General features: G+C 40.5%; 3 protein-coding genes and 1 long non-coding RNA gene across 4 annotated transcripts; 3 read left to right on the plus strand and 1 right to left on the minus strand.

Annotated features, from left to right (window-relative positions):
- Nucleotides 1–1,673: 1,673 nt before the first annotated feature.
- Nucleotides 1,674–28,015, minus strand: itpa (inosine triphosphatase (nucleoside triphosphate pyrophosphatase)). The gene is made up of 8 exons (XM_052012091.1): nt 27,930–28,015; nt 22,804–22,861; nt 22,649–22,713; nt 20,549–20,622; nt 11,150–11,181; nt 3,786–3,901; nt 2,635–2,711; nt 1,674–2,504 (listed from the first exon to the last, which is right to left on the minus strand). The coding sequence occupies exons 1-8, from the start codon at nt 27,990–27,992 to the stop codon at nt 2,372–2,374; spliced, it is 618 nt and encodes a 205-aa protein (XP_051868051.1). The 5' UTR covers nt 27,993–28,015; the 3' UTR covers nt 1,674–2,371.
- A 122-nt stretch (nt 28,016–28,137) lies between these two features.
- On the plus strand, nt 28,138–62,144 carry mettl13 (methyltransferase 13, eEF1A lysine and N-terminal methyltransferase). Its single transcript, XM_052011016.1, has 9 exons — nt 28,138–28,232; nt 31,963–32,123; nt 38,747–39,497; nt 45,462–45,661; nt 48,430–48,625; nt 50,311–50,490; nt 52,080–52,292; nt 54,943–55,074; nt 59,255–62,144. Exons 2-9 carry the CDS (start codon nt 31,971–31,973, stop codon nt 59,527–59,529), a joined length of 2,100 nt encoding a protein of 699 aa, XP_051866976.1. The 5' UTR covers nt 28,138–28,232; nt 31,963–31,970; the 3' UTR covers nt 59,530–62,144.
- A 5,074-nt stretch (nt 62,145–67,218) lies between these two features.
- On the plus strand, nt 67,219–229,512 carry LOC127567864 (dynamin-3-like). The gene is made up of 21 exons (XM_052011015.1): nt 67,219–67,494; nt 98,415–98,488; nt 99,138–99,287; nt 106,584–106,787; nt 108,067–108,165; nt 111,089–111,249; nt 114,250–114,392; nt 117,129–117,264; nt 119,273–119,340; nt 122,167–122,305; nt 140,740–140,826; nt 142,067–142,137; nt 146,881–146,932; nt 147,763–147,792; nt 160,100–160,213; nt 191,164–191,273; nt 199,754–199,865; nt 204,429–204,593; nt 206,217–206,443; nt 207,278–207,502; nt 229,376–229,512. The coding sequence occupies exons 1-21, from the start codon at nt 67,334–67,336 to the stop codon at nt 229,413–229,415; spliced, it is 2,568 nt and encodes an 855-aa protein (XP_051866975.1). The 5' UTR covers nt 67,219–67,333; the 3' UTR covers nt 229,416–229,512.
- A 14,367-nt stretch (nt 229,513–243,879) lies between these two features.
- Nucleotides 243,880–253,437, plus strand: LOC127568813 (uncharacterized). The gene is made up of 3 exons (XR_007956073.1): nt 243,880–243,993; nt 248,546–248,691; nt 253,092–253,437. It is a non-coding gene; the product is annotated as an uncharacterized LOC127568813 (long non-coding RNA).
- Nucleotides 253,438–286,931: the final 33,494 nt, after the last annotated feature.

Below are 286,931 nucleotides of genomic sequence, written 5' to 3' on the forward strand. Positions count from 1 at the left end.
GCAAAAGCATGTACTTAGGGGGTCGGGGGCAGTCTTTTGACAGGGCTCCTCCCATTTTCGCTTTAAAGTTTCACTCACACATTCATTCACACTCACACACGGAAAAGAAAATATTTTACTCTTACCCACAACATTCCTTCTCCCTATTCCTCTTTTTCCCCCCTCTCTTCTTGGGAGCCAGCCCACAGCTGTTCACTCACGGGACTTGAACCCAGTGCAAGGCACCTTGGTCGGGGACTCGAACCTCCTACCGCCGCGGCTCTCTTCGTTTCTGAACAGAGGACTCGAACCTCCCGTCACAATTGTTCAGCCAATTACTATCCCTTTCCGCGATTATACGATGGTGTACTCCAACTAGCCCCCACGGGAAGAAATTAGCATTCCAGCAACACCCAGTCCCACTTGCTCAAATATGAGCAGCCCGCGGACTTTGTTTGTTTTCTCCAGTCCCATTTTGTTACAAAAGCATCAACTCTCACAAAGTCCAAAGTATTTTTAATTCTGAATCCAAAATAAAATCCACATAAACAAAATTTATTAAGTGTTTGGAAACCTCTATACTCAATACACCTGTCAACCCTTTCATTGATGCTTGAGACTCATGCTTCAATACCTTTCAGTTTTTCCTTCTCTGTAGTATATATTTTTCCCCCTGAATTAGGGTTATTAAACTGTCAAAGTTTCAAATGTGACACTGGTTTCCCTGAATGCGTGATGAAAGCTTTGATTATTTGTGCTGGGATTAGTTCTGCAAGACTTGCAAATTTACAAAAAAAAATTAACAAAAGCTGATAATTATTGAGAAAATGGCATTAAAATTTATTTAACTATTTGGGATTAGTTCTTCCCTTCAGCAGCTTTGTGGGCAAGCGCATTACATGGATGCAGCTTGAGAATCAGGAATGTCCTTCCTCAATCCTTGATCTGCACTTCAGCTGATCGGACTCAGCTGAGAATCCTGAAGCTTCTCCTGGAAGAACAGCTCTGTAATAAGTGTGTTACTATAGAGTTTTTAAAAAGCTCTGAGATGCACTGAGAATGTGAAATAATTTTGTAAGTGTGTTAAAATGGAGTAGAATGAGAATGCAGCTTGGTTGTGATGACATTCAAGGGTAAAATATTCTACTGGAGTTCAGACAAGAAAGGAACTGGAGGACTCAATGACATTGGCCTCCATCACTGAAGAACTTAGAGGAAGTAATAAAAAAACAAATTCCAAAGTTAACTGTCTGGAAAAGATTTGAGGGATTACAAAACATGCTTTGACTTCTGACTTGCAAGAACTCTCCAGATTTCATGGTTGTGGTAGTTGAGAGGAGTTGCAGAGATACTGAAAATAATCAGCACCCAGATTTAAATTCCGGTAATAGTTACATTTCATTTTAGGTATCTACATGTCACAATTAGGCAACGGACTTCAACACTGAACAGGAACAATGATTATTTCATTACAAGTGAAATATTATTCATTTCAAGAATGTTTTCTATTTAAGAGATCCCATGTGTCTTAGAAATTTGTTTTACCAACATACAAAATTTCACTACATGAGGTAAGAACTTAGGAAAAGCAAACTATAAAATTTGTTGCAAAAGCAGGCAGTTTAATGAAGACGATTAAAAACAAACATTGCAGGGTATACAGGAATTTCATGCCTTGGGAAATTATTTAAAAGTTTCCTTTTTTGTACTACTTAACTCTTTCTAATGCCTGTAAAATTGCAACAAAGGGGTGACTGGTCATTTATTGGCTACTAAGCAGCCACCTAAATCTTCAATAGCCAGGCAGGAGCTACATATGCAGTAATCTGCACCCAGGTAGATCGGTGAACTTGGAAAGATGGTGTTCAGCATCCATCGGTGGTGGCACACTTGAGCCTGGTGCCTATTAGAGACTTCACTGTGTGGAACTGGGATGGCCCTAAAAGAATTCAATTGATGTTCAAACCAGCAGTGTTGGGGACCACGGCAGCCACCCTCATCGAGGACAGACTTCTAAAAGGTCAGAGAGGATGCAGAGTTGAAAATTGAAGTGATACACCATTTAATTCCTGTGTTAGCTGGAACACTGGATGTGAGCCTATTGTGCATACACTGAACAGTGGGGTACTGAAGAGAAAGCTTTGGAATTCTTTGTGAGGATGTACACATGTGGTTAAGCCATCCTGTTTATTAGCTTTCGTCTGGAGGCTGCAAGGATGGAACTGAACGCTAAATCAAGCTTTGGAAGAATCAAATGGACAACGGAACAAAGGGTGGCAAAATGCCTTTATTTTATCACCACATCTCCAAAATGTACCAAGTATTTATTGCCATCTATGTAACACAAATATTACATTATTTTTATTCTATAAAATATGAAAAACTGCTGTTTTTAATGGCTTTCCTCCTCTAGCCGGGGTTTTTTTGAAGAATCATTCTCCCCGACAAAATAATCTGCCAATTCACGAAGTGCTTTATAACGGTGAGATATTGTGTTCTTCACCGTTTTAGGCATTTCTGCATATCTGGGGAAGATTCAATGAAAAACAAAGATCATCGCTGTGTAATTTTCAAAGCATATCATGTACAATATCTATCCGCAAATTTGAAATAAAATTAGTAGTTTAATAAACTAAGAAACATTTGAGCACTTACGTCTGGTCGAAGTTGTCAGGCTGAAAACAAGGATCCCAACCGAAGTCTCTGGGTCCCCGAGGATCAACTATTTTGCCCTAAATAATACAAAAGGTATCTAATCAGTTAGGGAATTGAAAAAAAAACATAACTTTCCAATGAATGTACTTCCCTCCATTTAGGATTGTCTGCTGTAATCTGTAGCTGCATCGCCAGACAGACTGGGCAGTTCACTCTGCATTAATAGCACTAGACTGCAGCCACAATTTCACTAATTTATTCCTCCCTTTCCCCCATATTTGTAAATCCGCTGTCAAGCAGGGCCGTACAGCCCAAGCATCAATGTCTGTGTTTTGTCATGAAAAATGTTGAACTTTCCCCAATGTAGTCTCACCTGGAGCTAGTCATTCATGATAGGAGACGGGTGAGGGGTAAAATCCAGACACAGTTATTGAGTGAATGTGCACTTTCAAGCTGGGCCACATACTCAGGAATAAGCCAAGTATTCATACATCCAGATACTGTAATTTGATAGTGAATGGAAGCAGTAAATCTTTCTCATAACTACCACCATCAAATTTTCTGGTTCCATCCAAAAAAACACAAGTTACAGTGCTGTCTGACTTCACTGAATTCCCTCACCTGAATTTTAGATACACTCCATGTTCTTTGCTGGCTTTCACACGGGGTATCATGAGAGGAAAACTATCAACACAATTTCACCAATTTTCTCTTGGAGAGGAGAATGGGTACATTTCATCTTCAGCACTGACACAAAAGCCCCTGAGGGCAGGAAGCCTTAACTGCGGAGGTGCGGGGTCACCGCTTATTGTTTCTGACCACTCTTCCAGTGCCGTCAAGTGCAGGGTGACCAATACCAAGGAAAAGAGAACCTTGCACTCCTATCATGCCCTTCACAACTCTCGCAGCCAATGAAATACAGTCACTGTTTAGAGTGGGAACTGCAACAGCTAATCTATTCACAAGAAGATTAAAATTACCCCAATATCTTTTAATGTTGTGTAAGTGATGGAGGCAAAATCGACCGGGCTAGGAAGAGCAGCCTTTTCACCCATTACTGTCTAATAATCACCAAAGATTTTGCAATGTGGTTGTATTGTGTGTCAAGAGGAATATGGTGCTTTTCACATAGCTGCTTTATAAATACACACCAGAGTTTTCCCTCGAAACAGCTTCACTGGATCTTCCGGATTTCCTGTGCTATATGCAAAGGTACAGAGTGCATAAGCTGATTTGTCTTCAAAGCCTGCCAGCATCTTGTACAAACCTGGAAAGAAATGCACTCGAATGGTTCAAAATAGCAGTTGCAATCGTTAAACATTTAACAAATTCTTGTGTTGAATTTTCCCACTCTCCTCCCCCTCTCACCTGGATCCAACTATTACCCGCCAGCTCTTGCTCCAGTCTCTACCCCACCCCTCCACCTTTTTATGCTGCCTATCTCCCCTCTTTCTTTCCAGTCCCGATGAAGGGTCTCGACCCGAAGCATCGACTGTCCACTTCCCTCCATAGATGCTGCCTGACCCACTGAGTTCCTCCAGCACTTTGTGTGTCGCTTTGAATTAGTACTAATGACCAAGCTCTTTTCTACAGCCAGAGAGTAGAAATTCCTTGGTTGAACATTTTCCTGGGACTCAGCCCAGTATTAAATAGTCAAAGACTGCAGGCATGTTTTCTTCAATCTTTCTGTTTTTAGTTCCTAAAATAAAGATTCTTGAGATTGTGAGGGGTTCCTGTAAAGATGGGGTGGAACCATTTACATTGAATTAGAGAACACAGTTTGATTTAGGATGACTGGGGGGGGGGGGGGGGGGGGGGGAGAAAAAAAGAACACTCAAAGCAGATGAGTAGAATTTGCCTAATGTTCTAAATGGTTTTGCCCAAAGGGGTGGTAGAAGAAAATTCTATATTGTTTAAAAGAGATAAAGTGTAGAGGAGTGATTTAATTGTTAACTTTTTCAGAGAGCTGGTATAGATAAAATGGGCTAAATGGCCTCCTTCTGTGCTACAGAATGACATTTATTTGAGTTCCCTCATTTTCACAGAGTACGTGCTCCGGAGAGTGTTAGTGACCTGCTCCCAAGCTCCTGATTACCCAGTGTTCATTGACAATCCCCTTTCCCTGTTTCTGTAATCATTTACATTTGACATACACTTCAACATTACAGCTGATAAACCAATCACCCATCTGCTCCATTGGTTCAGCACTGTGCCAGCACTTTATCATCACAATGCTCTCACTGCTGCAAGACACAACCGACTTCACCACAGCCCAGACCCTCCATTCCCCATTTATGATCTCTGTCCCTGGTGAGGTGAATTACTTTGTCATATGCTGGGGAAGATTCATCCAATGCAAGCATGCTGGCAACTGATACTGGGATTCAGACTTGTGCAGCTGAAAACAAATATATCATCCATTGGCGTGGCAGTAGCACTTCTGGATGATTTCCAGGTCTGCTATAAATCTTAAAAGAATTCATGCACACTTTAATTACAGATTTTTGTTGCTTCCACGTTGTATGAGAATTCTTCCTTTTCCTCATGTCCTCATTAAAGGCAGGGGCTGCTCTGAGAGCCCTGTTGGTATCACCAGTCACCTACAATCCTGGACAATGCAGATTTCCAACTGTGGGGGCATCAAGGTAATGTTTGATGAATTGCATTCAAGAGCAGGGATCCTGCTTGATTTCTCCACCTAACTGCTTTCTAGCCCAGGAACACAAGAGGCAAGCTGACACTTGGTCATCACAATCCCAGTTTAGATCAGCTCACCTTGTGGTTACCAAGACATGAATTTGGAGCTCCAAGTCTGTTCTGCTCATTATCATACTATGTAGTGCATTTAAAGAGGCGGCAACAGTGCCACACACTTTCAGAGGCACAAATTTGAATGAATTGTTCAGGCAAAGTTGACTGAAAACTTCAAGACAGAGCTTGATTTGTTAGTTAAGGATATTAGGGGGTATTGAAGAAACGGAATTGAGATACAGCTATGATCTGACTGAATATTAGAACAGACACAAAGGGGCTGAATGTTCAACTTCTGTTCTGGACAAGCAGACTCGCGATCAACATCATTATAACAAAACAGCGAGCATGTGTAATAATCTTCAAGAGCGAGGTCACGACTTCCTGAATCACAAGTCAGTCAAGTCTCTTTCAATTACTTCTTTATCAGTGCATGGGACTTGAGCCAATCCATTCAGGAAAATTTTTGAGCAGCTGGAGTACTAGGTTTGAATCACACCTCTTGCAAGCTGTTACAAAGGTTGGTCGTTATGGAACAGACCATCTCCCTTCTCGTTGGAGGAGGATGTGAGTTGGCAAATTCTCTGGAAAAATATACAGGGGTGAAAGAAAGCAGAAACTAAAAAAAACAACATTATCTGTTGTTGTATTTTAGCCACATACTGCTTCGCAATAGAGTGGAGCCTCTGGAGTAAAATCCTACTGCAGAGTTCAAGTGGCAGACCGCATGAAATGTATACTTTATGAAACTACAGCTTCTATGGACAGTTGTCTATTTCAGATGCAAGTCTGAGATTTCTAACTAATCCCTTCCACGTGTCAATTATCTACTTGCCAAGCAGTCAAAAGCCTTCCATTTACACCTCCTACCTGATACCATTTTAATTATACAACCAATAAACGTGCTGCTTCCTCATATCACGGTATCCATCTGTGATGTCCACAGAGAACTTCAATTAATCAAAACCAAAATGTTTGAATGAAGCACACACTCACAAAATATATTGACATTCACAAATGAAACGCAGAAGGTGACGGATAATTTTGGGATAACTACACGTAGTGGATAGGATAAGAATTTAAGCTGACTACCAAAATTAGGTTACTTGGTAAATAGTGAACTGAGGAGGTTCAACTGTAAGGAAGACTCTCAGGACCATGATACTGACACTTTTGCTGTGGCTCCTTGATTATAAATTCCATATCCTGCCTATGATCTTCCAATGCCAAATATGTTTTGCTGGGTATGGGAATGCTTAGGCCATAGATATCTAAAAAAATATTAAAAAATGGCCTGGTGAGGAATGACTGCTGCAAAATTGTCAGGCTACATTCAGCCAATCAACGTCACCACCATGTACGTTCACACTAGAATGGCACTAGAGATCTGGAGAGCTTTGGCTTTCCATGGAGAAACAGAGGATGCTCTCTACATGATGACACAAGAGCAGAAAAATATCCAAGGTTATGTATTGACGTGAAGTCAAGAGGAGCTGCAGCAGACATGATGTACAGACTTTGACAATGAGGTCAATTTGGCCATTACAGCAAATGAGCTGGTGGGGAGTGGGGGAAGTGGAGAAATGGAGCCTTTGGAAGTTCTGATACCCCCTTCACAGGTCAGCCACAGACATACCAAAATGAGGCTATGCAACAATGTCTGGGTCCTGCAACTGTAGCAGGAGGCAGTCCATGCAACACCTTCTGATCTGCCCGTTGCTCAAGGGCAGCCTATGCAGGGCTTGTGATTTAGCTGGAGCCAACAAGTGAGCCTGTGAACGGAACATTCTTCGACTTTGATGCATGGATATAGAAAAACATCTAAAGTCAGAGTCCGAGTGGTAATGGATTACAGATTGGTTAATGAACAGAAAATGGAGGAGGAAGGTCATCATAAGGGCAGGATGCAACCAGTGTGACAAGGGTCAGTGCTTGGGCCTAGGCTACATACAATTTACATCAACCAGTGAGGGGACAAAGAGTAACATGCCTTCGTTTGCTACCAATACATAGCTGGGAAGGAAAGAAAGGAAGAAACATTGCTGCAAAAGAATATAGACGAGGCAATAGATGGAGAATATTGAGAGGAAGTGTGAAATTATCTTCTTTGGTGAGAAGAATGGTAAAGCTGCATTTTTTTTTGAATGTCAGAATGAGAGCCTGTTGGTAGGCAAAATGCAAAGTTATCAGGCAGTTAGGAAGACGAGTGTTGTTTTAGCTCTTACTACAACGAGGTTGCAGAATAAAAGGAAGGAAGTCTTGGTGCGATTGTATAGGGCTTTGGCAAGGCCATTCCAGGAACACTGTGCACACATTTGAGCTCTGTAGGAAATAATTGCCTTAGAGAGAGGTCAATAAATGTTCACCAGATTGATTTCTGGAATGTGGGGATTATCCTATGAAAAGAGATTCAGTGGAATTGAGACCATATAATGAGAGAAGATTGCACTCAGAGTCAAAGTCACAATTGAGTTTATTGGCATATGCACGAGTACATGTATGCACAGGTGCAATTAAATACTTGCAGCAACATCACAGGCACATAGCATCATATAAGCAACATTCACAAGAAAACTATAAATTAAATACAATGTTTACAAGAAAGAGCACAATTAGAACTGTTGGCTTGAAGAAATTAAAAAATCTGCGAAACACCTAGCTGGAACAAGTCAAGAACAGTGGACAAAACAAATGTCTTTGTTCTTGTCATGTGGTGGAAGAAGTGGAAGCTGTGTTTTTGTGAGACTGTTCTTGTGACCACCATTTTGTGAACTGATTTTCTGAACTAGCTCTTGCTGGATTAAAGTAATTGAAAGTGGACATAACAAAGGCCCGACCGATAATCTGCTAAATCAGTTTTTTGTGGGATGCTCTTTGATAAGGTAGAAGAATCAACACAAGTTTATATAAAGGATAGTCTGTGTCTGTGAAATGAAATAACACAAGCCCAGTGTCTGACCTGAACTGGCTGTAACTAGTCTGAAATGGCCTTATTCAGGGAAAAGCAAAGGAATTACCCCAGGGGCATATCCTTACTTGGAGAAGAGCAATGAGGTAATGCTGGAATTGGAATATTATTGTCACTTGTACCAAGGTACAGTGAAGAACTTGTCTTGCATACTGTTCGTACAGATCAATTCATTACATAGTGTATTGAGGTAGTACAAGGTAAAACAATACAGCAGGCAGAGTTAAGTGTCACAGCTACAGAGAAAGTTCAGTGCAGGTAGACAATAAGGTGCAAGGTCATAACACAGTAGATTGTGAGGTCAAGAGTCCATCTAATCACACTAGGGAACCATTCAATAGTCTTATAACAGCAGGATAGAAGCTGTCCATGAGCCTGGTGGTATGTGCATTCAGGTTTTTGTATCTTCTGCCTGATGGGAGATGGGAGACGGGAGAAGAGAGAATGGCCAGGGTGGGTGGGGTCTTTGATTATGCTGGCTGCTTTACTGAGACAATGAGAAATGTAGACAGAGTCCATGGATAGGGAGGCTGGTTTCCGTGATGCGCTGGGCTGTGTCCACAACTCTCTGCAGTTTCTTGTGATCATGGGCACAGCAGTTACCAAACCAAGCCGTGAAGCATCCAGATAAGATGCTTTCCATGGTGCATCGATAAAAGTTGGTGAGTGTCGAGGGGGACATGTCAAATTTCTTTAGCCTCCAAGGAAGTAGAGGCACAGCTGAGTTTCTCGACTATAGCATCTGTGGTTGGAGTAGGACAGGCTATTAGTGATGTTCGCTCTTAGGAACTTGAAGCTCTCAATGCTCTCGACCTCAGCACCGTTGATGTAGACAGGTGCATGTGCACTGTCCCCCTTCCTGAAGTCAATGACCAGCTCTTTTGTTTAGCTGACATCAAGGGAAAGCTTGTTGTTATGACACCATGTCACTAAGCTCTCTATCTCCTTCCTGCACTCCGATTCATCATTATTTGAGATATGGCCCACTACAGTGGTATCATCTGCAAACTTGTAGATGGAGTTAGAGCAGATTCTGGCCACTCAGTCATGAGTATATAGGGAGTAGAGTAGGGGGCTGAGGACACAGCCTTGTGGGGCACCAGTGTTGAGAATAATTGTGCCGGAGGTGTTGCTGCCTATCCTTACTGATTGCGGTCTGTTGGTCAGGAAGTCAAGGATCCATTTGCAGAGGGAGGTATTGAGTCCTGAGTCCTGGAGTTTGTTGATGAGTTTGCTTGGAATTACAGTATTGAAGGCAGAGCTGTAGGTAATAAACAATAGTCTGACGTAGGTGCCTTTACTATCTAGATGCTCCAGGGATGAGTGTAGGGCCAGGGAGATGGCATCTGCCACAGACCTGTTTCGACGGTAGGCAAATTGCAGTGGGTTGAGGTTTTCTGGGAGGCTGGAGTTAATGCATGCCATGACCAGCCTCTTGAAGCACACCATGACAGTGGCTGTCAGAGCTACTGGGCGGTCGTCATTAAAGCACATTACCTTATTTTTCTTAGGTACCGGGTTGATAGTGGTCTTCTTAAAGCAGGTAGGAACCTCAGATTGAAGCAGTGAGAGGTTAAAAATATCTGCAAATACCCCCGCCAGCTGATCTGTACAGGATCCAAGGACACGGCCAGGGACACCATCTGGGCTAGATGTTTTCCATGGGTTCACTTTCCGGAAGACTGATTTGTGTCCACAATGGTGGGTTCAGGTTCAGTGGAGGTTGTTGGGATGGGTGGTGACATTCCAGTCCTCTTCTGTTCAGAAGTGTGTACCCGTAGCCTTGGGCCAGAGCCAATGAGAAGTGGACCGATTAGTCAGACCCAATGGAATCAAAGTATAATGGTTCAGAATTGATAAGAAAAGAGAATAATAATGAAGGATTTCAGATGTGTAGGAAGTGAAAACTCCAAAGACTGACTATAGCAAGGAAGACCCCCCATGCCAGGGGCAGGGAGAAGAAGGATCTATCATTTGGCCAACTGGAGATCCCCTAATTTGGTGTTACAAGTTGGAGAAGTTGGAGCAAGGGTCACAACAGAAGGTGCCTGAATGCTATTGTTCTTAAGTCATCGACCCAGGGTCCACATAACTTGTGGATATCTGCATTGATACAATAAAGTTGATATAATAAAGTTGCGAGTTTGAATTAATTAGGATTTGTGTGGTCATTTACCCAAGTTAGTTGACAGAGGTAAGAACAAAAAAATAGTATGAAATTCTTAAGGACTTGACAGAATGAACATTGAGAAGTCACTGCTTGACTGAAGAGTTAAGAACAAATAGTCATTGTCCCAGGATATTTAGGACTCTCTAGGTGGGTTGCACCTCTTTGGAATCCTCCACTCCTAGAGCACTGTGGATGCTCAGCCAATGAGTATATTCAAAACTGACATCACTAGACTTTTGGGCAATAAGGTAATCAACAGATATGTGGATGGGATGGGAAAATATCTAAAGATGTTTAGCCATGATGTAACTGAATGGTGGAGCCGCTTGGGAGGACAGCTTGAGTGGCTCACATCATGGTTTAATTTTGTGCCTGTATTACGTCTGGGCTAGTACCATATTTAATTATTCAAAGGAATAAAAAGCAATCATGACTAAATTCAAGTACTCTGTTCAAACCCTTTTCAGTTGGTCCTCTCAATTTTTAAAAAAAGTTCTTTAGTTAAGGAGAGAGACTGTTGAACCACTTCCAAATGTCAGTGGTCCATAACATCCATTTCCTCCTTACCCATTACTACAATTTACAACAAGTCATAGATTCTAATGTAAAGTTGTTAAATAACTCACCTTCAGGTCGTAACTTTGACAGGAACCATTTTCTAGAAGGTAATGGTGGGGTAAAAAATAAGTTTGTTACTTATAATCATTAAAACATCATAAGCTCCTATATTTATATAGACTATGTTTATCACTGGCCCCAAAATGTCACAATTAAGCTGCTTTTTCATGCTTTCCAATTTTCCTCTCGCTAATACCTTTGAGGAGATAACAAATAGAGTTGTTGCCTTTCTGGGGAATCAGATGCCCATTTTGTGAATGTGACCAGAAATCAGCCATATAAATAGATGGTGAGTTTCTTGTTTATATGTAGCTTCATTTCATTCCTTCCCAATTCCCCCCTACTCCTGATGAATACTGGGTTAAAATTTGGAGAGGTTGGAATAAATTGAGTTTCCATTGGGGGCGTGGTTAATGGTGGTTGCTCTGCTCAAACAGAGATAGTTGAGGAGATTTAAAATCCTAGGAGTGGGGTGAACAGGTAAATGCAGTCTCCCAGGGCTGGCTGAGTCCATGGCAACGGGTCATCAGGAATTATCCTTGTCTAGGGAATTAATTTAATTACATTAATCTAGAATGAGATGCTAGTCCTGGTAAGAGTAACCACAAAACTACTGGATTGTTGCAAGAAACGCATTTTCTTCTACACCGATCTTTTCTTTCCTTGTGTCCCTTTACCACCTTCTTTTGTTTGAGCAAAGCAACCTCAATATCTCCATTTTCTGCTCATGTTTGTACCTGTGGATTTATCTTTCAGAGTCATAGATTTATACAGCACAGAAACAGGCCCTTCAGCCCATCCATACCGTACAAGTTGCCTACCCATTTGCCTGCTTTTGGCCTCAATCCCGCTAAACCTTTCCTATTCACATACTTGTCCAAATGTCTTATAAATGTTGTAATTGTACCTGCCTCTACCATTTACTCTGGCAGCTTGTTCCACATACCCACCACCCTCTCTGTGAACCTAACGCCCTTTCCACATACTATACATCAACTGAAACTGAATCATGGCCATGCATAAATTTACCATCTTCTCTTTGTTTCTCCTCTCTGTGCCCTAAAATTCTGTTGTCCTTTTTAGATTTTATCTACCTGCATGTTTAAGAGTTCTCTCTATTCATCCGTACTAAAGGATTTTCTAATGACTGTATACTTCTGTTCCTTGTTATTTTTCTACCCAACTCCATTACCTCACACATTAGGGTATTGAATTGCCTTTGCTGCTCATGAGCTTATTCTGCTAACTCTTACAGACAGATGACAAGCAGGAACATTTCCTGCTGTCAGTTTAGATTACATTTAAACCTGCTACTTTTCTCCTGTTAGCACATATGCACCCAGCACCATCTCCTGTGTATGGGACTTCCAACCCACTCAGCGCTAACAGCCATTAGTCATAACTCTGCATGTCAGTAACGTAACTTTACATCCGCAATGATATAATTTTTTGTTACACTTTAGTTCATAACAAACTGTGCTAAATAGCCCAGACATTTTTGAAAATCTGTGTACAATGTTTATGTCAAATTACCAATCTCTTAAATAATCTCAAATCATTGCTTGCTACTAACAAATTTATATATAATTTATGTCAATGTAAGTAATTTATGTTTGTCATAAATATTATATGATGTTGAGCAAGAATTGGATTAAATATTGGAGAATACCAGAAGAATTCCCCATCTCTTCCTTGAAAAGTGATGTGGGATCTTTTAATCCCACAGATGGAAGTTTAGTTGACGAGAGTCATGGAGTCTTGGGGTTATACAGCACAAAAACAGGCCCTTCAGCCCAACTGGTCCATGTCAACCAGGATTTCCCATCCAAGTCAGTCTCTTTTGCCAGCGTTTGGCCCATAATCTTCTAAACCTTTCCAATCCATGAACCTGCCCAACTGTCTTTTAGAAGTTATTGTACCTGTCTCAACCACTTCCTCTGGAAGTGATTCCACACAGATATCACTGTAAAAAAAAAGTTGCCCCTCAAGTTCCTCTTAGATCTTTTGCCTCTCACCTTAAACCTATGCCCTCTAGTTCTTGATACTCCAACTCTGGGAAAAAGACTGGTGTATTTTCCCTATCTATACCCCTCATGATTTTATACACCTCTATAAGATCACCTCTCAGTTTCCAATGCACTAAGGAATAGAGTCCTAGCCTGTCCAACCTCTCTCTATAACTTAGTCCATCAAGTCCTGGCAGCATCCTTGTAAATCTTTTCTGCACTCTTTTCAGTTTAATAACATCTTTGTTATAGCAGGGTGACCAAAACTGAACACAATACTCCAAGTGTGGCCTCACCAGCATCCTGTACAACTGCATCATTACCTCCTATTTTCAACTACTCGTTGAAAGGAGGGATCTCCAACAGTGCAGCGCTCCCTCAGATCCACACTAGATGGTATGCCCAAGAAGTAGGATGGGAGATGAATATACATCCTTCCAACTCAGAAATGAGAGGTCTAACATCAAGCTGAATGCAACACACCCAAATTAAGCAGCATTCTGTCCATTGAAACTTAACCAAAAAAAGTGCTGTCAAAACATGGAAACTTGTAAGAATTTTTGTTGAAAAAAAATACTTTGGTTCCTGAATAAAAAGTATGGAATTGGTCTTGGAAATTTCTGTGTGCTTTACCTCGATGAGTCTGGTACTTGATACTGACAAGTCCGATGAATCCACAGGTGTCATTGACGCTACAAATTCCAGTCTGATTGTAGCTCAACGTCAGTCAGCTCCATTCAATAGTCTCATCTTTTCTCCACCATTTTAAACCTGCCCATCTCCTAATGGTTGACTGAAACGAAGAGTCTGATACACATTCCTACCTATTTTCAGAAGTGTAGTGATGCTAGTTCAGGGTTTGGTAAACATATTTCAACGATTTTGTAACTGTGAGTTAAAACATCATTGGAACTTACAATGAGAAACACAGATGCCACTATGTATTTTTTTTTAATTTTACAAGCACAAACAAAAGTTTAAATCCAACAGTACTCCCCAGGAGATTGGCGAGTAGAATGAGGAATGCAGATAAAGGAATGCTTCAGTTTTTTTGCCATAAATCTGAACCACAGAAAACGGGCTCGGAATGAAAACAGTCTTCCATTTGACCAGCGGTGCTGGAACCTTGAGGCGGCAGAGAGAATCTGAGGATCATGAGTTTAAGAGACTGGGTATCACTGCTATTTTATCTCTGGGATCTGCACATGCATTCATGGCAGATTCTTGGGATGGGGTGGGGGGGGGCAGGGTTTGCTTTCTCATTGTGAATTCACACTTAGATGTGAACCCCCATCACTAGAAGGTCAATTGTATCACTTGGAGTCATAGATAGAATCATACAGCGCAGAAACAGGCCCTTTGGCCCAACTGGTCCACGCCAAGATTCTTGCCAAAGCTAGTCCAATTTGCCCATGGTTGGCCCATATCCTTCTAAACCCTTCCTATCCAGGTACCTGTCCAGGTGTCTTTTAAATGTTGTTGATGTACTTGCCTCAATCACTTCCTCTGGCAGTGTGTTCCACATACTGAACACCCTCTGGGTGAAAATAAGAACCTGAGGGGCAATTTTAAGTCTCTCCCCTATGTCCTCTTGAACCTGATTCCCCAAAAAGACTGCGCATTCACCCTATCTATGCCACTCATGATTCATTTCAGAGACTCATGGAAAGTCACAAAGCAGCTGACATACAAAACAGATCTGTGACACCCTAACAACAGGGTGTGCACTTTGGAAATTGGGACAGTGTGCAGGATCATCCTAGTTTGTCAATATTTGCTGAGGCAATATATATGGTTAGAGGTAGTAGAGGTGATAACAATCCAAATTGTGTACCCTCTTTGAACTTTTAACTTTGACATAGAAGTATTATTGATGTATACAGGTTGGGGAGGAAATATTATCAAGGTGCTTTTTATATGATTTGGATGCTAACTCAACTTTACTCTGAACATCAATAGCAGTGCTTTATGCACACACCAAAATTAAACTGTCCGAAACTGTTTTGGGAAATAAAAGGCATGAACAAGAACAATTCATAAATATAGCTGTGACAAGAGTGATCTACGTTTTAGCCTACAAGGTCTAAAAGGGAAGAGCAGTATGACGTTTCCTACTGTGTCCATCTTCCTGCCAAAGAACAAAACAAAAAATACGCTCCCCTGCCCACTTCATTGGTCAGCAATGGATTTCCCTACGACTAAGAATTGGTTTAATCTCTGGTTCTCTCTTTGTGGAAAATTGTATTCCTGAGCGGATTAACAGATGAAAATTTACCACATGTTGCAATTTCCTGAGGCAACTTTAGCCAATCATTAAATGAAGTACAGAATCTACTCCTTGAGCAACAAACACTAGATTTTTGGTTCAACCTCAGCCTGTTAATTGTATCCTACTAACCTGGACTTCCGCAGGTCAGAGTATAGTGGAGGGGCTTGAACAGAAGGATGAGGATTTTAAAAGTAGAGATACTGCTGTCTGTTTCAGGAACCAATGTGGATTGACAAGCCCAGGCACACTGGGCACAAGAACAGCACCGGTCATAAAAACAGCAGGGCAAGTCTGCTGGGCTTGGCAGCTTCAGATGCCATCAGCATAAACAGCAAAACTTTAAGGACACTTTTCAAAATCATTCTGCGACTCGAAAACTAGGCAAACGTGCCGAATTTCATTTGGAAGCCCAAGAAAATGCAAAATCCACATCCAGCCAATTACCTGCAACTACAATTGCAGGTTGGCATCAGGCAGTCCCAAGAAACCAAAGTCAATTTTATTGTCATGTGCAGAAGTAATGGAAAACTTACTTCAGTAGCATCACAGGCACCTAGTATTAGAAGCATCCATCATCCAATAGGCCCATGCAGTTTTTTGCTCTTATGTAGGTGGTGATCATTTCAAAACATTTTTGTGCAACTTTGCTGTCCAATTCCCACCACCACTCCACAGTCCTCTCCTGAAGCAATGCTTCTTACCAAGGTTCTGTGGATTCCAGCCACTGTGCATTTAGCACCTTGCCAAGGAGCCACTCTTCACCTAATCCTGATCAGAGTTTCAGCAGCCTACTAAACCACAGCCTGTTTAAATACTCAGAGCAACAGTACACAACTTTTCAACAACTCGAGCCCTCCCTCTCATGGCCACTGGAGTCTCAATTCCATTTAGCTGTCTTAGTACCCCATGCCTTGATAACCCCAACAAAGACCCACTGACTCTGGTTTTAAACTCCCATTGCCGAGCAAACACACATTTTGAGGGACAATCAAAATGTCCTTGATTTACATGACCATGAGCAAAGAAGTGCTTATTTCTTTCTTTCCAAGTGGTCTTGCAGTAATTTTAAGGTAGCGTTTCCCCCTCATTCTTGATTCATTTAAGAGACAATACTTTGCATCTTCCATTTTCAATCCTTCAACATTTTAAGCACCTTGGTAAGATGGCCTCATTCTTCCACACATCCCCTATAGCTCCTGGCAGGAGTGTACAAGTACTAATTGGCACCCATGGATCAATATCCCAGGGTTGCAAATTTTTCTAAAGCCCAGACCAAAATTCTGTAAAGTCAGCACAAATGCAAGTCCAGCCAAAGACCGAGATGTGTTCAAGTCAAGTTCCTTGGCAATAATGTACTTTATTGACTGAGCCTTGGAGATACTCTTGTTAAAGCATTTTTGAACCATGGTCAAGGTACATAACACTTATTCTAATCCCTTCAAGCCAACTTATCCTTCATTATTACTGATGTGTTCCAGTACAATATGTTGCCATGACTTTATTGCTATTTCTTCTGTTGTTACTGTTTTCCAACTGGAATGCAGCTACTTTTGGTGTATTTAACCATGACTGCATTGTGGGTTCAATAATTAATGTCCTAGTTATAGTTGCCATGACCAAACAATAATAACTGCACTGTATTATAGATCTATTATCTGTTCAAAGGCAGGAGCACATTTAAGGAAACCAGAAATTTCATTCCAATGAACATCAAGTGTGTTCATTACAAATGCACCTCATTATCTTTCATAACTATTTTTTTAAATCCACCTTTTTCCATCACAAGAATATACAAGATAGGTTAAATAATTAATTATATTCATAAAAATGTATAACATGTGTATTGCTATAACTTATTGTTAACTTCCCAAAGTCAAAAATAGGATATCTTTTAAATACTATCCACTGAAGCTGCAGCAAAGCTGTGAATAGGGCATGAGACTTCTGCCACCTATAGGCAATATCCAGTAGTGTCTTGTGCACTGAGCTCCAATTAAACTGCATCCAGCATTTGCAGCATCTTGTGTCTCCAATTAAACTGATTCAGCCTTCTTCAATGTAATTCAACATTACACCAGATCGAGGTGCATCTTATTCTGCTGAAACTGAATGGACTTTATGTTCAACAGAATAAAATGCCCAAGTGTGCTGGTGCCTTCTAATCAATAATAGGTTGACAAAGCTGTACAGTTCTTATTTTGGTCATCAGACCTATACACAAGGCATTAATTATTGAATCCACAATGCAGTTATGTTAAAACAAAGGTTAACTGCTTACTAAAGTGGATTGCTATTCTAAAATGTAAGGGAGTTATTTTATAAACTTATTCTAGAAAGAGTCAATATTCTTAGACCAGCTCCACAAAATACTCGCTTAAAAAGATGCATATGCAAAGTCTATTGTTGGCCAGGTACCACCAAGTGACTCACTTTCCCTCTTCTGGGTACCAGCGCTTTTGGACAGCAAAGGGTTATAGCATTTTACTCCATTTTCTAATTCAATTCTTGTGGCTCCAACTTGCAAAGCTCACATCCTTCACCACAACAGTGGGTGTTTTCTAGGGGTCTGCTTTTGACTCATTGGTACCACTTTTGCCTTTGAGGCACTGGCTTGTGGGTTTAATTGCTATTCTGGAGACTTGGGCTCAAAACTTAGGCTAAAAACTTAGGCTACCATTTCAGTGCAGTACTCAGAGTGGCATTTGTTGTCAGGAGTACCATCTTTCAGATGGGAAGTTAAACTGAAACACAGTCTGCACTTTGGCGGAGGTGGATGCAAAATATTCCATGGGACTATTCAAACGCAGAGGAATTCTTCAAGTGACCTTATCGACACTCCTTCACCTAACATCATCTAAAGCAGATGACCTGGTCATTATTGTATTGTTATGCCAACTGACGGCATCATTTTTCTTTACTGCATTAGTCTCTACACTTCAGAAGTACTTCATTGGTTGCCAAGTGTTTAGGAATATCCCAAGGTTATGTGGAAAGATTTCATCAGAATACAATTTCTGGTGTTCCTGAATTTGCCTGTACCATCTAATAGATTAAAAAGTCTACAATATGCTGAAGATATTATTTTCTGTTCACGGGACCTATAAACAAGACATTCATTACCAAATTCAAAAATGCAGTGGTGCTTGAAACAAAGGTGAACGGGACAAGTAATAAAATAGATTTTTATTCTACGAAGATAATTCTTTGAGGAGTTTCTTTTTAAAATCTCCTAAGTGTACTCATTTTTGAAAATCTATTAACGGAGACTAATTAACAATATTTATTCCAAGCTGCATGGTTTAATCAGCGTAGTTGATTGCCATCTGGAGCACAGGATGAGTAGACTGTAGTACTTCCAGTGCACATCTCATTGGCTCAAGAATGAAGCCATCAACCAATGCTATCTCAAACTCTGCTTTCTAATTCATTAAGTGGGAGTACAAATTACAACATGCAATGTAATTTGATCCAATTTTGACAGATAGATAATACTTGCCTTGAATTCCTATATCTGTTTATTCAGAACGGCATTAGGACACAGATCATCTACATTATCAAAAGCAATACACCTCAGTAATTCAGGCCAGCGTTCTCCTGGACTAATGGTGAGTACCCAAAGATGGTGAGGAAGACTCAACATTTTTTCCCCTCATTTAGCCAGAGTTTTTTAAAAAATTTTCCACTGTCCCAGAGATGACATGGCTGCTGTGAGTGCTGGAGAGAATGCACAGTGACACACAGCAGGTCTCTGTTCCATGGGGCAGGCTGGATGGACCTGTGGTGTTATTCAAGAGAGGTGAAGAACAAATGTAAATTTTAGCTGATTTGTCTGGAGTAGGTGAAGGAAGGCAAATCTTGTAATGTGGTCAATGCAAAAACAAAAGGGATGAAGCAGAAGCAGTTCCCATGCATGCTGCACCATTCAATGAGATCAAAGCTGATCCTGTGCCTCATCCACTTTCCTGTTTGATTCTCATATCCTACAATTCCCTCAGCATCCAAACACCTATTGATTGCAGCCTTGAATATACTCTATGACCGAACTACTACAGTATTCTTGAGGTGTTCAAAGAGAACCTTTTCACCATTGAGCACCAATTCATTTTGGAACATTATTCCATATACACCTGCTGCACCAGCACGAGTCCAAGTTGCCATCTTTTATAGACTAGATAATACAGCAAGTAGACTTAGAGGATGAGGGGGACATAACAAAAGCAGCAAAACAAGTGGATAGGGTGGTAAAGAAGGCGCATGTCATGCTTGCTTTCAGTCAATGCATAGAGTATAAAAGTCAGGAAGTCGTATTGCAGTTGTATAAAACTTTGGTTAGGCCACGTTTAGAATATTGTGTGCAGTCTGGTCACCACACTTCAGGCAGGATGTGGAGGAGATTTTGAAGAGGGTACAGAAGAGGTTCACCAGGATGTTACCTGGATTGGAGAGTATTAGCTATAAGGAGAGGTTGGAAAAACTTGGATTGATTTTTCTGGAGTGTTGGAGAGCGAGGGGACACCTGGTAGAAGTATATAAAATCAAGAGAGGCACAGAAAGGGTAGACAGTCAAAGTCTTTTCCCTCCAGGGTAGAAATGTCAAATACTGGAGGGTATAAGGTGAGAGGGGGAAGTTTAAAGGAGATGTGCAAGGCAAGTTTTTGTTTTAACAGAGAGTGGTGGTTACTGGAATGCACTACCAGGGGAGGTGGTGGAAGCAGGTACGATAGCAACATTTAAGATGCATTTAGATGGACACATGAACAAGCAGGGAATAGAGGGATATAGACCATGAAATTAGATGGAATTAGTTAGATTGGCATCATGGTTGTTCCAGACATGGTTTGCCAGAGGGCCTGTTTCTATGCTGTGCTGCACTATGTGACAACTGAGTTTTGCCTTGAGGCCATTTTTGTTTTAGATCCACCTCTAGGCTCATTGGATACTGGTCTGGAACTCAGGAGCTACTGAAATCAATTTTACTCATGCTTGTCAATTGTCCCAGCACAGACAAGACATCAAATTTGGAATCCTTGGCCTCTATGACTTAGTACAAAATAGTAATAGTTACACTGTAAAGTAAATCTACTGAAAATGAGGAGGAGCAATAAGTGAAACCACAGTAACGTTCCACTTACATGTACGGACCAGGAAGGCCGCCAAGTGCATTGAAGCACAGACATGTGTCCTCTACTATTACAGGACCTTGGACCTAAAGAAATAAAGTTGGCATCTGTTAAATTTCACAAAGTAGCCATACTCCGATGACTTCAAATTAGCTTAAAGATTGGAATTCACTGCCATTTGTTCATTGTAGTGTAGCGACTACTACTAGTTTGGTTCTCTCTTGTAAAATTACCCTTTTTCGTACTTTTAAAATGAAAAATAGCTATTTACAATGGCAAAAATTGCCTAAGTTGATGGAACACCCACAGGCACTTCACATTAGAATGCGAGTTGGATTAGGTGGTCCAGGCTGTAGTGATGAACACCACAAGAGAAATACTAAGATCACTTACAGATGAAAGTTCAGGTCTGCAGAATCAAATTCCATTATACTCAGTTCTTTTTCTTAAAAATTTATTTTCAGGATCAGGATGTTGCCAGTAACACCACACTTACTGTCCATACTGAATTGCCGTTGAGAAAGTGACAACGATCTGCCTCCATGAACCAGTGCAATACTTCTAGTGAATGTACTCACAGTGCCGCTGGGTAGGGAGTTCCAGGATACAGGTCCAGTGAAGGTGAAGGACCTGAGATGTATTTCCCAGTCAGGATGACGCACAACTTGGAGGGGAGCCTGCAGGTGGTGGTGCTAGCATGCAACTGCTACCCTTGCCCTTCTTGATGGTAAATTTGTTGAGTTTGGGAGCTGCTGTCACAGTGGCTTGGGTGAATAACCATAGTGCCTTTTATAGATAACACACAGTGAAGACACCATGTGCCAGTGGTGGAGGGAATGAACGTTTAGGATGGTAGACGGGGTGCTAAAAGGGCTGTTTTGTCCTGGATGGCATTGAGCTTTGAGTGTTATTGACATTATACTCACCAGGCAAGCAGAGGGTATCCATCATGCTCCTGATCCATGCATTGCAGTTGACAGAAAGGTCTTGGGGTGTCAGGAATTGAGTCATCTGCTGTAGGATACCCAGCCTCTAACCTGCTCTTGTTGCCACTGTATTTACGTAACTGATCGAGTTCAGTTTCTGATCAATAGTGACCTCCAGGATTTGGCAATGATAATGTCATTGAACATGAAGGGTGGGTGGTTGGGTACTTTCTTGTTGGAGCGGTAGTGATACAAATGCGTGGTATGCTAGATCACTTAATTTAAGAGTTAGCCACATGGGGCTTGTCTGGAGACACTTACAGACCAGGCTGAGCAAGGATGGCAGGTTCTCTCTCCCGAAGGCCTTTAGTGAAGCAGGGTTTTTAACTACAATCTGGTAGTATTTCATGGTCTTCATTACTTACAGACTGCTTAAAGATTTTATTTTTCCCCCTTCCACATGTTCCAGATCATTAATCGAATTTTAATTTCACAACTGCCTTGGTGGGACTTGAACTGAGATCTCTGGATTGTTCATTCAGTTCTCAGGATTACTAGCGTGATAATTAACTGGTGCACCAAACGTTCCCCAGAAGCATCAGTGCCACAAAGGCTCAGGAAAAGATTGCCCAGTCATTCTGCAGACCCGAAAGTGATATATTAAGAACAGTACATGATTCAAAAAAGATAAAAGTGAAAAAGAAAGATAGCATAAAAATTATAATATTGGATAACTGTATAACTCAAGGATATAGTACCAGAATCATTGCTACTTGACTGGCATCCATCTTACTGCAATGGAAGTTTGAATCCACTGCATCAGAGGAACTTAACTTTAGATACTTAAATCTGGAATAAGAGGAAATATCACATCAGTCATGAAATTACTGGATTGTTGCAAGACTCCTTCTGGTTCTCCAACGTTCTTTAGGAAAGGAAATCTGCCATCCTTACTCTGTCTGGCCCATATGTGATTGCAGAGCCGTCAACTCTTAATTGTCCCTGAACAGAGGTGGCATTTATGGATGGATAATCATTACTGTCATGGCCAGCAATGTCTATATCACCTAAGCAAATAAACAATGTAGAAAGCCCTAGCCATTGTATTCTCTTTGTGGAAATACATAATGATTCATTCATAAGCACTTTGAGAACAGATGATAATTTTTTTGTGACAGACACATACCTCTCTGGCTGCTTCCTGACATTTCTTTATTGAAATTTCATCAGGCTCACCCTGGTACTCTGGTACTGGAGAAAAATTATTAAAACACAAACATCTTATCTTCTAATTCTCATCAAGTGTTATGACTAAAGTCAAACAAAAAGAATGATACTTACAGTCAATCTTTCTGGAAACAAGTGTGAAAGGGAACTTGTCACCTAGAATTTGAACAACCTGTTTAATAAAAGAATGGTAAGATTAGTTCAGGATTCTAACTAAAGGATTTTGTATTTTCATAATTATTTTGGTTATTGTTTTTGTAAAAAAGACTATTTTGTCATCTGAAATGATATCTCAGATGGTGACAAGGAGGCATACAGGATTGAGATTGATCAGCTGGTTGAGTGGTGTTGCAACAACAACTTTGCACTCAACATCAGCAAGACCAAGGAATTTATTGTGGACTTCAGGAAGGGGAAGTCAGGAAAACACACACCAGTCCTTATTGAGGGTTAGCGGTGGAAAGGGTGAGCAGCTTTAAGTTCCTGGGAGTCAATATCTCGGAGGATCTATCCTGGGCCCAACACATTGATGCAATCACGAAGAATGTACACCAGCAGCTCTACTTCGTTAGGAGTTTGAGGAGATTTGGTACGTCACTAAAGAATCTTGCAAATTTCTATAAGTGTACAGTGGAGAGCATTCTGACTGGTTGCATCACATTATGGTATGGAGGCTCCAATGCACAGGATCGCAAGAGGCCGCAGAGGGTTGTATACTCAGACAGCTCCATCACAGGCACAACCCTCCCCACCATTGAGGACATCAAGAGGCAGTGCCTCAAGGCGGCGGCATCCATCACTAAAGACCCTCACCATCCGGGACATGCGTTCTCCTCGTTACTATCATTAGGGAGGAGGTACAGGAGCCTGAAGACACACACTCAATGATTTAGGAACAGCTTCTTCCCCTCTGCCATCAGATTACTGAATGATCCATGAACATTACTTTGTTATTCCTTTTCTTTTTTGCAGTATTTATTTTGTAACTTATACAAATTTTGTGTCTTTGCACCGTACTGCTGCCGCAAAGCAACAAATTTCATGACATACAAATCAGTGATAATAAACCCGATTCTGATATTTTTTGTTTTAACTTTAAATCAACAATGCATTGACTCACCAACACTTCAACACAGCGATAAGCCTCTTGCAAAAAGGACAAGAGGTGCATGGAAACAACATTCTATTCAGATTCCTTCCATTCCCTCCACCAAGTCACACGTCACCTTTAAAAGGTTCATATTGTAACCAATTTAAAATACTAAGACTCCTTATCCAATAGTGCTATGGGAACACTTCACTACATGGACAACAGCACCACTTTCGCAAGGAAACTAGATATATCATAACCCAAGGATGAATTTTTGGAAGAGACTATACTGCCATATTATCCTCTACAAACAGTCCAATATGGCCACACAATGTACCATGGTGTTCCCAAAGTACTGGAACTCTTGACTGTCCTGTTGGTAGAAAGCAAATGGGAAGGAGGTTTAGAAAGCACCTCTAACCTGGAGACAACTGAGGAGAGAGAGCGAGAGAGAGATAACTGTACAATTTATGATGTACATGTGAATGATAGATCCCCACTATCTGGGCCATGCCATCTTCTTGCAGCTACCATCTGGCAGGGAAGTACAGAAGCCTGAAGTCCCACACCACCAGGTTCAAGAACAGCTAGATCCCTTCAACTATTTAGTTCTTGAACCAACCAGCACAATCCTAATCACTGAAGTTTAGCTACATTATGACCACTTTGCATTACAATGGACTGTGTTTCTTTTTGTTCTAATTGTGTTCTTTCTTGTAAAAATTGGGTATAGTTTTTGGTTAATTTATGCTTTTCTTGTGAATTCTGCTTATCTGATGCTATGTGCCTCTGATGCTGCTGCAAGTAAGTTTTTCATTGCACTTGTGCATACATGTACTTGTGCATATGACAATAAACTTGACTTTGAATGATAATTCTCAATTGACCAAGAAATTTCCTGGAATGGAGCAATACGCACTTGCCACGTTAGACTTATTTCTACACCATTCTTCCAAATATTTTCCTTCCAAATATTTTCTTACCAGCAAGATACTAAAACTACAAGATGATAAAAACACAGTACCTGAGGCTTGAGTGAACAATGTGATAAAACCAGTATCTCTAACGAAGTGGATTTAATAAACCAAGAACACCAGAAAGGAAAGCAAATTCAGTGTCAAACCAGGTGCAGAAAGAGAAAAACAAGCGAAGAAACATTGCCTTGAAGAAAAAAAGTGAACTGACAATAACATACATCAAAGAACTGTTCCACTTTCTGTGTTCCTTTATCTCTATCATACTTGCTTTAATGATGAGACTTTACACTACCTCTGAAATGGTCTCCTCCTTCCTGAACCATGGCTTCCTTTCTATCATAGTGGATTGAGCCCTTGTACACATCTTATCTCTTTACTGCACCTCTGCTCTCACTATTCCTTTCTCAGCAAGAGGAGAGATCCCATGATCCTCATTTTCCACGTCAAAAGCATCTGCATTCAACAGAGTATCCTTCCCAATTTCTGCCAGCCCAACAAGATTCCACCACCAGACACACATTTTCCCTTCTCCTCTCCTTTCAGCATTCTGTGACTCCCTGGTCCACTTTTCAGTCCCCACCAACCACACCTCACCTTACGGCATTTTCCCATGCAACCACAGGAAATACACCTGCCCTTTCATCTCTTCCCTTCCCATCATCCAGGGACCCAAGCAGTATATCCAGGTGAAGCAGTGATTCACTCACACCCATTCCAGTGTACTGTGTTCAGAGCTCACAATGTGTTCAGCTCTACATTCAGGAAAAAAAAAGATTAGACGATCACTTTGTGCAGCACCTGTGTTCGATCTGCAGGAACAACTAAACTTCCTTTTGCCTGCCACTTTAATTCTCCATCCCACTCAAACCTTGATCTTTTTCTGGCTTCCTGCATGCTTACAAGACTACTAGTAATTGTACATCATCTTTCATTTGGACACATTGCAGTTTGAGGGGCTCAATATCAAATTCTCGAGCTATACGTAACTTACTTTCTGTCTCTCAGACTAGACCAGTTCTGCTGTACGTCACCCACGTGTGGCATTGGCTGAAGTTTTTCCTCTTTTCACTAGCACAACCTGACCCACTGGCTACATCCTACAGCCCCGCTATTTGCAACAGATTACAAAGACAGAGAAATACAATGATCCTCTAAGTGCTCCATTAACCCGTTTGACCTCACGTCACCTTATCACAGATATTCCCTTCATTGTATCCATACCACTTATCACACTTCCTCCGTAATTTGACATGAGCTTTTCTCTCTTCCCCAATTCTGGTGGAGAGTCTCCAACATGGTACATTAACTCTATTTCTCTTTCCACAGATGCTGCCTGATCACATATTTTCTGCCTTTATATACTGCACAGCAATTGCAGTTTAAGAGTCAAATCAATTATTTGGATGTGAACCGTTTCCGATTAGAACATGAAAAAAAGAGAAGCAGGAGTAGGCCACCAGGTCCCTCAAGCCTATCCCACCATTCAATGTGATCATGGCTAATCTGTGCTGGCCTCAACTCCTCTTCTGTGCCAGTTCCCCTTAATCCTCAATCTTTCAAATATTTATTTCCACCATGTAGTGATCTGGCCTCCACCTCCCTTGGGGACACGTTTATTTCAACTTTTTATTTCCTACGTGACAGCCAGTTTTCAATCCACGCTAATGCAGTTGCTCCAGTACTTTGGGTTCTTAATTTATGCACCAGCCTCTAAAGTGATACCTTGTCAAATGCCTTTTCTTTCTTCCTTATGAGCTTTTTAGTCTTTGACTCCTGGAGCCAAAAAACCTCCTTATTCTCTGGCCTAGCACTAGCCCTTACCACTCTATCCCTCACATTTCAATTTAACATTATCCCAATGAGAAAGAGGGATTCCACGAAAAAGAGACAACCTTTGGTTTAGAAAGGTGGTCAAGGATAAATTCCTGCCAAGTGCTATGGACCAGCTGTTTGAATATCTGCCACTGTTCATCTACTGACCTTAGCAATTTGAAACAGACTGAAATCTTGTTAATTAATGATGTACAGATGTTGACATACAGAGGGATCTTGGGATCCAAGTCCATAGCTCCCTGAAAGTGGCTGCCCAAATCGACAGGATAGTAAAAAGGGCATCTGGCATGCTTGCCTTTATTAGTCAAGGCACTGAGTTCAAGAGCCAGGAAGTTACGTTGCAGCTTTATTCAACTCTGGTAAGGCTGCAGCTAGAGTATCACATTCAGTTCTGGTCACCCAGAACCCATAGGAAGGATGTGGAGGGTTTGGAGAGGGTGCAGAAGTGGTTTATCAGGATGCTGCCTGGATTAGAGGGCATATGCTATAGGAAGAGGCTGGGAAAACTTGGGTTGTTTTCTCTGGAGCAGCAGAGACTGAGGGAGAACTGACAGAAGTTTATAGAATTACGAGAGGCATAGACAGATGGTATATTTTCCCTAGGGTCAAATTGTCCAATATGAAAGGGCACACATTTAAGGTGAAAGTTCAAGGGAGATGTGCAGGGCAAGTGTTTCCACCCCCCCCCCCCCCCCCCAAAGAGTGGGGAATGCACTGTCAGAGGTGATGGTGGAGGTAGATACAACAGAGGTGTTCAAGAGACCCCTAGACAGGCACGTGAATATGCAGAGAATGGAGGGATATGGACCACGGACAGGCAGAAGGCAGTAGATATCATTAGCTTAATTAGTTCGGCTCAACATCGTGGGCCGAAGAGCCCATTCTTGTGTTGTATAGTTCTAAGTTAACAAGGTGTCACCCCAACATTTGTTTTTTTTGGGTAGCCCCATCCATGAATGGGATTGCATCGAGTAGTTTTACCAGAAACTCACTCAATGCAATCGTCGAATTTAATAGAAATAAGTTTAATAGAAATAAGTTTAATAGAAATAAGTTTAATAGAAATAAGTTTAATAGAAATAAGTTTAATAGAAATAAGTTTAATAGAAATAAGTTTAATAGAAATAAGTTTAATAGAAATAAGTTTAATAGAAATAAGTTTAATAGAAATAAGTTTAATAGAAATAAGTTTAATAGAAATAAGTTTAATAGAAATAAGTTTAATAGAAACTCGCTCACTCTTAGCATTTCCTGGAATTCAACAACCTAGTATCCAATACTAAGCAATTATAAGACAACTGGAAAACAATTAGCGGTGAAAATAGAGCAGCTCTACCCACCTCCTCCAATTTCTTAGCGTTACCAGTAACGAACACCACACTCCCAACGTGTTTCCCAGCCATCGTTGCTCTTACCGGTGCTTCAGATGGGGGAGACTAGTTCCGGGTAAGAGCAGGAGAAGGCGCTCACGGATTGGTGGCTGGCAGCTAGCGTCAAACTAATAGAAACTTGCTACAATATATCGGCCAATGGATGCGTTCAGAGACTGTTTGGTGGTCCAATCAGATGCATCGGAACCTTGAACTGGATTGGAATCGCCACTGCACGTTGTGAGTGAGAAGGGAGGAGGAAAAGTAGAGCAGGTAATGGATCAAACGCAATTAGAGCCTAAAATTAAACTTTTCTTGCTTTGCCCTTCTGTTAAACCTATCGCTTTTCATGTACAGCGTGTGGAAATTTAGCAGAAGAAAGTTCTTACAGAAAAAAACCCTATAAATACTGGGGTGGGGGTAGTTATCAGTTTGGTAAGTTCCTACCAAAAGAAAGTTAACAATTTCAGTGCTTGTTTTTGTCTTAGGATGCAACAACTTGAATTTTGGCATATCCGCGAGCAATAAACTACAGATTTGATGAAAATCGGGATTGTTGTTGCATTTAATGATTTGAAAAACATGTACAAGATGTTGGAAATACTTCGTAGGTGAGATAGTAGCTGCAGAGAGAGAGACTCAGTTAATGGTTCTAGTCAGTGGCCTTTCATCAGAACAGCTCATCAGAAAGGAGGAAGTGTGTGTGTTTGCAGTGGGGAAGAGAAAGGAGTCCTGGACAGGGACTTGAGTATTTGGAAAAAATGGTACATCAGGAAGAACCAGGTGATGAAAGATTATTTCAACTTTTGTGTGTGTACTTATAAAGCCTTGAGATTTTCTATGACTATAGTTGATATATGGAGTTAGAAGTAATTTCATGGTATGGATAGGAGATATGTTGTAATTGCCAAAGCAAAAGTAAAATAAGAGACGTACTTATGGATTGTGATTTAGTCTTCTTCGTAGGCAGTCCCTTGGGGCAGGATAACATGCTTCTTCAGGTCTGTGGATTCTGAGGGGACTAATGAGGTCAATGTGGGAACCACAGACTTTCCACCTGTGGGGCCAGAGGTGCCTGATGGTGGCCAGCCAGCTAGTTATGTGAGATGGCGTGCTGCATACACAGGGTTTTTGTGTGCTGCCACTGCATAGCCTCGAGGTGCTTGATAGCACCCTCAATACTCCATCTCCACTTTGAGTGCTAAAGGCCAGAGATTACCAGAAGTGGAGATTTTTGCATTTCTTCAAGGAGGCATTTAGATCATCCTTGAATCTTTTTCTCCATCCACCTGGCAAGCTGCTTCCATGACAAAGTTAAGAATAGAGTGTCTGTTTGGGAATCTGGCGTCGGCATGTGAACAGTGTGGCTTCCCCAGCATAGCCTACTGGGTCTAACTAGATTCTCAGTGCTGATGTCCTGGGAGAGGACACTAATGTTGGTTCACATTTCCTTCCAGTGAATTTAGAAGATTTTGCAGAGACAGTGGTGGTGGTATTTTTCCATTGTCTTGTGATGTCTGCTGCAGGTGGTCCAGGTCTTGGAAGCATTCATTGCTGCCCAGTAGACTGAGCGTTTTCTGCCAAGTCTGAGATCTTAATCATCAAATACCCTTTTCCTCAATTGACCAAAGGCTGTGGTGGTGAATTTCATCAGTGATGTCTGCTTTCACTAAGAGGTGGCTCTCGAGATATGGACAGTGGTCCTAGTTTCCTAGTCTATAACCATAAATCATTACAGTCAGAGGATAATTTGATCCAGCAGGGGCAAGTTAGTAGTGGACCTTAACTTTGTGGATGTTGAGTGGAAGGCACATGCTCTTTTATGTTTCAGTGAAAAGGCTGATAGTGGCTTGGAGCTCAGCCTCTTCACATGTGTCCAAATGCCAGCAATTACTGATGTTGGGGTGAGGTTGGTTCTGGAGTGTAGCCACCAAAGGTTGAATAGTTCCTGTTAGCTCCACTTCCGCAGGATGTTTGTTTGCAGTGAGGCACAAGAAAGATTCGGCTAAGTGTTTGGGTAATGATACAGTATTGTTTGACACTGTCCCTTGCCTGAGAGAGGTTCTGTTGTAGACCAATTGTGTAGGCTTGCATGTTGTCATTGAAATTTCTGCTTTTTGATTATCTGGCTTCCATTTGGGGACAGATGGGTGGATATCTAACTTTGTATTTGGTGTTGTCAACTCTTAATAAGAAGGCAAAAAATTGTGAGAGATTATAGATGAATTATAGTCTATATAATATCCTATAATAGTGTGATGCCAGTTGTAAGAATGGCAAACAAGAATGTAGTTAAGTGCTGAAGTACAATTGGAGGTAAGAGGTGGGGATTGTTTTTAATAATTTTGCAAAAAGGAATAGAGAGATGCAATTAAAAATTCTTCAGATGTAAGTGCTGTCGGTCCTCATTTGAAGTATTGTGTTCAGTTTGTCTGAGTCACCTAAGGAAAGATATTATGGTCTCAAAGTTGAGCAGTTCTTCAGTTGAATAAGAACCGGAAAATGATTGAGTTACATAATCTGGATTGTAACCAACTTGAAGTATTTCAATAATTTGAAGGATTCCTTCTTGTTATGCTGTTTTGAATATTAAAGCACAGCAGAAGAACTCAAAAGTAATACAATTAAAATTGAATCTAGGGAAAATATTTTTGCAGTTTGGTTTAAAAGAAATGCACAATGCGTTTGTCAGAGCATTACAATACAAGTCATGATGTTTAAAATGGGAATCATTCTTGGAAATTAAATATAAGTGATCAATGCAACAAGTTGGATAGGGGAGCAACAGTGGAAAATGACTTTTAATAAGATAAAATGACCATGGCTGACTTATGAACTGAATTACCACACTCCTGTTTTATGTTCCTACAATGGTTGTTGCCTTTTGAAAAGCTAAGGCATTTGAAAATTGTTAAATATCAGCTGCTTACCCTATGCCTTATCTAATTATGAGTTTTTTTTAAAATTAGTTTTGATTATCTAAATTATGGAAAAGATTTTTCCAGCATCTGTGCCCCTTGCCAGCATGAGAATTCCTCCATCCAATACTTAAATTGGCCTGGGTGTGTATGCTAGTTTGCATCTTCCAGGAGGTTATGCAAGTATCATGCTTTGTAAGGCAGCATGTGTAGGACGGGATTTTATGTCAATCACACAATTCCTGTCCTTGCAGGTCTGTGAAATTATGTGCATCACTTGTAGTTTTGATTTGTGCTAGGGAGGTTGCTGTTTATACTTAGGATCTTGTGATGTGACAGTGTAAGGAGTTGCTTGATGTTGAAACAGAACACAACAGCATCCGAGTACATGAATTTGAGATGATTTTTACGATCTGAATAGAATCCAACAAAGCAAAGCAGAGAATCTGCCTGATTGAACTAAAATGAGGCCTTTCCAAATTGCAGGTCTAGAGGTGTATTGTGCAATGAACTTGGAGACTGGACAGCTGTTTCATAGTTGAGTTGTCAGAATTTTTATTTTTGTAATTTTTCATGTTTTCATATTTTAATCTTGATTTTACTCTTACATAAATTTGGATCTGCCAGCGAGACCTACTTTCACGTCCCTTGAATCACAATACCGATTTATGTTTAAAAAAAAATTGCTCTATGTTGTATTAACCTTTCAGGTTGGGTGGCAAAGTGTTTATTTTGTCATATAAAGATGACAGATTTGTTTCCCAGCAGTTCATTAAGACATCATATAAATAGTACAGTAAAAATTTGAGTGTTAGATTTTCATGTCAAGCTCAGAGTGGCCCTTAAAAAAATCAAATCTGCAAGTATTTATCTGTAATATCTGTACAAAAGGAACACATGTTTAAATACCTGCATATGTTACTACAAAAAACAGTGTGGCCTCATAACCCTATGTTAGCAACTTTGAGAATTTTAATTTGATTTGTCTTGTGCTGTTATTGACTGAAAGGTGAACACCAGAAACTTTTAGAGACTTAAAGAAAGTAAATTGGAAAGTTTTAACGAGTTGTGTCTAATTTTTGAAGGTTTGAAAATGAACTTGCTGCCCAAGTCCTCAAAAGAGTTCAGTTCTGCTGAATATTGGGAGACGTTTTTCAAGAAACGGGGTGGAAGTGCCTTTGAATGGTATGGGACCTATGTGGATCATTGTGCAGTGCTGCACAAGTATATTAAGCCCAAAGATAAGGTACAGTCATAATCTTAATTGTGTTTTCTGAAAATTCAGTATTTTATATAGTTATATTTTATATTTATTTTGTATTTTATATTGCTGTTGATTTTAGCAGGAAGTTAACCCAGCATTGAATTCAAATTTTTTTTTTTGGCTGCTGATGTGAGTGTTTTTAACAAAGTCTTGTTGGTTTCCTCTTCATTTCCTTCTGTTTGTATTTTTGATTTGACAGAAGAATCTGTTTGCCACTTCTAAGTGGATGCTTCATACAATGGAGATCCATTGTTTACCTGCATAAGGCACCCATTTTGGTTTGAAAGAGTCTATCAAAATAGCTGTGTATCACAAATGAGCTACAGGAATACTTAAAGTTTTGATCAACTAGCTTGAGATGCATTAACATTAAATCTCACTCCGGAGCTTGAGGACACCCTGTATGCTAACAGGCCAGAGCCTGCACTGTTGGTGGCACAGCAATTGTTATGAGACTAGTAATGCAGAGGGCTGGACCAACTGAGTTCAGTTCCCATCATTGGAAGATGTGGAATTTAAATATAAAAATAAAGTCAGCAGTAATGGTGATCACAACACTATTGGATTGTCATTAAAACCCACCTGATTCATTAATGTTTTTCAGGGGAGGAAATCTATCATCCTTACCTCGTCTTGCCTTTATTTGACTTCAGGTCCATCAATGTGGTTTGACTTGTAAATATTCCCTGAAACGACCTGACAAGTTACTTTGTTCGAGGGCAGTTAGGAATGGGCAGTAAGTGCTGGCTGTGCCAGCAGCACGCATAGAACATTGAACTGTACAGCACAGGAACAGGCCCTTTGGCCCACGATGGCTGTGCTGAACATGATGCTGAATTAAATTGTCTCTTCTAGCTGTACGTGATCCATATCCCTCCATTCCCTGCATATTCTTGTGTCCATCTAACAGCCTGTTAAACACCACTAACGTATTTGCTTCCACCATTACCTCTGGCGGCCCGTTCTAGGCACCTACCACTCTTTGTAAAAATAAAAACAACTTGCCCTTTAAATCTCCTTTAAACTCCACCCCCCCCCCCCCCCCCCCCCCCCAACCTTAAATGCATGTCCTCTAGTACTTGACATTCCTACGCTGGGAAAAAGATTCTGACTGTCTACCGTATCTATTCCTCTCATAATTTTATAAACTTCTATCAGGCCTCCCCTCAGCCTCTGACGCTCCAGAGAAAACAATTCAAGTTTGTCCAATCTCTCCTTATAGCTCATACTCTCTAATCCAAGCAGCATCCTGGATCCTGAAATATGAATTTTAAAAGAAAAATTGTCAGCTTTAGGATGGACATAAAAGTTCCTATAGCATTATTTTGAAGTGTACAGGTGACCCCTGTATTATTGGGGGAGTTGCGTTCTCAGAAAACAGTCCATAGTTGGATTTTTCCGCAACGTGAATCGGCAGGCACGGTAGTGTAGCGGTTAGTGTAATGCTATTACAGCACCAGTGACTTAGGTTCGATTCCGGCCAATGTCTGTAAGGAGTTTGTACGTTCTCCTCGTGACTGCGTGGGTTTCTTTCGGGTGCTCCGGTTTCCTCCCACATTCCAAAGACATATGGGTTAGGAAGTTGTGGGCATGCTATGTTGGCACCGGAACCATGGTGACACTTGTGGGCTGCCCCCAGAACACTCTATGTAAAAGACGCATTTCACTGTGTGTTTCGATGTACATGCGACTAATAAAAATGCCTTACCTTATATATATAAAAAAATTAATATTGGAATTGGTTTATTGTCACGTGTACAGTCTTGCATACTGTTCATACAGATCATTTCATTACAACAGTGCATTGAAGTAGTACAAGGGAAAAACAATAACAGAATGCAAAATAAAGTGTTACAGTTACAGAGAAAGTGCATTGCAGGCAGACAATAAGGTGAGAGGTCATAACAAGGTAGATTGTGAGGTCAAGAGTCCATCTTATCGGACTAGGGGACTGATCAATAGTCTTATAACAGTGGGATAGAAGCTGTCCTTGAGCCTGGTGGTATGTGCTTTCAGGCTTGTGCATCTTCTGCCTAATGGGAGAGGGGAGAAGAGAGAATGTCTGGGCTTTGTGGGGTCCTTGATTATGTTGGATGCTTTGGAGGCAGGTACATTGGTCAAATTCAAGAGATTGCTAGATAGGCATATGGAGGAATTTAAAATAGAGGGATATGTGGGGGGAAGGGTTTAGATAGTCTTAGGCGAGGTTTAAGGGTCGGCACAACATTGTGGGCTGAAGGGCCTGTATTGTGTTGTACTGTTCTATGTTTACTGAGGCAACAAGAAGTGTAGACAGAGTCCATGGAGGATGGGGGCTGGTTTCCATGATGTCCTGAGATATGTCCACAACTCTTTGCAATTTTTTGTGGTCACAGGCACAGCAGTTGCCATTTCAAGCCGTGATGCATCTGGATTGGATGCTTTCTGTGGTGCATCAATTAAAAATTGGTGAGGGTCAAAGGGGACATGCCAAATTTCTTTACCTCCCAAGGAAGTAGAGGTGCTGGTATGCTTTCTTGGCCATGGCATCTATGTGGTTGGACCAGGACAGCTGATGTTCACTCCTAGGAACTTGAAGCTTGCAACCCTTTTGACCTCAGCACCGTTGATGTAAGCAGGAGCACATGCACTGCTCCAGTTCCTGAAATCAATGACCAGCTCTTTTGTTTTGCTGACATTGAGGGAAAGGTTGTTGTCATGACACCATGTCACTGGGCGCTCTATCTCCTTCCTTTGCTCTGACTCATTGTTATTTGAGATATGGCATACTACGGTGGTGTCATCTGCAAACTTGTAGATGGAGTTAGAGCAGAATCTGGCCACATAGTTGTGAGTGTATTGGGAATAGAGCCTTGTGGGGCACCAGTGTTGAGCATAATTGTGGTGGAGGTGTTGCTGCCTATCCTTACTGATTGCAGTCTGTTGGTCAGGAAGTCAAGGTTCCAGCTGCAAAGGGATGTGTTGAGTCCCAGGTTAAGGAGTTTGGAGATGAGTTTGCTTATGGAGTTTAGAGATGAAGCTGCATCATCTGTACATGCGTCAAAAAAAGCAAGTTGGAAAAAAAAATTGTGCTTTTTGTTTTTAACTTCTTCACCTAAATTCTGTGGGAGTGAATTTTATTCCATATCTCAAATTTTTGGGTCGTGATTTGTGAATTCTGTAAGGGTGAATTTCTGTAACCTTAACGGCCGTAACGTGGGGGCTCAGCTGTATTTTGTCAGTAGTCTTCACTAAAGCTGGTGATCGGATCAGTTATCTCTGCTGTTGGTGGGACTGGCCTGCGTACAGATTTGTTGCTGTGATCCCTTCATTACCACTGCGACTACTTAAGAAGTGCGTCAATCGTTATAAGATGTCTTAAGGTCATGAAAGGCACAATATAATTGCAAATCCTATCATAGTAGGGAGCCTGCCATAACTACCAGACCTGGCTTACACTTGACCCCTCTGTGGCTGACTCTTCATGCTCTTTGAAGGGATCCAGTGAGCTTTTGAGTTGTAAGGACAGCTGCTGGAAGATGCCTCACTGTCACTTGGCTTGAGGTTGAAGGATGTAATCTTGCCAATAACATGCACATCCTGAGAACAAGTTTAAAAAAAAACTAGCCCATGGGAGATGCAGATTTGTAATGGTCTATTTTTTAACCTGTGGTTCCTCATTATCCATGTATACAATCTGCAGTCTCAATAAGATAACTTTCTCTATTGGAGTAAATAAACCCTCCAGCTCTCTCTTTTCTGCCACACAATGTTATGCTCTTTCAATATAAGTTCTGGCATGAACCTTTTTTGTTGTTTGACTTATTTGGTTGTTGAGGTGTCAAAGTCGACCTGCGCTTCTGGAAAGAATCAGACAGCAGCAGAACCAAAGAACTTTATTAGCTTTCACTAGCGGGAGTGAGAAAATACAGAGACAGAGTAACCATGTAATTCTTACTCTATACCGAGACCCATTCAAAGAAGGCTCGGCTGCAGCGTATTTTTATACCCTTTTTCGTGGGAACGCTAGGTGAGAAACTACTCTTACACAGGCAATTGTTTACATAAAGTTTCGAACATAACAAGATAGAGATATAAAAACTACTTCTTCCCACTTGCACCTGCTAGTAAAACTAGACATAACTAAATCACACCATAATGAGTTCATTCTTTACCTTGAAAATCCTTTCACAGTGAGAACCATACTAAAAAGCATACTATTAACCCTTACACTGCCAGTTGTTAACCCTTGCATTCCCAGCTATCTTTCACAAAGGGGGTAGATTTGAAAGCAGATTAGACTTGTTGGTTGATGGAGATGGGATAGAAGAGGATGAAGAGAAACTCCTCATTGACCCAACAGATATTTACTTGGCTGGGAAGATGAGTGTCTATTGACAGTTGAGAACTGCCAATATGATGAAATAGGAGTTTCACATGTCACCCAACAGGCTTGGACATGGGTCTCTCCAGGTGTTTATTACACAGGTCAGGCAAGTTGTCAGAGAAATCGTCAAGGCCCATTGAGTCATTAACTCTTCCATCTCTCAACCGGCAGTGTGTGAGCCCTTCAGCAACTTGTGTGGTAATTGTGTTATCATCACATGTGATTAGTGTCCACTGGCACCACCCAGTATCTCTTGTTAGCCATTACTGCTTTTGGATCCTATTATCCTTCAAACATCTTTAGTACATCCTTTCGCTGGCCAGCGTGGATTGTTTTAATGGATAGATTGGTGTACATGACCAGTGGATGTGGACTGGTTCAGCACCTGTAATTCAACTGGAGGGAAAAATATTCTTTGCTGTTACTTTTGATTTTATTAATCTATGAAGCTAGGTTGCACTATTGTTTTTGGTTTTAAGTGGGATAGTTATGCTGTCAATGATCCCAAACCTCCGTCAATCTCACCCGCCGAGTTCCTCCAGCTTTGTGTGTGTCGTCCAAAAGCTTTGCCTTGCTCCATAATTTTTCTGGTCTGTCTGCGCTCTCAAAGACTGTGTCAGGCCATCTTTGCTCAGATTATTGTCGTGTCGATCATCAGACTGAGGGTCATGGCTCCAGGTCGGTGGCCTGGGAATTGTACAGAGCAGGAAGGCCCTGGATTCCATCCTGATTTGCAGTGAGTTCAGAGATTTCGGCCAGAGCATGAGAGAGGCTTCTCTGGCAGGCAGTGGTGCCTAGGTTATCCGTTACAGCAAGACCCAGGGGAAGCACTTGCATTGAGAATTTTGGTTGCGAAAATATCCACAGTCAGGGAGACTTGGAAGAACCTCACCCCTGATTAATTGATCTTTGGTCAGGGTGCTCAATAGCCACGAGGTTGTGAAAAAACCAATCCTTTTAGGAGAGAATTTAGAGTGGGGAAACCCCTTCTGACTGAAGCTGGGATATGCAGGATATGTTGTGCGGCTTTTATTTTCAATATTGATTATATTTTGATGCTCCAAAGGCTTTCAGAAATCTTTACTAAGCAGCAGCAAGGTTTGGGCCTGTAAGAAATTTTCTTCATTTGACCACCTCCCTTTGGTCCATCCCCTTGTACCCCTGATTTAAAATCTTCGTTCCAATATTACTGTTGGAAAATGTCCGTACTGAGATATCTTTACCATTTTCCTCCCTTGAACTCTGTAGTGGGCATCTTAATTGTTAATTGGTTTATTGTTGTCACGGGTACTGAGCTACAGTTTAAAAAAAAAATTTTGTTTTGCATACCATCCATACAGATCATTTCATGACATCAGTACATGTAGTACAAGGGAAAAGTAATAACAGAATGTAGAATATAGTGTTACAGTTACAGAGTGTAGTGCAGGCAGACAAGGTGCAAGGTCACGATGAGGTAGATATATGAGGCTAAGAGTCCATCTTATCGTACTAGGGAGCCATTCAATAGTCTTGTAACGGCAGGATAGAAGTTGTCCTTGAGCCTGGTGGTAAGGGCTTTCGGGCTTTTGTATTTCTGCCCAATGGGGGAGGGGAGAAGAGAGAACGTCTGAGGTGGGAAGGGTCTTTGATTTTGTTGGCTGCTTTTCCAAGACAGCAAGAAGTGTAGATGTGGTCCATGGAGGGGAGGCTGGTTTTCGTGATGTGCTAATCACCCTTGTTGATTTTTTTTTAACCTCCATCTCATTTAATCATGTCCTCTCTGAATTCACTGTCTCCTTCTCGTCCCCTCCGGATACACTGCTGCTCCTTGACCTTGTCGCTTCTTCTTGGCTTTGATATTTTCATGACTTTGATCACAGAATGGATTGTCTCTGATCACTTCCTCGTACCCCTCTCCGTCTTCAGTCCACCCATAGCCCCCTCAATTATTCTTCCTTCCTTCTGTGCCTGTTACTGGAAAATCTCTCGTCTAGTTTACTCAGACTCATTGCAGCTAAGTAATCCCTGGATTTCTCTGCCCCAGAGGCTTGTGGAGGCTAGTTCATTAAAAGTATTTAAAGTAGAGGTCGAATCAATTTTGAAAGATTGAGGGCTAGGGGGATCTGGCACAGAGGAAGAGTTGAGACCCGGGATTGATTAGCCATGATCATATCGAATGAAGAGGTTGGCTTGAGGGACCAAGTGGCCTACTCCCCGTTCTAATTCTTGTTTCTCCTCCCTCCAACCTGTTCTCTAGGTCCTTGTTGTTGGCTGTGGTAACTCTGAGTTGAGCGAGCAGATGTACGACGTTGGTTACCAGAGCATCACCAACATCGACATCAGTGAGGTTGTGATCAACCAGATGAAGGAACGCAATGCAGTTCGCCGGCCAGCAATGACGTTCACCAAGATGGACATGATGCAGATGGAGTTCAGCGACTCCCAGTTTCAGGTTGTGCTGGATAAGGGAACCCTGGACGCCATAATGACTGACGAGAGTGACGGGACACTGCGCAGTGTGGAAAGGATGTTTGCCGAGATCGGGCGAGTCCTGCAGGTGGGTGGGCGGTTCCTGTGCATCTCGCTGGCCCAGGAGCACATTGCGAAGAAAGCGGTGAGCCACTTCTCCCAAGAGGGCTGGCCTGTAAGAGTACACGCCATCGAAGAGCAGAGCGAGGCCAGCCGGCAGTTTGTGATGCCGGTGTTCACCTTCGTATTCACCAAGTTTAAGAAGCTCCCTGGAGCTGGGCAGAAGATCCTCGAGATGTGCGCAGAGGAGCAAGAGAAGCCGCTCCGCTTGGAGAGCACAGAGCAGCTGTTGGAGTCGGTGAAGGTGCGGCAGCAGTACGCGCTGCTCCGAAGCCATCTGACCAAGGGCTCCAGCAGTGGGGAGAACGTGTCCCTCACCTTTTGTGATAGGGAGTCTGGGAAACCTCGCTACACCTTCTATGTTGTTGATCAGCCCTCCGTGAAACCTACTCGTACAAACAACTTCGCAATTTTCATAGGTGAGTGTAACCCCGAGGTGTGGGGCGGGGCTGGAGGGCTCTTTGAGGGAGCTTGTGCCATAAGGCAGCTTGTGATGTGAAATGGAGACCCCATGAATTGTAAATCTCTGTCAGTTCCTGGATGATTCCAGTGTTATAATTGGTTGATTATTGCCACATATACCGAGCTACAGTGGAAAAACTTTGTTTAGCATGCCATCCATACAGATCATTTCACCACATCAGTACATCAAGGTAGTACAAAGGAAAAGCAGTAACAGAATGCAGAATATAGTGTTACAGTTACAGAGAAAGTGCAGTGCAGGCAGACAACAAGGTGCCAAGGCCATGATGAGGTAGATTGTGAGTTCAAGAGTCCATTTTATCATACAAGAGGTCCATTCAATAGTCTTATAACGGTGGGATAGTAGCTGTCCTTGAGCCTGGTAGTATGTGTTTTCAGGCTTTTATATCTTCTGCCCAATGGGAGAGGGGAAAAGAGAGGATGTCTGGAGTGGGAGGGGTCTTTGATTATGTTGGCTGTTTTACTGAGGCAGCAAGTGGTATAGGCAGAGTCCATGGAGGTGAGGCTGGTTTTTTGTGATGTGCTGAGCTGTGTCTACATATATCATTGGCTTTGATAAAAAAATAAGGTCTTCTTCTCGCCTTCCCAGTGAGTTCAAAGAGTTTGCTGCATTTGCGTTGTAAGTATGAATTAAATTTCTTGCAGGAAATTAGGGTTATGTCAATGTAATCAAATCTGAATGGTCCACAAACATTGCTTCTTTATTCCTTTTTTTTCCCCCTATTTCATGACATGTAAGTCAGTGATAATAAATCTGATTCTGAGATTTCTAACCTGCAACACCTCATCACTTAAAAGGGAGCATTTCTGTATTTTCTTACCGCATAGGAGGTGATCATTTGGCCCATTGAGTCTATCCCATTCCTCCACTACTTTTTTCTGTAACCTATTACCATCAGCTCCCCCTGGTTATGCCATTTACCTGTACCTCAGGGGCAACTTACAGTGGCCAATCAACCTACCAACCCAAGTGTCTTGGGATGGAGGCAGAAACCAGAGTAAACCCATGTGTTTGCAGGAAGATTGTGCAAACTCCATGCAGACAGCACCAGGGATCAGGATTGAACCTGGATTGCTGACACAGTAAGACAACAACTCTACTAGTGCGACCCTGTGCTGTCTCATTCGGTGACTGGTAACTCGTGTAAGTAATATATTGTTTCCAGAGAAGTTTTTATCCCTCTTGCTTTCTCGTTGTCTCTTTTTCTCTTTAGGTCATATTGAGCTCTTGCAATGTTGGGGTGCAATTGAAGGGCTGCCATAATTTGAATTTTATTTTGCTGGCCTGCATGTCTGAATTGCACAAAAAGCAAAGGTCATTTTTTTCTGAGTCTCCAGACCGAGCTTCAGATCAATCCGTGTGTGTCAGGTTTCCCCTGATTTATTGTGCACACTCTCACATTGTTAGGTATTGATGTGGAAGAGAGGCATGCAACCTTATTGCCTGGTCGAATCGTGGTTGCACAGAGCAGAACTTTTATGATCACATGTGAATGAGTAAGAAGTTTCAATTCATAGAATAATATAGAAAATAAAATTCACAGGTAGAAAATTAGTTTTGAAATATTTTGAATGAGCAGTTTAAGTTTGTGCAGCCTTTCTCGGCCTCTTCCCCTCCCACCATCCAGAGACACAAATGATCTTTCTAGGTTGTACTTCCAACAGAGTGTGCTGCATCCACTGTGCACAATGTGGCCCCCTCTGCAGTGGGGAAATCAAATGCAGATTTGGAAATATCAGAAGGAATTGTGGAGTCATGGAGAAATACAGCACAGAAACAAGCCCTTCGCCTACCAAATTTGTGCTGACCACTAAGCAGCTGCTTTTTATTTTACACCAATCCTAATGAACCCATTTTATTCTCCTCTATCCCATTAACTCTTTCTTCCCCTCTCCCCCTGCTTCCTACCCAGATTCTACCACTCACCTACATACTATTGGCAATTTTACAGTGGCCAGTTAACCTACCAACTTAAGTCTTTGGGCTGTGGGAGCAAACTGGAGCGCCTGGAGGAAACCTATCCAGTCACAGGGAGAAGGTGCAAACCTCACGTGGATGGTGCCCGAAGTCAGGGTCGAACCCAAGACTGGCGCTGTGTGGCAGTAGATGTGCTAGCTGTACCACTGTGCGATCTTTATATCATCCCCAACTCCATACTTTTGGTTGTCATTTATATTAAAGCTCTTGTGTGTTTGATTCTAAATCTTTATTCTTTTGCTCCTTTTCATGTCCTCAAGCTGATGTGGCCTCTCCTTGATGACCTATTCCTGATTTTTCCCAATTTGGTTGTTTGTATTCCACATGCAGTTGTAACTTAACTGAGATGTTTAGGCTTTGAATTGTTTGCTCTCTTCCCTGACTGAGCTGTTTGGTGAAGTTTCCACCAAGGAGAGCGCAGTCATGAGGACAGATGGTCCTAATGCTAGAGGCCAAAGCCAGTGTGCTTTTCATCTTTGGAGACCTGAAAACTAGAGTTGGTGAATTGATCCCCTCTGAATCTGGAGGATGAAATTCCAGGAGGCCTGATACCTGGATGAGGTTTGAAATACGGAGTTCCTTTTGGGACTTGTGAAGAGTTCTTTAGTTGGTTGGAAGGAATCAATGCAGAACTAGATCTTCATAAAGTTGAAGTTTTCTAAATATTTTGCTTCGCAGATGCAATCCTGATGATTGAACTGCAATCTGTAGGGGAAGGAATGGTCTCCCTTAATCCCTTATTTATATTATTTCCTATTAGCATTAGTGTATGGTTTTCAGTTGTGTATTTATGGAAGAATACAGTGTCGGGGTAGGTGTATAGGAGCCAATAGTACTACAACAAACATCCTATCCACCTGGCTTTGTGGCTGGTCATGTGAGCTATTGCTACACAGTGAGTTTCCTGAGAGATTCCAAGCAGTTTATGTACATTCCTCCTCCTCCTCCCTCCCCACCCCCCAACCCCAACCATTTCAACAAGTTAAAGCATATTAATTTTATTTTGGATTTTGTTGCTTATTATCAGGGAATTTTGAGCAAGATGTGTGCATGCTGTTTCAGTAAAAGAAAAAGACACCACAATGTATGGGACAGTACTGTTAAAACACTGGTATCTGCCTCATAATGTGGAAAATGTCCAGATGCATCTTATTCACAAGAAGCAGGGCAAATCCTTTCTGGTTAATTACCAAACAGTCAGTTTAGTCTCAATCACACTGAAGTGATGGAAGTTGTCATTGACCGGTGCTATCAAATGCACCTAGTAACTAACAACTTACATGCCAGTGCCAGTTTGGGTTTCACTCAGACCAGTCAGAGGTGGCAGTAAGACTGCTTGCCCTTGATATCAAAACAGTATTTCATTCAGTTTGGTGGCAAGTAAACCTGGTAAAACTGAAGTCAGTGGTCACCGCGGAGGAAATGCTCCAGTAGTTAGAGTTGTATCAGATGCTGTGATTATCAGAGGTCACTCATCCCAGGACATTACTGCAGGAGTTCCTCAGGCAGTGTCCTAGGCCCAGTCATCTTCAGCTGCCTCATCACCTGTCATAAATGGAGATGTTCACTGATGATGATGTAGTGTTTAATTCTATTTGCAGTTCCTTGGAAAATGAAACAGTCCATTCCTGCATGCAGTTAGCCCCATTCAGGCATGAGCCGATAAGAAGCAAGTAATTTTCATACTACTAAAGTGCCAGGAAATAGCCGTCTCCGATAAGAATGAGTCTAACACTAACTCTAGATGTTCAATGGCATTGCCATTGCCTCGTAACTGAAACAGGTAATGTCCTGGTGAATCTCCTCTGCACCCTTTCCAGTGCGATCGTGTCCTTCCTGTAATGTGGTGATCAGAACCTTGCACAGCTGTGGTTTAACCCATATTTTATTATGTTGTACCATAACCTCCCTGCTCTTATATTCTTTGCCCCTTCTTTTAAAGGCGACTATTCTGTATGATGCCTTTGCCACCTTATCCACTTGTGCTGCAATCTACAGGGCTCCTTGGACTTATTCATCAAGGTCCCTCCATTTCCTCAATATTCCTTGGGGCACCACCATTCGTTGTGTATAATCTACCCTTATTTGTCCTCCCAAAGTGAATCACCTCCCACTTTTCAGATTAAATTCCATCTGCTGTTGCTCAGCTATCTTACCAACTGATCAGTATTATTCGTCACCATCAACAATACTACAGATTTTCATGTCCAGTTAATATTGAGAAAGGTGAAATCCCCATCACTATGACCCTTTTACTGTTTTATCTCTCAGTGATTTGACTACATATCTTCTCTTCCATCTACCTAGATGAGTGCATTGCAGATGGCTCTCACTAAGCTTGACACCATCCAAGACACGGCAGTCCGCTTGACTGGCACACTATCAAACATCCTAAATGTTCATCCTCTGCACCTCCGGCATGTAGTGGGTGCGGTGTGCATCATATACAAAATGTATTGCAGTTGCTCATCCAAGCTCCTCCAGCAACACCTTCCAAACCCACAGTCTTTAGCACCACAAAGGACAACAGCACGAGGTGTGTGAAAACACCACCACCTGTAGGTTCCCTTCAAGATCACACGCCATCCTGACTTGGAAATGTATCACTGGTCGTCCTTCACTGCTACCTCCAGATCCTGGAAATCCCTGTGCAGCAGTGTAGTGAGAGTACCTTCACTTGTTATCTCTACCTTCTATGTGGAGTTTGCATGTTCTCCCTATGGGTTTCTTCAGGGTGATCTGGTTTCCAAAGACGGGCAGGTTTTTGGGTTGATTGGCCACAGAAAATTGCTCCCAATGTGTAGGTGGGTTGTAGAGTCTGGGCAGAGTTGATAGGAATGTGGGGAGAATATGGGATTAACGTAGGATTATTTTAAATGTGTTGTTGATGTTATGCAGACCTGGTGGGCCAAAGGACCTGCTTCTGTGTTGTATTTCTCTTAAGGCTTGCAGCAGTTCATGAAAGTGGCTCATCATTACCTCCTTCAGGGGAATTAGGGGTGGGTGGGCAATGAATGCCCATGATGCCCAGATCCCCAAAATGAATATTAATGAAAAGTAATTCTCTCCTGAAACTTCTGCTTTGCTAACACTCTTTCCCTTTCTAAGATGTTTGTGAAATCCTATCTCTTATCTGATCTAATGTCTGACATGGTGTTAAATACTGTCGAATAACTAACCTAGAGACATAGTTATACAGCACAGAAACAGGCCCCTCGGCCCAAATGGTCCATGCCAACTGAGGTGCTCCATCCGAGCTAGTACCATTTGTCAGTGTTTGGCCCATAATCTCCTAAATCTTTCTAATCCATCTACCTGTCCAACTGTCTTTTAAATGTTGTTATTGTGCCTGCCTCAACCACTTCCTCTGGCAGCTCATTCCATATACATACCACCTTCTGTTGCCTCTCAAGTTCCTACTAAATCTTTCCCCTCTCAGCTATGCCCTCTTGTTCTTGATTCCCCAAGCCTGGGAATACGACTGAGTGCATTCACCCTATCTATGCCCCTCACGACTTTATATGTCCCAAGAAATTGTGAGGTGCCTTGGGATATTTTACTACATTAAAGGTGCAAGTTGTTTGAGGAGAAGTAGGTTGAAGCAGAACAGGGAGCAAAGACACCTCTGAACTTCTGTGACTCAGATGGATGAGATAAAGTGCGATTTCAAAGGCTACACCCTCAACGTTAACTGCTGTGGTCGGTTTTGAGTTTATAACGTGGTCAAAGGGTGTGAAGCCCAGATTCTCCCTAGTCAAGGAGCATCTTTGGTCGGCAGTTCAGGGTAGCCTTAATGAAATCTGTAGTCTAGTCATTCATATATTGGGTGCCTTCTATGTGGCTGTTGTAGGGTTTGCAATGGAAGGAGAGCGAAGGCACCACTGAGGACACTTTGCATTGGTTTAATGCAGCTTCCTGGTAGTTCCACAGGGCAGGGAGACTGAATGGATCTTTGGAACTGACGAAGGTCGGAAACAGCTCAGCAAAAGTGCTGCGTTCAAGCGTCTGCTGGTGGTGGCACTGCACCGTGACCAACTCTACCAGAGCATGGAAGCTATTCAGTCGGAGCTGTCGGGGAAGGTGATGGAGTTGGCTCCTTATGGACTTCCACCAGATCAACAGGTAAATGCTTAATGCATGTAAATGTTGTTAAAACTCTAGGTCTGATGCTTCTGAAACATAGTTTCTCCTTGATCATCCTCTTCGCTGATAACTTGCTTCGAGCTTGAGGGGAAAAGGAGCAAAGTTAGGTGAAATATTTTGTCACAAGTAAGCTTAATGAATCAAGTGCTCAGTTTTACTCCTCTGGTTTGCTTATTTGAGAGGTGGAATAATTCATCATATCTTGGAAATTAATTATTTTATTGGTAATTTTATTATCTTTTTGGAAGGCATGCATGCCAATTTGTTTTCTCCTTGAATGGCTCGAGACCAGTCAAAGTTTTTTTTAAAGTTTACTGATTTTGCAATTGTTACATCACTTCTCTACCTCCTCGCCAGTGTTTCATCCCAGTTTTCTTCCTGTGGGGTACAAAGATAAGTTAGAAATAATGCTTTGTAAAACCACAAGTCAGAACCATGACAATGATCTGGGATTTCCTGATGAGTGAGCTGTTGCACAAAGATACATATGGACATGGCTTAAAACCCTAACCCTTTTATCCCAAGATTAGAGCAGCAAATTGTAGCTGTTCCCCAATAGAAAGTGTTCATTGGATTTAAAGTTGTGGTGTTTGTAACTGTTATGCTATGCACTACCATATAATGCATATTATGGTCATATATGGTAGTGACAGTGGTATCTTGGAATGGTGAGTTTTTTTTATGCTATTTATAGTGGAGACATAAATATCTTCTGTCTGTGAATGAAGAACGTTCCAATGCAGTACAAATAAATTGCTGTATCTCCAGAACAGGGGAAATTATAGGTTACATTTTCTGCAGTTTTGTGATTATAAATGCTAGCATCTTAATTTATGTAATCATTTTGCTGTTGTCTGGAGATGTGGAGATTTCTAGACACCTTGTCTCTAATTACTCCAGAAGGCAAATTACCAAATGATTGGAGCACTTTGCAATTTATATGTGATGAAGAAAATGTTTCTTGAGTAATTTGCTTTCTTTCTGAATTTAAGACATTTTTATGGTAAAAATCTCTTAAATACTTAAGGTTAATAGATCATAGACAATTTATTTTGGGACTCCATTTGGCTCTTTGAGCCACTGTCGATTGAAAATGAGTTACCCAATCTAATCCCATCTTCCACCACTAGATTTGTAGCCCTGCATGTTACATCTCTACGGGTACACATTCAAGTACTGTTTAAATGTGGTGAAGGTTTCTGCCTTTTCCCAGTCTTCCAGGCAGTAAGTTCCACACTACCACCACCCTCTGGGTGGAAAAAGTTCATCCTTATTTCCCCTCCTTCATTTAAAATATTATAATTAATGAAAATAAAATTTAAATTCAAACGATAACTTTAAAATCTGTCCCTTGTTTTTTGTCTCCTAAGGCAAAATAGGATGCAGGTTGGAGGAACAACACCTCATATTTCACCTTGGGAGTCTCCATCCTGATGGTCTCAACATCGATTTCTCAAATTTCTGGTAACCCCCCCACCCCCCCGCCAACTCCTTTGTCTTATTCCTGTGGCTTCCTTCCCCCGCCTTGATGATCTGCCCGTTTCCTCTCTTCCCCTCCCTCATCCTTTATTCCATGGTCCACCGCCCTCTCCTACTGGATTCCTCCTTCTTCACCACTTTGCCTTTCCTACCTATCATCTTATTACATCTCCTCCCCCCCCCCCCCCCCCCCCCCCCCCCCCCCCCCCCAATCCGGCTCCCTTGCGCCTATCCCCTGCCTGCGTGTGCCCCTCCCCCTCCCCCCACCTTCTTATTCTGGCTTCTGCCCTCTTCCTTTCCACTCCTGATGAAGGGTCTCAGCCCGAAACGTCGACTGTTTATTTCCCTCCATGGATGCTGCCTGACCTGCTGAGTTCCTCCAGCACTCTTTGTGTAGTATTTTTCTAATTCCCTTTTAACCTTGCATACCTCAATTGAGTCTCTCTCCGTTCCCAAGGAAACAACCCTAGTTCATTGAGTCCTTCTCACACTTACAATTTTAACTGCAAGTTGTTAGATTTCTAAATCCATACAAAATTAAAGTTATATTTTTGAGTTCTGAGGCCATTTGCCAGCTTCCAATGACACCTTGTGAATTCCTGCGACATCTGTGGATGGGGAGAGCAGAGCAACTGTCCACATCATCTGAATTTCTCAACTGCATTCACATTTAGTGTTATCTATCATCTATTTCAGTGCGAGGTATCAAGGTTGACTGTTTCAGTGAAGTTGGTACCAAGCCTAACACCTGGAACTTGGTGGAACACACAAAAAGCTGGAGGAACTCAGTGGGTCAGGCAGCATCTGCAGAGGGGAATGAACAGTCGACATTTCGGATCGAGTCCCTTCATCTGGACTGTCCAAGATGCTGCCTGACCCGCTGAATTCCTCCAGCTTTTTGTACGTTGCTTCAGATTCCAGCATGTGCAGTTACTTCTGTCTCCTCCTGGAACTCGGTTCCTGGATCTCTGATCAGACTGTTGTCAGACACATGGCTGGTTGACCGTTGTCACCTGTATTTCTTTGACAGATGAATATTTCCAGCTAACAGCTTTTGAGCTGTTTCCTGGATGGGCTGCTGAGGTTTAAGACATGGCCTTGTATCAGTATGCAGCAGTAAATATCCATCAATGTCCAGAGATGTGGTTTCCTGTTGTTGTTTGCAGAGGGTTGATGATGGCAAGCACCAGTAGCCAAGGTGGAGTTGTTGATTATTGCAGGTGTGAGATTGTCTGCATTTCTATCATAATGGCCCCGTTATTACGCAGGTCCCGTTTCTTTCAGTCGGTGGAGATATCGGGGTTCGCACTGTCCAGTATCGTGGTGTGAGTGACATTAGTGGCGAATATGTCATTGAAGATGTGAAGGGAGAAGACGGCAACTATTACCGGCACCTGGTATTCCTCAGCAACGTCAATGTGGTGCAGTCGGAGGGTAAACTATTGCACAACGCTTCAAAGACAGGTAGTATTTTCATTTTAGCTGCAGCCTGTGAAAACTCGGGTGCAGTGCTGTTAGCCAATAGTAAAGCCGCAACTGGGACAGATATGTGGAATGACAAAATAACCAGAGTTCTTCATCTTTCCCAGGATCTCAAATTACTCGTTGTTTCAAGACTACTTTATCTTTACTGTTTCATTGCTTGAGTGTGCATTGAGCATCAACAGCTGCTGTCCATTTGTTCCGCAAGCTGAATACAAGTTGCATTTATGCTGTTATTTTGCTCCATAATCTCTGTGATTAAACGTTTACATGGTTTTTCTGTGTGCTGACGTAATGAATGAAAAGCCTTTAATGCTTATGGGAATCTGTACACAACCCTCCTTAAAACTCTGAATTTCAGGAGGTAAAATGGTGATCTAAATTATTTTTCCATATCTGGTAATACTATATACCAGCTGCCTAAATCACATTAAAGTAAAATTGGCAGGATTACATTACTGATTTATGGTCTACTATGTAGAATATTCAGCTGATTTTTTTTTTGCCCTGGATTTTGCTTTGTTACTGAGGAAATACAATGCTGATGATTAAAAACTTAACCCTAGTCCCACACACAGGCTTGGCACTGTGCTGGAACAGGTAATGCTGCTGTGTTACAGCTCCAGTGACCCAGGTTCCATCCTGATCCCCAGTGCTGTCTGTGTCAAATTTATGTGCTCTCCATGTGAGTGCATTGGTTCCCCTGGGTGCTGTGGACATTCCGATTGATAAGTTAGTTGGCCATAAGTTATCCTTAGTCTAGATGGGTTATGGGAGAATTGGGGTGGGATGTGGGAAAATTGGTTGTAGGGGAATGGGATTGGTCTGAGAGTTGACATAGACTCTGGGCTGCATGGTCTCCTGTTTTGTCAGCAAATATGAAAAATATATATGCAAAATGTAGACTGGAAATTGTATCAATTATGTAAAATTGCTGAAGTTCCTGTGAGAAGTGGAACAGTTTTCACAGGAATTATGGAAGTTTATACAAGTTGAAATCCTCCAGTTCAGCATCCTTGGGATCTGACTGGTGCCAGATCAGAGAAGTTCCTCGAACACCAACATAAACATATGCCTAGCCCCTAAGGCTTGCTGGTTCACTTGGGACATGCCTTAAGTGGCCTCTCGCTGTGAACCGGCAGCCTGTGGAACATTGTCCTTGGTAAACTAGTTCGTCTTTAACTTTTGTTTCCACATAAATTCCATAAGAGAAAATTTTTATTCCATATCTCAAATTTTGCTAATACAACTGCCCTCCTGACAGCTCTGCAAACTAGTAGAGCCAGATTCAAAACATGCTGGACCACGGGACTTGCTGGACCAGGGAGTTTCAACCTGTATTTTTGTTTTCTCCCCTCAGTTTATGGATAAAGCTAAGATTTCCCTCTGCAGCTTATTTGTACCTTGCCTCTTAATAGCAGAACATATCAACCAGTACCAGTGCTGCCTCTTGTTCTCTTATTATCAGCAGTGGTTTCATATTTGAATGATGGGTAAAAACGCACACACAGAACTTAGCATTAAATTTAACTCCCCTGCCTCCAGGTAGGTTAGGAAAACAAAATAAACGTCGAGAAAACTTGTGCACACTTCCTTTTTAATTGAGGCATACTGCTTGAAAGTCTGTGTTGAATATTTCTTCATGTTATTTTGTTTCCCTCAAATAGTTTCAACACAAAAAAAGAAAAAGAAGGACAAGAGGAAAGGGCGGTCATGCTTGGAAGCTGAGAACAATTCGAGTCCAAAGGCTGGTCAGGCTATTGACAAAAGCTACCTCTGCTGCAATCACCATCGAGCCATGATTGCTGGCTTGGTTCTACTAAGTAACAAAGATGGTTTTCTTGCAGGTAAGGAGCAAAAAGGGAAAAGGATTGGATGAGTATCCAATAACTATTCATATTATGCTTTTAGTGTAGTAAAATGATCGAAGGTGGTTTGGAGGTGTGTAATTGGACCAACATTGACACTGAACCAATTACAGCAATGGTTAAACACTTGGTCAATGAAGTAGTTTTAAAGAGAGGCTTAAAGGAGGAGAGATGCAGACATCCAGGTTTTTGTTAATTTAAGGAATGGTTGGTTAGGGTGAGTGAGAGTGATGGGAAGAGGGTGGAGTTAGAAAAAAGCTTCCTGTTTTGCTGATGATGCAACACCTGAAGTTGGATCCTGATTATTTCTTCAACATTTCAATATTTTACTGAGTGTTTCCCTGAGGTGTCAGTTTTACAACATGCCCTCTTTATTGGAAAATGATCTTTTTGCACACTGGTGATGCCCTGAAAATTTTTTTTACATTAAATTGCAGAGGTGCAAAGGGAGTGTGGGTATGAGTTAGAGTGGAGTGCTCTTTCACCATCGCCTTTGGTGATTGTGTCACTGGACTACTGGTGCAGCGGCCAGAACAATAACCAATACAGAAATAAAAGCAAAAATTTCTGGAAATACTCAACAGGTCAGGCAGCATCTGTGGAAAGAGCAACAAGAGTTAACGTTTCAGGTCAGATGCCCTTTGTCAGAGCTATTTCAGATTTCCAGCATCAGCAGTTTTTTGTAATTCTAAATAACCAATAATAAGTGAATGGCTGGAAGACCTAATGATAGCATTGAGACAGGAAAGAAGTATTTATTCATTTTCCCTTAGGCCAGAGTCTGCAGTGCTTCTCTTTAGTTATTTTCAAGCATATGGATGATGTTGACAGGGCCACAATCATTACCCTTGCTGAGAAGCTGGTGGTGTTCAGCAGTCTTGAATTGCTTGTGTCTGGGTGATAATGTTAGGAACTCCTGGTCATGTGTGATTTCTGATTTTACTCCCTTCAGAAACTAGCTCAATTTGTATGAACTTTCTATTTCTGTCTATTTAGTTCCCTTTCCCTCTGGCTATAAAGTGCCCGTCATATTGAAAGACCAATGCAAGTGTAAGCTGTTTTAGGTGTTAACTAATTTTGAGTGTAAGGCACAGAAATGATAAAATACTTCATCGTATTTCCCATTGGGGATGACATGCAACTTGTAGGGAATCTCAAAGTGTGTTGTTCCCAGTTGCTTTGCAGTATCGGTCTTGGAAGAATGCTGCTGCAGCAGTGACCTTGCTGAGTTATTAATGTTTTCAGTAGATTGTTCAAGGTGTAGCCACAATGCTCCAGAGGCTATAACTTTGTCAGACTTGATTTTGCTCTCCTTTAGAAATGAGCTCAAGCAATGTGAACTTTTTAATTGTGGCTCTTTAGTTTCCTTGCGCTCTGGCGATGAAGTGCCCATTATGTTGAAGGATCTATGCAAGTGGAAGCTGTTTGGGTGTTATCTAGTTTTGAGTGAAGGGCACAGAAATGATCAGTTTCCTCTTGGAGTGATGCACTACTGATCTTGATCTAAATGTGCTGCTTCATTGCGTGAAGTTATACGAATGCCTAATCTTTTCTCTTGCCCCCTTCAGATGCTGTGATCTCTCTGCTGGTGGTTGGCCTTGGTGGTGGTAGCCTTCCATTGTTTATTCATGACTTCTTCTCCCAATCAACCATTGATGCCATTGAAATCGACCCTGAGGTGTTGGAGGTAGCGACCAGGTGGTTTGAATTTTCTCAGGACGATCGAATCAGGGTGATTGTGGCAGATGGCTTGCATTATATACGTACACTTGCAGACAATGGTAAGAAATATAGAATGCCAATATTTGCAAAGCCACATTTTATTCCCATCCCAGTATCTCTCATCCCTCTTCTCATTAATGAATCTGTAATTCTCTGGAATATTCTTGAAAGTATTTGTTATTAATTTGGAATTCTCATCAACAGTTTGGCATTTGAAGAGAGTAGGTGGGCCCTTGCACCTCTTGCAAAAAAACAGTGCAGCACTCCCTCAGTATTGCATTGGAACGTCAGCCTAATTTGGTCAACATAGCAGGGCATCCTTTATTATCACATTTCTAGGTGTAGTTACTTTCTGTAAGGACTCTCTTTATACCAAGGGTATGATTCATGACTTGGTAGTGGGGGTGAGGGGGTGGGAAATCTCATGAATCCCTTCTGAGCCTTTAGTGATGTTTAAAAATTGGGATCCAGCATACCCACTTTGGGTTGTCATGGAGACAGGGTGATAGGGGCAATCAGCCAGCTACCTGGAGGTTGATTGATCATCCAGATTTTATAATGAAGCAGTGCCTCTTCATTTAGCCACCATTTTTGTCAACTGTGGCCCAGTCAATTGCTTGCACTCTCAGTGAGAAGACTGCTTTCAAATCCTGGTCCCAACACTTGAGTACAAAAATTTAGGCTGATACTCCAATGCAGTAGAGGGGGTGCTGTACTGTCTTTTGGATGAGGTGTTAAGCAAGGCCTAATCTACTCTCTCAAGTGAATGCAAACAAAATCCTAAGGCACTATTTTTGAGATGCTCAGTGAAGGTGTTCTTGGGTTTATTTAACCCTCAGCTGAATTGTGAAATAAAATGACTGCTGACTTTCAGAGTGTTTGTGAGAGCTTTCTACGGAAACTTTATTTCATGTACTGTAGTAAGTAATCAGGTATCAAACCATTTGGAAATCCTGATGGTTCAGCATCTGGCTCACCAGGTGATGCTTGCAATTTCCACTCACCTAGGCCCTGGTTCCTGTGCTCCCCTTCCATCTGCTGGGACCCCGGTTCCTGTACTCCCTTTAAACTCACCCAGTTCTTTTTCCTACACTCCCTTAAAACTTAATTGGCTCACTGAAATGTTACCGTGCAACATCTTTTCATAAAATTGGATTGAAAATTTGTTGGAATATTAACAAAATAACATCTGATAGTCCGGAAAATCTACTGGCCGGGCACCACCAAAGACCCGAGTGGGCTGGATTGACAGGGTTTTTCTGTATCACCAGATCCAGCAATACTGAATAAAATGTAAGTTAGTTATTTGTAAGCAAGTGTGTGCTTTACATACCCTTCCACCTACTCTGGTGGTGAAATGTCTGTAAAGCAAGGCAAGGTCTGTTGAATCAAGGGGCAAGTCCCATCCAGATGCATGGTTGAAGCATGTAATTACTCACCTGCTTTATTGCCCACCACTCGCAATGATTTTTCATCAGTGCCTTCCTCTCTGCTCTCTGACTCTTGCCTGCAGCCAATAACCTAATAGCCCGTTAGTCTTTCACGCTGACTGGCTGTGGCCAGGAAACAGCTTAAATCCGTCATTTGAATTGTCTCATTAAATTTGACAGGACTTGAAGAAAACCTTTAAAACCTTTCCTGCTTCTAGGATCCAATTCATTCCACGTAGTGATTACTCTGCTGACAGTGAAATGCACTTTTGGACTTTTTTTTTTCCCCATTGCATTCATTTTTGGTTGAAGATCCCCATTACGGGTGGGTGGCATGTTCCTGCTTTCTGCATTTTTTTTAAATGTACACAGTGGCTGTTCTCTAAAGCCTTTTGTAGATCAAAAATTTGCTTGCAAGGTATTGGCTCTGACCTACATTTCAAATAATGGTGAATTTGTTTTCATTGTCCCTAGGGATTCATTTATCAAAATCAACTGGTATCCTAGATATCTCCGAATCTTTTTGCATCTGTTTGAAATGAAAAACCACCTGAGTCTGGGCAACTGAGTCTTCCATTCTAACTTCATTCAAATCTTTAATGAGCATACTGCAGCCTCTTCAATAAAATGTGTCAAGAAATTTCCTAAATATGTCTTTGTTGGGCTTGGGTATGATGATATGTATTTTCACTGATAGAAAATATTAGTGATTGTTGTGGTGTTCCCCCTTGCACAATATTAAGTAAGTACTAAAGGCTAAATTTCTTGTGTGTGTTAGTTTTCTTCCCTAATACTTTGCACGACAGTCCATCTGCCAGATGACATTCATCACCAGCAATTTATAGAGTCATGGAGAGATACATCATGGAAACAGGCCCTTCAGCCCACTGCATCTGTGCTGAGCACCAACCATCTATATACATCAATCTGACTTTTTTTTTATTCTCTCACATTCTCATCAACCGCCTTCAGACTCTCCCACTCACCTTCACACTAGTGGCCAATTAACCAGCGATCCTGCCTGTCTTTGGGATGTAGGAGGAAACCAGAGCAGCCGGACAAAACCCACATGGTCACAGGGAGAATATGTAAACTCCACGCTGACAGCACCCAGGGTCAGGACTGAATGGGCTTCTGGTGCCGTGAGGCAGTGGCCGTACTAGCTCCGCCATTGTGGCTTTAGTTCAATCGCTGTTTCTCCCCTGCCCAACCTACAGGTTTTGATTTAGGAGTTCAAATAGACTGAAGGGATAAAATGATTTTGTTTTTGTTACTGCAGGGAATGGCTCCTATGATGTTGTCATGTTTGATGTGGACAGTAAAGACATCACCCTTGGAATGAGCTGTCCTCCACCAGCTTTTGTAGACCAGGCATTTCTCCAGAAAGTACGAAGTCTTTTGGCACCCCAAGGTGATTGATCTTTTTCTTGTGGAACACTTTGAAAATATGAGTTGTAGTTAACTGTATTTGTTCTACAGAACATATTGTAGACTTTATTTTTGTCAGTCAAAAAATCAGTGCCTGCAAGTTATCAGACAAGAGTTCAGTGCCTGCACGTTATGCAAATTGTTATTTGTGCAAAGTTTTGTCGCCTGCATTTAAGGGAGGAATGCAGCCAATCTTTTTGTTTTTAACAAAGTGGATAAGGTTTCTGAAGAGCCAATATATTTGCTCAACATTCTACATAGTTAAAATGCTGCTTCTACCAGGTGTGGCTCAGTCGTAGCTTTCTTGCCACTAGGCTGGAAGTTTTTGTCTTCAAGCACTGCATTTACATTGAACAATTACTCTAAGCCGGTACTTCACTGTTGTGCTGATGGAGCTTGCACTAAATGGGTTCTTCTCATTCACCGAAATGCATTAGTTGGATGTACCAGTTCCCACGGCACCATCCATACAAAAGCAAGGATGTCCCAACTTGCTGTTATCCATTATACAAGGTGATTGCATCAATATCTGGCCATTTAGCTCATCGCTGTTGAAACTTGCTCAGTGCTGCTGGATGCATCATTTTGACTGTAAATATTCTGAAGATATGAGAGGCAGGAATCAAATAAAACTTTTCTATATTTTGTATTACTCTGTCATGTCACATTTTAGATCCAGATACTCTTCCTTGGTTTTCCTTTTGCATGTACACTTGGGAATAGGAGCAAAGGAAATCACCTCAGGCTGTTCCTAATAGTTGCTCTGCCAGTACATGGTAGCATCCTATTGATCACACATACTCCACAACCTTTGATAGATCCTTGTCTAATCTTTTTCCCAGTCGAGCTACCCTTTTCAGAGTTCACTCTAACCTATTCCATCATTGGCTTGTCTTCCCACCACAGCATGGTTGCCTCAGCAGTCCCTGTGGATCTATCCTTGTCCGCCTCCTCTTCCTGATGTCATCTGTTGAAAGCACTACCTGCAAATGTGGGGTCAGATTTCATATGTATGTATTTCCCAGCTCCCCCTCTTGAGAAGCTTCCTCACCCCTTTCTGTATTAAATCTACTTGTCCCATGTTCAGCCCTTTATGGGCTGCAATTTCTTTCAAATAAACAGCAGCGACACTGAAGTCATCTGTTTTGAGCCTCCCCACAAAATCTATATCCTTATCACCAACTCCATTTCTGTCCTGGACACAATCCCAGTCCTCTATAGGTTTATATTTAAACTACTTATTCTCATATTGGAACCCTGTCATGTATTTACTGTTCCCAACCTCCATGACCTCCAGTTCTGCACTCACTTCAACATTGTTCTGATTATCTGCTCCTTGCACGTCTCTCAGTCCCAGATATAGCAGTAGTGCCTTTATATACCTGACCCCAGCTTCAAGTTCTCCCATACCTCTTCATTGCCCAGTCCTCCTTTAAAACCCTTTTTAAACACACTTCTAAGACTAAGATTTCAATTAACTATTGTGTATTTTGTTTTTAATCAGGGCTTGATGTTTTCCATGTTGAACGTATTATATCAAAACAAGCTATATTAATGCTGCTTTTGCCAGATTATAGGGTATAAAGATCCTGCAGGAAGGATTTGCACCTAATGGGGTGGGATGGGATACTGAAGTAGTCTGAAGGTAATAGATTTAAGATTATTTTGTTTTGGGAGACATTATTTCCCATATTTCCTTACAACCTAGAAGGTGACCATTTCGCCCATCGAGTCTCTGCCCGCATTCAGATCAATCCCATTCATCACTTACTTCCCTTTCTAACCCAGTCTTTCACACGCCCATCACCTCCACTCTGATTTTCCTACCACTCACCGACAAGCTAGGGGCAATTTACAGTGAGCGTTTAACTTGCCAACTAGCCCGTCTTTGAGATGTGGGAGGGATCCCATGTAGTCACGGAGAACGTTCAAAATTCACACCGTCAGCACCTGAAGTTGGGATCGAACCCGGGTCGCTGAAGTTGTGAGGCTGAGCCGTAGTGTTGACTGATAATCATGTTTATGGTTTGTGACTGAGATGAGGAGTGGCGAACCTGTGGAATTTGCAACCATAGAACAGTACACCACAGGAACAGGCCCTTTGGCTCACGATGATGTGCCAAACTAATTAAACTAGTAATGAAATGCCTAACCAAACCATTTTGCCTACAAAATGTCCATATCCCTCCATTCTCTGTACATTCATGTGCCTATCTAAGAGCCTCTTAAACACATCTGTTGTATTTGCCTCCACTACCACCACTGAATCAGAATCAGGTTTATTATCACTGACATATGTTGTGAAATTTGTTGTTTTTATGCAAGACATAAGAACAAAAATTGCTATAAGTTACAAAAATAAATAGTGTAAAAATGGAATAACGAGATAGTGTTCATGGACCATTCAGAACTCTGATGGCAGAGGGGAAGAAACGGTTCCTGAAACATTGAGTGCATTGCATTGCAATGGCAGTCCATTGCAGGCGCCCACCACTCTCTCTGTGAATATAAAATAAAAACTTGATGACCTGCACATTTCCTTTGAATTTACTCTCTCTCACCTTAAATGCGTGCCCTCTAGTATTAGTCATTTTGACCCTGGGGACAAAGATACCAGCTGTCTATGCCCCTCATAAAATTATGAGCTTCTATCTGGTCTCCCCTCAGCCTCCACTGCTCCAGAAAAAAGCCAAGCCTGTCCAATCTCCTTACATCACGTGCCCTCTAATCCAGGCAGCATCCTGGTAAACCTCTTCTGCGGGCTCTCAGTCCCTATAATGGGGCGAACAGAATTGAATACAATACTCCAGATATGGCCTAACCAGAGCTTTAAAAAGCTGCAACATAATTTCCTGACTTTTGAACTCATTGCCTCGACTCATAAAGGCAAGCATGCCATATGCCTTCTTTACCACCCTATCAACCTGTGCAGTCACTTTCAGGGAGCCATGGACTTGGACCCCAAGATCCCTCTGTACGTCAACACTGTTAAGGGTCTTGCCATTAACTGTGTACTGTCCCTTTACATTTGATCGCCCAAAATGCAATATCTCACACGGGCGGATTAAACTCCATCTCCCATTTCTCTGCCCATATGTGCAACTGACCTACATCCCGCTATATCCTTTGGCAATCTTCTACATTATCCACAGTGCCACCAATCTTTGTATTGTCTGCAACCATGGAGAACTGTAATGGCTAAATATATCTAAGAAAGAGATAACTTTTTAGATGCAAAAGGAATTAATGGGTCTGGGGAAAGAGTGGGAATATGGTATAGAGATAGGTGACCAACCATGACTGTATTGGTTCAAAGGGCTGACTAGCCTTCTCTTGCTTCTATTTTCTGTTTTTTTTTTGTTTAAGTTTGTGTAATGTTCAAAACTGAATAATTCATATCAATGGATACTGATATTTTGCTGGTACCTTGTAATGATTAATAGCAACCTTCTTTTCAGCATTACTGGAGCATATTGGCCGAGAATTCTATTGATATTAATTTGAGCTAGTCTTGGGTAACTGGATCAAAACATCCTCAGAAATAAAGCAATATTTTCAAGCTAATCCTACATATCTCCAGCAGGTGGCAAAGATCCACATATTAGGAGAATTGGCAACAGGCTGACTCACTGCTGCTTCTCAAAGATCAATGTAATTGGAGAATCCTAGGGCAGTACAACATAGAGGGGAGATCATGTAGCTCATGGTCTGAGCAGGCTCTTTTCTTGCTTCTTCCCCATATCCCTGTGTTTTTTTTCCCCCTTTTCACGATATATGCTGCCAAACAAAACTTGCAGTAGAAAATTGGAGAGAAGTGATTTCCGGATATGCAATCTGATATGGTAAAATCACTGTACATAATAAATTAGTTTTTCAAGCACTTAACACTGGGTCCATAAACCTACAAGTGATCTACAAAAGATTTATGGTGGGTGGGGGAGAGTAGTTTGTTGGGGCCAGGAAGTTTGATTTGGGTTGAAATGCATTTACAAAGGAAACTTTATTTTCTCTCTGGGATCTGTGCCATTTCTTTGCATAACTTTCCAAAAAATATGGAATGTGCTAGACTAGGAATGGACTTGATGAATGTGAGCATTTAAAGATGGCTGCAGAAATGGAATCCACATTTGTGTTTTAATGCACTTTCCTTTTCATTGTTTCAGGACTCTTCATTCTAAATCTGGTCTGCAGAGACCATGCACTGAAAGAGAAGGTCATGGCAGCCATCAAATCAGTATTCCCCCTTGTTTACCTACAGAAGATTGAGGGCGAGGTAAATGAAATTTTGTACTGCCAATTGTCCACAGATCTCAAAGCTGGTTCAAAAGACCTCCTTGAGGCCGGTCAGATATTGGAAAATGATCTGAAGAAACCTGGCAGACACTGGGACCAAACATACAGACTTGCAGAGATGTTGAAGAAAGTTACAATTGTGTGAAAAATTGTAAATCACTGGATTAGATGTACACATGAAAAAATTAATATTTATTATTTGCAGTGACTTTTATTGTAGTTAACCAGGAATATGGACTTGGAAGCCTTTAAATGTTCAGAACTATATTCTTAAACCAATATGTGGTTGTGTCTCAAAGTGTACATTTCTGGTAAATGTGGGCTGCTCAAGCTGTGCTTAATCATCAAATCATTTGTCCAGCTTCTTTTCCTTTAGTACACAAGAGACATTGTAAGTTTTTTTTTAAGGAAAAATTGGGAGTTGCGTTCACTTTGCATTGAAATTTGTTTGAGATATGGAGTGATGCTTCATACTGAATAAACTATTATGTTGCAATTCCCCAGTAGCAGCAGAGTTTGCTGGCAGTCATAGTAAAGCGCCCTTGGTGTAGCATAAATATTGCCCTATATATAAAGAGCCACAAAGACCAACAAGTCATAGTTTGCTGATCTTTGCTTCAGTAGAAGCTGAGAAAGTTGGCTTCAATTGGTTATGGTAAAATAAATCGTATATTAGGACTTAGCATCTTGTATTTAAAGTATAAGATTGAAATTAATAGTTTTTACTACTTGACTTTTATTTATTGCAGATCTTTATGACCAGTCAGTAGAATACCTGGCACTCTCACATTATATTCATAATGGAATTGGCCATAATTTTACAGTAGAATTTGCAAGAACAGATTAATTTTAGTTTGTTTTTGCTTCATGTCAGTATTTGGGGGAGATTTGAATTGAATTTATTTTATTAGGTGGTTGAAGGCAATTATTTTATTAATTCTCAGGATGTTGGGATCATGGCAAGGTCAGCATTTCATTGCTTATGCTTAACTGCTCTCAAGAAGGTGGTAGCAAACTCCCATCTTGAACTGCTGCAGTACCTGTGTGTGAAGGTACCGTAGAATGCTGTTGGGTAAGGAATTCTAGGTTTTTGACCCAGTGATGATGAAGGGCTGGGGATATATTTCTAAATCAGGATTATGGATGATTTAAAGGGTAATCTGCAGATGGTGGTGTTCCAATGCTACCCTTGTTCTTCTAACTGTTGGAGGTTGACAGTTTGAGAGGTGCTGATTGATTAATTGCCACAATATGTGTCTTTTTTATATACGTGGCACACATTACAGCAGGGATTGTAGTTCCATCCTGTTGCACCCCAGGGAGGTGAATATAAAATTCCATGCAGAGCAGTGTGTAATGCACAAAAGATGTAAGAACTGCATCAATGGTTATTGCAAAACTCTTGACACTAGCAATGTGGAAAAAATATGTACACCATTTTTGTGTTTTTTCTTGAAATTCATAATGGGGGTAAAACCAAGTTCATTTACAATAAAGAAAACTTCCCAAGAGACGTGCTTAGGGTCTCCAATTTTGGGAGGAAGTGATTGGTGTCCAAACCCCTTTGAATCTAGTTGTATTTTAAGATCCTTATCCGTTAGCCACATTTTAACTTGTCAGAACTGGGAAGCAAATGGAGAGTGGAAAACTGGCGGGACAGGGTCAGAAGACCCAAAGCAGTGCAGGTATTGTGTGGATGTTGAAGCAAATGGTCTAAACTGCTGCCTGGTTTGCCTTGTCCCATGGGATTAAAGGGGAGCCTTAACCACTGGGAGGCAAGGGTGGAGGTGGGGAGATAAGTAGACTTTTGTAGCGGTTGCTACCGCGGAATAAAACAAGACGCTAGTCGGAGGATTGCCGAACAAGAACTGGTTTATTTTCCCGCCTTGCGCGGGCCCTTTAAGGGAGACTGTTCCCGCCCAATGAAACCGGCAATGACGTAAGTATTACGTCATCAAGACTTTCCCGTGCGCGGGTTCTCCCCGTCGCTCGGAAAGACGAGGCCCGCCGCCATCTTGGGCCTCGTCGCTCCGACGCTGCGTGACCCGACTGCCGAGCCGGTTCGCCCGACTAAACGGTGAGTCGCCACACTTTGCCAGTATCTGCTGGTGACTAGTGGTTGACCTGGTTTTTCTGAATAGATTTGGTTACTAATTGGCCTTTTTGAACCAGTACTACTAGTCTCATTATTATCCATTTAATCTCAGAATCCAATATTTAAATAGAATAACTTGGTAGATATTCTAATAAACCACTTGTGTGTGAATTGGATATTATATTCCTTCTGTTTACCGTAATATGTGAGTACTCAAATCTGTGGAACACATTAGTGAGAAATGCTCGATCAATAAACTGCTTTGTTTTGCATACAGTGATAAAAAAGGCAGCAGTTAAAATCAGCATAACTAGATCTAAAATATGAAATAACTGTATTGCAACCTTAATTATCCTACATTTAAAACATAATACAGCAAATATATTTGAGAATATTTCAATTTAAAGCTTTTTTTATGCAGCCTATGACATTGTATTAACCTGTGGCTATGCTGTATATCATATCTTCACAACTGTGAGGTGAAAAACGGGAAGAGTTTCCTTGGACAGCTCCTGATTTTTCTGTGCTCATTAAATTTACAAATCTTCTAACAGTATTGTACATAATTTAAAAGTGTTGGAGATCCTCCCCACATGCTCACCTCCGCGCTTAGCAAATATTTATCGTTTGGGTGAGTTTGCCGCAGTTGGCTTGCTTTTTCTGTGATGTGCATGGAAGAGAGTGCTATTGGCAGATTCCAAAGTTCTTTTGGTGGTGAGGGGTGGGGGGGGGGGGTGGGGGAAATTTCTGGTCTTTTTTTTGTGCAAACATTAAATTTTGAAGACATCCTTTATGGAGGATCTGTGGGTATGTCATGTGACACATGGAGCTGTTGTCTGTGAATTTGAAACTGTGATTAGAGTAGCACTGAGCATGCATGGTGAGATGTGCAGTCACACTTGGTAATTGAAGCTGTGAATGTTTTGGCTTCAACTAACTTGAATGGTGCATAATCAGCTCACATCCTTCTCCAACATCTCAATCCTGACTGCTGTGAAGTTGCATCCAACGCTCAGTTCTTCTTAGGCAGTCCTTCAGGATCGAGGAGGACTTCCTTCCATTCTGATTTTATGGGAGCTGGCATGGCAAATGAAGCCAATTTGGGAACCGCAGAATCTTCAACAGCAGGAACAGGGGGTGGATTGGTAGAACGTGGGTTGGTACACTTCCACCTCTTAATCAGGGCATCTGTTTGTTGCCTATATGCCCTTGAGGTTCTCAATACCATCCTGAATGTTTCTTTGAGTGATCATGGGCCACAGTTTCCCAAGAGTCAGTGGCATTGTTGTATTTCTTCAAGGAAGATTTGAGCACATCCTTATTGTTGGACAGAGGTGTGGTGAAGAAGGATAAGGTTGGCTGTAGAGTTTTGTCCTGTCGATGCTGAGTGTTTGACTCATCCTCTCTGCTTTGGAGGTAAACCTCCAAGTGTACCCAAACACAGGTGTTGTATACAATTTGCAACTCAGCCACTGAGATTGGGGTGACCTTGGTTCTGGAGTGTAGCCATCGTGAGTTGAACAGTTTCCCATTAGTTCTGAAGATTAGCTCTACTCCTACAGGAAATTTCTTTGAGATGAGGTGCAGCTTTACATTAGGAAAGACTGAGAAAAGTGTTGGGGCAATGACGCAGCCTTGTTTGATTCTGCTCTTTACTGAGATGGTCTGCCATTTGGTTAGTATCATGGTTTCCGTGCTGTTGTGAACACACCTAAGGTGGAGATGAATTTCATTGGGCAGCCAAATTTGAGGAGGATGTTCCACATTTCCTCCTGATCAATGGAATTAAAGGATTTGGTGAGGTTGGAAAAGGCCATGTATATTGGCTGGTGCTGTTCCCTGCAAATTTCTATGGAGTTGTCTTCCGGTAAAGATCATGCCTACTGTGTCTCCAATGTTTGGAATCCACACTGTGATTCGCAGAGCAGTTCTCTCTCTTTTTACAATATTTTTATTAATCCCACAAAGAAAATACAGAGTACATGCATCAAAAAGAGGATAAAAATACTACTGAATACATTGTGTTAAATCATACTTGAGATCACAATGCTCTAAATTAATAATCAACAGAGCAGTTCTTCAGATACTGGGAGGAGATAGTTATCAATTATGCAGTGCAATGGTGCCCAGGAACGCTGGTGGTTTGTTAAAGCAGCTGTCAATCAAATAACTGACAGATTTGGATCAGGTTAGATTAGAAAGTAAAATGATTATACATTTTGAACACTTTCTATGTTATTGAATGTATGTTTTAATTTTCTCCAGGTTTAAATTGTTCTACATCTTCATTAATTATTGTACTTTTGATAATATAAGTTATAATAACTCATACACTCCTTTTGAATAAGGATAATAATGAAAATGTATTTCACTAATCCTTTTTGAGGGTCTACAAAGAACTCTGTTAAGCTTTCAGTGAATTTTTGGTGAATTCTGATCAGCTAGCTCATCTGTTTACCCATGGTTGATGCCCATCTAATCCAATAACATTAAAGCAAATTAATCTCTGAATCCTGTGAATTCCAACCTTTTCCTGACCAGGAATTAGTCATCAAGGCTGCACATTAAATTGGTTATTGGTTACCCAATCTCCACATACCGACCATTGGAAAAACATGCTGTGGTTTGTTGGCAGAAGGGACACACATCGAGCAATAGTCGTGGGTGCAGAAAGTGTGAATGTGGAGGAGGTGGGTGGGGTGAAGAAAAGATGGAGTTTTTCAGAGGTAAAATATAACAGAAATGATTGGCACCAACATAAGATTTTGTGTGTATAGTGTATGTGTTTATTGTGTGTGTATATGTGTGCTTTGGGGATGATAGTCAAGGACAGATGTTGGAGGAGGATAGTGCAATGGATATTGTTCAAGGCTGCAGGAAGACCAAGGAGGATGAAGAGGTATAATGCACCAGTCACACAGGTTGGCATTCTTCAATGGTGAGGGAGACTTTGTTGAACTGTCAAAGGCATAAAAGTGGAGAGATTCAAAATGGTAGTGGAGAAAATTGACACACATTTGAAAGCTGATGCTATCTTCAAAGACTTTGGAGAGGAAAGGGAAATTAGGTTGGACGCACAGAGGTGCTTATTGTATTTTTAAGGAAGTAATAATGGGGCTTTTGAAAGGCGAAGGGGGAAGGACTTGAGGTCCCAAATTGCAAGGTTCTTCACATTGAAGATAGATGAAGAATGTTGTCTTCATGTTACTGACAAAATGCTTGAAATTTATTATGGTATTTTTGTCTTGATATTCCATTAACTTAATTGAAGATGTGTTACTTTGAAGTGAATTAAAACCCCAACCTGGCCAAGAAATGTAGGTTAACTGGAGTAGATCTGCTTCAGAAGAAAAATGTATTCCAACTTATCAGTTTTCAGTGAATTTTAAGTGAAGTTTGATCAGTTAAGTCCATCATTGATCTATATCCAATTTAAAAAAAACATAAGAAACTCATAGCATTTCTTCCAATCTAAATGTAACTTTCTTGTGTATGTGAGCACTGAAATCAAATTTAACATTTTGAAATTTGCAATTGTGGATTTCTTTTAATTGGTGTTCCACAGCTAGTTTCACATGATCTGCCTCATTTTTCATAAAATTGTTTAACCTCCTGAGTCATCATGGATTCACAAGTAAAAGATTGTAATTGAGCCAGTTAAAAGTGCCCTCATTCTTAATCCCACTAGTTTCGCCTGTTGAAGCCTGTGTGCAGTAGAATGTGATACTTGGTGTGTTCATGGCAGCTGACAAGGAAACTGGGTCAGGCTGCATGCAATTAAGTGATCACAAATATTGCCAATAAATAAAAGTGTCTGAAGATGGAGCTGTTGCATATGATCTGAAGAATTGGGAATACCAACAAGGCAGATTAGCCACATGACACCTTCTGCAAAGGAAATGGTGTAGGAGAAGCTATGAGACCATTTGATTTTAATGGAGAGAGCTTCTGGCATTCTATTTTAAGTTTATTTTCCCATTGCAGGGGGTGCTGGTAATATAACACTGTCATTTAAAAATAAATTTTGTGGAAATCAGTGCTGGTGTATTCTTCCCATGGCAGAATGTATCACAGGCATCTGGAGACTAATTCTCATTGACAGTAACTATAAGGCATCCACCACTTTAGGACTCTTCTGAGATTGTAATCTGACTTGACAATGAGACCTAAAACTGATGGTGTAAATTTCATATTGTCCTAACATTGTATACAAACAAAAAACTTTGATATTAATGCAACGTACCATCATTTTCAAAGCTGTAGATAAATTGTGCATGCAGTTAATTTCAAGCTAATTGATGTATTTAATATAATCATGGAAATATTTTGAGATTGTGTAAGTGTAAACAATTGGTTGTTTTTATGGGGTTGCAATGTCAGTTAATACAAAACTTTACACAAAAAAATCCAAAAATTCAAACAGGACTAATACTCTAAAATGTCACATGTAAGATAAAAGCCAACATTTAAATTTCATCAGAGGACACTCAACTATGAGCAAGTAGTACTTTTTTATTTGAATCAGAAGCTTGTAGGTTTAGAAACTTGATCACAAAATTTAGACTGAGACTGCCAATATTGGTTTTTTTGGATGAGTCTTAAAACTGAGGATTGCTGTTGTGATTATAAAAGTGTGCAACCAGAAGAGTAGGGGAGTTATCCCCGATGTCATGGGCAGTATTATGCCTCATTAATATTACATTTTTTTAAAAAAGTCTTTACATCCACTATCTCTGCTGTCTTGTGGACTTTTGCATGGGCCATTAGTTGCTGAATTATCCGCACTGGAACAGTAATTCGATTTCAAAATACTTCACTGGCTGTAGACTGCTTTGGGGCATTCTGCAGTTATGAAGGATGCTATACAAATGTTGATATTATGAGGCAAGTTTTTGTTTCGTTTTGAATGAGAGTTTCCTTGAAGTAGTGAAAATAATTTTTGTCTAGTGAGGAAGGAAGGCTCCTTGTGCCCTGGAATATAAGTGGCATCAATCAAAGGAATGATATTTACTCTTATTGTGAATTGTATGGGTTGATGTTATCTTGGAATCCCGAGGATGTGCTTTATTATCTCTGCCATGATGGGTCGACCACTGTTATTCAGCCACTAATCCTCGGGAAATTGAAATCTCTATTGGTTGTCTACTTTTTAACATTTTGCCAAAATAAATGCCGTCAGGAAATTGAAATCTGTACTCCTTGTCTCATTCTTCGATTGTACCAAAATGTCCAAATATGCAAAAACGCGTTTAATGCAATCAATGCATTATTAAGAAATGACCACTTGTTTAACATTCTACTACTTTGAAACAAACGATGTATGGTTATGGTGCGCGAAATAGGTATTTTACACACCGTTACCAAGCTATTTAAGTTAGTGTATGAAATAACGGATTTTGCAAAATGTTATGTAAGCTGTGTTTAAGAATGTGCGTGGTAACTCCATGCAAGATGGCTTATTGTGGTTGTACAAAAAAAGCTTGTGGATTTACTGTGCAAAAGTGAATTGTGCGATGCAACTTGTGATTGTAGTATTTAGAGAAAAGTCGTGCAAAGCAACCGCTGTGGTTCTGGTTTACAAGATACTGGTGGCCAGCAGCTCACTGAGTGCAGGGGGGGAAACTGGCCGGGTTGAGTGCGGCTGCGCGGAGACGGACCGTTAGGTGTCAGCCGAAGAGCGGAGCGAGGACGGCTCCGTGGGGGAGGGAGTGTGTGTGTGTGAGGGACGGGGGTCTCCCCGTCGCTTGGGGCGGGGGTTCACCGTTACGTCTTGGTGGCCGTCTTTATCTCGTGTGTGTGAGGTTTCCGTTCCTCGGACGGCGAGCACCCGTGGCCAGCCGGCCGGTTGGTCGCCATGGGCAACCGCGGGATGGAGGAGCTGATCCCCCTGGTCAACCGCCTGCAGGACGCCTTCTCCGCCATCGGCCAGAGCTGCAAGCTGGACCTGCCGCAGATCGCGGTGGTGGGCGGGCAGAGCGCCGGCAAGAGCTCGGTGCTGGAGAGCTTCGTGGGCAGGTGAGGAACCGAGGGAGGGGGGGAGGAGGAGGGGTGGGGTGGGGTGTGATTAATCTGCCATCCGAGCATGCGCGCCCACTTTGCTGGTGGGATCTTGCTGTGCGCTATTTGCTCCTCCCCTTCATGCTCCCTAACCAGAACTGCGGTCGCACATATGCACACTTGCTTTGGGACACGACTCGTAGGGGACAAGAGGTTGCAAGGAAACCAAGCTTCCTCTTCTCCGATTCTTTCTGGGATCGGTGCAGGATTAGTGTAAATGGGTGGTTGGTGCGGTCTCGATGGGCCGAAGGGTCCGTCTCCGAGCCGTATCTCACTGTGACTTTTTGTATGTATGTTTTAAGTTCAAGATCACCATTCGACCCATGTGACCACAGCTAGGTTTTAGACGGAAATCGAAAGAGATGACTGATTGTGGATGTCGTAGTTATACATCTCTTCAGTTGCTGCAAGAAAATAAATGGTTTGGTGCGTCCTTTTCCTCAGAGGAAACTCGCATGTAGTGATACGGTACAACATTCCCCGGGTTACATAAGGGTTCCGTTCCTGAGAACTATCCGCAATTTTCACCGTAGTCAAAAACGAACAATTTCAATGGGGGTCGATTAACATGAACGTTTTTATTGTCTTCTGTGTAATGGTGCAGAATCGAAATGCCCCACATCCAATGGGTTTAAGGTATTAATGGATGTTACATTTTACAAGTGACACTATTGCCTTGTCAATTTCCAAAGCAAATCTTTTAAGTGGGTGACCGGCAGCCTGTTTTTAAAGATTTTTTTGATTACTGCAGGGAGGTTACATGTAAGCAGTTTTTTTTTGTTTGAAGACTGGTTGTCTTTTAAATTGACCAGCTGCTCCCCCATTCAATGATTCCTGCAGTTGCTTCCACTTCTGTAACTAACTGTCTTATCTTGAAAAATTCTTTAAAGGTTTATGGGAGAATTTGCGTAAAGTTGGATTTCCATTAGGTCTTCCGTAACCCAGGGAGCCCCTGTATAATGCAGCATTGTACTGTACCAACGTGTACGGTTCTGTTGATACAATTCATGAACAAGTTAGTGGTGTCATGTTGTCGATCTTTTGACATGTTTGGAGATTTCAATTTGCGCTTCACATCTTCATTATTTTCATTTTTGCAGTTTTTATTACAGAATAAGAATTTTAAAAAAATAATAGTAAAACAGCGAGGATTAAATGCTGTATGTTTTGCTGTAACCAGTCTATTTCTCTCATTAATGCTATTTGATATTGAAGGGCAAGCAAATTCAGATGTTTTACAAGTGCATTTCGAAAGGCAGTCAGCAACAATTCATGGTCCTAATGCAGGTTCTTGACCTGAAACGTCCACAGATGCTGCCTGACCCACTGAATTCCTCCAGCAGTTTTTTGACTCCAGATTACATCATCTGTTGTCTCTTGTTCATACTTTAGTGGCATTTTCTTGGGGTGGCATTTTCTGGAGCAGGGATGTTTTGTGATCTTCAGTTATCCTTCACCATTGCCCTTTTAATTTGCTTGAAGTGTGAAGTGGTTGTGATGTACTTGAGGTGACAGGGCATTTGGGATCTCACTGAGCAATTGGCCAAACAGTGAACCAGTGAAACATAAGAATTAGACAGAAGAACTGAAGATGGGAGTGATGAATTCAGCTGCAGAAAGAAGAGGAAAAAAGAAATGGAAAGGAAAAGTAATAAATAAATTCAAAGTCTGACATTTAAAAATTTCCAAACAGCATTACAATATCTTGAGGAATGACTCCATGCTAATTGTTTACTTCGTAGGTCAGTAAGATTGTTTGACAAAATTGATGTTCGAAAAAACTTTAATTTCAATGGATTTGTGATTTTAGTCACTAGATTTCATATTGTGATGAGTTTAATGGGCAATTAATATGGAAATCTGACAACTTCATGAGTGAAGTGCTGTGATTTGCAATTCACTGGCTGTATTGCTGCTGGCTAATTTGCACATTCATTATTCCCATGCCATTATTTCTTTTTAACAAATTCTGATCCAGACTATTGCAGGAAGTTCAAAATACAATAAAACACAGGATTCAGAAGGTATTTTTTAAAGGACGAGGAGAGAATTTGTATGATTAAGTGTAGGGAGTCTTCTATGCATAGAAACAGGCCCTGTGGCCCACCTTGTCCATGCTGACAATCAAGCACCCATATAGGCAATTTCTGTTTTATTCCCTCTTGCATCATCTTCAACTCTCAGTTAGTTAGCTTTCTTTTCTTGTAGAATTCTCTGGCATTTATTCTTTTATTTTATATCCCTTCATTCTAGACCCCTCAAGCACTTGAAATGGCCTTCCATGTGTCTTTTTCTCTTCATAATTTTAGCTATCTACATCAAATAATCCCTGTGGTAAGCATCCCATCTTTTTCCAAAGCTTTCTTTACAGCCTCAGTATCCTTTCTGTAGTGCGGTGCCCAAGCATAGATCATAACTATTAATTAAGGGCTTCTAATTTGTTTTTACCTTTCTCTGAAACTGTTGCATTTCTGACCAGCCTTTCCAAGCTTTAAAGCACAAGCAAAACATGTATCAGTTGTGATTCAACAGGTCCTTTTGTATTTTTAATATGTTACCAAAATTATGATACTCATTTTAAAATATTGAAAGTCTTGATAAATATTTCTTTAGAATGTTAGCAGAATAGGACAACAGGCAAAATATTTGAAATAAAAACAGATGATGCTAGAAAAAACTTAGTAAGTTGGGTGGCATCTGTGGAAATAGAAATAAAATATTTGATTGTGGTGGTTAGTAATTATAAGATGAGATATCTTTATTAGTCACATGTACATCAAAACACAGTGAAATACATCTTTTTGCGTAGTGTTCTAGGGGCAGCCCGCAAGTGTCGCCACATTTCTGGCACCAACATAGCATGCCCACAACTTCCTAACCCATACGTCTTTGGAATGTGGGAGGAAACCGGAGCACCCAGGGAAAACCCACGCAGACACAGGGAGAACGTACAAACTCCTTACAGACAGTGGCCAGATTTGAACCCAGGTCACTGGTGCTGTAAAGCTTTATGCTAACCGCTACACTACCGTGCCTGCCCTAACAAGGTGAAATTGATATGGTTGTGATCATGCATTAAATTTGAGCCACGTATTAAATCACCAAATGTGTTAAATCACCAATTGATGAAGCCTTTCCCCTTTTATTACTCAAAGACCCTACAACTGACCTAATCGATTTTATACAATCAGAGCAGTTCCTGCCTTTTCATTTTTTTATGGAATGTCTTCCAATGATGTGTTAGGCCTGAGAAAGGAAGAACCTGCCAGGGACACCTGAGAGAGTTACTATAAATTCTTATGTCTTTTTTCATTTATTTATTCTTTTTTTAGGTGGGGGGGGGGGTGGGGGAGATATGGGCATTGCTGCATGTCCAGCATTTATTGCCTGTTCCTAATTGCTCTTGAGAATTTGGTGGTTACCCGCCACCTTGAGCCACCATAGTCTTTATGGTGAAGATGCGCCTGCAGTGCTTCTGTTGGAAAGGGGTTGAACTTCGTTAAGCACGTTGTCACATGAGCATAGCAGAGACTGGGATCCTCCTTCCTCATTATAAGCTTGTGACATACCATGTTATTGCATGGTATTTTGAAGCTAAAAATACTGGCCTTATTACTAAGCTACATGAAGTACACGTCCAGAATAATTGTTTTCAAAAGAATTGCTACTCTCTTTCATTAACCCTGCCTATTTTACCAGCTGTATGCATTTGGATTCGGTTTACCTCTACATTTGATTTTCAAAGCACAGTTGTGGTACGTGGAGCTGCTGTGGCTGCAGCATGTTAATAGAACACATTTTATGCCCTGACACATAAGGCCTTATCAAAATTAGTGGTTGAGTTAACATAGACAAAATTAAGTTGTATTGATTTTGAATTAATTGTGGTAATTTGCACAAGGCAATTGGCATGTTTTCTGAAGGTGTTGGGGGGGGAAGGGAAACAGCTGAACTGCATAAAAATACTTATTTATAAAAAAGCATTTTGTACTTGCTAATATTTCTGACAATCAAACATTATTTTTCTGCAAAAACAAAAATAGTAGCTTATCGCAGTAATTTGCCAACACAGTTAAGTGTGTTTGTTTCTAGAAAACAGCTTGAACTATATTAGCATTTTTTCACTTCAACAGAAGTTAGTTTTCTGTCTTTTAAAATTTCTTCTATTCATATTTCTGTTGCTGCCATCCTTCTGTACAACTGATCCTGCCGTATAATTCAAATCTACTCATTTTTTTTAGCGACGTTGAGTATAACTGCTCTGCATCCAGTGTAGTCGTCTTCATGCTCTGTTGTTGTTTTAAGAATTGACAACTTTGAGAATGCATGCTAAGCATCAATAGAATTAGACAGAACTATTAGCCAGTGCTTCGCTGCCTCAGCTTACTCTGGAATTTTTAAATATTTATTTGTGTTATCTGACCATTGTCAGCAAGGCAAGCATTTATTGCCCATCTCTAATTACATTTGAGAAGTTGGTAGTGAGCCACCTGAAATTGTTGCAGTTCTTCTGGTGAAGGTACTTCCACGGTATTATTCAGTAGAGTTCCAGGATTTAGACCCAGTTACAATGAATGACCAATGATAAATTTACGAGTCTGGATAGTGCATTACTTGGTGGGGAACCTGCAGGTGATAGTGTTCAAAAGTGTCTACTGCCCTTGTCCGTCTTTGTGATAAGGATCATGGGTTTGAGAGGTAAGAGTAGTCTGAGTGAATTAGTGCAGTGTATTTTGTGGATGATATTCACTGCAACCATTGTGCAGTGGTGGTATGAATTGAATGTTTAGGATGGTTACTTGAGTGCCAGTCAAGTGGGTTGCTCTGACCTTGATTTCAGCCTTCAGAATTGTTGCCATTGCACTCATGTAGGCAAATAGAGTATTTCATCATGCCTCTGATTTGTCTTGTGGATGGTAGAATATCATTGGAGTGTCAGGAGGTGAGTCTCTTAGCATAGCATATCCAAACTCTGATTTGCTCTTGAAGGCACAGTATTTATGTGGTTTGCCCAGCTGAGTTTCTGGTCAGTGGTGAGCCCCAGGATATTGATGCTGGGGACTCAGTAATGTTAAGATAAGATATTTATTTATTAGTCACATGTACATTGAAGCGCACAGTGAAATGCGTCTTTTTGTGTTTAAAATGCATCTTTTTGCATTATGATAATACCATTGAATACCAATGGTAGGTTAGATTTTCTCCTGTTGGATATGGTCAATACCTAGTACTTTTGTGGTGTGAATATTATTTGCCACATTAATTCATGCCTATTGTCTAGGTTTTGCTGTGTACAGACGTGCACTGCTTCACTTGTTGAGGAATTGTGAATGGAAATGCACATTGTGAAATTATCAGCAAATATACCTACTTCTGATCATATAATGGAAGGAAGGTCATTAGTGACACAGCTGAAGATAAAAGGACACTGCCCTGACCAACTCCTGTACTGATGTCTTGGGACTGGGATTATTACTTCCCGACAGCTACAGTCATTTTCCTTCGGCTAAGAAATTACTCCAACCATTCGACTGTTTTCCTTTGACCATTAATGTCAGTTTTACCAGGGTGCCTTGCTGACTGGATGATGTACAACAAGTGAACCCCAATATTTCCATAGATTATTTATTTCATTGACTTGCAAAGTATTTTTGTGGGGCTGGTTGTGTTTTAGTATCAGCCAAATTTAGCAATCACATCCAGAGGGATCGTCTGTTTTGCTAATGTTTGCATCAAATGCAGCCTCGCATTGCCTTCATAAATGACTGGCTGATCGAAATTTGGCCCTATTCAAGCTGGTCCTGCATCTCTCTCTTCACAATTGCAGTAGTGTTGTTCAGTTATGTCTACTGTTTTCCTGAACACTTCTCGAAGTAATGCAATCCAATCTACATCTTTGCTCTGTGTTACTTTTGCACTATTTCTTCTGCCCTGTTTGTCAAATTCATTAGTGTTGTGTGATTGATGAATAGGAACAGATCTCAAAAGATTTGATTTTTTTTTTAGCAATTGTTTGGCATTGTAGGGAATGAATTCTCAGCCATGTGGAAATTGTCACTGAATAGTGAGATCAATTGAGTGCAAGTTAAAATTTCCAAATTACTTTCAGTAAACTTGTGGTGCTCACTCACTTCCTCAATGTTTTAAGGAATTGCTTCAAACCACAAATTCCATCTTAAGATAAGATAAGATCTTTATTAGTCACATGTACATCGAAACACACAGTGAAATACATCTTTTGCGTAGTGATTTTGGGGGGCTGCCCGCAAGTGTCGCCACGCTTATGGCGCCAACATAGCATGCCCATAACTTCCTAGCCTGTACGTCTTTGGAATGTGGGAAGAAACCGGAGCACCCAGAGGAAACCCACACAGACACGGGGAGAACATACAAACTCCTTACAGACAGTGGCCGGATTTGAACCTGGGTCGCTGGCACTGTAAAGCATTATGCTAACCACTATGCTACCCTGTTGGTTGTGGACGCAAAGCCACTTTTTCAGGATTGATCTGTTAATGAAAAGTCTCCAATGCAGTTGGGCATTCTGAGCTGAGCAGTGTCTGAACATTCTTTTCATTGCAGTAATGAATTTGTCAGCTTGAAAATGGCAAATGTGCCACTCGTTGTGAGCCATATTTCCTATGTACCTGTTATGTGTTTAATACACACCATTGCAAAGTGCCTCCTTCAGAACTTATGTTCTAGTATGCTTTGTCCAGGATGGTGACATTACCTGTCCCTATCCTGGAGACCTTGTTTCAAAATGTGTCTGGCATTTGATGACAGCTTTTGAATAGTGTTCAATAAATCACTACTTTAAGTACAGCACTGCCCAGAAGAAATGATTGCAGCTTTTTAAAGTCACACATTTGTGATACAACAATAATCTGCAGTACGTGGTTATCTTTATGATTTGCTGACTAATCAAGCACCATGCATATAGAATCATCATTTTGTCAGTTCTTTTAAGTAATCCTGTCAATTTTTTTGTTAGTGGAAGGAAGAATGCTAGTGTTAGGAGTCTGTTTCTGAATATACTCCTTTAACGCAGTGTTATCCAGTTTTTCACGTGGTATAATTGAGTTTGAGAATGCTTCAACAACTTCAAACTCGAGTACTCCCAGTGTTCAGTGAAACCCTGGATACGAAGGTTGTCTGGAATTTCACTTTTGATGCCAGATTGGATTCGGCTTTGGGTTTGACATTTTGATGGCACTGATTTTAAATGAAGATTGGCTCGTCAGTTGCAAGTATGGACGCGTCACATTGCATGCTGTACAGAACTATTTTACTCCACCAGCATGTCATTTCTTTGGAATGTTGCCTTGTACAATCTAAAACATTGACATATTTAGCAGTTTTTGCCACTGCACCATCCCATGTGTTCTGTAACTGCAATGCTGCTTTAACAGGGAAGTTATACGTTACAACTCTCAAAGGGGATGCAAAACTGTTGACTGTCTAAGACAGTCATTCAAGTCACATCTGTGTAATGTTTTAACTATCAGTATCGAGTTTATTTTCCTATGCATCCCTTTTGGTGCCTCCAATCAAGTCACTTCAACATTTTAAGCACCAGTCCAAAATCACTTAAACTTGGAATGCTTACAGTTATAATTGTGTAAGGCCTGTGTTGAGACTGCACCTGGAGTATTGTGTGGTTTTGCTCTCCTTATCTAAGAGAGGATATATTTGCCATAGAGAGAATTAAGTGGAATATTTTAGACAGGTTTTAGTTTTGACAGGTTTGCCCTATAAATAGTCTAGGGTTGCATTCTGTACAGTTTAGGAGAATGTTTCTGATTGAAACGTGCAAAATGTTTAAAGGGCTTGACTGGCTAGGAGCCTACGACCTGAGGCGGAGGGAATTGACAGTTTTAAGATAAAAGCAGATAACATTTGTAAATTTACAGTGCTACAGAAAGAGTATGAGTAATTGGTTTAATTTTGAGTACAGAAGTAAATATTGGGGTCACGTGCGAGGGCTGAATGGTCTCAACAAGTGTAAACATCAATGCTCAGACAAGAACATTAATAGGTAAGACTAATGAAGGCTTGTAATAACTTGTCATACTATTACATTGTAAAATGTATTGTCATTATTCATAGGGGTAGTTTAGATCTGACTTGCTCCCGTTACGGAATAATTTATTGTTCTTGTGCATCCTTTGCAGTTTATTTCCTTTACTCTTGATTTGCAGTATCTGTCTGCAAGCAAACAACTAACTTCCTGGTTGATTGCAACCCAGCTTACAAAATGTTGTGAACCTTGGGTGACCTGGGAAGCTTCACAGCTGATCTTTATTCCACGTGAGGCACTGCATCTTCTGGTTACTGGCTTCTAATAGCAAAGCTGAGTTCACCCACTTTAATGTGGGAAATCGCAATGTGAATATAAAAGGTTCTTTGCCCTGTGAACATAAAACTGAAGAGTACAAAAGCAAATTTAAAGCGAGTCCAGGGTTAGAGAAGAAACAATAAACAGAGTAAAAGATATGTACAATTCCGTGGAATATGATGCACAGAAACTTCCCATTCAGTCCAACTCAACTGTGCTGGTATTTATACTCCAGGTTAGTCTCATCCATTTCTGTTCATCCCTTCTCTCCTTTCTGTGTATCTTTTTGTTTTTTCCTTTATCTCAACATTTGCCTATTCTGTTTTTGAAGCATTTAAACCATTAGGTTCCAGCATTTCCTGTGATGGTAAGTTCCATGTTCTGACAACTGAGTAAAATAATTTCTCCTTATTTCCTTATTGTATTTATTGCTCCTATTTTGTATTTACACTGTCCAGTAGCTTCTCTCGAAATGGAAGTATGCTCTCTAAAATCCCATCCATACACTGGAAATTATAGGAAATTTGAGGACTAGTGGCTGAAGGCATGATGGGTTTTTCAGGAAACATTTAAGAGGAGAGATGAAATGAACTAGAAGAGCTTGCAGATGACAAAATGTTTAGATTCCTTTGAGAGCACTACAGTGTTTAAAGAAACTAAAAGGCCAAAAGCATTACCTTGTTAACATAGGCAAGTTAAATATAAATCTTTACATTATGGTTTCTTAGCATTTTCTGAAATTGCCAATATTTTATTAGTACAGTTGTAGTCCTAAACCAAAGTGCTTTAAATAATCATATTTGTAACTTGCAAGTCAATTAGGGTGAGTCTGAGACTTGATACCTCAATTAGTAAGAACACTGCTTTGTTCCTCAGTTGCAGATAAGTAATATTCGAGAGTGGTGTTCGTTTTAACACCTACGTAAACATTTAAAGCAAATTAATAAGAAATGTACTCCAGTAGGACTGGGGGATTAAGTTGGATACATTAGATAGCAACATCAAAAGATTTTGGTTAACTACTTTCTAAATGAAGCATGCCAAGGCAAATGTAAATATAGTGATGCTTGGCAGTCAAATACAATTTACATTTCAAGTTTGCTCTCTGAGTTTTTTATTACAAAATAAACTTTATTCATCATAAGAAAATGTACATACAAGAATAAACAGTGCAAAACCTTTACATTCATGTACAATTCATTCAGTGGTGTTAAGTTATTTTTTTAAAACCCATAGTGCCATCAGAATCAGGTTTATTATCACTGACATATGTCGTGAAATTTGTTTTGCGGCAGCAGTATAGCGCAAGTCATAAAAATTACTATAAGTTACCATAAAGTAGATAAATAAAATAGTGCAAAAGAGGAATAATGAGATGGAGTTCATGGACCATTCAGAAATCTGATGGCAGAGCTGTTCTTGAAACATTGAGTGTGGGTCTTCAGGGTCTTGTACCTCTTCCCTGGTGATAGAAATGAGAAGAGGGCATGTCCTGGATCGTGAGGGTCTTTAATGATGGATGCTGCCTTCTTGAGGCGTTGCCTCTTGAAGATGTCCTCAGTGGCGGGGAGGGTTGTGCCCGTGATGGAGCTGGCTGAGTCTACAACCCTCTGCAGCCTCTTTCGATCCTGCACATTGGAGCCTCCATACCAGGCAGTGATGCAACCAGTCAGAATTCTCTCCACTGTACATCTATAGAAATTTGTAAGGGTCTTTGGTGACATACCAAATCTCCTCAAACTCGTAATGAAGTAAAGCTGCAGGTGTGCTTTCTTTGTGATTGCATCAATGTGTTGGGCCCAGGATAGATCCTCTGAGATGTTGATGCCCAAGAACTTGAAGTTGCTCACCCTTTCCACCGCCGACCCCTCAATGAGGACTGATGTGTGTTCCCTTCCTGAAGTCCACAATCAATTCCTTGGTCTTGCTGACGTTGAGTGTGAGTTTGCCACTTGTGGCTCCCTGGGGTGATACCCCAATACAATATTTAGAATATTTAAGGGACTTCCCCACCCGAACCAGCTCCTCTATGTCCAGTAGCAGAAGAACACTAGACTGTGGTCCCCCACAGAGCCCTTGTGTTGGCTGCACCGAGCTTCAGTGCATCCCTCAGCATGTACTCCTGCAGCCTGGACTGTGCCAGTCGGCAGCATTTCCCTATGGATATCTCAGTGTGCTGGGGGACAAACGGGTTTTGGGCAGACGAAAGGGTGTCTTTCACAGAGTTGATGATCTTCCAGCAGCAGTAGATGTCTGCCTCTGTTTGTGTCCCTGGGAACAGCCCATAGATTAGAGAGCCCTCTGTTGCACGGCTGCTCGGGATAAACTATGACAAGGATCCTTGCATCTTTGTCCACACCCTCTTCGCAAACCTTCAGCCCACAAAGATGTGGGCGACCATCCCATCCCATCCCATCCCCAGCGCAGTCATCCCAGGAGCAGTGCGCGTTGGGAGTGATGTTCTGACCATGCAGGAAGGATCTGACTGGGATGGCCCCTTTCACTGCCAGCCAGGTGAGGTCTTGGTGCTTGTTGGTGAGTTCTGACAATGAGGCATTCTGCCAGATGGTCTGGACAGTCTGTTCAGGGAACCACCCCACAATATCCATCGAGTCCTAGTCCTGCAGGGCGTTCCATGCTGACCACTGCCTGATGGACTTGTGGTCAAAGGTGTTGTAAGGACTTTTCCACAAAGGACAGGTAGTGCAGTAACACCGAGCTGACTGGGGCATTACGTGGCAATGGGGCCAGGCCCATCCTTCACAACACTGGAAACAGATAGAACTTCAGCATGTAGTGACACTTGGTGCCCATGTATTTTGGTTCCACACACAGCCTGATGCAACCACAGATGAAGGTGGTCATCAGGATGAGGGCGATATTGGGGACACTTTTGCCCCCATTGTCCAGAGACTTGGGCATCGTGGCTTGTTGGACTCGCTCCATCTTGGATCCCCAGATAAACTGGAAGACGGCACGGGAATTTCCAAGCCGGAGGAGCGGGGAATCACCTGCGCCAAGTACAGCAGCCCTGAGAGCACCTCACACCTGATGACCAAGTTCTTCCCAGCTATTGAGTGGGAGTGCCGTTCCTACAGTCCCAATTTCTGTTCAACCTTCCCAATCCGCTCCAGCCAATCCTTGTTACACGTCTCGGCTCCTCCGAACCAAATCCCTAGCACATTCAGATATTCAGACCTGACGGTGAAGGGGTGTTGGATTGGTTGGGCCAGTTGCTGAAGAGCATGGCCTCTCTCTTCGCGCGGTTAACTCTGGTCTCGATGCCAACTCAAACTGGTTGCAGATGCTTATCAATCTGCGAACTGGCCTTGGATCCAAGCAGAAGACAGCAATGTCATCCATGTACAGGGAGGTTTTCACTTGGGTGCCCCCCACTGCCTGGTGATGTCACCCCTCTTACGCTCTTGTCCTTCCTGATGGATTCAGCAAAGGGTTCTATACAGCACACAAACAAGACTGGAGAGTGGGCAACCCTGCCTGTCTCCAGACTTGACGGGGAAGCTGTCTGTTTCCCACCCATTGATTTGGACTGCATTATGGATATCTGGGTACAGGTCTGGGCCCATCCAGTCCCACGGAGCTGAGTACAACTCAGCCAGTAAGCCGTTGCTTCCGGGAGTTTTATTTGAATCAGTTTTATACGGATGGAGGCATAGAACTGGGTTTACTGTCTCTTCACCTCTTTGAGTTCCTCCCTCACATCCACCCCCATCAACTGCAGAAGGAGAAGTTGTCTGCAATTCCCTCTGACTCTTGCTTTCTGAACACCTTTGTGGATAAAGAACCTTTTGATGTTCTCCTTTGTCGCTTCCCACCACTGCACAGGGGAGTCAGGGGTCTCACAGTTCTCCAACCTGGTAATCCCTCTTTAATTCCTCAATGCTCTCTGCGGTCAGAAGCTCGACGTTCAACTTCCATGTCCCCCTATCTGCCTTCTGGTCCTCGTGTAGGTGACAGGAGGCTCGAAGGAGATGGTGGTCAGAGAAGAACACCGATTGACGTTGGTGGATCTGACTGGCTCCGACACGAAGGAAGTCGATCCAGGACAGGGCTGAGCCATCCGATCTCAGCAGATTGGTTGTGGCTTTGCTCCACCTGCAGGGGTGCTGAAGGCATTGTGCAACTTGGCATCTTTAACCGTTTCCATCAGGATTCCGGAGGTGGTGTTGTTCAGTCTGCTGTCGGTACTGCTGGATTATCCAGCTGCATCAGTGATACAGTTGAAGTAACTGGCCAGAACAACCGGCCAGGATGTCGCCAGCAGCAGTGGGAGCTGCTGGAGGACGGCCAGCCGCTTGCTCCACATGGGTGAAGCATACATGTTAATTAGCCAGAGCCAAGTGTTACGGTGCATTAAATCTACCATGAGGAGATGTCCGCCAACCACCTCTTTGACTTCAGTGATTGAGAAGTTGCCTCCCCGCAGCAGAATCCCTGGGCTGGAAGTGTGACAATCATTGTCCCCTGACCACACAGACAAACCATAGGACCACCATCGTGACCACCTCCAATGGTGGTGGAGGTGCGGCAGCCCACACTCTTGTAGGAAAGTCACGTCTGCCTCGACCTTGGCAAGGAACTGTAAGGCATTAATGCTTCACACTGCGCACGTTCAGTGATGCCAATTTAATCTCTATGGTTACTTTGGAGATCAGTACTGATCACACAGTCCATCATCAGTCATCCTGGGCCCTCTTGCCCACAGCTTTGGTGAACTGCATCACCGATTCCGGGCTCGGGTACTGGGAGTGGTCTCACCCTGGATGTGGGGTCCCTTGTGGTGAGGCTGGTGGTGTCGCTAGGGGAAGATCAGTCTGTGCTGCTTTTCTTGTCTCCAACAATCCAGTTCCCTTCATCTCCTGGTGCTGGGGTGCATTGCATGTGGCGCTGCTCCTGGTGTCCCGGAGCTGGGGCGGTGACTGCCTGTGCGGATCCTGTTCTCCCGGAGCTGGGGGAAGATGGGCAGGATTCTCCCCTCGCTTGTTCGTGTCCGTTGGCTCTCCTCCTCCATTTTGATGCTTCCTCTGCCTCCGTCGTCAGCTTGTGGTGTTGCCTTTGTCCTCTGACGAGGAGAGGTTGCTGGCGTACATCTGCTGCGTAATCCTTTTCTTCCCAGTACCCTTGTTTTCTGTGGCCTGTCGTCTCTCGGGTGGTGTCTTCTGTTCCTTCTTCCTCTTCACCACCTGCCATTCCTCTTCTTGTCCCTGCCCCGCTCCCTCTTCCATTGACTCCTCCTCTTAGGGCTGTCATGGTCAGGCTGTCCTCATCTGTCCTGATCTCAGACTCTGCTGGGGCCTCTTTGCTGGTAGGGGGTGTGTCAGTGTTTCTCGGTGTTGTTGGTGCCAGCTCCCTCTTATTGCCTGTGCGTAGGTGCAGGCACGTTTTGGGCAGGCCTTGTAGAGATGGCGTGCTTCCCTGCACAAGTTGCAGCATTTGCTTTCCTGACAATCCTTGGTCTGGTGGCCTTCCTGCGTGCAGTTCTTGCAGATGACTGCCACGTGTCCGGGTTTGTTGCAGTTGCAACACAACCTGGGGTGTCCTGTGTATACCATATATCTGCAGTTCCCTCCGATGGCAAATACAGAGAGAGGGTGCATGATGGCTCCATTTGCGTCAACTGTCAGCTTGACCTTTACCTGGCGCTTCCTGGTCCAGATCTCAAACAGATCCTTGATGTCTGCGCAGCTTCTTGCTTCCTCAACGTAGCGAGCCAGGAAGGTGAGGACATCTACCACGGGCGCATGTGGGTTAAGCATGTGCACTGTTATCACACATTCCTTCTGGATGGGGGCAGGGGGTGAAGAGTGGCTGCGTCTTCAGCAGAGCTTCATTCCCCTTCTCCCGAAAGTCCTGCAGCAGCTTCTGCCAAGCCACCAGGTACTTGAAGGTAATGTTAAAGTACCCATTACCTGTGAAGTCCTGGAGGCAGTAGATGTTCTTGGCCTCAAATTTGCAGGTTTCCATCAAGACCTTTCTGTTGAAGAGTTGTGAAAGCGTTCCCCTCATTCATATCTTTCACTGTCACTCTGATGGTATTGTGAATACCTCTTCCTGAGGTGCTCGTCACTGCTACCATCCTGATAGAGCCTGATATAAGGTGGCATGCAAAAGTTTGGGCATCCCTGGTCAAAATTTCTGTTACTGTGAATAGTTAAGTGAGTAGAAGATGAACTGATCTCCAAAAATCATAAAGTTAAAGATGAAACATTCTTTTCAACATTTTAAGCAAGATTAGTGTATTATTTTTGTTTTGTACAATTTAGAGTGAAAAAAGGAAAGGAGCACCATGAAAAAGTTTGGGTACCCCAAGAGATTTGAGTGCTCGGATAACTTTTACCAAGGTCTCGGACTTTCATTAGCTTGTTAGGGCTATGGCTTGTTCGCAGTCATCATTAGGAAAGGCCAGGTGATGCAAATTTCAAAGCTTTATAAATACTCCTCAAAAATTGTCCCAACAATCAGCAGCCATGGGCTCCTCTAAGCAGCTGCCTAGCACTCTGAAAATTAAAATGATGCCCAGGAGAAGGCTATAAGAAGATAGCAAAGCATTTTCAGGTAGCTGTTTCCTCAGTTTGTAATGTAATTAAGAAATGGCAGTTAACAGGAACGGTGGAGGTCAAGTTGAGGTCTGGAAGACCAAGAAAACTTTCCGAGAGAACTGCTCGTAGGATTGCTAGTAAGGCAAATCAAAACCCCCGTTTGACTGCAAAAGACATTCAGGAAGATTTAGTAGACTCTGGAGCGGTGGTGCACTGTTCTACTGTGCAGTGACACCTGCACAAATATGACCTTCATGGAAGAGTCATCAGAAGAAAACCTTTCCTCCATCCTCACCACAAAATTCAGCGTCAGAAGTTTGCAAATGAACATCTAAACAAGCCTGATGCATTTTGGAAACAAGTTCTGTGGACTGATGAAGTTAAAATAGAACTTTTTGGCCGCAATGAGCAAAGGTATGTTTGGAGAAAAAAGGGTGCAGAATCTCATGAAAAGAACACCTCTCCAACTGTTAAGCATGGGGATGGATCGATCATGCTTTGGGCTTGTGTTGCAGCCAGTGGCACGGGGAACATTTCACTGGTAGAGGGAAGAATGAATGCAATTAAATAATAGCAAATTCTGGAAGCAAACATCACACTGTCTGTAAACAAAAAAGCAAGCTGAAGATGAAAAGAGGATGGCTTCTACAACAGGATAACGATCCTAAACACACCTCAAAATCCACAATGCACTACCTCAAGAGGCACAAGCTGAAGGTTTTGCCATGGCCCTCACAGTCCCCTGACCTAAACATCATCGAAAATCTGTGGATAGACCTCAAAAGAGCAGTGCATGCAAGACGGCCCAAGAATCTCATAGAACTAGAAGCCTTATGCAAGGAAGAATGGGCGAAAATCCCCCGAATAAGAATTGATAGACTCTTAGCTGGCTACAGAAAGCGTTTACAAGCTGTTATACTTGCCAAAGAGGGTGTTACTAAGTACTGACCATCCAGGGTGCCCAAACTTTTGCTTTGGGCCCTTTTCCTTTTTTGTTATTTTGAAACTGTAAAAGATGGAAATGAAAGAGTAATCTTGCTTAAAATGTTAAAGTAATGTGTCATCTTTAACTTTATACCTTTTGGAAATCAGGTCATCTTTTACTTGCTTAGCTATTCACAGTAACAGAAATTTTGACTGGGGTGCCCAAACTTTTGCATGCCACTGTAGCAAGTTGTGTGCTGGAAAGAGGTGTTAGACTGGTTTCCCAATCAGCGTTCTGATCCACCTCTGCGTCAACAGGTTAAGCTCTCATCAGGCAGCCACTTGATTGCAAAGAGTCCTCATTGTCTTTCTTCTTCGATGTTGGTGTCCACAGAGATCCACCATGAAGTGATCCCTGCAGATACTACACTTGGTCTTAGCCAGAGGGTCAAGGTTTGCTCTCTGAATTGTGAAAGGGCAGCACAATATGTTGTTGTCAGCGTGAATGGAAATTGTTTATCTCTGCTGTTTTAATCATCTTTAATTGCTTTAATGTGATGGTTGTATACTGTCTCTTGTCTGGAGTGATATTGCGTTCATTTATGCGTTTTCTAGTGATCTGCACTACGGTGTTTTATCTGTAATCAAAATCTGCAAAATAGTACACTTGTCAGGAAGTTTTCTGGAGAGTGCAACAGAAAGGAAAATGTGAAAGCAACGTAATAGTGTAAATTGGGAGTAGGGAGGAAGGGGGGGGGCAAAAAAAGAATTGGGGAAATGGATCAGTAAACCCATTTTCCCTGGACCTAGAACTGTGGGAATAATGCTTGCATATTGGTAGCTTGTACCTTCCTTTCCTGCAAATCTTCCACTGCTAAATTGGATGTGATGAGGATGCTGATGAGCAGAAACACCACCAGGGTGTAAATTTCTGACTATGACAGTACTGCTGAAGATTTAATCAATGTAGGAATCCATGGAGAATGATGTTGCATAATCCTCAAGCACATTGCTTGCTTTCTGAATCCTACATTCTTGGGTGATAGAGAGCTTAGTGGAATGGTGTCATGACAACAACCTTTCCCTCAATGTCAACAAAACAAAAGAGCTGGTCAATTGACTTCAGGAAAGGGGGTGGTGTACATGCACCCATCTACATCAATAGTGCTGAGGTCGAGAGGGTTGAGAGCTTCAAGTTCCTGGGAGTGAACTTCACCAACAGCCTGTCCTGGTCAAATCACGTAGATACTACAGCCAAGAAAGCTCACCAGCACCTCTACTTCCTCAGGAGGCTAAAGAAACTCGGTATGTCCCCTTTGACACTCACCAACTTTTACCGATGCACCATAGAAAGCATCCTATCTGGATGTATCACAGCTTGGTACGGCAACTGCTCTGCCCAGGACTGCAAGAAGCTGCAGAGAGTTGTGGACACAGCCCAGCGCATCACGGACACCAGCCTCCCCTCCTTGGACTCTGTCTTTACCTCTTGTTGTCTTGGTGTAGCAGCCAGCATAATCAAAGACCCCAGCCACCCGGGTCATTCTCTCTTCTCTCCTCTTGCATCAGGTAGAAGATACAGGTGCCTGAGGGCACGTACCACCAGTCTTAAGGACAGCTTCTACCCCCTGTGATAAGACTATTGAATGGTTCCCTTATACAATGAGATGGACTATGACCTCACATCACTGTTGTGACCTTGCACCTTATTGCACTGCACTTTCTCTGCAGCTGTGGCATTTTACTCTGTACTGTTACTGTTTTTACCTGTACTACATCAACTCACTTTGTACTAACTCAATGTTAACTGCACTGTGTAATGAATTGACCTGTATGATTGGGTTGTAAGACAAGCTTTTCACTGTACCTCGGTACAAGTGACAATAATAAACCAATACCAATACCGCTTTAGGTAGTATTAGATGGGAAATTAGTATGAGGGAGCCAGTTCAAACTTCACACCAGCAACTGAAAAGAAAGCAGCTGGTGATTTAAAATTTATAAGCTCAAGAAAGAAGGGTGTGAAAAGAATACTGTACCTATCTACGGATTTTTAGACTGTGCATACTTTGACGACAGTCTCTAAAGCTGGGTGCATTTAGAAGTTTAAATCTTGAGAATACAACTTTCATTTGTAGTAATTTGAAGCTTTTGTTTTGGCGACTTGGTTGGAATTTTCACCAGATCCCTGTACAAGTTGTGGCTGTGGAATTAGTCAATGCATTCATCTCTGGAAGGGCAGACTGCAGCTCTGATTGAAGTGAAAGAGGGAACAGTCAGCACCTTGCATATTGGCTACCTGGTCATCGTAGTCAAGGTGCAGTTTGCAAACTAATAGGATTTCCAGAATCTGAGGACTGCTATTTCTGATGAATAGGTTAGCTTTAGTTGCCAGTTGAATGTCACCCATCTACCACTCAAAAGTCCTTCGGGATGGTAACAGATTCTCCTGGAATAAGCCGCGTCCATTAGAGGCATTCTGCCGGGAGTTATGTTGTGAAAGTAGGGTAGTGCCTTAATCAGTCCCTTCTGTAGAACATAAGTAGTTTGGCATCTCATGATCTATTAGTCCTTGGATTGAAAGAGTTTGTAGAGGAGGAATGACATGTGTGACCATCTGTGAAACTGCCATGTTATGTAATGATTAGGATGCCTTTCTCTTTGTACATTAATAAAATTGAATGTTTTTTGTCCATACAGCTATGCGTCTTACAGGCAAGAATGTATTTGTTTGCTGCTGGCTAAGGTAATTAGTATCATCTTATGTAGGATGTTAAAATAAGTTCTACATAAATTAAGACAAATTATATAGAAGGGTATTGGATTAGGGAAACAGCCCTTTGAAAGTGGGAAACTTTCAAACTCTGGTATCAGAAGTAGGACTTGTTACTCAAAATGGAATTATTCACTGAAAATATGTTTGATATCCCTTTCAGCAGTTATTGAGGATTCCCAAGTTCAGATTGTGTATCAAAATTCAGAAGCTTTCGTGCAACAGAGTTGTATAAGTTACAGCAGCCTGCGGCAAAATAACATTCATTCATATACTGCTCCTTCCCCCGTCTGTGTAAATAGTGAAACCACCTTTTCTGCTTTTGAGGGATCACATTCTGTGAAAGTAAGGAGTATTTTTTATGCATACAAGCCATTTGTTTCTATGACTTACTTTGAAGGTCAGAGAAAGCTGAATTTTGAAGTTTATGTGCATCGTAACATTTTCCAGAATATCCTTGTGTGTAGGATCTTTTGCATGTCATCACACACTGTCTGAAATTTGGGGGTGATAGTTTTTTTTATTAGGAGCTGAAAAAGTACTGCAGGCGCTATTATTGTATATACCTTGGGAAAGCCAGCAACCTCAAAACTGGAAGGCTTTATCTTGCCAGGGAAATGCAGCGCTATGAAAAGTCTTGGCTCAACTATTGAGAGCATCTGCCAACAGATGAATGCAAGCCTAAGCTTCAGCTTGATGAACATTACCAAAATTGTTTGTGGCTGACTGATGTATGCCAGAACTTTTAAACTTGAATGTGGATATTAGTTTTGTAGACACAGAAGGAGCAGTGCAGTTAGATCAGTGTAGCTCTCAAGCAGTAGAAACACTGTTATTTTACTGGTGAATGGCACTTTTCTTGTACAGGTCTCATAAGAGTTTCATTTCAATGTCTCCATGCTCCACAGGTCAAGGTTGACATCTAAGTGCATCCTTCTCAGATGCTGCCCAACTCATTGCTTATTTTGTGCTTATTTTCATCATAAAGAATATCTTAAATAGCAGAATCTGGAGATATGGTGTTCCATTGATAGAGCGTAATTGCACCTCCAAAAAGATGGTATGCAGAGTCCAGTAGAAACACCAGTCGAAGTTGATTACTCTGAATAGTGCTGAGCTTCTCAGCCAGGTGACTGGTAAGAATTCTGCCTGATTTTAGTCATTTTTCTGGTTGGTTTGACCTTTCATTGTAGCTTTACTTGGTTGAATGTTGTCCTATATTGTGAACAGCTGCTTTCATCTCTGGCATGCAGTTTTGGAGTTCATATCTGTATCAAAGCTTTGATGAAATATCCCATTGAATGATTCTCAATGAAGCTGAACAGAATATTGTTGATAAGGTTGATATGAGTAACTCTTGCTTGATGGCACTACTAAATATCATTCTGTCACATTACTGTTGAATAGGAAGAAGCTGTAATGGTAATTGGCTTGTTTACGTTTGTCCTACTATTTGTACATGCCAGGAAGATCATTCACATTGTGATTAATAGCAGTTTGCTTGAGAAGTAGCTAGCTTTAATGCACAGGTCTGAAGTACTACTACATGTATTTCTGCTACCTGCCATACTTTCTTAATATTCCTATATTACCTCTACTCTAAGATTTTATTTAATATTATTAACCCTAGATTTGTCTGTCTTGATATTATGAATCACATTTTAATAATTTCTTTATTCATCAAATAAGTTCCAGCTTTTGCTGTACAAGGCAATTATTTTACATGCATTAACTATTAATAGCTATCTCTTACTCGTAAGCCTGTTGCTAATCAGTTAATCTTGTGAGTCAACTTGTGCCAACTACTTTAAATGTGGGTTTGCATGACATATCAACCCATTGTGGCTTTTTAGGTTTTTAAGCAACTCCTCTATTGTGAGTACAGGAAATTAGTACTGGGGTAAAAGATCAGCCATGATCTTACTGAATAGCAGAGCAGGCTCAAGGGGCCAAATAACGTTTTCCTGTTTCTATTTACTATGTCTTATATAAAGCCTTAAGTTTGTTCCTGATATTTATCATGCAAGATGTGATGATTTTAACATTCAAAAGCATTACCATAGCGCCATCTAGACATGGAAAAGGCATTGGATATTACTTGTGGCATGAAATGGGTGTTTGCAATGGAACATTTCAGTCAAATATGCTTTCAAATTTTATTGGAGAATCTGGGAACTTCCGAAGAAAGAATATAATCCAGATGTTTTGCACTGCAGTTGTTAGTTTTTATTTACTTCTGAGATGAATCAGTTCCTGATTTAGAGTCTGAGTTTTGGACGAACAGTGATTTCAGTCCAAAAACATTTCAATTTTATAATGCCATCCTTCTTCTCAAGTTTCTTCTTCTCCAGCATCACATCCTATTCCTCCTTTTTTTTGGTCTCTGAGATATTCCTAATTTTCAGAGCTCCATTGCTAATCAGTTGCCTGGATATTGAACTCTGGAAATTCCTTCATAAACCTCTTTTGCTTCTCAGAAACATCTGAGTTACTATATATTTAACTAAGCTTTTTTCACTAGATGCCCTAAAATCTCCAAGTGTCAAATGTTATTAGATAATTACTGCTTTTAATCTTCATGGAAGATTCTACAGCAATTAAAGCAGTGTATAAATGTGTTAATGCATATGTATGCAATTCCTATGTTATTTCATATTTCGAACATCTGCAGTTTTTTGCTTTTCTCACATTGCAAGTTGTTGTGAGCCACGTCAAGTATAATACTGTCATGTGAAAGGCATTCAGTAATAAAATTAAATAATGTATTTTGGAGAATTCGACTCCAGAAATGCAGTAAACAGATTTAATCTTGAAATGCTGCAATATTGTAGTATGAACAAACGTAAACTTTGAGAATTTTAACTGAGGCCCTTAAGGTTATAAAATGATTTGATTAGGTTATCCAATTCATGCTGAATATTTTGGGAAGGACTAGGAGACCTGTAGAAGCAAAAAAAAACTGGTTTAGATGTTCTGAAACACACAGTTACTAACATCTGGAATAAATTGCTGATGCAGCCAGTAAATGTAGATTTATTAAGCATTCCAAAGAGAGGTGGATGAGTTTCTGTGTGGCCAACATATCTGCGTACAAATGTGCACAATTGATATGTGAATATTGAGGAAAGTTTTTTTTCTCTTGTGTGATTAATTCTGGGGGTCTGAAAGGAATCTCCTGGTGTTTTGCCCTAATTGAAATATTTATGTCTATTTAGATACTTTTGGGAAACTGCAGACTATTCAAAGCTTTCAAATCCATGCATGCCCAAACAACACATTTTTGTTAGTTCTTCTTGCTTTTAACATCTTTCTTTGCATTCTAACTTAGTAAAATTTTGTGAGTCAGAGAATGTTTGAACAAACTCTTTTGAAGCCTCTTGCCATCTCCATTTTATGAACCTATAATATCTTTTATTCAGGTTACACATTCCTAATTGGCCCAACTAACTGTTACTCATCAATTCTCTTTCACTTGATATCTGGTGGATTTATTTGCTGTTTCTACCACGGATGTATAATTACTTATGGGCAATAGAAGAAATTTATTTCATAAGTATCTTTGATTCTATCAACAGTATCTTTCCTGGACTTGCAGGGTGAAGTAAAAATCTCTTGTTAGCTTGACTAAACCTGAGGCATTATATTTCTGTATTTTGAATAAAACTTGATCAGCTTTATTAACAATCATTCTTTTGCCTTTCATTTGAAAACTATTTTGTGACCCAAAGTCATATTCTTGTATTTGAATATGTTTCCCAACACTTCTTCCCAAACATTGCATTACTGTCTTTACTTAAATTTTCCTAACAACCTGGTTACAGGAATTGGTCATATTTTATCCTCAATTTAAAATAGATCCCTAATAACTCTCAATATATGTTATATTCTTCCATGAGTAGAACAATTAAAAAAAAATAGACTGCTTTTGTGTATTATTCTATTTCAAGCTTGGTGGAGAAGCTGGTCTTTTGCTAGCCCATGTTATTATACATCTGTATTTCTGGGGCATCTGTATTTCTGGGGCAACTGTAAAACAAGTCTGAAATGCAAGAGAAGTAGGCATAAATTGGTCTTTTTTGTTGGCGTGATGTAACAAGTGATGTATCACAGGGATCAGTGCAGGGGCTTCAACTTAAGCAGTCCACATGATTCACTTTGAAGTTTGCAAAGGTATAGTTGTTTAATTTGCCAATGATGCAAAGATAGGTAAAGTATAAGTGGTAAAGAAGACGTAGGGCTGACCCGTCTGACATAAGAATGACATGAGACATAAGTGATGTAGTTAAGTAGCTGGGCAAAGATCTGCAAATGGAATAATGTGGAAAAATGTGAAATTGTCATTTTGGCAGGAAAAATAATAAACATTTTATCTAAATGGTGAGAGATTGCAGAATTCAAAGATGCAGAGCAGAGGGACTGGGGTGATTTGCAAAAGTCTAGTAGGCAGGTACAGCGAGTAATTAAGAAAGTGAATAATGTTATTGTTTATTACTAGAGGAATTTAAAAGTAGAGGTTATGCTACAGTTAGATAGAATACTGGGGATTCCACATCTGGTATACTTTGTACTCATTTAAGGAGCTCCTTATTTAAGGAAAGATGTATTTAGTTATTGATACTCAATCAGGAGGTCATTTTGTGAGTGCTGGAGGGGTTCTCGCATTTCATTGTAATCGCATAGAACATTGTTCTAAAAGTTGGCAGATTTATTGTATTCTCCAAGATGATGAGGAAACCTTTCAGGCATACTGTAAAATTGCACACAAATTTTTGGCATCCATCAAATTTGACCATGCCTTAAAATCTCAGTAATAGCTCTCACACAAGCCTGGCTGATGTCCATAGTTTTACCCAAAACATTGCTGTGCATGTTCTAGCTTCCATTGTCTCCTGCATCCATCTCCCTTCCCTTCACTGACTGACACAGGCTCCTGATAATCAGTACCTTGATTTTAAACTTCTGGTCTTTGTTTTCATGTCCCTCCATAGATTCTCCCGTCCCTATCACTGATACCTCTGTTGCCTCTGCCCTCTTACCTACATAGCTGTCTCCTCTAACTGGCCTTTTGCTCATCTGTAGATCATTGACCATCTTGTGTTAAAATGCCAAGATCCTAAGTTCTGGAATTCCCTCCCTGACCTCTTCAATTCAATCTCTGTCCTCTTGCGATTCAAAACCTTTTTTCCTTTGACTTGCCCTTATTTACTGCCCCGCCGTTAACTTTTTGTTTCCATATAGACTTCCAGAAAGGATTTGATAAGGTTCAGTGCAAGAGATTATCAGTGAAAATGAGTCCAAGGAATTGGAAGGAGCCTCCTAGCATATATCAATAATTAGTTGTGAAGTAAATGGCATAGAATAGAGAAGAAAGATTCATTCCTTGATTGGATGGATGTGAACAAAGGCATTTGGCATCAGATTTTCATTATAATATTGCTGTAGATAGAGCAACTGACAGGACAAAGCAATAGGAGATGGAATTAAATGCAGGTCAACTATTTTAAATTTGAAAAGAGAAATTGGAATAGTTCTTAATGGTGACATATTAGGTGCTGTGGAGAAAAGACTTATTCTTTGGCAGTCCCTTGGGTTCCAGGATGACCTGCATCTACTCCAAGTCAGTGGATTGTGAGGTGATGGATGAGACCGGTGTGGAAGCTGCAAATGCTACCACAGATGAAACAGCAGGTGAATGAGTGGGTGGATGAATAGTTTGTGAGGTGGTGCACTCCATCTGCTGTTTATTCAGGGTGTCTGTGTGTTCCTGATGCATAAACTTGAGGTTCTCAAAACTATCCCAAACATTCCTTGTCCACTTTAAGCAGTTGCGTGCCAGGGATTCACAAGACTTAGTAAGGGTGCTGGATTTTCTTAAGGAAGCTTTGAGTACTTCAATCTTTTCCCCTGTCTGCCTGGTAATTTCACAACATGAACAAATATTCAGGAGTTAAGTAAAATCCCAATTGGTCTCTAATGTTCTTTAAGGAAATAAATATGGCTTAAATGTAACTTCATTCACATAGCAACAAAGTTGACCCTTAGATAGTCTTAGGAGTGGTTTGAAGGTCGGCACAACATGGTGGGCTGAAGGGCCTGTATCGTGCTGTATTGTTCTATGGTTAACTGCCTTTGAAAATGGCCAAGCAAGTTACTTGGATATATCAACCTTGGTGAATTTACAGATGGGTAATAAATTCCTTGACAGTCATGCCCCCTATCATAAAATGAATTTTAAAAGTAAAACCTGTCTCGTTGGCAAATCTTAAAAATGAAAGCTCTTTCACAAGAGGGGTATAATTCCAGAACTGACTATCTGGAAAGGTTGCAGATGCTGGATCAATTCTCTGTCTAATGTGGCTGTGGATGCTCAGCTGCCAAGTATGTTCGAGACAGACTGGACAGATCTTTAGATATTTAAGGATAGGAGTTAGTGGTGTTGAGGTAAAAATGAGCCATGATTTTACTGTATGGCAGAACCAAGGGGCTGAATGGCTTATTCCTGCTTCCATTTCTTGTGTTATAATAAGTACATGTCACCATGATCTGATTGAATGATTGAGCAGATATTGCCTTATGACATAGAAGAAGACCATTTGGTCCATCAAGACTCTGACAGCTCTCAGCTCAATCCCTCTCTTTCCTTCGCTCTCCCTCTGCCTCTCCTTGTCTCGCATGAGTATCAACTGCCCACTTCATGACCTACATCTGTTACAATGTTCCTGTACCATTGGGTTTACTGCAGGAATTGTGAAAAGAAAATGATTTCTAATTTATCTCGGTTGACAGAATTGACCAAATTATATCTAGGGCATTGGAGATCAACACTGAATGTGTTTGGAGCCCATGGTCTTTATACAATTATCCAAAAATAAATACCACTACACTTGCCATAGTTATATGTTCCATTAACAAATTTTTATGAATGGTGGTGGGGAGGAAGGATGAACATGCAGTTTTATATGAAGATGTATTGGATTCTTTTGATGAGAATTTGTGCTACCTTCTGGATTAATTGTTTAAATTTGAAATGGTGACTAGGTGGATTCTATTTTTGGGAGCAATTCTTTTATTGAGCTTATTAATTAAATTCTAACCTCTTTTTGTGAGCTTCTCTTGCTTATTGATTACTGCTGCTCATGGTTTATGTACAGGACTCCAGCACCAACGGTTAATCCCCTGTACAGGAAGCTTCAGAATTGATGCTTTTGATAAGAACAATTGATATCAAATTAATTCTCCCTTTAAAGGGGAAAGGCACTATTGATCTTGTACTATCAGAAAGGTTTTTCATCTACCATGACACCCAGCAAAAGATTTACAAGGATGTCACTGGGACTGGAGGGCTTGGGTTATAAGGAAAGGCTGGATAAGCTAGGACTTTTTCCCTTGAGTGTAGGAGGCTGAGAGGTTTTATAAACCTTAGAGGTTTATAAAATCATGAGGGGTATAGATAAAGTGAATAGCCAAAGTCTTTTCCCCAGGGTGGAGGAGCCCAAAACTAGAGGGCATAAGTTTAAAGTGAGAGGGGAAAGATTTAAAAGGGGGTTGAGGGGCAACTTTTCATAGAGTGTGGTGAGTATATGGAACGAGTTGCCAGAGGAAGTGGTAAAGGCAGGTACAATTGCAACATTTAGAAGGTATTTGGACCGGTGCATGGATAAGAAAGGTTTAGAGGGATATGGGCCAAATGTAGGCAAATGGGACTAGCTTAGACAGGCAACTTGGTCAGCAAGGATGAGTTGGGCTGAAGGGCCTCTTTTCCATGCTGTATAACTCTGACCACACGAGGGCAGCATACATATGTTACATGGTTGTGAGGAAAAAGATGCCTTCAACTTTCTGATGCTTTTAAAATTCAGTTTGGATAACTTCCTAGCTATAAGACAATTTTTTTTTTGAAGAATGATAATTCCTTATTTTACAGGAAACTTTGTCAGAATATATTTACTGAAAAGGCAAACGCCATATAGTAATTCAGCGTGAATGATGCTCAAGAAGAATGTGACAAACTACTTTGATCGCCTTGCCTTAAATTCAGTGTCCAGTGTGTACAGAGCTTGCAGAGTATATGCTGGATGCAGGAGTTTTGTCTCTTTGTTAACATTATATTGATCCAATAAAAAACAGATTTTATTCATGTTGTGATTTACTATCAATCAACCACTCAAATAAACCTCAGGATTTCAAATATATGCACTTTAACACCCCCTGAACAATATATGATCAGAACCATATTGTGAAGTGTGTATGTAGTTCAGATGTAGTTCCGTTAATAAACTCTTGATCTTTAAGATTTGTAGAAGGTTGAAGACTCATTTTTGCTTCACAATGGAATGCAAGCCATGATCCTAACCAGTAGGTCCACAACAGCCAATTTCAATGTAGGCTGTGTCAATGCTCAATTTTTTTTCACAATTAGTTTTCTTTGTTGCAGTATTGCCCATTGCCTCCACCAAGTTTCTCACTGGAGTGCAACTTTTCTACAGAACTTAGTGGGAACTGTTCAACATGTGTTTCCTCAATTCCAGATCCAAGGTCATCCCAGCCTCAATAGTTGAGATGCATTATGTAGATGGCACGTATGTTTGACCACACTCAAAGGACAAGCTCCAAGCCATCACCAACTCATTCATTGAAACATTGGAGATAATGGACAAAATGTCCACAAAACAACTGCCCTTTACCACCCTGCCCTCTCTGCAACACCACTCTCTGAAATAAAGGCGCACTGCGAGATCTGTAAAGCTTAGGCCATGTTTCATATCTTGGGCATTGTCTCTCAGTGAAGGCGGACATTGAAGATGAAATTCATAATTGGCTTGGTGCACTAGCACTGCCTTTAGTCAGCTGAGGAAAAGGGTGTTTGCAGATCAAGATCCCACGTTGCCTACTGGGCAGCAGTGATACCTGCCCTCCAATGAGCTTCTGAGATTTGGACCACCTACCACAGACACCTGAAAGTACTGGAGCAATGTTGTTTTCACAGAATCCTCCAAATCTATGGCAGGATAAATGAACTATGTCAGCATCCTTTCCCAGCTATATCTCCAGCAGGCTCTAATTACACTCTGTCTATTGGCAGGCTACATTGTCTCCACGATGGACACCAGGTTCCTGAAATGAAGTCTCTAAACCTAGCTTTGTACAGGGAAAAGATTTCCAAAATTTCTTTGTGGTTGACAAAAGGAACATCCCTATTGCTTTCTGAGAATAGAACATAGCACAGCCTAACAGAGGAACAGGCCATTCAGCCCACAATGTCTATGCCGATCATTATGCCAAATTAAACTAATCCTTTCTGCCTGCACATGATCAATATCCCTCCATTCCCTGCAAATTCATGTGCCAATCTAAAAGCCCCTGAAATAGTATTATTATATCTGCTTTCACCATTACCCGTGGCAGCCTGTTCCAGGCACCTACCACTGTCTTTGTAGAAAAAAAACTTGCCCTGCACATTTCCTTTAAACTTTTCCCCTCTCCCCTTAAACATATGTCCTCTAGTATTTGACATTTCTACTCTGGTACAAAGATTCTGACTCTATTGCTGTCTGTGCCTCTCACTATCCGACAAACTATCCATCCATCCATCCCATCAGGAACTCACTGCCCATGTTTGAGCCTGCTGGTCCAACACCGATCTGATTAGTCATCTTAGAACCCATACAATTGGAACAGAAGCAAGTCGTACTTGATTCTGAGGGACTGCCTAAGAGGAAATACTCTTGTCCTTGTGTTGAATCGTATAGGTTCAAGTTTTGCCAATGAACAAAAAAAATGGAAGCTGAGACTTCAATGCGGAAATGAAGGAATCATTTAATGTCCAAAATGCCACCTTTTGGATGAGACATGAAATCAAGACCTTGTTTGCTCTCAGCAGTTGATGTAAAAGATTCCAAAGCACAGTGGCACATGGGGCAGCACAGTGATGCAGCTAATAGAGCTGCTGTCTCAGTTTCAGTGATCCGGGTTTAATGCTGACTTCTGGTGTTGTTTGCATGTTCTCCATGAGTGTGCGGGTTTCTGAAAGATGTCAAGGTTGGTAGTTTAATTGGCTACTGTAAATTACTTCTCCTTTGTAGGTGAGCAGTTGAATCTGTGAAATATTGATGGGAATGTGGGGAAAATAAAATGAGATTAGTGTAAGATTAGTGTAAAAGGATGCTTGGTGGTTGACCATGGACCGAAGGACTGTTTCCATGCTATATAACTATGATTTTGGGGAAAAGCATGAGAGTTCTCACCAGCCAATGTTCATTCTTTATATAAGTTCCCTGTTCCCTGAGAGAAGTAGATTATCTGGTCATTGTCACATTTGTTGGGTGCTTGCTATGTGCAAATTAATAGCTAAGTTCCTTGTGTTAGAATAATGACTCCACATTTCAAAATATATTTATTTGACTACAAAGTACTTTGGAAGCCACTGGAAGTTGTGATGTAACTAACTTTGCATGTTTCTTTGAAGTATCTATTTTGGTAAGGCTCAAAGTTTTGTTAGGAATTGGATAGCTCACTTGAATCTGGTGTTCCTCGTTGGCCTACTGAGGTGCCAGTGTCGCATTTTGTAGGTACAAGCTCACCAAATACTTGCTGATATACAGATGAGGAAGATCAAGTACTCATTAAGAATAACCTACAGATAATCAACACCACCCCCACCTCTCCAAATGAGCCAAATATCTTTTTTCCACTGGGCAATTGCAGCATGTTGCCTCTCGATCCAGAATTCTCTTTTTATGTGAAGAACTCCTATTACGTCTTAAATCTCACTTTACCTAATTTAAACATTTTTTTCTCCAATACTCATAATTTTGTGTTAACTTTAAAAATTTACCTCTTCTGTACAATTAGTAGTTACGACCCAAGTTTTTCCAGTCCATCTTAAAACTCAATATTTAAGTTTCAGTCTTAAAGCGAGGACAAATCATTGACCTGAAATACAAGCTACTTTTGTCCTCATAGATACTGCCTGGCCTGCTGTATCCTTTTAGAACTGTATGTTTTAATTTGAGTTCCAGCATCTGCAGTAATTTGCAATTGTATTTTGGCAGTGTGAATTTTTTTAAGACTTGAACGTCTCATCAGTGTTCCTGGGACCAGAGCTTGTGTGGTCTGGCTCGGATCCTTTATAATTTGAGCATGCCCTTGAATAGGGCTTAACCGATATAGCTGAATGCTCCTCTGTGCATGGGTATATTAATTGTTGAAATTACTAAGATCTCTTTCATCTCCTTACATCATGTGTTTTAACAAGATTCATGAAGCATATATCATTTACCTCTCTAAATTATGTTTGGCATTATGCTACCTAAGTAATACATTTTGTTTGGTTCACTTTGTGTTTTCTGAGCTATGTTGTCAAATTCAGCTGGACGTTTAGCTTTCATCTGCACATATGATTAATTTTCACTGAGTTTCTGAATCCAATTCATTAATGTAAACTAGAAATTATAGCGATCATTTGGGGCTTCCTACTTAACCCTTCGCACTCCCATCTTACATATACCTGGATGTTTCTGTGTACTTTGACTTAATTCCACTCTGGTTTTCTGGATTCTGAGGTGCAGGGGTGGATAGTTTGTGAGGTGCTCTGCTCCTCCTGCTGCTTGTATAAGGCCTCTGTGTGCTCCTAATACATAGTGTTGTGGTTCTCAATACCATCCCAAGTGCTTCTCCTCCACTTTGAATGGTAATGGACCAGAGCTTCTAGGAGTCGGTGGAAGAAGATAAAGTTCAGTTGTTTGAAAGTGTCATGCATTGCTCAGCCATTGCATTCTCACTGTTCGAACAAGGCTGTGGATTCAACTTGCATCCCCAAAGGCAAATGCATGTTATTTTTCTTTCCTTTTTCTTCCTTGTTTTTGCTTTAGTTGTATCCCAACTTTTTCCTCCTCTCCTAAAGTTTCATATCTATTCCATTCCCCTTGTGTTATCAGTATTTTTTGACAAACATGACTTTAACAAGTTTATGGAAGATGCTGAAAATTTTTATCTTTAATTTTAGATTTTAATCAAAAATCATGTGGACTGAATTTGAGCATTTTAACTTCCCTTTACTTCTTCAAGGTGTGAGGTGTTGGCTCTAGATTTTTACAGCTTGAATTTAATTTGCAGATTGCAGCCTGTCAACACAGTACAGCTTTTCATTTCATACACCTTAACATCATTTTCCCTCTAAGATCTCATTGCTGCTGTAAATATCGTAACAGTTTTATTTTTTCAAAGCTCTTTGTTTTAGTAGAAACAAAACCTAAATTTGCCTCTTTCCCTCTTCCAACTTTAGAGATTTTCTGCCTCGAGGACCAGGCATTGTTACAAGACGGCCTCTCATTTTGCAACTGGTTAATTCTACTGCAGGTAATGTATTCTACTGAATATTTCTAAATTGTTAAGTTCAAGATTGTTACCAGAGGGAACAAAATTGTTGTGTGGAGACTGGATTCTAGTATGATTTTTGACTCTCTATTTTCCCATCAAGGTGAAGATGACATCTCTACATTTTTTGAAATAACAAAGTACTCTACAGGGGAGGCAGCATCTGTGGAGAGAAAAATTGTTTCAGTCAATAATCTTCCACCAGAACTGGAAAAATTTAGAGATGAGATGCAGAGAAAGTTGTCGGAGGAGCATAATTTTGTCTGCAGCTGATTTTTTTTTTGTTCTTCATTGTTATTGCCATCTATTCTTAAGGTGGATGTAGAAGGTCTTACTGCATACTTGAAAGAGGAACAAGGTCTTTTTCTTTACAAAGGTATTTCTAAAGTAGGGGTAAAGCAGGCACCAATCTGTGGAATGCCTGTTGACTTAATGAACTTTTCATGGAATTGTGTCTCTGTTTGTCCTACTAAGATTGTCCATTAGTGGCTACCTTTTTATGTGTTTTTCACCTTGATATGACTGCTGATGGTGCCTCCTGTGTCAAAGAAACCTTTTCTGTTCAGCCTTACTCATGTTTAGTGTCCTATATTTATAGTTTAGTCATTAACTATTTTTTCCTTCGTTATAGAATATGCTGAATTCCTACATTGTAAAGGAAAAAAGTTTACTGATTTTGAAGAAGTGTGTCGTGAAATTGAAGTAGAAACTGACAGGGCAACTGGAACAAACAAAGGGATTTCATCAATACCCATTAACCTGAGAATCTACTCACCAAATGGTATGTTAAAAAGGTGAAACAGAACTTTACTTCCATGTATTTTAAGATGACTGTGCACTGATTCCATGTGACACTTCTGTGCAGAAAGCTGCATTTGGGAGAGATCTTGCCATTTGTAAGTGGTAAATTTAAGGAGCTACACCCGGGATTGGTTTGTTCCAGTTTACAAATAAATTTGGTTCCTAACTTGGTAGGAAAGGGAAATAGTACAATTTAGATCAAATTAAAGGATGATGGTTTAAAAAAACCTGTAGGACTATTAACTAATGAAAATTGCCTAGCTTTAAAGAACCCGATAACATGTGCCAATGTTCGCTGAAAGAAGTGCAGTACTTGAACTTGGATTGCCAAATCCAGGGAAGCACTACTCAGTTCATATAAGACTAGGAGCATTCAACACAGAGAATTCACGGGCAGTATATTTGTAAATGCTTGTTAAATGTGTATCATAGGTGAAAGATGAATGCTGCTTATGTGGACCCATGAAACAACACAGGTTTGGACATGCAATTGCCTAATGGTTCTTGGTTGCTATTAATCATTCAGTGTCGAACAGCTTTTGCACCATGGTTTGCAACCAGTGGTGTGTTGGTACCTCTGTTGTTAACTTACGGTTTGGACTTGGGTATGGGTGTTGCAATATTTAAGTTAACAGACAGCATATTATACTGGGAAATATAAATATACTGGGTAAATATACTGGGACAGCAAATATACTGGGATGCATATTAAGTGGTAAAACTTAAAAAGGAGTGACAGAGCTGATCAACTTAGATGAACTCATATTTCATAAACTCATACCACACGGGAACAGGTCCTTCATCCCACTAAATCTGCACCAATCATCGAACACCCATTTGTACTAAATTTAAACTAATCCCATGCTGTAATATGTTGTGCTCCTAGGTTGAGATTACAAATGCAAATGAAGTCCCTTAAAATTTCCTGCTGTGGTCAAATGAGTTTCATCCCAATTTAAATCACAGTTCTATCTCGACTGATGTTTGGACATTGTCACAGTTCAGGGTCTTCCCCCATCATCTGTTTGTGCTTGTAGTTATCTAGCAATTTCCATGAGCACAATGGGGTATTTTAAGAACACAATTACTGACCTTTATTCATCACTTCTATAAGAGTAGACAAGCAGGCATAATAATTAAGCTGCTTACAGGGTGCCAGCCTATGAAAGTAGCATATTACCATCATGAACCATACAGGCTAAAATTGACCAAAGGTGTTGCTGGGGAAATAAAACTTGAAGGAAAAATTGCCATGATGGGAAGGTTGGAAGTCGAGGGATAAATTTGCATATATTAGTTCTCAGAGTTGCTTTTGCACTTTACTTCACAGAAGTGGATGATCCTGGTGGCTCAGCAGTCAGAGTCTTCAGCCGTTTATTTGTCTCAATCCTTGTACTGTACATAAATGTTTCAAATAAACTTTGCCTTATTTCATTTCCTAATACAGACTTTAATCAATTGCCTGTAAGCAACCTGTTCTTTGTTTTGAAATGCAAGCATTGCTTTTGTATTTATTCTATATTAAAAAAAAGTGCATAAATGTTAACACAAAATAGATTTATGGCATATTTTGTTAGAACAGATAGAAAATATGTTCTCACGTGATTTAATATTTTAATTTAGTAATTTTGGTGAAGTTGTAGGAAAACCATGTCATTAATTCAAAAAGTGTAGGAGACTGAATACCAGTGCTTGTACTGTGGCAATATCTATTATGCAAATTGAGTCATCAGAAATGTAAATCTAACTAAATATCCGTGCTAGATAATAATGAATTTTTGTTCTTTAGTCTTTCCAACATGTACATGTGAACAGTGTTGCGCAGCAAAAGGAATTAATGCAGCCCTCTTTTGCTGAAGAATCAATTCAAATTAATTATTTTATGTAGAGTATTTAAACATTCTTCCTTTTGGAGAATACAACCAGGCACAATTTAGGAGAACAGTTACTAGAAATTTAACTGTTTTAGGTAGAGGACAATACTTCTCTTTTAGTTAAGAAAAAATTTCACCAAGGATAAACAGCGATGAGAATCATCTTGAAATTAAAGAAGAGCTGAATGCCAAAAATGTAACGAAGGAGATTGGCAATAGGAGAGAGGAGTATGGAAAGAAAGATGCTGATTTTGGGAAAGAGATTAAAAAGGCAATTTGGAAGGAAAACAGAATATATTAAATAAAAATAGCAAAAAATATTAAAAGAACATAGATGATAAAAAGAACAGATGATACTAAAACATCTCGGAGGATCTATCCTGGGCCCGACACATCGATGCAATCACGAAGAAGGCACGCCAGTGGCTCTACTTTGTTAGGAGTTTGAAGAGATCTGGTATTTCACCAAAGACTCTTGTAAATTTCTATGAATGTACGGTGGAGAGCTTTCTGGCTGGTTGCATCAGAGGCTGGTATGGGGGCTCCAATGCACAGGATCAAATGTGGCTGCAGAGGGTTTTAAACTCAGTCATCTCCATTATGGGCCCAACTCTCCCCACCATCGAGGACATCTTCAAGAGGCAGTGCTTCAAGAAGGCAGCATCCATCACTAAAGACCCTTACCATCTGGGACATGCCCTCTCCTCGTTACTACCATTGGGGAGAAGGTACAGGAGCCTGAAGACCCACACTCAACGATTTAGGAACAGCTTCTTCTCCTCTGCCATCGGATTACTGAACAGTTCATGAACTCATGAGTACTACCTCATTATTCCTCTTTTTTGTACTATTTATTTATTTCGTAATTTATAGTAATTTTATGTCTTTGCACTGTACTTCTGCCGCAAAACAACAAATTTCACGACATAAAAGTCGGTGATAATAAACCTGATTCTGAAAAGAATGAGATTCATCCAGTTTACGATTCACCAGTGTAGCAGCTGTGTAACAATGAAAGTGAAGTTTTTGGCAAATTATGGCAATGAATTATTACCAGTTAATATACAAAATAAAAGTAATGTCAAAAAAAGAATCTTAGTAGTGGAAAAATTTGGAATCCAAGGCCCAAAGACCCCTTTTTCTTCCCAATCGTGCCTCATGACCACTTCTCATGTTGAGATATATTGTAGCGGTTGCTACCGCGGAATAAAACAAGGCTCTACTCGGAGGATTGCCAAACAGAACTGGTTTATTTTCCCGCCTTGCGCGGGCCCTTTAAGGGAGAATGTTCCCGCCCAAAACAACCGGCAATGACGTAAGTCCTACGTCATCAGGACTTTCCCGCGCGCGGGTTCTCCCTGTCGCTCGGAAAGACGAGGCCCGCCGCCATCTTGGGCCTCGTCGCTCCGACGCCGCACGACCCGACTGCCGAGCCGGTTCGCCTGACTAGACGGTGAGTCGCCACAATATACTCTTTTCTAAAAAAACTACTATGTTGTTAATTAAATGAATCAATGCTAACTGTTTCACAACATGTTAAGAGAATCTGATCCATCAATTAGCTAATTGCTTATTGAAATATTATTTCTGCTGATTAGTTTTGATTTTACCCTCCAAGTGCAGATTGTGTTCTGTGTCTGGCTTTTGTAGCTGAGATGAAATAGCTTGTCCTAATCTAAATGAATCACTTAAAATTCTAAGCATACTCCAAGCTACATCATGAGAACGGATTTTATTAATCAGAGATCAACCTTCTGTAGCTCTTAACCTTTACAAGAAAAGGGCTCTTTAAAAATAGTACCAGTGTAGAAACAAAAATCTCTTTCTGTAAACACCAGCCTGTTTTGTCAGCTAAAGCCTATCAAACTATATTTTGAGGCCTTTATTTGTTGCCCTTCAGTGCCTCTTGACCTGGGCACTGAATTCAAACATGGCAAAGTTGCTCCCACTATGTTAATCTGGTGTCCAAATTAGGAGAGCTGTCCCAAAATCTGACGTGGTCATCCTTACAGAAATATCATTCACCAACAAGGTGACAAAATCCTCCAGGACAATTCTTTAGTACTTCCTGTCCCATTGGCAGGTAGACCACTAGGATGTGGCACAATGGTATAGAAGTGGAAAAAAATAGTTCTGGAAGTCCTCAAGATTGACTTCCAATCCCAGGAAGTTCATGTCATCAGGTCAAACACAGGAAAGGAAATCTAGAAATACCACCTACCATCCTCTCTCAGCTAGTAGATCAAAGCTTCTCTGTGTTGAGCAACATTTGGAAGAAGCACTGAAGGTAGCAAGGGCACAGAATGCACAAGAGCACATGGTAGTGCCACTGGTTCTCAAGCTGGCTGAGTCCTTAAGGATGTAGTTGCTAGATGGGGTCCATAACTGGCAGTGAGTGATCCAACACAAAAGATAAACCTACCAAACCATTCTTCAACAATCTACTTATGACAGATGCACCTGTTCACCACACAGGCCTTGTGGAGACAAAAGTCCTGTCTTCACACCAAGACACAACCATTGTGTTGTATGGAACCACAATTGTGTTAAACGAATCTGGCATCCATGGGGTGCTGTGGGCCAGCAGCAGCAGACGTGAATACTGCTATATCTCCAAGCTCATGGCATTGTCTGTACTTCACTCAGCTATTACTTTCAAACCAGGATATCAATGCTGGTTCAATGGAGTGTGCAGAAGGGCATGCTAGTAGCAGCACTGGAGAATCCTAAAGCTAAGGTACCTGTCTGGTAAAGGTGCAGCACAAAACTATGTGCATGCTTAAACAGCGTGCAATAGATGGAGCTGAGCAATCTCTCAACTAATGTTTCTGATCAACACTCTGCATTCATGTCACATGTTGCCTTTTAATGGTTGTGGGTAATTAAACAACAGCCAGGAAGAGGAAGAGTCAAGAAGATATCCACCCACAGCAATATTGGGGTCCACCATGTGAGTGCTTAAGGAAAGGCCGAAGCATTCAGAACCACGTTGGATCAGAAGGTGTAGATAATCCATCTTGGCTTTCTCCTGTGATTCTTGCCCTTATGGAGTCAGACTTCAACTGACTTGATACATTCTACTTGATTTTTAAAAAATGGCTGAGAGTACTGGATAAAACAAAGGTTATGGAAGCAGACAAAGTCCCAGCAGTAGTACTGAAGACCTACTCCAGAACTAGCTGTGTCTCTAGCCAAGCTCTGGTAGCAGTTACAACACTGGCATCTACCCAACAATTTGGAAAATTGTCCAGGTACGTCCTGTAGTTGGGACGTATTCAGCCTGGCTAATTACTGCCTAATTAATCCACTCTCAACCATCAACAAAACAATCAAATTTGTTGTTAGCAATGCTGGAAATCTGAAATAAAAACAGAAAATGCTGGAAACATTTCATGATCTGAAATGTTAACTCTGTTTCTCTTTCCACAGATACTGCCTGACCTACTGAATGTTTTCAGCATTTTTTGTTTGTTATTTCATTCACACCAGTAACCTTACTGATGCACAGTTTTGATTTCACCAAGGCCAGTTGACTCGACCTCATCATAATTCAAAAGTGGACCAAAGAGCTGAATTTCAGAGATGAGGTGAGAGTGACTGCCTTTGTCATCAAGGCAGCATTTAACCGATTGTGGTATCAAAGAACCCTGGTAAAATTGAGGTCAATGGACATTGAGGGGTAAACATTCCAGTGGTGAGAGTCATGCCTTGCACAGAGGAAAAAGGTTGTTGTTGTTTGTGGTCAATTACTCCAGCCCAGGAGATCAATGTGGCAGTTCCCCAGGTCAGTATCCTGCGTCCATCTGCTTCATCAGTGACCTTCCTTCCATCATAAGGTTAGAAATGGGGATGTACCTGATGATTGGATGATGTTCAATTCTATTTTAATTCCTCTGGAAATGAAGCAGTTTAATCCTGTGTGCTGCAAGATTGAGGCATGGCTGATAAATTGCAAGTAATATTTGTGCCACAAAGTGCCAATAAGTGAGATTCTCATTGTATTGTGGAGGGCCGTGGCTGTCACGTGACAACACTGCCCACTACTGGCCTTTTTGAACTACCTGGGGTGGGCCCTCCAGCTCTATAAAGAGTGCCACATGTGCCCGGTTCTCACTCTTTGATTGCTCCGAGGGATTAATCCTGCTTCATCCCAGGCTGAGGAACTGTGGAACGGCACTGGAGAGATCGTTGGTAAGGTGTGCACTTCAAGAGGGTTAGGAGCATTCTAGTTGCTATTTCCAGTAGTGTAGAGCCATGCCTGCACTGAGTCAAGGGGTGGCGGGTATCGTATTGCTTTTCCTTGATTGTCTGTACCCAGTTTGTTGTATGTGTGTGTGTGTGTGTATGTGTGTGTGTGTGTGTATTTTACCCTCGTTGTGATTTTCCCACGCTCACTATCACTGGTGCATGTGTGTTGCCCTGTTACCTTTTTTCCGCGTTTGTCTTTGTAAATAAATCATTTATCTCTAAGACTGTGTTCCGAGTCCTTGTTCTTCGAGACCTCGAATCTGTTTCATAACACTCACCAACTCTCCTTGACATTCAGTGGCACTCCTATCATTGAGTCCCCCACCATCAACTTTTCTTGGGATCCAAATTGGCCATACACTCAACTGGACCAGCCACGTAAATACTGTGCCAACAGGAGCAGCTCAGAGGTTGGATATCCTATAGTGAGTGACTCATCTCCTGACACCCAAACCTTTTCCTTTATCAACAAGTTATAAGTCAGGATTGTTATGGAATACTCTCCATTTACCAGGATGAGTGCAGCTCTAACAGTAGTTAAGATTGACAACATCCATGAAAAAGCAGCAGCTTGATTTGTACCCCATCCACCGTTCTAAACATTTATTGCCTCTGCCACTGGTACATGGAGGCTGTGGTATGTACCATCTACAGAATGAACTGCAGTTACTCATCCAGGCTACTTTGATATTACCTCTCAAATCTGCAACATCTACCACTGGGAAGGACAAAGGGCAGCAGGAGTATGGGAACAGCTGTGTGTTCCCTTTTAAGTCGTATACAATCCTATCTGAGAAATATATCACTCTTCCATCATTATCGCTGGGTCTACATACTGGAGCTCCCAACCCAACAGCACTCTGGGGTAACCTTCACCACAAGAACTGCAGCAGTTCAAGGTGGTGGTGAACCACCACCAAAACCTCAAGAACAAAAGGGGATGGGTAATAAATGCACACCTTGCCTGTGAGGCCGAGAACCAAAAGAAGGACTAAATAAAAAAAGTAATGCTGATTTCGGAGCTAAAATTGGCCTGATTTAATGTTTAATTATTTTATGCCCTAATCGTGACACTGAAATGGAGCTGGGAAATCTTTGTCCTTCTGTTGCATTGAGGAAAGCAATAATGGTTGTTTATCTTTTTGTTTTTACAGTGCTAAACTTGACCTTAATTGACTTGCCTGGTATCACAAAAGTGCCAGTAGGAGATCAACCAGCCGATATTGAGTACCAAATCAGAGACATGATTATGCAGTTCATCATTCGAAAAAATTGCCTTATTTTGGCCGTAACACCAGCTAACACCGACTTGGCTAATTCAGATGCACTTAAGTTAGCTAAGGATGTTGATCCTCAAGGTAAGGGATTCTTTCCCCATCCTGCTTAACCTTTAGCAGTTAGCCTGCCAGGAAATCTTTGATTTTTGGATAGGCTATTAATTTTTTTAAAAATTTTGATACTGACAAAGGGATCATATTTCAAAGCACAAAACGCGGAGGTTGTTGCAGGATGTGTTGTCTGCTCTATTAGTATCTTTGTGTCAGTAGGATTTTTTTTCATTTTTGTTTCAGGATCAGCTTCTTCCCCTTTGCCATCAGATTTCTGAACGGTCCCATAAACACTACCTCCTAATTCCTCTTTTGCATTATTTATTTATTTTTGTAACTTATAGTAATTTTTATGTCTTGCACTGTACTGCTGCTGCAAAGCAACAAATCTCACAACATATGTCTGATAATAAATCTGATTCTGATTTTACACATGTCACCAATCATTTTGTACATTTTGTGTCACATTGTTTATGGAATTTGGAGGATGGGGGTAGGGTCTTGTGGAGGAGGAGGAAAATGCCGTTCCAAAAAGTAATGCTGGTCATAGAACACCTTTAACATCAAATTATTGTCATTGAATAACTCTGAGCTCTCAGATCCCTTACGATTTCAGTAGATAAGCCAAAATGTAGATGGCTCGACTCTGAAGTCCAGGAAGACTGCAGCTTCAAGATAGAAGTCTGTTTAGGTCTCACTTTATAAGTTGAGCTTTTATTTCAAGTCTTCTTGAAAATGACTTACCATCTGTAGGATGCCATACCTGTGGAATACTGTGATATACTGTGTGAATCTTCCTCTCATTACTTGGAGCCATGTAACTCATACAGTTAATCTGCTATCTAGTGTCTGCTTTTGAATATAGAGTCAGGCACTGGCAGTTCTGTAGGAGGAGCGTTGTGACAACTTTCTGTCCAATTTTCTGCCTTTTGGGGGAATTTAAAGATGCATGGTTTGACATCACCCCGAGAGGTATTGGCAAGAAGAAAAAAAAACTTGAGGAAGACAGATCGAATTTGTGGTCCACTGGTCTGCAGTACTTTATATTGGTGCTGCAATATGTTTGGCATTATGTCAGACCTGACGTCAAATATTTAAAAAGTTGGTTCCCTATTACATATAATCATTTTTTAGTGTTATTTAATGCTGTTTTTAGGTATTTGTATATCTGTAGCTGAAACATTCAGTTTCCCTGGAGCATTATGGTTGGTTGATGATATTTACCAGAAATTTATTTATGTAACTACATCAATTAACTTCAGTTTAATTAACTTCTCATTTAACAACTTATTTCTTCTGATTTGAACAGGTTTGCGAACAATTGGTGTGATTACCAAGCTTGATCTAATGGATGAGGGTACAGATGCCAGGAATGTTTTGGAGAACAAGCTCTTGCCTCTTCGCAGAGGTATTTCATATAAATAGGTCATTGTAGTTGGTGCTTAATTTTCAGAGTGTTGGATATCTAAAACAACAGCAATCTTATTAATTTAATGATGTATGTGCATTCAAAAGCAATTTTTCTTTGACATTATAGTTGCTGAGATTATAATGTAGTTTGATTAAAGGAATTAAGCTTTGTCTGGCCTTGCTAATATTTGTAAAATGTGCTTTTCATTACATTGGTGGTACATTGTGGTGGTGGAGGCAGGAGGCATCGTACCTAGATCAGCATTTAAATCACTAAGTCATTGAAGGCTACAGACCAAGTATTGGTTAGTGTGATTAGTATAGATGGGTAGTTGATGGTCAGCATGGATATTGGTGGCAGAAGGGCTGTTTCTGTGCTGTATGACTCCGTGGTTATACCAGAACCCATTTATGCAATACTGCAGGTCTGTGTGTCATGCATTCATGTGTTGATCTCTTAGTTAATGACAGCAGTCAGCTATCCTGTAGATGTGCAGCAATGAATGAACTCAAGACAATATAAGATTCCAAAACTCCCAATGTGAATATTTTTGGGTTGCTCTTGTCTCTCTACTAACAATTGAAAATAGAAGAACAGTAGCAAAGATCACACATTTACTTGGAGACAGTACACAAGATGGAGAGGCCTTTGTGTAGAAGGTGGTGAGAATAATCAATGAAATACCAATGGAAATGAGGTGGATCAGTATTAAGAACTCACTTTGTGTACTTGTGAATAGTTGTTATTTTGAAATAATCTTTCCACTAGATAATTGCTTATGTCATTGGACTAGTAATTCTTAAACCTGAAGAAACTTAACCTTAAGAGGTGAAGGTAACTTAAAAGAAGTGATTTCAAATCCTACCATGCATTCTAGGAGTTTGAATTCAGTTTTATAAAAAGCCAAAAAACAAAATAAGGTTGTTATCAGTAAAAGTGACCATGTGTAGCAACTTTCTGTTTTGTGGGATGTTGGTTTGCGCCTTTGTGGTCAACGCAGAGTTGCACATTATATGGTGTGGGGCAGGACCCTGATTCTGGCCTGATGGTATCTGCTACATTTGCTGCAGATGAACGTGGACCGAGAAGGTGTAAAATTTGCTGGACTTTTTTTTCAGTGTACTTTATCTGCCAATTGAGCATCCTGTTTTCGTTGCCTCTTCAGATGCCCTTCTGAAAGTCAGTCTCCAGAGGCCCTGACAGTCATGTGCAAAAACTGGCTGCTATGTCAGATCAGTGACTGTTGAGCAAAACATCACTTAATTGGTTGTGAACAGTATTAGGATGTTATGTGAGCAACTTAAATGGCTCTATGTAAATGAAAGACTCCTAGTTGTCTGTGTTGATGTTTGCCAGCTTCCAATCTTGCTCATAGTTGTTCTATAGCAAAGGCATGGATGTCCACATAACAAAATGTCTGTGGACTATGGCTATCACCCATCTAATGAATGTGGCTCCACTGCTTATGTTGATGACTTAACAATTAATATATGCTGACGCAAGAGACTGCAGATGCTGGAATCTACAAACAATCTGCTGGAGGAACTCAGCAAGCCGAACAGCATTTATGGGAGGAATGGAATTGTCAATGTTTCGGGTTGAAACCCCACATCAGGACTTCTGCAGGGTTTCGACCTGGAATCTCCACAATTAATATACGCTGATAAATTTAACATGTTCCAAGATCTCAAAGTTTTTGACCTTGTTCTGCCAAGACACTGCCTAGGATGCATCTGAGGGAGTGAAGTTGGAAACTGTTGTGCTTTCCTCATGCCATGTATATGTTGTCTGGGCTTCCCTACTTTAGAAGAGTGTGCTAAGAAAGTAGGCTTAGTAGAACTTGCAGTTCAGCATTCTCTGTCAGGTTGGTACTGATCCACATACTCTTGGTCAGTATGGACTTAACTGGCATGGCTTTTGCAGTGTGCGAGTTGATTTTAGAATCAATTGACAGATTGCTGTTTTTTTGTGGAGCCTAGATGCATGAAACTTTCAGCAATTTCCAGTAATGTTATTGTTGATAGGTAGCAGAATTAAAGCACCCTGTACCATAACGCTTGTCTTTGTGATGCTGATAGTCAATTCAAACTCTTTACAGGTGTGAGAGAGTCTGTCTTTTAGTTGCTGGAGTCCCTCCTCAGAATGCGAAGTTAATATGGCATGGTTGCTAAGAAGAGGATCTGGAGCATTTTTGTACAGGCTCTTGGATGAGCAAGGCTAAATCATTTCCAATTGGTTCTCTTGTATTAATAGACACACTCTTTGGATGAGACAAAGGCACATGATGATAGCATTCTGAAAAATATGCCAGAGTTTTGGCCGGAGCACAACCCCAATGTTAACTTGTCATAACTAGCCTGCTCTTCATGTTGTTGTGAAAGGAATAAATCACAGGTAAATCACTTCAAGTAAAAAATGACGGTGATTTTTATAAAAATCCAGCATATTCACTAAAGGAAACCATATGCACTTACCACAGTGAATTTAGGTCCCATGCCAACATGGTTCATTTTTAGTGTGACACCAAGCATCTAAATTGTGTTCACCACCACTTTTTCAACTAGAACTACAGATGGGCAGTAAAGACTGATCTTGCCACCAAATCCTTTAAAGAGAAATAAAAGTCTTGTATTTATATAACACCATTTAGGTCATGTACAAAACATTCTGAAGCTGCTCACAGATGATTAATGCTAAACAGTCACTGATTTAAGCAGCCAATTTGTGCACATGAACCCCCCACAAATAGCAATGTTATAGATAAAAATAGGTGGTCTGTTTTTGTATTTAGAAATTTTGATTGAGGGATACATATTGGACAGGACCTGGAGATAACTTTATATACCAAGAATGAATATTAACGCTTACACACATGATAAGAAATCAAAACAATTTGTGTTTCTATTTTCATGGCCGTTAGGATACATTGGTATTGTCAACAGAAGTCAGAAGGATATTGAAGGAAAGAAGGATATTAAAGCAGCACTTGCAGCAGAGAGAAATTTTTTCCTTTCTCATTCAGCATATAAACACATGGCAGAACGTATGGGAACTCCATATCTTCAGAAGATCCTTAACGAGGTGAGAAATAGTGTTTGGACTACATTTTTTTATTATAATAATGCTTTTGTTTGCATCGGTATCATTTGTAAGTGCAATCCACTGTGCATTTCTGCCAAAATAATTCGATACTGTTGCAAAAATAAATAAAATTCTTTTTATTTTAACAATGAAGTGAATGAATTACCAGTATTATGATTTGGTGTTGAAATGTACAGGAATTATTGATTTCCACCCTCGCTCACTGATGAGTCTTGACGTGACTCATTAATCCTATCCAAGGTACACAAATCCATCCACCAAAATTACAGATATGTCCCTCTAGGAGTGCTGCCCACTGGTTAGGGTTTGTTTTACTTGTGTTTTACTTTTCAGTTTTGAAGGCAAGGAATTTATCTTCAAAGCTGGTTCTTGCTTTGGTGCCTTTAACATCAGTTTGTGCCCTCTTCTTCTCTGTTCTTGATGTCGATGGGTATTTTCTTCAGATATACCTTCAATGTGTTTTTGTAACTTTTTCTTTGACCACCATGGGATTTCTAGTCATGACTGAGCTGGAAGCATAAAATTTGTTTGGGAAGTGGAAAGTTGGGGATACATGTATGTTGTTCAGCAGAGTTGTTGTCTGAGGATCATTGTTTCATTGCTGGTGCTTTTGGCTTTGTCTTTCATCTTCCCATGTCGTGCCGAGGATTTTAAGGACGCGTCATTGGTGGTAACTGACCAGGTTCTTTTGGTGATACTGGTAAAGTCACCCAAGTTTCACATCCATAAAGAAGGGTAGAGATGATAATAGAGCTGAATACCTGAATCAGTCTGGTAGTCACTTCTGGTGAGTGCACAATCATCAGCATATTGCCGGTTAATATGGATGTTTTAGAAGCTTTTTTTTACAGGAAATTCAATAGTTAAGAAGTCTTCCATTTACTCTATATCTTGATGTCATTTCCATAGATCATAGTCAGAAAAGATATGCTGAATTTGTTTCCCAAATGATGCACCAATGCACTGGATGCGTGCTATGTCTCATCGTAGATAACTCATTTTTAGGAAAAGGTGGCTACAATGTAAGTGAAGCAACTGTTCCCAATTCAGCCTTGATGGTGAATTGTGAAATATTGTTTGCAGGGCCCCCAAGGAGGCATCTCGATATTGGATTAAAATTCCAGCCTTGGGCTAGCTTATGCAAAGATATGTAACAGAGTCTTGAGGTCAGTCTTGGTGTGTTCAAGCATGGCAAAGTCATTAATGTATTAGAGGTCATTGATGGATGTCCTGGAAACTTTTATCTTGACTGTAGGCATGAAAGATTAAAGAATACACCTTGCATCCTGTTTTCAATGAATTCCAGCAGGAATGCTGTCTTATAAGACTAGGATAATAAGAAAATAGAGCACAAGGTTGAAACAATAATATTTCCTTTCTTGACCCCATTTTCGGTGATGAATGGGTCTGTCTGTGAGTCATTGTGAGGAATTCTGGAAGTGATCTGGTCATGCAGAAGCCTCAGTACATGGATGAATTTTGTAGGGTAGCCCAATATGACCAGCACTTTCCACAAAGCTTTGTGATTTACAGATTCAAGACTTTTATCAAGTTGAGTTCCTGATATTGTTCCCAACACTGTCCTTGGATCTGCTAGACAATGAACATCACTTCTCCTGTACGCTGTCTGAATCCACACTGAAATTCCAACAGTACTTGCTCAGCAGTAGGAAGGAGATGGGTCAGAGGAGTACAAGTGAATTTTTGTTTTCCCTTTGTACTCTGGGGAGGCAATACCTTGATACTTTCCACACAATGGTGTACCTTACTTAAAGGTAGTTTTCTTCTCAGGCAGTCCCCTGGGCTCGAGGATAACTTGCTTCCACTCTAGATCTTTGAGATCGGAGGAGGCTGAAGAGCCACTGCAGGTGGTGCTGGACAGGGCAGGTAGGAGGGTTGTTTGGAATATTGTGTGCTCTTTTTGTTGTTTGTGTGTATCCTCTACATGCTTCTGTCTCAGAGACCTGAGGTACTCAGTGCCTTACTGAATGTTGATTTTGAGAATTCACAGACCAGAGATTTCCGTTTGAGGATGTTTCATTTTTTTTTCCCAAGGAAACTTTGAGAACTTGCTTAATTTTTTTTTCTGTTTGTCAGTATTAAAACTGGTCCTGTGCCCTGTCTTTCCATAATTTGTTTTTAGCATTTGAGATCTACTTCGAGGCTGATGCCCTGAACTCCAGATCGCCAGTTTCTTTTGTTGATGTGATATGTCTTGCCATGTTCAGTGAGTTCTTTTCTAATAGAGCAGATCTTGCAGTTTAGCATTATTTTCATCAAACCTGTCCTGATGCTATCAGGTGACATGATCAGTGGATTCAGCACATGATGAGTGGATGGCACTCTTGAGCTTCTGCAAGTGTTTCTATATGCAGACAAAGACTCTGGAATTGACAGAAGACCTGAAGATGTTGTTGGAAATTCTTGTGAATCATTGGGTCTTGGAGGGTAGACTGAGTATTAAATTTCCTTCTTAGTAATTTCTATGCTTCTAACTGATCTGAATGTTCATGACAGATCTGACTTTCCTTTTAATATTTAGCCTTAACCTACCTGTAATTAAAAGATATATGCAACGTTTGTTTTTGTAGTTTTGTTTTAGATTTCTGGAATTTTCTACATTTTGCGTTTTGTTGGCATTTCACTCGGGTTTCTTAAAAGTGTTGTAGGCTTTTATCTGATCAATTTGGCTAAATTAAATCCTTGTTCAGAAAGATGGAAAGTGTAATGTAAATCATTAAATAGTTTATCAGTGTTTAATTTTGTGGCCATGTTAAACAATTATATCTTTGTTTAAGATTTTCAGCTTCAATGTCATTATTTTCATTGTTCTAGAATCCTAATGGAAGAGCAATAAGTTCATTGCACTTCCACTTCATTGATAATATGTTATAATTTGTTAATGTTTAAATAGGGGTTTGATTGGGTTGACAATTGTATCACTTTTTTGAAAGTTATACCTTTCACAATTTCTTACAGCAACTGACGAACCACATTCGAGAGACTCTTCCAGCACTGCGAGACAAGCTTCAGAGACAGTTATCATCTTTGGAAAAGGAGGTAGAAGAGTTTAAAGACTGCCGATGTGATGATCCTGCCATAACAACCAAAGTTCTATTGCTGTATGTTACTTATGTGACCTTAGTTTATTGTGAAACTGCTTTGTTTGAGTTATGATGTGGATTCTCTGGGTACATTCTGTGAAGTAGTTGTTTCATATTAGCTTGGATTTTTATTAGCACTATTTTGAAACAGTATATTTTAAAAGGAAGATTGATTACTTCTCCAAAATAATAAAGAACAAATTTTACTATTATAGACAAATTTCGATGCAAGTTAAATGAAGTTCTAATATTGCTTGCATTTGCATAGAAAGTCTGAGAAGATTGGTCTAAGTCCGTGATAGTTTTAGCTGGGATTTAGGATGGGTATCTTCAAGAACTGCACTATGTAGTCAAAGATGGAGCATGAGGAGAAGGGGAACTCCTTCATACCTGTGAATCTGTTTGTCCACTTGGTTAGATCAGAGCAAAATTCATTCTCTCACCATTGCTCATTATCTCTTAATATCCCTACATAACAAAAGGTCTGTCAATGTCAGATATTTCACTTTGTTCAACATTCATAACCACTTTGGTGAAAAGGTTCCATATTTCTTCAGTCATCCTGTGAAAATGTATTTCTGGATTACATTCTGAAATAGCCTAGCCCTTAAAAATGCTTTGTTGTTCTCAATGGGCCAATCTTCACATCTCACATTGAGCTCTTTTTGTGATTATCTTAAATCTGTGTCTTTTGGTCATCAATCTTTCTGGCAGTGGAAATTGTTCCTTTTATACCAGCACACACAATCCACACCCTATCCATACACAAACATGCATGCACATAACTCTCATCCCCACATACATGCTTAGATGTTTCATCACTTGTCAACCTTTACACTCTTCTTTATGTCCCAGGCTTAACTCTCTTTTGAATAAGCCTTTGTCTTTTCTCTACGCTTTTATTGGCATCAAGACTCTTGCTGCTGCTTCCTTAACATGTAGCAATCCCAATTGCCACATCCTACCTGCTCAATGAGCTTTAACCCAGCATGACTGAAGGGAGTTAATTGAAAACATAGTTTTGAATCAGTGGTATATTATGCCAAATTCCGTTACAAATACTTAGATTTTATTGATTTTCACTAATGATTATTTTTCATATTGTGTTAAACAAATAATCATACAATAGAATTTTTTTAATAAAACCATTGAATCAAATTGTTGGAGGTTCAGAAAATTTATTGTGTTGAGTTTGATTTGAAAGTGAAATGGAATTGTGTATTTCAGAGTACAGCACCTCAGAAATAGGAATGGAGCTTGGTATTTATTGAAAGCAATATATGAGATTTTTAATCTCAGTTGTCATGCCAGAGTTATTTAGAAAATGAATCCAAAAATCCAATCGATGCCTTCTGCATTATAGCCTGTTTTCTTAAAAAAAACGACTGAAATTTGTATGGTTGACATGACTGTTTAGTGGTAAAATCAAGCTCCCTATATTCCGATTTTAAATGCAGTAACAGGATAAAAGCCATTTGTAAAGGATCAATCTCTCAACCTGAGGTTTGTCAACCGTCCATAATATACCAACCATTATTGTACCCAGTTGCTCTGACATCCACCATCATGAAATGCTTAGAGAGGCTGGTCATGCCGCGCATTAACTCCAGCCTCCCAGACAACCTTGACCCACTGCAATTCTCCTACCATTGAAACAGGTCTACAGTGGATGCCATCTCCCTGGCCCTACACTCATCTCTGGAGCATCTGGACAGTAAAGCCACCTACCTTAGACTATTGTTAATTGACTACATCTCTGCCTTCAATACTATAATTCCAAACAAACTCATCACCAAACTCCAGAACCTGGGACTTAACACCTCCTTTTGCAACTGGATCCTTGACTTCCTGACCAACAGACCACAATCAGTAAGGGTAGGCAGCAATACCTCCACCACGATTATTCTCAACACTGGTGCCCCACAAGGCTGTGTCCTCAGCCCCCTACTCTACCCCTACACACTCATGACTGCATGGCCAGATTCTGCTCTAACTCCATCTACAAGTTTGCAGATGTCAGCACCATAGTGGGCCGAATCTCAAAAAACAATGAGTTGGAGTACAGGAAGGAGATAGAGAACTTAGTGACGTGGTGTCATGGCAACAACCTTTCCCTCAATGTTAGCAAAATGAAAGAGCTGGTCATTGACTTCAGGACGGGGAGTGGTGCACATGCTCCTGTCTACATCACTGGTGCTGAGGTCAAGAGGATTGAGAGCTTCAAGTTCCTAGGAGCAAACATCACCAATAGCCTGTCCTAGTCGAATCACATAGATGTCCTAGTCCAAGAAAGCTCACCAGCGCCTCTACTTCCTCAATATGACCTTCCACCTTATTGTCTACCTGCACTGCAGTTTCTCTGTAGCTGTTACACTTTATTCTGCACTCTTATTATTTTACCTTGCATTACCTCGATGCACTGTCTGGATTTTTCACTGTACCTCAGTATATGTGACAATAGTATTCCAATTCCATTGAAACAATGTGCCAGAATATGTGTCTATTGTTATTAAATTAATATTATTTTCACTGCTAACATTTTTTCAATGACTGCTTTCTCCCAAGTTTTATTATTGTCTCAAGGCTGGAGAAGTGTGCATAAATAAGTTGGTATGTAGTCAGGCAAGATGCTTTCTCTTAATGAGCCAGGACAATGTGGACGAGAGGTAAAAGGAAATGGTGGGGAGTGTCATAGACTTATCGGTAATTATTGCGTACCCATAAGAAATTATTTTCTCCTTTTTTTGCAATCAGGATGGTAAAGCAGTTTTCTGTGGATTTTGACAAGAAAATTGAAGGATCAGGCAACCATGTGGATACAGTAGAATTATCAGGTGGAGCAAGAATCAACAAAATTTTCCATGAGCGATTTCCTTTTGAACTGGTAAAGGTATAACTCTTGCCAATCTCATTCTATCTATTTTATTACAATGGAACCACCAAAATGATAAATCGGTCCATGAACACTACCTCGTTATCCCTCTTTCGCACTACTTATTTATTTTTTTGTAACTTTTAGTAATTTTTATGTCTTGTCTTGTGCTGTACTGCTGCCGCAAAACAACAAATTTCACGACATATGTCTGTGATAATAAACCTGATTCTGATTCATTGAAGTAATCAGTGGATTTCTGGACCTTCAGCCCCAGACATATTGAAATCTCCTAAACCTCAGAAAATTGTAGAGATATACAGCATTGAAAACACATATTAAAATCCATGCTGGCTGTTAGCTAGAATAAAAAAATGTATCTCACTCCAATACACTGTGTGATAGCATCTTGGCATCAATACTGATCTAATTTTCCCTTGAGAGAACTAATATTCTCTGCCTCAACTATTCCATGCCCAAGAAATCCCTCCATACAAAGAAACATTTTCAAAAATGAATAATTTGATTAATTGTAGACATGTTGTGAAGAGAGGAATACTAACTGTAACAAATACATTTACAAATGTATTTGATTCCAACTTCTTAATCATCAAACATTTGTATTGCAGAAATGATTAATCTACTTATACCAGTAGGAATGGACCACTAGATACCCAACTATGGGATAATAGAAAAATTGCTGAATGACAATGAATGCTACCCTGTTACTATTTTAACCTATTTATTTCACTGTTAAAAAGAGCATGTTAAACATAGTTTGCTTATAACAGCAATGGGCATTCACAGATCAAAGACTCAAAAAGCTCAAATTAGCTATATTGTGGTGGCCCTCTAGAGACCTAATTCTAAAGTTAATAGTTTCTATCGTTTAATAAATTAAGCAAGAAAGATAACTAATAGAAGATGAACATCGTGTTGCTTAGAATTCTGAAATCAGTTGAATTGAATGCTTTGAAGCAATCTTGTGTTTTAATAAACAAAAACTAAAAATGTTGACAATACACAGCAGGTCATGCAACATCTATGATCAGAAAAGAGTTTAATGTTGCAAGTTGATATTCTTTCATAAGAACTAGAAAAAATTAGAGATGAACAGTTTTTTTAAGATGTAGATAAAAAGTGGAAAGGAGAGGGGAATAAAGGGAAGTGGTTAAGTGACAGTATGGGTAAAGATGCAAAGCAAATGAAGGACATCTTTCACCTTTTATTATCACCTCTTTTTGTTATTTAATCTCTCCTACCTTCTACCCTGTCACAGACATCATGTTTTCTCCTTGCCAACCTCCCCACCACCACTACCATCTACTCTGCATCTTAAAACCTGTTTATTTTTTTTACTTTTCCAAGTTCCAATGAAGTGTCACTACAGGTGCTCTGACCTGCTGAGCATTTCCAACATTTTCTGTTTTATATCGGCATTGTTCTAAGATCTGATAACTTGAAGAAATCAATTTTTTTCTGTTGTAATTTTACATAATCAGTTTAAAGAACAAAATAAGCAAAAATTCTACTTAATATGTATGTTTTAAAAGCTTGAAAGAATGTTTATTTAAATGGTTAAAATGGGCAAAAAGTTTTGGTCTGATTTTGCAGTCAGCAGTGAAATGAAAACAATTGCCGCAGGCCTCAAAGACAGCTGTCCGTGAAGATCAGCAATCTCTATAACAACAGATTTCACATTTCTCTATATTGGCATCAGCTGTAGGAGACTATGACACCACCAAATAGGCTGGGCAGCCTAATCACGTTCAAGGATCTGCACGCACGAAAGAACAGAGCAAACCAGGAAGGAAAAGTGCAATTTTTAACAAGCCTTTCTTTAAAAAAATATAGAAAGTGAAATAAAGATTGGAACAGGCACATGAGATTAATATGTCAAATGCAATATCATTTAAAAAAAACTGTAACATCAGGCATTCTTAGATTGGTAGTTCCATCATGCATCAATGTCACAGTGTCTTCTGTTGTGAGGACAAAGATGTTCATATATTTTTAACTTTTGTAGATGGAGTTTGATGAAAAGGATCTACGACGAGAAATTAGCTTCGCTATTAAGAATATACATGGTATCAGGCAAGTTCTTAAAGAGTGATATTGATCTTCCAATTTAACTTGTAATACAGAAGAAAGTGAAAATTGTATACTTACACCAGAGACATCTTTTGCTTGTTTACTGCTGTTTCATAATCAATGCTTTGAGTCTGTAAAATAGAACAGAACAATAATGCAGTATTGGTGTAATAAAGCAATTAACTATCTTGATTTGTTTCCCTTCACAATTTTTGCAAGTATCATGGGGATATAAGAGCCAGATAATAGTTACCAGATATTTTCTCCATATTGTGCTATTATAAAGTACTTTGCATTATGTCACTGTACAGGTCCAACAAAGTTATATAGTCCCTATCAAACCCTTACATAACCTTAAAATCTGTCTCAAATCATTTCTAAGTCCCTCTTTATTTTTAAAAAGAGATCCTCTTAATTAATCTTTCTTGATGGGTATAACTTTAGAGTTTTAATATCAATCCAGAAAATCTTTTTTGCTCACTCTCCAGTCCTCATTCTTTTTTCTGATGGGGAGATCAGAATTGTTCACAGTAGTCAAAGTGAGATCTAAGCGTTGTTCAGGGCACGTTAGGCATGTTTGCTTTTCTTTTCAGTTCTACTACTACAGGAATGAAACCCCTGGTTTTGTTTGCTTGTTGGTCCTATTCAACCACATTGCTACTTTTTGTTTATTTGCACCCCGAGATCCTGCTCTCACTCTATTTCATTTTGACATTTATTTTCCAAGGAATATATAGCTTCCGTGGTCACCCTACCAAAATGCATCACCTCTCTTATGTAGATATCTCTCCTATCTCTTATTGTCTTAGCACAAATTTGAAATTATGAGATCTGGTTCTAATTTTCTGAATAACATGAAATATTTCTGTTCCTATAACTGCATATTGGTTTAGTTCAGCAATTGATACATTTATTCCAATGTTGGAATTTAATTTCATATTACTGAATTCAATTGAGTCAGTAATCCTTTTGTAAAGGGAATTTGATTTTTTTTTAAAAAAGACATTGTTTTAGAGACTGCCTAAAACTGTCATGAAATAGCCAGCCGTAGAAAACCATAGTTTAAAAACTTAAACAATGAAATCGGCCTGGATTTTGTAGTGAACAGTGGGGAAAAAAAGGCACTTGATGCTGACTTTGAAGGAAACTGACAGAAAGATTGAGTGATCCTGATGACATGAATTTGTTTTATTGATGCCCGTTGCTGTCAGAAGGCAGTTCTAGGGAATTCCTGGTGCCTGGCAAGCAAGCTGAACTGCCAAATAGATTAAAGGATGAAAACAACAGAAATGAAGAAGCAAATTTTTGAATACAAGTTAAACATTTTACAGAGTACGAATTGAAGATTGGTAGTTACACACAAGATTAAGGTAGAAGCTGAAATTTAAAATTATAATAAAATAAAGTGTATGTATTTACTTTAAAATACATTATGAAACAATTATCCATTAAATTATGTGTTTTGCAATAGTGAGTTTGCTTATCAGTAATCATCCTTCAATACACCATAATAATTCACCATGCAATTAAGTGCAGTATTTTCAAGGTATTTTACAGCAAGAATAATTCATACATATATGATTTCTAGTCAGATTCCTGATTTCCCTTGAATACTCTGGAGAGTGTTGCAAAATAGTACAGCCTTTGGAAAAGAAAGGAATTCCAAACAACAACTAGATTTTTGTGTTTAACTGTGCATGCATGTAGTCCAGATGTTTCTTTCTGTTTCATGTGCAGTGATGGCATATGTTGGTAGTCTTGCTATCATCACAACTGCAAAATCCAAGGGCAGTAATTCATGCCTTGTTCATTCATGCAACCCTTTTTTCCTTGTGGGCAAAGTAATTTGTTTTGAAACAAGGTTGTCAAGCCAAGTGTTCCTACAATAACCACCAATTAGTTTGCTGTCTTTACGTTGTGAAAGAGAACTTAATTTGCAGAGACATTCTGCATCCAGGTTAATTTACCTAAAGGCTTTACTGGTGTGATGAGTTTATTTACATATAATTTTTGCTTTTGAGAACACTCCATGAATTATTTTGCAGTTAGAGCTAATAGATTACAATGTATAATTTTAATTCTGTAACTTTAGAATGGAGAGTATACTGTTCTCTAGTGTAAAAAGATATGGTGTGTATATTTGAATTAAATCGTGGAAGGTTAGATTATGTAACTAGGAAAATAGAAAGTAACACAAAAGATGCTGGAGGAACTCAGCGGTTCAGGCAGCATCTATAGAGAGAATTAGACAGTCAATGTTTCAGGTCAAGACCCGTCATGTAGACTGAAGGGTCTTGATCCAAAATGTTGACCATCCATTTCCCTCAATAGATGATGCCAGACCCGTTCAGTTCTTCCAGTATCTTGTGTGTTGCTACAGATTCCAGCATCTGCAGTCTCTCGTGTCTCTAAGAAAATAGAAATACAGTTTTCAGTTTTGTGGCACTGCCAACCAATATATTTTTTTTCAAATGCCGAGTATGCAACAACCATTTAGTTATTAAGCATAAGAACAAAGATATTCTCTGTATGGTAGTTGCATTGATTGCTTAAAGTTAGGAAAGTATATGGATACTTTCATAAAAAAATAGATTATTAAGTTTGATACTATTACGTTTTCTGTTTAAAACTAATCTTATCTGGGTTGAATTACCTGTTTGAATGTTCAGTTTTCTTCTTTATAAAATGTAAAAATAAATTCCACTTTTGCATGTAAAAGATATTTGTGTGAAAAATTCTGAATATCTTACTAAGTGATACATGTGCAACGACTTTCTGAGTGCAGTCTGTATCAGGAATGATGTTCTGTCTTGCCTTTAATGACCTCAGACCAGGTTTGTTTACCCCTGATATGGCCTTTGAAACTATTGTGAAGAAACAGATTGTGAAACTCAAGGAACCTTGCCTGAAGTGCGTGGATTTGGTTATCCAAGAATTAATACATACAATTAGACAGTGCAGCTATAAGGTAAACACTATTTTTATTTGTTCACAAACAGAGTGATAGAGATACTAACATTTATTGAAATGACTATCCTCGACAGTGCAGTAATTTAAATTAAGAGTATGCAAGGAACTTGACACTGATTTCCTTTATTTGCACTTATGACAATAAATGCATCCTCTCAAACACTATAAAATAACGCATAACTAATCGTCTATGTCCAGGTAACACATCTTTGTGTTCAACTAACTTTGCTGACAGTTTAAGATCTCCCCCTATGCTTCATGGTGTCATCTTAATGTCTTGTGTGTTATTTGCACTAATGCATCTGGTTAAATTTTACATCTTTGCATTTATATATAAGGTGTAGCTAGTAACCTGTTATGCCATTAGCAGAAATTATTGTCTTTTTATAGAAACCCTGAGGTAAATTTATCACAATTGGCCTGCCTCAAACTTGCTCTGTGTAAATAATTTTATATGATTTATGTGAATAAATCAAATAAATTCAGACATAAAGGAAAGATCTATGTTTTTCTCATTATTGAGCTTCTGAGTTTAAATCATATTTTCTTTTATTTTGTTTTGGGATGGATGCATAGCTGACAGGGCCAGCATTTAATACCTATTCCTAACTGCCCTTGAGAAGATGGTGGTGGAGCTTTCATTTTGAACCACTGCAGTAATGTAGCAGTTAAGTGACAACTGAATGGCTTGCTAGGCTTTATCTATGGGGAGTTAGGAGTCAACAACATTGTTATAGTTCTAAAGTTACATTTAAGCCTGACTGATTAAGGACAACAGATTTCCTACATGAAGGATCTGGCAGTTTGTGGCTCCTGAAGCTAGCTTTCTTTTAAGTTCGGATAATTTAATTCAATTTAGATCCCATAGCTGTCATGGTGGAGTTTGAACTTGCTTCCCTGGGACTTTAGTCTAATCCTCTAGTTTACATATTTAACTGCTGTACCACCACTGTCTACTGTGATTAAATTATGCACACTTGCAATTTGCATTTATGCAGCATCTTCAACATAAAATAATGTTGCAATGCTTCACAAAAATAAAGTTGTACATTGAATCCAAAAGCAGGATGGCAACAGTGTTGCAGCTAGTACATCTGCTGTCTCAGAGATCCAGTGACTGGTTCAATCCTAACCTCCACTGCTGTTGGTGTAGAGTTTGCATGTTCTCCCTGTTTCCTACTTCATCCCAAAAATTTGTGGGTTGGTAGATTAATTAGCCCTAATGTAAATTGCCCTTATTGTGTAGGTAAATGATAGAACCTGGGGGATGGGGAGAGTTGAAACAAATGTGGGGAGAATGAAACAGGATTAGTGTAAGTAGGTTCTTGATAGCATGGACTTAGACTAAGGACCTATTTCCATGCTGTATGAAGAAGAAGGGGAGTTAAAACTTGGTCAAACACATGAATTTTAAAGAGGCTGTTAAAGGAAAATGTGAAGATGGAGGGACAGTGAGATTTACAAAGTGAATTGCAGAGAGTAATGCCGAGATCACTTGGTGTCATCCAGGTCCGTTTGCGGGAGCTTCTGTATTTTAAGGCAGGGTGATTGGTCAATGGACAGCAGTTAAGAATGTAAAAATTGATTTTTTCTTTAACCCTCTGCTTCCTGAGCTTTGCACTGATACCAATGGTAATGTCTCAGTTGTTACTACTGCTGATGTCTGTCATCTTGTCAGGGACCAATTGTTGCGATAGCAATTCAATATCAATGTCAAGCAAGAATGTCCATTCAGGCATTGGAAGTTTGTTTGTATATGCATTTCAATAGCTAGTTCTGGTGAAATCAGATCAAACCTGGTCAGGTTTAAGTTTCTATGCTATGCTGCTAAAACTCAAGGAACTTATTCCAATCAATTTGATGCTATTACAGTATATCTTGTATAAAGGAGGATGTTCCCAATGGCTAGGAAGTCCAGAACCATGCTCACTGCCTCAGGATATAGGATATGGCATTTAGAGTCGAGATCAGGAGAAATGCCCTCACCCAGAGAGTGGTAAACCTGTAGAATTCTCAACCACAGAAGGAAGTGGAGGTCAAGTCATTAAATATATTCAATAAGGGGTAGATGTGTTTTCTAATGCTGAAGGGTAGAAAGTGGGAATAGTGTACTTTCATTCAGTAACTATTTCCAAATTTCAGCACTGCAGTTTTAGAACATAGAACATTACAGCACAGTACAGGCCCTTTGGCCCACGATGTTGTGCCAACATTTTATTCTGCTCTAATATCCATCTAACCTTTCTCTCCCACATAGCCCTCCGTTTCTCTATCATTCATGTGGATGTCTAAGAGTCTCTTAAATGTCCCTAATGTATCTGTCCTCACAACCTCTGCCGGCAGTGCCTTCCATGTACCCACCACTCTCTGTGTAAAAAAAAAACTTAACTCTGATATCCCCCTTATACCTACCTCCAATCACCTTAAAGTTATGCCCCCTCGTGTTAGCCATTTTTGCCCTGGGAAGAAGCGTCTGACTGTCCACTCGATCTATGTAAGGGGATATGAGTTTTGCAGTGCAGGGGGGAAAAAAGTCTTATGGCTACATTGCCAGAGGACAAATTATCAAAGATTTTATTGATGGAGCATTTGTAAAATTATTACCTTCCTAAGTTTTAATTTCCATGAGTTGATTATCATATGATGCACAGGGATAGCTTTAAATGACAGGTGACTAAAATAATTACTGATGGGGAACTTAGTAATTAGGTGCAAACCACACAAACTGAACTTTGCTGATGTTTTCTAAATATTTAACAATATTGTTAATATCTGATATATATTTTATGCATGTTCCTCTGAAGGCAACACTGGAAAATAAAGATAAACATGCTATGTTATGATCAAGTGTGTCAGTAACCTCCATTTAAAAAAAAGTTCTGATTGTTTGAGAATCCTATTGAACTTCCAGAGATTATGCAGCTAAATTTATTAGCCCCCCTAAATGTTGAATCTTTCTGAAAAGTTAACTGAATGCAAAAATTGTGTTTTACTTGTACATGAACCAGTGGTTATGGATAACTATCGATGTCATTAGGGATTGTTATGGTAATGTAAGCATTACTGCATATTTGTGTACCTGACTAATGCCTGGGGATAGTGCTTAATGTGGTGTGCTTCATTCATTAGCAGGAGCCCAAAATTGATACTTGCATGAGTATGGTAAGCCTGTACTGCTTTAAGTTGGCCTGCATGACTTATTGGGCAGGTATATTATGGATGTGTTAAGTATTGTCAATCATTTGGTAGGTAAGTCTGACTTTGAAAGAATGAAGAATAGCTCTGCAGTGGAGAAAGCAGGCTTCATTTGCCATCACTCATCAGCTCAAATGCATGTATAGTATGTCATATTTCGTCAATGGAGTAGTAAATCCTTGAGACACCAAGAGAAAAGAGAATGGGAAGAGACGGCTGTCAAGGTGAATTCCAGTGATCTAGTTCTGAGTTCTTGGATTCAGTATTGCAAGAAGTTTAAGAGTAACCTTAGGAATATTCAGGGTTTGAAAATATATCCTTAGGTACTATGGCACAAAAAATTCTGCCCATGCTGGAATCTGGAGCAATACACAAAAAGTGCTGGAGGAACTCAGCAGGTCAGGCAGCATCCATGGAGGGAAATAAACAGTCAACGTTTCGGGCCGAGACCCTTCATCAGGACTGGAAAGGAAGCGGGCAGAAGCCAGAATAAGGAGATGGGGGGAGGGGGAGGAGCACACGCAGGCAGGGGATAGGTGAATTCAAGTGATAGGCGAGTCCAGGTGAGGGGGGAAGGTAGATAGGTGGGGGAGGGGGAGAAGATGTAATAAGCTGAAAGGTGATAGGTAGAAGAGACAAAGGGCTGAAGAAGAAGGAATTCGGTAGGAGAGGGCAGTGGACAGGATGGGGAAGGGGAGGAGAGAAGATGGGCTGGTCATCAAGGTGGGGGAAGGGAGCCACAGGAATAAGGGAAGACAAAGGAGTCGGGGGGGGGGGAAGAAAAAGAAAGGGTGGGGTTACTAGAAGTTAGAGAAATCGATGTTGAGGCCGTCAGATTGGAGACTCCCAAGGTGGAATATGAGGTGTTGTTCCTCCAACCTGCATCTGGCCTCAACGTGGCAGTAGAGGAGGCCATGGATAGACTTGTCAGTATGGGAGTGGGATGTGGAATTGAAGTGGGTGGCCACTGGGATGTCCTGGCTGTTGTGGCGGACGGAGTGAAGGTGCTTGACAAAGCGGTCACGCAATCTGCATCGGGTTTCACTGATGTACGGGAGGCCGCGCTGGATGCAATAAATGACACCCTCGGACTTGCAGGTGAAGCGCTGCCTTACCTGGAAGGATTGTCTAGGACCCTGAATGGTGGTGAGGGAGGAGGTGTAGGGACAGGTATAGCACTTGGTGTGGTTGCAAGCATAAGTGCCAGCAGAGTTATCAGTGGGGAGGGATGAGTGGACAAGAGAGTCGTGGAGAGAGCGGTCCCTTCGGAAAGTGGAGAGAGGGGGTGAGGGGAAGATGTGCCTGGTGGTAGGATCCCGTTGAAGGTGGTGGAAGTTGCGGAGAATGATGTGTTGGATACAGAGCCTCGTGGGGTGGTAAGTGAGGAACCCTGTTACATCGGCGGTGGGAGGGGTTGAGGGCAGATGTGCAGGAAGTAGAGGAGATACTGGTAAGGGCAGCATTGGTGATGGAAGGGAAACCCTGGTTACTGAAAAAGGGGGACATCTCTGATGTCCTAGAATAGAAAGCCTCATCATGGGAACAGATGCGGCAGAGGAACTGGGAGAAGGGGATGGTGTCCTTACAAGTGGCAAGGTGGGAAGAGGTGTAGTCAAGGTAACTGTGGGAGTCAGTGGGTTTGTAGAAGATGTCTGTGGTTAATCTGTCTCCAGAGATGGAGACAGAGAGATCCAGAAAGGGGGAGAGGTGTCCTAGATGGACCAAGTGAATCTGAGGGCAAGGTGGAAATTGGAGGCAAAGTTGATGAAATTGAGTGGCCCAAAAGTTGACTGTTAATTTCCCTCCATGGATGCTGCCTTACCTGCTGAGTTCCTCCAGCACTTTTTGTGTGTTCCTCAGGTACTATATTCTATCGCTAGTCATAGTGCAGTTCACAACTTCCTAACAGTCGTCCACCAAAAGTCACAAACAATAAGAACTCATACCTTACAATCATGTGCTTCCCTATACTCTCACACACAGTTCCATACTTTATTTTTCACTGCTACATTTCAAATCACACAACACTCACTGATGCAGTATTCTCTGTCTTGAAAGAGATTATATAAACAGAGGAGGCAACAACTTACTGGAGGGAAACAGTGCTTCTGTCCCCAAACCCATGAAAATGATGCTGTTTCCCATTACTGGAATACCAGGAAATTCTCTGCTCAGTAGCAGCGCTGAATCAATTGATCAATATCCTTATGTCAAATCATCCCTGTTACATCTCATTTTCTCTACATCTTGCACTTTCTTCTGATTTAGGAACTACTGATGATTTGAGCAGGCTCCTCATACTTTTCCTAATTCTCTTCAGCACAGTCTTGATCTTGTACCACTTTAATTTCTGATACCCAAGAAGTGCAACCCGATAGACAGTAGAAGAGCATAAAGTAGAAGGTTATGATAAAGAGATGTGGCCACTTCATTTCATGCTGGCAGCTGCCAGTTCAGATGCTGACACTTTGCATATCTCAGAGGGTAGATTGGAGGTGCAATCTGTATGTGATGAAATGCAGTTCTTGAGTTTGGCACACTCAGAGCAGTTGACAAGAATAATACGATACAATACACCAGAGGGTGAGGTTGAACATACGTTCTGCAGCAAGAGACTCAGATGAGGACTTTGATGGGACAAGCTACAAAAGAAGACTAAATACAGCAAAATATTTGTTATTTTGGGAAAACTCCTAGAAAGTAATGTCAAGGAACAAAGTTTTGTCCAATTTCAATTTGGCATTGAGGTTTATTCTAAGTTTGTAGTTACTGTGTGGAATTGATTGCATTCTTGTGGAACCAACATAATACACGATCTGGTGATTTTTGTTTCACATTACAGCACAAGCAATTTCCACCAAACAGAAAGCAAAACAAAAAAGAATGTGTTGGAAATCTGAAATAAAAACAGAAAATGTGAAAAATTACATTTGTTTTGATTTTGGCTTCCATCAAAACTGTGAGCGCTGTAGTAATGCTTCTTCTCATGCATGCTCAGCTTAATACCATGCTAGCTCAGACTGCTTTCATCATGTCTTCTGCACCCTGCATCATGGGCAAACCTGCAATCTGAGCAAGGCATTATACCATTTCTACCTGATTGTCTTTGGTTATCATTTTACAAAATTCTACAGATTCTTGAATATTTCCTGTCAATTGGAAGATAGCAAATGTGACCCAACCACTTAAGAAAGAAGGAAGAGAGAAAACAGGGAACTCCTGACTTCTTAGTCTTACATTAGTAGAAGTGAAAAAGCTGAAATCTATAATGAAGAATGTAATAACAGAGCACCCAGAAAAGAATAATAAGATGAACAGAGTCAGCATCGAAAGGGTAATCATGTTTGACTATTCTATCAGAGGGTGTCACCAGTGAAATAGATGAGGGGGAATCAATGGATGTGGTGGATTTAGATTTTCAGAAGGCTTTTAGTTGTTACACACAAGAAGTTAGGGTCAACGTGGAATTGAAGACAATATACTGATATACATTAAGAAATGGTTACAGGCAGAAAGCAAAGAGTGGGAGTAAATTGGTCTGTCTCAGGTTGGCAGGCTATAAGTAATGGAGTGCCACAGGGATCAGTGTTTGGCCCCCAGCTAGTCACAGTCTATGTCAATGATTTGGCTAAAGAGACCAAATGTCAAAATTCCAGGTTCATTGATAGTACTAAATGAGGTGGGATTGTGAGTAAGGAGGAGGATTGTAAGCAAGCTTCAAGGGACTTTAGGCAAGGTAAATGAGTGGCAAGAACACGGCAGAAGAAATATTAGAAAAATGTAAGATTGTCCAATGCGGTGCATATTAAAAGATGTCTTCCTGCAATTATATAGGGCCTTTGTGAGATCCCACCTGGAATATTGGTCTCCTTATCTAAAATAAGGATATACTTACCTTTGAAGCAGTGCAATGAAGATTCACCAGTCTGGTTCCAAGGATGGCAGGTTTGGTGAACGAGATGAGATAAAGTAAACTCGGCCTGCCTTCTCTGGAGTTTAGAAAAATGGAATGTGATCTCATTGAAACTAAAGTAATTCTTACAGGGCTTGACAGGGTGAACACAGTGTGAATGTTTTCCTTGACTAAGAAGTCTAGAGTCATGGATCAGAGTCTCAGAATTAGCAGTAGGCCATTTAGGACTGAGATGAGGAGAAATTACTTTGTTCAGAGAGTCTTTAGAATTTTCTACTCTAGAGATTGTGGGAGCTCATTATTCAAAGAGAGTTTGATAGATTTCTGGTTATCAGGTGAATCGAGAGATATGGGCATTGTGCAGGAAAATGGGCTTGAGGTTGAAGATCATCCACGATCTTCATAAATGGTGGTGCAGGTTCAGGAGTAGGATGGCCTACTTCTGCTCCTCATCCTTGAGTTCTTATGCAAATGAGAATGCAATAACAGCTCTCTCTGAGTTGTAGGTCGCAATGACCTGCCTTGTACAACAATGACAGTAGACTCTGTTAGCATTTACCCTTGGGTCAGCAAGTTTGGGACTCCCCACAAATGCAGATGTTCCAGGTTTGCCTTCTGTGCTGAACTGGTGGTTTTCCGGTTGCACTCTCAAGTTGGGGACCAGTAGTGGCGCACAAACTTGCTGTAGTCTCAGCAGTTACACTGGGGAATCTACTTGCTGAATTTTAGCCAGGTTAGATATGTTGCAGGAATAGAAAGCCCACTTGAGAAGGGTAAGTATAAGGCAATTTATATTTTGGCAATTAATTGTGCTTGCTTTAAATATTTTTAAATACTTTATAAGAAGATTGTGACTTCATGCATTAACTTTTATTAATTTTAAATTATTCCAATTAGTTGATTATTTTCAAATATTTTGAATGTTTCTAATTGTCAGGGAATTAAGAAGCATTTGATATACCTAATAGCTGTGAAAGCTGGAGCATGGCTTTACTGGCTGTCAAAAGCTTTTTTCAATCATTTTTATAGTGCTTGTTCCGACTGTCCAATGTGCTGGCCTTGTTGTCACATGTGGGCTCATCATTTTGGATCTGAACTTTAAAAGCAAGTCAATATCATGGAATCCAAACAAAAGCTAGCACAATTTTTTTCCTGTATTTCACTGGTAAGTAGTGAAAGCTCAGTGCTGGCAGCAACCTCTGGCCCAATATGTCTGTATTTGCATGGAAGGAACATGGCACACGTTCATCACTGTGGCGTTCACAGCCATTGGCATTGCAGTACTTTGCATGTTCAGGGGCCGTAGATGTGATCTCCTCTGCAAAGATAACCTTTGTTAATTACTGCCATCTCAGTACTAGGAGGTGACAAAGATGATTGATGAGTGTAGGGCAGTGGATGTTGTCTACATGGACTTTAGTAAAGCATTTGACAAGATCCCTTGTGGTAGGCTGATCCAGAAGATAAAGGGACATGGAATCCACAGAGACTTGGTAGATTGGATTCAACATTGGCTTGGCCATAGAAGACAGAGATTAGTGGTGGAAGGGTGTTATTCTGACTGAAGGTCAGTGGTGTTCCACAGGGGTCAGTGGTGTTCCACAGGGATCAGTGCTGGGACCTCTGTTGTTTATATATAAATGATTTAGGCGAAAATGTTGGTGGGCTGATTAGTGACTTTGCTGATGGTTCAAAAATTAGCGGAGTTGTGGATAGTGAGGAGGTTTGTCAAAGGATACAGAGGGATGTAGATCGGTTGCAGATATGGGCAGAGAAATGACAGATGCTGTTTAATTGGATAAGTGTGATATGTTGCACTTTGGAAGGTCAAATGCAAGGTATGCAGTAAATGGCAGAACCAATAGGAGCATTGCTGTACAGGGAGATCTTTGATTCAAGTCCATAGCACCCTGAAAGTGACAGCACAAGTAAGCTGATAAAGAAAGCGTGCACCATGCTACCCTTCACTGGTTGGGGCATTTAAGATAAAAGTTGGGAAGTCATGTTGTAGCTGTATGAAACTTTGGTTAGGCTACATTTGGAGCACAGGTCCTCCCTAGGTTACAAGTGCTTGACTTAAGGACACTTCGTACATACAAATGAGCATTTGGGAGACTGGCCGGATGGATAGGGATAGATTTGCCAGCTGCCGCGGAGCTGCAGACATCTTCTGCCAGATGGGAATGGAGCATTTTGCATGCCTTCTCCCTCCAGCCTCTCTTTCCGCACCCCCCCCCCCCCCCCCCCCCCCCCTTACCTCAAGTCTCACAATCGGAGACTGGGTCAAGTTGAGCAGAACTGGGAGAACTGAGCAGACTCATTCACTCACTCACTGAGTTAGTGATGCCAGCTGGCAACCACTCTTCCCATGCCTGCTCATTGTCCTGTCACAGCTGTTTCTGCAATCCTCTCCCACACTGTTTTCATTCATTTCCAACTTAACGAACAGTTTGGATACAAACATTTCTCAGGAATGGAATCCTATTGTAGCCTGGGGACTGCCTGTGTTGTGTGCAGTTTGGGTTGCCCCATTACAGTAAGGATGTGGAGGCTTTGGAGAGGATGCAAAGGGGGTTCACTGGGATGTTGCCTGGATTAAAGAGTATTAGCTATAAGGAGAGATCAGAGAAAACTTGGATTGTTTTCTCAGGAGGGTTGGAAGCTGAGGGGTGACGTGATAGAAGTATATAAAATTAGGAGAAGAATAGATAGGGTAGGTGGTCAGAGTCTTGTTCCCAGGGAGAAAATGTCAAATACTAGAGGATATAGATTTAAGGTGAGAGGAGGGAATGTTTAAAGGAGATTTGCAAGGCAAGTTTTTTTACATAGAGAGTGGTTGGTGCCTGGAACACACTCCCAGGGGAAGTGGTGGAATCAGATGTGATAGCAACATTTAAGAAGAATTTAGACAGGCACATGAACAGGCAGGGGAAGGAGGGACATGGACCATGTACAGGCAGATGGGATTAGTTTTAATTGTTATCATGATTGGCACAGACATCATGGACCAAAGGGCCTGTTCCTTTGCTGTACTGTTCTATGTTCTCACATATTTTGCTCCTTACCAAGGTACAGGTAGGAGAATTGCTCCCTGGGCAGAAATAGCCTCCTGCTGAGTGTTCTTTTCTATCTTCTGCACCTCAGTTTTTCATAGGTTGTTCTGTTTTGTGTGGACTCATTCTTGGAAAAACCACTGGTGCACTCACATCTGGGTTCTGTTGTCGCTCTGAAGCAAACAAAACCTACTTCAATATCTGCCATCTCCCTCTTTTGACCTTTGAAACAACTAGGAAAAGCACCAAAAATTTGTGGATTTGTAGCAGCAGCCAGAAGAAATCATCCAGCTATTAACCTAAAATAGTTGATGATCCCTTCAAATATTAGTGACAGGGTCTTTTCTAACACTTAATGTGTGCATGGCCATGCAAGTTTAAGAGGGTATCAGTTGCACCAAGCCAATGTTACGTGCTGACTGACGTTCTGACCTGCATGATCTGTATGTATCCAGTACAGATATGAACATACCGATCAGGAACAGGAGTAGAACACCTTGCACCTTGAGCTTACTATTTAATTAAATGAAGAAAACATTCAATTTAAAAAAAAGTACAGCAATTGAGAGTTAATTCAGATTGGAAGAAAGGATATCTGGGAATTTGAACTTTTCAGCAAAAGTAATTTTAAAGAACATTGAAATTCTTTGATATTTTAAATATCTTTATCAATTTATAAAAGTTGTAAAGCTGGCTTACTACTTCAGAAGATCAGTCACTTCCAAATTTCACACATTACTGCAAAACACTCATGAATGTGGTAACATAATAATAGTAGGAACTCAGAGGATGTCAGTTCAATTCTAGCATGGAAGGAAATACGTGAAAACTTGTTATTTATGATCCACCACCAGAAAAATAACAATGAAAACTTACAGATTGTTTTAAAAAGCCAACTGGATTACTATTGCTGACCAGAAATGCATAGGTAGAAGTGACCATTCTTATGATTTGTCTCTATTGTGAGATCATCTTTCATGTTTGGTATGGCACTACTGCCATGCTAAAGGGGTCATTGAAGGACAGATCCAGCAGCCCAGAACAGGTGATCTGTGATTCATCAACAGCAATAGAACTGCAAGCTACCACAACCTGTTGCCTCGTAGTCTGCCACATCTCTTACCATTCAACCAGGATGAAGCCAGGAGAATCATGCTGGTTCCATGGGGAATGTAGAAGTGCATGGTGATATCAGTACAAAGGATACTTTACAATGAGTAAGTGAAGGTAGTGCACACAAATGCTGCCCACTACACACATAAGGCCATAGATGGAATTAAGTGCTTTCAGAATTATCGGATTAGAATAAAGTTCTGGAGTCGTACAACATGTAGTCAATGACAGTGGATTACCAAGAAACTAATATACCAAGGAGGCTTCTCATCATTAACCATGATGGATTCCAATAGGTGAATAATAAAGTGAAGGTTGAAGTATTTTTTGGCATTTTCAGCCACAATGACCAACAGCTTAATCCTACTCTTTCTCCTTCCAAGATGTTAGATGCCCATGCCCAACAAATTTAGATTGCTCATGTAGCATTAGTAACTACAAGCTTTAGGGACAGTAAAGGCTGTGGGGAGGGAATATCTTGGCTGTAAAGTTGAGCATCTGGTCACCAGATTTAATTGTTCCCCCAGTCAAGCTATTCAAATTAAGGTATGTTGTATCTATATGGGGTATGATGAATTGGGCTTAGTTAATTGCCAATCCAGTAGCCTTCTATCATTGCTAAAGTGATACCAAGTTATTAATAACAATAGAATCTAAGATGTGCATCCATTTGCAATACACTGAGTGCTCTCATAACCAGGTTGCAAGAAGCCTTAGATCACTTTTGCAATTGTGGGTTCAGTGAAAACAAATCCACAGCATTTGAGGGCACTTGAAGATTTTTTTATGGATATTTAAAATAGACCAGAAACAGCTACTGCATCATTTTGGAAGCCTTCTGTATTCTGTTTATTTGCACTTTCATATGGTGTTCAGAAAATTTGCTTTACACCAAAAGGACTGAAATGAAAGGAATTACAAAACTTGATGACTTTTACGTCAAAACAGCCCATAAAGTATGTGCAGTTGCTTGTAGGAATGTCTTGAGATATAGTGCGAGAAAGGTTGAAAGATTCATCCTTTCTAGCACTATATCTCAAGACATTCATACTAGCCACTGCACATGCACTATATCTCAAGACATGAAATAATGATTATGACAACTTGTATCTAATCTGAATAGTAAAATAGATGCTGTTGCTGAATATTTAAAGCACTTATTATTCTGACTTTAGACCCACTTTTGTCATATACGCAATGAGTGCATACTTTCTTGTACTGCAAGAATGACAATGTAAGCTGTGTTTCAAAGTATAAGAAGATTGACAGATTAGCAAAGTAGTAGGATATTTGAAGCTTTCAAGTCAATATAAATTGAGTGAAACTTGGTATTACCTGAAGCTGTTAAGATTGGCCCAGTAGTTGATGCTAACTCTCATGGTTGAGAAAGTATAAATTTCAGCTAAGAATGATCACCCAATTTATCAGCAAGCAACATATTCAGTGGAATGGAACATAGCAAGTAAATGTGAGAAAGGCAAGGTTAGCAAAGGATCTCTCCTTCATACATTAATTTGCTCTTATTTGAAGTATAAAAATCAAATCAATAGGCAGAAATTTTGCAAACAAGAGTTTTTAACTTAACAGAATGAAAATGAAATAAATTATCCCTTTGCAACCAGATATAAGTACTGGATACAAGTTTAGATCATTATCTGTAATAATTAAAAATTGTGCAGTGTATTCCATCAACAACATGGAATCAAATATACTTTAGTACTTTCAATGCTGCTTGGTAGTAATCTCAGAACCCAAGGATTTCACACGTTTAATTATGTCTAATTTGCTAATTGGGCGGCATGGTAGTGTAGCAGTTAGCATAACGCTATAACAGCGCCAGCGACCCAGGTTCAGTTCCAACTGCTGTCTGTAAGGAGTTTCTACATTCTCCCCGTGTCTACATGCGTTTCCTCCGGGTGCTCCGGTTTCCTCCCACATTCCAAAGACGTACGGGTTAGGAGCTGTGGGCATGCTATGTTGGCACCGGAAGCGTGACGACACTTGCGGGCTGCTCCCAGAACACTCTACGCAAAAAGATGCATTTCACTGTGTGGTTCGATTTACATGTGACCAATAAAGATATCTTAATAATTTCAAAGGGTGATTTTGGGGCTGTGAAATGAAAAGTTTATGGAATTTGTCACCTCATGAAATGATATGAATCCCATCATGCATCAGGTGTTCATCAATGTTTGCAATAATATGTCACTATCTACAAGCTGTTACTCTAATATGTAAGGTTTCCTCCTGTTATTTTGACTGGAGTTGTACTTAACTGCAATCTTCAGTGCAGCAGACATTTAGCTAAGGAGCTATTCCCACTGCCTTTGTAGTTACTTCGGTTCATTCAGATGCAGTTTGTGTGAGTGCACTGTGAAGCACATCCTTCAGTCAGCAATCATAATCCTGAGCTTCTGGTTGTCTGTAATTTAAATTTTCTGTCCCCTTCCAACTTGGCCTTGCAAATGTTCCAGTGAAGCTTAGTGTAATCTTAAGAAGCAGCACCACATGTTTTGACTGGAGATATTACAACCTTCTGCATTTGTTGAATTTAACATTAAGTTTCAAATATTGCTTTTGCTTCTCCCATTCACCTCTCCTCTTGTCCCATAGTCTCAGCAGGTTGAGGGAACTCGGCCTTTTCTCCTTGGAGGGATGGAGGATGAGGGGGGTCCTGATAGAGGTTTATGAGATGATGAGAGACATTGATTGGGTAGATAGTCAGAGGCTTTTCCCCAGGGCTGAAATGGTTGCCACAAGAGGACACAGGTTTAAGGTGCAGGGGCGTAGGTATAGAGGAGATGTCAGGGGTAAGTTTTTTACTCAGAGAGTGGTGAGTGCATGGAATGGGCTGCCAGCAACGGTGGTGGAGGGATCTTTTAAGAAACTTCTGGATAGGTACATGGAGCTGAGAAAAATAGAGGGCTCTGAGGTAGGGACATGCTCAGCACAGCTTTGTGGGCTGAAGGGCCTGAATTGTGTTGTAGATTTTCAATGTTCTATCTTCTGCTTTTTTGACAACCACTGCCTCTTTTGCCTTCATCATTATCTCTTTTGTCATTTAATTTCTCCCATCTTCCACTCTACCAAGGACCTAACCTTTGTTCTTACCTTTTCTCCTTCATTTTCTCCTTGCTTCTTTAAGCTTGTTTATCTCCAACTTTTCACGTTCTGATGAAAGTTCATTTATCTGAAACGTTAATTGTTTTCCTTACCATTGATTTTTTTTCTGACCTCTGAGTATTTTCACCATTGACAGTATTTATTCAGCAATTTTTTATTTGATTTTTGTATTGAATGCTGTTCAGTCCAGCATTGTGCATTTTATCTATCTATTGCTGGATAAAGAGTCATTTCGTGCCGTCAAATAGCCCACAAGGGAGTAATCAGTGTTAACACTCTGTGCAATAATAGTGATCCTATCAGACAGCATAATACATTTGGATTTGATACTGTATTTTTGCCAAAAGTAGATATTAGCTGTTTGAAAATGCACTGAACTAAATTAGAAAGACATTTTATTAACTAATCTTGCAATGCTTTTACCTTTGAGGAAGATGGAGTTCCATTTTTAACCAATGGGAGTGTTAAGAATGGCTGCCAGCAATGCATATGGTTAATACAAAGCTTGACTATTGGTAACAAGGGAAATTTTGTTTTTTTACGCGTTGATATTGCAATGCACAAAAAAATTTGCTATCATCTCAGAATATTCCTCTTCTAATTAACAAGTAGCAGTTGAAAATCCATATATTTATTTACATGCCTGCCTATTCATTCATTCATTCATTCATTCATTCATTTATTTATTTATTTATTTATTTATTTAAGCTTGCCATGGTAGGACATGTGATATCTTTCAGCTCAAGTGAATGGTTTAGAATTGGGGCTGCAAGCCACAATTTCTAAGTTTGCTGATGACACAAAACTTGGCAGTATTGTGAACTGTGAAGAGGATAATGATAGATTGCAGCAGAATATAAACAGGCCGGTGGAATGGGTAAATATCTGGCAGATGTGGAGAAATGTGAGGTGATGTATTTTAGCAGGCAGAATGAGAAGGGGCAATATAGAAAAACATGAAACAGTTCTGAAAGAGGTGCAGGGGACAGGTTCTGGTAGAGGGTTGCTCTGGCAGAAAGCCAGGGAGGACACGATGGGCCAGATTTCTCCTGTTCTACTACCATTCTATGATATCCTGAGGAATTTGTGGTTATCTCAAATTTACATGGCTTTGCAGGAGAAATGCAGACACAGAGGGAGTTGATGATTCCCTTGGTGGATGTGTCTAGAGCTAGACTTCCTCTCAAAATAAGTGGTTGGCCATGCAGAAGTGAGGTGAGAATACATTCCTTCATAGGATCACCATCTTCTGTGTTGAATTCTCTATCTTAAGAGCGCTACAGAGGGCCAGGTGGTGAGTAAAGATTTTTAGATAACAAATGTTTCTGGGTTATGGGGTTAGTATAGGAAAATGACACTGAAATAAATGATCAACCAGGATCTTATTGAATGGCAAAGCATGCACTGGGGACTTGAGTGGTGACCTCCTGTTTCTGTTTCTTATGTTGTTCTGTTTTTGAAAGGAATTACTCATTACTTTGAGATCTGTACTGCATGATGTAGTGTACATCTATAATGTTTACTAAGAGTGCACCAAGTTTAGAGCACAGGTCTATAGGTCCTACCTCAAGCACCATGACACTTAAAAACTGATTGATTGTGACAGTATTCAGAGTTGATTGAGCTCGTGCAATACTCCTGAAGTCTATCCATAAGACCACAAAAAGGATTATATGTCCTCCCCAGTTATGAAGGCCCAACTTTTATGTAGCCCGTACATATGATCGAGCATTTGGGAGACCAATGGGATGGACTTGCTGGCTGCTGCAGGGCTGCAGGCATTTTCTGCTATGTGGGAATTCCATTCGCAGCTGTATTTCCAACTTGTGAAGTGTTTGGGTTACGAGCACTTCACAGGAACAGAACCCTGCCATAACTTGGGGATGACCTTTACTTACTGCTGTACTATCTGAGAAAATTTAACATAAACGCCTGACCTGGAGCTACACTTGTAAGGATGCACAAAGGAAGAATGTATGATTTGCTGCTCAAAAGGCTCAAGTGTGTTGGTCTTCACTTTGGTTTCCCTAGTTGCAGAGGTTACTCTCACACCCTGTAGAGTACATTCACTTATAGAATAAGAACTGCATTTATGTACAAGTATATTTTTGGCATATGTAAATAAAAATTATTTTTAAAATTTGTAATTTCTAGTTCTAAGATAAGCAGCAACCGTAAAAGGGTATCAGAAATTACAAGGCAAATATAGTGGGCCACAGATTGTTGGAAAGTAGCATTAGTTCCACACTCAATTGGCAACATTTACCCTTGCAAGCATCAGGAAGTTTGGGACTTCTACAGGAACACACCAATCCCAAAAGTAATTAAAAAAACATGAAAGCAAACTCACTAATTCATAAAATGTAAACTACTTAATCCTTACCTTTCCCCCTTGCAGTTGATCCTCCTTATTTAGATGACTAGATTTGCTGTTCATTTGCCAGGTATAATCTGCTGAGTCCAGTGTTGGAGAATATCTGGGAAAACCACTGTTGTAGCTAAAAATGTTTTCAAGAGTACTTGTGATTTTTTTTAACTATTAATTTCAAATAATGATTATATGTTTTTTTTTAGTAGGTTTTAAATGTTTCTGAATACTCTAGGCATTCAGAATTTGCAAAGTGTTTGACTGTTTTATTAGCTAGCAAAGCATGAAAGCATGGCTTTGTATGTAGTCAGAGTTTTTAATTACTTGTTTTTTTGGATGGTATTTGGCTGGCCTGTCCAAATGACATTCTGTCACACAAGACCCTGTTATCACTCAGGTGTTTGCCCCTTTGGATTAGGTTTAGACGGACTTCAGGAGATTGGTAAAAAGTAAGTCTGTTGCTCACATTTATGTCAGCAGTAAGCAAAAATGGCTAGCTGGGTTAGCATAATGCTTTACAGCGCTAGCAGCCCGGGTTCAATTCCGGCTGCTGTCTGTAAGGAGTTTGTGTGTTCTCCTTGTGTCTGCGTGGGTTTCCTCTGGGTGCTCCAGTTTCCTCCCACATTCCAAAGACGTACGGGTTAGGAAGTTGTGGGCATGCTATGTTTGTGCCGGAAGCATGGTGACACTTGCGGGCTGCCCCCCCAGAACACTCTACACAAAAGATGCATTACATTGTGTGTTTCGATGTACATGTGACTAATAAAGATATCTTATCTTAAGTTCTGGCCCATTCAAATACCTGAATGTAATAATCCTATGTCTAATTTTCTGCATATTTATTTTGTATTCAATGTGCTAACCTCTGAGGAATCTGGGTGTCTGTAAACTTTCACTATTTGTAATAGTAGTGGCAATATATTTTTGTTGCTTTGCTTGATAGCCGATAGACAGAAAGTTAAGGGATAGATTCATAAGCCAGGCAGCATCTGTGAAGAGAGAAAAAGTTATTGTTTTGATCCAGAATATCAGACCTACATCAACCTAAAACATTAACTCTGTTTCTCTCTCAACAGTTGCTGCCTGACCTGCTTGGTATCACCAGCATTTTCTGTGAGTTTATTTTAGGTTTCCAGCATCTGGAATATTTTTCTTTGTGTTGAGAATGTTTGATGTGTGGTATAGATATAACCATAAACTTCTTGGTAACATTTGGATTCTGCAGCTTGTTTTAAGGGAGACAATTTTATTTCTGTTTTTTGTTGGAAGTTTAAATTTACTCTGACCTACAGTCACTATTTGACAGCTTGAAGGTGTTGAAATGAAGCCTATTTTCTAACTGTAGTTGAATCATTTCCATCCATAGAAAATATTTAACAAATAAATTTAGTTCAAAATTTACTTGTGAACATCGTTCTTTTATTTAGCATATTCTAAGATACATTTTCTTTGTATTAAGAACATAACTCGTACATCAGGATATCTTCATTTTGAATTTCACCTTCATGAACAATTAATGTTCTGTGTGGAATTACATGAAAAATCATAGAAACCAGTTATTAATGAACATAGTAAACATACTTTTAACAATATTAAGGTGAGTGGTTTCACTAAATGGATGGACATTCACCTTAAGGAATTTAAGTAAATGTGTTTTATCTTTACAGCTGGGCAGGTATCCAAAATTGCAGGAAGAGACTGAGAGGATTGTTTCGAGCTACATACGAGAAAGAGAAGAAAGGACAAAGAACCAGGTTAGTGTACATTATTAACAAAAATCAGAAAATGCTGGAGATACTCATGAGGAGGGTGAAGAAAGGACAAAAGGGGTCTGGTCAGGAGGGCCTATTCCTTGAGAGTATTCTGGGAGTCATATTGCTTTCTGCAGAAGATTTTCTGCAGGCAGCAGTCCAACCATACACCAAAACCTGGGTTGTTCTGCCTGTGGGGTGAAAGTCATTTTCACCTTCATCTTTGCTTCCAATACAATTCAGACAACTCGTATACACCATTGCTTGCAGTCTGCATTGCGCTACTGAATATAGGCTGTCATAGATTAAGTCTCTGCTGGGGTGTGTTCACCTCCTCCTTACACAGATAGTAACAGATATCATGGGCATATTGATCTGTTTGCATTGCACAATTCCCATTGTTTCAGGGTGTGATGGACTATAATCATATGAAGGTCAGGGCTTCATGTTTGAATCTGAAGTTTCTCATAACTAGCTAAAACTATATCATTATATGAACATCCAGATTGTGTTTGACCATTGACAAAAGATCCTCTTTTGTAACTGCAGGCTTGGTTCGATCTGGAGCTACTGGTGTGTACCATTGGTGTCCATGGTATGATTTCACTGTGTGTATTGCACAGTGGATCCTCTGCAGTACTTAAGAAATTATATCTTATTATTTATCATTGGTGGATAGAGATCTATAATTTTGCATATTCCACAGTGTGGCTGTCATGAGTGCCTAGTCCCTAAACAGCAGGTGGAAGTGCCATGCTCTCTGGATGTCCTGTTAGGGCATACGTTATAGTCCTGGAGATCATACGAGGACTCAAGGGTCATTGATCTGAAATTTTAATATTGTTTCTTTCTCCATAAATACTTGTGACCTACTGACTATCTGCAGCAGTTTTCGTTTTTATTTCAGAATTGTGGAATCCACAGAGTTTGGCTTTTAGATTGATGTGCATTATTTTTATTTGCAAGATTCTCAAATCCTAATACTTATTTGGATGCTATCATTAAACTGTATACCTCACCATTATGCTACTCCAACATTTGCAAGTTTGATTGGTACTTGGGTGCTACAAAATCGGTCAAACTCAACAAAATGTTGATAATTCATTTGGGTTTGATTTCAGAAATAGGAAATAGTTTATAGGAACTTTGGGAGAGTTTTCACATTTTGCCTGATTACTTTACTTAAGAACTAAGGTTGAATGTATAAAATATGGTTAAAACTTTAACATTTTATTTTCTTTAGGTATTGTTACTGATTGATATCCAGTTGTCTTATATCAATACAAACCATGAAGACTTCATTGGGTTTGCAAAGTAGGTATCTAGTTGAAGTCTTCTAATAATGACTGTGATAAATGTCTATGATTTCAATTTCATGGGCACCTTAATCATGCATGTCTACAGCATATACAGTAAGCATTAGTAAAATGTACCAAAACTGAAATTCGGGTAATGAATAAAGATCTTACTGGTGTGTGCCATTGAGATTCTCAGTGTAACACAATATAGTTATTTCACTTTTTGAAAGCATAAATATTAAAAAAAAGTAAGGTCCATCAGTTTTCCATCCTGTTCCACAACATGACCTGGGAATTTCATCATATAGCTCATGTTTTTTATGTGTTGCTGATGGAATGTGACTGAGACCTTTTAACATGTTTAGTGCATTATATAGCTGCTGTTGATATCGTTTCTTACATGCAGAGTAAACATGGATTTCAGAAGCTTTGCTCATTTTCAGTTGCCATGATGAAGAGATGGATGGCTTTTGGGAGGTTGAGGTTGATCACCAACGTATTTTGCCGTAGAGTTATTAAGTTATACAGCACGGAAACAGGCCCTTTGGCCCAACTGGTCCATACCAACTAAGATGCTGCATCCAAGCTAGTCCTATTTGCCAGCATGTGGCCCACAACCTTCTAAACCTTACAATCCATGTACCTGTCCAACTGTCTTTTAAAGGTTATTATTGTATGTGCCACAATCACTTCCTCTGGCAGCTCATTCCACATGGATACCACCCTTTGTGTAAAAACAAAGTTGCCCCTCAAGTTCCTATTAGATTTTTCCCTTCTCACCTTAAATCTATGCCCTCTAGTTCTTGATTCCCCAACCCTGGGAAAGAGACTGAGTGCATTCACCCTATCTATGCCCCTCATGATTTTATACACCTCTATAAGATCACCTCTCAGTCTCCTACACTCTAAGGAATAAAGTCCTAGCCTGTCCAACCTCTTCCTATAACTCAGTCCCTCATGTCCTGGCAACATCCTTGTAAGTCTTTTCTGCAGTCTTTCCAGTTTAATAACTTTCCTACAGCAGGGTGACCAAAACTGAACACAACACTCCAAGTGTGGCCTCACCAGCATTCTGTAAAACCTTGCCCCATACTCTATTCTGGGTTCCAGGTCATGCTGGAGAGTACGGTTTTAACTGCAGGCACTATTGGGATCCTTAGTGTGATTTCACTACCTGGATTGCTCAGGAGCAATACCTTTCTTTAATAGAAAACATGTCTTGTTATTTATCATTGCCTTCTGCATCTTCTACAATGTGGTTATTGTAATTACGTAGTCCTGTATGAGGAGGAAGAAGCAGCTCTCTCTAGGTATGCTGTTAAGGCATGCCTTATAGCTCTGGGGTTCAAATGAAGACAATCCACAAATTAAGAGCCTGCCCACCGCAGAATGTCACAAGACCTTGCCATCTTTTAAATGTGGGATGATAATTGGTAAGATACGAAAAAGCCATACTAGGACCATCTGAATCAAGTGAAAATTAATCCATTTCCTCTTAACAGTCCATGACATTACTACTTCCAGCTCAATAGCAACCATCCTAGGGATCAGCATTAACTGGAAAATTATGTGGACCAGGCACTTAATTACTAGGCTGCAAGAACTTATTGGGGGTCTGCGTATGCTACAGTGCACAACTCCCCCTTTCATGAAATCTTTCTGCCATCTGCAAGGCACAAGTCAGGGTCAAGAGGAATATTCTCTGCACTGAAGAATGCTCTCCACTTGTCTCTGAGTGCAGCTGCACTGAAGATTGCCCTGCCTTTTTCAGCATAACACATCTGCATACTTCCTTCTTATCAAACAACCTGAGTTTTCACTGCCACCTGACGTTATTGTAATGCCTATAGTCATGGAGTTGTACAGCGCAGAAACAAGCCCTTCAGCCCACAATGTCAATCCCAACCGTTTTGCACATCTACACTAATCCCATTTGTCCACATCAGGACAATATCCTTCTGTACCTTGCCGATTTCAGTATCTGTCTAAATGCCCTTTAAATATAGTCATTGTGTCTGATTCCACCACCTCTTTTGGTAGCACATTCCGGATATCAACCACTCTGTGTGTAAAGAAAAAGAAATAGACCCCTGAGATCCCCTTTAAAACTTTTTCCTCTAACCTTCTGATACCCCAATCACAGGAAAAAGACTTGGACTATCTGCCTTATTTACGCCTCTAATATCTTATATATTTCTATTGAATCGTCCCTCAGCCGCCTCCACTCCAGGAAAAACAAGCCTAGCCTATCCAATCTTTCCCCATTACCAAAGTCCTTCAATCCAAGCAACATCTAGTGAATCTCTTCTGCTGTTTCTCTCTCGTGCAATCACATCCTTCCCAAGGTGATGCGACCAGAGCTGCACACTATACACCAAGGGCGGCCTACCCAGTGTTTTGCATTTAATTCTTTCCAGCTGAATCAAAGCCTTTACCTGTACCACCTATGAAAGCAAAAGCAACTGTTGCTTGGGTACTTTATAGTGTGGATTCTCAATCTCATGACATTTTCACCTAGATATATATCCTGCCTTATTTGCTCATTTATTTTTTTTGTTTTGGAGCTTTCCCTAAAGAGTAATGTTTGAGCACCCTCACCGCTAGCAATGCACTGGGTGAAGAAGGCCAATAAGAATGAGAAACAAATGGTAACTGCAAAGCAATGCTTAGCACCCTTGTGATGCTAAATAATGAGAAATGTGCCATCCCATTGTGATACAGTTCCAAAGTTGCAATCTTTTTTTTCTGACAACTTAAAAGCGGACACAATTTGAAACGATGTAGTAATAAATCAAAACCAAAGTAAACAATGTTTGACCTTTATATATTCCCTTTGTGACTGTCTTGTATGTGCCCTCGCAGCTCTGCTATTTCTGCACAGTGGTCCTTCTGTGGTTGCAGACAAACAAGTGTGTAGTTGCCCCTGGTTTAAGTAGTAGCAGTTGCATTTGTCTACAAAGAGTGACTGTGTGTAGCTCTTGTCGAGGATGACCATACTTCAATCTGCAATATGTTGTTTTGAGCATTAGCAATCTGGGCTAGCTGGCTAATGGGCAACTACATAGGCACTCTCAGCAAGGCAGAGGTAGAAGCATAAATTCTATCAACCTAAGAGGATTGCAGAGTTCAATTCATGGAATACAAATATATTTCAGATGCCTTAAAACACTAAGACTAGGAAAGGAAATGTAGATCTTTTAACTCATTACGTTTTTATGTTTAATATTCAAACTGTTTGAATTTTGTTGAGGTAGGGATCTATAAATGCTTCATTATATCTTAATAGATTTAAAGAGTTCTGTGTGTGACCCTGACACTTTTTAAAAGTCCGTAAAGATTATGATCTTAAATTGTGAGGTTACTAAAACAATATTTTTGAGTTTCCCTGCATAATGCTACACTATTCAGTTCCAGCAGCACTATTCTATTAATCTATTATGAGATCTTACAGCTGCTTTCACTTAGCCTGGCAGCTGCGATCTTAGCAACCAGCACCTTAAAAGTAGCACTCTGATAGCTACTTGGGAATGTTGCTGCTTCAGTAATACATACGACAATGATGAGAGAAGGGAGGGAGAATTTTCCTGTGGGGCAGATTGACCTGGACAATTTGGTGAAGACCAGTACCCACAGGAACCATGTTATTTGTATTATGGGCTCTACAAATCTATAGGGCAACAGCTAGGAGGTTGCCAGAGAGGTCTCTAAGGAGTAATTTAAAATGAGTGCAGGTTTTGAACATCTGTACTTTGTGGAAGTCTGTGATGCTAGAAAATTCCTGTGCCTTCTCGGCCTGCTTCTGTGAGCTGAAGAAAAGGTCTTGCATCAAGTATGAAGCTTGGTTAATGTTTCTAATAGAGCAATGAACAGCATATCAGGCGAGATTGGTCCTGAGGCAAGGAAGCTGAGAGTGACTATAACCTTGACCTCCAGGGGAAAACCAGTCTGGCACACATGAGATTTTGTATCTAATGTTGCAGCAGGTCACAAATTTCAGTGAGTTCAAAGAATGCAATGTGAGTATTGGCCCTTTTCAATAGCACTGTTTTCAAGGATTTAAGGTAAGAAAAAAAACCTTCTTCCCCCACACCAGCGAGGTTGAAAATCATGCTGGAAATGAATTTTGGGCATCATTTCATTCTGGAAAAAGTTTCTTGTGTGAATGAAAATCCCACCAAAGAACCAGGAGTCAAATTTCCATCATGCACTCAGAAGTCTAGAAATTGGGGCCAGGTTGCTTGATTCCAGGTTTTGCTTATTTACAGCTGCACGGTGTGGAAGGAATTTCTAGAATATTGGGTCTTGGAAAAGAAATCTTAAAAAACTGTATCTGTTTTATATTTTAGTAGGACTGTATAAAAAGTTTTTGTTTATGTAATGTGCAAGGTTACATATTTTTTACCAAATAAACAAAGATCTGTGTATCTTATGCTTAATGCAAGCATTTTTGGTAAGTTAACAGTTCATAATTATAAAGATGTTGTGCCTCTAGTCATTTTAGTTATTAGTAAGTCGTGGCCAATTGTTGTGTACTTGTAGCTCACCAGAAAGGACTTCTACCTTTGCTTTAATAACTCTTGTAAGATTAAATATGTGATGCGCATCCATCCACGTTATCTTTTTGTTTTTTCTACAATGACATCCTGAAAGAGCCAGATAATATCTTAAATTTGATGCATCTTTTCCAATGGAATATAAAAAATTTAAGTAATCTTGTTAAGTATTTACATTTAGAAGCTTGTTATATTTTTTTCCATAGTGCCCAACAAAGGTGTGGTCAGCTATATAAGAAGCACCCTGCTGGGAATCAGGTAAGAGTTCCATTATTTTTTTGTTGGTAGAAGTTCAAATAGATGCATGCATTGCACTTCTGTAGTTATAATTTTTCTGTTCCTTGCAACATAATTTATGAAGCATGATTATGAACATTTTCAGATTGTGTTGAAGAACTGCTTTTCAAATTAATCTTTTTGACTGCACATTGGACAATCATTGCACAAGAATTTTCTTTCCTCCTTGCTTTATTGCCATATGTGTTGTATTGTCTTATTTTTTATTTCTTTTTTGGCTGCCTTCTTTTTCCTGCATCATGGTCCTCCATCTCAACTAATTGCACTTCTGTTTACAATTATTTCTGTTGTTACTGCTTGGCAGAAGAATTATTGGTGAGTAATTATTCTGTACTTTCAAGTAGTGTAGTTTACTCATTCAGACATGTGCACACTTTTACTAAAGGCTAAAGAGAAAGCCTTCTCAGAGCGCAGTATGTCTGTTTCATTGAGGTTTTGATGAAATGTTAATGGTTGCCTGTACTTCAATAGAAAATGTGATATTTCTAAAAATCTATTGCAATGTTTCATTTTAGGTTGTAAAACATTTCAGAATGAATTATAATTTAGTAATTTAATTTGGTTTAGAAACACCTTGATGGATTTTTTTTAAAAGGTATTAGATTGAGCAACAATTGAAGACTAGCTTATGTTGTTATGGTTCTGTATGAGCATGTTGGCAACCATTTATTACAAAACTGTACAACAGGCACCTAAGTACATTTTAAACAAACTTTTAAAATACTGTATGTACTTGAGTCCACAGTTTTACCAATGTATTTCTCTGTTGCATTTTTGTTTTGCTATTTCAGGACTCTCATCTTCCACTGTTGAGACAAATTGTACGAGCTAAGGTTTTGTAAGATGCACTATTGGTTTATGACTGAGCACTGTTAACTTTTTGTCAGATTGCCTATCACTAAATAACATGATCTTCAGTTTGTTATTAACATTTCCCCACACTTGCATATTTTTCACCTTTAATGCACAGAAAAAAATAACAAGGATAGATTTTATCCATTTGTTGTATAACTAACTACATTAATGCACATGTATGAACTAGTACACTTTATAATTGAAGGAGATATGTAAATAAATATATAGAACAGCTGGTGAAATCACATACCTATATTAATAATATCACACTATGAATTAAGAATTGCATTATCCAAATCAGTCTCATCATCATTAACCTTTGTGAATATGTGGGTACATACAAACTGAATCATAGAGTAGTACAAACAGACCCTTCAGCCCAACTTGTCCATGCTGGCCAAGGTTCCTTTTTGAGCTGGTCCCACTTGCCTGCATTTGGACCATATCCCTCTAAACCCTCCCTTTCCATGAACCTGTCCAAATGTCTTTTAAGTGTTGCAATTGTACCCATCTCTACCACTTCCTCTGGCAGCTCTTTCTCTATGCCCACCATCTTCTGTGTGAAAAGTCTACCCCTTTGGTCCATTTTAAATATTTCCCTGACCTTAAATCTATGCCTCCTAGTTTTAGACTTCCCTATCCTGGGAAAAACACTGTGAACCATCCACCTTATCTCTGCCCCTCATGCTTTTACAAACCTCTAAAAGGTCACCCCTTGGCCTCCTTCGCTCCAGGGAAAATAGTCCCAGCCTATCCAATCTCTCCTTATAAATCAAGGACTCCAGTCCCAGTAACAACATTGTGAATTTTTTCTGCATTCTCTCTAGCTTAATCACATCCTTCCTAGAGTATGGTGACCAGAACCGCACACAATATTTCCAAATGCGGTCTCCTCAGTGTCCTGTACAGCTGTAACATGATGTCCTAACTCTTGTACTCAGTGCTCCATCCAATGAAGGCAAGCATGCCATATGGCTTCTTCACCATTTTGTCTGCCTGTGTCACTACTTTCAATGAACTTATGTAGCTATACCACTAGGTCTCTTTGTTGTACAATACTCTCCAGGGCCTTGTTATTTGCTGTTTAGTCCTGCCCTGGTTTAACTTCCCAAATGCATCATTTCACACTTGTCTAAGTTAAATTCCATCTGAAGTTCCTTTGTCCACTTTGCCAATTAGTCATAGAGTCATAGAGCAATACAGTATGGATACAGGCCGTTCAGCCCAGTGAGTCCATTTCAACCATGGTGCCCACCCAGCTAGTCCTAATTTCCTGTGTTTGGCCCATATCCCTCTAAGCCCCACCCCTCCACGTACCTAAGCAAGTGCTTCTTAAATGACACTGCCTCAACTACTTCCTCTGGCAGCTTGTTCCGTATACTCACCACCTTCTGCGTGAAGAAGTTGCCCCTCAGATCCCTGTTAAATCTTTCCCCTCTCACCCTAAATCTATGCCCCCTAGTTTTGGACTCCCCTACCCTGGGGAAAAGACTGTTATAGTCCACCTTATCTGTGCTTCTCATAATTTTAAACATTTCTATAACGTCGCCCCTCATTCTCCTGCATTCCAAGGAATAAAGACCCAGCCTGGCCAACCTCTCCCTCTAACTCAGGCCCTCTAGTCCTGGCAACATCCTTGTAAAACTTTTCTGCACTCTTTCCAGTTTTAACTACATCTTTCCTATAACAGGATGACAAAAACCATACACAGTACTCCAAGTGCGGCCTCACCAATGACTTATACAACTGCAACATAATGTCCCAACTCCTATACTCAGTGCCCTGAATGATGAAGGCCAGTGTGCTTAACGCCTTTTTCACCACCCTGTTTACCTGTGATACCACTTTCAACGAACTGTGCACTTGTACTCCTAGGTCCCTCTGTTCCATTGCACTCCTCAGTGCACTACCATTCATAGTACAAGTCCTACGCTGGTTTGACTTTCCAGAATGCATCACCTCACACTTATTGTATTTGTACTGAAAACTATTTGCCACCCCTCAGCTCACTTCTCTAACTGGTCAAGATTTCCCTTGTAATCTACGAGAACCTTTTTCACTATCAACAGTACCTGCTAATTTCATGTCATCTGCAAACTTACTAATCAAGCCTTGTGCATTCGCATCCAAGTTGTTTATATAAATAATGAATAACAAGGGTCCCAACATCGACACCTGCAGTACACCACCAGTCACTGGCCTCCATTCCGAGAAACAACCTTCAGCCACCACCCCGTGCTCCTTTCCTCTGAGCCAATTTTGCATCCATCTAACTAGCTCTTCCTGGATTCCATGGAACCTAACCTTCCAGACCAGCCTACCACGTGTGGCCTTGTTGAAGGCCTTGCTAACTTCCAAATAGACAACACCCACTGCCCTACCCTCATCTGTCTTTTTGGTTACCTCTTCAAAGAACTCTAAAGGGTTCATCAAGCACGACTTTCCACACACAAAGCCATGTCGTCGACTCCTAATCATACTCTATCTATCCAAATGCTGGACCCTCAGAATTCCCTCCAGTGACTTCCTCACTACTGATGTTAGGCTGACCAGCCTGTAGTTCCCTGGCTCGTCCTTGTTACTCTTCTTAAACAACAGAATAACATTAGGCACCTTCCAGTCTTCAGTCGCTCTACCAGTGGCTTCTGATGAAGCAAATATCACTGCAAGGGCCTCTGCAATTTCTTCTCTAGCCTCCCACAAAGTCCGAGGATGTACCCGTTCAGGCCTTGGGGATTTATCCAATACAATGCACTGTAAGGCTGCAAATATCTCCTCCCTAGTAAAATGAATGTTATCTAAAACATCTCCACTAATTTCCCTTATCTCTTGAGCAACACTGATTTTCTCTTCAGAAAACACTGAGGAGAAACATTTATTTTTTTAAAAAAAGATCTAGATCTTGTTGTAACTTTTGAGGACCTTCTTCACTGTCCACTACACCACTAATTTTGGTGTCATCCACAAACTTACTAATCATGTCACCTACATTTTCATCCAAATCGTTGATATAAATGATCAACAACGGGACCTAACACTAATCCCTGCGGCACACCACTGGTCACAAGCGTCCAATCTGAAAAACAACCCTCCACTAACACCAAGGTGCAAATCAAGTTTTCCGTTGCTTGGTTAAGTGGCTTTACAGTACAAATAGTTCAATCATTTGTGATCAGTTTTGTGTCATTTTTATATCTTTTAGTTTTATGTCACCTTGTCAATGTGCATAGCACTATTTCTGAATTCTGCATGGTTTCAATTTTGGTCTATTGCTTGCTTTCGTGTGCTCTTGTTTTATTTTTTTTTGTTTAACTATTGCTGAGCATAATTGGTGAGACATGGATAATGAAGACTAGCCCCAAATTTTGTGCATGTCTGGTGAGATGTATGTTAGCACATATTGTTACTAATAATTTCAGTCTTTGTAAAATTAGTGAGCACCTAACTTAACTTTTGGTCTGTTTTGATTTATGTCTGTCACTTTAACTGGTGATCATAGCTTTATTTTAATGAGATTCAAAATATTTAGTCTGTTGGTCTGCTTTGTCTCACAATTCTATTGCAATATCTGTCTTTTGTTAAGTGTTTCAAACATAAGCATTTTATGTCTGTATTCTGCAACCAGATCCGTAATATTTTTGGTGCCATAAGCTTTCTAGTATAATGTATGCTGAAAGTGTATATCTAAAGTTTTTGTTTTATAGATTTGTAAGTGGGGCCTTATTAATACCTTTGCTACATTAAAGGTCTGAACTGAAGTAATTTAATTCATGGGGCAGATACCTCTTTTAAAGAGAGTTTTCACCTTTACACAACAAATAAACCAAACAGCTTATTTTAATATATATTAATAGGAAACCACAGATGCATTTTTTTCATTTTACTTTGGGCACACTGAACAAATCAAATTGGAAGTTTTTTTGTGTTTTTAACTATGTCAGTTAAAAGTGTCAATAGTTAGTTCTATTGATTAATTCACAATAAAAATTAGATTTAAAATCCTATTTACAATTTATTTTCTGGCCACTGATAATGGTAAGTTAATGTAGTCAACATTACTGGCACTTTCTTCAGCTTTGTGCATAAAACTGGTTAAAATAAATACTTGGATGGCTAATCTATTGTCTAAATGCCATAATAATAGATGTTTCGCGATCATCTAATGCAACAAGTTATTACTGGGTATACAGCTATAATCTATTTTAGTCAAGCCTCTGCTTGTGTTTTCAAGATATCTAATACTTATTGATGTCAATGCTCCATATGTAGATACTCCATGCAGAGACAATATTTTAATTAAATATTTTAAAAGTATGTTAACTTTTCAGAAGATTATTTAGTTTAACATCTTTTTAATTAAGCACCTTTCTGAAGTAGTAAGTGAACCACCATCTTGTGTATTGGTGTTTCTTCTGTCGTAATTTGCTGCAAGTTTGAGAATGAATTGACTTCTGATGATTGAGCTCAAGCAGGGAAAGCAAATAAGTTGTTTAGTGTCTTCTCCTGCTTTTCTATTTTCTGTATTCTCCAGCCATGATGAGTCACACTACAACCAATAAGTGATTCAGTTCCATTATTAAGTTAGAGGTAGAAGTGAGCCAGAAAGCTCGATTTCTAGCTTTTACTCCTGTAGTAATTATAACAATATTAAACAGTTGCATTCCATATAGAAAACATTGTATCAATTTGTTGCAATCTGTAATTTACAGCAAAATATAAATTTAATGTTGATCCAAAGGTTTGATATATAAATTTATTACAGAAGTGAGGAGGGAAGGGGAAGTACAGTGTGGCTGTTTTAAAATATTCATTGGTTCGGTGGCGAAATGGCATTCTTTGTAGACAGAAGTTCCAATTGACATTTGGCCTTCCTGGTGTTGGGGTGTAGGATATCTTGAACTAATTCAAAATGAAATTAGAGATGGCAGGAAAATGATCCATTTGTGGTCCAGTTGGGGATGAACAATATGGAAGAGTGTGGATGAAAGGTCCTGTTTAGAGTGTACTGTGTGATACATTTTGTTTTAAGAAAAACAGGCCCTTGAAGGTTGTAATCTCAGTTTTCACCCTGGCCATGTTGGCTTGAGAATGAGTAGGTCGGGCAGATGAACAAATGGTTGAAGCAGGTCTGAGCAGGAGGGGCTTTATTTCAAGGGGGGTAGCCTATATTTGATTTCATAATAGGTAGTGAAACAGATTTAGACAGCAACCTAACAGCAGCTGAACATTTATCTTGTCTTCATTGTTGACAGAAAAGAGGTGTAAACATATGATGCAGGCTAACACGTTGTTGTGATTCTGAGTCCTCTATGTAGGGAATATACAGTTTGCTGAAGTACAATGTATAGCCAATGTTTAAACAAAATAGTGCACAATGTACTTGAGTATCCCGCTAATTTATAAGTAATTTTCACAATTTTCTTTCCTCATTGAGGAGTTGACTCTTGGAGACATCATTTCTAGCACTTTGCTTGAGAACCATTTTTCTTCAGCTGAGAGAATGAGCATTTTGCAAGGGATAAAACCACAGCTGAATCTAGCCCCATGCTTGTGCATTCTCCACATGTGATTTTTCTGGTGGTGTTAATGCAAAACACAAGACCTCAGGCCCTTTCTCTTACCTAGCTTAATTCTGTTGAAGTTATTTGTGGTATTCTAACTGCTAGCCTGGATGAGAATACCTAATTCAGTTCAGAATTGATCTGGTTTATATGGCTCAGTGTATAACAGGTGGTGCTGATATCAAGTTCTGTATTATGAAAGAGGTTGCAGTAATTCTGTAATATAAAGCCATTTTTTATGAGCATGAAGTAGAGCATTTTGTTTTGTTCATAGTTTTTTATGTGCTGATTTTATTTCATTACATTCCTTTACTGTTCCTTCTAATTCCTTATTGTATTCTTTTAATATTGCTTTGCTTGCATATGGTCATCTAGATTAGATTAATTCTCTTTCCACTGCTTACACCCAATAATGACTTGCATCCAGTAAAATGAGAATGAAACATTCTGCCTAAAGTTTACTTCTCTTTACCCGTATTAAACAGGGATGTTACACAGAATTTTTGTCCCTATGCTGCTGTCAATTGCAATTCTTAAGTTTGAATTGTGGAGAGTTTAAGGGCCACAACGAAATGCCCTTCCTCACAGAAGATTTTGAGGAAAATCAGATGAATGTTTTCCTTGAATTAACAATGTACTAATAATAAAAAGGTAAATTTTGATTATGTTGAACTTTCTACTAATAGTAAAATCTCTTTTGCTTCTCCAGTGTCCGAATATTCTCTTTTTTATGCAGCTTTTAAACATAGTTCACCATCGTGAAGAGTTATTAGTAACAGCTTCTTCAAATTATTTACTGGTTGTGTAAGTCAATATTTCCCCCCTATTTAGAGTTTTGTTTGATGTACAAAAGATGAGTGGCCCAGTGCTGCACCCCGCTGTCGTTGACTGTGGTTTACCATTGGCTGCACTAGATGTGCAGTGACTACCTTTCTGGACCTCCACACCCTGGAGCCCAGTGTTGTGATCTGGATGGTGCAGAACCACAAGGGGTATGGTGAGGAGGCTCCCCCATCAAAATACCTTTGACAGCTGGCAAAGCCAGGACTGGGCTTTGTTGGTTGCGATAGATGTAATATATTTTAATTTTTCTTGACATGTCTCTGACACTCAGAGACATTTAAAAGCTGTTAAAACTAAAGTGATGAATGAAATAGTTAAAAAAAAAATAAAGTTAACTAAATGATAAAATGTCACTCAACAAATTAAAAACATTAAACTAAAACAAAATATGTTTGAAATGGTGACTTAGCACCGTCTTTGCCTCCTAATCTTTTGCCTCACATTTTCCATTGAGTGGAGTGGGACCTTGGATCCCCAGTGAGATACTGAGAAATTTGAGCAAAATTGGGCTCCACTACTGGACTCCAAGTGGAATCCAGCAGTGGAGTGAACTGATAGGTTCAGCTTTTTTGGATAATCGGTAAGTCCTAGGCTTATGCGTTTGGTGGACGCCCATGATTTAATTCATTTTAAACCACTGAATACCAGGGTTCTGATTGAAACCATGGCAGAAGTCAGCACAATCTGGTCCTGAATGTTCAGATCTTAATGATTATGATTGCAAGATGCAGGTTCTCCCACTATGATAAATTATATTTTGTAGTAATATTGCCTTGTCAGCCTCCCAGGCTTATAGCAGTTTCCATGGTAGTAACTCGCTCTGTTCCTAATAGTTGTTGCTGTTGTACCCAGTCCTTAAACAGTTACCTGATTGAGAAAGTACCTCTTAGGTTAAATGATGTTGAAAGGTCATTATGTGCATGTAGAGTTATCTCAGGAACTTGGTGTTTTTTAATTATCTGCCAGAAAATGGAAGACCTGGAATATGTGCATTTGGATGACAATACATGATTAGCCTGTACCTGTTTCATATGTCCAGCACATGTCCAATTCATGGTTTCCTTCCCTCCCCCTGCCCCCTCCCTTATGATTTCTGTGATCAATCACTACTAAATGCAATGGTTATTGAGCTAGCAAATATTCAAGTGTCCAATTTCATGACCAATTTGCACAAATTAAGAGTAATCAATACAGAACTGTTAAAGAAAAGACGGTCAATCATGGACCTCATTCCAAAGATTTTGAATTTGTAGAGGAATCCATGGAAGAATAGAGACAAGAACAAATCCATATGCAGTTCTTGACACTATGGTTAACAAGGTAAAAAGGAAAAAGATCCACAGTCTGCAGAAGCCTGAAAAGATAGTCAATTGGCAATAGAAGAAGGTTTCAAATGAGGTCAACATTAGATGGAACCTCAAAGAATATGAATGCAGTGCCACAGGAAGTTTAATGACCTTACGTGTGTTGCAAAGGTCAGTGAAGACATTTTCAGATTCTCTCTCAGAAATTCTCCACCTCAAACCAATGTCATAAATTCATAGACTTACCATGGTTTCATGCCTTATATATTCGCATCTCAGTTTCCACAATAGCAGGCATGATGTCTAGACAAGAGATTCACTGACACAGATTCATCTTCCTTGCATGAGAAGATGATGCATAACTAGTACCAGCAACAGGCAACCAGTGAGGTACATCCTTCAGTCATTGTCCTGGTGAAGAGACTCTTCGCTATTCATTTAGTGCCACCATAGAGTCTGTAATTGGCAGGAGCATAGAGGTAAATGACGATTGCAGTATTTTCAGACTTTAACCCCCCCAACCCCTTAACTCCCATGTTCCCTTAATTCCACAACTTCTTTTGATCCACAGACTGAAGTTGGAGGGATACATCTCTTACTTATCCCATCCCCTCAGTCAACACGCTGTCCTATTGTCCTTGATCTTTCAGATGGCTAAGGACTCTCCTTTGGCCAAGAAGTAAAGGCACCTCTCACTAGATCTGATATTTGCAGTCAGCATCTTATATATTGACATTGTATGCTGCATAAGATAGATAGATAGTGCTGCATGTGGTGCATCACCCGGCATGAGTAGTTTGCAGCCGGCTGAACAAGAAAGAGGAGCACAGGTACCCGATCCTAAGAAGACAAGGTTTTGTACAATTTTTGCTGAACAATTCAAATAAGGACTATTACACAGTTGACAGTCATGGCCTATATTTATCCTTGATCAATTTCACTAAAACAGATTATCTGGTCACTTTCACATTACTGTTCGTGAGAGATTTCTCTCCAGGAGTTGGCTGCTGCATTTCCTGCGTTACACCAGTGATTACTATCACAATTGGCAGTATGTCTTCCATTTTACGTTTGTTCTGTTCTTGAGCGCAGCGTCTGAACTGAAGTCAGGAATCAGCTGTATTTGGGATAGTCCTTGACAAGCTGTCACCTGTTGATTTAGCAGATGAAAGTTGAAAGCCATACTGGATTTTTGCAAGATTAAGGCATTGCTTGAGCCCTTGGATGTCCAAAGTTGACCAGTAAGATTTTATATCTTGTTTACATTTTCCTTGTGTCATAGAAGGCCATTTCCTCGCTGAATCGATGCAGCTCTCAGAGCAATCCCATTCCCCCACTTATTTCCATGGAAACAACTGATCATTAGGAAGTGAAATCTAATAGAATGTCTTGAACGTGGAAAAAAAAGGGTAGATCGGGGAGAAATCAGTGGATGCCATATAACTGGATTTTCAAAAGGCATCTGATAAGGTGCTCCACAAAAGCTTTTCATGTAAAATTATAGCTCAAGTAGTGAATAACACATTTGCATGGATAAGGTGAACCAGGAATATGGATGGGTGGAGCGAAAGGGTAACTAAGCAAGGAATACACACCAATAATCGGCCGCAGGGAGAGCAGGGTGACTGGAAGGGGACCATGGAAAGTGAAGAGTGCAGAGTGATGAGCCAGCGCACCACATAGGGTGAAGCATGAGCAGTTTGAGAAGACAGAGCAAAGTGAGGGTGAACTTCAAGGGTACTGATGTAGTGGGTGCAGAGGCAGCAGGATGATCCGTTGTGGAAATGGTAAATTGGGAGCAGACCTGGCGGGGTGGAACTCAAGCGAACGTGAAAGGGAGAAGACAGGGTGGAGCTCGTGCAGACCCGAAAGGGAGAAGTCAGGGTGTGGTTTGGGCGAACCTGAAAGGAAGACGGCAAGTTGGAACTCAAGCGGATCTGAAAGGGACAACTCAGGGTGTGGTTCAAGTGGACCATGTAGGGTGAATCAGGAGGAGGGATGGACACAGCGAAGGGGCAACTAAGCAAGGAATGCACAACAGTAATCGGCCGCAGGGTGATTGGAAGTGGACTGGGCAATGTGAAAAGGGCGTGGACATGGCAGGGTGAAGCACAAATTGATGCGGGTAAATGGGAATTAGTGTGGAGAGGTGCAAAGGCAGCATAGATGTGGTGGGCCAAAGGGTTTGCTTCTGTGCTGTATGATGCTATGGTTAATGAGAGAAAACAGAATATTAATAAAAGGTTCATTTTCAGGTTGATAAGCTGTTATTAGTTTGTAGTCTGCCACAAGAATTAATCTGGACCAGTTATTCAGGAAAAATGTTAATAGCCTAGATGAAAAAACAATGTAATAAATCCAAGTCTGCCAATGCTGCAAAGATCAATGGTATCGTGAGGTGTGAATAGTATGCAAGGGATTATAGATATGCACAAAGAATGGGCAGAAAGTGCCAGATGGATCATGTGAGGGTAAAAGCTAATGTAAAGAAGGGTTTTTGCTGGCTCGTGAGATATAGGAGACACAAGAGACTGCAGATGCTGGAATCTGGAGAAAAACAAACTGTTGGAGGAACTCGGTGGGTCGAGCAGCATCTGTAGGGGGGGGGGGCTGGGGGAAGGAATTGTTGACATTTCGGGCCAGGACCCAGCATCAGGACTGGCATAGAAGGTAGATATAAGAGGTAAACATGCAAGCACAGTAGTCAATAAGGGAGACAAATAATACATTGACCTCTACTGCAAATGGATTGTAGCACAAGAGTAATGAAGCTTTGCTATGATTGCACATGCCTTTAATGAGGTTATAATTGGACTATCTAATGAAGGGTATCAATGTAGTAACTGTAGTGTAGATACAGTAGATCGATTTCTGGGATGAGGGAGTAAGAAGAGAGATTGACTAAGTTTGGCCTATGTACACTCATGTGATTTCATTGAAAAGAAAGATTCTGAGAGATATTGATGGTGTAGCTGCAGATGGAGTGGAGAGTTCAGAACTGGAGGACATAGTCTCCTAGTCAGTCATTTAGGACTGAAATAGAGAAAAAATTCTTAATCTTGGGTACTTAAATCTTTTTTCCAAAGGAAAGCTAGATGCAACCTCTATGGTATGGGCTACCTTTCCCCATTAGTTCCTGTCAGGTGTCAATTTAAAGGGATACCTGGCATTCAGCAGCTGAGATATTATAAGGCTTTCTGAACAGTCAACCACATGAAATAATTCTTACAGGCAGCAAACCAGGAAGAACTTCTTCAAATGAATAAGAATTCACAGACATAAAATTTTGATTTCTAAATCCAGAGGATTTGTAGATCAATAATTAAAGCATTATACTCCATTAAATACTTACTGTGCAACAAAGTGTAACATTTTCAGGGTGTTTAAAATGAGGCTTATTCACAATTAACTGAATTTATTTGTCAATTCAGTGAATTTCCCTGATTATGTTGGAGAAACCTGCAAAACACCACAGTGATTGAATCACAAATAACCATGTTGGGATTTCCACATTAAACACTTGCATGCACAGGGATCACAAAATTACTGTCGGTTTCATGATGTAATGACAGCAACTGCTGATAGCTTCACCACAAAATCCTGGTCATCATCCAGCATTTCCATTTACCTGATCAGGATGTGTTTGCAGAGTTGTAAACTTGGCAGTGATTCTGTGATCCCAGCATTAAATGCGCTTGGTTAGAACTGTGAATGATGATGGGGCTGCAGCACTATAGCCCTGATAGTTGAGTCGGATCACTGGACTGGAATAAAGAGTTAATTCTTCTTCCTTTGTTCTATATTGAAAGCACACACACTGCAAACTAGACGGAAAGAAATTCATAAAAAAATCTTGATAAAAGGGAATTATTCAAATCATCTGGAAGATTCAGTTTAAGGCTCATTATATTTCATTATTTTTAATGAGGAAAAGCAAATTGTTAATCCAGCAAATGACTGTATTTTTATTTCATGAAGTATGGTAACTTCTACAATGGTGCTGAATATTGCAAAAATCACATGGGTTGTTAAGGGTATATCCTATACTTTGTTGGCTACTCTTGCTATAGTGTACAGTAGTAATGTCAATGCTGTCTTTATACTCACAGCATCACTTTCACTACTGTTCAAGGAAACTAAGATCTTACTATTTACTTGCTTTGGGGTGAACAATAAATTATTTTGGATTCTTGTTGCATGCTAGAGTGTATGGACCCCGTGACTGCATCAATAGTAATGCTCAAAATGACATCAATATATGCAGCGTACTGTACTGTTAAATAAAAATCATCGTTGGTGTAGTAAATCTGCTGTTGCATTGGAAGTTGTACAGTACCTATAGTTGTGACACCACTACTTTTGAGATTTCATTCTCATTTTAAAGATGAGTTGACATCAGTAGTATTACGCAATCCCATGGTGATAATGAAAAGAAAAACAAAAGCAAGGTACTAGTGTTAATTTTGAAGAATAAAAGAACTATTAGTAATCACTTATTCAAATAGATGAATAACTTGCCTTAAACAAAGTTTTATGTCTTTTTGCCTTTCTCTATTTCCTTGTAGGTTGTCAGAAAAGGTTGGCTCACCATCAGCAACATCAGCATCATAAAAGGAGGTTCTAAGGAATACTGGTTTGTGCTGACTGCAGAGAGTCTCTGTTGGTTCAAGGATGATGAGGTAAGAGGTAATCTGTACGTAAGAAGACATGCATGTTCCCTTGCAATGCTATAACTTATTGTAATTATTATATTAATAGGATGTGCTATGGTGCTTTAATTCATCAAAGTTTGCCATGTGTTACCTAAGTTGTAGATTCATTACCACAGTTCTGCATGAGCCAGATTCAGAATCCCAGCTGCATCATCAGAGTAAATGCAGAAGCTCAGAAATGTAGTTCTTCATTTGAAGTGAGAAAAATTGGAGAATGAGGTTTTTTTATAGTATCGCTGTTGAATTACTCCTTTGCCTTGCTCCTACCTCCTTTTATCATTCTGGGAGCAGCGTGTATGGAACCACAGTGGTGTGTTTAAAATGCATTTACTTATTGCATTTACTTATTCAGATCTGTTCAGATAAATACGATGTGTGTCTTTTTCCTACTATTTATAAGTTCCTCTATGAATAAGCTAAAGATGGTCTTAACTTAGTTCCTAATGGGTACATTTTCACAATGAAGAAAATGATCCAGAAGATCTACAGATTTGGTACAATTATAATTTCAGTCAAAGCCGAAAGGAATTTTGTGCTCTGGGAAAAAGAAATCTCATGTTGTTTTATCAATGGCGTCTATTTGGGGATTCACCTTATAGATCTTTTTAGAGCATGTTGCTTGAAACTTTTACCGTAGCAGCAATAATTTATTTTTAACAAATATACGAATTAGGAGTAAGAATAGTCCATGCAGCCCCTCATGTCTATACCACCTTTAATAAGCGATGGTGGTCTTGATGGATCCTCACAACATTCAAGAAGTGCCTAGATGAGCACTTGAATTGATAAGGCATAGAAGGCTATTGACCAAGTGCTGGTAAATAGCTTAGCATAGTTGGGTACTCGATGATTAGCATGATCATGGTGGGCCAACAGCCCTCTTTCTGACTATATGACTCTATGATTCTAAGATCATGGCTTATCTGATTGTATCATCAACTTCATGTTCTCCTCAATCCACAGTAATCTTTCAACCCTTTGCTTATCAAGAATATTTCTGCCTCTGTTTTATAAATATTCAAAGACTCTGTTTCCACAGCCCGTTGAGAAAGAGACTTATCCTCTGAGCAAAAAAACCCTCATCTCTGTCTTAAATGGTGACCTGTAGTTCTAGATTCTCCGACAAAGTGAAACATTCTCTCCACATCCACATTGTCAAATTCTGTCATGCACAGAAGTCTGCAAATTATTATTTCCATGCTGTAATGACAACAAGTGTTGATACTTCCACCACTATTATAAATGGAAAATCTGAAACAGTACCATCACTTCCTGTTTTTTGATCAGGAAGTTGTCAAAGACCTTTGTTTTGGATATGTTTCAGGCGTGATTCTGTGATCTCAGCATCCATTATATGAACTGATTTTATTTCATCAAAGGCAAGTAACGTGATTACTTTTGTTCAACAAAAATACTGCATTTCACATGAACACCTTGAGGCCTTAATCTTCCATTGTGAAGGCTGTTGGCTGTTAAGTGTGCCAGTACGCAATAATGTTAATGTAAACCCTGTCTATCTTCTAGCACAACAACAATTTTGTGAGGAAGGTGCTATTAAGTATAGAATTCTAAGAATTTGAGCCAGTATTGATAAGGAATGATGACCATTTTGTAAATCAGGGTGATGTGCAACATTGGGTAAGAAATTGCAGAGAAGTACAAACCAATGCACTTTCTTTCCTTGTGGTTATTGGTAGTAGACATTATGGGTTTAGAAAATGGTGCCAAGGAAGCTTTGGAAATTTGCTTCAATGCATTTTGTAGATCATGTATTACAACCACGGTGCCCCTTTGTCCCAGAACTGAAATGTTAGAGTTCACACGCTCTCCAACTCTTCCATAACTTTAAGTTCTCTGGCACACACATCCTCATCTTCACCATGGACGTCCAGTCCCTACATACCTTCATTCCCGATCATGACGGCCTCACCGCCCTCTGCTTCTTTCTCAACCAGGGACAGAACCAGTCCCCTTCCATTAACACTCCTCCGCCTGGCTGAACTTGTCTTCACTCTAAACAACTTCTCTTTTGATTCCTCTCACTTTCTACAGATCAAGGGTTTAGCCATGGGCACTTGCATGGGCCCCAGCTGTGCCTGCCTTTTCGTTGGCTACGTTGAACAGTCTCTGTTTCATGCCTACTCTGACCCCCTTTCTCCGCTATATTGATAACTGTATTGGTGCCACCTCTTGCACTCGTGCAGAACTCGACAGTTTCATAAATTTCGCCACTAATTTTCACCTGGCTCTCCAATTCACTTGGACTATCTCTGATGCCTCTCTCTCCTTTCTCCATCTCTCCATCTTCATCAAAGGAGATTCCTTATCTATCAACATCTTCTACAAACCCACTGACACCCACAGCTACCTTGATTATAGCTCCTCTCACCCTGTCTCTTGCAAGGACGCTATCCCTTTCTCTCAATTTCTCTGTCTCTGCCGCATCTGCTCCCATGATGAGGCTTTCCAATCCAGGACATCAGAGATGTCTAACCAAGGCTTCCCACTGATTGTACTCGAGAAAACTTGCACCCAGACCTCTGCCATTTCCTGGACCTCTGCTCTCACCCCCACCTTTCCCAGACCCAACAGGGATGGGCTCCCCCTTGTCCTCACATTTCATCTCACTACCCTACATATCCAACACATCATTCTCTGCCACTTCCGCCATTTCCAACGGGATCCCCCCACCAAGCATATCTTACCCTCTCACCCTTTTCTGCCTTTCACAGGGACCGCTCTCTCTGCAACTCCCGAGTTCATTCCTCCCTCCCCACCCATCCTGCCCCCACCCTGGGTACTTTCCACTGCCCCTGCTGTAGATGTAATTCCTGCCCCTACACCACCTCCATCCAGGGACCCAAACAGTCCTTTCAGGTGAGGCAGAGATTTACCTGCACCTTCCCTAATATCATCTACTGCATTCGGTGCTCCAAGTGTGGCCTCCTTAACATTGGCGAGACCAAACGCAGACTAGGTGACCATTTCTTAGAACACCTGTGCTCCATCCATAACCGCAATCTGCATCCCCCCATTGCCAGTCAGTTCAACTCCCCCACCCTGCCCCACCACCCCACCATCCACTCCCCTCCCCCGCCTACACACACACTCCATCACTGATATCTCAGTCCTCGGCCTCCTCCACTACCAGGAGATGTCTAAATACAAACTGAAGGAACAGCACTTAACAGCCTAACAACATGAACATTGACTTGTCCCACTTTAAGTAAACCAAAACCATCCCCCCCCACCACCATGCCTCTTCTTTCTTTTCCTAGTCAATCTCTCTTTTTCTCCTTGCCTATTTCTTTTTTTCCCTCCCCTCCCCTCCCCTACCCCCCCCCCCCCCCATGGGGCACCTGCCTCCATACCTTTGATCCATCCCCTGGTGGATCTGCTCTCCCCTCCTCCCCACATCTGCCTATCATCTCTTACCTGCATCTACCTATCACCACCTTGTGCCCACCCCACCTCCCCTCTTTTGTCCACCTATCACTGCTCTGTTTTTCCCCCCCTCTATATTGGGCTTCCCCTTTTCCTATCTTCAGTCCTGAAGAAGGGTCCTGACCTGAAACATTGTCTGTTTTTCTCCACGGATGCTGCCTGGCCTGCTGAATTCCTCCAGCATCTTCTTGTTTTTTCATCTAGATTCCAGCATCTGCAGTTCTTTGGTTCTCCTGAATGGTTAGAGTGTTGGGTAACTTTGCCAACCAGTTGGGTGCTTTATCCTAGGTGATAATTATCTTCTTGAATATTGAAGCTGCATTCAGCCAGACAGTTGCAAATTATTCCTTCACATTGGTGGCTTGTACCTTCAAGATAGTGGAAATGCTTTGGGTTGTGAGGCGGTTAGTACTCACCACAGAATGTACAGAGCTGCCCTTTCAGCTACTGTATTTGTATTGAAGGTCCATGTATATTTTGGATTAGTGGTGATCTTCAGGACCTTGATGATAAAGGAATGCCATTCAAAGTCAAAGGAAGATGGTTAGACAACCTCATGTTGACATTGGAGTTCCCCAGCACCCCTGTTCCACAGTTGTTGCTTGCCACTTCTCAGTCTCAACCTAAAAGTCTAAGAATGCAATCTGAGTTCGAATGAAATCTTTATAAAATTGTCTGAGAGAACTTCAGAAATGTGGCCATGGCCAAACCTTGTACAAAAATTTTTCTAAGCACTCAGCTTAGAAAATTATGCTGTGATACTAAAATTTAAATAATTAAATAATGCTTAACTTCAGTTATACTATTTCATACATGTGCAGTAATTCTATTTCACCTCTGGTAATATAGCTAAAATGTTTTTTTTCCGAAAAGTATCAATAATAAAATAAATGCAACTGCCAAATTAACATAGGTGCATGTTAGAGACACGAGATTCTGCAGATGCTGGAATCTGGAGCAATGCACACAAAATGCTGGAGGAACTCAACAGGTCAGGCAGTATCTATGGAGGGAAATAAACAGTCAACGTTTCAGGTCGAGACCCTTCATCAGGACCTGCTGAATTCCTCCAGTATTTTGTGATAGATGCATGTTAGCATGACTTCATTGTGGAAACAGTTAATAAAAACAAAATCATGGGAAATAAGAGCACAAGAATTCTTGAAGAATATTTGTTGAAGAATCACTTGTTTTATGAAATTTGGATTAGTTTATTTCATTCACATTTCATTTTCTAGACCAAATTGGCCTCTACTTCAGTCTTTCCCTGCACCATTCTAACTTTTAGTACCTGCTCTGCCCTGGCTTTCATTAGGATCATGGCTGATCTTCTAACTCAGCGCTGTTTTCCAGCACTGACCCCATAAGGCTTGATTCCTTGATGACCAGAGAATTATCAATCTGCATTTTGAGTGAACACAATGATTAAGTCCTTGCAGCCCTCTGGGGAAGAGAATTCCAAAGGTGCGCCATCTTCTGAATAAAGAAATTTCTCCTCACCTCAGTCCTAAATTTGAAATTATGTTCCATGGTCCTTGATTCCTCAGCCATGAAAGCATCTTCCCTGCTTGTAGCCTACCTTTTCCTTAATAGCCTGTTGTTCACTCTTTTGGGTGAGTTTCAGACCCAAGGAATGTGATAATTAACTACGGTAAGAGATTGAACATTAATAATTTGATGTAATTCCTCCCAGACAACAGATTCTAAATTGCAATCGATCCTGAGAATATAATGGTCATTTGATTAGAGGTATTTCTTCACTCTTGAGAAAAGCTTGTTTTAATGATTTGTTTTAATGAAATGATTTGTTTTAAATCCAGAGATACATTTACTGATTTGAAAGTTACAATAATATGACATCAATCTGTCAAATGGTTAAATGATGCCGTTTTAATCAGTTGCAAGTTATGGTCTGTAATAACTGCAATCCCCAGAGGTGCATGTATGATTCAAAGTTTTGGTGCAAAATATTCTGGGAAAATAATAAGTTTAATGTTCACATGTATTTAGTGTGTGAATAATCCAGAAGATTGTTGGAAGAAATGTACCCTGCAAGATACAAAATGGAAAATTTGTGATGTTCTATTTTAAATCTTGTGAAAGTGGCAAGTCACTGTCAGCCCCCCCATGTATTTCAAGAAATTGCTGCAATTGTGTGTTAATAACTGTAGCAGGCCTCCAAATTCCTTGGAAAAAGTTGACAATCTTTGTAAATGCATAATAGGGATGTTCTTATGTAATTTTTAAATGTCATTTTATGTTGTGTTACAACTTATAAGTAAATAATTACCATAATACTGTATAAAACTTCTAAAACAGTTATTTGTTGACTTCTTTAAAATTCACAAATATTTCTTGAAGGATCATTTGTTTTGTGAAACTTGGATTAGTCTCTTTCATTCACCTTACTTCATTTTGTGTACATAATTGTCCTTAAAGCTCAGTGGCCAAGGATATGTATCACTAGGCCACTTGGTACACTGATGTCTGTGATGCTCCGTGGCTTCACCATAGTATTACCTACCTGCAATTATCAGTGCAAGTATATTTTGAGCTGATAGGCAGAGAAGTGGACAAGGCACAAGATGAAATGGGGCACACCAAAATTTAGGTTATGCTCTATGTTTGGGCTAATTTTTATTTTTCTTTGCATCATTATTGAATATCCTATTTTAAGATGTTGCTGCTGAGAATATTTTAAATTGCCTGGGGGATGGGGGTGTGCAGTGCGGTGGTTTAAGCATTTCCAAAAATACACATCGTTGTACACTAATGGAGAGAAGTTACTGCAAGGAACAGGAGTAGCAGTAGTTCACTTCAAGAGTTCTTTCTCCTCCGTGCATTTTTAGAAGAGGGCTTGGTTGAACTGAGGACCAAGTCAGTATAAGTATGTTGGACACATTTTAGTTTCTGCTTACTTTCTTACCCAAAACCCAAAAGCTATAATTAGATTCTATTTTCAGTGTAATTTTTGTGTTGCTGAGTAAAGGAACAGTGCTTGTTGAACTTCAGATTTTCAAGTCTCCGGTTGTCTACATTCCCTTTGTGCAAATGTGATATGAAGAATTGCAAGGATTTCTGCAGCAACAAAATAAGTGTCAAAATGTCCCTTTTATTTTTCTAACTTGATTATCAATATAAAAAAATTGATGTATGAATTTAACTATATTATTGAGTGTGTTATTCATGTGAAACAGAAGTTAACCAATTTAAATAACATGCCTCTGTTTTGTTAAAATAATAATCCTATAGGAACAGGATTAAACACTGTAACTGCACCATCCTAGTCCTGCATTTATTAATATCATTAATCAACAACTAAATTAACTAAATTTTCCTCTTCATTTCCACAACTCTTGATTTCATTTATGTCCTCAACGCATTGTTCCAGTAAACTATCTCTAATGCATTCCATTATCTCACAATCTCTAACCTACTTTTGTCTGTTCAGTTTGTTCAGTCTTTATGAAGATTAAAAGTTGCACAGGATTATTGTTTACCCTTGTTACTTACTCGTGTAATTTGGTGATTAAAAATCCCTCCAACACAGGTTACCATTAGGAGAGCTGTAAACTGCTCCCAACTGTGTTTTCTACTTTTAGTCATTTCTTGGCTCTTCCCTCTGATCTTCTGGGCTGAGATCCATTGTCAGTACTACTGCTTATGCCACACTTTATTGTCAATGTTACCCTATCTCCATTTTCATTCTACTTGCCTTTTCTAAAAGTCAATAACCCTCAAATATTTAGTTCTTAACTTTGGTAACTCTGCAACGATTGCTAGATCAAATTCATTTTTCTCTGTTTGTGCCATTCTACATTGTTATTAATGCTAAGTGCATCCAGATCTGGTACAGAGATATTTAATTTTAACTTTTAATATTTGTCCTTCCTTCATGTCTGATGTTCTTTTGCCACTGATAAATTCATTGCTTAGAGTTTCAATTGCATTGCACTGTTTTTGTCAGTGTTATGTAAACTGAAAATTAATATTTTTGTAGTATGAGACACAATGATCATTTTGGAATTTGTTCATTAATGTCAGCAAATCAGCTGGGCAGTTCCTGGCACTGGTGTTGATATTGTTCACTGTCAAAACCTTGTAATACTATTTTGATGGGAAGCTTAAGACCAGGAGCAACCATCTTTGGCACTCCAGTACCTATATGGTCTTACTAGCACAGTGCTGAACTGGAAGTAAATTACTTGGTGATTTCAATGAAGCCACTCCTCTACACTAAACCCAACCCCTTTCAATCTCCTGCCTACATTCCTCTCTCTCAATCTATATTCTATCCTCCATAATGTGTTATCAGTCCCAATTTCCACCCCTCCACCAAATGAGATCATGATCCCATTTTCCAAAATCCACCTGATGTGCTTCTGGTTTAATATTACACCCCTTCTGCCCAGTGTACCACTTATCTGCAATCTTGTCTCTGATGTAGTGCTGGTCCTCAATCTCAATCCTCCCCATTGTGCTGCCAGTTCATGATATCCACCAATCCCATCAAACACCACTATGAAGTGTGGGTCTCCCATCCCCGATCCCTTCTGTCTTCAAATGCTGGGTTCTAATGACTCCCACTCCTAGCAACAGCACAGGCCAGTCAAGCCTTTCGTTACCATTAACCTGAGACCAGTTTTGTAAGGAGTACCAGGCAGTAGATTTTGACTTGGGAAGTGTGCAACACCTAGTCTTTTGCATCAGGCTTCAGGTGTATCTAAGGTTTTCAGCTGAGGGGCAATGGCCAAAACAGTCATTGTCAGACTCCCCTTTGGAGTGTACTAGAATTTTAAGGCACATGGACCTTCTTGCCTCAATCTGCTTATTGTTACATGACAACATCCATTCAATCAGTTCCCTGCTCCAGCATCTTGACCACCTTCAGACTCTTAGTTTCATCATCTGTACCCTTCCTCTCACTTCTTAGTTTAAAGTCTTATCTACAACCTTTGTTACTTGGTTCACCAGGATATAAACCCAAACCCAGTTTCAGGTGGAGGCCAGCCAAATGTTAATTTTGGAGTTCAATGATAACATTACTTATCTCACTTACCTGTTGATTCTTATCATATGTTAACTTATCATGAATGAAGTACATCTCGGAGTACATGTTTATATGTGCTAATTTTTTTAAGGAATAAAACTAAGCAGTATGATGTTATACTTATGTATTTAATCAGGCTGATTGGTGAAAATGCAATTAAAATATGTAATATTTTGTGTGTAAAGATGCATAACTGATATTTGCATATAGTTGCTTTTAACATTAAAGCAATTGTAAAATTAAAGCAAACCTGTTGTCCTCACACGATTTGTTTTAATTTCAAGGCATGATATTGTCGGAAAATGTAATCATTAAACTCAGTTTTTATGACTGAGCATTTTAACTATAAAAATTGTACAGAATTTTACCTACAACCTTTACATAACTGTGCTGGTAGAGTATGAAATCGCAGTTGTTTCAGAGTAATTTACTTATCTTGAGGACATTTGCAGTCTTTGTCCTGATCAAACCAATCCAATTAACTTTCTGATTATCCAAGAACTCTTTATTTGTATGTCTGCATTAGTTATAGAACTAAATGTACATAAATTAAAACAAGTAGGCATCACAGTAGATTAGCAAAAGAACTGAATCTACAAGTATACTTCAAAGTTGAAGATGGCATTTTAATCTATCTCAAGAAGTCTCTGTACTCAAGTTTTCTTCTGATTTCCAGCTGAATGGCTCTCAGTCAGGCTGGGTTGTCATGTGACTGCCTGTCTGTGCCTGCTGTACAGGTGAGAGGATTTTCTGCACAGCAAGTGTAGACAGGCAGACACATGACAACTCCTACCAGCCATTTCTAGGGTCTTTGGTTACTGTGTTCTTCTTTGCAGTAAGTAATGAGCTTTCACAACAATTGATGGAACATTCATTCTGTACTTTTGTAGCAATTAACGTTGAATAATATTAACAATCACAAATATACAGTTTGACACAGAAGGAGATTACCATTATTCTTACTAATATATGATATTTCTGTGTGAGTGAAAAGATCATTATCAAATTCAACTTTGTTTCGGACAGGTAGTTTATTTTCACTATCCAAATATGTTTCGGTGTTTTCCAATTCTGTCCTTTCCCTCCTTGCCTCTTACCCAATGGCAGCCATTTGCAGCAGGGTAAAAAGATGGTTTCAATTGTAAACCAGTTCAAAAACAGGTAGAAAGTGTAGAAAATACTGTTTATATGTCTATGGAGGGGAAAATTTACAAATATTGATCTTTCATTAAAAGAACAATTCTTAAATAAAAGCAGAAAATACTGGAATGAGGAGTCTTTGACCTGAAGCATTAACTTTGTTTCTCCTTCCACAGATGCTGTCTGACCTGATGATTTTCTGTTTTTACTTCAGATTTCCAGCATCTGCAGGTTTTTAATTTTCATAGAACAATTCTTGTTTATGGGAAAAGAACACCGAGTAGATTTATCTTAAAATTCATTCAATGGATTGTTAATTTGCATTTACAATAATAAAAATATTTTTCCTTTAGTCTGTGGTTATATATGAATGCTTGAGTTGCACTACAATTACCTTTCACGTTAGTGCACTATTACCATTCTATTGTTATAGTATGGCTCTTCATTTAATATTACAATGATGGCAATATTGGAGTGTTTCTCAAACACCTCAACGTCATTTGCACATAAAATAAACCAGTTTGAAGTGCCTTGATTGTTATGCAGACAGATTATTGAATTGGCGATATCCTAAAGGAGCAGAAGTTGCTTACTATAAGTGCACAATGTCATAAAAAAAATTTAAGATTTTTATTTTATCTGTATTCTGAAAATCAATTTAATATTGAATCATTGAACTGAATATTGGGCAAAGTCACAGTTGAGATATTGTGACCATGGTAAAGTAGTTATAGAATACTGTATAAAAATAGATACAGATAATTAGTCTTTTGAGTGATTTGAATGTTTTCTATATTATTAAGTTATTCTTAATATACAATGGTTACAAATTGCACTTGTTCAATCTTTATATTTTAGGATCAATAGACTGCAATGAATTATGCCAGTTTTCGGTTTGTTCTGACAAGTTAGACTGGCTTCAGGCAAATTTACTGCTTCACAGAATAGATGATACTATACAATGGGGATATACCGATGGTCCAAGCCTTTAGTCTTAAGAACTACAAAAATAGACTGCATTATATGCTCTATGTACTGGCAGAAGTGCAGGAAATGAATATTTTAAAATGTTTACTTTGAACTGAACACCCATCTCATAATGAAACATTCGCCTACTGGCCAATACCTGGATTTTGTACAAAGTTTTGACGTGGAGTGCAGTTGTTGATTTGTGGAAATTGCATGTTTATTTTCAAACAGTTACATTTCCGCTTAAGCTTCATTCTAAAAAAAGACAGATTTTTATGTTTTGAACACTTTTCTATTCCATACACATTATTGAAAATACCATTTGTTGCAGTTAACAAATGTGATTATTAAATAAATAACTTTTTAAGGCAACTAATTAAAAAAAATAGTGTATCTGCTCTCAAGATTTGAATCCTTCCCAAGTAAATGACTAAACTGAAAAAAACAAGTTTATTCTTTTTACAAGAGTGGAGCTAATTAATTGTCATAGTCAGGTAATTCAATTCTTAGATGTTAGTGCTTTGAAGTTTAAAAGAGGTTTATTTAGAGAAGAAAAATCCAAATCATCTCAAAAAATACGAAAATAAATTGGTGAGAAGTTGTCCTGATACAGAAACATCATCTAATTTATTTCTTTGAAAAATCGCCAATGCACAATTTCCTGACTGTTGCCACTTTACGTGGAGGCGTGAGGCTTGGGTGGTCCATAACTGCGACGTAGCTAGTATAAACAATTTAGTAGGCAGTAAGGACAACAAGATTAAGAATAAGCAGTAAAATCTGAAACATGAGAATTATCTTGTAAATGGAATGATTTTACTTAATAAGTGTTTTATTTCCCCCATTTTACTCCAACTTAACAGATTCAGCTACTTCTGCAGTTAAATCGAAGCTGTAAATTAAGCGTGATTGTTATTTCAATTCTCCACATAGCAGACAGAAAACTTTGACTGTTAAAGAAACATGGCGGAACTTAATTGACAAATTACACTTCTCTGTATGCTGTAGTCCAAAATATGTTCCTTTTGTTCCACATTTTATGATCAAAGATGTTTTAATCAGAAAAAAAATTATGTATCTTTTTTTTAACATTGGCACTTTGACTTCCCTGCAAACTACTGAAATAATCTCTCACTTGGTCCTAAGACTGTTACGTGTTTTGTAGTGATCGTTTCATGCAAAGTGTTTGTCCTTATTCAAAAATATTAATAGGTAAATATGCCGCAAAGTTGGATGTAATGTATTTCCCATATTTAGGATATCGGCTATTGCTAGCAGATAATCTCTTAAATATTCAGTAACTCAGAAGTACAAGGGAGCATAATTTTAGAATAAATATAATTTGTTTTTGAAAAGTTGTTGCAACATTTAGAATTTCCTAAGTTAGTAAAGTAAAATATAATTTATGTGTTTGCAGTGATAATTTGAACATCTTCCACACTAAAATTGTGGAAGCTAATACTTTTTCTCATCAAATAAGAGACCAAGATGGTCAGAGGATATGATGCAGCATAACTGTGAATGGACGATTGTAAAATTAGCAACACATATTTAGCCTCACAGAAAATAAGCTTTCAACATACAGTAGTCCCTTGAGGATGCTGATAAGACCTTTTATTTTGCATTTCTTAAGCATTCCTTTTTCCTGAAACATATGCCAAGCAGCTGCAGTTGTATCTGAAATGAGTTTGGATGTCATATAAACTGAAGTTGCTTAAAAAGGGCTACTATTTCAGGCAAATATTAAGTTGCTTAATTGCAAAAATGTCAACTTAAACTGATATTGATGTGCTAGGATTTAGAAATTTTCATTCTAACTATACATTTCAAGTCTGTGATATTTGATTTTGAATTTTTCATATTTTTGAAAAGTTGATAGCTCTTCCTTCCCTTAGCCGCTAACCAAAATGAAGCAAAGTAAATCAGAATCTTTTTCTTTTGTTATTAATTTTAGTCATGCAATGCAAAGGTTTTTTTAACCAGCAATGAGACTATAGAGCAGTCTTTTTAATGCTCTTCCTCTACCATGACTTGATGAATATGATTTGTTCTTTTGATAATGTAGGTGGAATTTTACCAACTAAAAATATTAGCACACTGCATTAAAATCCAGACATTTAAACACAAAAATTGAAATTTTACTCAAATTCTCAATTCAACATCCTAATGTTGTACTACTCACCTTAAAATAATCTGTAATCGGTTGAGCCCCTCAGAAAGCTGCTTCACAAAAGCTGCATATTTATTATAGCAGTATGTAGAAAATTTTGCAGTGAATTTCTCGTTTACGTAAAATTTTGTCATTGACTGCAGTAAAGCAAAATAAATTTTCATCTTTTATAATTAGCTGCAATAATAATACAAAATCAAACATTGAATTAGATCATTGCACTGACACAGCTGTATTTTTGATCATGAGGTAAGTGCTCACAAATGGTACAATAAACTTCTTTCAATTCACGGAGGACCTTTGTGTTATTTACAGTAGAATACCTAGTGTTGAATACCTTCCTTTCAAATGGTACATATCTCCATTTATGATGGTGGGATCAGGTCAGTGAAGTTCGGCAGGTCATAGACCAGGTGTTGTCCAACTTTAGGCCTAGGCATGTCTCCAGCTTCTAAACTATGCGGTGAGAGCCTCCTGTAGGAAGAGTTCCTCATCATTGCTGTTTTTTTTTCAAAAAAATAAAAGGTGAAGGAAAGAAAGATACTTGCTCTTACTGTAGCACTGTTCATCTGTCTTCCTTGAAAAGTGTGGAAAGAAACTTATTGTTGCTTTCCCATACCCAGTCTAACCAATGTGCAGACTACTGTACAACAATATTGTCCTGAACAGGTAGTCTGAACACTGGGGCGACGGAGCAGGACCTTTTGACTTTTTCTTGTCTTCTGCCATCAAAGAAATTATACATGCACACCAAGTTCACCATCCACTGTTGTCTGCGTACACTGAAGTCTCTAAAAGAACTGTGATTTCCAGCCTTGACGTGGCACATTTGCAGGAGACAGGGATCTGGCAATGAATTTAGGACAAGAAAAAAAAGGGGTGGGCTGGGCCTAGCAATCCATATATGGGATGATGTCACCCCAGGGAGATTGGGTATGCACTGTGCCGCTGGAGAGACCGCTAGAATTGCCTGCTCTCAGACATGGGTCTGTATATAAAATGGTACCAGATGTTTTAGTGTAATGCTAAACAGTCATTTCATCTTTCAGCCAGCTTTCTGAGCAAGGCAGGAAGTGGGCCCCTTGTATGGAAAAGCTGTAAAATCAAGATGAACCATTTTAGCTCAGTAGTTTGAACAGTTAACTAAAATATTTCTAACTGACAGGAATACTGTTCTACGTCTGTGTTAGTAAATACATAAGGCATTATGTAAAGAACATTTGTTTTTAATTTGTAGCAGTTTTATCTCAGTTCCTGTTCGGTACAGAAAAGGGTATAGGCTCCTCTCAAATGCTGGAACTGTCAGTACTAAGAATCATGCCCTAGACTTGAACAGTAATTATACCTACTTCCTGAAAGTGAAGCTCATGAAAAGTCTGGAGAAATGTTCTTTGTCATGGCCTACACATGAGTAATTAGTTCCACATGTGGCCTTCCTATTTCCTGTTAGCTATTTTGGCTGGCTGGCTAGCTGGCTGAATTGTTAGCTGATCTCTAAAGAACCAAGATCTTTCAAACAACATGTGTCTTCTCCAGAATTTTTGTATAATTTGTATGCATAAATGCACCAAGTACAAAAGCATGATAATAGGCTGTGTTAAATTTATTTAGATAGCATGACTTTGAAGCATCTTAACGTTACAATGCAGTTGAACACTGTTTAGACTAGGGTGAATATAAAGTTGTGGAGTAAGCCTGTGTATATTTCCCAGCTGCTTCAAGTAAGACATTCTTGCACTATGGGTTCTGTCTGCCAAAGTCAGCACTGGATTTTTAATGATATGCTTCAGTAACAAAATACACTATGTGAAGAGAGAGTGAAAACACTGCTTTAAATCAAAACCTAATGTATACATAGAACCATATCTTGCAACCAATATATGTGAATTTGTTCAGTTTGAAATTTTCTTCAACAGTGAAGCGCTTTCAGCTAGTCGTTAGCTCCAGTGTGTAGAACTAGAAATTAGTTGCATAGAACAGATGTTGAAATGAAATGAAGTCGCACATTACACATTCTCAGTGAGCTTTGGTCTTGAATTTAATACATTTACACATTTGCACATGCAAATTGTTGAATGTTTAACATTTCGTCACAAAAGAGCAAGCTTAATATGGTTCTGATTTGCCATTTAGAAATATAATTAAGATATATTGGGTACAAGAAACTGTTGTACTATGTTAGAGTACAGTGCATGCTTGTTCATTTCTATTGCTGAATTTACCACCTTGCTGATTTAAGTTCAATGGGCATAGTTTTAATATGGAGCAATCTAATCCCACTATAATTTGATTCACTTCAAAGAGAGCAGTACTTTTGGTTTCTTTTATTCTGGATTTAGTGAAGGTGCACCTTGGTGTAGGTACAAAGAAAACAAAGACTTGCATTTTCTACAAGATATTTCACCTTTTCAGGATGTCCCAAAACATTTACAGCCAGTGAAGTACATTTCAGGTGTACTTATTGTGGTGATATAGAAATTGGCAGCCAATTTGCACACAGCAAGCTCCGATCAACAATAAACAATTTGAAATAACCCACTAATCTGCTTTCTAACCACGTTTTCTTGAGTCTTAGTTAATGCTTGATGCAAACACAAGTGTCTTTGCATGTGTTTGTATTTGTATTACATACAATTGAATGTAATTGGATTACATTTGAATTCAATATTGAGTGCTTAAAGTGAAAGAAGTGCTTATTGCTGGCCAACAGACGTAAGAATATCAACTTATGCAGGAAAATTATTTATACTGTTGTCAAAAGTAAAAGATGTCATTTTCAAACTTTAGCTGCCTCACCTGCAAATTCTTCCCTTGTATTTAATGTATCTTATTGTTAACTAGCTCAGTTCCACTCTGCCTCTGAAATTCATTCCATCAAAACCTGGGATGGATTTGTCTATAGGTCCCCGAAATGAAATAGGATGAATTTCTAGTCACTCATGTTTGTATCAAACATTAACAGGCCAAGTATTACACAGACAAATGAAAACAACATAGCACCTTCTCTATAATGTAGATCAGCCTCAAATCTAGGAAGAATATTTTCTGATGTGTCAGTATAATTCTTCCATTTCCTTGACTTACCATCCCTGTAACTCCCTTGATTATTTCAGTTACAATACCCTATTTGTACAAGTAGGTTTTGACAGCTCATTGTCACATCTGCCAATTTTGCATTCCTGTGAATACCTACCAATCTGAGATTGATACCTGTAATGTATTGACACAAAGCATGATTTTGTTCGTTAGTGCTAAGTTTATGTGCTATGCTAGAAATTTATAGTCCCACACTAAAATCTTGAGGCATCTTTGCAGCCAACATAAAAGGAAAGTTTCAAGTTAGCTTCCAGAAATCAAAAAGGATGTTGTTTGTGCCCCATTTTGCCATAGGAAAGGATTGTTGTATATACATACTGTAATCTAAGATGTATCATTTTACCATTTCTTTAAAAGTTTCTACTAAAATCAGTTATTGTACCAATAGCATGCGTTGATTTTTTTCTGCTATTTATGCCAACTTTCTGTAATATTAGGACAAATCAGGAGAAATTTGTCAAGGTAGCATGCATAAGTTTAATGAAAATGAAATGTTGGCTAAGACAGTACAGCCATTGATTGAACCTTAAAACCTTTATGATCTGCGTAATTCAGTATCTCATGCCATTACTCAGTGGAGTCATTTCTTAATTGGAAAAGAATACTACACAGCTTCTTAACTTTGTTCTTAGCTTGCTTGAAATGTATCTGTCTGTGTACTGATCCTTGGCTGATATCCATTCATTATGTTAACACTGATGCTCTGGGACGCTCAGCGTTGATAAGGATATATGAAAATTGATTTGTCTTATATAGTTACTATGGAATGGGATTTCCATTTTGGGTGTAATCAGCAATCTGGGTGGAAATTGTATTGAAGTTTGCATTAGTTTTCAAAAGTAACCATTTAAAAAAAATTTTCTCAAATGAATATAGACATTGCTGAACTTAAAATCTGCCATGAAGCAGTATAATTGGGTAACATTTTCAAATGTAACTTCTTTGGCATTAAAAATATTTAAGTGTCAGCTTGGTACAGCTTTATTAACACAGTTCATAAATTAGCATATCTAAATAACTTAAAAGAATATACTCAAACTATTTACCAGTTGTATTGACATTAAAAACAAAAGTCAGTTTCTCAAAAATTAAAACAAGGATTTAAACTTTTTTATTTTTAATTTTTAAGTGGGACTATTGATGTCTTCTGACAAAACAAACCCTCAATTTTAACATCCCGTTTGAAAGCCAGAAAACAGACAATTAATGGAAACTCTCAATGGCAAAAATTTGAGTAAGGCATGACTAGATTTGTGGCCAAGGACTGAATTCAGTACAGTTTTCAGCACACAAGGCTTGCACTATGAATAATTTGTGCTTGAAAATTACTGATCTTTTTGGGTACTATAATAGCAAGTCAGTGTAGCATTTTGGAAACTCCAGGATTGCCTCTTAAATAAGCATACTTTTTTAATCATTGAAAGTGCATTGTCACTAAATAGCAACAATTTAGATGCAAAAATAATGTAAGTAATATATAATAAACTGGTTGCATCCTATAAATATAGCTGACCTTGTTCTTAATCAGATGCTTCTTTACTTTTAGGATGTAGGTAGATTTGACTGGAAGTTGGAGATATTTCACCATAGCAAAATACCAAGAGCAATCATTCAATTTAACATGCTAGTCTGTGTTTTGTTTATATTGGTTGATTGCCCAAGATCCATTTTAGAATTTCATAGCTGCTACTAACACACCAGGTTATTTTTAAAGCACTTTTTTTGCTGATAGATTCTTAACCCATTGTTTAGTAGCTGAAATTATAAACAGCTTTAACATTTGAAACACTTGTTGAGATTGAATAGTGTTGACCCATTCAACAGCCATTTAATTTTCAAAGTTAGCTCTTGACTTTCTTCTGGAGTAAACTTGAACTACTGTCAAAAAGAATTATATCAAATTCAATTTAATCTTGAATCTGACTTGATTAGAGTAAACATAAAAGTATCAAAATATGGTAAAATAAATTGATTATATTTAATAAAGAAAGCTTAGGAATTATTTTCTTCATGTTGACGTATCAAATCCTAAAATCTTGCAAAAGCTCAAAGTAAGTCTTTTATTCTCCTGAAGCAGAACGTTATCATGTTAAAATAAAGAGAGACTTCTTTCAATGACTAGGAAGCCAACAATTGGAGGACACAAAGGTGATTGGTAAAGAATCAGGGAAAAACTTTGTTATCACAGAGTGATTAAGACTTGGCCAATAGTATGATGGGTATAGATTTAAAAAAGGAATTGGGTGAATGCATGGAGTATAATAAATTCAGAAGAGATTGGGAAAGGAATGGAGAAGGGGGATTGACCAGACTTCCGTGAGTTTTGCAGAACTTAGGAGCCACATGGCCGACTCCTTTGTGAAACTAACCTCTAATTATATACTGTAATATGTAATGTCATACCATCAAATCTATCTAGGTATTAAAGCTCATATATAGTGAAGGAAGTTTAATTAACATAGCAACGTAATCAATGAAAACTACATCTATGTGCTTCTTAAAGTAAAAATAATGCTGAGTTCTAAGAGTGGTACTTAACTGCACATAGGAAGGGAGAGATCATAGGTATCTGTTTTAAAGATGAAGAGAGAAGGTGGAGGGCTTTGTGGAAGGTTCCATGAGTGCTGACTGTTCTATGAATAATGGGATGAACTAAAGGCTAAATGGTCACGAAGTTAAATTCAGAAGGAGTGCAAGGCTGGAGAGTGCTGCAAAGGTAGGTGTGTGGAGGGATTTTAACTTAATGGTTGCAGGACAGAAAACCAGTAGAGACTTTTTAGTTTGGGGAGGATGTGCAAGTAGGACCTTGTGCAGAACAGAACAACGCACCTAAATTTTGCATGAGTTGGCGTTTATGGATAGAAGATCAGAAGGATGAGAGAATGGAGAACTCCGGTCCAGAGGAAGTAGGGATTTGGAGGTGAATTGTAGTGGTATGTTGGGTGGTGATCCAGAGGTAGAAGTAAACAGTCCTGTTCATGAAATTCAAAAAGTATATCGTGGAATTTTAAGGGTTCGTGTGGCCTTATTCAGTACAAGCAGGTTGCTGGACAGGGTCAGTATGGTGGGATAAGTACAGTATTTCCATCCTGCTCAGCTTTCATTTGGACTTAAGATGTTTGAAGGTGATTGTGCAGGGACAGGATGAGTTACCTGCAATGACAGACACTCTGAATGACATTTGTGATTTTGGCCAGGATGATTTCAGTTTTATGAGCAGGATGAGAAACTGATTTGTTTGGAGTTTTGGGAGAGAGGGGTACAGGAGTAGAAGTGGCCTGTACGTTGAAGAGGAAATTATTATTAGTTATGAGCCGGTGAAAGAGGGTAGGTAGGTGAAGGATGAATCCTTGAGGCTGGGGTCATTTTTTGAAGGGGACAAGATAGTGTCAGAGCAACAAATGGAGGCTCTCATTGCATTATAATCATCAGACTCAAGAGACAGAGAGGGGGAGTCCCCCAGGTTGAACTAAATGAGTGAGTTTGTGTGGGCTCTCTCTGGGTGAGAGTTTTCTTTCCAGGATTTTATGATACTCGTGTGTTTGGGGGGAAGGCAGGGAAGTATGTGATAAAGGAAATGAGGAGTTGATGAGAAATAGGCCTGTTGGTGATTGAGATCTTGGGGGAGTTATAACAGATAAAGATGCCTATTGGCTGTAAATTGTAGCTGCTTTTGAGAATGTAGATGAAGCTTATTTGTTCTGATCAGAGTATGGAACTTCCATTCCCACCATTCAGTAACAGAATTGCTTTGGGTTTAGAGGAAGGAAGGAAAACGGAATTTGTTATTTACTTCACCACGTCCAAGAAAATTGTAAGAAGAGTGCCATATGGCATTGTTTCATATTAGGGAAGTGTGTGCCGGTCATTAGATTGATATCATTAACAAATTTAATATTAGATTTTTATCTGAAAGAAGGAACAATATATGCTTGTGCCTGACCTTCTGGATAAACAAAAAAAAAACCTGAGGAATTTACAAGTCTGTAATCCAATTTTAGTATTGAATTTGTATCATAATGTCTTTTGAAGGGATAATTTACAATGCATCTGTGTGAGTAATTTTTCAGTTCAGGTCATATGCATTAATCAAGTATAATCGGGAAATTGTGAAGTGAGTGCTTGCATTCAGTATAGAGGGTGGATAGCTGATGATGTGGATTCAGCATGGTGCAGTATCTTGAGGATGAATGATGAATACAGGGATTGAAAAAGTAAGAGAAGAGATGGAAGTCGTGGATGTGGTTGCTGGCTTCTGATGGTGGTGTTCCATTCATCAAGAAGAGTGAAGCAGGTTAGTTTGGAGGGGATAGGGATAAACACTCCTAATCACCTTGACAGCGCTGGATTCCCTGAAGTCTATGTTGGCAGACACCACTGGAAACACAAGAGACTGCAGATGCTGGCATCTGGAGCAATACATGAAATGCTGGAGGAAGTCAGCAGGTCAGGCAACATCTATGGAGGGAAATGGACAGTCAACATTCCAGGTTGAGACCCTTCACCTGTCCAGATGCAGGGTCTCAACCCACAACATTGACTGTCCATTTCCCTCCATAGTTGCTGCCTGACCTGCTGACTTCCTCCAGTGTTCGTGCATTGTACCACTGTCACCTGAATCAGAAAATTTGGGATTCAAGCCCTACAAATAAAATCGAGTGTTAACACTCCAGCACCATCCAAGTTCAGTCCGTTAGATGAGACATCAAACCAAAGCCAAATCTATTTTCTCAAGTGCACAGAAAAGCTTGCATGGCTGTAATTTGAAAAACAGCATTGAAGTTTCAGCAGTGTTAGCAAAGGGATGCATAGAGGCCCATGTCTGTATGTATCCCGCTACTAACGTCACTCAAACATCAACTTCACATTGCAGTTTGTAGGAATGCACACTGCAGCAGTAGTTGTACTTCAAAAAGTACCCAGTGGGTGTCAAGCACTGTGGGATATCTGAGACTATTTAAAAACAATAGAAATCCAAGACTCTTTTCCTTTTTAAAAGAGGAATTGTGAGCAAGGTAAGATTTGAAATACTTTTGGATCTCACCTGAACCAAACTTCTTGTTTTTGAAATTATAATTCCCCATCCTAATTTTGTTTTGATGACCTTTCATCAAAACTGGAAGGTATTACAAATGAGCAGCTCTTGAGTCAATACAGAACCAGAGAAAAGTGGAGCAGGAAAAGAGCAAAAGAAATATTCTGGAAGCAGTAGTGATTGCATATCAAAAGAGGTAGTTAATGAAACCAATTAAAGAAAGGGAGGAACTGTGGAAACAGAATCAGAGTTAATATTTCACGTTGATGACCTTTGATCAGACCTTCTTGATGAATGGTCCTCAATCAGAAACATTAACTCTATTTCTTTCACCACAAGTGCTGTGTGATGTACTTTTACTGGCATTTTCTGGTTTTATTTCGGATTTTCAATGCCCACAGTACTCTGCATTTGAAAGAAGTGGAGGAATTGCGAGGGCACCAGTCAGTGGTGTGTTTGGGGAGGGCATAATTAATGGGGATGGGGGAAAGCACCAATAAATAGAAAATAGGCCAGGGCTCCAGAGAAACCAGAAATGCAGTGACTGCAGTGAAAAGAGAAGGGCCACATTAAAGGGTGAATTTGGGGATGGCACCCTAAATGGAGGAAATTGGAGGGTACTCTGGCAAAATTGAAGTACACACCACTAAATGGAGAAAATATGGGAGAAAACACAAAATGGGCCATGTTCTCCAGAAACAGGACAATATGACCCAAAAGAGGTCTTCTAAATGATAAAGAAAGTTAACGATTTAGTTATAGAAATGATTGCAATTCTGAGGTAATTCAATCACTCCTGAATCCTGAAGCATTACCCAGAGTGGTTAAAATGTGGAACATGTTGCCAGAAGGAGTAGTTGAGGCGAATATAATAGATGCCTTATTTGGAAATGTAGGTGAGTATGTATTTGAGAATTTAATAAAGTTTATAGCAAGATTAATTAAAATAGGAGGAGGCTAGTGTGAAATGTTAAGATAGGCATAGACCAACTGGGCTGAGTAGCCTTTTTCTGTGTTACAGAATTCTCTGTCATATAGCAAAGTTGAAACATCTCACATGTGTAAGCTATAAGCTATTGGATTCAGTTAAGATCCTCCTGATGTAAACTGAATGCAATATATGAACATTGCATAACATTCAGATCCTTCCAATCATTGCTCTCTGTCAAATTGAGGAAAAGCTATGCTTCTGAAATTTCCCATCTTACTTTACAAACAGGTGCTTCTAATTTTCTAATGGTACAGCGCATTGCAGCTGTCAGTCATCATTACATCATAAGTACCCTAGTAAATTCCATTGATGGCACCACAAGCTAATCAATGTCATCTAAGTGGTACAGAAACAAGGCAATTTATTTACTTTCAATACAAGGCTTTATTGGAAAACAGTGCATTTTTAATGCAATATAATTCAGATGCTGATGTCAAAATCTAAATTGTTTAACCATAAGTGAACATCCAAAGGCATATTCCTTCTGTGTAATTATGCACAATTTTTTTCTCATGTTGCAGAGAAATTTCTATGATCCGCATCTTCAAAAGCAGGCCTGCCAACTTGGAATTATGCACTTCTGCATCTTTTTTATTTTTGCAAATGTTTTGCTTGTAAAAAAAAATTCATATTGGCTGTGCCAAGGCAAACCTTTGAAGCCCACGTTGCTAGTTTGCTCAGTATCTCTTGCAAAATATTCAAACCAAGGTTAGCTGAAGCATGTGGCTTAATAAAAGAGTGCCACATTTTGGATTTTTGTTAAAGGTTATGAAAGAATGAACTTAAAATGCCTGATTCCAATTACATCTTGTGATGCATTTGAAAGAAAACAGTTTGGGTGTGGCCTCAAAGTCAAGTTTATTGCCCTCAATGTAATTAGACAGAAAAGAACTATGGAAAAAAAACTGTTTCCCATTGATTTACTCATTCCATATTTAACTAAAATATAAGTTTATGTTTGCATCTAGCTCTCACTGTTTTCCTATTATGTCAATACTCCACGCATTATAATTTTACTCTTAGTCAGTTGTACTAAATAGGTCCTAGAGTATTGCATGCCCATGGTTTATCTGGTCTGGAATTTGGTTCCACTGATTTCTGTTCGTCACTAGTTACAAAAAAGAAATTGTACTCCCCTACTGTTTTGGGAGTTTGTTCCCTTTAATACAGGGCTGCAAGCATCTTCTGACCTTGTTCAGCCACCAAGGATCTATCAATAGGATTGTTCACCTGCCAAAGCACAGCTTGCAGGCTATAAAAGTGTGAACAAGTTACGTGTGTTCACCATGATGGATTCTTGAAGGTGAAATTCTGGAAAGACATCCAATTGGTCAACACATGTTGGCACAGTGGATTAAACAACTTTATGTCAATAATGATTAAGCATAAATAATTAGATTTCCTAGCTTTACTGCAAGTATGTTCATACTGAGAAACATTCTTTGCACCCCATTCTAACTTGGAAATATGTCTGTATTCCTTTGTGACTGGAATAAAATCCTGGAACTCCCTTTACAGTGATTCAGGAGGTGCCTTACCATCTCATCAAAGGTGTTATCAATAAGACATAGGAGCAGAATTAGGCCATTCGGCCCTTCGAGTCTGATCCACCATTCAATCATGGCTGATTTATTTTTCCCTCTCAACCCTATTCTCCTGCCTTCTCCCTGTAACCTTTGACACCCTTACTAATCAAGAACCTATCAGCCCCAGCTTTAAATATACCCAATGACTTGGCCTCCAGAGCCATCTGTGGCAATGAATTCCACAGATTCACCACCCTCTGGCTAAGGAAATTCCTCTTCATCTCTGTTCTAAAGGGACATCCTTCTAATTTGAGGCTGTGCCCTCTGGTCCTCGACTCTCCCACTACTGGAAACATCCTCTCCATTTCCACTCTATCCAGGCCTTTCAATATTCGGTAGGTTTCAGTGAGATTCCCCCCACCTCATCCTTCTAAACTCCAGAGGCATTAAATGCTCCTTGTACATTAACCCTTTAATTCCTGGGATCATTCTTGTAAATGAGCATTAACACTGGCCTTTACAGCAATGGCCTCATCCCCCATTCAAATAAAGAAAATGTATTAATTTGACTCTCATGGCTCAGTTTACCTGCTGGAGGAGACTTCCTTTGCCAGCAAAGATTAAGAAGACATTTCCTTGTATAGACGTCTACATGAAAGTGTAGTATCTTTGACAGTCAACCTGACATTTCCCTGATGAGAGGTCATTTATCTGAAATGCCAACTGTGTCTGCATGGAGGCTGCGGACATGCTAATTGTTTCCAGCATCTACCCTGCTTCTTTGAGGTTTCCAGTGGAGCCAACATATGCCAGATTTCCAGTTTCAAGCTCAGTTGACCTGAAAATAATTGTGTGACAGTGGTGTTGGGGAACCAGTTGCAAAACCCTGAAACACAGATTTCAGACTGGTTCTGATGAATTCAGTGCCAAGTAAAGTTTTATTGGATTTGCTAGCCAGTTTGACAGTCTGATTGCCAGGGGTAAAAGCAGCTTGGTAGCAGAGCAGAGGTGATTCTTAACAGAAGCAGTGTGGCAATCAACCATTGCGATGATGGGGTTGGTGAGGTGATAGTGGAATTTGATTTCTGTGTTGGGTCAGGGACGAGCACTTCATGGGCTCACAAATCATTAAAGCACTGTCAAGGCATTATCTTCTGGAACTGTACCTTCTTCAGCTGCAAAGTTTCTTAAGACCCTTTAATCCTGGCCTGCAAACACTTCAGCCAGAAGTTAATTGAAATTGGAGGTGCATAGGCTCTTTAAAAATGTTATTGATGTACTAGAATACTGAGAGCAGGATTGTTTACTTACCTATACCAAGTTTAATGAAACAAAATTACAAAGCTCTGTGTGTTCAGTAAGTGACTTAGTTAGAGCAGATCATCCTCCTTTGTAAATGGTGAAAGCTCACTTCTCACAGACCCTACCAATAAAGGTGCGGCAGGTGTGATCTCCGCATTCAGTGCGAACCATGCAGCACTGAATATATACAGGGTGAAAACCATCTGAATGATAGCTTCCCAATTTCTGAATTTTTTGGAGATTATCTGACTAGACATTAGAGCCCAAACATCTCCTCCAAGAAAAAACACCATATAATCAATCAACAAATTGCAAAAAGTCAGATTGTTTCTGTATGAAATAACAATTTCTTACCTAAATCTAAGCATGTACACTTTGTTTGAGTTAGTTTCTAAAGCATAACATCCTATGGCATATGCCATGGTAATTTGGTTGCCCAAACTGTTTTCCACTTGTCTGAACCTCTCTGTGTGGCCCCTCTTTATGATCATTGCACTTGAGTTCATGCAATTTGTCCAAATAAATAGCGTTGTCTTTTGCCTAGAAAATGGATTGCATCCTTATTTGGTACACTAAAAGGGGTTTAGTCCTAATGCCCAGTTGGAGGACTTCCAAAAAATGCAGAGGTTTGGTAAATATCATTTCAGGCCACTGGACAGTTTTTATCCTGAATGCTGTGTTAAATTGCAATCTGCGTGGTTTCTGATGACTGCAGGGATTACAGCTGCTGCTTCTTTGCTACTGAGGTCCATGGGAATTGAGGCAGAGACTTTGGGGAGAGTCTTCATGGCAGCTAGAGCAGCTGCAGTGATAACTGTAATGGAGATGAGAGAAAAGATGGGGCATGGATGGTCACATGGACCCCATCCTCCCCCCTTCCACCACCACCTCATCTCACGCAGATCAAGTCCTGCGCCTCAAGTGGTCCCGAGTCACTATATGGCACAGGCTCATCACTGTGCAATTAATGCATATAGTTCTGCTGTGCCTAGCTGCAGTAACTACTATAAGACCCAACAACGCTGTAAGATATACAGTGCATTAAAAACTCAGGCAGGCAGGTGCAGTTCACACACATTGATGTTTCAGTGGGCACTCTTTAATTCACATCTGATTAATGTGGCAGGGTTTGGTGTATTTTACTGTGAACGAAAGTAACGATCGTGGGTTATGCATTATAGCTCCAGTTTTTGCCTGCAGTTGGAGAAGAGCCTTGCAAGTGCTGAGAGCATACACAAATGAGTTAGGATAAGGGTAAGATGCAGTAAAGGTGAATCACACCCAGAAGCACCTGATTGAATTTACTGATGGACAGCGATTTCCATTGGAAATCAAGTTAAAATGTGCAAATAGCTTCTATGCATATACAGAAATCTGTATCTCTACAACATGTTTTAAAGGATTGTATTATTTAACTACTATGAAAGTGCAGAAGTTTTGAAATATAATTTTTTTCTCTTTCTCTCCTGCATCACAATGTTCTTTAGATGAAGAAGTAGGAATGTAACTTTGAGGCAGATTTTTGCCAGTTATCACAGACCGCTTGTGCAGGAATTATGTATGAGACTTAAAATTTGAATGACTTCCAAAATAAAAACAAATAACACTGCAAGAATTCAGCAGGTCAGGCAGCCTCCACAGAAGGAGAACCAGTCAATGATTCAAGTCAATGACCCTTCAACATAATTATAGCATGTGAAATACTTTTGTTTTCTCTTCCATTCTCTGACTAACAAAGTGGGGATATAACCTTGAGACAGATTTTTGCCATCTTCCTCACAGAACATACATGCATTGTGGCATTGACTTTATTTCTTTACCCAATGATGTTGTCAGATCCGCTGAGTCCTTACAGTGTTTTCTGTTTTTGTTTTGAATCTGTAGAATATTTTGTTCAAATTCCTATTCATACCTTTTTCTGCCTTCATGGCAGTGTCAGGATTTTGATCTCACACCTTGCACAATATGTTGTGAAAACTTTGATGAGAGAGGGAGTTACATGCAAAGAACAGAAGCTATACCATAGCATAGTTCAATTAAAAACAATCAGATCAGTCAGAATTGATTTGAACTTTCACCATTTGGGGAATTGGGACTTTGTATGCTTCTCCAAAGCAGCTTTCTTTGAATCCCTCATGATCTAATACAGTCAACTCCTACACATTGTGGAGAACAAAACTAAGCACTGTCATTACCATCAGCTCAGCAGCAATAATGGAGCTGAATGAATTAGCTCCATTGTTGTCATTTCTGAACTTTGCTGGAGGCTTTAGTCATCTCTCTCCTCTTTTATGACAAGTTAAGCTTAGCATTGTCTATTTTCGGTCTTCCATGACTTGTTATTTCACTCATTCCTGGGTTATGGGTGTGATACTCTGCCAATTCACGATGTTGGAAAGGTAAATGAGTGGCTCCTTAAAGTGCTGCTGTCCTCTTAAGGAAGCACTGTGGTAGTAAGGAGTTAAGGTAAGAAACTGCAGAATTTTGAAATGGTAACAATTTAGGAAGGGTAATGTATAAAGGAAGAAAGAAATGCTTGTATTCAAGTGCTGCCTTTCGCATCCATTTTAGTATATCGCGAAATGACTTAAAAGCCAGTGAAGTATTTCTGAAGTGTTGTCACTGTTGCGAGGTAGGAAACACTGGAGCCAATTTTCACACAACATAAACAGCAATGAGATAATGACCAAATAATCTATATTTCAGTAATGCTGAGTGAGAGACAAATATTAGTGGTTGGAGTAATCTAGGTGCATAACTGCAGTATATTTGTAGAAGGTGCACCCTACAGCCACACTGTACTGGTAGTGGAGGGAATGAGTGTTTAGGATGAAGTGTCATCAAGTGAGTTGTTTTGTCCTGGATTGTCGAGCTTGTTAGATTGCACTCATCCAGGCAAACGGAGAATCGTCCATTGCACGCCTGACCTGTGTCTTCTTGATGATAGAAAAATCTTTGGGCAGTCAGAAATTGAGTCATTTGCCACAAGATATTTGGCCTCTGATCTGTTCTTGCAGCCACAGTATTGATTTGACCAATGCAGTTAAGTTTTTAGTCAGTGGACTGCAATGAAAGTTAAGCTGGCAGTACAGTGTTTAATGAAGTAAAGATTCTTTCCTGTATTTGGAGCTGTATGCATAGTGATAAGTAGAGGGCATTTGTCAGTGTCTTTGGATCTGTTACAACCCTGACTTGTGCTCTGCATATAGTACACCACTTTTGCAAAGTAAAGTAAATCACTGGCTTACACAAATTCCAATGTATTTCTAGAGCCATAATGAATAAGTACTTGGTTTCACATAATTTTCTGATCACTGGTGATCCAGGTTATTGCTGCTGGAGCAATGGATGACTATAATATTGTTGAATATAAAGGGGAAATTGTAATTTCATTTGATTGTGTGACCACTGCCAAAAATATTCCTTGTGGTCAGCACCATGCATCTGGGAACTTCATACCAAGAATTCAGTCTGACATAGCTGCTGCCCTGGATAAAGGCTATTCCTCATATCCTTGTTTAGGCTCATGATCATGCTGGGGAGTGAAATTACAGCTTCAGCTGTGAAGCTAATAGAGCTTAGTAAAGGGGGCCATTTAATGCAATTGAATTTCTTGGCCATGATCTGGTCACTGTCACATTAATGCCTTAATATTAATACCTTAATATTCCAGTTTTCTACCATGTTTCCTATATTAGTATTGACCAAAAAATTGGATTTCACCTGCCCTGCAAGAAACGGTAAAAATAGGCTAAAATCTGGTGTGAAATGGCAATACAGCATGAGTGATTTCCACTTGGGTACAACTCCCGATATTTTACTATGCAGCAACTAAAGAAGTGCACTTATATTCTCAAAGAAATGAATTCATCGACTTTGATTTCAGCGAGGGACAGGGTGAAATCATGATACTCATGAAATTGGACCTGGTTATTCTGTGCATGAACCACCTTGCATGCCAGACTTTTTTTCAGCATCAGATGCACACCTAATGACATTGTTATTCCCACAGTGCATTTTCCACTTATACCAATATAAATTCGAGCTGAAATTTCCATACTACTTGGAACAGTCTCAGTTGGACTCAGAGCACATTGTGCTAGTTTATTGCTTTTATTTTGCTATTGGAAGGGATACTGTGCTGACATTGGGAGACCTTACTGGGCAGGATCAGAACTCACTGCAGGCTGCTCATACATCTTCCAAAGTCCACAGAGTGTGCTTAAATTAACAAGGATGTAGTTGTTGGATGTTCTTTAACACTTAGTGGCTGAGATATTCATGGATGCCTCCACAGTGACACTACTGGTAACACTCCAAGGCATACTTATGGTAATGACTGGCCACTCAAGGTGATTCAGGACATCTGGGTAGGAAGATAAAACATACCCATCTGTAAAGAACCTACTTGCAAAAGATCTTCGGGGAAAACACATCCTACTGCATTTTCTGATGAGCAATGCATTCACAGGCTCAGGTTTCCCAAGGCTGTACTTCAATGTCAAATGTAAGAATGAGAAAACGTAAAGAAAGTGGGATTGCCTGATAACAGGAATTTTAATGAGTTAGTTTTGCTTCAGATAAAATCAAACTTTATCTGCTTTGTATTGTTATTCATAAAATAGAAATCCGTACATGTGTATGTTGATACAATGGAAACTTTGGCCATTTCAAAAACCAGTGATGAAAACCCAGTTACCTACCAACCTCCACCGTACCAGAACGGTTTATGTTACAGTTCAGTGCATCTTAACAAAGAATCGTTACATTAGGATTAAAAATAAAGTCTTATATGTCTTAACATGTAAAAGAAATAAAATGGTGAAGCACTGAATTATCTGTGGCAGTTTTATAAAAGGACAAGTTAATAGATTAAAATGGCATTTGAAACAGTTGAATATTACTTTAATGACAAATACCTGAATTAGGACTGAAAAGGCTGTAAATAATCATGTAACTTTATGTTTTCATAATTACACAGCATCATAAAAACATTTTGTGAAGATCTTGAATTTGAAGATCTGTACATGTATCTGTTGCAGGGTTTGTGATTTTGATTTGTAAATCTGTCAGCACAGAATTAAACTACACGCATTTGAATCTTTTTCATTTTTATATTTTATAATTTAGAGACTCAAAGAAAATAAAATTGGTCAGTTAATATTGTTCTTTCCTGCTCTTGGATTGTTATATGATGTGGCATGTCGGATGATTGCAAACGAAGAATATTCTCTCATCTTTTACATCTTAACACTTTCAAAGTGTTGACCTCTCATCCATCATAAGTAAAATTCCAATCACAATGATAACTAATCAATTGCATGGGCATGTCCAACCTCGGAAACTGGAGGTTTTCCACAGGGTGTGTATGCAAGGATGTTGCCTTGCTGTTATTCAGTGAACTCGGACCTATCTGTGACTTTGCTTTGCCCCTTGCCTCTTAATACCTTTGTTAACAAAAATCTATCAATCTCAGATTTGAAGTTAATAATCCCAGTGTCAACAACTGTATGTGGAAAAAGAGTTCCAAACTTGAACCCACCTTTTGCAAGTGGAATTTTTTTTTCACTTTATTCCCGAAAGGCCATTAACATTTAAGTTTTATCCTCTACTTTCTAGACGGTGGAAATAGCCACTATCATCTGTATTAGTTCTGATAAATATCTTGAAAACCTCAAGCAAGCCATCCCTTAAGCTTCTAAATTTGATTAGGACACATCCCCAATTTGAGTCAGTCTTCCTCACAATTTAATCTTTGGAGTACCTTTTCTGGTAAATCTAGACTGCAGTTCTTCCAAGGCTAAATATCCTTTCTAAAGTGTGGGTCCAGAACTGTTTGCAGTGCTCCAGACATAGACAAGCCAGGGCTTTGTGTAGCTGTTCCATGACTTCATGTCCCACATTTTTTGCACATCAGTGTTTTTACCATTTCAACACTTAGAAAGTACTCTTCCCTCCTTTCTATGTGCAAGGTGAATGACCTCACACTTCTTTATCTAATGTCTAATACTAATTATACATTTTGACCCTGGGAAAAAGATCTGTGATATGTAAATAGACATTGGCCACAAGTAATGATAATAGGTTTCTGTTGACTTTTAACCAAATATATTTACAAATGATAGCATTTACGAAAATCCTCTCAGTTAATACAATATCAGCTGGTTATTTTATTTCTTGATTTTTGTTGGCAGGAAAATGAGAAAAAGTATATGCTGCCTTTAGATAACCTGAAAATTCGAGATGTGGAGAAAAGCTTCATGTCCAGCAAAAATGTGTTTGCACTTTTTAATACAGAGCAGAGGTAAGAGTGCCAGAAAATAATGTTTTATTTAATGAGGTTGGAACTAGACCTTTTCCATTATCTGTAATAGGTTATATTCTAGTACTTTAGACTCTAACTTATTTAAAGAAAACCTTACAAATGCTGTCTCTGCATAGAAGTCTTATAAATTATTTATGTGGATGTGCTTAACTTTCATCCTCTTGCATGCACTGGTTGCTCAACACAGCAGTGCAACCTCTGTCTCACGATGAATAAGAACATACGAAGCAGAAGTAGGTAATTGGTCCCTCAGACTTACTCTGCCATTCATGGTGAACCCTGGCCTCAACACTACTCTCCTGCTCTTTCGCCCCACCCCTTGACTCCTTTGTATTCTAAATATCTATCAGTCTCTGCCTTGACTATATTCAATAACTCTGCCTTCACAACGCTGTTGAGGCAGAGAATTCCAAAGAGTTAGAATTCTCTCTGAGAGGAAGTTCCTCTTCATCTCCATCTTAAATGCACATCCCTTTTCCTGGAGTCTAATAGCATAAGAAGTTCTATTTACAAATATGCTAAAAGCAAAAACAATGGCCGATAACCGAGAAAAATGCATGCAAAAAAGCTAACAATGTGTTATGACATTCGTCTCATTTCTCCCAACATTGCTTGCTCTCAGGCAACAGATTTGGGCATCTCTGGCATCCAGTAATGGTGACATCATCAAGCAGGCTATGCAGTATTTTGATGAATTCTCATGGACAGCAAACCAAGAAGGAAAAAGCATTATTTTTAGTAACTTTTTAAAGATTTTGCAGAACATAAAATAAAAATTGAAACATACACATGGGATTAAAATTGAAGCTGAAATACCTTCATCAAATTTTAATTAAAATCCATGGAATTTCAAAATACTTATTTAAGGGAATAACAGACTACACATGTAAAATTAGACTTTAGGGCCAAAGAAGCTCATTAGTAATGATGGCTTTGTACACCCCAAGAAATCTTCATTAATGTAACTAAGTATAAAATATCCTAGGTTTCTTTCCTCCACAGTGGTGCACATGTTGTTAATAGAATGAATTCATTGTAGATGTACTTATTCTCATCAGTACATTGATTTCTTAAGATTAGGTCGGAGAGGGTTGTGAAGTGGCACTTCCTATAGTGGAGCATCTGGATCCACCAGAGCGATTCTGGAGACTAACTCAGTGGCTTGTTTTTCTCACTGTTTATCTGAAACTTAAACCAGCATTTCGACAACACAAAAGCAGTAGACAGGTCATGAGCACTGGTAAAAGATAGATCATTGAGATTTACATGTTCATATGGAAGCTGTTCAGGGCCTTTGATATGTGGAGACTTGCATGGAGAAAAGGAGAACCCTTTGGTTGTAAAATAAAACGTGGGTATGATCAGATAGGTGAATATGGAACCACGCTAGTGCAGTTCCACAAAGATTAAAAGCAGCAAAAAGCTTCTGGAAGAGGATGGTGTGGTCAATTGCTTAAAGATACAAAGAGTGAGAGGAACAGGAAAGCTAATGCAGTGTAGTCAAAGGACAGATAGTGCCTTTATGCCTTTTGATTTGGACCATTTCAGTGCTATTGGAAATGTGGAAATCTGGTGGGAAGGGTTGAAACAGAGATTTGTTGTGGAGCTGGAAGTGGCCCCGGAATGAATTTGGCAGCACTCGTCTGTGAGGACAGCAGGGGGGAGTGACAGCAGTTGTGGAAATGAGCAACGCATGCCAGAAAGGAGAAAATTACTTTTAATATCAGCCACCATAGAGGCCAGGAAGGGATGGTTTCGTTTTATGGGAATAGGAATAGAGAGTAGAAGATATGTCGCGTGGATGGGGGATCAGCAGAGAAAGTCAAGGGAGAAAGGGATTCTGTGCTAGAATGAGAAAGGAACCAGGGTGGGGGTTTGGCAAAGTGCTGGAGAATGAGGGAAGTAATGAAACAAATCTTTCTGCCTTGGCAACAAAGGAATTTATGTGTTTCTTGCACTTGTTGGGAAGTTAAAAGTGGAGGGGCCAAGAGAGAAAGGTTTAACTGCAATCAGTATAAAGGGACTGTGGATAACACTGGAGTGATACTCCATGCTCAAAGTTGGGAAAAACCTGATGTAGTTGAGCCACATCTGTTGAACCCTATGCTCATTTGTAAGCCATGCATTTAACATATAACAGTAATTGTGAGTTTGTTTTGCTTAATGTTTTCAAAATGAGCAAGAGAAAGGGAAAACAACACACAGCACAGAAGGGAGCAATTAATTTTTTAAAAGCAAAAAAACTAAGTGCTGGAAATCTGAGATGAAAACAGATAATGCTGCAAATACTCAGCAGATCAGTGGCATTAAATTTCTTAATGCTTTCTCGTTATAATGCTTCCTCTTGTGTTTTGTGAATACTGAGGATTCAAAAATGTAGGATTATAGAATCATGGATCATTACAGCACTGAAGGAGTCCATTTAGCCCATTATCAGGAGCTTCCTCCTGAGATCCGCACCATTTCAAAAGCCAGTCTTCTGCCAAATTTAATTCACTCCACCTGACATATAGAAACGACTGAGAGCACTGGATTTAGCAAAAGTTATGGGACCAAACAATATCCCAGTGGTAATACTGAAGACATCTGCCCCAGGACTAGCTGTGCCTTTAGCCAAGCTATTCCAACGCAGTTACAACAATGACATCTACCCAAAATATGGAAAATTGCCCAGGTATGTCTTGAATACAAAGAGGATGAATCCAACCTGACTCATTACTACCCAATCTGACTACTCTCAGTCACCAGCAAAGTGATAAATAGTGTTATCAAACAGTGCTTACTCACCAATAACCTGCTCACCAGTGCTCCAGATTGAGTTTCACCTGGCTCTAGACCTCATCACAGTCTTGGTCACAACATGAATCAAAGAGCTGAATTGGTGAGGTGAGAGCAATTGCCCAGGAGTGATCCCCTGTGCTATCCTGCAGTCATACCAACGTTTTGAAGCTGTACATCTCCCAATACCCTGCCAGCAACACCACTGTGACCCTTTTACAAGGCATAGTGAGCCACAAGCAGTGGACCATGGCCTTGCTTGAGGTCTGCCCCGCTGGACTTCTGACAGCTTATGATGACACAATGCTTTTCACTATTTCTAAATATGTTTGATGATCAGAGATTAATTAATTAATTAAAAAACAAATAAAGAAAAGTAAATGCAAAACTTACCTAAATTTACATTTAAATGATGGTTGACAATCCTAATTAAATGATGAGGCAATGCTAGATGTGCCAGCTTTGGCTGAGGGGACAGATACAACATATCCAATCACTCAGTTCAGCAACTTATAGAATCCCCTGGACTGACTGGTAAATCAAAGAACAGAGTGAGAATTTGATGCATACACACCTGATCTCTTCCGTGATCCCAACTTCCAGGCTGCCATGCATAATTGCAGACCTCCAGGATCCACTGCCACGTTCACTGCAGCCAGCTCCTTGGAACTGCTTGCCAGCCATCAGTGCATTCCAGCCCATTGTCTCTCTTTGTTCTTTCTGCCAAATTGTATCAATCATACGTTGCTCTGTTAAATTTAATTTGCTAATGTCACCCTATCCTACCAGCCTATCAATATCCTCCTACAATCTGTTTCTATCCTCCTTACTGTCTACAACACTTTCAAGTTTTGCATCATCTGCAATTTTGGAATTTTACTTTGCACATCCATAACCAAGTGATTAATATATAGCTTGGCTCATACTATGGCTTGGCTTTAAACAGTTCTTAGTCTATGCAGCTTATTTGTTGAGTTACAATAAATAAAGGCGACAATCGTTATTTTCTAAGAATGAATCCAAATCAATTTCTTTGTTGCCTCCGGAAGTAAATAATTATTTCCAAATTCTTTCACTGGAGTTGTAAATCCCTTTGTTAAAGGCAGCCCAGCTAAAATGACTCTGACTCATCTTGGCCAATAAACTAGGAAATCTGCTAATAAGTAAAATATATCTTGCATCAATGTGCACCACATGTGTTTAAAACACCAACAAATCACAATCCGTAACAGAAATGTTCTAAACTGAAGTGTCTGTTCCTGTGCTGTATTGTTCTATGTTCTAAGAGAAAGTAAACTATCCACATCTTACTGAATTTTCTGACCTTTCAATAACCTGGCCTCTGCCCAAGGAAGGGAGCCAAACAGCTGGCAATATGGAGAAACTTTAAAATATAATAGTAATTAGAGTTTAATTGACTTCAGGATGTGCCCATTTACACTAGTTACCCACAGGGGAATACCTGAGAAGTAGCTTCAAAGACATAGGCAAGTTTAACAGTTAAATATCTTAACTGTGCTCTGGACCCCAGACTACCCATGAGCAATGTCACAGGAGTTCAAATTTGCTGTGCAAAAAGGGGTCCTGGTGACTGTGTTGAAAGTAGAGATGAGAACTTGCATCCCAGTGCATTTAATCTTAACACTGAAACTAATGAAAACAATATGCATGCATTTATGGTACTGAAGAATTCTTTGTTCTTTTGCCAAATATGTAAATTCTTAAACGTTTTTCATTTCTTAAATGGTTTTAATTTGGTTAATTTTTCCATCAGTGATGGTCCTCTGAATTGTTTAATTTAAATTTTGTAAATACAGAGGATAATTTATTTATCTAGGATTACAATAGTTATTCATCTTTTTAAGGATGACATTTCTGGATTTTTTTTCTTAAATCTGTCTATTTATTTGTGTTTATGTAGCAATTAGTTCTAAATTAAAATAGCTTGCATTGGAAATGAAAACCTTTTGCACTCTTGATTACTCTTGATTAATGTTCATTTATTGACTGAACATTCTATGGCTAGGTGAAAACTTCCAAGATTACTTATTAAAATATAGGAGTTACAGTTTTTAGATGCCATTGAGTCTGTTGCATATTTTGTAACCATGATTAGATTTTACAAAGGCAAACTTTTATTATGGCTTCTCGAAAAACAAGAGGAAAATTCTTGGCACGTAACATAATTCAACTGGTTTCAATCTTTGAATTTCCTCTTCAAACAGTGTAATTATTGACAGATTTCTATCCTGCTCACATAAAATAGCGGACAATGCGTAGATGCCATAGTCACAGCAGAGATTTTTGTTCGTACAAAGGATCTTGTATCCACTTTGATGGTAGTTTTCTTGTAGTTTAAGATATTAACCAAACAGATTTTTGGGTGGGGATGGAGCAGCAAGTTGTTATGTTGTTGAAGAAATAAATCACTTATTAAAGTAAAAAAAAATACATTTCAGTTAAACTTGAGAAAATCACTGACATGGAACTATTGGGGCAAATGGTTTATTTCTCTGCTGTAAACGCAGTGTGATATTTGTAGTGTTTGTAAGATTAGAGGATGGATTTTTCTTGCTCTAACGTAAATGATTAAATTCTGAATGTTTTAAAAATTGTTCACTTAGGAAATCTGCAGTTGTTCATCCCACCCACAATACAACTGCTTGTGTTTATATAAAACGGTTAAAATGGTGAAACTTCCCCGGTACTTCACAGGAGCATTATCAGACAAAATTTGACACAAGCCAAAAAAAAGAGGTTATTAGAACAGGTGATCAAGACCTTAGCTAAAGAGGTAATTTTCAGGAAGCATTTTAAAGAAGTACTGATGGTTGAAGTGGCTGAGGAAACAAAATCTTAGGGTCTAGGCAGTTGAGGAACATCTACCACTGCGAATATTAAAATTGAGAGTATGCAAGACACCAGAATAGCAGGAATAGAGGAAGGTTGTAGGTGTAAAGAAGCAAGGGCAAGCAGGTATGTGAAAGAGAAATGGAAATGTTCGATCTCAACCACTGCTGCAGTGGGAGTCAGTTTTGGCCAGCAACCATATGATTGACAAGGAATGAGATGCAGCGTTTGGGATGAGCTGAAGTTTGAAGAATGGAGATGGCAGGGTACCCAGAAATACAATGAAATATTTAAGTCTAGAAGTAACAAAGGTGGTATTAAAAGATTTCATCAGCATCCAGACAGACAAGTCTCTATAACCATCTCAATGACTGTCAATTAAAAGATTACTGTTAAATGGTAAAAGTTATGCATTTATAGGATATCAAAAAGTGACAGTCTTGGTGATGGGCAAGTATTGTAGTCTGCTGAGTTAAATTGTTGTCCTCCGTGAGGACTCAAATCAATAAAAAGAGGTGACAAAGCCATTCTTATACCATACATGTGCGAAGATTATCCAGAAATTGCAAATGTTAATTCAAATGTTACAATTACAATTTCAGACATCATAACTATGTTTCATTATCTTTTTCATTTTGTGTTTCATTACAATTGTATTTATTTACATGTACTCCATATCAATGGTATAAACAGAATGCCAAGGGGGCAGTGTTGGCCAGTTGAGGCAACTTTCCAAGCTGAAAGTGGCCCATGTTTTGTTAAACTTGTAATGTTTTGAATATTCTAGTTCAGTACTTTTCCCATTAGTGTGTCCAGTTACCATATTTCATAACCATAATAAATTAATTTATGATTGCAAAATTATGAAGAAATATATAAAATTAAGTTTGATGGATTGGTAGTTTTATTAGCATCGACCATGGAAAGTAGGACGGTTGCTGAGAAATAGGTGCCACATGCCAGGCTCCTGGAATTGAAATTCAAAGGAATGTGTAATGACAGCAAAAATATTTTCCAGACTTCGACATGTATCACCCTTCCTTCAATGTCTACATCGAAATATAAAAGCATCTGTGGGGCACTTTTGTTACATGTACTGCATCTGTTCAGGGTGGCCTACTTCCTCAAAACAATTGGGTATGAGCAATAATCGCTGAAAATAAAGCAGAATATACTACAAATACTCAGCTGGTCAGGCAGCATCTCCATAGGTTTTTATTACCAGCTTCGCTAGTATTTTGGTTTTACTAGTAAGTATAGACCTTGTTGGCTGGTACTACACAGTGAGAATAAATGGAAAAAAATCTGCTTGGTCACATCACTAAACTTGGACATTGCATAGGCACATCTGTGTCATGCAGGAAAATGTGCAGTTTTTTGTATGGAAATGTATCTGCTAAAAATTCTTGTAAATGCAAATACTCCACATCACAGCAATGATAAATCTACTTGAATATAGATTCATAGAGAACTGTAAAGATAGGGGCAGCTAACTTGATAGCAACCTTGCTCTTTGTCTATCGTGGTTATATTGATGGATAAATAAGTTTGTTTGTTCTCTCCACTTTGATTTGTGTAAAGTACAGCAGCAAATAGGAAATGAATCATCCTTAAAGATTGGCTTTGTTTACGAATGAGTTTGTCTGAGTCAGATTTCACTAAACTACTCATGACTTGTATATTAAACAGATTGTACCAGATTCCCCTGATATGTATCCTTCATAATTTTGTCTCACAATTTATTTTTGAAATCTTTGTGCATATACATAACTTAGATGAAGTTTAAATCTGGATGAGACACAATAGTTACTTTTGGTTTCTTGTATCCGGGAAAATAATACACCTAATACACATAAGAATAGTCTTCGACTTTATCATATTACTTAAGTCAAATTCTTAAGTGTGGTAATATAATTTTGTTTTCTAAATTTCTAGATTTGTGCTTTTTAATCAGCACAATTGTAGAAGCTTTGTTTTGTATATTTCAAGTTTTGTACTTAAAGCCTTAAAGTAGAAGACCTGGGTCCAGGATCGAAATGTCTAATACTAGAAGGCATGCATTTAAGGTGAGAGAAGGTAAATTCAAAGGAGATGTGTGGGGTAAGTTTTTTTTACATAGAGACTGGTGAGTGCCTGGAATGCGCTACCAGGGTGGCAGTGGAGGCAGTAATGATAAAAGTCTCTTAGGCACGTGAATGTGCAGAGAATGGAGGGATATGGACATTGTGTAGACAGAAGGGATTAGTTTAGTTAGGCATTTATTACTAGTTTAATTAGTTTGGCACAAAGTGGGCAAGGAGGCCTATTCCTGTGCTGTACTGTTCTGTGTTCTATGTTCTAAAAAGATTTATCACCTGTTTGTTTCAATTGGAAAAAAAAATTGGCAGCTCTATAATTTAGAAAAGAGGAGACTTGGGAAGTCCGGATAAGGACCTTTAAAATTATGAACTGATTGGACAAGTTAGATGAGTGGAGAATATTTCCATGTGGGAGAAACCAAAACTGTAAATACAAGTTAGTTATTTAAATCACATAGATGAATAAGGTGATTTTTTTTTATCAGAGTGATTAGAATGTGGAATTTTCTGCAAGAGGTAGTTGAGGCAGATAGTATGCTGCTTTCAAAAGGAAACTGGATGAGCACAAAAGAAAGGGCATGTAAAGATGTGCTGAAGTAAAATCTGTACATCTTTCATAATAGAATAAAAGTTGCATTTTTACCTGGTGTGACCATCAAAATCCAATGATATGCCTGTATAATTTTAATCTCAGCAAAATCAGGTCAATATGCAGACTTGATAATATTTTGGGATTGTTGCTTCTTTCATCAGGAATGTTTATAAGGATTATCGGTTCTTGGAGCTTGCTTGTGACTCTCAGGAGGAGCTAGGTGGTTGGAAAGCATCATTTCTTCGGGCTGGTGTTTATCCAGAGAAGTGCACTGTAAGTAAACAAAAAATTAACTATTGATAGAATTTAGAACTTAAGGTAATGGAATAGTTAAACAAAACAAGTTTGGCTGAGAGAATTTCTATTGCTGTTGTGATGTTTCTCTATTTATGAATTCTGTTTATGAATCTGTAAAGATGAAGCACTGCAAGTGAGTTATCTACAATTGGCATTTTCAACTTAAATATTTATTTAGTTTCTTGATTATAAGGCAGAGTTAGAAAAAAATTATTCTTTATATTTTTGGGATCAATTGTTCACCTGTGCATTAGAAATGCCTGAATGTATTTTACAAGCAAAATATTGTCATAATTTTATTATACGTAAATGAAGTCTTTATTCTGCGCCATTGCCACTGTGAAGCCTTTTAGTGCCAATTTGTCATAACCAACTCAGTCCTCATATCTTCATTTTATAAAATTTAAACTTAAGACCCCAGTTTTGGATTGAACTACTTCACTTTTCATCTTGATGAAGAATTCTATGAAACTATAGTCACCTCTTCCCTAAGATATTCTCACAACAAAATCACTAACTAGTCCCTTATCATTGAGCAACACCTAATTTAGGAAAGTGCCATCCTTAGTAAGCTCTTCAACGTACTGGTCTTAAAAAAAATCCCACCCACACTCCAGCAATTCATAACTTGGCTTGACCAGTCCTTATGTAGATTAAAGTCACACGTGATTACTGTAGTATCAGTGTTAGATGCACCTCTAATTTCTGAACTGACATTACCACTCCTGTTTGGAGGCCAATAGAAAACTTCACCAATGTTTTCTGCGCATTGGAACTTCATAGCTTCAACCAGCCTGATTCTACGTCCTAATTTTCCAAACTAATATCCTTTCTCACTGTGGTTCTGATTTAATTTGTTTTTTTAAACTATCAATGCCACCACACCACCTTTTCCTTTTTGCCTGTCCTTCCTAAATATTGAATATAGCCCCAGCCTTGGTTACCCTAGAGCCATGTTTCCCCAATGGCAAACATATCACATCCTTTGCATCTAGTTATGCTGTTAATTTGTCTGCCTTACTGCAAGCGTTTCACATACTTAAGTCATACCAGCTTTATTTTAACATTTTAGACACCTTAAAGTTATGGGCATCTCCAGTTTGCTCCCACCAAAATTGTGGATTGGTAGGTTAATTGGCTGCTGTAAATTTTCCCTATTGTGTAGGTGAGTGGTAGAATTTGAAGGGTGTTGATGGGAGAATAAAATAAGTTTAGTGTAGGATTAGTGTAAAAATGGGTGCTTAATAGTCAGGGTGGATTTTGGTGGTCTGGAAGGTCTATTTCCATGAAATATCTCTTTGTCTCAACTTTTTTTTGTACTTGGCCCCATTTGCCTTATTACCATTGTTCTTACCCAGTAGCTTTTGAACAGCAGCAAGCTGTGAAAAGGCCACGTGGGCAATCTGGCACAGCACTTCAGTATCTGCCTCTTGAGGCCGAATCACTGCTTGCAACCTGCTCTGCTTTGCAGGTTGGTCTCAACAACTAGGCTCCCAGTACAGTTGGACCTGCAGGACCTTAAGAAGTAAGTGTGATGAAGGGAATGGTGCAGGCAGCAGGCCAGCTCATTAATGCCTGTAGGTCTATCCCAAATGGGTCGCATTAAGGTATACAGATGTTCTAAAGCTATGATGATTTAGTAGAGGTATGCATTTAAATATTTATTTTCAAATTATGCACTTCTTACCAAAGTTGAATTATTAGCCAAACCAGCTTTTTCACTCCTAAAAGAAAAACATTTGTTGGGGTAGGATTGTAGAGTTCTTCAGTGTTTTGCCTAAGCAAAAGGAAGTAGCAGTGAAGAAAGTTGTATAGCATGGAAACAGGCCCTTTGGCCCACTTTGCTCGTGCCAACCATCAAGCACCTATTCACATGTATCCCATTTTTTTCTTCCAAATTCCCATCAAGAGCCCAACCCATGCCATCCAACTACGCAAGGGACATCTTACCTTTGCCACTTAACCAATCAACCAGCACGTCTTGGGGATGTTGGGGGGGGGGCGCAGGGGTGGGGGTGAGGAGGAAACCCACGCAGTCATAGGTAAAATATGCAAACTCCACATAGACATAACCCAAGGTCAGGACTGAACCCGGGTCACTGGAGCTGTGAGGTAGCAGTGCTAAGCCATCGTGCTGCCCCATGTGTACCAACCTAGAAATTTGTTCTGGGCAGTGTACATCATCATTGTGCAGCATGTTGTAACTGACTAAACTAAGCCACACAGAAACTTTAACTGGGAGAAATAAAGTCCTTATTAAACACAGCAACTCTTCCAGGGAGAATCTAGCTCATTTAACCTCTTGGGTGCTTGAACGTCTTTGAATATTCAGTACCAGTGGGTGGTCCCAAAGCTTCTGAGCACAAACTCCAGACACCCAAAATATACCTCTTTTGTTACAGTGTTGAGCAATGGCTTGTTCTATATACAACTAGCCAGAATATTAAGTGACAAAGCTGACCCATTCTGAACTGTACATGAAGTGGCAGGGATACGCCTTTAACAATGTGTTAATACAGGAGATGGCCACTTAATGCTTCCCTGATCTCACCCTGAAGTTTTCAGTGAGCACCAATTAACATGAACATTTATCTATTGTCTTCCACTGTATAATTTCAATGGGACAAAATCAGAACGTCCCACACCCAATAATTGGTTTCAATAGCCTTAATGTATCAGTTGAAGTTAAATTGTGCACAAGTTTTATCTCCTGAAGACTGGTTCTTCAGTCGCTCTTGTCCTGATTTTAATTAATATCTGCTATCCATAACTCCAGAATTATCCCTAACACAGCACATCAACAATTCTTCTGTCAGGGACCAGCAACTGCAAACTTATGCTAAATTGGTTTTACACTTTTCCCTTTGCGTGTGATGTGCAGAAGAAAAGTCGCTACGCGGGAGATGGAGAAAGAGAAGGCTGGAGAACTGAGTGGGGGCTGTATCTATAAATCATATCTGAAATGCATTTTTGCAAACTCATTGGCATAGAAAAAATGTTTCCACATTTGAAAGTAATCTTTAAAAACCAGTAAACCGGAAAAATAAAAATGTTTTTATAATCTATTATATTGGAATAAGATTCTCTCTTATTGACTGGCATCCAGTGTTTCCAGTAAAATCATAAATATCTTTGCTTCATTTCTAAATCCATCAGTAACACTGATTGAAAACTCAGCTGCATGTAGAAATCTCTATTTCCCCACTTGTGATTTGAGATTAAATTTATTGTTACTACTATCGGGGAGGTACAGGAGCCTTAAGACCCACACTCAACGTTTCAGGAACAGCTTCTTCCCCCCGCCAGATTTCTGAACGGTCCATGAACACTACCTCGTTATTCCTCTTTTGCACTATTTATTTGTTTTTGTAACATAGAGCAAATTTTATGTCTTGCACTTTGCTGCTGCTGCAAAACAACAGATCTCACGACATATGTCAGTGATAATAAACCTGATTCTGATTCTGGAAACAATATTCTGCAAGATTTCTTTTTTACATGAGCTTAATAACAATTTGCCTCAGCTTTGAGCTCACTCTTTTCTGCATGCAGGTAATGCTTAAAAATCATGGAAGTTCATTCCGCTCTTTGTAAATATACATGATGCTTTTGAAGTAATGCTTGTTGGTTTGCTTGACAAAACGAAAGGTCCCAGCATTAGGATCCATCAATTGAAGTTTTGTGCTTTATTCAAATTACCTTAAAAGCTCTGTTCTGTAGCATGTGCCTGACTTGATAGGCGCTGGTTAATGTGATTCAGTCTTGCCTTTCCCTTGGCTCTGCCCCTCCATCAGCATGACTGCTTCCTTGGCACTGCCCCTTCTTTGGCCTGGCCTCTTCCTTTGCCTTTCCCCTCCATTGGCCTGATCTTTCCCTTGGTGCTGCCCCTCCTGCCTGTCTGCCCTCTCCCTCAGTGCTGCCCTTTGTGAGCTCAGCCTCTCCCTTGGTCAGCCTCACCGTTGCCTTAACGGTGCCTCTCCATTGGCCTGACCTCTGCCTCAGTGCTGTCCCTTCATCAGTTTGACTGCTCCCTTTGAAATACCACAGCACGTTACTTAAAAAAAACTTCAGTTAATTACTTAAACATAATTTCACTTTCACAAAACCATTGTTGATTTTGCCTAATTACCTTGACTTTTTTTTTGAAGGTGCTCTGTCTCTAACATTTCCCCTGTGACAGATGTTGAACTAACAGGCCGGCGGGTTTGTTCTTTTGAAAAGGGAGGAAAGATGTGTGAGGTGGTGGAATCTCAGTGAAAAGGCACTTAACATTTGTTCCATTCATTCTGGTCATCAGACCTTTGATAAGCTTCAGTTAGTCTTACAAATTAAATGCTTTTTCAGAAATTAGGAAGTGTAGGTCCAAGTAGCACAGAGTGCATATTTATTTCCTACTGAACAGTGAAATCTCCCAACTTCCAGCTTTGTCACATTCATGCTGGGATGGGCACATCTCAGATTTCCACCACTTCAGTTGAAACAATCTAATGATAAACTTGGCAATTGGTTTTAGTTTTTCTCTGTTTCTGCTCTGCACAGCTTGAGAATGAAGAGGCAGTAGGTACACATAACTTCTCCAAGGATCCTCAGCTGGAGAGACAAGTGGAGACTATACGCAACTTAGTTGAGTCATACATGTGTATCATTAACAAGACTATCCGGGATCTTATGCCAAAGATAATTATGCACCTAATGATAAATAACGTGAGTTTTATTTTTCTTCAGCAATATAAACCAAATAAGCTGAAACTGTACATTGCTTTTTACCACATGTTAGAAAGAGATTCACTCTTTTATACAGTTTCCATATTTATAGAAAATGTCAGCATTGCCTTGTAATCAAGTTTGCCCTCAACTCATTTAGTCAGTGTTTGTAGATTTTTACAAGGATGTCACACCACCTGATTCATTCATTTTACAGCATTATTATCTTAAAAATAAATGATATTTGCTGTGATTTTTCATTTTGTCAAAGAAAATCACTGTGCCTTATCACTTCTTTTCTATTGGGATGTTTTGTTGTAAATATATCTCCATCCACGCTACAGTTAGTTGCTGATTTTCTCAAAATCAACCCAGCAAGCCCATGTTCGCATTTATGCTCCACACGAGCTTCCTGTCACCCTTCTTTCTCTAACCACATCTAAATATTCTTCAGGTGCATTCTCCCTCAAGGCTTTATATACTTGGATACTATTTGTCTCAACTGATCCTTGTGATAGCACAATCCATTTTCAAACTACTCCCTAGGTAAAGAAACTTCACCTGAATTCTCTACTGGATCCATTAGTGACTGGAGTCCTGATGCAGGGTTTCAACCCGAAATGTTAACAATTCCTTTCCTCCCACAGATGCTGCTTGGCCCACCGAGTTCCTCTGGCAGATTGTTTGTTGCTCTAGATTGCAGCACCTGCAGTCTCTTTTGTCTCCAGTTAACAATCAGGGATCACGATGTTGGTGATTTTCCTTCCGGGCCTCCTCATTGTATCTGACATGCTAATGGAGGGAAGACCTAAGCTATGCAAAATGACATCAACAATGTGCAGTGCACATCTGTATGTCACTTCTGGGATATTCAAGGTGGCTTGCACCAGTGTTACGGACTCGGTGAATGTCCCTTTAAGATAGAGTTAGTAGTGTGTGTGTGTGTGTATCATTACGTCCTTTATCTTCTGTTGATGTAAGTACGCCACACACGCACACGCACACACACTACTAACTCTATCTGAAAGGGACATTCACCGAGTCTGTAACACCAGCTACTGGTCTTTGAAGCCTACTCCTGGCATGCCTTAAAGGGTACTTGTCTGAATAGGTCTCAGGCCAGCTATGTCCCCTATAAGCAATTCACCTGGCTCTCCCTTGGGCTGTCTCCCCCTTACAATCCAGAACTACTACCTTGAGGTGGCAATTCTAAGCTACCCAGCAAACTCATGACTCTTCCACATTCAACTCCCACAGCCACCAGCATGTCCCTTGACAACCCCTGACCACTGAACCCCCATCTTATTTGTTCGAGGTATTACTTCAGAGTCATCTGCAGCCTCCTTGATGGAAATGGGCAACCTTTCACCAACTGGGAAAGCAATTACTGAAAATAATGACAGGAAAGTGCACACAGATCACAGCACTAAATATTTGTATAATAATGATTGGTTAATGATTTTAATTTTAGTTTCAATTGAATGTGTACATACATTGTCAGATAACTAAATGATCCTTTCTGTTACCTTTTAAACTCATAGAAATTTTACACAATTCACAATCTTTATTATGAATTAAAGTTTAGCGATATATTTATGTAATTGTTTTTATGATGTTCCATAGACTAAGGAGTTTATCAACACAGAACTGTTGGCAAAACTGTACTCCTCAGAAGACCAAAATGCCCTAATGGAGGAGTCACCAGAACAGGCACAAAGGCGTGATGAAACGCTTCGAACGTACAGAGCTCTCTGCGAAGCACTGAATATTATTGGCGACATTAACGCTAACACCATATCAGTTCCTACCCCACCTCCCGTGGACAATTCCTGGTTACACACAGGGCACAGGTATGAATGCAGAAATAGCAACTTCATAATTATTTGTCACACATCCTATAATTTATTTATTTAGGAATTTTTATTTATAGTGTCGGTAAAAGTAGCTGGTTTAGTTAGGATCAGAGGCCAGGGTGTTTCCTCATATCTCTCGTATTCTCCAAGGGTTGATGTGTACACTTGTGTTTGTTTATCCATAGTACAGTCAGACACATCAATTTTAAAAGATAATAATCTAGAGATTGTAATGGACCTAAAAATCTGTTGTATTATGTTTGGGGGGCTCGTGCCAGCTTGGTGTGAGGCTGCTGTCATTCACATGTAAGGTCCAAGGCATGCATGTGGTGGAATGAGTTGCTTTAAAATTAGGGATTTTAGTCTTGGAACATTAAGTATTTTTCCAATCTGTTCAGCCCAGTTGACTGGAGTCGTTCTTAACTGATGTAAAACCTAAACCAATTGAGGAATAAAGTTCCTTGTACCATACCTCTTCAATGCAGAATTCCCAGTTATAGTTATCTCAACGTTTTGCTTCCCATATTTGAAGTCATTTTATGTGGGGCTTTCATTTTAGTTTTGTATTGTGGGCCCACCTCTACAATAGATTGTTATGAAGCTACGCAAGATCTTCACTTATCACTGTTGTGACCAGAGGGAATATTCTTTTGTTCCGTCAGTTTGGATTCAAATTCCATACCCCAACAATGAATGGATGGAGTTTCTAGATTTGTCAAATATAATTCAGTCTAAAAAGACTTGTGTTTTTAAGTAATAGTTGATGTTGGTATGATGGAGGAATGACAGTTCTAAATATAACACAACTTATTATGAAATTCTTTCTCCTAGCCCTAAACATCCGCACTGGCAGCCTGTATCTGGTCATCCACCATGCAAACAACTTGGACGAGTTCCAGTCTTATCCATTCAATCAAAAAGTTCTTCATCAAGTGTCCCTCCGCTCCCAACCCACCCAGGCATTCTACATTCCCTCAGTGGTCCTGGCAGTGCTGAAGCATTGGCATGTCCCCCACAGATCCCTTCAAGGTCCACACATGGTCCCACCATCCCCAGGTAAGCAGATAACTTGGCTATTACTTATGTATCAATCTTTCTATTCTTTATGTCATTTCAACGTTTCCAGTGCTCTGATTCAACAATGTGACCATTGTTACATTGGTTAATTGCAGCAATACCAGAAAATAAAATGGATGCCCTCCTCTAACCCCCAAGTGCTCGATATTGGTCAGGACAGTTTCAAAGGAATTAACACCCAGAAATAGGTATGAGGGTTGTCCTGCAGAATTCATTCAGTTCTATTCATTTCATTGCAGGGAGCACATTAAATCTAATATGACTCCAATTTAAGTTACTGATAGGTAGCTCTTATTTTTGGTGTTCATTGCCTCCATTTATAGGGACCTTTTATCCTGAGTTACTAGTTGTGTTTAAAGAGGTGGATCTTCAGGACTGCAAGGGGCAGGAGTGTTTTGAAAAGTGTGTTGTGATACTTTAGGGAATTTAGGGATTTTTTTTGATAATGAGTAATGATCCAGATGGGAGAGGCATCCTGCACTCACAGAGACCCTCCAAGCATGCTCTGGAGGCAATGAGAAGAAGTAGCAGTGAGGCTCAGTAGCAAGTGTGTGGTTCCATGGATGCAGTGAAGGAATAATTTTAACAATCTTACTCAAGTGAATAAAGTGAGCAAACTCAATCCTCAAATGAATTATCCTGATTGCAACACTAGGCTCATCCTTTGCTGGATTCACTGCACTATAATTGCCCAATCAGTATCTAATCCTTCAATTCATTTGTTTTACCTGCAAGCCTCACATCCACAACTCACAGCTGGTACACACTCACTGCACATCATGCAAACATATTGCAGGAGACTCACTGAAACAAATCCTCTTTCTTGCAGAAGTTGTGTGTAACAGGGAAGAGATTACCACACCTGCAATATTCAATCTGCATGGAGGGGGTCAGTGTTGGATATCATGGAAAGGGCATCATTGAGCCATGCCCATAGGCAGCATCAGAGGGATTGATGTCTCCTCTCTCTACAGTCCTCTGTATATCCCTGTTACGTTTCAGATACGTTAGAGCTGCAGCCTTCTTGATCAGAGGCAAAGGGGGAATAAAGGTAGAAAATGGACAGACCAAGTCATTTTGTTACACTTGAACCTCAGTTTAGATACTGCACATATTTAATAAGTTAGAATAGAGGAGGCATCAGGCAGTTAGGCACAGGAGTTAGAAAGAGGAAATGGCAGCACAAGAGCTAGCTTGTCAGAAGATGATGTCTGACATGAATGATGCCTCGAAGAAGTCAGGTGAGGTTTTTACTATCTTCAGGTGATAACTATTGGGTGTATGCAAAGGCTTGGCACGCTGAAAAGCAGCCAGAAAACGTTCATGATGTCAAGGTGCATGAAGGAGTCCTGCACCAAATAGGCAAAGGATTTTGCACAAACATTGGAGCCAATGCCCTTCAACAAGGGATGTCCAGAATTACTGAGGCAGCATCCCAGCTTGTGAAAATCGCTCCATGGAGCACAAGTGTCCCATCTGAAAGGTCCAGAGCAAGAAGGTGCAGTCTGATGCTGGGTTTTCTGGGTCCAGAGCTGCTTTGACATCATCCAATGCCATCTACATCCTTCCACCATGCGTGCTGTAACTACTGGGTAAGCATTAGAGCACTAGGATAGACAGTGACACACAGAAGTTGGGAACAAGTGAAATTTATATGGCAATTACTTTAATTCTATAAATATCTAATTTATTAAAAATGATCTGGGTGTGCACTTTTGGTGGTCTTTATTTTGTATTATAAAAGGGTTCTCTAATATCACTGAACGCAGAAAGGTAGGAATATGGAACTGTTGGTGCTTTAGGAAGTTTTCTAGTTACTTGTATTGCTCATGAGAAATCTCAGGATTTGTCATGAGAAGCCCAGGTACAAAGGGTATGTGTCTGATAGACTCCTTTTCTCTTCTGCTTTCTCTTCCTCTTTCTTCTGCTCCTGCTCGTCACCTTATTTGGCTGATAGGATATGGACAGGTTGTCCAGCATAGAGCATTCTCAAGAAAAATATGGGACTAACTCCACTGAGTACTGCTCAAACATTCCTTGCACTTGCTTGGAAAGTGTAAATCACGGAAAGAAGCACTGTCATGCAACTTTATAACAATGAAGAAATGTATTGCTATGCGCTTGAACCACAACTAATTCGAGGACTTAATCTTGAGGAATGATATTAGGATTTCACATTCAGATGCTGCACAGCTCTACAGTTGCAATGCTGTTGAACAACTCACTATATTTAGAAATGTACTTCAGGAAACATGAGAAAGAAGTCCTGAAATTAAAAAAAACTGCCTCTTCTTCTCCTGCCTTTCTGAGTGATGGGCTGCTTCATTTCACCAAAACCAAATCGATGACAGAATTGGATTTGGGACCTATTGATAGCTTTTTAACTGTGTCACTTCCATTATTACAGCCCATGAAAGGAAAAGTATATTCCACTCCTCTTTTCTCATTTTATCTGTTGGTGGTTCTTGTCTCATTTGTATCCCTCTGCAGTTTCTTATGTAATTCTCAGTTCACAGGATTTCTGCTGTTCTTTGCCTTCACACAAACATTTCCTGCTCCAGTATTCAAAGCTCAGGGCCATCAAGGATAGAGTAGTCTCCTTGAACAGTACCTCGCAAACTACACATCCATTCACTTTACCACCTGCTTATGTGGTTACAAAGTGCACAGGTCACAAAGCTTTTGTGGGAGCATCCCTCAAATCCAAGGGCAGCAAGTAGATGGTAATACTGCCACCCTTAAGTTACCTCCAATTTTATTTACACATTGATTACCACTCCTTCATTGTTGCCAGGTCAAAATTCTCAAACTCCTTAATATCACAGTGGGAGTACCTTCAATACATTGCAGTATTTTAAGAAGTGGTTCATCACCATCTTCTGAGGGCAATTAATAACAGGCAAATAATGCCAATATCAGTGATGCCCACACTCTTAAAATTAAAGAAAACTGTTTTCTTCTTGGTTGTTGTAAAGGGTCTGTACACAGTTACTCAAGGGAAACCTCTCCCATTGACAGACAGAAAGTACCTTTACAATAATACAACAGTGATCAAAGAAGTGATTCAGCTCACCACCACCATCATCTCAAGAGCAGTTAGGAATGGGCAAAAATGCTGGCCTTGTCAACAATGGCTACATCCTGTAAATGATTATAAAAAGTTATAAAAATATAAAAGATTAAATATAAAAAAAACTAGAGGGCATAGATTGGAGGTAGTTTTCAAAAGGACTAATGGAGACATGAGGAAGATCTTCCATATTACAAAAAGATTTGATCTGAAAGGATGAAACGGTGTGGAAGTGCAATCAATTATAGACTACAAAAAGGAATTTGTTAAGTACTTGGAACATAATTTGGAGGGATATGGGGAAAGAGTCATGAACTGGTAAGGAAATATGCCATTCTTTAGTGTTAAATCATTATAAAATCACATGATAGTGGTTCCATGATTCATACTTTCCAAACAACTGAATTAAAGGAAATCACTTGTTCTGCTAACTATTAGATTATGAAGGCCCTGTACATATTACATTACAAGTACATGCAAGACTAGCTCAAGTAAACACAAAAATAATTTGTTAGAAATGGTTCCACTGGTTGTAATTTGTAATTACAGTGACAAAAAGATAACACATGGTCAGATTGCTTTGGAAATTCTAAGTTTAAACCCAGTATTGATTCTCTTAAAAGTTCTAAAATCAGCAGGAAAAGAATTGTCTCCATTTTAGGTCCTATAGCTCAAAAGAGTTTTTTTTTCTAACAGTTAACTGTAATCCAGAGCCCTGACAGAGATTGGAATCATTAGCTTTGCATAAAGCAAAAGCAAAACCAAAGATATAATTTATGTGGGTATGTCCTTTCCAACCATGCTTATTGTACAGAGTCAATGGCTTCAGATTTACTTTGGAGATTTAACTCGAGCCAAATTATTAACTCATATTTGCTTTCCTCTTCACTAAAACTGGGGAATCAAACACTGCACTTATTCAGTAGAGCTTTGCTGGATGTAAATGAAATGAATAAGTTAAGCATTTGTGTTCCATAATTAGCTATGTTCTATAAGTACAGTTTTATTTTACACAGAATATAAGAACAGGCATTTAAACTGTTTAAGCCCTGGCAAATTTTTATGGATCAGTTAATGGAGAAAGCTTTGCTTTCTGTACTTGTGTCATTGTGCTATCCATATGTTTTTCATAGACATTCCAGCCTTCAGTGGATATCTATCTTTTTAGTGATTGGTGCCCAAATCCCTTTTTACTTGATGGCTTTTAGCAGATTACACATTAAGTAAAGCTGCACAGCTATTCATGCATACGAGCGGATACCTCCTCAGCAATAAAAGTATTATTATTGTGGCCATTACATTTGAGCTCCAACTGTAAAACCTGTTGTTTGCAGAGAGAAGGGAGACCTATGTGCAACAAGACTGAATTTCTCTGCATTAGTGCTTGCAAAATACTAATATGGTAAGATGGTGTACTTCATGCATCATCCAAAACTTGCTTGCATTTCTGTGAGCATGCCTCAGGCAATACATAGAGCATGTGCAGGTGTTGGTATTGGTTTATTATTGTCACTTGACCCGAGGTACAGTGCAAAACTTGTCTTGCATACCGTTTGTATAGATCAATTCATTACACAGTGCATTGAGGTAGTACAGGGTAAAAACAATAACAGTACAGAGTAAAGTATCACAGCTACAGGAAAGTGCATTGCAGGTAGACAATAAGGTGCAAGGTCAAACAAGGTAGATTGTGAGGTCAAGAGTCCATCTCATTCTTTAAGGGAACCATTCAATAGTCTTATCACAGTGGGATAGAAGCTGTCCTTGAGCCTGGTGATATGTGCCCTCAGGCTCCTGTATCTTCTGCCTGCTGGGAGAGGAGAGAAGAGAGGATGACCCAGGTGGGTGGGGACTTTGATTATGCTGGCTGCTTCACCAGGACAGCGAGAGGTAAAGACAGAGTCCATGGAGGGGAGGCTGGTTTCCGTGACATGCTGGTCTGTGTCCACAACTCCCTGCAGTTTCTTGCAGTCCCGGGCAGAGCAGTTGCCATACCAAGCCGTGATGCATCCAGATAGGATGCTTTCTATGGTGCGTGGATAAAAATTGGTGAGTGTCAAAGGGGACATACCAAATTTCTTTAGCCTCCTGAGGAAGTAAAGGCACTGGTGAGCTTTCTTGGCTGTGGCATCTACGTGGTTGGACCAGGACAGGCTGTTGGTGATGTTCACTCCTAGGAACTTGAAGCTCTCAAACCTCTTGACCTCAGCACCATTGATGTAGACAGGTACATGTACACCACCCCTTTTCCTGAAGTCAATAATCAGCTCTTTTGTTTTGTTGACATTGAGGGAAAGGTTGTTGTCATGACACCATGTCACTAAGCTCTCTATCTCCTTCCTGTACTCCGACTCATCATTATTTGAGATACGGCCTACTATGGTGGTATCATCTGCAAACTTGTAGATGGAGTTAGAACAGAATCTGTCTACGCAGTCATGAGTCTATAGGGAGTAGAGTAGAGGGCTGAGGACGCAGCCTTGTGGGACACCAGTGTTGAGAATAATCGTGCTGGAGGTGTTGCTGCCTATCCTCACTGATTGCGGTCTATTGGTCAGAATGTCAAGGATCCAGTTGCAGAGGGAGGTGTTGAGTCCTAGGTATCTGAGTTTGGTGATGAGTTTACTTTGAATTACAGTATTGAAGGCGGAGCTGTAGTCAATAAACAATAGTCTAACGTAGGTGTCTTTACTGTCCAGACGCTCCAGAGATGAGTGTAGGGCCAGGGAGATGGCGTCCACTGTAGACCTGTTGTGGTGGTAGGCTAGTTGCAGTGGGTCGAAGTTGTCTGGGAGGCTAGAGTTATTGCGTGCCATGACCAGCCTCTCAAAGCACTTCATGATGGTGGATGTCAGAGCCACTGGTCATTGGTCATTAAGGCATGTTACGTTGTTTTTCTTACCCGTGCCTAAAATCTGCAATATCTTAAAAGGGTAATCAACCACTTTAACCTTACTGGGACAATCACCTGCACCAGGGTTTGGAAGAGGGCAGGGGCCAAAAGTGTGCACTCACAGCTGGTAAATCAACATAATGAGCATTAAAGTAATTTCTCCAATTATTAGCCAAGGATTTCCATATCGTCCAATTCCCTTATTGCTCATCCTTATTCTCAGAAACCTCACATTGGGATTTACATTTGGAAGGGTCAGCTGGCTGCACTTCAAGGTTTCCAAAAGTGTAGGTATTCTTAGAAGACACTTGTGCATTTGCAGAAAACTCCCTTGCAACATCCATGAGTGCAACCTCTTTTGTCAGATGTCTTTCTCCTATTATTTTTTATTTGTTTCTGATCTGAAGAACATGGAAGAACTTAATCATTTTGCAAGATTCATTCTGGCATTTCTGGGCACTTAATTTTGAGCAGAACCTGCTGAAATCACCTGTGCCAATTTGAGTCAGTTTGCCTGAGATTTGTTTTGCAGCAAGTTGTTTAGCACTCTGCCTGTGACTAATGGAGAGATTATCTCATCTTTTAAATAATTGTTGTTTGGCTTTTCTGTATGTGAATGCTACTTACTGGTCATGATTCAGACAGACAACTGTGGTTGAAAATCTTGCCAGAAACGGAATGTCGGTTTTGCGCAACTGTTGAAGCCATTTGAGCAAGGTGGATATCAGAAAAGCAGTGCTGGGATATACAAATTCCTTGCACCAAAAACTCCCTACCTAATTAACAACTAGAGTTCACTCACTTAGAAACATGCGCAAGATTGGTTTGTACCACATTAACACAATTTTTGTTTGTGCATTGCCATTTGTTCTTGTTGTGCAGACAGATTTCCATCCAACTATTTGTTTTATCGTCTCTAATGAAGAGAATAACTTCACATTTTTCCGTATTAAACTCCAATTTGTTATGCCACCTCTATTTGCGATATTACGTTTACTACCTTCCAGTATGCTGGAGTTATACTGGGATCCGGCAAATCTCAGAAGATCATCACAAATGCAGCAACTATCTCTGCAGCAGCCTCTCTTAGAAACCTGTGATGTATACCATTGAGTACCATTTTAGAACCCTTAATTTCTACAGTACTTTTTCATCAGTGATTATAATTATATTAGATTCCTTACTGTCATTAGCCCACACTCCAGGCTGGTTGTTCCCTCTATTTCTACTATTTATTGTGATTTCTGCAGTGAATTTCAAACAAAATATTTGCTTAATACCTTAGCCATATCTTTATTCCCCATTATGTTTTTCCTGCCATTGCCTTTATGGGATCTACATTTATTTATAATACTCTCTTCCTTTTTACTTTGTTGTGGGAGCTCTCAAATTACTGTCATAGTCCTCCTCTATCGAATTTATTTGTTCACTAAAATTTTATGTCTTTTAATCTATTACTTTCCTAAACTTCATAGTTAGCCATGGATGGATCACATTTTTATGCAGTTATTTTTCAATGTACATTTGTTTCAAGTTTTGATTTATTTCTTTGTGTTTGTCATTGTTAATTGACTGTCAAAACTTTTAATCTAATTTGCTTATTTACCTTGCCAGTACACCCCTCATCTCTATATAATTGGCTTTAAGTGCAATTCCAATTTCCAAATGTCTCTCCCAAACAACACACCGATTTCTCTAGTGATTGCCTTCCTCCATTCCTCATCCTTTCCCCAGAGATCCTTTACAATACAGGAAGTCCCCGGGTTACAAACGAGTTCCATTTTTGAGACTGTTCGTAACCCGATTTTGTATGTAACTCGGAACAGTGTCCGCACTTGGCCTGGGGATCGCAGCCGCGCATGCACACTTGGCCCGGGGATTGCAGCCACATGTGGCCCCAGCTGCACATGTGCACTTGGCCTGGGGTTCCCCGGCCATGCGTGCACTTGGCCCGGAGTTGGGCCAAAGAAGGTGTACCGCCGCCATGGTAGGATTGGGGGCCGGGTCCACTTACGAACCGAAGGTCGTTAAGACCACGAAGGTCGGTTCGTATGTACAGGCGTTCGTAAGTCGGGGACTTCCTGTATTACTAATTATTCCTCTTATTACACTATGGCTGGTTCCATTATGTAATGTTCAAAAAAAGACCCAAATAATGAACTCATCCTCCAAACTAATTTTGCCTCTGATTTGTGAAGTGTTTATGATAATTAAAGTCCCCCCAAGGATTTTTATATATTCCCTTCCTGCAAACATTTCTTTCTTTTTCATTAATTCTCTCACCAATTATGAGGATAGGTTGCCTGAGCTGGGACTTTTCTCTTTGGAGAGGAGGAGGATGAGAGGTGACTTGATAGAGGTGTACAAGATGGTAAGAGGCATAGATCGAGTGGACAGTCAGAGATTTCTTCCTAGGGCGAAAGTGGCTAACACGAGGGGGCATAATTTTAAGGTGATTGGAGGAAGACATAAGGGGGATGTCAGGGGTAAGTTTTTTCACACAGAGAGTGGTGGGTGCGTGGAACGCACTGCCGGCAGAGGTGATGGAGGTAGATACATTTGGAACATTTAAGAGACTCTTAGATAGACACATGAATGATAGAGAAATGGAGGGCTATGTGGGAGGGAAGGGTTAGATATTAGAGCAGGGTAAAATGTTGGCACAACATTGTGGGCCAAAGGGCCTGTACTGTGCTGTAATGTTCTATGTTAATAATGTTGCTATTGTTAGGGGGCTTGTAAACCATTTCAACCAATGATTTTATTTCTTGTCCACACCCATATTGATTCAACTTGCTGTACTTTTGGGCCAAGGTTATATCTCACTAATGTTCTTTGCCATCCTTTACGATTAGGGCAGTCACCTCCCCCTCCACTACAGTACTCCTTTCCATTTTGTCTGCATTTCTAAATTTAAAGTGCCTTGGAATATTTAACTCCCAACCTTGGTTGCCATGCAATTATTCTCTGTAATAGCTGTCAGTAAACCCATCTATCGCTGTTTGTGCCATCAGTTCAATTATTTTAATACAAATGCATTGTGCATTTAGATGCTATGCCTTTAATTTTAGTTTATTACCAAATTTTCTTGGATTTGTTTATTGATGCACTAATCAATGTTGAAGTGTTCCTTCCTGTCTCACTTTCAATATCATTGCCCAGGCTGAAATTTTTCTCTATGGCCTCACCCTTTACCTTTAACTCTATAATATTTAATTTGAACCCCAACCCTAACCCCCTTACTAGTTTAAAGCCCAATTTACAGCTCTACTTATTTGAATTATCCAGGACATTGGTGCCAGCTTGGTTTAAGTAAAGCCTTCTCAGCACAAAGCTTTTGCATTTCCCACTACCGGTGTCAGTGTCTTATGAATCAGAAATTGTTCCCAGCTCATCATTCTTTGAGTCACACAGTGAATTCCCTGATCTTCCAGGTGGTTTAAGTTGTGGTTCTGTATTTTAATTTGATCTCCCGATACTCAGAGTTTCTCAGCAGATCCTCATTTCTGAGATCAGTGCTGGGGCCTCAACCACCTGCAGGCACGGTAGCATAGTGGTTAGCATAATGCTTTACAGCGCCAGCGACCTGGGTTCAAATCCGGCCACTGTCTGTAAGGAGTTTGTACGTTCTCCCCGTGTCTGTGTGGGTTTCCTCCGGGTGCTCCAGTTTCCTCCCACATTCCAAAGACGTATGGGTTAGGAAGTTATGGGCACGCTATGTTGGTGCCGGAAGCATGGTGACACTTGCGGGCACTTGCAAAGATGTACTTCACTGTGTGTTTCGATGTACATGTGACTAATAAAGAGATCTTATCTTATCTTATCCATGTTGGTGACTTAGATGATGGGACTGAGTGTAATGTAACCAACTTTGTTGACAATACAAAGATAGGGTGGAAGGCAGGTTGTGAGGATGACAGAAAGTCTGCCAAGTGAGCAAAAGTTTGGCAGATGGTGTGCATCATGGTGTCTGTTTTAGCTGGAAGAATTGAAAAGCAGAATATTACTTAAATGGAGAAAGACTACAGAATGCTGCTGTGCGGACGGAACTGGGTGTCTTCATACATGAAATGTGAAACGAGAGCATGCAAATACTGCAAATTACCAGGAAAGCAAGTGGAATGTTGGCCTTTATTGCACATTGGATAGGGCTTAAAATGGAGAAGACTTACTCCAATTGTGTAGAACTTTGATTGGATTACACCAGCAGTTGTAGTCTCTTACTTAAGGAGGGATGTACATGCACTGGAAGCAGTCCAGAGAAGATTCACGAGGTTGATTTCTGAAATGAAAGTAATTGTCATACAACGAACAATTTAGTGGGTCGGGTCTTTATCTACTGGAGTTCGGAAGAATGAGAGAAGGCACGGTAGTGTAGCGGTTAGCATTATGCTATTACAGCACCAGAGACCCGGGTTCAATTCCCGCCGCTGTCTGTGAGGAGTTTGTACGTTCTCCCCGTGTCTATGTGGGTTTCCTCCACGGGCTCCAGTTTCCTCCTACGTTCCAAAGACGTACAGGTGAGGAAGTTGTGGGCGTGCTATGTTGGTGCCGGAAGTGTGGCAACACTTGCGGGCTGCCCCCAGAACACCCTACACAAAAGATGCATTTCACTGTGTGTTTCGATGTACACGTGACTAATAAAGATATCTTTATCTTTTATCTTTATATAAGATGCTTATGGGAGGTTAGGTGCTGAGAGGGGGTATCTTGAACCACGGAGCATAATTTCAGAATAAGGAGATGTCTGTTTAAAACAGAGATTAGAATGGGACATGAATTTATTGAATTCTCTACACAGAGAATCAGAATCAGGTTTACTATCACTGATGTATGTTATGAAATTTGTTGTTCTGCAGCAGCAGTACAGTACAAGACATAAAAATTACTATAAGTTACAAAATAAAGAAATAGTGCAGTGAAAGAATAATGATATAGTGTTCATGGATTGTTTAGAAATCTGATGGCGGGGGAAAGAAGCTTAAGTCATTGAGTATTGGCTTCGGGCTCCTGAGAGTGATGGAGGCTGAAACACTGTATATTTTGAAGCCCAAGATAGATTTTTGATCCATGGGGCGTCAACTATTATGGGTAACAGGGAGGAAAGTGAAGTTGAGGTCAAGATCTGATCAACCATGTTCTTACTCAATGGTGTAGCATACTCAAGGAGCTATATAGCCTACTCCTGGTAATATTTCTCCCATATTTATTCTATTGAATTTCTCTAGTGCCTTTCATGCAGCCACAGGAGATAAAGCCAAGACCTGGAGCCAGTTTTAAAAGAAAAATGGGATTGATTGCTGTGTTTATTTTTTTTGACCATTTTTCAACTGAGAGAATTTGGATTTGCTTTTTGTTGTATTTATTTTAAAGCAAGTGCTTCTGTCAAGTTTTAACAAAACAGCCCGAGGTGAAAAGTGGTTAAATAAAATGGATGGAACTAACTTTGGAAATAGTTTCTCTAAAGACTGTAAACAATAAGCAATTTTCTATAAGTAATAAACACTTCATACCCAGTCTGATGTTCACGGCCAGTTTGTGAAGAAAAAAGTTAAACAAGACAGTAACAAACTTTTCAAAACACCTTGAAAACAAACCTTACAAAGTCTTAGGACTTAAGGTGTGAGTTAAGAAGATGTTTTTCAAAGGAAGATGATCCACTAGTTTGGAAATGTGTTCATTCTCAATATTATTGCATACTAATTGAATTAATCAAATTGGATTTTGTCAGTTCCTTTTTCAACTCACTGTTGAATAAAGCTGCTCAATGATTCGTGTTTTGCCTTGTCTTGCCAGTTGATTTCTCTGTCATAAAAAGGTTGATAGGTCAAATGATAAAAATATCCCAAAAGGTTGTGAATACAGTTTCTGCACTCCTGGACTAGATGGATATTGTGCAAGTCATTTCAGCACATGACAGAATCCAATTACAAAGTCTAACTCATGCCACTGACTCTGATCTGGTGTTTACTGTAGACTTAAATTAGTAACAATTCGTGACATTTATCTGGAATTCTGCAGTACACTGGTATTGAACCTAATTTAGAATTTTCTAATGATAACTGAACAAAAGCCATTAGATAATTTAGATGTCCAAATTAAAAAGAAAATCAATTGCATTAATAAGATTGCCTGGTAAAGAGAAAGTGAAATAGAGGGAATTTGAATTTGAGCTTGAACTAAAGATACATGTATTGATATACTATGAGTGCAGAGAAAACAAGGAACAGAGAAATGTCAATTTGTTGCATGTCTATCAAGTATAGAGTCAGGAATTGGTCCATCTTTTTATTATCAAATCTTATTATAGGGTTTCAGAAAATGATAACATTACCTGCTGTAAGCAAGCATTGAAACTCCTAGCTAAACACCACAGTTTCAAAGAGGAAGAATGTCCTGTCCACTCACAGAGTCATTTGTTACTTTGCAGTACTTTGTCCTCTCGAATGTGCCCATAGTATAGAAGGTGATATTTGTAGAGTTTACGAAGCATGCAGACAGAATTTAAGAAAGGATGGAAAGCTTGTCCAGCACTTTGGAGAACTGATTATCCAACTCAAAGACACAGGATATAGCTGGAATATTAACTCCTGATGAATGATGAAAGGTCTAATGCAATGGGACAGATTTCTTGAACTAGTTTGCTAATTTAAGAATCTGTTTACTTCATAAGGTATAAAGCCTCTTGAGTAGCTCATCATACAGTGATGATTTTTTTTATGGCAGGCTTCATGCCACTGTGTGGCCAAATTTGCCACTTACTGTGTTGCTCCTAATCCCAATCTCCTGCATGTCTCAAGGGTAGTCTGGCATCAGACCACCACTCAACCACAAACACAAGAAAATATAAACAGAGATGCTAACTAAAAGTTTGATTCATAAACACGTTCAATGACAAAGCTTTTACAACATTCAGAAAGCCATAATGCAAGGTGCTAGTTAGAAATTATTGAGATTAATTGATAACACAATTCACTGATGTAGGAAGACATAACATGCTCACTCTTGTATTGTACAAAATTAGATTGTACTAATGAATTAAGTGAGTCTGATTTTAAATACATTAGAGGTAAAAATCCCTGGAATTATTCCAGAACGTGTGAATACTTTGGTGAGGATGACTAATTATCGTGTGGATGGAGGAGATGAGGTGGGTTGAATGGCATCATCATTCATTTATAGCTTTAGATCTCAACACTAAACCAGAAGTAAAGCTTGAAACTCAGGAAACGGAATTAGAATTACAGGATGAGAGACTAAAGAGAAGGCTGGTATTGACATTTCAAATGAATGTCAACTATTTGACGGTTGTCCAAATGAAATTTAATCTGCCATTGCACACCATATGCTCAAAATCATTGCAGAGCAGTAGTTAACAAAGCAAATAGAATATTGAGCCATTTGGGCATAAATTCGAGAGAAACTTGCTTAAACTGGAACAGCTTTGTCAAGCTACGCCATGAGTTGGTCTCTGGTTAAGCTCTGAATGTATAAAGGTTGTTGCATCTTACTGACTGAAGTTTTTAATAAACTAAATTACCTGATCTTTTTTCAAACTCAAATTTAAAAAAACAACACTCTTACCTAGACCAAAGATAAATGAAAAATTCAGGGATGATTACATTCAAGATCAAAATCAATGGATTTTTGATGGTGAGAAAATCAGGAGTCAGGGGTTTATAGTGAGTTTGAGCTAGAAGATTGCCATGATCTTACTGAATGGCAAAAGAACCTCAAAAAGCAGAACAGCCCAGTTCTCCAATGTCATATGTTCTTATATGGCGAGATTTGAGGACAGATGGCCAAAAGATTGGTTAAAGTGATAGGTTTTAAAGAATGCGTCATGGGGGTGATATGGATGGAGATGTGTAGGGAGGCACTTTCTGAGCTGAGGCACATTAAATGGGTTTAGTTGGGTGGAGGTAAAATCCAAGAAGCATTCAAAGAATAGATAACAGCTGTTATTGGCAGACTATAGATTCATCTGGGACTGAGAAGGCAAATGAGTTTTATTGGTAGTGTCCATCTTGAGATCTTTCACTTGCACATCAAGTATTAAGGCACTTGCAAAACGCTGGATGTCCAGTTTCAAGATTGAGCCAGATCAGGAAAATGTTACTAAACAGGAAAGAGACACTACTTTACAGATGTAGAATACAGAATGTAAAGAATAGGAAAGATGCCATTGGGCTGGGAAGAGGGTGGAGGAGATTTGTGGGGTGTTGCCAGGACTCAAGGAACTGAGTTATGGAGATAGGCTGAGCAGGTTAGGACTTCATTCATTAGAGAGCAGGAGAATGAAGGGTGATCTTATAGAAGTGTATAAAATCTATATAGATAAAGTGAATGCACAGAGCCTTTTTCCTGAGGAAAGAGAATCAGGAATTAGAGGGCATAGGTTTAAGGTGAGAGGGGAGAGATTTAGTTGGAACCTGAGAGGCAACTTTTTCACCCAGAGGGTGGTCGGTATATGGATTGTGCTGCCAGAGGAAGTGATTGAGGCAGATACATTAACAACATTTAAAAGACACTTGGACAGGTACATGGATAGGAAAGGTTTAGAGGAATGTTGGCCAAACATGGGCAAATGGGACTAGCTTAAAAGGGTATCTTGGTCGGCATAGACCAATTGAGCCGAAGGGCCTGTTTGTTTGCTGTAAGACTCTATGACAATGACCCAAGGGAAATCAGTAGGTGAATTTCCATTTCATCCATACTCCCAAGAAACAGAATGAAAAAGGCTTTGAATGAACATAGAACATTACAGCACAGTACAGGCCCTTCGGCCCACGATGATGTGCTGACATTTTATCCTACTCTAAGATCTATCTAACCCTTCCCTCCCACATAGCTCTCCATTTTTCTATCATTCATGTGCCGATTTAAGAGTCTCTTAAATGTCCCAAATGTATCTACCTCCACCACCTCTGCCAGCAGTGCGTTCCATGCACCCACCCCTCTCTGTGTCAAAAAAAATGACCTCTGACATCCCCCTATAACTTTCCTCCAATCACCTTAAAATTATGCCCCCTCATGTGAGCCATTTTTGCCCTGGGAAAATGTCTCTGACTATCCACTCAATCTATGCCTCTTATCATCTTGTACACCTCTATCAAGTCACCTCTCATCCTCCTTCGGTCCATAGAGAAAAGCCCTAGCTCACTCAACCTATTCTCATAAGACATGCTCTCCAATCCAGGCAGCATCCTGGTAAATCTCTGTACCCTCTCTAAAGGTTCCACATCCTTCCTATAATGAGGTGACCAGAACTGAACACAATACTCCAAGTATGATCTAACCAGAGTTTCATAGAGCTGCAACATTACCTCGCTGCTCTTGAACTCAATATCCCGACTAATGAAGGCCAACACACCAAACGCCTTCTTAACAACCCTATCAACCTGCGTGGCAACCTTGAGGGATCTATGCACGTGGACCCCAAGATCCATCTGTTCCTCCACACTGCTAAGAGTCTTGCCATTAACCTTGTATTCTGCCTTCAAATTTGATCTTCTAAAGTGTATCACTTCACACTTTTCTGGGTTGAATTCCATCTGCCACTTCTCAGCCCGGCTCTGCATCCTATCGATGTCCTGTTGTAACCTACAGCAACCTTCTACACTATCTATAACACCACCAACCTTCCTGTCATCTGCAAATGTACTAATCCACCCTTCCACATCCTCATCCAAGTCATTTATAAAAATCACAAAGAGCAGGGGTCCCAGAACAGATCCCACAGAACACCACTGGTGACGGACCTCCAGGCAGAATACTGTCCATCTACAACCACCCTTTGCCTTCTGTGGGTGAGCCAATTCTGAATCCACACAGCCAAGTTTCCCTGGATCCCATGCCTCCTGACTTTCTGAATGAGCCTTCCATGAGGAACCTTATCAAACACCTTACTAAAATCCATGTACACCACATCCACTGCTCTACCTTCATCAACGTGCTTTTTCACATCCTCAAAGAGTTCAATCAGATTCGTGTGGCGTGGCATGACCTGCCCTTTACAAAGCCATGCTGACTGCCCCTAATCAGCCTATGCTTCTCCAAATGCTCGTAAATCCTGTCTCTAAGAATCTTCTCTATTAATTTGCCCACCACTGAAGTAAGACTCGCTGGTCTATAATTCCCAGGGTTATCTCTACTCCCTTTCTTGACCAAAGGAACAAAATTTGCCACCCTCCAATCATCTGGCACTACTCCTGTGGCCAGTGAGGACGCAAAGGTCATTGCCAAAGACGCAGCAATCTCTTCCCTAGCTTCCCATGATAACCTTGGATATATCCCGTCCGTCCCCAGCGACTTATCTGTCCTAATGTTTTTCAAAAGTTCCAACACATCCTCTTTCTTCATGTTGACATGCTCTGGCGTATCAGCCTGTTGTATGCCATCCTCACAAATGTTAAAGTCTCTCTCACTGGTGAATACTGAAGCAAAGTATTCATTAAGGACCTCCTCTACCTCTTCCAACCCCAGATATATGTTTTCTCTTTTATCCCTGATTGGTCCTACCCTCACTATTCTTCAAATACGTGTAGAATGCCTTGGGGTTTTCCTTAATCCTACTCGCCAAGGCCTTCTCATGCCCCCCTCTACCTCTCCTAAGTCCATTCTTAAGCTCCCTCCTGGCTACCTTGTAACTTTTCAGAGCCCTATCTGATCCTTGCTTTCTAAATCTTAGTTAAGCTTCTTTCTTCCTCTTGACAAGATATTCTGTCTCTTGTACACAAGTTACATATTCACCACCTGAGAGAATGCTACGCAGTGAAGGCAAGACAGATATTTTACTTTATTAGCTTTTGGCATCTGTTATCTAATGCATAAAGTCTTTTTAGTGGTACAAATATAAAAATATTTAATGCAACGTTGAAGAGACACTAATCAGGCTATCTTAGGTAAATATGATCAGGTTTAGTTGATCCATCACTGGCTTTGTCGGGGTATATAATCTATCAAGGTGACTAAAAAGGCAAGAATTGCCCAACAGTACTGTTGATATAGATACTTGTTAAGAGCATAAGCTCATAAAATGTCTGTTTCAATGGAATGGGCAGTGAAAAAGATGTAGAGCTCTATGAATGCCTCAATCAGTCATTGTACTGGTTAGAGGAAATATTTGCTTGAAAGTCATTTAAAAAGAATTGATCTTGACTGACATCCAGATGTTTATGGGAGTGGACTGTATTTTCATTATCCACATAGATAGGAGCTCCCTCTGGAGGCACTTTTTGATTTGCCTCACTTATACCAATTGTGCAACACTACATTTCTGAGTAATATTGCCTTTGCTGCCTGTGAAAGAACCCAGGGGATCTTTGTGGTAGGCTTGTAACCTCACACTGACATCTTACAGCGTCGCTATTAACGTACATTTTTATAGGAACTGATGCTTGAAACAGCCCCATGTCAGTAAAAAAAACATTTGTTGTCTTACGCTGTAACTACGAAGATTAGTGCATGTGCCTCAATTACTCACAATTTATATCAGTGACTCAGATGAAGGGTCTCATATCCCTCTGGATCCCAACTTTTACCAGTCTGTCTCTTTTTTCAGTGGAAAGTGTCATGGTTCTGCAATAAAGCTCACAAGATGACAAGATTTAGGCTGGAAAAATATTGCTCATAGATATGAAATGGCAATAAAAATTGTTAATTGAAAACATTTGATAGATACTGCTTGCCTATTTTTCCCAAATTCATAGCCCTCATAGAGGCATCATGGTATGCAGGTATTATTTAATAATCTGGTTTTCCTTTAAAGTGAGCAAGAAATGAACCTCGGTAAGTTTAAAGTGCAGCAGCAAAGGAACATATGGTCTGGGTCAAATGTATTCTAGACACTAAGACTCACTAAGGAAATTGTCAGGATTGTGCTTAAGTTTGTGTATTTAATTTAACATTTTTTTCAAAAGTGAACTGAAGCTTAAGTCTCACCTCCTGAAATTTACAAGAGTTTGTGCAGAAACCTTCCAGATTAATGAACTGAAAGGTATCTGTTGACTGACAAAAATTGCTTAGTTTGTAAAATGGGCAATTGTTGCATTTTTTTTCTTTGAGTTGCAGAATAGCATAAAATGTGAAGCAAATTACTTTGCAGAGCCTGGCTTGGAAAACTTGCGGATGCCTTGCTGTGGGAGGAGGCCCCTTGCATTCCATTCAAGCTTGCAGAAGGGGGAAGGGATAGGGGAGGAGTGTAAAATCATACATTTAATGCAGGGCTTTTTTTGCCTAGCTCTTTCAATCAGAATGCGCTCCCTTCATTCACTCAGCCCACTATTGTACAGGCGCCAGACTCATCTTGACTAAATTAAGAAGACAAAGCTGTAGCATGCAAACCAACTGGTGCTGCTTTCCATCTTTTAACAAATGAAAAATGTGGTAATGAGTAATACTTGTTGTTACATAAAGTAACAAAAGGCAAGAAAAGAGTATGTGCGAGTAGCATGTCTTAAAGTAATTTCCCCAGCTCACTTGATTTGCCGTAATAAAATGCTCCCAGTAACTTTTAACATAGTTTGTCACAGCTGTCACCTATTTGTTAGCTGGAACTTTTATTCTACAAGGTGTATATGCAAGAAAACTGAGACTTATCCTCAGTGCAAATTTTGGTGTTTTGGGTTACCTGAGTTTACGTGGTGCTCAGTTGATTTCGCTGCAAACTGTCTACAATTCAAAAAGGAATTATAATATGTTTTCAATGTCTTTTGAAGGGTGTCACCATTCAGTAAAGAGAACCTTTCAAACTTTGCTGTTAATTTCACTGAAGCTCCATCTTTTTTTCCACTCTACCTTTGTTCACTGTATTGCAATGGGGGAGACTTTGAAACCTTTCCATCAAAGTTGATGCAGTTGAAGAAGATGGAGCGTAACATTTGGTTTTCTAAAGCTGGGCAGCAACATCTGGATACCCATTTGAGAACTGATGATCAAAGCCAAAAAGTTTTAGTATCTGCCACTGCTGAGATTGCAGTCTCGCCCATCCTACTGTGAAGCCAACGGCAAAACCTTTCACTATTCAGCTGCTTGACTACAGCTCCCAAATCCAACTATTTCACCTCATTTATAGCTGTTTGAGACTTATTTTTATGTAGAATGTTGATTTCAGTAGATTTCAATGAACCTATTAAATTAGACCTATCATTATGTATTTCTATATTACTCCAAGCACCCCAGGATAATTTGGCTTTAGGGCTGGTCCATGTCCTAGAACAATTTGCAATATGAAATGTGTAGGTGCTTCCTGTCACTAATATTTTTGTTGCACTCTGGTTGGATATAATGAATAATTTATTGAAAAATCAACTATTTCTTGTAGACTTCAATCCATAGGAAGAGATGCCAGGAATTACGAAATCCAACGTAATATTTTCTAAGAATATAATTGCAAAAGTGGCAATCATTTCATGAGCTATAAACTTTGTGCTTAATTTGACACTTGCACTCTTATACCTTTCCTTGATACTGTACCAGATACTGGATACTGAAAATCCTGGGTAGAATGGACATGGAGAGGATGTTTCCATTGCTAGGAGAGTCTAGGATCCGAGGACACAGCCTCAGAATAAAGGGACATCCCTTTAAACTGAGATAAGGAGGAATTTCTTCAGCCAGAGATTGGTGAATCTGTAGAGGGCTGTGGAGGCCAAATCATTGGGTGTATTTAAGGCACAGATTGATAGAGTTCTTGATTGGTAAAAGGGTTAAGTGTTATGGGGAGAAGACGGCCATTGGGGTTGAAAAAATTAGCCATGATTGAATGGCGGAGCAGACTTGATGGGCTGAATGGCCTAATTCTGCTCCTATATCTTATGGTCTTATGTCCATACTTTTCTTGAACTTGTGTAACTATTTACTCTTGTTTAAAAAAACAATATGTATTATTGAATAAGTGTTAAAAATGTAAATCCACTTTGATAGTAAGCATTGTTCATTTGACACTTGTTTTGAAACAAGCAAGACCGTATTTGGTCACATGCCATTTACATAACAGGCAAATTTAAATGTTTAATTGGGGTGCATATCTCAATCCATAGCAAATACTGGCAACTGAAAGGGTACTGCATTCTCTCTATATATTGAAACATATAAGATCCAAAAGGGACATGATAGGGTAGATGTCAAAATGTTTTCACAAATGGGAGAATCTCAAACAAGGGGACATAGTTTTAAAGTCATTTAAAACTGAGGTACGTAGAAGTTTCCCTGACGAAAGGTGGGGAATCTCTGGAATTCTCTTTCCCGGAGAGTTGTGGAGGCTCGCTCATTAGACATATTTAAAGAGAGGGAGATACATTTTTGAAGGATCAGGGATTGAGGGCGATGGGGATCTGGCACAGAAGAGGAGTTGAGGCCAGCATAGATCAGCCCTGATCATATTGAATGGCAGCACAGGCTTGAGGGGCCTAGTGGCCCACTCCTGCTCCTATTTTTTTTGTCTTTTGTACAGGCTTCTTTGCACAAGGACTACTGAATTAGTTCACTATTAACAAAGCAAACTCATCAAGCTGTATTTTAGCAAAACCCAAAACCCATGAATGCTGGAAATGGCATTTCATGGAGCAGCTGTGGAGAGAAACAATTGGCTTTTCAGGTTGAAGACATTCCATTAGACCTGAAATAACTTGGTGAGGTAACAGTTTTTAAGCAAGTACAGATCAAAGAGTAGGGATGATCATGCTCTTCCCTCATAGTGGAAAACTGGAACTAATTTTCCTTCTCGACTATTGTTGATCTTTGATCTAGCACCACTTTCATTTCCTTCTCTATTTCTATTTATGGGGATAGGGTATCCACAATATCTCCTACAAGTTCATTAACTCGCACAATTGTTCTAATAGCATTTCCTCCTGCTGTACTTCCTATAAGGGCTGCATTCCATTCTCTGAGTGTTATTTTCTGTAGATGCCTCCATCCATTGCGGTATTTGTGATGCATTTCCTTTTCTCCTCAGTTAAGCATTCCCTTCCTTAATGGTAAATGTGATTCTCAAACATGCCCTTGCTCCTTCCCCTCCCTTTCATAACCATGATAGTATCCCCCTTGTCCTCATAACCGTCAGCCTTCACATTCGATAGATCATTCTCTACTACTTCAGCCACCGTCAGTGTGGTAACGTTCTGAAGGCCCATTCCAACTGCATCTGGATCTATTTTTTGTTTCCTGTCTCATTACCACCTTGTTTTGCTTTGTATTATTTCCTTCATTACATAATCACTCCCGGCTTCCCTGTTGCTCTTTCCTCAACCACTCCACCCCACCACCATCACCCACCTTCCCTTTTTTGGCTTTCATTGTAGCTTAAAGCCTGTTACATATTTTTTTTCCTCAGTTCTGGTGAAAGGTCAACTGGAAACTGGGGTTGTTTCTTTGGAGATGTTGCATGACCACAGTTTCATCAAAAAAAATGATGATTCCGTGCTGTATAACTCAAAAATCTCAACTCACCAACTCAAAAGCTAGTGTTTAGTCAAAAGATTTTCACCCGAACCTCTAGTAACTTATCTGCATTTGTATTATGTTGCAGTTGATTTTTTTTCTATTTGAAAAATTATCATAGAAAAATATTAAAGGACAGGCAAAGCATCATAAGTTTTATGAACCAAAATCATGTGATGTTCTTTCTTTTACATGATTTGATTTTTGAGTCTTTCCTTGGCTGCTTTATGCACAATGCAAATAAGAATATACACATTTAATTTTTAGCCATCCCATTAAGTACAAAGTTTATAGCTCATGAAATGATTGCCACTTTTGTAATTATATTCTTAGAAAGTATTCTGCTGGCATCTGGCTGATCACACCAATCTTGTTTGCTTTCACTATGTGTCGTATGTTCTTTCATTCACCACTTACATCCATATTTTTCTCTCTTTATGCTTAGGCGTCCCCCTCCTGCAGTTCCTGGAAGACCGACTTCATAAAGACATTAATTTAACTCAGTATCCATGTTTATAATGTGTTTGTATTTCTGATGTTCTGTCTCATGTATTGCACTATTTTCCCTGTATATAATTGTTAATTTTTATGCTGGCAATAAATCCAACTCTATATTGTGATGTGCACTTGACTTGGAAATTTTGACTTTTGTTGTTATCTGATCGGCATAAAAATTTATAACATGCCCACAAATTGCCCAGATTTCAGTTATAAGGAGAGACTGCATAGGCTGGGTTTGTTTTCCTTGGAGTGGAGAAGGCTGAAGGAGATCCTGATCTGCAAAATTATGTGGTGCATAATTAAGTTAGATAGTAGTAAACTTTTCCCTGTAGCACAGGTCACTAAAACCAGAGCACACCGGTTTTTGGAATCTGGAACACACCGCCTGAGGGGATGATGGAGGCAGATGCTCTCAAAACTTCTAAGAAATATCTGGATGAGTACTTGAATCACCAAGGCATAGAAGGCTATGGACCAACTGCTGGTAAATGGGATCAATGTAGATGGCTACTTGATGGTTGATGTGGACGTGTTGGGACAAAGGGACAGTTTCCATGTTGTGTGACTATGACTCATCATCAGTGAGTGTCAGGAGATTGCAACACATTTATTAAGGATATGCTGAATGACTGAGTTTGTGGAGACTTCTATGGTTCTAAATACCAGCACTGACTTATTGGCTCTATTGACTGGTTTCTGTGCTGTATAATCATATGTAATTTTCCAATATGCATTGACAGTGGGTCATACTCCCTGCCACTGGAACATACTGAAATAATTATGTCCATGCAGAGATGATCAAGGTTGGTGAGAACATCTGTTACAATCTAAAAAATGCACAGCTTCGCAAAGCAAGTTTTCTATGTAATCATTCTAGAGGAATTCATTTCAGTCACTAGTAATAAATACGTGCAAGCTTATCAGTTGTTCTCAGGACATTGAGTTTCAATGAAGTCAGTGAAACTGCATGTCAACTGGCATGGATAAAGTCAAAGTTGAGTTTATTGTCATGTGCACAAATACATGTATGCACAGGTGGAATGAAAAACTTAGTTGCAGCAGCATCACAGCCACGTAGCATCAGAAAAGCAGCATTCACAAGAAAAACATAAATTAAACATAAATTAAACATAAATTATACACAATTTTTACAAGAAAAAACACAACAAGAACAAAAAAAACGAAGTCCATTTTAGCGCAAAGTGATCAGAATGGTCTTAGCGTTGCTAAATTGTAGTCATAATTAGGGTTTTGCCGGTTGGTTCAAGAATCGAATGATTGAAGGGAAGTAGCTGTTCTTGAACCTGGTGGCGTGGGACTTCGGGCTTCTGTACCTCCTGCCTGATGGTAGCTGCAAAAAGATGGCATGGCCCGGATGGTGGGGATCTTTGACAATGGATGTTGCCTTCTTGAGGCAGTGCCTCCTTGTAGATACTACCAATGGAGACCAAAGAAGAATGTCTTCCTCTTTCTTGCTTCCATGAAGAAAAGGAGCTGGAAATTTGTCTTTGACTGCTGCCTGTAAATAACTGATTGCACATTAGGCTTCACTCTGTTGCAGTCAAGTTGCTGCAAGCTTTTGGTTCTTCGTGACCAACAGACTCAAGCTAGCATAATGCCAGACATGTATCCTAGAGTGGCTGTAAAAGCATAACTTGTGTAATGTAAGTACAGTGAAAACTTCAGAAGCAAAACTTGTGAAATTATAACTTTAGTCTACTTACACATATTATGTCTGGCAATTACTTTGAAATAAATTCCACTGCAGGGTCCAAATCCATGGAAAGGATACTTCCATTAGAAGATTAGCCAGTGCTCTCATGCACACGAGTAATTCAAGGTGGTCTGGATATAGCATCTGTATATTAACATTTGAAAAGTTATTGGGGTAGGGGGGTTTGTGAACAAGATACATGTATTAGTTCCACTGAGCCCAGTGGCCATTATTAAGTGCAGCGAGATCATTTATTGTCCATTTGTCTTCAATATGAAAATTGGAGAGAAATCATTTACAATAGTTGAAGGAAGGCCAGTTTTTAAGCCATGCCTATAACATTTCGTGTTAGTGGGAGTGTATTATTGATTTAACCTAGATTGCACTATATGGAAACAAAAGTCTATGTAATGATGACAGATATTAATGTGTATGTCACTGTTTAAAAATGAGAAATAGAGTATGCTTTGCTCTTTTCACCATCACACTAAGCTAAATGTATGAGAGTAGCTGATAGTTAATAATTAAAATGTGAGCCCCTGTACCTATTAGGAAACGTACCAATGCCATTGTAAGGTTCTAGAGACTCCCTGAAAGATTAATTATATAGAGAGAGAGAATATGGCAAGTATCCAACTATTCTTTTGTTTCAATGCTTTTAAGGGTATATTAATCAATGAATGTATATAAAAATTGAAAGGATAACAAAAAGCTTATGAATTAAAATGAGACTTTTGAATTAAAATCAAAAAGCAAGTTTTCTTCAGAGGTTTACCAACTGCCTGCAACTTGCACTTGAATTTATATTGAGGTCATTCTTCACTTTCAGAATCAGCAAAAACAAGTACCTCTTACTTTAAATAAAAGGGTGAGCTCATCTTGAAATAATGCATGGATTGGCACCACACCATAAGAGTTCAAATCTGCTTGTGGCACTGTTGACATTTAAAACACTAGCCAAATATGTTCCCAAGTACAGGAATTAGAAAAGGCCATTTAGCCCCTCCACCATTCAGTAAGATCTTGGCTATTCTCAGACCTAATTCATTTATGTGCCTCTTTCCCACATCCTCATTACCTTTGGTTAACAAAAATCTATCAATCTCAGAATTTAAAATTAGAAACTGGCATAGCATCAATTGCAGCTTCTGAAAGAGTTCCAAGTTTCGACCACCCTCTGAGCAAGTGTTTCCCAACTTCACTCCTGAATCACCTGGCTTTAATTTTTAAACTATGTCTCCACCCCCACTCCCAGTAATAAACTTCCAACCAATGATAATAACTTCTTTCAATCAACCCTGTCAGAACCCAATAATATCTTGAAATCAAATCAGCTATTGATGTGCTAAATTCCTTGGAATACACCCGTTTGTAAACCAGACTGAGTTAAGATGAAGTGTCCTTGACTCGAAATGTGAGCAACAGTTTTCTCGACAAATGCTGCTGGACCTGGTAAGTATTTCCAGCAATTGATATATTTATTTAAAGCATACTCCTGGTGCAATGTGCAATTTGAACTCAATGAATTTTCCATCTTTATCCATTATAGGCTTGCTCTTAAATCGTCTCTCATAACCACCTCTTTGGATAAAAATGGTATTACTGTCCACGATTAAAATATTTTTAAAACTTTGCCAAGAAATAGAATCACATACTGATGTTTTGGATCACATAACGCTGTGAGCAAAAATTGATTTTAGTTGGAGGAAATTGTGCAATCACAGTTAATTTTTGGGAATGCCTCTTTGCAAGAAATTCGACTGTTCTCTTCCAGTAGTGATATGGACGCAATGGTGTAATGCAGTTGTTGTTTAGAGCATTACAAAGTGAAATTGACAGTGTGAAATTAGGTCACTTCGGCAAAATTGTTGACTGCTCACAGGGAAGAATTTCATTGCACTCATGATTGACAGCCACTTCTCCGGTCCACTGCAGAACACTCAGGAGGCTGCCAACTAGCAGATGCTGTCTGACCTGCTGAGTCCCTCCAGCAGTTTGGAGATTCAAGAGACTGCAGATGCTGGAATCTGGAGCAACACACAAGATGCTGGGGGAAGTCGGCGAGTCAGGCAGCATCTCTGGAGGGAAGTGGACAGTCGACATCAAGACCCTTCATCTGGACTCAAGATGAAGATGAAGGGTCCCGACCCAAAATGTCGACTGTCCATTTCCCTCCACAGATGCTGGACAACCCGCTGAGTTCCTCCAGCAGTTTGTTGCTCCAGATTCCAGCATCTGCAGTCTCTTGTGTCTCCATTTTTGCTACTCCACTGCAGTCTCTTCAAGGTATGCCCACTTCGAAGAAGTTTTCCTTCTCTCTTTGACAGGAGTCCTTCTCTCACTGCTCCCTGTATTGTGGAGGGTCGTGGCTGTCACATGACAGCACTGCCCACTACCTGGTCGGAAGACACACCACTGCCAATCAAGGTTTGGCCCCGCCCCACCCATCAGCACACACCTGACCATTGGCCCCCCTGTAAATTACCTGGGCTGGACCCCCCAGCCCTCCAGCACTTTAAAAGGCACCACGTGTGCTCGGCTCGCCCTCTTTGCCATCTTAGAGGGACCACCCTGTTTCACTCCAGGCCGAGTACTGTGGAACGGTGCTGGAGAAATCGTTGGTGAGCTGTGCACTGTTAAAGGGTTGGGAGCGTTTTAGTTAGTGTCCCTAGTAGCATAGAGCCATGCCTGCACTGAGTCAAGGGGTGGTGGGTATCGTATTGTTTTTCCCTGATTGTATGTACCTAGTTTGTTGTGTGTGTGTGTGTGTGTGTGTGTGTGTGTGTGTATTTTATCCCTGGTGTGATTTTCCCAAGCTCGCTGTAAACTGTGCGTGTGTGCGTGTTATTCCCGTTACCATTTTCCCACGCTCGTCTTTTGTAAATAAAATCGTTTACTACCAGACTGTGTTCAGAGTCCTTGCTTCTGAGACCCATCGAATCTGTTTTCTCACTCACAACACCCCCCCTCTGTGCTGCTCTCCTGCTATCCACCCATCGCCTACCAGCTCTTGCTCCACCCCTTCCCCTCACTCTTTACTTTGGCTATCCCCCCTCTTTCAGACGAAAGTTCTCGATCTGGAACATCGACTGTCTATTTCCCTCCACAGCTGCTGCCTGATCTGCTGAGTTCCTTCTGCAGTTTGTTCCTACTGTTTACAACAGTGACTTTGGGTGAGGTGCACTGGTATTTCTGAACATTATCTCCTCCACTGAGAGTGCTGCACAAGTGAGAGCTGTAGGACAGACACAAAGGCAAATGTGCCTGGGGACCCTGAAGGAAGAGGAGGAAAAGGAACATGTGTCTACAGACTCCTATTCCCTGAGAGACTTGGTGACGCCGCTTCAGGTACCTGGTTTTGATCCTGACCTCAGACGCTGTCTTTGTGGAGTTTGCATGTACTTCCTGTTACAGCGGGGGTTTCCCCTGGACGCTTCCGTTTTCTCCCACGTCCCAAAGAAGTGCCGATAGATTAACTGGCCACTGTAAATTACCCCGTCATGTAGGTCCATGGCAAAAGAATCAAAGGGTCGTTGATGGGCATGTGTGAGAAAGAATAAGTTTCTATTACAGCTCCAGTGACCCGGGTTCAATTCTGGCCACTGTCTGTAAGGAGTTTGTATGTTCTCCCCGTGACTGCGTGGGTTTCCTCTGGGTGCTCTGGTACACTCCCACACTCCAAAGACGTACGGGTTAGGAAGTTGTGGGCATGCTACGTTGGTGCCGGAAGCGTGGTGACACTTGCGGGCTGCCCTCGGAACACTCTACACAAAAGATGCATTTCACTGTGTGTTTCGATGTACGTGTGACTAATAAAGATATCATAAGTTGCAGGGCTACAGGGAAATAAGGAGATGAAATGGGACTGATGGGATTTCTCTTTTGGGAGCTGGCACAAACCCGATGGGCCAAATGGCTTCATTCTGCTCCATAATAGCATATATGGGGAGTGATGCTACTACCTGCAGCTCTCCAAAAGGTAACCTATCTGGAGAATGAGGTTTCTAAGGCAGCAATGGCAGAGGTTCGTAACTGTGGGCAGAGCTACAGTCGCACACCCAAGGCTAGATAGCTGTGCAAGTGGGAAGTCTCGATCAGCATCATCTTGAACCTCCCTGCCACAGGTCATTCCAGGCTCTGAAGGCTGATCTCTGCTAACTCAGTTTATTGCACTCTGCAGCATTTAGAAGGTCATTGATACTTTCCACCCATTGATATTCTCCACCATTGACACTCTCTACCCATTGATACTCTTTACATGTCCTTGAGCCGAGAATCATGTGAGGGTGTGTAGATTTGCAGTGATTGTGTCCTTCCTGAAGATTCAGGCCATGATAAGATTCATGCTGTTTCAGGCTCCTCTTCACAACTCACTACTCTGGATGAATTGCAAGGGCTGTTTCTTCCTGAGCGTATTCATGGTAAACCATGAGAAGAAAATTCTCCCGGCCACTTGTCTCCATCTAGACCTTTTGCATAACCATTATCCTCAAGCAGTTACAATCTACCTTGTTATGACCTTGCACCTTATTGCCTACCTGCACTGCAATTTCTCTGTAGCTGTTACGCTTTATTCTGCATTTTGTTATTGTTTTACCCTGTGCACTGATGTAATGAATGATCTGTACGAACGGTATGCAAGACAAGTTTTTCACTTTATCTCGGTACATGTGACAATAATAAACCAATTCCAATTCCAGTCCATGTTGCCTGCCATCTTTCAGCCACTACTCTGCACAGAGGGCTGGACTTTGGGGGATAAGGACTATCCCTTCCATCATTGGCTCCAGCAGTAACCTATTACAATAATTCCCACAGTGTCACGGGGGAGCCATGTGGAGCCAGTCCCAGAGATGACATGCCGGTGCCAAGGAGTGTCACGGAATATTATACACGAACGGTTCCACACTGCCACTTCTACTGCCTCCTTGAGGAGGCTCCAGCCTTTGCTCAATACCCTCCAGCAGGAGGTTAGTGAGAGGGGAGGGAGCAACGGGCATGGCAGGCAGCAGAGGAGGAGGATTTGGCACACGGCACCGGGGGGAGTCATTCACTGGCACACGGCACCGGGGGGAGTCATTCACTGGCACACGGCACCGGGGGGAGTCATTCACTGGCACACGGCACTGGGGGGAGTCATTCACTGGACGTGTCGTCGAGGACCCATACAAATTGTGCTAAGATTCTCTTGAAGGCACCTCACCCAGGCAGGGGGGAAATGTATGGAAGTGATGCTGCCCCACATCACCTGCCTTTAGTATTTGTACGTCAACATCCCAACAGCCACTCTGCACAAAAGCTGCAGCAGACTTCATCTGCAATCACTTCTCACAGTCCTAACCCCTGTCCACTGTGAAACATTGAATCTGAAGGGATGTGTTCTCTGAGGGGCCTGCAGCAGCTGGGAGTTTGTGATAATCAGTAAGCTCGGAATATCATTGTTGCTGCATGGAGCACTATTAAAACCAAACAGTGTGCTGGACAGAGCAGGTGGATAAAATGTTGACCATCAGAGGTGCAAGTAACACAGAAAATGAGGGTGGCGAGCCATCGGACACACCCGTCCACCTTGGCCCTGGGCTTCCCAAGTGCAGGGTTGTGATCGCAGTTAGACAGCGCCTGCATTGCTCTGTGGCTGAAGCCAGAACCAATGGAGAAAAGTGAGAAAGTTGCCCATTCCTTTGAAACTCTGTCCCTCCCAGTAGAGCGATCAGTTCCAGTGTGTGTGCAAAATGATCAGTGGCCCTTTAACTGGTCAGAGGTTGTATTAATGAGATACAATTCAAAGTGGTAGAGCACTTACCTTTGACACAGCTTGCAAGGCCACGGAATTTCCTCAGAAGCTATGTCAAGGTCACTTGACGTACCTTACAGAAGTTCCCCATTGTAGGGTGAATCACTCCTGGAGGCTACTAAGCCGTCCCTGTGCATTATCAAGTCGAGTTTATTGTTATCCGCACAAGTACATGTGTGCACAGGTGCAATGAAAACCTTACTTGCAGCAGCATCACAGCCACATAGCATTAGAGACAGAACATTCACAAGGAAAACATAAATTAAAGATAAATTACACAAAATTATACAAGAAATAACACAATTAGAATTTAAAAGAAGTCCATTGTAGTGCAAAATGGTCATAGCATTGCTATACTGAAGTATTGATTAGGGTTGTGCAGGTTTCTTCAAGAACCGAACGGTTGAAGGGAAGTAGCTGTGCTTGAACCTGGTGGTGTGGGACTTCAGGCTTCTGCACCTCCTGCCCGATGGTAGCTGCCAGAAGATGGCATGGCCCAGATGGTGGGGATCTTTGATGAATGATGTTGCCTTCTTGAAACAGCGCATCACGTAGATACTACTGATGGTGGGGAGGGATGTGCCCATGATATATTGGGCTGAGTCCACTACTCTCTGCAGCTTCTTGTGTTTCTGCGCATTCAAATTGCCGTACCAGACCATGATGCAACCAGTCAGGACACTTTCAACAGTACATCTGTAGAAGTTTGTTGGAGTGCTCGGTGACAAGCCAAACCTCCTTAACCTTCTAAGAAAGTAAAGACGCTGGCACGGCTTCCTCATGATTTCTGTTCCTCCTGCCCCCTTGGTACAGTGGTGCCATGAGCGTGCCTCCTGCATTCTAGCACAACCTCAAGAATAAGGTTCAGGAAATGGGGATGAGGGGAAGAAGATACACTCTCCTCCCTGTGGTGTCTCTCAATCAGCCTTTCACAGGGAACAGCAACACACTTCCAGCCATGTACTGTGACTTAGTGGAGAATACCCTTTAAAGAGCTGGAACCCTGACGTCAGGGAGTGGGTCAGCTGGTACATCAGCTGGTACATCAGGTTGCAGTGATGCTGGGAGCCGCGGGCAAGGACTACTTAATGTCGAGCATTCAAAACACACCTGCAGAATCTGCGTGAAGATCTCGATCGAATCTCTAACCCATGAGTAGGCATGGGTTAGCTACACAACACAAAATAAGTGACACGGGTTAGCCACACAACACAGAATGAGTGACACTGCTTAGAAATGATCCAGTTTCATGTTACAAGAGAATCAGCACTTCTATCCTTCATTTGCTGCCTTTTCCTATCGTATTTCCACATTGGAGTTTCATGTTTCCGCACGAGACATCTTTGACTCAGAAGATTACAGGAAGGAAGATGGATTCCTGTGTATTTTCCCAATATAAAGACTATTCCAGCAGAGCCAAAAAAAGTCACATGTTAATACTGTGTCAAAAGAGGAATCACGTGTTTCATTTTTATTCTTCATGGAACTGAGAAAAATTCTCCACTTCGTTTCCCAGTATATGAGTTGTAGTTTTAATTCTGTATTTAAGTTTCAAGAAACTAATTTTAGCATTCACATTCCAAAGAACAGCATTAGTTCATTAGTTAATAATGGCCATGTTTCAGATATCAATGGCGGAAGGTGAAAGGTGATGCGTCACACTGAAGACATAATGGATGATTGTACCAGAGCCAATTTTAAATCCAATTTCATTTTTTTAAAATCTCGGCCTAAAGCCAAGGATTACTAACTGGTCTCATGCCAGTGAATATTATTCAAGCAACGATATCCTCTTCAACTCAGTAAGAGCTGGGGGGGGGGTGGTGGTGGGGGGGTCAGGGAGGGGAGGGGTGCACAGAGTTTATTGACCTTTCTTTTGAGCCTCTTGCACAGAAGATTTTGGGTCACATCCCCCGCCAGAGTTTTGAGCATCAAATCACAGATTGACACAGCAGAGTTTCACTGAAAGAGTGCTACAGCATTGAAGAACAACAGGGAAAGACATTCCCTTGCCAAAATGCATCATTTACATCCACATGGCTAAAGCAGATTATCTGCTAAATATCCTTCTGGTGTTTGTGGGTGCTTGCTGTGCACAAATTAACGACAACATTTTCTGCGTCACTACTTAAAAAAAAATACTTTAGTCCCAAAAGTGTTTTGCAATGTCCTGAGGTTGTTAAAGGCACAATATAGATGGAAGTTACTATGCTTATTAAACTTTCAATGAAGTGTTGCATGTTGTGACTGGTTGGATGGTTTTGTGAATAACTGACTGTACACTGGACTGGAACGTGAAGCAGTTGTTAGCTCTAATTCTAACAGTAACTGGATAGGCTGCCAATGGAACAGTATACTTAGGCTAAGTAAATGTGGCCATCTGAGTTGCTGCTTCATTTGAGAACTAAAAAGGTTAAAAATCTGAGCTACTCATTGCTTTGTTCAACAGAGATGTTAAAAAGAGTTGCAACTCTCAAGGAGATTAATGGTAATTAAAGCCAAACGTGGTCATAGAATCATGGATATAAATTCAGTGGGCTGGATTATCGTGAGTTCCACCCTTTGGTTCTCAGCCACCCACATTGACCTGTTCCAGTTAGAGAAGTCCGGTTGAGGAGACCTATCAAACCACAAAGCTGATTAGGTTGTGAGTGACCACAGGCACCAGCTCTTCAGGCCCTCAGAGCACCTGAAAGGCCTTTTGGCTGCCGTCAAAGAACTTTGACCTATTGTTAGATGTCTATGACGATGAGAAACATTGAAAAAGAATGTTGCACCTCTGGCGTCATCTTACGTGAAGCTCAGGGGACAGATGTGGAGAGCAGGAGGTCAGGTGCGATGGGATCAGTGTTCCATATTTCCACCGCAAAAAACAAACTGCTGGAGGAACTCAGCGGGTCAGGTGGCTCCTGTGGAGGCAGAGGGATGGTTGACGTTTCGGGTCGCAGCCTTGCATCAGGACTAAGAGTGTAGAGGGAAGATAGCCAGTATAACCAGGAGAGGGAAGGGTGAGACAGTGGCTGGCAGGTGATGGGTGGAACCAGGTGAGGAGGGGGACGATGAGCAGATGGTGCCAGGGAGCGGGAGGGGTGGAATTGGGAGACAAACGCTCACTGGGTGATAGGTAGAAACAGATAAGGAGAGAGATAATGGGAGGCAGATGGAACCACATAGGTGAGGGGAGGGTGGAGGTGGAGACAGAGGCTGGAAGGTGATAAGTGGAGATACAAGAGGCTGCACATGCTGGAATCTGGGTGATGAAGGTAATGAGTGGAACCAGATAAAGGAGGGGTGATGGGCAAGTAGAACCAGCTGGAGGAAGGGATAGGAGACCCAGTACGTTAAGTGTATGGGTGACAGGCAGATCGAAGCAGTTGGGGGAGGGGAACAAAACTGGGTCATGGGGGCTGGGGAGGGATTGGAAAAAGTGGGGTGGTGAACCTGGGTGGATCAGAAGGAGGGAGAATGGAACACCGGTAGTGTGGATTCCCTGAAACTGGATAACTCAGTGTTCATATGTTCATACCGTCGGGTTGTGGAATTTCCAGGCAGAATATGAGGTGCCGTTCTTCTTCTCGCGTGCGTTTGGCCTCACCCTGCCCATGGAGGAGGTTGAGCGCAGACAAGTCAGTGTGGGAAGGGGAATTGATGGCTTGCAACCGGGAGCTCAAGATGGCCATCGCTGACAGGTGCTCTGCAAAATATTTCCGCTTCCAAAGGGCAAGGGCAGAATTCGGGACTCAAGCTGAAGAGTGCGTGGCAGATAGATGGCAGCTCTTTACTGGAGCTCTGACTAAATCTGAGGAAATTCCAGCCCATTCTCACCTTCAAGCAACTCTGACAAGACTGACATTTACTGCCCGCCTGCAATTGTCCTGGAGAAGCAGTCTGGGTGACACAGGTACTGCACTGTGCCATTATTTGGGAAGTTCCTGTATTTTGACCAGGTAACCAGTCACAACACAGCTTTTGAAATCCTATTCATGGGTGCTGAATACAGTGGTTTCCGTTTGCCTTGTGGAATTGAGAGAGATTGACAGCTATAGATTTTGGTCTTCTACTAGGTGTCTTCTTACATTGGAACAATTAAGATTCACCTGCTGGAAACCACATAATATTTCTAAAATAAATAAGTTTTCAGTTCAACAACAGTTGCAACCTAGTAGAGATGTTGAATACTTTGATGTTATCTCACTGGTGTGACAAGTTGTGAAAAAGTTATATGAAAATTACTCAAATAATCAATGTATTTCCGCAACTTGCTTCAAAGATAATTAAATGGCTCCAAATGTCACAAATACGTTTACCATTAGAAGTGTAAAAAAAAACAATCTCCTGGGTTTACAGGCTTGGTAGGGTGGTTTAGCTCATGTTTAGCTGACACTGAAATAACAGTAATAAAGCTGTTCAGACATCAGAGCTGGCTCTGTACTATAACCAAAGTAAACAGTTTTGAAAATTCATTGCTGGTTTTGCTTTCCCAGATTCACTTTCCCTTTCTTTCTTTGCTTTCCGATCTATTTAAAATTAAATTTTCTTCATAAATATCTAACATTTTCACTGCTAGGTTTGTGGATTTTAAAAACCTGTAATTGTCAAAAGACTGGTCCCATTCAGGGACACGATCTTAAAAACCTAGGCCGGTACCTTTGGGCAGTGCTGTTGGATGACGTGCTTAATCAAGGTCTCAATTGCTTTTTCAATTGGATGTAAGAGATCCCATGGAACTATTAGCAGAACTATTCATGGTGCCAGGTCAACATTTATTCCTCAACCAAAGTGAAAAAATGATCTGGTCATTGCTTTTGGGCTCACTGTACATAAATTGGCAGATGTGTTTCTTATATTGTTTCAAAAGGGACCTCATTGTCTGTAAAGTGCATCTTGAACAGGCTGCAAAAGACGGCACAGAAATGTCTTTCCTTTGCACGATACAGTTTGAAGCAAGCGTTACGTGATTGGCTAAGAGTTGACCTCATGGCAAAGATTGTGAGACTGACCTGTTCACATTATAAATCTAATCTTTTGCCAAATATGTATTTATGAGTCAAACAGAAAGAATTTGCCCAGCATAGGAATACTTCAACTGGCACCTCCTGGAAGAGCAAATGAAAATGTAATCAAAAGGCTAAATCCTGTCAGTGGCAAGATAGAGAACCTTGCAGGTCTTTATGTCTGGAAGTTTGTGCAACTCCTTGTTCTCTCAAGACCCACAGTTGCCGTGTTGAGCGCAGAACGACGAATATGCAGAGTATTAGCAGTTACTTAGTGTTTAACCGTGGCATAAGTATGAATGGGAGTTGACTACTATAAGGTTTTCGCAGACTATTTTAATCCCTCTCACTGGTAAGAATCAACTGGCCATTACCCAACTATATCCCAGCCCCATCTTGGAAAGAGGAGAAGGTAACACCAGGTAACACTTAACAGGTGCAATTCATGTCTTGAAAGGTCACAGCATTGGTTTCCTTGAATAACCTGTGGTTGAAATCAGTTTTGCCCAGTTCAGTAACCACCAACTGGAACTCCACAATTGCTGATCATTGTCTTACCGAGCAGTAAATTGCATTTGAGAAGTAAACAAGTCATTGGGCAAGTGACCTCAATACTCACACTTTGCACAATGTATGCATATTATGAACATTAAACGCTTGGTGCATTTGCTAGTAATATAAAAGCCCAGTCCCGATGAAAGGTCTGGGCCCGAAACGTCGACTGTTTATTTCCCTCCATGGATGCTGCCTGGCCTGCTGAGTTCCTCCAGCACTTTTTGTGCATTGCTCCAATATAAAAGGCAACGTGTGCAAGTGTTTTACGTTGCAAGTCCTTTCTTGGTTTCTGAATGATGACTGACGTTCATTCAGCTAATATGCATGGCTGAAGAGCAGTTGTGAGGTGTTTCCTGCAGAAATGAACACATGCCACTGTGACTACTGTGCATTGTACAACACTTGTGTAAACTGCCCATCTATCTGCGTAGGGAAATTAAATGGTGCTGCACTACTCTCTTCCGATACATGAATAGAGATTTGATTTGGAATCATCTGTTCAGCTTTATGTATAAAATGGTTATTATATAAGGCCATTCAGTCCAGAGCCCTGTTCAGTTAGATCACGTCCAATCTGCACCCTAGCCTCTTCTATCCACCCTCGTTCCATTTCCCCAGTAACCATCCCCCAGCAATATCTGTCCAAATTAAAATAGGCTTAACATCCACAACACCTTGGGAGAGCAGATTCCAAATATCCACCCCTTTCATTTCAATATTGCCTAATTTGAACTCCAGCCCAGAAGAGAAAATAGTTTACATCCAGCCTATGAAACCTGCTAGTTGTTTTAAGCATGCTCAACCATCCAAGCTCAGAAACCCATCCTCACAATGTAACCCTCTAAATACTGATCAATAATTGTCTCGTTTCTAATCACTTGCACCCATACCTCACCAGGAAGTACCCCGTTATGATAACATGCACTTAACGTGCACTTTTCTCAATTCCAAGCTGGGTGTATTCCATTTTCCCTCTGTTCTGTGGCTTCACCAGAGCCGACCAGGAAGCTGTTCTTGAAACCAGCGGGGGTCGGGGGAAACAGAGACGGTTGTGGCCTGACACAGTAACAAACCCAAGCCGGAAACATTCGGCAGATCAGGGTGTCAGCATCGGAAAAGAAACCCAAAGCCCAGACGAAATGCTGACGTTAGCAATGTTGTGCCAGCTTTTATCCAGGCAGCAACTGGCGCCATGGGAACAGGCACAATGGGACGGGGAGGTGGACCAAACAACTCCGAACCGCTGCTTTATTTATGTGTTTGCTTTGGCAAAATTATTTGAGTGTGGTTGCATGAATTGGAGATAACGGGGGCGAGCAACCTGCACCCCGAAGACAGTATACGTGTGTGTGTGTGTGTGAGAGAGATAGAGAGAGCGGGGGGGTGGGGGGGGGGGGAGAGAGATGGAACAAACATACTGTACCACTGTGTCAGGATGTCCCCTTAAGCAGAGCCGAAACTCAAGCGGTGCAGCTGGGAGCTGCAGACATACCAGGCCGTGCAAGGTAGGTTTGGTAGGGAGCGGCTGGCCAGATGAAATCCACGCTGATCTCTCCTACTCCCTGCCTGCAGCCAGTGGACCCCCCAACTTCCCAGCGTTAAATCCCGCCCCGCCGCCCACCAATCGGCCAGGTACGCCCAGGACTCCCGGTGGGGGCTCTTCTCAGTTCTGTGTCAGACGCCGCAACCGGCTAGTGCTGGGCACGCTGCCCGAGCCAGCTGCGGGGAAGGGGAAGGCGGCAGGGAAGAAGGTGATTTTTATTTCATATGTTTTTACAAGGCCGCTGAAGAATTATAATAAAATTGGGAAACGGTTTGTTACGAAACATTGGAAAAATATGCTCACCTCCAGCATCCAGGAATGTTGACCCTTTCCTGCCGTTTAACATTCCTTGTACTGCAGCAGAGCTATTGAACATCTATATACTCCAGAGAGTAGCACCTGGTTAGAAATAGGAATACGGAGCCTCGGTGGTACGCGCCTTTGGAATAGGTCAAGTCTTAGGGAACACTAGTGGAAGATGTTTGAGACGGCCATCCAGCAGAGATTATCAACAAGCTTTAAGTATCGAGTCCTAAATGCGAGAGAGGAACTTCCCCGCGCACCACTATATGGAGACCAATTCTAATGCATTGAAGTTTTGTTTTAAAGAGACGTGGGGTGGTCAAAGCAAAACCTCCCATTGAAATGAATAGATCCAGGAAGGGGTTGATGGGACATTGAAACAGGGCCAGTGAAACTGGCCATTCATCCTAAACAAGGAACATTTGCTTGCAGAAGTAAAAGAGAAATGCTGCCTGTTTAGCTTGAATGGCCTGTTTCTTCCTTTTATGTGTTTCGGTGGTGAGCCCCAGAAATCAATGAAACAGATACAAGCATTATTTTGTTTAGGAGACACGAGAGACTGCAGATGCTGGAATCTGGAGCAACACAGGAGATGCTGGAGGAACTCAGCAGGTCAAGCAGCATCTATGGAGGGAAATGGACAGAACGTTTCGGGTCGAGACCCTTCATCCGGACTGAGAGGGGAGATGTCCAGTATGAAAAGGTGGAGGGAAGGGGTGGAGCAAGAGCTGGCAGGTGATAGGTGAATCCAGATTGGGGGGGGGGGGGGGTTTGGCCCTTTGGCCCATAAGAACAGGCCCTTTGTCCCATAATGTTGTGCCGACACAGCTAATCCCTCCTACCTACAGAATGCCCATATCCCTCCATTTTCCTCTCATTCATGTGCCCATCCAAGACCCTCTTAAAAGCCCCCAGTGAATTTGCCTCCACCACCCTATCAGGCAACGCATTCCAGGCATCCACCACTCAGTAAAAAACGTACCCCTCACGTGCCTTCAGCAACTACCCCTTCTCACATTAAATGCATGCCCTCTGGTATTGGGTCACTCAATAGTGGGAAAAAGATATTGCTTGTCCATCCTATCTATGCCCCTCATAATTCTATACACTTCCAACAGATCACCCCTCGGCCTGCACCGCTCCAGAGATGCTGGCTGACCTGCTGAGTTCAGCATCTCATGTGTTGTATCATTTTATTTAGGATCTGCATAAATCCCAAAGCTCCCTCCAAAAATATAAACATAATGTGTTGGAAACATTGAGAAGCTCAGGTTTGTGGAGAGAGAAACAGTTAAGGCTTCAGTAGAACTGCAACAGGAGTTTCCGAACTGGTTAAATTTACATAGGTCCTTGCAGTCAGAAAAAGATACAGAGTGACCTAAAAGGGAATAGTTGGGTTATTGCATTTATCCTTGAGGCTAGCATGCTTCTGGAAAGGATCACAATTATTACCCACCTCCAATTTACCTGGAGAGGGTAGTGATGAGTGACTGCAGCCCATGCGGTGTTGGGGGATTAACTTTGTCTCAATGATGAAAGGGCATCGACGTACGTCCACATTAGTATGTCTGGATATTGGGAGGGAACCTGTGAGTAACAATATTCCTAGCATTAGTAGTGATTGCAAGTTTGGGAATAACAGTGAAGGTGTCTTGAGTGAGTTGCTATAGTGCATCCTGTAGCTAGAAAATATGATGGAGGGAGGAGATGCGTGAGCCATAAAAAAGATGATATTCAGAGGCCTTCACACTTATTTGCATTGTTAAATCTGGAATGAATTGCTTGAGTTAGGTGCCCACTAATTTTTTTTACAGTTCCAGCAAAAATGACTCAATTACTGTTCGGAACTAACTTAAAGTAGTACATCTGCATCTGAGAGGAGGCAATGGCCAAGATTTTGTGGTCAGCAACTCACTGGTGTTCTTAAAGAAGGCTGCCACAAAAGTCAGATCTGTGTGGTGTGGACTTCCCCTTTTCTCGTGTGTGAAGCTGCAGTTCAAAGTGATCCCTGGCACCCGGCAACCATGGTATCAACAAGCTGCGTAGGCTTTCTGTCACTTTAGAGACTTCCCACGGAAAATAAACTAAGATGGAAAAGAAGCACACAAAATCAAAACACAGCAGATGCTGGGAATCTGAACTGTAAACCAAAAATGCTGGAAATACTCAACAGGTCAGGCAGGAGCTGTGGAGAAAGAAACAGTGAAAGCTTCTGATCAGTGACTCTCTGAGGAAAGGTTTACTGACCTGAAATGTTAACTTCCTTTCCCTCCTGCGGATGCTGCCTGACCTGCAGAGGAAAGCTGCAATTATTATTTAAAATTGTAAACATTTTACAGAGGGGGAATCAACATTGGAAAATCCACATTAGATTAAGATAAAAAGTTAAACAAACTACTTTTTTTTCAAAATTCATTAGATTTTCAAACATATATCTGAAGGAATTTAGTATAAATGGGTACCTGATGATCAGTAAGGGCATGGTGGGCCGAAGGGCCTGTTTTTGTTCTGTATGACTCTGTCCCTATGGATTATAATCCACACATATAGTTTTCAGGGGTAGAAGGGCTGCCAAGCTTTAAGATCGGTATGCAAGACAAGTTTTTCACTGTACCTTGGTACAAGTGACAATAATAAACCGATACCAATGCAAAAAGCTTACTCCTCAAGCAACAAATTGTAATATATTGAGGCTATTTTGCAGTGATAATAATTGTAAATATTTGAAGTTTTCTTGAGCTTAGTGATTGCTGGAGATGATACAGGTTTCCCCTGATTGACAAATGGGTTAAATTCCTAAAGAACACTTTGCCATGCAAAAATTTGTCAAGCAGGTGGTGAATTTCATTCTTTCCTAAAGAAAAAGATTCAGTTTGGTACCCAATGCTAAGAAGGTGGTGATGGAGGAGAAGGCGGGGGTGGATCATCGACTCACATTCTCCGTTAGGTTTTGCAATGGATCCGGTTCGCTCAGCCATCAGTGGATTTTAGTTCCACCAGTTTGTCCAACTGGAAACTTGCTGCCTTCCCGGCTGGAGTGACTCTCCATGTGGTGATGTCATTGCGCAAGGTCCGATTCCCAAGTAGGCAGCTCGCTGCCTGGCGTCAGCACATTTGTGCCCATGGTTCTCCAGATGGTAGCTCTTCGCTTGGCGGCCCCACGGCATACGGTGAGTTTAACTGGGTCCGGTTGAGTCAGGAGAAGTGAAGTGCATTTTCACCCTTTTGTTGTAGTCAGCAAAACCTTCATTAAGCAAAGGATCGGATTAAACAACAACCTTTGTTGTAGTGAAGATTTGTTCAGCCAGTGTTGCCTAACCGGGGGGCACCGTACTGGAGAAGGCACAGATGACACACACTATGGGAGACAAAGCAACTAGATTTCTCCATTTAACTGTGCACACATTACCCCAGAAACTCCTGCCATAGTCATACGGCATGAAAACAGACCCTTCAGCCCAACTAGTCCATGCCGACCAAGATTCCCATCTAAGCTACTTCCATTTGCCCAGGTTTGGCCCATATCTCTCTCAACCTTTCCTATCCATCTACCTGTCCAAGTGCCTTTTAAGTGTTGTTAATGTACCAGCCTCAACCACTTCCACTGGCAGCTCATTCCATATCCTGACCACCCTCTGGGTGATATATAAGATATTTATTTATTAGTCACACGTACATCGAAACACACAGTGAAATATGTCTTCTTGCATAACTTGAGAATGCGCTGGGGGCAGCCTGCAAGTGTCGCCACTCTGCCGGCGCCGACATAGCATGCCTGCAGCTCCTAACCTGTGCCTCCTTTGGAATGTGGGAGGAAACCGGAGCACCCGGAGGAAACCCACGCAGACACGGGGAGAACGTACTAACTCTTTACAGACAGCGGCCGGAATTGAACCTGGGTCGCTGGTGCTGTAATAGCGTTACGTTAACCGCTACGCTACCGTGAAGAGGTTGCCCCTCAGGTTCCTATTAACTCTCTCCCCTCTCACCTTAAACCTATGCCCTCTAGTTCTTGATTTCCCCAACCCTGTCACTACACAATGACAGTGAATGCTGATAGTTCTGTCGTCAGAGCCACGGCAAGATCTGAGGGCCATTGTTCTGGAGGTGTGCTCAATGCTATGCATTTACATATGTGTGAAAAATGCATCTATTCTAGGACTATCTCTCTTCATTCTTCTGTTATTCTAAGTGGAACATGCATTCTTTAGCCTATGCAGGTAGCAGTGATAAATATCGATAAAATTCAAGCCCCCGCTACAAGTTTGATGGGCAGAGTATCCAAATCTTCAATGGCTCAAACTACTTCTAGTCACAGTGAAGTTGCTAAAAAGTGGAGACTGCCTCCTTCTGAATGGTAAGTTGAAACACAGAGGCAATATGCTAACTGGCTGTATTGTACTTTTTGGCAGCAAAAAATCCTAATAGGATTACAATTGACTGGATCAATTGGTGGACAAGATGATTGTGAAATAAGGGACACAATATGGCCTCTGAATGACCGGCTATGGAAGTTTGCATACCCTGCTGTCCCATTGCCTATTCAGACTATAGTTACTGGACCAGCAATCTGAGCTGAGGGTCCGGAGCAAGAGCTTAAATCCTATTGCAGCAGCTGAAAATGTTAAATTATGTTAATTAAATAAGATCTAGGATTAGTGTTGGTAATGCTGACCATGGGATTACTGGGTTGTTGTAAAGGCCTAATCGTTGACACAGAAACCTTCGGTTGACCTGACCCATGTACGAATTCAGACCCAGGCCCGGGCAGCAAACAGGGACAGACAGTGAATTCTGGCCTTTGCTGGCAACAGCCACACTCAAAGAGAGAATAAATCTCCCATTTAAGCAATCTCTTCAATGATATCGCTGACCTCTAAATACTTGTGCACACCAGGAAGAGGTCGTGCATTTCAGGGATCCAGGGTCGGCGTCATTGGCCAGGTGCAGAGATCGCTCTGTGCTGTGTACACTAGCTGGTGATTGATTGACAGGTGAATCGTGTCCACTCAAGGCAGTTTGTTAGCCTGACACTGACCTCCCCCTCACACAGATACAATATTGTTGGTTGTATATACTGATTAGTGGGAACAGAGCTCAGTCACCACAGAGCCCAGTCACCACAGAGCCTTAAACGGTTAAATAAAGTCCAAAATCAAGACAAGACAACATGCAGCTGAATAGTCTGTGCAATATTCTGAATGGTTGGTTTCTTATCGGTGCCATTTTGCAGTCATTGCAATTCTAACTTTACATGATAGCAAATGCCATCTTTTGTTCTTCGATGCCACCTCTGACTCTGGTTCAACACCCCACTACACCAAGGTGCCACTTCTCCACTTCCTGCCATCCCGTGCACTCTGAATGAGACTCTGGCCACTGAGAAGTAACAATCCCGTCAGTCTGGGCTGGATTTGCGATCAGGCACTAGAGATGCAAGGTCAGTACTTGAATTTAGAGAGACGCTTGCCATCTCTTGCTTCACCCCTCCCGCTCACCTCTTTATACTGGCTGTCTTCCCTCTACCTTTTCAGTTCAGATTAAGGATCTCAACCCAAAATATCGACTGTCCATTTCCCTCTATAACTGCTGCCTGACCTGCTGAGTTCCTCCAGCAGCTTGTTTTTTTGCTTCAGTACTTAACCCATTACATCAACCGAATGTAGACATAATTTAGGGCCACAGTTCTGGCTATCCGTCACCTGCCTGGGTGACATGTTCTTAAGAATACTTGCTGTGTGCACCAGAACAGCTTGGTTCACTTTAGGAGGTATCAGCGTTTTGGATCACCATGCAGGTGAACCTTGGAAAAACCGCCACGAGCTGACTTGGTATCAATGTCTAGCTGACAGTGATCTCTCCCACACCAGGGATCTCGCCCCCGCATCAGCCCCCGTTAAAATTAGCTGAAGCAGTTATGTCATGGAGTCATGAAGTTATGTAATTATAAATTCATGGAAGCAACTTATGGCTCTAGAGTGAGACAACAGGGAGGTAAACACTTGAAGTAACAGAACCCATAAAACCTCATTCAGTAAGTTAGTTTTTTAAGGATATTCCCTGGTAACATACTTGTTAGCTCGTTATCACTTGAAGAGTGATATCCTAATTTCCAAACCATGAGTTTTCTCTCTTAGTTTATCATATTGAATATAAAATGGAAGGGTCTGTTGCAACTTCAGGAGACTAAGATCCTCGAGTCATCCTGAATCAGTTGCTAGTTTGCCCTCGCCTTTTTGTATGTAGTCACACCATTAGCTTCATAAATATTCCCTCAGGTTGCAAATCAGTAGTGGTTGGTGACTATGCTGAAAGTAAGAGGGATGGGGAAGAACTTTGCTGCAATTCACCTACCACCACAACAGGTCTACAGTGGATGCAATCTCATTGGCTCTCCACTCGGCTTTGGAGCACCTAGACAACAGCAACACATACGTTAGCCTGCTATTTATTGATTACAGCTCAGTGTTCAACACCATCATCTGCTCAGTATTAATCACCAAAACCTGAGCTTCTACACCTACCTCTGCAAATGGACCCTCAACTTCCTTGTAGGGAGACCACAGTCAGTGCGGATTGGTAGTAACATCTCGTCCTTGCCGACGACCAACACAGGCGCACCTCAAAGATGTGTGCTTAGCCCACTGCTGTACTCTCTCTACTCTCATGACTAGGCACAGCTCAAACACCATCTGTAAATTCACAGATGACATCACTGTTGCTGGTCAAATCTCAGATGGCAATGAGGAGACATACAGGAGTGAAGTAGATCAGCTGGTTGAGTGGCGTCGCAACAACAACCTTGCACTCAACGCCAGCAAGACCGAGGAATTGATTGTGGACTTCAGGAAGGGGAAGTCAGGAGAACACACACATTGAGAGGTCAGTGGTGGAAAGGGTGAGCAGCTTCAAGTTCCTGGGCGTCAACATCTCAGTGGATCTATCCTGGACCCAATACGTTAGTGCAATCACAGAGAAAGCATGCCAGTGACTCTACTTCATTAAGAGTTTGAGGAGATTTAGTATGTCACCAAAGACTCTTGCAAATTTCTATAGATGTACGGTGGAGAAAATTCTGACTGGTTGCATCACAGCCTGGTGTGGAGGCTCCAATGCACAGGATTGCAGAAGGCTGCAGAGGGTTGTAGACTCAGCCAGCTCCATCACGGGCACAACCCTCCCCATCATCGAGGACATCTTCAAGAGGCGATGCCTCAAGAAGGTGGCATCCATCACTAAGTACCCTCACCATCCGGGACATGCCGTCTTCTCGTTACTACCACTGAGGAGGAGGTATAGGAGCTGAAGACCCACACTCGACGATTTAGAAACAGCTTCCTCCCCTCCGCCATCAGATTTCCAAATGGTCCAAGAACCCATGAACACTACCTTGTAATTCTTTCTTTTGCGCTATTTATTTATTTTGTAATTTATAGTTATTTTTATGTCTTTGTACTGTACTGCTGCCACAAAACAACAAATTTCATGTCATATAAGTCAGTGATAATAAATCTGAGTCTGATTCTGGTTCTGAGTCTGATCCTGAACTTGCCCCCTTCCCTATGGCTGCACTAAATAATGTGATGGTTCAAGTGCTCGATCAAAATTGGAGTGACAGTAATAGATTGAGGAGGAATCCTGATACACTTTTGAGATTTTCGCCCGTTTGACTTGAGTGAAATTTTGAATCGATTTCCATTAAGTGAAATTTGATCTTTAAACCCTAAAAATAGAGTTAACTCTAAAAACTCTAAATTGGTTAATTCTAAAAATATCCCTCTATTAGGAAATGGGATTGGATCCGTGAGTGGGAACCAGGCAGAGTAACCAGTCCTACCCTCTCCCCCAGTTATGTTTCTTACTCTGGATTTTGGAGTTTGTGGTACATCGAGAGGCCTTTCATGTTTAAGTGTTTACCACTGGGCACAGCAGGAGGCTTAGCTGAACAGACAGTGGAAAAGGTCCAGAGATGAGGAGCCTCATGTATGATGGCAGATTCGATTGGCAGTGGTTACTATTTCTGCTGCTACATGGGATTGACACAAAATTGATAGTTGCTGAAAATGACATTCAGTTTGGACTTACAATTGTCACAGCATGAGTCTGCTTTCTAGAAGGTGGGATCAATGGGATGAGTGACGCAATAAGGTCACTGAATTTAACAGGCTCGAGACTCCCTGTTCATAGCCCTGGTCACATGATCATATAACTGGATATCAGACAAGGTCCCTCCAGAATGTTGGTAATGAAGGAGATTGTTGACCCAATGGAATATCTCACGTTGGCCTAAACAAAACACCACCCTATTACAGGACCTTCCAGCCCCATTTATTATCAAATGAAATCCAAGGTGAGCATGGATGATCCAGTTTGATTGCTTGACTTTTTTTTCCAACCGCGTTCCAGCCACACGTTTAAGGATTTGTTGAGACAGCTGGTTTCACTTTGTGGCAGAGCAAATTCTGATTTCTTGTTTTAAAGGAAAACATTTGGTTCTATACTTAAATATCACGTTTGAATTTTTTTTTAAAGTACAGTTTTTAAATAATGGTAAATTTGATCATTACTGAATGAGCCCTTTGGTATCCACCCACAGGACAAGCTATGATTTATTAATGTGGGCTCAATGCATATTTATACCTTGGATTTAGCATGCCGCTCTGAGGGAGCATTTTATGTTACACAGCTGCGATGCATTCAAGTGGGTGTTTTAAATATCCCCTCCCATATAACAAATTTCTTTCTTTCCATTTTTAGATCTCTTCCATTATGCACTTCCTCAACTGAAAGAACAGAAAAATGAACCGTCCCCAAGCCTCTTGAACCGGCTGCAGTTGGCATCACTTAGCTATCACTCCCTTTTTTCCAGATTCAGTTACCTTGTACCCACTTGGCCTCTCTCCCAAAAGCATGGCTTTGATTGGAAAATGTCTGGGGAACCCTGTGGTGCGGAGCATTTTTGCTCTAATGTGCCACACAACCTATATCTCTGTTGAATTTGTAATTGTGTACGGTTCTAAGTGGACCTATTTTACTAACTTTTTTTTGTGTGGCTTTACCCCATAGTTTTTCTGCTAACCCATCATCAGGCGGAGTGAATTTGGGGACCGGCTCGGCCAGACTTAGCTCTGACCTGCCTAAGGCTGCACAAGCAAAAATAAATCATTTGGTTAGCTCTCCTTTCAAACAGAGCACTGTACCTCGCCTCCATCACGTGGTGAGTCATTGCAGTTTCTCTTTGGAAAGAGTGAATCATGCACATTTTATTATGTCTTGGCTAGCTCAACAGTCAAGCTCTTTATTATGTTTACTCTCAAACGCTCATTGAGGGTTCTTTATGGATGTTGCCAGTGACTTATTTTCATGTGTATTACAATAGCCCTCTGGTTGTGGGAATGCAGGAGAGTGTTAAGCTTGTCAGCTTTGAAGCACAACTGCAGCCTTGTGTTCTTATATGGTGTGCTAACCTTGCTTTTATTCTTTGTCAAAATATTGTGATAACCAAAAAACAGAATATTACTTGTTGCTCTACAAGCTTGTTTTATATTCCTGCTCTGGAGTTCCGTGTGGCACCAACAGAAGGAAGGTACACTGCTGGCTCTGGGTTTGTCGAGTTCCATGCACTGACAGGGCAGAGTTAATCACTATGCCTGCTAATGTTGTAATGCTCACAACAAAACTGAAACGCTTCAGTTTAACAACTTGCGAGCCTTTCACTAGGCACTTTTGGCTTCTGCCCTCTAATTGCCCTTTCATCTTAAACATCCCCTTTGTTACATTTAATGGTTCGCTTAATTTTCTCCTCACCTCTTCGTTTCCCTTCATCTCCCACCGTCTCTCTCCCCACATTGTCGCCCAAGTATTGTTCTGAGTGGATGCTGCTAACTCTTAGCCTGGTGATTCCTGCCTCGAAATAACCCTGAAATTCGACTCAAAACTGCACCCAATGTTAGGCCCATTTTGCTGATGATATGAAGTGCCTGGGAATCCCCTAAATCTTATTAGGATACCCTTGAAACTTAAAATGAGAAATATCAGTGTAAACCATCAGGGGCCAACCAAATGTTCTTATCTTATACTCCTAACAACACGCATGGAGACCATTAGCCCTTTAGGTTCATGTCAGCTTCAAGGGCAATAATTTCATTTGTCTTATTTTCCCTCTCCCTCTTTTTCTGTATCCCTGCAACTTATCCTCTCTCACACATGTCCATCAGCTCCCTTTCAATTCTTTTTGCCGTTAATCTGCACTAAGGGTTAATTTACAGCAGCCAATTAACCTATCAGCATATCTCTGGGATGTGGGAGGAAGCTGGAGCACCTAAAGGAAACCAACGTGGCCACAGGGACAATGTGCAAACTCCACACAGACGGCATCCGAGATCAGGATCAAACCTGGGCCTCAGGAGCTGTGAAGCAGCAGGACTAACTGCTCCATGCCAATGTTATTTTTCTTTGAGTAGAGCTTAATTTGTTCAACCATCAGACACACTCAGAAAGATTTTCAATTTTTCATGTAACATATAAATGCTGCAAAAATGCATAAAATAAAAAAGACAACAATCTCAGTGACAGGGCTTCTTAAATAGAGTGCTCAAGTATTGCTTCAGAACACTGGGAAAATGACTTTACCTCATAAGTCGTTGGTTGTGATGTGTTGCAGCTCTTGAGTAGGTGCAGTGAGGAAGCTTGCACTGAGGGGTTGGGGACACGGTAGGTTTTCTGGGTGGAGATATGTCAATGTGGACCGGTGTAGAAGGTCGAGAAAACATGGACATATTTTAGTATGGCTTCTATCTCATACCCAAAGCTACTCAGTCTTTTAAGTCACTGGAATTGTTTTCTACCCAGACTACAAATGTACCTGGGTCTGAATGTGGAGGACACTCATCCATGTGAGAATTTCTGCACATTTTATGACGTTCCATCAATAACATGAAACTCATGTTACCTGAAATAAAGCAAAGAAGGTTAAATTTAGACATCAGGTAAAAACATGATGAATGGTGGTTAGTGATGAGGTAACAGCTCTTGCTGCTGAGCTAGTAGAAAGCTGCCACAAAGATTTAGCAGTCTTCAGTGCAACACCTGCACATTAAATGAGGCCCATTACTTTAAGGCGGCAGCTGAATTAGATACCCGGTGTCCAGTGTAATCATAAACAGTAAAAATGAAGTTTGGTATTATTATTCAAAGTTCTGTCCTATGACCTTTGGAGTGTTTCTTTCCTCATGCACCCTCTTCACACATCCTCCTCTTCACCATTGGTGATATTTAGGCCCTGAGCTTTGGAGCTCCCTTGCAAACTCATCTCTCTCTTTTGAGGGAGTCTGTAATTTGGCCAGACTTTTGAGGCCTGTTGTAATACCTCCTTATGTGGTTCAGTGTCTAAGTTTGTCTGGTGGTACTCCTGTGAAATATCTTGCTGCATTTCACAGTGTATGTAATTGCAAGTGTGATTGTTGCCTCTATACTGGACGGATCACTTAAAGTATTTGACGGGAGATCTCTACAGTCAATTCACCTGTTCTTTTCATAGAACCTTAGATTCACATCTGGGCCGTCTTTTTCGGGATGATTGATTGATAGCTGAATCTGCAGTAGCAAAATGGAATGGTCTGGGGATGCAAGAATAGAGTATGCACTTTGTATTCCATAGACAGCTGTCAAGAATGAGTGGAGGTTCTGAATGTAGGCTGCCCAGGACCACCTATATTCACTTTATCAATCGGTTTGAATCCAGCGCTGATACTGAGCCAAACATGGTCTTTATGCTTGTTTTCCAATGTAAAGTGTGATCTATCATTAATCTTTCTACATTTATCTGAATGTTGGGAAATTTCAAAAATAATCTAAATTAGTATTTATTTCTATTGCAGTATTCAGTTCAGACAATAAGACATCAAAATATAACCATTATTAATCACAAACAACCTAAAACAAAATACAGGGGCAAATCTAAACCTTGGCTGTAAATCGCAGCTTTCAATTTTAAAAAAAAATTTAAAAAATTTTATTTACAGCATGGTAACAGGCCCTTCCAGCCCAACGAGTCTGCGCCGCCCATTTTAAACCCAATTAACCTACCCGTACGTCTTTGGAATGTGGGAGGAAACCGGAGCACCTGGAGGAAACCCACGCAGACACGGGAGAACGTACAAACTCCTTACAGACAGCGATGGGAATCGAACCCCGATCGCTGGTGCTGTAATAACGTCGTGCTAACCGCTACGCTACTTTGCCGCATAAAACCACAACTACACAGCAGTGGCAATGTTTGTAGTGGTTTGCAGCTTATGTTTTTTTGTAGTGTATTGGAATGAATGATAGTGATAAAATATGTGAAATTCCACTTTTATTGTGTGAGATTATAAGTTTAAATAAATGTTTTACATGCCAATATTTAGTCCATTTTGATAAAATGAAAGGTATGTTCAAACGCTTACCTTTAATGAATATTGCTCTTCACAATAACTTCCAGCTCTCAAAAGGTGTTTGTTTTGTAACTCTGTACCTGTTAGTGATTGATAATAAAAAGACATCAGATAGAGCAGTTAATCCCATTAAAGAATTCTCACACACAGTGTACCAGGAAGGAACAAGCCCAATTTTTAATTAACTTTTCACAAACTACTAAAGAAAAATTGGAATGTACACACTTGCTTAAGATAGAAGCTAAACATAAATAAACGTTTTAGAATTTACTTTGTTTTGAAAACCCTTTTTATTTTGAAATGCTCATGTGACAAGATTATAATCTATGTGGATAAACTTTCTTTTCTAGGAATTGGAATTGGTTTATTATTGTCACATGTACTGAGATACAGTGAAAAACTTTTGCTTGCTTGCCATCTAAACAGATCATTGCATGCATAAGTACATTGAGATAGTAAAAAGAAAACTGAATGCAGAATATAGTGTCACAGTTACAGAGAAAGTGCAGTGCAGGTAGACAAATAAAGTGCAAGGGCCGTGGCAAGGTAGATTGGGGGATCAGAACTGGATGATTTGCTAAACACTAATCATGGCTCAGTACTCTATTAGACCTCATGCAGCAATGCAAACCATTGTTCAGCAGATCTCGCTGAGAAACTGGTTTGTAATGAGGCTGTTCCTGTCAATGCCTGTGAATTCCCTTGATTCCATTGGTGAAGGGTGGCCTATGAAAAAGTGCTAAAGCACCGACAGGAACTTGGGCAACTTTCTGCGTTAAACATCATGTAGGTGGAAATCCCCGGTGTTGCGTCAGTTTTAATGATAGCCAATACCAAGAGGTTCACTGTTGTTTCTGGTACAGAACCTGGATAATTGACCATAGACAAAGAACTGACTGCTACAGAACCTGGGTAATTAACTATAGACAAAGAACTGACTGCTGCTGCATCAGTCAGCCAATGGGGCCTCATAACACAGCAAGGCTGCAGTTTTCCAGAGATTCCTCCTTGAAGTGGAGCATTCCGCTGGGGAGAGGTGTGCCACCTGGTGGGCAGGTGGATACTCATCTGATCTGTTCAAAAATATGACCACAGTGTCCTAAGTTTCAAGTGGCTGAGGCTGTCAGACAATCTGGTTAGAAAGCTGGTACAATGGCTGTAAATGTAGAATAATGCGATGAATAACGTTATCCTTGTTTGTTTCAGTGAAGTCCATTTATTGGAGTCTAAGATCTCATGTGGCAACCACTATTTTTTTTGTTTTGGAGGCAGTACTTTTCCCCAGGAGAGGAGCTGAAGTATGAAATCCTCAGCGAAATAGAGCAAATGAAGAATCTGCTGAGTAGCCAGAGACCTGTTTGTGAGCGCCGCCTTGTGGCTGGTGAGCTGCTCAAAGCCAGGTACGTCAGACGAATGACCAGGTCAACCACGTCATCAATGCTCGTGGGATCTTGCTGTGTTAGAAAAAAAGATCATTGAGTTTACGACACCGCACCAGTGGGTGTACTTCTATAAGTATCTCCACAGTTGTTCAGTGATCTAGAACGACCTGAGATTGTGAAGAGTGCTGTGTGAATACTAGTTCTGGGATGTGAAATAGTCTGTGTATCTTCTGACACATGCAGTATGTGTTGTTTTCTCTGGAGCCCTTGCTGATAGTTCAGTGGATCAGGAGAAAAGGACAGGCTCTTACTCAAAGACTCACCCTGATGTGGTCCTGTTGTCTGGCAGGTGGGCACTTGCTCAAAGCAGGTCCGTGGAAACTGATCCCATTGAGGGAAAGGCAGCCTCAGGATCCAAACTGACCTTTCCACTAACTGGGGTCCGTGTGAGACATCTGCATCAGCCCGCAGGCGGTCTCCAGTCTTAGAAATTAGGCCTGAAAGAAATTAAAGTCAAAGAAATTAACCTTTGAAAATATCAATGGAGTGTTAAACTTCTTAACTCTAGCTGTTATAAATGGATAACCTCTTTTTGCTGCAATGAATAAAATAATTTGGAACAAAGAGGAGGTTTACCAGGATGCTGCCTGAATTGGAGGGTGTGTGCTATAAGGAGAAGTTGGACAAACTTGGGTTGTTTTCTCTGGAGCGGCAGAGGCTGAGGGGAGACCTGATAGAGGCTTATAAGATTATGAGAGGCAGAGATAGAGTAGACAGACAGTATCTTTTTCCCAGGGTAGAAATGTACAAGAGAGCATACACTAAAGGTGAGAGGGGGTAAATTCAAAGGAGACGTGCGGGGTAAGTTTTTTAAATGGAGAGTGGTGGGTGCCTGGAATGCGCTACCAGGGGTGGCAGTGGAGGCAAATATGATAGAGGCGTTTAAGAGGCTCTCAGACAAGCACGTGAATGCGCAGAGAATGGAGGGATATGAACCTTGTGTAGGCAGAAGGGATTAATTAGGTGTTCAATTACTAGTCTAATTAACAGACAACCTGCGGATGCAGGGTTTTGACCTGAAATGCCGACGACTTCTTTCCTCCCGCAGATGCTGCTCGAGCTGCTGAGTTCCTCCAGCAGATTGTTTGTTGTTCCAGATTCCAGCATCTGCAGTCTCTTGTGCCTCTACTAGTTTAACAGAGATGCAAGAAATTCTGCAGATGCTGGAAATCTGGAGCAATACACAAAAGGTGCTGGAGGAACTCAGCAGGTCAGGCAGCATCCATAGAGGGAAATAAACAGTTGACGTTTCAGGCTGAGACCCTTCATCAGGACTGGAAAGGAAGAGGGCAGAAGCCAGAATAAGAAGGTGGGAGGAGGGGGAGAAGTACACGCAGGCAGGGGATAGGTGAGTTCAGGTATTACATCTTCCCCCCTCACCTGGACTCACCTATCTCTTGCCTGCGTGTAGTCCTCCCCCTCCCCCCACCTTATTCTGGCTTCTGCCCTCTTCCTTTCCAGTCCTGATGAAGGGTCTCGACCTGAAATGTCAACTGTTTATTTCCCTCCATGGATGCTCCCTGACCTGCTGAGTTCCTCCAGCACTCTTTGTGTATTCCTCTATTAGTTTAGTTAGTTTGACACAACATTGTGGGCCAAAGAGCCTGTTCCTGTGCTGTACTGTTCTATGTTCTAAATGTTCTATGTAAATGTGCCATGTTATTACCTCATCTTAATGGTAAGTCTAAATTTGGGACCATCTGTTTGCTATCTCCTCACACACTCAGTGGTTCAAATGATGAAGTGCTGGATATTAGGCCATGGACTTCACCAGAAGATAAATGGTGCTCTTGTAGGAACCTAGACTGGTCAACTTTCTGATTTCTGAGGAGATGATTGCCCACAAGTCTGGAGAAGGAACAGCCTATGGTCATGTTTTGGTAGGGAATGGGGTGAGGTGATCCCAGCTCTCCAAAGTACTGTTGGAAAGTCGGAAGTTCTCGGAGGTCAGGGATGAGGCTGGAGGGGGCGATCCAGTGCATGGGTAGGAAGAGGGTACAGGAAGCCAGAGCTGAGAGCAAGGCCTCAGAACAGTCATCATGTTAAGAACTTAATCTTTTCTTTTCTCTTACACAGTATTTTGACTTGTGTTTTCTGAAGTGACCATCATCAACATAGTTGCAGTCCAGATAAACCAAAAGTGAACAGGGCCTAGAAGAAGGTGTTAGGTCCCTTATGTACATGTACAAATGGACTAGTGCCCGCTCCAAGTGTGGGCAAATGATGCCTCGTGTTTGTTTGTTGTCAAAGTGGCAGTAGGTGTTGCTCCTATCAAAACTACACTAAGATATATGTTTGTGTACCGGGGATGTGAGTGGTGCCTAAAAGATGGATGCAGCCATGAGAAAATTCAGTGTGGAAATGGACATTTGCCTTAGAGGTTGCCTTAACTGTTCCAGTACTGCCTAACCATCTTCTAAATGTTCTTGCTCATCAGACTGAAGCCGCTTTGTCCAACGGATGTTGAGGGACCGAGTATTAGTCAATGCCGGGGTATTTTACCAGGTTGGTTCCATGTGATTATGTCTGGGGAAGGGAAATAAAACACTCAAAATGCTTGGTGCCTCCGCACTTCACCAACATGTCGACGCTCTGTCGATGTTATAAATAATGTGGTGAGTCTGAGAGATGATTTCTCATGTTGGTATGTGTCACTTCTTTTCTATCACTATGGATGTAGCTGTAGTATTTGCCCTGTTCCTGGACTGCCTTGTGAAGTGAGGCATTCAGACTACTTTGAGTCATAGAATACAGGTCCTTCAGCCCACCAAGTCCATTCTAACCACTGAGTACCCATTGCGCTAATCTTACACTAATTCCATTTTATTCTCCCCATATTCTCATCAGCTGTCACCAGATTCTACACCCCCCTCTCCCCACCCATACTCTTGAGTCAATTTACAGTGGCCTACTAACCTACCAATCTGCACATCTTCTTGAATCCTTCTTCCCAATTGTTCTCTGAACCTGCTTTTTTGGTAGTCAGCCTTTTCCTTTCTTTTTCAATCTTTTTATTAATTTTCAAATTAGTACAATATAACATATATAACATTAATAATTCTACATATGGTGCAAAAAAATCAGGATAGCAATCATAACAGTTAATATATATAATCACAAGGAGTAAAAAAAAAGTAATCTAGATCTCCCGCTCTCTCATTAAGTGAACATAATACAAAAGGAAAATTGATAAAAGATTTAATTATATGAAAAAAAAACCGAATCAAAACAAAATATTAATAATAAACCAAAACAAACCAAAAGCTTCAAACAAAAATTGGACTGATATTTCTTCAATTAAAAAAAAATTATTGTGTCGTTAACTCTGCTCCTCTGTATTCAAGGGTTACTGAAAAGGATCAGTCAGCCTTTTCCTAATGAGCGAAGGGGTCCTTGAGAGACGAGTGGAAATGGGAGGGGTGTGGGAGAGGGGTGGAGGAGGAGCTGTTTCCTTCTCAATAGGGCAGCAGCCCATGTCCACCTCTGTCAAGACCCAGACGATATTCAGCCAAAGCTGATAGTTGATAAGTAACATGTGCGCCATACAAGTGCTGGACAATGACTGCCTCCAGTGAGGGAAAATCGGACCATCTCCTCTTAGTGTACAACAGCACCACCACAATCAACTCCCAGTGGGTCCCTGTTGACTAAAACCTAACGGGGCCAGCCACATAAATACTAGGGCTGTAATAGAATTTAAGAGGGCATGTGGGGGATTCTTAGGTTGACTCCATGAAGTTTTTCCAGCACATATAGGAGTGTGATGAGGTACTTTCCACTTGCCCGGATGAGTGCATCTGCGTCAACACTCTTGAAACCATTCAGGACATGCAGCTGCATGTTCGCTCCTGCATTGTAGCTACAGCATGAATCAACCACAAATTACACTGTAATTATTCACCGAGGTTTCTTCAACATCGCCCCATTCACCAGCACTTGGTCCATAGCCTCCTATGCCTTGGTGATTCAAGTGCTTGTCTAGATATTTTTTCAATGTTGTGAGAGTACCTGCCTCCACCACCTCAGCCAGTGTCTTCCAAATTGCAACCACCTCCGGTTGAAAATAATTTTCCTCAAGTCCTTTGTAATCCCCTTACTGTTCACCTTAAATCTCTGCCCTCTGGTTTTAGATACCCCCGTTAGGGAGCAAAGTTTTTTTCTAATCAACCTATCCATACCCCTCATAATTTTGTACACCTCTTTTACGTCCTCCCTTGGCCTCCTCTACTCTAAGGAAAACAAACCCAGCCTATCCAGTCTCTGCTCAAATCTGATATGTTCCATTCCAAGTACTCTCCCCAGTAAAATCATGTTCCTTCCTATAGTGTGGCAAGCAGAACTGCACAGACTGTTCCAGCTGTGGCCTAGCCAAAGTTTTATAAAGTTGTTCCATGACCTGCATGCTCTAATGAAAAGCATAGACAGGGAGGAGAATATAAGTCACAGCTAATGGAAAGAAGTATCCCATATGCCTTCTTCACCACCATATCTACCTGTGCTGCCACTTTCAGGGATTTATCACCAAGGTCCCTCTGTCCCTCAGTACTCCCTAGGGTCCTATCATTCATGGAGTATGTCCTACCCTTACTCAACCTCCCAAAATGTATCACTTTTCCCTTATTGAGATGACATTCCACCTGCCATTGCTCTGCCCAATTTAACAACTAATCAAGATTGTTCCGTAATCAAAGGCTATCTTCCGCACTATTAATGACACCACCAATTTTTGTGTCATCTGCAAATTTACTAATCACAGCTCCTACATTCACATCCAAATTGTTAACATATATGGCAAAAAGTAAGGGTCCCAGAACTGGTCACTATGGTACACCACAGGTCATCACTGGAACTCCCTACTCAACAGTGCTGAAGGACTGCAGTGGTTCAAGATGGCGTCTCACCACTATGTTAGGGATGAGCAATAAATACAGCCTTGCCAGCGATGCCTACGTCTAGTATGGGAAAGTTTTCTCCAGGGAGCTATGGGAGACGGTTTGGTGGGATAAGGGTGGGGTGGGTGGTCCAGGGGATAGTGTAGATACCAAGGGCACAGGCAATACGTTCTGACTCAGTTAATGATGCTCAGGCCTCTTCACTCACCCTCACTTGAGATTTTCCTTCTGTATTTCAACGTATTTTTCAGCATCCTTCCACAGAGATAATATTGTGATTTACTTAATGTTGCATTGATTCCTTGTGATTTATCAAACACAATTTTCCTTTTGAAATGTTTACCCAATTCTATTTTAAATGTTACGATTGAATCTATCGCCAACACTCTTTCACAAGCATGTGCATTCCAGGGTCATAGCTCACTGAGAGAAGAACATCCTATTTGTCTCCTCCTGATCTTTACCAGAGTCCTCTGGTCACTACATCTTCTGCCAGTGGGAGAAATCACTCTTTAATTATTTTGCCAGAAACTTTCACGGTTCAGGAATATTGGCTCCGGTCAAAACATACCCAATTATATTATCGTGAGGTGATGTCAAATCATTTAAAAATTGAAGTAAATAATTCAAAAGTAAAAATTATTCAACGGTTAAAGAAAGGGGTCTGACTGATGCAGCTAGTAGAGCTGTCACCTCACAGCTTCAGTGACATGGATTCAATCCTAATCTCGGGTGCTGTCCATGTGGAGTTTGCACGTTCTCCCTGTGACTGCAAGGGTTTCCTCTGGGTGCTCCGGTTTCCTCCCACATCCCAAAGACGTGCAGATCGGTAGGTTGATTGGCCGCTGTAAATTTCCCCCAGTGTGTGGGTGTGTGAGTAGAATTTGGGGTGAGTTGATGAGAATGTGGGGAAGATAGGTTACAGGGAATAGAAATGCTCTGTGAGCTGGCTTAGACTTGATGGGCCGAAATGGCCTCTTTCTATGTCATATGGAAATATGTTTATCTTTTTCCCATTACTGAGAGATTCAACACCAGAGGGCATGCATTTAAGGTGAGAGGAGGTAGGTTCAGAACAGACCTGAGGGGTACGTTTTTTACTGAGAGAGTGGTGGATGCCTGGAATGCGTTGCCTGATAGGGTGGTGGAGGCAAATTCATCGGGGGCTTTTAAGAGGGGCTTGGATGAGTGCATGAATGGGAGGAAAATGGAGGGATATGGGCATTCTGTAGGTAGGAGGGAATAGCTATGTCAGCACAACATTGTGGGGCAAAGGGCCTGTTCTGTGCTGTACTGTTCTATGTTCTATGTTCTAAAAAGAGTAAACTAAATTAAGGTATTTAAAACTAAATAATATAAAATTGAATAATAAATAAATATAGCTGGAAGTTAATCCAGATAAATGCAAAGTGATGTATTTTGAGAGGACTAGGAAGGGTAGGACATACTCAAGAAATGATAGGGCCCTAGGGAGTATTGAGGGACAGAGGGACCTTGGTGATAAATCCCTGAAGGTGGCAGCACAGGTAGATAAGGTGGCGAAGAAGGCACATGGAATACTTGCTTCAATTAGCTGTGACTTTTATATTTTCTCCTCCCTGTCTATGCTCCTCATTATAGGATGGAGGTCATGGTACAATGTTATAAAACTTTGGCAAGGCCACAGCTGGAACAGTGTGTGCAGTTCTAGTTACCTTCCTCATTCCACCAACTGAGCATCGCCATTGAAATGAATGGGGTTTCTGATCCTATCCCAGTCTTGACCGTCGATTCCGCAGATTAACGCAATGGAAAGCCTCCAAGTCCACTCCATATGGGGCTCAGTGATGGAGCATCAACAGGTGTGATAGTGTTGGTCACTGAGTGAGTCCCAGATCTACAGTGGGTCCTGGACTCACTTCAGTGTGAATGGCTGAATGCCGATGTCTCCCTTTGGAACCGCCAGCCACAGCTCAGAAGATTTGCCCTCTACTGGTTGAATCCAATAAAAAGGCAATAAATTACTGATGAATTTCAATCTCCGGTTATTAGAAAAAGTATTAGACTCTTGGCTTCCTTTATTCAGGATTGTTATGCATTTATAACAAAGTGTAGCTGAGGGATTGACCATCGCTTAACCCACTTTGTATTTCCAGCATCCTGGCCCTAGAGCGAGAGCAGCGATTGAAATATTGCTACAGGGAAATCAATGTTGGAGATCTGAAGAACCCCACAGAGATAGTTCTTCTCTCTCAGCATCTCGCAAACTGATGACCCCCACCTAAATAGGAGCCACAGGGTGTCCACATTGCCCTGAAGTCCACCAAAATTAGAAACTCTTTGTTTCTCTGCCAGAAATCACCAAGCTATGATAAGAATGACCAGAAGATCCAGGAACTAATTAGCCACAAATGTAGAGCATTTTTGGATTAGAAGCCCTCAAGGAAATGAAACAGCTCTACAGGCACTTGAAGGTTGAGGTCCAATGGAGAACCCAGGACCTAATGGTCAGATGGTGGGTAAAAAGATGAAGGAGGTCCAACAAGTCGCTGATAACCATGGAGTGTGTAGCTTCTTCAGTTGTGTCAATGCTACCTACAGCCCAAACACCTAGGAGTCCCGCCCACTGAGAGACACCAATGGAGGTGATCTTATGAATTTGTCAAGGTCAAAGAGGCATTCGATAGCATTGGAAGGAACATCAAAGAATTCTCCAATCATGATGCTGTCCTTGATGTGAGCGACCTTCAATCGCAAACTATCTGGTGCAGACTTGCTGCCACTGTCGCCTAACAAGAAGACAATAAAACTGCATGTCAGCTGAAAGACAACAAGGCCCCAGGAGCAGTCAGAGCCCCCGATGAAGTTCTAAAGCTTGGCAGGGCGCAACAAATATACAACCTCACCTCTCTCTCTCCACCTCTGCTCAGAGACGTCATTAATCATGAGCATCTTCAAGAAGGGAGACCAATCTGATTGCAGTAACTATGGAGGAGTCTCGCTACTGAACTGCTCCTCGAATCGCAGTGTGGAATATGTCCCTTTAAGATGTGATCTTCACTGAGTCAACTCCAAGAGAAGTACAGGGAGCAGCATCAACCACTATACATTGTCCTTTGTTTTGATCTCACACAAGCCTTTGGCACCATCAGACTGGAGGCACTGTGGAGCATCATTCTCAAATTTGCCTGCCTGCAAAGATTCGTTATCATTTTACATCTACTTCCTGATGGCTTGCAAACCAAGATCTTAGCAAATGGGTCCGTGGCAGACCTAATCTCAATAGAGACCAGTCTCAAGCAAGGCTACATCACCACTCCCAAATTGTTCTCACTCTTCCTTCTCACAATGCCTTGCTTCACCTTCATCAAATTTCCCAGTAGGCTGGAGGTAATTTAGGGTAGCAATGAAAAATTGTTCAACCTATGTCATCTGTCAGGGCATCTTGGCAGGACGTGGGGTGGGTGGATCCACATTTCGCCACCTGAGAAATAGTTGCTGTTCTGACCTTGGAATCGTGTAAGGAGGACCAGCAAGACCGACCCTCTATATCAGCAAATGGGGACCTGGAGTCGGTCAAGCAATTGGACTGGTCCACACGATTCAGCCCATCTTCTGTTTCCCTCTCCACAGATGCTGCCTGGCCTGTTGAATATTTCCAGCATTTCCTGCTTTTATTTCAGATTTTCAGCACCCACATTATTGTACGTTAACGTCACTGGTTTTGAGTAAGCCACATGATGTAATGCCAATGAGCATTGCAGGTTTAAGGGAACAGAGTTTAGCTTCAGTGTTCCCACTCAATGAGTTTGTAGCCCACTGATGTGTCTGTTAGAAGTTCTGGAAAATAATATTAAATTTGTTGAATACACCAGAAAGATGCCCAAACAGATTAGATCAAAGTCAATATTTCTCAAATGAAAGATTGCAGTATTTGAAATATATTCACAGTCCATTTCCAGAGACAAGAGTCCGTCAAATCTATAGTTTTATTTTCAATGTGTCAATTTTCCAAAAATCAGCTTTCTTGCTTTGCAAAGTTTTATTAAACTTATTAATTTCACTGAATATGTATGAGCCTAACTGGTTTAATAGGCACACGTCATCTGTCAGCACCTTGGTGGGCTCAGGCTTTATGTCAGCTGCTGATTAACTATATACGATGGGATTAACTATGGGGGGGGGGGGTGTGGTGAGAAAGCTAAGCATTTTGCCTCCAGTGAACCATCTCACCGCTGCGTGTTTGAATGGGATTCGTGCTCTAGAACCTGTCACACACGAGGCACCTGGAGTTTGATGCTCTGGGTTTAATAAGGTGAATGACTGTCACCACCTTACTGGGAACACCGTGCAGGCCTGGTTCAATATAGCAAGGGCCTCTTGACGTAAAAAAAAGCGACGTGTCCAATTAGCAGAAATTGCAAAACCAGAATATTTTCCTGTCATTGTAGGACGCCCCCCACCCACCCCCACCCCCCAGGCAGACTCCAGTGCAACCTGTCCTGCTGAAATCGTCCAAGGGTTTTAAAATGATTTTTTTTTTGTTTTTGTGGTTGTCTTTTCTAAACAAGTCATTGTTTATTTCCTTCTTGCACACATACCAAGCTTGGGTGAGTCAATGGGACATTTTATAAATGGCTGTGGATTCAACACACTAGATAAAAAGTCACTGTTTCTCACAGACTGTCCAAAAGTCTGACATTTGTTCCTATGAATAGCAGAACTACTCTCTCTCTCTCTCTCTCTCTTAGTAATTGTTCTTTCTCATCAGTCTTATGTGGAGTTTTTGCCATTCATTACAATACTGTGGAGGTTTTGTGACCTTATCAAGTGATTTTTGTGTATTTTCCGATTTACAGATGAAATCAACCTAAGGAAGTCTGTAAAAACGGAACCCGTTCACTACCTGAGGATGGCCTGTAACTTCTTTTCCCTCTTTCCCAGTTCTGACAGAAGGATTTGGACCTGAAACCTGAACTCTGTTTCTTTTTCCACAGATGCTGCCTGACCTGCTGACTGTTTCTGGCATTTTTTTGTTTTTATTTTATATTAGAGGAGCACAAATTGCTCAGAGAGTTGTAGGGCTGGAGAATATCACAGACACAAGGAAGGTCAAAGTCATGGAGAGTTCTGATACAAGGAGAGTTTTAAAATGGAAGTGTTACTTAACTTGGAGCCACACCCAGTCTGCTTGTACAGATGAAAGGGATTTGGTTCATGTGAGGAAACGGGCCGCAGAGTTTTGGATGACCCAGAGTATACAGGGTATATGAAGGAAGGCTGACTGGGAAAGGACTGGAACAGTAACTCTGGAGGTAGAGGATGAGGACTCTGGCAGCACATGTGCCAAGGTAAAGGACAAGTCCTGTAACCTTAAGACCATAAGACCATAAGAGTCCCATCGAGTCTGCTCCACCATTCTATCATGAGCTGATCCATTCTCCCATTTAGCCCCACTGCCCCGCCTTCTCACCATAACCTTTGATGCCCTGGCGACTCAGATACCTATCAGTCTCTGCCTTAAATACACCCAATGACTTTGCCTCCACAGCCACCCATGGCAACAAATTCCACAGATTCACCACTCTCTGGCCAAAGAAATTTCTCCGCATCTCTGTTCTGAATGGGCGCCCTTCAATCCTGAAGTCATACCCTCTTGTACTAGACTCTCCTACCATGGGAAACTACTTTGCCATATCTACTCTGTCCAGCCCTTTTAACATTGGAAGTGTTTCTATGAGGTCCCCCCTCATTCTTCTGAACTTCTTAAGGGTGGCACCGTGGTGCAAGTACAACCCCAGAGACCCAGGTTCTCTGTGTGGAGTTTGCGCGTTCTCCCTGTGACCCCATGGGCTTCTTCCAGCTTCCTCCCACATCCCAAAAATGTACAAGTTGGTAGATTAATTGGCCACTATAAAATTCTCCCCAGTCTGTTGGTGAGTGGTAGAATCTTGGGGGAGTTGATGGGGATGTGGGTTAGAGTAGGATTAGCATAAATGGGTGGTTGATGGTCAGCAAGGACTTGGTGGGCTGAAAGGCAACCTTATCAATGACATCGACAAGTCGTAATAAGTTCATCCTGGGGTCAAATACAAAGCCGTCTTGTTCAGTTTCAGGTAATTGCTTGTCTTCATACATTTCATATTAATAGTGAAATGTCTCCTACTTCGAGAATTTGAAAGATTCATTAGAGAGTGTTTATGCACAAATGAATATGCATTGTAGTTGGGTTACATCATCACTTTTAGCCTAAAGGAAGCTAAATTAACGCAACTGTGTTAAAGAACTGTAACGATACTTTTCCACCTCCATGGTGTTCTTCAGCCCTTATGGTTGAACTCGATGAAGAAGGTTCATTAGCTTTGCTCCCTGGGTTTTGCTGTTTGAAGCTGGTGCTTGAATTAAAATGAATCAATACCTAGTAGTTCCTGTCAGCATTCCTTTTAAGTTTGCATTATATAAGCTTCAGTCTGTCAATGCCGATTCATGCAATCATTGGTGGGATGCCACCACAAAGTAGTGCTGAGGTTATGATGCAGCTATTAGGAAGCCACGAATCATTACTGTAATTAAAGCAGCAATCAGTTCTTTCTTAGCCCATGTACATTGCAACTTGCAAGTGAACAGCTCACCAATTGTACCTGGAGCAACAAGATTAGTATTCAGTTGGACATGTAAGTACTGTGAACACAAAAAATATTACCATGGTTAAAGCAACAATCAATTCATAATTTAATCACAACCTTGCTAATTTAAGCACAGATTTATTTCACTTAACACAGTAGCAACTTACTATTGTGGTTAATGATTAAAGCAGCAACCTACAGTTACAAAGCAAAGTACACACAAAGGAGCCAAGATCCAAACAGTAAACAACTCTCCGTGACTTTGGCCTTCCCTATGCCAGCAACTTGAATCCCCAGGCCCCACATTCTTTAGACTGCAGGTAAGAGGAGCAGCTCTGTGGCCCACACAAACTACATCAGGTTCCAGGCAAGCATGTTTGAGTTCCAGTCAATGTGCTTCAGGCCCAGGAACTGCTCGTTTTATCTAATAATAGTTATTAAAGTACCCTAAGTAGTACTTTACTGTTTTTGAAGAATTGAATACTCCTGGCACGAGCCAATCACTGCTGGATCCCCTTTTTGAATGTGACTTGCAGTTGCCCCTAAACAGGTAAGCTGTTTTCAAGGAGGTTGGTGGACCTCTTGAGAGCTATTTGGAGACCCCTAGTCCATTGTAGACTCCCCTTGATTTGAATGATTTCATGACATGTAAGTAGCATCCTCATCCTTGATAGGAGTTTAGAATCATATCTCTATCCTCTTCAATCTCCCATTTAATTATCCAACTATAAAGAACAGCTTTGTTCTTAAGAATTGATTACCAGAAGAACTATGAGAAAGGTGCCCTGCAGAATGTTTTACTCTTTCCTGATTGAAAACTTCTTCTTTATCCATAAGGATGGATGAGTTGAAGGATTGATTGTACAAACCACAGTTGCTGATAACCTGAACTGCACCACTTCACAACTCACTTTGTAACTTCTCATAGAGTGACCATTCATTCATTCTACTTCTTGGTGTTAAGTCGGATGCTGGGAACCCCCACCAGTCTTGTCAAAAGATCACTGAACGCAGGCACCAATGTAATTCAGACCAAAAATCCATCGTTAATGATTGTTAATGCTCCATCACTCACCCACACAAACCAGGGTATTTGTTCCAATTCTTTCCAATGGGTGTATGGATCACTCTCAGAATATGACCATCACATCTTGAATGGGCATCATCTTACGAGAAGATAATGGTTACATTTTCCAAATCAACAGAATAGAATAAATCCCATTACATAATACAAGGTTCCACATTAAAAACAAAACAATGGTATTAAGAGCAGTTTTGACCTGAGGTGATGGTTATGCTTCGTTGCAAAACTGGGAGTGCTCGAATAAATTGCCGACAAATTTAACCGTCACATTGACAGAAACTGACATCACTTTGGGCAGGAGCAATCCACCACAGATAACAATTAATCCATTGTGCTTCAAAATTGCAACCCTCTAATTTGTGGAATCTGTGGATGGATGGTTGCTTTAACTGCTGTGTGTTACTTTACAGAAGTTTGCTTCAGTTATATACTGCTGCACATTGCTACTTTAATGGCGATAATAGAGTTCAAGGTTATGTTTAGAAAAGTATGTCCCTGCCAGCATAACTCAGCTGTGCTTTGATATCCAGGGTACCCCTAATCTTGAGTAAAGAATTTGATCCCTTAAAATCCAGCTAATATATTTTTTGATCCAGCTTTAAAACTTGGAAGGAATTTGTAAGATTGGATTAAACTAAATTAATGGGGTTTGCTTATAATACTTTGGAAATAAGTATTTATTCCTGGGACAAGCATGGTGGTATAAATTGCAACAGTCTTAGAACTGAAACTATGCTGACCCCCACTGGCAAATTATTGAGTGAAACTGAATGACACAGACCGGACATAAAGCAAAGATAGTAACAGTAATCTTCACTAATCCAATTATTCCCTTCCTTAGTCTGATGTCTATTTCAATCTGCACACATCAGTTGATTTTCGTTCAAGCATGTATGAACCTCCATCAGGGAAATTTGCTCTCATGAAATGCCCTGCCAATTCCATAACCCTAATTTGGTCTTAAAATCTGCATGAGGAATCTGATTTATTTAAAATGCACATGGACATACATTTGGGTCTGATTTATAGAGTCACTAACTTGGAATATAACAAGTACATACATTTGGCATGATTCCTACATAGGCATGAATTTCAGGTTATAAATTTTGTTCAGATTTATGTGTAATTATCACACTAAAAATAAACACTCAGTGCAAGTATCCTCTATCATTTATCTGGTATTTATGTTAAGTGTATCCTGTAAGTTTCCTCACAGATCTGTGCTCCCTATCCGCTACCAAGTCCTTCCAGAATGTTGCTGCAATTTGAGCTGGGATTCTCCTAAGGTTTGGTCAGTGCATTGAGTTTGATGCCGGAACTGGCGAATTTTGACACCTGTTTCTGACAGAGGAAGGATTAGGTATTTCCGTTGAGAACCATCTGACCTCATCTGTTTGTTCACAGTACCAGTATAGATCAACAGACACAACCAAGATACGTTGCAGGGGTGATTGCTAAAGAATACTTTTTCAATCTAGTTGGCATTCAAGGATGCCTTGTATTTGTCAGAATCAGGAACATCTATCCTTTGGTTCCAAGTTGGATTTACAGCAGCAGCCACAAATTCCAAGGGCACAACAACTAACAGCATCACAGAGTTGTACAGCACAGAAACAGATCCTTCGGCATATCACATCTGTGCCTGCCTTTTTGCACATCCTCACTAATCCCATTTGCCTGCATTCTTCTATGCCTTGCCTACTCAAGTACCTATCTAAATGTCTCTCAAATATAGTGATTGTATCTCTCTCCACCAACTTCTCTGACAGCACATATCAGATATCAATCACCGTGTAAAATACTTTCCCCTCAAATCCCCTTTAAAACTCTTTCTTCTCACCTTAAATCTATTCCCTCTCGAATTTGAATATCTTGCCATAGGAAAAAGATTCTGACCATCTACCCTATATATGCCTCTAATAATTTTATATACCTCAGGTCACCCCTCAGCTGCTCCAGGGAAAACAAACCCAGCCTATTCAATCTCTCCTCAAGGCTAAAGTCCTCCAATACAGGCAACGTGCTGGTGAATCTTCTGTGCACTCTCTCCAGCACAATCACATCCTTCCTATAGTGTGGCGACCAGAACTGTACACAATACTCCAAGTGACTCTCATCAGTCTTTTGTAAAGTTGAAATATAACGTCCCAGTTTTTGTATTCTATGCCTCGACCTATGAAGGCAAGCATGCTACATGCCTTCTGCACCTCCCTATCTACCTGTGTGGCCACTTTCAAGAACTATGGACTTGAACCCCAAAGTCCCTCTGTTCATCAATATTCCTTAGCACCCTACCATTCACTGTATATGTTTTACCCTATTTGACTTCCATAAATTCATCACCTTAACTTATTGGGATTAAATTCATCTGCAATCCTTCACCCAACTTTCCATCTAATCGATATCCTGCCAAAGCCTGAGACAACCTTCCTTGCTATCCACAACACCACCAACTTTCATGTAACCTGCAAACTTACTCATCGTTGCTCCTACATTCACAAATAACAAGGGCCCCAGAACTAATGTCTGCAGTACGTTACACATCAGAGACTTCCAATCAGAAAAGGATCTTTCCACCACTACCCTCTGCCTCCTATCAGCAAGCCAAGTTTGGATCAAATAACCAGCTCACCTTGGATCCCATGTGCCTTTACTTTCTGGACCAGCCTACCCTGTCCTGTCCTGTCCTGGTCAAATCACGTAGATGCCACGGCCAAGAAAGCTCACCAGCACCTTTACTTCCTCAGGAAGCCAAAGAAATTTGGTTTGTGCCCTTTGACTCTCATCAACTTTTACCGATGCACCATAGAAAGCATCCTATCTGGATGTATCACGGCTTGGTATGGCAACTGCTCTGCCCAGGACTGCAAGAAACTGCAGGGAGTTGTGGACACAGCCCAGCGCATCACGGACACCAGCCTCCCCTCCTTGGACTCTGTCTTTACCTCTCATTGTCTTGGTGAAGCAGCCAGCATAATCAAAGACCCCACCCACCCGGGACATTCTCTCTTCTTTCCTCTTCTATCGGGTAGAAGATACAGGTGCCTGAGGGCACGTACCACTAGACTTAAGGACAGCTTCTACCCCACTGTGATAAGACTATTGAACGGTTCCTTTATACAATGAGATGGACTCTGACCTCACGATCTACCTTGTTGTGACTTTGCACCTTATTGCACCGCACTTTCTCTGTAGCTGTGACACTTTACTCTGTACTGTTACTGTTTTTACCTGTACTGCCTCAATGCACTTTATACCAACTCAATGTAACTGCACTGTGTAATGAATTGACCTGTACGATCGGTTTGTAAGACAAGCTTTTCACTGTACCTCGGTACAAGTGACAATAATAAACCAATACCAATACCATGCGGGACCTGGGTCAATTGCCTCACTAAAGTCCATACAGACAATGGCTACCACCCTACCTTCTTCTTAGTTACCTCCTTAAAAGATTCATTCAAATTAGTGAGGCAGGATTTCCCCCACACAAAGCCATGCTGACTATCCCTGATCAGTCCCTGCCTTTCCAAATGTACATAAATTCTACCTCTTAGGATTTTCTCCAATATCTTCCCTACCACTGACATAATGCTCACTGGCCTGTAGTTACCCAGCTTATTTCTGCTGCCCTCCTTAAACGAAGGAGCAACACTAGTCATCCTCCAGTCTTCAGGGACCTCATCTCTGACTAAGGAAAATGCAAAAATCTCTGCCGGTGTTCCAGCTATCTCCTTCCTCGCTTCCCATTGCATCCCTTTGTACATTGAGGTAGCAAAGTCCACCAGAGTGTACTGATGTAGCACCAGCGAACCAAAGTTAATGCATTAGGCTGGGTGACCAAAAGCTTGGACGGATAAGTGCTGAGCTTTAAGGAACAGTGTAAAGGAGGAGAGGGATGTTGAGTGATGAAAGGAGAGAATTACATAGTTTCTGGACAGTCATAGAGTCCTACAGCGCAGAAGCAGGCCCTTCAGCCCACCATGTCCATGCTAACCATCTATACTAATGCCATTTGCCAGTACTTGGTTCACATCCATCTATGCCCTGGTCAATGAAGTGTTTGTCCAAATACTTGTTAAATGCTGTGAGAGTACCTGCCTCGAGCACCCACTCCGGCAGTGCATTCCAGATTCCAGCCACCCCTGGGGCGATAGAATTCTTACACGGATCCCCTCTTAACTTCTTACCCATTACCCAAAACCTACACTCTCTGGTTATGAACACCCCTCATAATGGACAGCTGAAGGCATAGCAACCTAAAGTGGAGTGATTAAAACTGTGGAAATACAGAAGTCCAGCATTGGCTGAGTGCAGGGATTTTGTGTGTTTGGGGGGTTGGAGAAGGTTACAGGGATTGGGAGAACCACGGAATAACTAGTATACAGATACAACAGTGTTAGAATCAAGGTATGCCAGACTGGAAGGTTGTGTAAGGGAACAGGCCCAGGAGTGTGGGTGAATGGGTCCTAATACAAGTTACAGGCTGCTGAGTTTTAGATGACCTTACATTTAAGGAAGGTTATACTTGAAAGACTGGGTTCAATAGCAGACCACAGTTAACAGAAACATGCATGAGAGTTTCAGCAACAGATGAGCTGCAGCAGGGTAGAGATTGGTGACATTACAGAGATAGAATTAAGTGGCCTTGCAGATGGAGTGATATGTATGGTCCCACAGAGTGGCAATGAGGTGCCATTGAATGGGGTATGTCTGCCCTTGACCAAACCAACAGATATACCAGACTACAGTTCTCAGTTCTGCCAATTTGTTCTACATGAAGTCATCTGGGTTTACAGTAGGGATAAATAAAAACATTGATTTTTACCACACCACTATTGGCAAAATTCTATGAAAGATGGTAGTAGTGCCCTTCAGTTTAAGAAGGGAGAGATCTCATTCACACATTTTCATATCTATCCAGACAAAACCCTTTAAAGATACTTCAAAATTCCTGACTATTCTCTGCAATATAATCTAAGGCAGGAGTAATGGATGCAGTTTGTTTGGTGGAAATCCCTATTCATACCACATTGCTTCTCCGCATCTCGCTCCTTTAAGATGCTGCTTAAAATCTACCACAGTTAACTAAAGTTTGGTCACCAGACTGATTCCTGGGATAGTAGGACAGAGTAATGAAGAGAGGTTGGGCTAACTAGACTTATTCACCAGAGTTTAGAAGGCTGAGGGGAGGTCTCTTAGAAACCTTCAGATTCTGAAAGGTATAGAAATTGGGATGTTATGTTGCAGTTGTACAGGATGTTGATGAAGTTGCATTTGGAATATTATGTTCAGATTTGATCACCCTGCTATAGGATAGATACAGTATCATTAAGCTGGAAAGAGCACCGAGAGGATTTATGAGGATGTTGCTGGGCCTCAAGAGACTTGAGTTATGAAGGTTGAGCAGGTTAGGATTGTTTTCACTGGAGCATAAGAGAATAAGGGGTGATCTTAAAGAGGTGTACAGTATAAAATCATTGCGAGTACAGATAGGGTCAACGTGCACAGTCTTTTTCCCAGGGCTGAGGAATCAAGAACTAGAGGACGTAGGTTTAAGGTGAAAGGGGAGAGATTTAATGGGAACCTGAGAGGCAATTTTTTCACTCAGAGGGTGGTCAGTCTATGGAATGAACTGCCAGAGGAAGTGGTTGAGACAGGTACATTAACAACATCTAAAAGGTACTTGGACATGTACATGGATAGGAAAGGTTTAGAGAGATATGGGCCAAACACGGGTAAATGGGACTAGCTTATATGGGAATCTTGGTCAGCATGGACCAGTTGGACTGAAAGGCCGGTTTCTGTGCTGTATGACTCTATGGCTCTATGACCGGACACATCAGATGCAGGAAGGATGTTTCTGATGACAGGGGGAGTCCAGAACTAGGGGTCATGGTCTAAAGATTAACATCATCCATTTAAAACTAAGACAAGGAGAGTTTTTTTCCTCCAGAGAGTGGTAAACCTGTGGAATTCTCCATCACAGAAAGCGGTTGACACCAAATCATTAAGTATATTCAAGAAAGTCAAAAAAAGTCAAAAGTCAAAAATAGTCGAGTTTATTGTCATTTGCATGTACATGTATGCACAGGTGCAATGAAAAGCTTACTTGCAGCAGCATCGCAGGCACATAGCATCAGATAAGCAGCATTCATAAGAAAGTGTTGGATATTTTTCTTAGAGCTGAAGGGATCAAGGGCCAAAAGAAAGATGGAATAGACAACCAAATTTGGATGATCAGTTATGATCATATTGAATGGTGTAGCAGGTTCAAAGGGCCGAATGGCCTACTCCTGCTCCTGTCTCTATGATTCTTTGTCACCAGCCCTCATAAATTGCTCTTTGACTCAGTGCCAATTTTCGACAGTTAATGCTCTGGTAAAACACCTCAAAGCATTTTACTTGTTGAAGGCATTATATAAGTGCATGTTGGTGCTCAAATAGCTATTGATTCCAACTTGCAAGACAATCATTCAGTGTGGGAATATTGTCATTGATTGGATTCATACCTAGAAATCTTTGCTACTTCCAATAATGATTAAGATAAGATAAGATATTTATTAGTCACATGCGCATTGAAATACACAGTGAAATGCATCTTTTGTGTAGAATATTCTGGGGGCAGCCCGCAAGTGTCGCTATGCTTCCGGCGCCAACATAGCATGCCCACAGCTCCTAACCCATACGTCTTTGCTATGTGGGAGGAAACTGGAGCACCCAGAAGAAACCTACGCAGACACGGGGAGAACATACCAGCTCCTTACAGACAGTGGCCAGAATTGAACCTGGGTCGCTGGTGCTGTAATAGCGTTACGCTAACCGCTACGCTACTGTGCCACGATTAGAAGCTGTTGGAATGGCAAAGTCATTGAAATGTTGCCAGGATATAGCAAGAATACTTGAATTTTGATTGATAATTTAGTTCAACTCTCAGGAAAATGTATCCTTTACCAATGAACCGCAGTCATATCAAAGCCAATAGCAAAGGCAGATTAATTCTCTCACAAGGAAATTCTACCACACCCAAGTGGCGCAATATCAACTCTCAGCAAGAACTGTTGGATTTGCAACAAAAGAGGAAAGCTATATCAGTGATGATTATTAAAATAAAATATTGAATTATAATTTGGATGTCAAGAAAAATTTTCTGTGAAAGTTGATTGGAGGGCTTCAGAAACATCAGTAAAATTTGAGAAAATATGGATTGCAGTGCCACCTGGTGCCATTAACATTAAATTACAGTATTCAAAGATACTTAACAGAATTCCAAATTTAAGAATGCTATCTGGAAAATTTAGGAATCAAAGTTATTAGAAGTGGCTGGTTGAGATTCTGAAATATGTTTTCATTGAAGTGACCTTTTCTTAGTCTCGCATCCAGATAAGCCTACTTGCAAATGCTGTTTGAAGGAGTCAAACACAGTTTTGGTGATAGCTTTGCAGAACCATAAGACCATAAGATATAGGAGCAGAATTAGGCCATTCTGTCCATTGAGTGTGCTCTGCCATTCAATCATGGCTGATTCTTTCAACCCCATTCTCCCGCCTTCTCCCTGTAACCCTTAACCCCCTTACCAATCAAGAACTAATCAATCCCTGCCTTAAATACACCCAATGACGGTCTCCACAGCCTTCTGTGGCAATGAATTCCACAGATTCACTACTCTCAAGCTGAAATTCCTCCTCATCTCAGTTTTAAAGGGACTTTCCTTTATTTTTGAGGCTGTGTCCTTGGATTCTAGACTCTCCTACTAATGGAAACATCTTCTCTACGTCCATTCTATCCAGGCCTTTCCGTATCCAGTAAGTTTCAACGAGATCTCCTATCATCCTTCTGAACTCCATCAAGTACACGCCCAAAGACGTCAACCGCTCTTCATATGTTAAGCTTTTCATTCCTGTGATTATTCTTGTGACCCTCCTCTGGATGCTCTCCAATGCCAGCACATCCTTCCTTAGATATGGGGCACAAAATTGCTCACAATATTCCAAATTATTGTTTTTACTTGTACTACCTCAATGCACTCTGTACTAACTCAATGTAACTGCACTGTGTAATGAATTGACCTGTATGATCGGTACGTAAGACAAGTTTTACACTCTACCTCGGTACAAGTAACAATAATAAACCAATACCAATACCAATACCAATGTGATCTGACCAATGCCTTATAAAGCCTCAGCATTACATCCTTGCTTTTATATTCTAGTCCTCACAAAATGAATGCTAACATTGTATTTGCCCTCCTTACTACCAACTCAACCTGCAAGTTAACCTAATCCTGACCTAGGACTCCCAAGTCCTGTTGCACCTCTGACTTCTGAATTTTCTCCCCATTTAGAAAATAGTCTACACCTTTCTGCTTCCTACCAAAGTACATAACCCCACACTTCCCTACGCTGTATTTCAGCAACACCTGCATTCAGTCTGCAGCAGTTGCCTGTCACTTTAATTCACCTCCCCACTCCCACTCTGTCTTTTGACATTGACATTGATCTTCCTGTCAATGCAAGTTTGAGGAAGAGCACCTCATCTTCCACCTGGGCATGTTGCAGCCTTCCTGACACTGTGTCAAATTCTCCGACTTTAGGTAACTTTCTCTTTCTTCCTGTGTGTTTCAGAAGTGGTCATTTCTGCCTGTCATCATTTTGGCTCATTTTTTATTCTTTTTCTACTTCTATAGTCTGGCCTGCCAGGCATGTCCCACAGTCTCACTATTAACAACACATTTTACAGACAAAGTTCAAATTTATTGTCATGGGCACACAATCCCGGGGTATAAATGCCATGAAAATCAGCTAGTTTGCAGCAGCAGTACAGTACATTACAACCATGACAAACATAACGAACATGAACTTAAATGAACATAAATTATGCTGAATTTATGCGACAAAATAAACAAAACTAAACATAATGATATTAGTGCAAGTTGAGGGAAATATAGTCCTACAAAGAAGCATAACATGAGTGTATTTGTTACTCTCACTGCCCCCACTAACCCAGTTGGTCTCCCCTTATCAGGAATCTTCCCTTTGTTCTGCCCATCCCTCCTCCACCTCCTCCACTACTGAAAACCAACTTGTTTTCCTCTCTTTCTCGGTTCTGACGAAGGGTCCCAGACCTGAAATGTTAACTGTTTCTCTATCCACGGATGCTGCCTGACCTGCTGAGTGTTTCCAGCATTTTCTGTTCTTATCTCATCCACAGCAGGCTGTCAGTGGAATTGGCACTATATGTGGTCTGGCGGTGATAGTTGTTAACCTGGGCTGTCTGTTCAAGCATTGGAATAATACCTGAATTCTGAAGCTGGAGTTGCCACGGGCAGTGATAAATAAACAGACTGAGGGTCACCCTGGGAGAGATGAGCATTCAGAAACAAGATAAGATCTATTGCAAATAATAAAGTGGGCAAAATAATATAATCAGAATGACACTCTGATCAATTGTGCAATGCTGCATTTAGCCCAGGAACTAGTGCCTTAAATCTGGGTTGCTCAGCATCTGTTTTCCCAATACTGTTTGTGCAAAATTTGATTTAACCCAGAAAAAGGCTGCACAAATGAATTGCAAAATTGGAATTAGTATTTCATATGCAAACCAGAAGTACAGACTGGATCTTTCCCTAGTATCAAACAGAGGGGGAACAGTTTACCAGGGTAGTCTACAACCCCAACGCATGAACATTGAATTCTCCAGTTTCAGGTTACCCGTTTCCCTTCAGGTAACCTGTTGCTGGATTGGCGAGCATGTCTTACGAGGATAGGTTGAGTGAGCTAGAGTTTTTCTCTTTGGAGAGGAGGAGGATGAGAGGTGACTTGATAGAGGTGTACAAGATGATAAGAGGCATAGATCGAGCGGACAGTCAGAGACTTTTTCCCGGGGCGACAACGGCTAACATGAGGGGACATAATTTTAAGGTGATTGGAGGAAGGTATAACGGGGATGTCAGGGGTAAGTTTTTTACACAGAGAGTGGTGGGTGCGAGGAACGCACTGCCTGCAGAGGTTGTGGGGGCAGATACATTAGGGACATTTAAGAGACTCTTAGATAGACACATGAATGATAGAAAAATAGGTGGCTCTGTGGGAGGGAAGGGTTAGATAGATCTTCGAGCAGGATAAAATGTTGGCACAACATTGTGGGCCGAAGGGCCTGTACTGTGCTGTAGCGTTCTATGTTCTATGTTCTGTTCCTTGACGTCTCCTTCTGAAATACTCAAGTCCTCCTACACACACCCAACTCCCATCCCACCCTTACCCCAACCGCCTAACTCGCAGTTTCTTTCCCCTCCTCCACCCAATCCATCTGACAATCACACACACACACCCTTCACCCATTGGGTTCCCTGCCCCCACTGTCCCCATCCACCCACCGCCACCTCCCCTATTTGGTTCAATGTTCCAGCTTCCTTTCCTATAAGATTCTATCATCTGCAGCCCTTCATTGCCTCCACCTGTCACCTCCCAGCTCCCAGTCACTCTCTGCACCCTTCCCTCATCCGTCTGCCCTTAACCCCTCCTCACTTGGATCCACCTATCACTTGCCAGCTCTTGCTCCACCCCTTCCCCTCACCTCTTTATTCTGGCTATCTCCCCTCTACTCTTTCCATTCAGATGAAGGGCCTTGACCCAAAATGTCGACTGTTGCCCTCTACAGATGCCACCTGTGTTGTGTTAACTGCTTTTCTTGCTGTTGAAGAGGACAGTCCGCTGCCACTGGGCGACCTGATTGGGCAGCTCGATAACTGACTTTGGACTGCTCAAACACCTTTGGAAGTCCACAGACTGTTCCTAAACCATCACCCATGGGTGTCTCAGCAGGAACACCAGCACCACCAGGGATAGTTAGGGCAGAAAACAAATAGATGCACATAGAAGCTCTTATTTTCGGAGTCTTCAGATACTGCATTCTACCTAAACTTCTCTGATTTGCAGGCTTGGATTTTCCAGAGTGTCATCGTAGTTCCGACATTCTACTGGAAGAACTTTGGCCACATTCTTAGGCCTGGACTGCTCTCTCCCTGGAGATCAGCATCATGCTGATACTCATCTTCCTTTCCACAGATCCTTCCAAGTGGCCACAACACAATATCTCCCTCACTTTGCTGCTCACTGTTGCATCAGAGAGGTTCATCCAGGCACTATGTTCTTGAAGAAATGATTTCGTCTCCTTTGATTTGGCCACTGAACAACTGTTGGTATCTTGGGCACTGGGACTGGCAAACGTTACCGGCTCCCCACTAGCCATTGACTACACTCATGTTCCCTTAAGGGCACCTACAATGAATCCACACAACTCAGAATCAGAATCAGAATCAGGTTTATTATCACTGACCTATATGTCGTGAAATTTGTTGTTTTGCGGCAGCAGTACAGTGCAAAGACATAAAAATTACTATAAATTACAAAATAAATAAATAGTGCAAATAAAAAGTGGAAAAAATCAACAAGAAAGGTTTCTAGTCCCTGAATGGGTTTCACATTATGAGAAGAATGTACTCAAGCTGCATTCCGTATTTCCGGAATCGCACATGACATTGGCTTGGGTCTGAGGGATAATGCACTGCACTATTTTCAGCAGTTGGCACTGCTCAGAGCGATGGATCTCGGAGTCAACAATTATTTCCCTGGCTCCCAGTGACAATGCACACAGACAGAATGAGCCATATAAGTACCAGGGTCACAGCAGAGAAGGTATTGGTCTCCTCAGGATTGCCTGCATCAGCCTGGGGCTGCGTTGTTTTCTGCACTGAGCAAATGCAGACACTCCCATCACTGTGTGCTGCCTGCCGCACAACCCTGCAAAGTGGTCAGCAGCTGATGCTGTTACCGAGTCATTGTTCGAGTAGTCAGCAGCCGATGCTGTTACCGAGTCATTGTTCGAGTGGTCAGCAGCCGATGCTGTTACCGAGTCATTATTCGATAGGACTGCACAGACACATGCAGCATTTTCATATAGTGTACACACCAGGAGAACAGTAAGTTCTGGACAAAATGGTGGGTGCAACAAATTACTTTAAATTTTCCTTCACAAGATGTGGCCAATATTAGCAAAACCAGTGCTTATTACCCATCCCAAGCTGAGAAGGTGAGAGTGAGCCACCTTCCTGAACAGTTGGAGTGACATGGTGAAAATATACTCAGTTTTGACGGATAGGGAGTTGCTGGACTTTGACTCAGTAACAATGAAGGAAAGGTGGCACTAAGTCAGGATAATGTGCCAAGAGGAGGGGATCTTGAGGGCTGTGGTGTTCACATTTGGCTATTGCCCTTACCTTTCTCACTAGGTTTGGAAGTGACAGCTAGTCGAGCCACTGCCTCACAGTGCCAGAGACCTGGGTTCAATCCTGACTTGGATGTTGTCTCTGCGGAGTTTGCACATTCTCCCTGTGACTGTGTGGGTTTCCTCCGGTTTCCTCCCACATCCCAACGATGTGCAGATTGGTAGGTTAACTGGCCACTGTAAATTGCCCCTCGTCTGTAGGTAAGTGGTGGGAATATTCGCGGAAATAATGGGAATGTGGGGAGAATAAAAAAAATGGGGTTAGTATAGGCTTAGTGCAAATAGGTGATTGATGGTTAGTATGGACTTGGTGGGCTAAAGGGTCTATTTCTATGCAATACATCTTTATGACTCTAAGATGCTGTCAAAGAGCCTTAATAGGTAGCTGCAGTGTATCTTGGAGATTATATGCACAGCCACCACTGCGATGGTAGGAAGGAATTTGGACGTGATGGAAAGATTAACAATCAGCTGAGCTGCTTTGTCTCAGACAGTGTTGAGCATCCTGAGTGTTTGTGGAGCTGCACATGAATAGGCAAGGAAAGAATATTCCATTCACTGGTTTAGGTCTTGTGGAGAGTGGAAAGGTTTTGAGGAATAGGTGAGTCATTTGCCAACCTACACTTGTCATCCGGGTCTTGCTGCATGCGAACACAGACTAATCCATCATCTGCAGCGGTGCAGGTTGAGACTGCTGGTTTGTAAGAATAATCTGGTCTTGCACTTGGGTCCCTAATTGCACTTTACAAAACAGCTTCATAATCTTCGAAAACTGCACCTGCCCTGTCATCCTCAAATGTTAATTAGACCAAATGGTAACACTTGTTTGTTCGGTCACACTGACTGCCCTGCCTACTGAACCTCTTTGAGGTTAGGCTGCTGGTGAAGTTTACACATAGGCACAGCGGGTAATGACAACGTCTGCCTGAAGTCCGTGTTTGACTGGGCCATTTACCAGTAATTTAGAACGGTAGGAAGCCCAAATCACTTAAGCACCAGTCCCATCGAGTACCTTCTGTATAGTAGTCAAAACACAAAAATATTACAGACACCTGAAGTTAGAAATCCCATCAGGGTACTGCCCTGAAATGTTAAATCTGTTTCCACCACAGAGGCTGCATGACCTGTCGAGTGTTTCTGTCATTCTGTTTTATTTTATATAATAACCGAGCATCGAACATAAGATATTCCCTTGAGATGACAATAGGGTACACTGTTATTGAATAGACCCATCCAGGTTATGAGCAAGGTGGTGAGGTGTGATGGGACAATCCAGAGGTAATGCTATGCCCAAGCGAGAATTAGAGATATGTTTGGTAACTGAGGCATAGTTATTGCCATATATTGAATGTAAATCTCTCTATAGTGGGGGTTCAAAGGGTTCAAAGAGGTTCAACAGAGTAGTTATAAAGGGTTGCAATGTCAAAATAAGGCCACTTAGGACTGCACTGGGGAGATTTTGTTTATTCAAAGGGTGGCGAATCCTTGAAATTCTCTACCCTGGAGGGCTGGGGATGAACATAATCATTGATTACATTCTAAAATGAGATTGACAGCTTTCTGAATATTAGAGAAATCAGGGATATGGGATAGGTCAGAAAAATGGTGCCAAGATAGATTAGCCATGGCCTTGTTGAATGGCAGAACAGACTGGGGGACCTAATAGTCTACTCCTGCTCTCATCCCTATGTTCCTATGAAAGTAACATTCCAGGACCCAAACCCACCCCCCCCCCCCTTCCTGGCTGCAAGATACAATCTCCAATTAACCATCTACAAATTTATGTATGCATGTAGGAAGAATTGAACATTGACGGAAAAATACAAGAGGCACCCGACATTACCCGCAGTGTTACATAGCAAGTCAGGCTATCAGCCACCACAGAAAACAGTAACATGCTTGAACATCTGATGGAGGCAAACTGACCACTCAATCCAGGCTTGTAAGGAAGCAGAAGACACAAGTGACTGCAGTCTGATGGAAGGGAGCTTGGATCTGGTCAACTGGAGCTGGAACACTGACAATCAACTTGAAATGATCACTTAGGATTGATTGTATGTCTACTTAACCATGAATACTTTGACCAGATCCAATATACAGAAACGATGCCAGATTGAACCATTCTAAATTCTTATTGTTTGATCTGGTTGTTGAAGCCTTCTAACAATGGATTTAATATCCTGGCAATGATGCACATGCCTGTTAGTGAAATGCTGAAAAACCTGGATTTTACAGTAGTCTGTCCTGTGATTTAATTAGGTCCAAACTCCAAAGTTTGCATTTTAGCCAGAAGCAGAAACCATCAGTTATTTGGCTTCTGCTAAATGCTAAAAGGAACCAATGTGCATCATTAAGTAGCTCCTTCTCCATGGAACTTTGCTCAGCTGTTTCTGTGTAAAACAAATGATTGAAGTTATTCTGCTGAGGCTGTCCACAGCAAAGAAGAAAACAATGAAGTCACAAGATCACAAGACAAAGGAGCAGAAGTAGGCCATTTGGCCCATCGAGTCTGTTCCATGAGCTAAACTAATACTACTCCTATCTAGCCCCAATTTCTGGCCTTATCCCCATATCCCTTGATACCTTGACTAATTAGATACCTATCAATCTCCTCCTTCAACACTCCCAATGATTGGGAATCCACAGCTGTACGTGGCAAAGAATTCCATAATTTCACTACCCTCTGGGTAAAGAAATTTCTCCTCATTTCTGTTTTAAACCGGTACCCTCTAATTCTAAGATTGTGCCTTCTAGTCCTGGACTCACCCATCGGGGAAACAGCTTAACCACATCTACTCTGTCCAGTCCTTTCAACATTCTAAATGTTTCTATGAGGTCCCCTCTCATTCTTCTGTACTCCAATGGATACAGTCCAAGAGCCGACAAACGCTCATCATAAGTAAGCCCTTTCATTCCGGGAATCATCCTCGTAAATCTTTTCTGAACCCTCTCCAACATCAGTACATCCTTCCCAAGATAAGGGTTGCAAAACTGCGCACAGTACTCCAAATGAGGTCTCACCAGTGCCCCATAGAGCCTCATCAACACTTCCTTTACCACCGATCCGACCTGGTGGTTAACCTTTAGGGTATCCTGCACGAGTACCCCCAAGTCCCTTTGTACTTCTGTACTTTGAATTTTCTCCCCATCTAGATAATAACCTGCCCATTTATTTCTTTTTCCAAGGTGTACAACGGCACTTTTCTCAGCATTGAATCTCATCTGCCATTTCTTTGCCCATTCTCCTAAACTGTCTAAGTCTCTCTGCAGCCTTCCTGTTTCTTCAATACTCCCTACTCCTCCACCTATCTTGGTGTCGTCTGCAAACTTAAGCCACAAAACTATTTACTCCATGTGCAAGAAGCCAGTTTCTTGCTCCAACACTATTTTGTTACAATTATACACAAGGACAAGGTCAAAAATGATTAAGTTCACTTTATTTCCAATGCTTGAATTGAACTCCGACAGTGTATTTTTCTTATACCACAAAGCACAGCATTGAAAGTTTTATACATGGAAATGAACAACATAATTGTTTTTTTGGCTCAGTTTAATTTGCAGTGCTTCAGGGAATGATCTGCAATTTATGAATTTGTATTTATACTGGAAGAATATCAGAAATGTTCTTAAATAAACATTCTGTACTTGTGGAGATGGGCTTCATAAACTAAAAGCTGTAATCATACCTGCAAAGGTATATAAAATGTTATGCAATTAAATGTTTTAATTAGTTTTCTGAAGGTTATTGATGTAAAATGTGCACAAAATATGCATGAGATGCAAGAACTTCTTCAATCAAGTGTGAATTAACAGAAATCTACAATACCACCTGTAGTGTTACTAGTAAATTTATAA

Source organism: Pristis pectinata, chromosome 3 (genome assembly GCF_009764475.1).
Source record: "Pristis pectinata isolate sPriPec2 chromosome 3, sPriPec2.1.pri, whole genome shotgun sequence".
Classification (NCBI taxonomy): Eukaryota; Metazoa; Chordata; class Chondrichthyes; order Rhinopristiformes; family Pristidae; genus Pristis; species Pristis pectinata.

What these genes read in the sequence shown, in the direction of transcription:
- LOC127567864 (XM_052011015.1), top strand. Translation starts at nt 67,334, where the DNA reads ATGGGCAACCGCGGGATGGAGGAGCTGATCCCCCTGGTCAACCGCCTG. An exon ending in GCTCTTGCCTCTTCGCAGAG is followed by an intron (nt 108,166 to 111,088) that starts GTATTTCATATA and finishes CATGGCCGTTAG; the next exon opens with GATACATTGGTATTGTCAAC. An exon ending in TGCACCTAATGATAAATAAC is followed by an intron (nt 204,594 to 206,216) that starts GTGAGTTTTATT and finishes GATGTTCCATAG; the next exon opens with ACTAAGGAGTTTATCAACAC.
- mettl13 (XM_052011016.1), top strand. Translation starts at nt 31,971, where the DNA reads ATGAACTTGCTGCCCAAGTCCTCAAAAGAGTTCAGTTCTGCTGAATAT. An exon ending in CAAAGATGGTTTTCTTGCAG is followed by an intron (nt 50,491 to 52,079) that starts GTAAGGAGCAAA and finishes TGCCCCCTTCAG; the next exon opens with ATGCTGTGATCTCTCTGCTG. An exon ending in AAGTCTTTTGGCACCCCAAG is followed by an intron (nt 55,075 to 59,254) that starts GTGATTGATCTT and finishes TCATTGTTTCAG; the next exon opens with GACTCTTCATTCTAAATCTG.
- itpa (XM_052012091.1), bottom strand. Translation starts at nt 27,992, where the DNA reads ATGGCTGGGAAACACGTTGGGAGTGTGGTGTTCGTTACTGGTAACGCT. An exon ending in ACGCTAAGAAATTGGAGGAG is followed by an intron (nt 22,862 to 27,929) that starts GTGGGTAGAGCT and finishes TTTATTAAACAG; the next exon opens with GTTGTTCAAATTCTAGGTGA. An exon ending in TGTTTCCAGAAAGATTGACT is followed by an intron (nt 22,714 to 22,803) that starts GTAAGTATCATT and finishes ATTTTTCTCCAG; the next exon opens with TACCAGAGTACCAGGGTGAG.